We start from the raw sequence: 269,415 nt of genomic DNA on the forward strand, positions 1-269,415 counted from the left end.
GAACAAATTATAACTGTGGTCTAAAGAATAGGGTTGCCTTTTTACTTAACAAGTGCTTTTATTAACCAGTCTTATTATGTTTTGTCATCTCCAGATACCATGGTATAATGTGATGATATACTGGAACCCAATATATCACTAACATTTTGTGCATTATTACTTAAAAACTACTGAACACATTTAGAACAAATAACACAAGGACCCTTTCCGCACCAAAACCTATATTCCTGCCAAATTTCGTGATACTTTGTCCAGCCATTTTGCCTCTGGGTCTATCTAAACGTTTATGGAAAATGCATTGGTGGAAAAATGCATTTTGCTCCACTCCCCCCCCCCCCCCCCATTTTTCTTTGCATCCCTTAACTAACCACCAGGAAACTTTGCATCATCAGCCAATGTAGAAAAAGGGATAAGTCTGTAAAGTTTTGTGGAGAGTTGTCAATTGATGACAAAGTGACTCCCAATCAAAAATCTAAGGAAATCCTGCCTCACTGTAACCACTCTGTCATATACACACACACAAACATGCACACATACACACATATATCTTAGAAACACAAGATTTAATTTCCAAAATACCTTTCTTATAATCATAATTGACTTTTAGTTTAAAAAACCAGATGAGAGTAACCAGATTGAAGTCCACTAGAAAACATGGGCAAACTTAACCTCCTCTTGCGTACAACTTTTCTATGGAGGTCACCTGAGAGTGCTATGGGTTCTGTGGCAAATACATACTTCACAAGAACTCCATGATCCTCCTCATACCTAAACTTGACTGAACGCCCCCTGTCATATTTATAGTGAGATGGGGCCCTTTAAACACTGCCCTTTCTAGGACGGCTGCTCTGGAAAGTTGGTCAAGTGGGAGAAGTTGGAAGCAGAAGATGCACCATTATAATTTACAAGAATAATGAGTAATAATCTGAAAACAAAGGCCTAAATTTCCGAGATACCAGTGGTTAATTTGAGACAGTGGTTGCCAGTGGTGGTACTTATTTTTACTAATCTAATATTTTCAGAGCGCAAGAGAGAGGAAAACAGACAAAGAAGGAAATAAGAGGGAAGAGAAAAATGGGAAAAACATCACAAAAGGAGAAAGCAGGGACAAGAAAGAGTGAGATAAAGGAGAACAATGTGCCTAGTAGTGGATTAAAGAGGCATTAGATGATTTAAGACTAGGCAGCCTTGGAATTCAGTGGACCGACTTTGAATTGCGTACTCTACGGGCTAATGAGCAGAGCTACATCCTCTGTGGACTGAGGAGTCTCTGCACTTATGGTGGAGACTTCACACATAATAAGATCGTCCTGTCCTATCTTTTTTATACACTGGGATCTCCGCCCGACTGCGGAGTATCCAAAGTCATAACATTACTATGAGTAAAATAAAACTCATAGTTTGCGATACCAAAAAAATTGTAAACTTAAACAAAAGGTTATATTCACCTTTGTGAATGAGGCCCAGAGGGTATATATAAATGTTGCTGGTGCTAACTTTTTTATTTTTTATTTTTTATTTATTTATTCAATTTTATTTGAACGTACAACAACAGAGCCCCATGAGTGGAGCAGCATATCTATACAGAGATAAAACCATACTCAAGCATCAAGTATCTCTCATCTATTCTCCAAAGAGGAAAATCATTGGGAAATATCCCAGAAGCCAAGTATTTAGATTCCATCAGCTAAAAACATTTTCTAGGAAATAAGGTTACTATTGGAGATACATCTCAATGCTAATAACATACTGCAATACTCCATAGGGCGGAAAAGACAGAGTTAAAGAGTGCGGAAGCGGGAGCGGAGGCGAAAGTCACGATCACTAATAGAACCTACATCTATGTCAACAAAAAGCATGGCGCAACCATTCAGGAGCTCAATATTAATTCTCGGTTCGCATTTCCAAGGAATAATAACACAGCTAATTTTGTTAATGAGATTCCAGAAAAGAACGCAAAGGTGCCCAAATGTCACGTGGGCGAAATCCCTCAGGGGCCAGTTCCCAAAAAACAGTTAGCTGCTCCTGGCAGAACACAGCATCTCGGAGCCAATCAGATTTACGCGGAGCTCTGCCTCGTCCTTAACACATTGCCAGTCTGCGCTTAGCCAAAAGCAGTAGCAGGCCTACCAATCGTCGCGCATCAGGCGGCCACCCTTCCACCAGTCCAAGCAGCGCCACCACAGGGGTAAGGGGCAGATCCAGGCAAGTCACCTCTGCAGTCACATGTCTCACCTCCAGCCAAAAATCTCGATCTTCCCCACAGTTCCATGCTAAGTGTAAAAAGTCCACGTCCGGCATGTGCCATCTTTCACAATCAGCATTCGTGCGCAGCCCTATAGCATACAGACCTTGAGGGGTATAATATAGGCGATTTATACATTTAAAATGGATAAGCCGCAGCCGGTAGTTCGGTGATAGTACTCTCATATCCCTCCCCGACATCCACTTCCCACTTAGCTCTAGCAGACGAAGCAATGACGCTCTGCTGTTCTTGTATACAACTGTGTAGTTTATTGATGAGCTTCCACGATGACTACGCACTCCACAACATCTCTAATGCCTGACAGATCCTCGGGGTCGTAGGAAGACCTGTAAATCACACGCGAAGCATGGCTCCGACTCGTAATACATACAGGCGGTGCAATGCGCTGTCGGACCCTTTCCCGATCGCTGTCTCCAGGGAGATCAGCCGTCCTCCCTCAAACCATTCTCCTATGGTCAATAGGTCTGACCCAGCCAGGAATTCCCTCAGATATCCATCTTGGGACATCACCTCATCCGCTATAGAAAGCACAGGCATCACGGGGGCATAAGGCTCACTTATCCCAGATCGACGCATCAGAGCTGCCCAGGCCCTGGAGGTGCATGGCACCGTATTCATACCGCGGGCCCGGGGTCGGGCTAAGCTCCCAATGATTCACGGCAACTCATCCGGCCAAACCAACTCACTTTCAGGCGCTAGGTACGGTAAGTATCGCTCAGGGCGAATCCAAAAAAAAGCAAACTGAGCCTGCGCACAGTGATAATAGAGCCCTAGCTCTGGGGCAGCCAGTCCCCTCATCACAAAGGGCAGCGTTAGCTTCTCCCAAGAGATTCTAGGTTGTCCGTCCACCCAAACCAATCTTATCATAGCCGAGCGTAGACGCCTCAAAAAACTGACAGTAAGTATTAGGGGAAGATTCACGAATAGATACAAAAACTTAAGTAGCACAATCATTTTAGCTAGTGCTATGTGTCCTATAAGTGACAGCGGTAGCGATTGCCACGCCTCAACCCTGTCCTCCAGCCAGGTCACTAGCCTACCATAATTGGCAGACCAAAGCAAGTCTACAACGCAACTTAGCCAAATGCCTAGATATCTGACCGGGCCACTCGCCCATTCAATCGGATATTGGAACGTGAAGCTCCCCGTCCTGCCAGTAAGGGGCAATACCACTGACTTCGACCAGTTTATCATGATGCCAGATAGGGTACCAAATCGAACGATCTCATTCAGCAGGACATCTAAGTTTGCCTCTGGATCTCGGATGTACAACACTATGTCGTCGGCGAACATTGAAACCAATATGGGCTGCTGCCGAAACTGCAGTCCTCTCTTGCTGTGACACTGTTGAAGGGAAGCCACAAGCGGCTCCATTGCTATGGCAAAAAGTAGCAGAGACAAAAGGCAACCTTGACGGGTCCCCCGAGACACTGGGAAAGGATCAGATATACTGCCGTTCAGCCACAGTCGAGTGACGGGGTCCGTATATAGCAATCATATCAATTTCACGAATCGCATGCTCATACCCAGTCTGCTCAGAAGCGCAAATAAATATTTCCATTCCAGTGAGTAGAATGCTTTCGTAGCATCCAGGAACACTGCCGCAGCTCTCACATCCGTCTCAAGCGTACCCATAACTGCAAAGAAAGTTTGCAGGTTGTACATTGTTGACCGTCCAGGTACAAATCCTGCTTGGTCGGGCAGCACCAACCTCAGCATTAGCGGCTGTAATCTCGCCACTATCATTTTGGCCAGAATCTTATTATCTATGTTAATCATAGAGAGAGGACGATATGAATCCCAGTTGTGCGGGTCTTTACCAGGCTTAAGGATGGTAACAATTAGTGCCTCTCTAAGGGAGGAGGGGAGAACCCCAGTCTCCATTGCTTCAGTATTAACCTCCAGCAGTGGGGGAGGCACGTCATTAGAGTATTCCTTATAGAATGCAGAAGTAAGGCCGTCTGAACCGGGGGACTTATCACTGGGCAAACCGCGTATTGCAGCCTTCACCTCTTCCAAAGAAAAGGGGGCATCAAAATAGGCTCTATGTGAGTCATCAAACCAGAGCAGACTGATTTCGGAAAAGTAATTTTATGCAGCCTCTTCACTCAGCTCAGTGATTGTGGAGTATAAGTCTGTAAAAAAATTAGTAAAAACCTTCATGACTCCCTCAGTACCCATCACTCGCTCACCCTCCGGTCCTTCTATTTCAGTGATATAGCTGCTAGCCCATGGCCTGCGTATTATGTTAGCCAGCGTGCGTCCCGCTCTATCACCCTCGCCATAGCGTCTTGCCCTGGCGTGTTTCCCCAAGAAACAAACTTCTCGCATAGCAGCTTCCTCATACTGGGACACTGTATTTCGCAATGCCGCCAGCATGTCCCCCGACCACTCCAGCGTCAGCTCCGACTCCAGTTCCACTATTCACGCCTCCAACTCAGCTAGCTCCCTACGCATCGATCGCAGCACTCCATGTTGCTTTGATAGGCACACTCCGCGAATAACCACCTTAAAGGCCTCCCATAACATTCCAGCTGAGTTCACTGACCCTTTGTTCTCATCAAAATAGTGAACTATAGCCTCACGGACCTCCTCACGGAACGCCACATCTCGGAGTGCCCCCTGTGGCAGTCACCAAGTGAAGGCAGCATTCAAACCTCCAGGCACCGCTAGCACCAGCATTACCAGAGAGTACTCAGACAGAGTGCGCGCCATATGCTTCACCGAGCGCGTCCAAAGCTCCACATCTAACGTACCCAGCCATCAGTCTAAACAAGACCAGCTGCTTTGAACGTAGTTAACACAGGTGCCCTCTCTCCGTTCCCAGTGTTTTGCTCTCCATATATCTATCAGGTCTCCCTACACCATATTCGTCAACAGGGCCCTAGCAGCGGCAGTGTTTCGTGCCCTAGATGCCCTCCCCCGATCCCTCTCTGGGTCTAGTATCACATTAAAATCTCCACCCCAGATCACCGCACCCATCGTGTTTATCAATCGCCAGATCTCACTGAAGAATTCGGGATCATCCACATTAGGACCGTATATCAAGACAAGTCTACAGGGCCTATCTAGTAGCATTCTACTCAATAAAACAGAGCGTCCATTCGGATCTGCTATTACCCCCTGCGGCGGCCACTGCAGTCCCTTCCGTAACAGGATTGCCACCCCTCGAGCATATCTAGAGAATACCGCATTAAGACATTCCCCAATCCATCCAGCTTTTAAACAATTCTATGTATCTGCTACCAAATGAGTCTCCTGCAACAGGCATATGTCTATATTCTGGTGCTTAACATAAGCAGACATAAGTCGCACCTTGCATCTATTGTTCAAGCCACGCACGTTCCAAGTAAGGCAACGAATCGATGTCATCCTTTCCAGCGCCATTTAAGCCGCCAATTCAGAGCATCGCGCCGCCACCCCCATCCCCAGCATCCATCGACTGCACATAGACAGATTAAGCAGAATAGAGAGAATAGAAAAACAGAATAACAGCAACTTTCAAACAATCCCACCCCCCACCCACACAGATCCCCCAAATGGGTCAAAGCTGACATCCTCCCCCATCCCAAATTACTCCCTCTAAATGACCTTAATGGAATAACAGGACTCATCCAAGGGCCGTAAGGCTAGCCACCATCCCACCATCCAAAGGAATCGGGGTGGTAGGTCGAGGGGCCCAGAGCTAGATATGTAGTCAGATCGGCGAGTAAGAAAAGGGGTACTGGCTTAATGCATTCCTATGGCCGCCCAGGCCACCCGGGCCGCCTGCTCCGCAACCCCTTAGTTGTTATTGCTGAGGTCAGCATGTACATTTCGAGGATTATCCGCATTCTTAGTCTCAGATTTCGGGCGATCAGTCCTCAACCGCTGCGGCCGCCCCAGAGGCACAGCTCCCTCCGCAGCAGCCTAGGCACGCAGCGGGAGGCCAGACACCAAAACGCCCACAGTGGCCGTGGCCCAGTGAAGGCCCGGGGCCGCCGCTCCACTTCCCGCGGCCGGGCCAGCAGAAGCTCCCTTGCTCCAGCAAGCAGAGATTTTGGTCCACCGGCACCCCGGGTGGCAGCTCAGCCCAGGGAGCTGAATTGTCACCGATTCCGACAGGATAAATGTAGGATTCGGCCCCTAGATCGGCAGAGCCTCACTAAGTGACGGCCATCTTGCCGTAGGGCTAGCCACGCCCCTCGTTGTTTTTGGTGCTAACTTACTGGATGAGTAAAACTGTGCAACAAAAGGATGTTAAGAAACACAGTGCCATGCCATTCTCAAGAATGAAATAGCCCAAGCCCCTCTATTTATTATGAAAGCAAACGCTTTGAGTAGAGTGCAGAGATTCATTTTCTCTTTACAAATGCCTACAGTGGACCTTTGCAGCTGAATGACTCATTCTCAACAAGTAAACTAAGAACATATCCTCAAGCTGCTAAGTCTTAGATGGAAAAAGAGACACTAGAACTTTTAGTAAGGGTAATTCTTTTGGGGGAACTAGAACCAATCATGATACTGAGGGCCAATAATGGCCTTCCGAATCTGTTGACATCTTGGTGCTTTTCATTGCATCAGATATAGAGGGATATTATTTACTGTTTGTGATAAATAGTAAGTATTATGAATTTCTTGGAAATAACATGGATTTGGTGCTTATCGCACATGGTATAGTAGATAATGAAGACTTGTTTATGTCACAATCAAGCAGGTGTGACATGCCGCCGAAATGTAACTAAGGATGAGACAATTAATTCAACCAGAATTTATCAGATGTGGTTAATACCATACAACTCGTAATTCCCACCTGTGCACAAACAGAGGTTTGCACAGAGTTCAGGAAACAGTGCCTCACTGGTAATCAGGGCCATAAGCCTATTATTCAGGTCCACAGGACAATTTAAAGAAGGCTTTCAGAAGGGATACGTCTTTATTATCTAGTGGAGTGTGATGGATACGTGGAATGATAAAGGGCTTGTCAATATCCTATCTATATTTTATGATTCATTACATTTTGTTGTAACATATGTGTTCTAATGCATCTGCTGCTGATATCATTGTACAATAGGGGTCAAGTTTGAATCACTAGTTAAAAACAAGGTTAAGCCATTGCTTTCCATAGGGAACATGTATGATCAAAAATTAAACATAGTTTCTCCATGAACACAGGAGCAGAGGAAGGCATCTCTGACTTTCAGCCTGCCTATGTAGCTCAAACGAGTTCTAATGAATTGAACAACACTTACGTGTTCTTTGCTGTACTATGTAGCATCAAGACAAAGGCAGTAGGCGCTATCCAAATGTGTGTCATCATGATTAACAATCTAGCTGTCCAGGGAGTGCAGACAGCACTGATCAGGCAGACAGTATTATCTCAAGTATTTCAAGGCATAGGAACTGTTTCCCAGTGTGAGAGACGGTCCTCTGGGGGACATAGCTTATAAACAATGTGGTCGCTCGGGAGCAGGTTCCCAGGAGTGGAAATGCAGCTGGCCACGTCGCATGAAGGGTGACAATAGGGGGGACAGCTCCTTAGCGTCACTCCCCTGCTAGGGAGGCAGATGGACAGAAGGGGCCACCATACTTTGAGAGGGTGGTCCACCCTCTTGGTTTATGGGCCCCGAGGTGTCAGGAGGGAGGAGTGAGGCCAGGAGGTCTCAAAAGGGGTGACCTCTCAGGGCTGGGGCCTCTTTAGACGTACAACTAGCTGTGGAGCTGGGCCCTACTGCTGGGGATACAGTGTATGTAAAAATTGCAAAAGAGTCACATTAGCAGAGGAGAGCCTCAAAATCAGCAGAGTGCTGGGGATTAAACACGGTACATCAGAAGGCAAGCTTCTTTAAGTATATTTAAGAATTCATTCAGCAATCAATGGCTGCAGAAAATTCCTAATATAATGTATACTCTGTATTATAACCAGTAAGAAAATGAAATCTTAATTTTGCTCATTAATTCCAAATAAAAAAAATCAATTGAAAAACATTGCTTAACATTTTCATGTATAGTTCTATGATTATTCCACCATCAAACATTTTTATTAGGAAACAATCATACATTTTCCAAACTTAGAAACAGAACTTCAAGACATAAGGCACTATTACAAATATTGCAGATGAGAAAGGTCCCTCCTGCAGAAATCAAATAGAAGGAAGTCATAAATGGTAGACAGGGTCTAGTCATAACCCCTGTGCCTTGCTTGAGGTAGACTGCAGCTCTGTTTGAGACTGATACAGCGTACTTCTTACCGCTGGTACACAGAAACTTCTTGGCACATTCTTCCTTGAAGAAAAAATGATTTATAAAATTGCATTAATACAATATACAGTAAAGGAATATTGATGAGCATTGCTGAAGATCGCCAGTCACTCGTAGGCATAAGTGGAAGCTTAACTGATACACTTTGTGGCAGTTAACACTCATGCTTTTATACAGGAAATCCAGAGTAATTAATAAGTTAACATGTAGTTACACATCCTGATTATTATTATAGCACTTTAATACTTGTGTCCCACAAAAGGGATTCAGGGATAGTAAGGAGATTTTTTTCAAATGTATATTCTGTTTCTTCATCCTCTGTGTCATTGAATTTTTTTTGGTCTCTGATCTCCTTGAATTTTAGTCGGCACAATGGACCTGATTCACACAGGTAACTTACACTTTTGAGCAACTTTCCACTTTTGACTGCAAAAAACTCATAGGAAATGATGTTAAATTAAATTATTTAAAATAGTAAAAATATAAATAAATATAAAGCCATGTTAATAATACATACAAAATAGTACATATGTAATATTTGGTTTTAAAATGCCCTAGTACTTTCTACACAATTGTTCCTTTGTGCATGTGAGTTGGTGAGTGAGACAGCTGACCAGAGTAAAATGCAGACAACATTTCTTATAGATTCTGCCCTAATCACAAACCAGTACAGAAGATTAGTGAAAACATAAATCGTAATCTGACTGAAAAGCTAATCACAACTCTGACAAAGTCCTATGCTGAGAACATGACAATTGAAAAGATTTCAGGGCAGATTTAACAAGGTTTCATGACATGGAAAGTCACAAAAAAAGGATACACCCTGTTGCAAAGTATTTATGAACTATTTACTTTACAGCACAGAACTTGATTAGTGCTGGAAAGCTGTCATAAAGCAATGCAAATACCGCTTCAAGCAACTTTGCGCAACCTTGATTCAAGGGGACGTGTCATGGGTGGCACATGGCGTTCTTATGCAACCACCATTGGGTTTTGAGCTTTTGATTGAGAATTCTGTGTACTAGCAATAGAAGAAAGGGCTTTGCACCAAAAAATAAACACGCATTTGCAATGCAATGGGTCTCACGTTTGCTCGAGTTAGAGCTATTAATGTTGCAAATTCCTAATTAGACTTTTCTTGCCACATAAATTGAAAATGAAAAGTAAAACAGTTGACATAAGTGAACCAATTCAAAGCGCCACGGCCACCATGAGCATAAACACGAAGGAGAGACAAAAAAGGAAGAAGAAGTTTGCTCACAGTCAAATGTATCGGCAAACGTGCAATTATCTATTTAACAGCGTTGATGGCCAAGGCGGTAATAAAACTTCCCCAAGGAGGGATAAGCGTATAGCATTTACCAATGATAACAAAGAATTTTTGAAAGACAAGCCCATGAACGAGTGAAAATGAAGGGCGTGTGGTGGGGTTGTTAAACGTCCAAAGATAGATTACAACACTTCAGAGCACTTGCGCTCGACCTAAAAAGAAGAAATGGCTTAGTTTTGCCTAAGTTTTTCAACTTTGCATGCGTGCTGTACTGTATGGCACAAATCTAATGTGATAGAAGAGTAAGTGTGCGACACAAGGTGGGCTCAAGGAGCTCGAATGCAAACAGTGAGAGAAAGAATGGCATATCTTAAACGAAATGGTTTTATTCTACTCTCTCCCTTTCACACAATGCAGGGCTGCAACGCTGGTTAGTGCGCTGTGCTGTATGACTTATTTACAAATCCCATCCTATCGAATTATAGCTCCGTTTAAGATTCCAAACATCCAGAACCCATGTTGACCTAATAAATAACTTTTTTTAATGGCTTGTTGATGCCATTTTGTTGTTTCATATACTTTACAATTGCTCAATGGTGATCTGATTGTTAACCTAAGAGTAAGGCAGAGCTGCGCTTGCCAGAGTTCAAATCGGGGACTTCAGGTTACACATAGATCTCAGCAGAAAGCCCTTAACTCATTGAGCATGTATAAATAAAGTGATGTTTTGCCAGTCATATTTCCAATTACCAGTTAGAATTCCTGATCACTTACATTTAAATGAGATTGGCATCAGATAGGTTAGAGTCTGAATGTCCATTAAAACCTATAAATGTGGCTTTGGGCACATGCTTTTATAGTTACTTTTCTCAAGAACAATTATTTAAATCTGATATTCAGTAAAAGGTAATTTTGAGAAACACCACATTAATTATCAACCTGTAGATTATAGGTTTACCTTGTGACTGGGCATGCTCAGTCTGTCATCCTTCTGAAGCCAACAGAATAAAATGCCTTTGGATTAGTTAATAACAGTGGTTGAAATGGATGGATCTGTTTGGAATTACATTCCCAGTGCTTGTTTTATTTTTATTTTACAATAACAGTCTCGTACTCTTTGTTAAAAAAAATAACTTACTTGAATGGTTAAGCCTGGCCTTGAAGTTGATCTTTCTAAAAGGGAAAGTGGAGTGTCTACTGTACTCTACAGTCAACATAGAGGCAGCTAAGCAAAGAGGAAACAAGCCTTCTCTCCAAGGTGCCTGCTACCTGAAAGAAATGTAAATTTGTGAATAAGGTTAATCACCCTATCTAAAGGCTGCAGGGGAGCCATATACGTATTTCATTGTCTGAGTAATTTGAGGCTTCATGGTGTCAAAGACGTATTATTTTTGCGAGGTAATGTAAGAGTTTTTCCAACTGAGTTCCTAAGTATGTCCTTGTAATGGAAACTTGTCAAAAAGTTTTGCCCTAAGTAAACCTGATTGTGTTTTGCTAAAAATATATATATTGGAGGCACTTCTTTTATATGAAACACTAATGATAACGTTTTCTGCGCTACACTGGCCCGGAAGACATCTGTGAATTTATATTTGGTGTCTTTGGCGCACATATTACCTTTAAATATCTCTGAGGTAGTGTATGTTTTGCTGACAGCGCTCAGAAACAAAGCGCAGAAATTGCCCCTCAGCAAAACATTCACTAACTTGAAGATATTTCAAGTTACTAGATGTGCTCAAGATGCCAAAAGAGTATGAACAGATCCTTTCAACACTGGCACAGCGAATAAACAGGGTTATAATAGGACCTTGGATCTGTCTGCATGTTTTGAGGCTGCCTGTCTCTTATACTATGGGTAACAATTTTTAAATAGCTTGTATATTCACAGTGCTTTCAATCGCAGTCCAGAACCGTGTAGCCTTATAAATGCACATGGAACTATTCAGTACTGGGCCAGCAAGAGTCGGCTTCGCGACTGGTTGCAGACACAGGCATCTGGAGTGATTGCATGAACCACAGAGGTCAAGGTGGGAAAGGGGAACGTTCCCAGGCTTTATTAATTTCAGTTCCCATACTTTTTAATTAATCATCATCATAAAACATAATTTCCGAATACCATAGAATACAGTCCTCGAAACAGAGATCATAAAAAATGCGCAAGAATATTTCATTACATACTCTTGCCCAATGACAGTAAAAATGCCTTTGAAAGAAAACTGAAAAAAATATCATGATGAAGGAATCTAACCAATCAAATCTAAATACCATATGGCTTCCGTCATTTCGTAGCAGCCCCCATAAAAACCTGCAGAAGCAAAACAAATTTCCAATGTAACAGCAGACTTAATTTCAAAAAATGTCCATGAAGGTTTGAGTTGCAGGTTGAAAAGGGCCTTCACTTCTGTGCAGTGAGAGGGGAAAGTCAGCTAGAGAAGAAACATAATTTCTCTCCAGGGTCCCTGCTCCTGAACCAAATGTAAATGTGGGACATTGGTTAGTCAGCAAATCTGAAGGCTGCTTGGGGCCAGCATAGGCCTTAATTGGTGCAACTGGGAATTTATCCTTTTTGTGGAAAGCTATAAAAGGGTTTGCACTAGATCCAGTGGGCTATTACTAAAAACATTACACTTAACAGCACTGTGAACATCTGAACACGTTTCACTGTTTGGGACATCCTATTTAGATGACGTGTAATGCATTTATTATATTAAATTACTTACATATTCACAGTGCTTTCTATCGCAGACTTGGACTCTTAGACTTACAGATATGGCTCACTAGTTGGCCAGTGTACCGAGCAGAATTCAGATCAGTGATTGGTTACATCCACAGACATCTGAAGTGATTACATTAACCAACCCAGTTTTCCTACCAGAAGAATGTTTTCCACAAATATGAGTTGCGTATATTTTTCCTTTAATGTGAGCTCCGTATATTTTATACGTATTAACCTAAAGCTGAAAACGCTAATAAATAGCTGCAGTATGTTCTGTAGTTCTTGGCTACGTGGCTGTCACAGGCCCCTCACTCACGGATCCCGCCCCCACGGCACTCTAGAACACAGTCTGTCTACGTGTTTTATGTATTTAAGCCGCTGGTTATTAACATACGGAATGCACCAGCCAGCGTCAGAGGCATTGGATCACTGGGAACGCCATGATTAAAACTAAAGTATGCTATAGTCGCGTGCCACCGTCTAAATTTAAATATTGAATACCACGCCCCACTGCAGCACACTAGCAGCTTAGACTCCCGTGTTTACACCTCGGGACCTCCAGGTGGAATCTCGGACCGTGAGGGCACCTGGATTCCAGGACTGTGAGTTTCAGGAAGGAATTGCCCTTTGGCGCCATCTAGTGGACGGCGCCACCAGTTCATTGCTGATACAGGAGCAACTCCGTGGTTGATGGCAGGATAGTGCCCCGGGCTGTTGATTCCAGGCATTAATCCCTCCGCGGCTTCAGAGCCCAGGGCTGCCTGCCTGCATGGCTCCATCCCGGCTCCACCCACAGTGTATTTCTACCGAGGGGGTGCGTGCGTAGATGAGCTGCCCTGACTCTGTGAGGAGGAGGCTCGAGGGGTGGGGGACATGCTCACACTTGTAAAGTCTGCATGGCTAGGGATGACGGCGGAGACAGACATAATTAAACCTAACCAGGAACAGAGAGCGCAACGAGGCACCATCGTCCCACCACGACTGGGTGTAGCAGGAAACTAAGGAAAAAGTATTTCGGATCAGGATTCCCTGCTAATGATAGAGGTAAGATGCACGTATATATGTTTTTTATTAGTTAGGGGGGCATATGGTCTGCAAAATTGTGTTAATCCTTTTACCAACCAACGGGCTTGAAGGAATACATTGAATTGTTCTGGTGTATTTAAATCTTTATTTCTCGCTCCTGGCTTGCACGTCATATGATTCCCCTCCCTAGAGCCCTTGCAGCTTCCCTCTCTTAGCGCCAAGAAGCTGCATCGACTCTAAACGCAACTCCTTAAACCCCATCACCCCCTGAAAAGCTCAACAATATATGTTGCTAGTTATGTATGGGTTGGGGGCTAACTCCTGCCACTCCCCCCCCTGTCCCCCCCCATCCCCAGACGAGGCACAAACGCGCAATTACGTTCTTCTCCTCGAATTTATCCTCTCAGTACTCCCCTCCGTATTACGCAGACATGTACTTTATTCTTCTCCTCGAATTTATCCTCTCAGTACTCCCCTCCGTATTACGCAGACACGTACTTTTTCGGGGGCGCAAAGCGCTATAGTTCGCCCATGGTTTAGATAATTAATCCAAAAAATAATTTCGCCTACAGGTCCTTTCTGAGGTGAGGTCGTCTACCGGCTAAAAGATGCATCACTTTCCATCCCACCATTCCCCCTTGACCGCATCGTGTGATCTTGGGCAATTGAACCATTCCCCGTGCATACTTTTTTTCATCAACATCGGCGGGTCTCAGTTACGCACTCGCTAGTCGAGGGACAGCGTGTGCAGTTCACGCGGAAAGAACATTGTTGCCCCGGTACCACACTGCCTGTGGGTGTGTTTTGGGGTCCTCGCCCTGTTAGCAGCATCTTTTTGACTAGTCGTGGTATTCTTCGGACAGGTTTTCATTCCGCAGAATAAAAGGCAGGCACCTTTTATTTTTGCCAAACGTGAACAGCTCCTCTGTCTATCCAGAGGACACTGCGCTTAGGCTTCTCTCCGATGGTAAGTAGTGCAGGATCTCGGTGTCTGACACCACCTGTAGTCTGCTAAGAAGGGCGGGAACGCACCGACAGTGCTTGTGGTCTGGTGAATAGTGCAGGCACTCATTATCTAACGGTGGTTGTTCTCTGGTAAGAAGTGCAGGATCTCAGTGTCTGACCACCTGTAGTCTAACAGTGCTTGTGGTCTAGCGAATAGTACAGGCACGCACTAAGGTGTCTGTTCTCTGGGTCGACGTTTAGGATCGCGATGTCTGACATCGCTTGTAGTTTGATAAGAAGTGAGGGAACACCCTGGCAGTGTTTGAGGTTCGGTGAACAGTGCGGGCAGTCGCACCCTGACGGCGGTGGTCCCTGGTGACAAGTGCAGGAACTCCGTGTCTGACGCCATCTGTAGTCCCATGAGAAGTGCGGGAACACATCGGCAGTGCTTGTGGTCTGGTGAATACTGCAGGCACTCATTATCTGACAGTGCCTGTTCTCAGTGCTTTAAATGGAAATATAGAAGTGTAGGTGCTCACTATTTAGCGTGCCTGCTTTCTCATGAGAAGTGCCAGTACTCAGCACCGGACAGTTCCTGTCCATTTAAAGCACAGCCTGTTCTTTGGCGAGAAGTAAAGTAACTCACAGTCTGACACATTCTATACTCCGAGGCTAAGTGTTAAGTGAGAAGTGCAGGAACTCGATGTCTGACGTCTGATGAGAAGTGCTAGTACAGACTGACAGTGCGTGTGTTCAGGTGAATTGTGCAGGCACTCAATGACGGTGCATGCTCTCTGGTGAAAATTGGTGCTCCATCAGGCACTCGCTGATGGTGCATGCTCTCTGGGGAGAACTTGTGTTCCGTCAGGCATTCAGTGACGGCGCATGCTCTCTGGTGAGAACTGTTGTTCCATCGGGCACTCAATGACGGTGCTTGCTCTCTGGGGAGAACTGGTGTTCTATTAGTCACTCACTGACGCTGCGTGCTGTCTGGTGGGAACTGGTGTTCTATTAGTCACTCACTGACGGTGCATGACCTCGGGGGCGAACTGGTGTTCTATTATTCACTCACTGACGGTGCATGTTCTCTGGTGAGAACTGGTGTTCTATTAGTCACTCACTGACGGCGCATGCTCTCTGGTGAGAACTGGTGTTCTGTTAGTCACCCACTGACGGTGCATACTCTCTGGGGAGATCTGCTTTTCCATCAGGCACTCACTGACGGCGCATGCTCTCTGGTGAGAACTGGTGTTCTGTTAGTCACCCACTGACGGTGCATACTCTCTGGGGAGATCTGCTGTTCCATCAGGCGCTCACTGACGGCGCATGCTCTCTGGTGAGAACTGGTGTTCCATCACTCACTGACAGTGCATGCTCTCTGGTGAGAACTGGTGCTCCATCAGGCACTCGCTGATGGTGCATGCTCTCTGGGGAGAACTTGTGTTCCGTCAGGCATTCACTGACGGCGCATGCTCTCTGGGGAGAACTGGTGTTCTATTAGTCACTCACTGACGCTGCGTGCTGTCTGGTTGGAACTGGTGTTCTATTAGTCACTCACTGACGGTGCATGCCCTCGGGGGAGAACTGGTGTTCTATTATTCACTCACTGACGGCGCATGCTCTCTGGTGAGAGCTGGTGTTCTGTCTGGCCCGGTCTGTAGCCTGTTGAGAAGTGCAGGGACTCTCTGCCTGACACCACATATAATCTGAGGGTAACTCCGGGCACCTAGTAGCGCTGCCTGTAGTCTGGTGAGAAGCCACCTGTAGTCTGATGAGAAATGGTGGTACACACTGGCGGTGCTGGTTCCCTGGTGAGAACTGGTGTGCTGTCCGGCAGGGTCCGTAGCCTGGTAAGAAGTGGTGCAAGGTGCAGGTCTGGACAGCTGACCAGAGTAAAATGCAGACAACATTTCTTATAGATTCTGCCCTAATCACAAACCAGTACAGAAGATTAGTGAAAACATAAATCGTAATCTGACTGAAAAGCTAATCACAACTCTGACAAAGTCCTATGCTGAGAACATGACAATTGAAAAGATTTCAGGGCAGATTTAACAAGGTTTCATGACATGGAAAGTCACAAAAAAAGGATACACCCTGTTGCAAAGTATTTATGAACTATTTACTTTACAGCACAGAACTTGATTAGTGCTGGAAAGCTGTCATAAAGCAATGCAAATACCGCTTCAAGCAACTTTGCGCAACCTTGATTCAAGGGGACGTGTCATGGGTGGCACATGGCGTTCTTATGCAACCACCATTGGGTTTTGAGCTTTTGATTGAGAATTCTGTGTACTAGCAATAGAAGAAAGGGCTTTGCACCAAAAAATAAACACGCATTTGCAATGCAATGGGTCTCACGTTTGCTCGAGTTAGAGCTATTAATGTTGCAAATTCCTAATTAGACTTTTCTTGCCACATAAATTGAAAATGAAAAGTAAAACAGTTGACATAAGTGAACCAATTCAAAGCGCCACGGCCACCATGAGCATAAACACGAAGGAGAGACAAAAAAGGAAGAAGAAGTTTGCTCACAGTCAAATGTATCGGCAAACGTGCAATTATCTATTTAACAGCGTTGATGGCCAAGGCGGTAATAAAACTTCCCCAAGGAGGGATAAGCGTATAGCATTTACCAATGATAACAAAGAATTTTTGAAAGACAAGCCCATGAACGAGTGAAAATGAAGGGCGTGTGGTGGGGTTGTTAAACGTCCAAAGATAGATTACAACACTTCAGAGCACTTGCGCTCGACCTAAAAAGAAGAAATGGCTTAGTTTTGCCTAAGTTTTTCAACTTTGCATGCGTGCTGTACTGTATGGCACAAATCTAATGTGATAGAAGAGTAAGTGTGCGACACAAGGTGGGCTCAAGGAGCTCGAATGCAAACAGTGAGAGAAAGAATGGCATATCTTAAACGAAATGGTTTTATTCTACTCTCTCCCTTTCACACAATGCAGGGCTGCAACGCTGGTTAGTGCGCTGTGCTGTATGACTTATTTACAAATCCCATCCTATCGAATTATAGCTCCGTTTAAGATTCCAAACATCCAGAACCCATGTTGACCTAATAAATAACTTTTTTTAATGGCTTGTTGATGCCATTTTGTTGTTTCATATACTTTACAATTGCTCAATGGTGATCTGATTGTTAACCTAAGAGTAAGGCAGAGCTGCGCTTGCCAGAGTTCAAATCGGGGACTTCAGGTTACACATAGATCTCAGCAGAAAGCCCTTAACTCATTGAGCATGTATAAATAAAGTGATGTTTTGCCAGTCATATTTCCAATTACCAGTTAGAATTCCTGATCACTTACATTTAAATGAGATTGGCATCAGATAGGTTAGAGTCTGAATGTCCATTAAAACCTATAAATGTGGCTTTGGGCACATGCTTTTATAGTTACTTTTCTCAAGAACAATTATTTAAATCTGATATTCAGTAAAAGGTAATTTTGAGAAACACCACATTAATTATCAACCTGTAGATTATAGGTTTACCTTGTGACTGGGCATGCTCAGTCTGTCATCCTTCTGAAGCCAACAGAATAAAATGCCTTTGGATTAGTTAATAACAGTGGTTGAAATGGATGGATCTGTTTGGAATTACATTCCCAGTGCTTGTTTTATTTTTATTTTACAATAACAGTCTCGTACTCTTTGTTAAAAAAAATAACTTACTTGAATGGTTAAGCCTGGCCTTGAAGTTGATCTTTCTAAAAGGGAAAGTGGAGTGTCTACTGTACTCTACAGTCAACATAGAGGCAGCTAAGCAAAGAGGAAACAAGCCTTCTCTCCAAGGTGCCTGCTACCTGAAAGAAATGTAAATTTGTGAATAAGGTTAATCACCCTATCTAAAGGCTGCAGGGGAGCCATATACGTATTTCATTGTCTGAGTAATTTGAGGCTTCATGGTGTCAAAGACGTATTATTTTTGCGAGGTAATGTAAGAGTTTTTCCAACTGAGTTCCTAAGTATGTCCTTGTAATGGAAACTTGTCAAAAAGTTTTGCCCTAAGTAAACCTGATTGTGTTTTGCTAAAAATATATATATTGGAGGCACTTCTTTTATATGAAACACTAATGATAACGTTTTCTGCGCTACACTGGCCCGGAAGACATCTGTGAATTTATATTTGGTGTCTTTGGCGCACATATTACCTTTAAATATCTCTGAGGTAGTGTATGTTTTGCTGACAGCGCTCAGAAACAAAGCGCAGAAATTGCCCCTCAGCAAAACATTCACTAACTTGAAGATATTTCAAGTTACTAGATGTGCTCAAGATGCCAAAAGAGTATGAACAGATCCTTTCAACACTGGCACAGCGAATAAACAGGGTTATAATAGGACCTTGGATCTGTCTGCATGTTTTGAGGCTGCCTGTCTCTTATACTATGGGTAACAATTTTTAAATAGCTTGTATATTCACAGTGCTTTCAATCGCAGTCCAGAACCGTGTAGCCTTATAAATGCACATGGAACTATTCAGTACTGGGCCAGCAAGAGTCGGCTTCGCGACTGGTTGCAGACACAGGCATCTGGAGTGATTGCATGAACCACAGAGGTCAAGGTGGGAAAGGGGAACGTTCCCAGGCTTTATTAATTTCAGTTCCCATACTTTTTAATTAATCATCATCATAAAACATAATTTCCGAATACCATAGAATACAGTCCTCGAAACAGAGATCATAAAAAATGCGCAAGAATATTTCATTACATACTCTTGCCCAATGACAGTAAAAATGCCTTTGAAAGAAAACTGAAAAAAATATCATGATGAAGGAATCTAACCAATCAAATCTAAATACCATATGGCTTCCGTCATTTCGTAGCAGCCCCCATAAAAACCTGCAGAAGCAAAACAAATTTCCAATGTAACAGCAGACTTAATTTCAAAAAATGTCCATGAAGGTTTGAGTTGCAGGTTGAAAAGGGCCTTCACTTCTGTGCAGTGAGAGGGGAAAGTCAGCTAGAGAAGAAACATAATTTCTCTCCAGGGTCCCTGCTCCTGAACCAAATGTAAATGTGGGACATTGGTTAGTCAGCAAATCTGAAGGCTGCTTGGGGCCAGCATAGGCCTTAATTGGTGCAACTGGGAATTTATCCTTTTTGTGGAAAGCTATAAAAGGGTTTGCACTAGATCCAGTGGGCTATTACTAAAAACATTACACTTAACAGCACTGTGAACATCTGAACACGTTTCACTGTTTGGGACATCCTATTTAGATGACGTGTAATGCATTTATTATATTAAATTACTTACATATTCACAGTGCTTTCTATCGCAGACTTGGACTCTTAGACTTACAGATATGGCTCACTAGTTGGCCAGTGTACCGAGCAGAATTCAGATCAGTGATTGGTTACATCCACAGACATCTGAAGTGATTACATTAACCAACCCAGTTTTCCTACCAGAAGAATGTTTTCCACAAATATGAGTTGCGTATATTTTTCCTTTAATGTGAGCTCCGTATATTTTATACGTATTAACCTAAAGCTGAAAACGCTAATAAATAGCTGCAGTATGTTCTGTAGTTCTTGGCTACGTGGCTGTCACAGGCCCCTCACTCACGGATCCCGCCCCCACGGCACTCTAGAACACAGTCTGTCTACGTGTTTTATGTATTTAAGCCGCTGGTTATTAACATACGGAATGCACCAGCCAGCGTCAGAGGCATTGGATCACTGGGAACGCCATGATTAAAACTAAAGTATGCTATAGTCGCGTGCCACCGTCTAAATTTAAATATTGAATACCACGCCCCACTGCAGCACACTAGCAGCTTAGACTCCCGTGTTTACACCTCGGGACCTCCAGGTGGAATCTCGGACCGTGAGGGCACCTGGATTCCAGGACTGTGAGTTTCAGGAAGGAATTGCCCTTTGGCGCCATCTAGTGGACGGCGCCACCAGTTCATTGCTGATACAGGAGCAACTCCGTGGTTGATGGCAGGATAGTGCCCCGGGCTGTTGATTCCAGGCATTAATCCCTCCGCGGCTTCAGAGCCCAGGGCTGCCTGCCTGCATGGCTCCATCCCGGCTCCACCCACAGTGTATTTCTACCGAGGGGGTGCGTGCGTAGATGAGCTGCCCTGACTCTGTGAGGAGGAGGCTCGAGGGGTGGGGGACATGCTCACACTTGTAAAGTCTGCATGGCTAGGGATGACGGCGGAGACAGACATAATTAAACCTAACCAGGAACAGAGAGCGCAACGAGGCACCATCGTCCCACCACGACTGGGTGTAGCAGGAAACTAAGGAAAAAGTATTTCGGATCAGGATTCCCTGCTAATGATAGAGGTAAGATGCACGTATATATGTTTTTTATTAGTTAGGGGGGCATATGGTCTGCAAAATTGTGTTAATCCTTTTACCAACCAACGGGCTTGAAGGAATACATTGAATTGTTCTGGTGTATTTAAATCTTTATTTCTCGCTCCTGGCTTGCACGTCATATGATTCCCCTCCCTAGAGCCCTTGCAGCTTCCCTCTCTTAGCGCCAAGAAGCTGCATCGACTCTAAACGCAACTCCTTAAACCCCATCACCCCCTGAAAAGCTCAACAATATATGTTGCTAGTTATGTATGGGTTGGGGGCTAACTCCTGCCACTCCCCCCCCTGTCCCCCCCCATCCCCAGACGAGGCACAAACGCGCAATTACGTTCTTCTCCTCGAATTTATCCTCTCAGTACTCCCCTCCGTATTACGCAGACATGTACTTTATTCTTCTCCTCGAATTTATCCTCTCAGTACTCCCCTCCGTATTACGCAGACACGTACTTTTTCGGGGGCGCAAAGCGCTATAGTTCGCCCATGGTTTAGATAATTAATCCAAAAAATAATTTCGCCTACAGGTCCTTTCTGAGGTGAGGTCGTCTACCGGCTAAAAGATGCATCACTTTCCATCCCACCATTCCCCCTTGACCGCATCGTGTGATCTTGGGCAATTGAACCATTCCCCGTGCATACTTTTTTTCATCAACATCGGCGGGTCTCAGTTACGCACTCGCTAGTCGAGGGACAGCGTGTGCAGTTCACGCGGAAAGAACATTGTTGCCCCGGTACCACACTGCCTGTGGGTGTGTTTTGGGGTCCTCGCCCTGTTAGCAGCATCTTTTTGACTAGTCGTGGTATTCTTCGGACAGGTTTTCATTCCGCAGAATAAAAGGCAGGCACCTTTTATTTTTGCCAAACGTGAACAGCTCCTCTGTCTATCCAGAGGACACTGCGCTTAGGCTTCTCTCCGATGGTAAGTAGTGCAGGATCTCGGTGTCTGACACCACCTGTAGTCTGCTAAGAAGGGCGGGAACGCACCGACAGTGCTTGTGGTCTGGTGAATAGTGCAGGCACTCATTATCTAACGGTGGTTGTTCTCTGGTAAGAAGTGCAGGATCTCAGTGTCTGACCACCTGTAGTCTAACAGTGCTTGTGGTCTAGCGAATAGTACAGGCACGCACTAAGGTGTCTGTTCTCTGGGTCGACGTTTAGGATCGCGATGTCTGACATCGCTTGTAGTTTGATAAGAAGTGAGGGAACACCCTGGCAGTGTTTGAGGTTCGGTGAACAGTGCGGGCAGTCGCACCCTGACGGCGGTGGTCCCTGGTGACAAGTGCAGGAACTCCGTGTCTGACGCCATCTGTAGTCCCATGAGAAGTGCGGGAACACATCGGCAGTGCTTGTGGTCTGGTGAATACTGCAGGCACTCATTATCTGACAGTGCCTGTTCTCAGTGCTTTAAATGGAAATATAGAAGTGTAGGTGCTCACTATTTAGCGTGCCTGCTTTCTCATGAGAAGTGCCAGTACTCAGCACCGGACAGTTCCTGTCCATTTAAAGCACAGCCTGTTCTTTGGCGAGAAGTAAAGTAACTCACAGTCTGACACATTCTATACTCCGAGGCTAAGTGTTAAGTGAGAAGTGCAGGAACTCGATGTCTGACGTCTGATGAGAAGTGCTAGTACAGACTGACAGTGCGTGTGTTCAGGTGAATTGTGCAGGCACTCAATGACGGTGCATGCTCTCTGGTGAAAATTGGTGCTCCATCAGGCACTCGCTGATGGTGCATGCTCTCTGGGGAGAACTTGTGTTCCGTCAGGCATTCAGTGACGGCGCATGCTCTCTGGTGAGAACTGTTGTTCCATCGGGCACTCAATGACGGTGCTTGCTCTCTGGGGAGAACTGGTGTTCTATTAGTCACTCACTGACGCTGCGTGCTGTCTGGTGGGAACTGGTGTTCTATTAGTCACTCACTGACGGTGCATGACCTCGGGGGCGAACTGGTGTTCTATTATTCACTCACTGACGGTGCATGTTCTCTGGTGAGAACTGGTGTTCTATTAGTCACTCACTGACGGCGCATGCTCTCTGGTGAGAACTGGTGTTCTGTTAGTCACCCACTGACGGTGCATACTCTCTGGGGAGATCTGCTTTTCCATCAGGCACTCACTGACGGCGCATGCTCTCTGGTGAGAACTGGTGTTCTGTTAGTCACCCACTGACGGTGCATACTCTCTGGGGAGATCTGCTGTTCCATCAGGCGCTCACTGACGGCGCATGCTCTCTGGTGAGAACTGGTGTTCCATCACTCACTGACAGTGCATGCTCTCTGGTGAGAACTGGTGCTCCATCAGGCACTCGCTGATGGTGCATGCTCTCTGGGGAGAACTTGTGTTCCGTCAGGCATTCACTGACGGCGCATGCTCTCTGGGGAGAACTGGTGTTCTATTAGTCACTCACTGACGCTGCGTGCTGTCTGGTTGGAACTGGTGTTCTATTAGTCACTCACTGACGGTGCATGCCCTCGGGGGAGAACTGGTGTTCTATTATTCACTCACTGACGGCGCATGCTCTCTGGTGAGAGCTGGTGTTCTGTCTGGCCCGGTCTGTAGCCTGTTGAGAAGTGCAGGGACTCTCTGCCTGACACCACATATAATCTGAGGGTAACTCCGGGCACCTAGTAGCGCTGCCTGTAGTCTGGTGAGAAGCCACCTGTAGTCTGATGAGAAATGGTGGTACACACTGGCGGTGCTGGTTCCCTGGTGAGAACTGGTGTGCTGTCCGGCAGGGTCCGTAGCCTGGTAAGAAGTGGTGCAAGGTGCAGGTACGTAGTGCCTGTAATCCAGAGAGAACTGCAAAAGTAGATTTACGTAAATGAGAGCGCAGGTGACTGGCGAACAGCGCGGGCACTTCTTGTCTGACAGTGCCTGTTCTCTGATGAGAACTGCTGCATGTGGTTTGTTGAGAAGTGCCGGTACTCGCTATCTGATAGTGCCTGACAGCGCTATAGGTGCTGTCTGCCAGCGCCTGTAATCCGTCCAGAACTGCAGAATCCAATTTATGTACAGCTCATGCAGGCTGGAGAACCGTGCAGGTACCCAAGCTTTGACAGTAGTACACTGAGTACTGCAGTTACTCACCACTGGCAGACCCTGAAGCATGATGGGAATGTCCTCCTCTCACTGTCTGCATGCACTTGCTGTCTGATGAAACGAACAGGTAACCGACACCTGGGAGTGCCTGTAATCGAATGAGAAGGGCTGGTGCTGACTGTTAGAAAGTGTTCGCCGTCTGACTAGAAGTGCAGGTACTCGATTTTTTATAGTGTTTGTTGTCCGATCGGAAGTGCCTCTATTTGCTGCCGGAAAGCGTCCGCGCTCTCATGACATGAACAGATATTCATCGCCTGAGAGTGTCTGCAGTCTAATGAGTCATGCAAGTACTCAGTGTCAGGAACTCTTTGCAGTCAGGTGAGAAGTGCAGGTACTAGACAAAGGTGCCGGCACACGGGTAAGAAGAACGGGTGCTCGCCGCCTGAGAGTTCCTGCAGTCTGAGACATGCAGGTACTCTGTGCTAGGAAGTCTTTGCAGTCGGGTGAGGAGTGCAAGTACTCAATGCTATATAGTGTTTGTAGTGTGAAGTGCAGCCTGAAGTGCGTGTCCTCGCTGTCTGAAAGTGGCATCACCATGGCGAGAACAGACCCTCGCCGTCTGAAAGTGCCTGCAGTAATGAGAAGTGCAGGTACCAAGTGTATTAATGTTTGTAGAACAATAAGAACTCTAAGTACCTGCTGTCTAAAGTGCGATGAGAACAACGGGTACTTTCCGATTGGAAATTCCTTCACTCTAATGAGAAGTCCAGGTACTAACTGTTCGAACCTGTGTGACTTAGATGTGAAGTGCAGGTACCCTGTGTTAAGTCGTGTTTTTAGTCTGATACGAAGTGCAGGTACCCGAAGCCTGAAAGTGTCCGCACTCTGAAGGGAACAGGAATTTTACGCCTGAGAGAACCTGCAGTCTAGTAAGAGGCGCAGGTACTCAGTGTTATACTGTTTGCAGTCCGCTGAGAAGCGGGGGTACTCCCTGCTTGAAAGTGCCCGCACTCTGAAGAGGACAGGAATTTCCCGCCGGAGAGCACCTGCACTCTAGTAAAAAGCGCAGGTACTCAGTGTTATACTGTTTGCAGTCCGCTGAGAAGCGCGGGTACTCCCTGACTGAAAGTGCCCGTACTCTGAAGGGAACAGGCTGTCGCTGGCTGAGAGTGCAGGTCGTAGCGTTGAGAAGCGCCTGACTGAATGCTCCCGCACTCTGCTGACAGCAATAAGTACTCAACACCCGAGAGTTCCTGCAGTCTAATGAAAACGTGTCTGCAGTCCGTTGAGAGGTGGTGGGAATGTTAGGGAGTGTATGCCGCTAGTCTGATGACGGTTACCTTCTTGAGCCAATCTCTGATTAAAGTTTAGTTTCCGAGGTGTAGGGATTTGGGGGGGGGAAGGGGGTCAGCGATGGCTGGCGGGGGCTGAAACTTTGAGGTGGCCCACATTCGACACATTATCAATGAATATCTGTGAGATGTGGGAGACTCTTGCCCTCCCCGTCCTACTTTGGCGGGGGGAGGGGGGGTGATTTCACGACACCGCCGAGAGATGCAGATTGCCGCTACCGCCTCCCTGAGACTAAAGGTCGGCCACCGAGGGTTACTCCGTGGCTATCTACATCATAAGAAAATATTCATAAGAAGATGTGTTTATATTAGAGATCTCTAACACCCCATTCAATAGTCGGTCCTGGCACAGAGTAGATCCATGGGGGTTTGTAAATTTAGCTGTGTTATGGTCAGTAAGAAGTATTCCAGATTATCACACACTCGAATGGACACCCTTGGAAGGATGAACCACTGACTTAGCCGCTCTTTGATGTTTAGTATCCCCCAAACGATCGTCTGTGCATCAGGTCCAAAAGCTACATTTCCTAACCAAAGTAATGCTCCTGTCGTGAGTACCTTCTTATAGGTTGAATAACTTCGATAGCGGGGAAGGCATGGTGTGTGGAGAGGTGCTCTCGCTGGGAAAACATATTCATATAATCACATCAAAGGAACACGGCGAAATCTCAGGCAATATTTCAGACACGATCTACAAAAGAAAAACATGAACAAGTATTCACTTTTTCGCCACGGAAGCGGAGGAGGATGGGTATTTATGCTGTTGCATCTTTCATAGGGTCGTATCCCAGCATGATTTACACTACAAAACAAGGCACAGGGAAGTCTGATAGCTTAAGTCAGTACATCTCAGAACAAGCACTGGAAACACCAGTAGCTCTCGCCTACGAGAGCTACTGGCGTTTGCAATGCTTTTAAGACACTTTGCACAGCAGTAGCGATGCTGTGCAACATAGCTAGACGTTTTGAAAAAAACACTGGTGATAGCTCTTTTTCTTCTTAGTGGGGTTAAAAAGAAACACGATCAACGAGTGGGTGTGATACCTAACACAACATAAAGGGGAGGAGATGGGGGCGCTAATGCAACACCAGCGATGGATAGGTGGAGGGATAAAGCAACACCAACAACAGACGCAGGTGGGGTGTTGGATAAGGCAACACAGACATCAAAAATAGTACCTGGATCACAGCGCGAGCAGGAGAACTACACTAATCAAACTAAATCAATCAGTAATTGGTCCATGCTCCAAACGAAAGAACAGGAAGTGACACCAGAAAGCTCTGGCCAATTAGGAGGCAGCAAATACAAGTGACAATGAAGCTAATGAACAATAAGCAATGGAAGGACTCCAAGCCCCTTATAGCAAACAATATGGCTCCCAGGGGCAGTGCATGCGCTGTAGGCAGGTGAGATCAAAAATGTGGATGTCATTCTAATCTCAGGAGATGTCAGTGCAGCTGTATCAATATATATGAGTTCATGATGCACTCGTATCTATCTTGGGACATCTGCCTTATACTACAATATTAATGTTATTTCAGTGTAAAAAAATAATGAAATCTGTCCCCTCCATTTAGTGTTCAGCAGAAAATATGACCACTGCGGCCACCCATTAGTTGTCCAGATGGACAAACACAATTGGTGCCCTGTACCTGGACATTTTATCCCAAAATTAAGACATACAGGACAAAGAGGGGACCAATGTCACCCTGGGACTTTATCAAGTCATTTTCCCATTGTGATGTAGCAGGGCCCCTAACTTGCCTACTACTTAATGTAAAAGTGAAATTAGCATTATTTTATGAGACATTCACTCCTGAGTGTAGAGGGTCGATCACATCCTTCACTGGTGAAAACAGCACAAAGCAAGCCCTCAGAATTAGTGTCAGGCCAATACTCTTTAAACAGATGTTCTTCAAACCTTTAAATGCACCAACCACCCCTTGAATAAAAAACGAGAACACCCAAATAACAAACATATTTTCTCACAATAATTCTATAAATGCAGCAGCTATCCCCAGATCTAACAATTCAAACATTGAACTTGTGTTAGCTATCCATTTAAAAATCCAATCAAGTATATGATTGACAACATGCTATTGGCAGCCCAGTCTCCCTAAAAGTGTAAAAGTATCCACCCCGTGAGGAACATTTAGGGTTATTTGGACCCCCTCCCATAGCCCCAACTTTGACTACATTAGGACATAAGTGGCAAAATATTACTGATGGCCAGTACTGAGTGGCTCACTGCCACTCTTGTTTCTTTCACTAAAACTAAAGCACTGTTTTCAGCATTACACATGTCCTGGGTCCCTAGAGGCAGAGCAAAATGCTCTTCTTGGCCATAGCCTGCTGCCAACCCTTGAAATCAATCCATCTCCAACCCTCATCCAGGTTTGAAGACCTCTGCTTTGAAAGCACTTCCCAGCCAAAGAAAGGCATCTCACCTGAACAGTCTGCAAGTATCTGTCATGTGTCTGTTCGAGAGGGTATAGGTCATTGTGGCCAGCACAGGTAGTTTGGGTCGAGTAAGTCCCTACTGTGAGATTTGGGGTCAGAATCGTGAAATGTCAGCGTGGTTCCCCAGAGATGGGAGGGGGCAGAGCCCTTAAAAGGTTGATGTTATCTCCACTCTTAGTACTCAAGGGATCAGCATCTTGATTGCCCAAACATGGCAAGGAATGTAATTGACTCAGCTTTAACCTCTTATTTTTGCTTTTAGGTCGAAAGATCTGAGTCAGTTCCTCAAGAATTTCAAAGAATTTCCTGTGTCCATCCCTTCACTCCACACACCCCACCTCTTGTCTCTGGAGAGCAATTGAGACCGTAATTATACTTGAGGGAGTTCACTGGAGCCAAAAAAGAAAGAGCAGACAAAAAATGACCAAACCGAGAGGACATTGAGGGGAATAAGAGCAAAACAAGTGAATAGCCAGTCACTGTACACAGGATGAACAGAACTGTGGCAGGGGAGTAAATCCAGGAATCTGTCGGCCGGAGAATCAACAGAAAAGGATACAAGTGGGTATTTAAAGAAAAATGTCAACCATCATCATTCCAAAGGGGAGTTAGCATCCCACCTTTTGTGCCACTCAGTCACAGCATCACTCTCCCACCTAAAGCTGCCAGCAGACATGGAGGGCTTATGTCTGAAGGAGAATGATTGCTGGGGGCTTTTGTCCAACGGCTCTCTGGACAACTCTACCTTGGAGAACAGGACATATGCTGGGAACAAAACCAGGGATCCCTTGAAAAGGAATGAGCACATGGCCCGCGTGGAGGTGAGTGTGCTGGCCCTAATCCTTTTCCTGGCTCTGGTGGGTAACGTGTGCGTGCTGCTGGCTATCCACATCAACCGGACCAAGCACTCACGCATGTACTTCTTCATGAAACATCTCAGTATTGCAGACCTGGTGGTGGCAATCTTCCAGGTCCTCCCGCAGCTCATTTGGGACATCACCTTCAGGTTCTATGGGCCAGACTTCCTTTGCCGGGCAGTCAAGTACTTGCAGGTGGTGGGGATGTTCGCGTCCACTTACATGCTGCTACTGATGTCCATGGACCGGTGCCTGGCGATCTGCCAACCTCTTCGGTCTCTTCACAGACGCTCGGATCGGGTGTATGTTATTATCACCTGGATCCTGAGCTTTTTGGTAAGCATTCCTCAGATACACATCTTCTCATTGAAGGAGGTGGGCAATGGGGTGCATGATTGCTGGGGAGACTTCATCCAGCCCTGGGGCGTGAAAGCTTACGTGACTTGGATCACCTTGATGGTGTACATTATCCCTGTGCTGATCCTCAGCATCTGCTATGGCCTCATTAGCTTCAAGATCTGGCAGAACTTTCGCCTGAAGACAGTCTGTGAGACCAATGTGGCTCTGACCTCAACCTCCACACGCAGGACCAACCTGTCGAGGGTCAGCAGCGTGAAGCTGATCTCCAAGGCCAAAATCAGGACTGTCAAGATGACCTTCATCATCGTCTTGGCCTATATAGTTTGCTGGACACCCTTCTTCTTTGTCCAAATGTGGTCTGTCTGGGACAGCAACGCACCCAAAGAAGGTAATGGTCTTTTATGTATGTTGCATTAATTGTTTATCATGTATTCAGGGACACACAACTTATATTTTATGTCATCTGCATTTATACAGTGTAGCATTATCTACCATCGCAAGGCACTAAAGCACTTTCTTAAACTGAGTGCCCTTATCCTACAGATCTGTGGTTTCAATTCATTGGTTATGTTTGATATTGTATGGATAGTAATGAGTCATCAAATATTTAGTTGATTAGTTGTTTGTGCTGATATTAGTTGAACAACCCAGTCTATAATCTAATTTTAGGTCAAGCGTACTAGACAGAGTGAGCTATCCAGTTGCAAAAGACCTATTGTGGGCTTACAAAGAACTAACAAAGGCTTACAGCTTGCCCATTGCTTACCATTGTTTGGCTTTTTTGTCACTCTCATTTGCTTGCTTTTTATTCAATGGCTTTCTTTGCACCCGCTTACCCATCTTATTCAGCTTGTATTTGTACCTTCCCTAGAGCACAGCCCCTTTATTGTCTTTCTGACTGGATGGCTTCTATCCTTTCACTACTCTCTTTGTGGCTTGCAACTTATTTTCTTTATACTTAAGCACTACATAAGAGTGCATGTGTTGCCCAGCTCTCTCCAAAGGGTGCCTCCACCACTACCCACCCCAATGCTGCAAAGAGGTTTTATGATTCCTCTTCATCACTGTTGTACTCTTCTGTGAGAACAAAAATCTCACAAAACAGTAAAGAAATATGTGGCAATTGCAGATTCCTATTTCTCTAATTTCGTCAATTTGTCCTGAACAAATGCAATCTCCTACAACTTCTTCCCTGAAAACAAAAGTGAATTAGATACCAAGAAAGCTGTTTTTTGGTTGTCATATGAAGACATTGATCCTTGTGTAATAGTAAAAGATAACTTGTTTCTTTAAATGGCACTTTATACTGTAGTTTCACCATTTCTAATTGATCCACATAACAACCAATGCAACAGTAAAGAAAAACGTTAGCCTGAGTTGGCCTTGTCAGGATTTGAATTTGTGGCCTACAATTCACAGCAGATATCAGTAGTGAGTGTTGAATTCACTGAGCTATCTTGCCAGCTTAGCCAATTATTTCAACATTTTTCCAAGATAGAAACATTGTTTCCTGGTAAACATTGCTTGGCAGGATCTCAGTCAACTTTGATTAATTAATTCCTCCTCTGAACCAGTCTTGATTTCCGGATACATTTCATGACCCTTTTCAGAGAACTTTGATTAGTTTTCAAATGATTGGTACTCAATATCAGAGGCAGAACCATTACTGGTTGGCAAGGGGGCATCATACCATTCTGGGATGCCCAGGGTGCCTCGTGACTGCACCCCTTTCCTTATCTCCTAGTTTACCTGGAACCCAGCTCAAATGTCCTGATGAGATTTGACACTAATTTGCACTCTGTAATCAATAAATGCGGAATGTTACATGATGGATTGTATCCCTGAGCAAACATTAGATCATGCAGAGATCAGAATTCAGAGTAAAGCTCTAATCATTCCCCTACTCACCCTGCAATTTTCGTAAGGCACATTTTGTCCGACCCTGCATCCTCTGCACCACAGGGGAGACCCCAACCCTTCAGGGGTCCCCACTAATTTTTCACGTGCCCCCCCACCCATTCAGCCCAAGGTCAAGTAATATCTGTGAGATATCTTAGACTCACATTCTCTAGGGGACTCTGTTACTTTTGCATTACACTACAGGGTAAATATGTGGTAAATTCCAATATATGAGGAATTTATAGCTGAAAATACTGATACTGCATGTAACTCATAATTTTACAGAAAACATCTCAGAACCTGAATTCTTTAAAACACCCAGTAAATTCCGCAGCCTGGAGTGTCAGTCTTAACACGTGCAGTAAATACCTCAATTCCGTAACCTCAAAATTGTGACCACGGCCATGGTGTTGTAGTGTGTACTGCATCAGGGTATATAGTTCCATACTTTTGTGCAAGCAATTAACTGTGGAAACTCAAACTCCACTCAGTTGTGCATAGTTAATGGGTTTTGCACAAATAAGGGGAACAGAAGCCTGTCCAGAAAACATGGCAAACAAAGTTATGAAACTGGCAAATGACGGTGAAAGAGACTCTCTGGATCTCCTCGTAACAGAATACCCCTTAATAAAGTCCCCAGAAACAAAATCCTCAACAATATAAGCCCCCCCAAACAGAATACCCCCAATATAAACATCTGACTCAATGCAATTGCCATAAGAAGGGCAGTCACTAGAGGGAAAGTTATTTGTGAAATGCATCTATCACTTACTGATGGACGCTAAAGGAAACTTGCCTAACTTTAAATATCTATAAAAACTGTTGTAAACAGAGCCCTTCCAAAGACCTGACACATACCATAGGATATCTCTTAAATCAGTGGTTCCCAACCTGTGGTCCAGGGACCCCTGGGGGTCTGCAAAGCCTTCTCAAGGGGTCCGCGGCTGCTTACAAAATTAAATAATATTAACAGATTAATAAAGTGTATATATGTACAGTGGCTAAATGTACAATTGAACATTTTCAAACATACTGTAAATGTCAAGGAATTTGAAATTGGAGGCAAAAAAGTAAATTAGTGTCCTCGGATTGATTCGTGGGAGCATTGGAGGTGCATCAAATAGAATATAGTATGGACGAAATGTGGCATCAACTGAATTTAGAAAAGCTCCATCCTCTATTAAAAGTATTTTTTTTAAAATATTTTGTATTTATATTTGTTTGGTAGTTAAATACAATGTATTAATATTTGTGCATGTGTTTGATAAGTGCTTGTTTCTGCATTTGTTGTGTATTGTTTTGCGATTAAAATCATCCACAATGTTTACGCTGAGGTCCTCGGATTCCATTAATGACTCCGTGTGGGGGTCCCTGGATTCCATTAATGACTCCGTGTGGGGGTCCCCGGACTCCAATATTGATTCAGTGGGGGTCCCTGGGTTCCAGTAATGTGGATCCCCAGAAGTCAAAAGGTTGGGAACCACTGGTTTAAATTAAGACATACTGAAATCTTGTTCCCATGGAAAGGTTGCGTTCTGAAAATACATTAGTGCATTTTTTTAATGTTCTATCTCAGAGCATATAATTATTAATCAAATAAAACGGACCCACTCCCACGTAACTACTTTCCATAGTTATGCAACTATGCAGAGCGCCCTGCAAGTAGCACTGGCGTCATAATTACAGCCTCATAGCTACACATAACTACAAATAAATAAACTTTATATTGATTTTCAAAGTAGTAAATAAGAATATCATTTGACATTCTTTTAAACTAGAAACATATGGCCAGTTGTAGGAAACTTTTTCGCAGTCTGCAACCACAAAAAAGCTTTTTCCCCAAGTGCCAAACCCATTTTAGGAGTCGGTAAAGTTTTACCAGTGGGTTTGCTGCTGGGTACAGAATCGCAGTTTGTAAGTGGTGTTTTGTGGGCATTCCTGCCAAACAGATGCTTTATCAAATGTATCAATGATTTATTCAATAAGACGAAAATATATCTCCGATTCTTGCCTGTGCAATCGGTGACCTCTCTGCTGGAATGACAAGAAAATACATTAATATGTGTCCATTGTCATGCCGGTCTATGTTATGCCATTTTACTGGTATATGTATAGTGGACTCCAGCCATTGGTATGGGCTCGTGCGCCTGTGGGATGCCAGGAATGTGTGTTCCATCCCGCTATGGGATTTCGTGCAGACGGGAGACTTCCTTGCCGAAGTTTGTTTTGTCTTCTGTGCTTTAACTATAAGTAGTTGTTTGTCAATGTGTGCACGCAGGGGCGTGTAAATTCGGGCCAGAGAGGTCCACTGTCTGCCGCGCTTTTCATTAAAGTCCTGCTTGGCTGTGCTTTCCATTATCTGTTTGGCGTCCTGGTGCAATGCGTGTCTGTCTACATTACATGGCATTTAGAGAAAATTACTCAGTTGCAGAAAAAAGGTCTTTACTGCTAGTTGATGGCTTCTTTCTGAGCGAGCTGAATTTCCATAATAACCTCAAAACTAAATTACCTATCGTGCTTTTAAAATTACGACATTCTGTAAAAGTATGAGTGTTGGCCATTAAGGACGTTTGTGTTTTCTCTCAAATCCAAGATCTCTGCAGTAATGCACTGTGTGATCTTGGGCACGTTCCTTTACTTCCAATGTGAAACCGGTATTGTTGTGCGACTCTGAGGATTCCACTTTATTCTTTCCGTAGTGCTTTGTGGCATGTTCTGCTACTTGGGGTCCAAATTATTCATCTCGTTGGTTACTTAGTGAGTGATCTTGGGATAGACACTTTATCTCTCCAATGACATTCTGAAATATTTTGAACAAGTGTGGTACAGTTGTACCTTGAATAAGTCACCAGGGGTCAAGTCTACTATTGTTTCACAGACTGCAGTGCAGAGACACAAAGTTACTGCACTATGCTGCACAGTGTAGCGCTGCGTGAAAGAGAGACATCAGGACAGAGGCGAGGCTGACGCTGTGATCCCCTGTGCTGGCTGAATGCAGGCTGCCTTGCACCATTCACCCACCCTTGCACAAGTGTGCAAGGGTGTATGCTTCAGCCTAGCATGGATTTTGTAATGGAAGATTACCCTTTCAGTACGAAATACTGTGCCTAGATATAGCTTTAAAACATTTATAGTTTGTATGTGTGTTGTATGGTAAAAGCACATATGCAAAGTTAGAAAAGTTTTGAGAAAGAGCACTTTTCTCAGAGGCTATTCCTGCCTCGCTAAAGCATACATTTTAAGCTTCATATCCTGCCTTTTTAGTAGATAGTGCTTTGCAGTAAAACCCATAGGTGGTTGCATGGCAGAACCCATGTACTACCCACAGGACATTCCCTTGACACAAAGAAGTGCAAAGTAGCTCAAAGCCCCACTTTGTGTTACTTTATAATGCAATCCAGATGTGTAGTGGAAAAGAAATCCAAACTCAAGGCTTTGCTTTGATTTTGTGACACTGCACTGGCACACAACGTTGATAAACCTTTCGCATCATTTGTCGTATCTTTGGCAAGTGTCCCTCTATTTCCTATACGATCGAACAAGATTCCTTTCTCAGGAAAAACTGAGTGATTTCCGACAAAACAATACTCTATCCAGGTTTTCTCCTTTCATAAGATGCTCTGCATGTCATTTTTGGACAAGTGCCTTCATCTTTCTGAGGATACTTAGGGGTGATTTATTCATTTTTTGTAGCGCTGCTACCAAAGGATTTGTATTGTGCAAGGGGAAGAAAGCAGCATAAACCATCCTTATTTAAAAAAATTGTCTTCTGCTCCTTTCACACCCCACCCCACCCGTACTGATACACAAACTGGCTAATTAGCGCACTGCACAGTTTGTAAATTATGACGTAGAGATCTGTACATGAAGTCTAAAATAGGCCAAATCCTACGCCTAGACAAATTATAAAATACTCGCACATTGGATGTGTGCTGTACAGAGTAGTACACACTCGTTGCATGGGATGTTTTGAAGAGTTTAAAACATTTCTCTAAGTTAACTCCTGCTTCAGGGATGCAGGATTTCCTTCCTTAGTAGATCAGACAGGGTGGTTGTCCTGATCCGTTCAAGTTTCCATTATGATGTGCTGTGTACATTAAAACCCTCTTCAGGACATTGAAAGCGGACGCACTTTACTTTATGTTTTGATCTCCTCAAAGAAATTGATCTGAGCACTCGCTCCCCCAAGAAATTAATACAGTAGAGCCAATCTTTACACAAGGGTTACTGAATGTAGGTCCTAGAAAGATGTGATCATGTCAGAATTTCAGGATAGCCATGTCAGCTAAATATACATGCCTTGAATCTAAAATGGAACCACAAACTATAATGGAGACACAACCAAACACAACCTATAAAAGAGAAAGAGCTTAAACTGGGTGAGCTTTAAACATGGACAGCAATTATATTCTCCATGTGCCTTAAAGAATGAATCTGACCTTGTGTAATGTAATCTGGTTCTCCTCTAAAGCAATCCAATGCCTTTGGCCAGAGTTTACATTGTATACATCTGAAATAAAAACTGTATGATAACCTACATCAGAGTGGCAGAAACTTCCCTGACATAGTTCAGGTCCTTTTGCGTACTGCTCTCTTCAGGTCAATGCAGGATGCACGCAGACAGGAGCCACCATCACCGGTGGAGTCCTTCATGGGTGGTCCTCTTATGGCAGCTCTTTAATGCCTTTGTGGCCCTACCTGCCTGCCTCATGGGAGTTCACACCACTGACTTATGCATTTACACAGATGATGGCCGGATCCATCTTCAACTAGGAAAGGAATCTAGGGATAGTCTACTGTACTCTTAGTCCTAATGATCTTCACCATATTCATTACTCTTGAGGTGAGTCACCTCTCCATACATGAAGACAATCAGGAATTGCTGCCTCGATAGTCTGGCTCAACCACACTGTGTAATAAGGATGGCCATCCCCACCAATTTCTCCTGCTGAACCAAGGTTCAAAAATGAAAGGCAAAGACAGGGAGTGTGAGGGTCTGTAAAGAACTTGATGAGGACCATTAGGAATGGGTGCAATACAATTTACTGGTAAGTAGTTAGGCCTTAGCGTCACCTCTTCTGGCCTTATCACATTCATTACTCTTACGTTATAGCAAAACCCTCCTAATGGCCTTTATTTCTTATATGTATCCGAAATCTAAACCCCACCACAGTCATTCATTCATTCACAGAATATCTGTATTCTTTTTAAGACAACGTGGCATTTAATAACCCAAAACCAAACGTTTTGCCTTTATTCAAAACATTTTGTAGCCTGCAATGTTTCACAGACATATCCAGGGCTGCCCAAGCTGTTGCCTTCCAAATACCATACAGTGGCATACCATTCATTTAATCTCAAGAAATAGACATTCCCATCATTGATCGCCTCTGTATACCTTTAACCAACTGATCTCCCTCTAAAGAAGGAGCTAATGCAGTTGTGGACTAAGGGCCTTGTTATGACTTTGGAGGTCCTAAAAACGAACCACCATAGGCTGTGGGGAGGATGCCACAGCTGTACTGGCGGCATCCCCCCAAGGGAATTACAATGTTCCTGCCTGGCTGACTGATGAGAACAATATAATATGCGTTCCCGCCGGGCTGACCTATGAAGTTGGTCTGGGCTCCTTTAAGGGAGCTGAGGCCAATACCATAGCACACAGCACCCTCAGTGCACATTCAAAGGGTGGTGGGCAGGGGGAGCCCCATCATGCCCTTACTGCCAGTCTTTCCATGGCAGTCAGACCGCCATGGAAAGGCTGGTGGTAAGGTGAGTTGTAATCAGCCTGGCTGCACTGAATTCAGCTCCACCTTGGCTAAGTACAACTCAGATTTATGTCACCCCATTAGCAAATCATGTCCCGGCAGAGACGGTGGTTTCCTGGCGGGTGCACCCGCTAGGGTTGTAATGCAGCAGTCAGATCACCAAAGTTGCAGCGGTCTGAGTGTCACTGTGAGGCTGGCAGTCCTGGGAGCACAAGCCTCATAATAAGGCCCTTTATCTACTGACTGGTACATCAGAAGCTTTCTTTCCTTGACCTGCAGTGCCAACATGACTCTCTGATTTTGTGAAAGAAGTGGATCTTTCCGGGTAGATTGACGAAGACATCTTAAATATGGCAAATGAGAATCAGACTCTAAAGTTAAAGGAGTTTCAGGATAAAAGAATGTCAGAACCACGCCCTGTTCCCTACGGAGAGCTGACATCATTTTTGGTATAAATTTAGGATCTCTCCTAGAACCACACCATCTTCCAAGAAGAACAAAAAAAAAGCTCTCTAGACAAAACAGGTTCTCTATACATAAGGGTACCAATTTCCACACAGTCCTGCTAGCCAAAGGGATAGCCACTAAAATACTTCATAACAACCAGTGAGAAACTTCATAGCAAAGAGGGAAAGATGTTTAAAAGGATGACAATCAAGGATCTTAATACTAGAAGCAAATCTTATCATGCATATGAAGCTCTACTGGACATGACTCTACAACATCCATCCCTGAAGGTGACACGATGCCACCACACCTTTGTAAGCACCCACGGGAGTGACTTGAGTACAGAAGTAAGGGCGCTGAACTGATAATGATAATTCTGGATGCAAAATGTTTTATTTTTCCGATGTTCATTGACTATCTGAACAGAAAAGGATGCATTCTCTAGATCCCAAGTTGACAAAAAAATCTCCATCAGCATGAGAGGGATTATGTTCCACAGTATTTCCATTTTGAAAGGGATTCATTTCACTGACAAATTTAGATTCTTCAGGCCAAGTACACACTGTTAGCAGTCCCACCTCCAAGATCTTCAGAACTAGTAATGCTTTCAGGTAGAAACCCTTTCCTCTCTGTTCTTTGGGCATTACTGCAACAACTTCCTTCAAAAGTAATGATGTTTGCAGTTATATTGAAAGCACCTTCCTCTTTTATTTGTTGAATGGACATGCTGTTGGCCTGATGCCAGAGTCGGGAAGGGGACTGAGAAACTCTATTCTACACCCCGATCTGAGAATCTGAAGTACCCAAGCATATGAAGGAGATTCCTTCCAGCATTTTAGAAAATTCTACATCTTCCCTCTGACCAGGACATATGGCCAATGTTGACACAATCAGGGCATCTGTTGTTTGTTAGGGGAGCTGTTTTTGTTTTTGCTGTTACTTATCATAATTCCTTGGTGTGAACTTTTTGGACTTCTGTGAATGTTGCTTTCTTGACGACTGATGATATTAAGAGTTTTGAAGGTTTTATATATTTATACTGGCATTGATTAATTGAGGATGGAGGCTTCCTTATCTTGAATAATTTATAAACCGTGTCCTGTACTTCACTCTCAAATTAGTGTGCTCCTTTAAAGGGGATGCTTAAAGCTGCCACCTTCCGAGGCTGAATAGGAACACCAGTCGTTCAAAGCTAGACCATGCCTCGCCACTACTGATGCTCCTCCTGATAATACAGCTGCCCTGAAGACATCAAAGGATATGTCTGACATAAACCCTGCTTGTCTCATCATTTCTTCAAACAGGGCAGGACACACTTCTGCTTTGGAAAAAGCTGCTTAAATTCTGAAATAAGGGATTGCAACACTTGTGCTTCATACATCCTTGCCGTAAGGCACCTGAGCATTCTTTAAAAAAAAAGAAAAATCAATATATTTTATTAATCGTATCTCCAGTAAATTAATCATTGATCTTTTCATTAATTGACTTCACCCCCGAAGACTTGCACCAAGATTTCTTTGGAAATGGACTCAGGCTGATTTTTATCCATGTTAGCCACAGCATACAATTTTGCCTTAAAGTCTGGAAGCTTAATCCTAGCTGCACCTTTCCATTCTCTCTTTACAACATCTAACTCAAAAGGATGAATTAGAATGTCCAGTTTAGAGGGGCCCTAGGAAGACTCTAGGAAGACTCCAGGTCTTCCACCTTTTGAAAGCCCACTTAGGCCTCAACATGGGATAGCAATTCAGGCAACATTGTTCTGTCCACATATTATTTGCCTTTCAGGTCATCTGGTACTGACCCATTATCCTCCTCTCCAGAGCCAAAGGAGAAGACTAACACATTCTGAGACCTTTTTCCCACAGTACTCTGATTCTTATCCATTTTCATTACCAACAATGTCTCAAAAATCAGTCTTTCTTGATGGTGCCCTACCTCTTTTTTTGCCTCTTTCTTTGAGGAGTTGAAAGAGTGAAAGATGCTGTGGAAGCAGGGTTTAATTTGTGCTTGTTGTTTCCGGTGCTGAGCACCAGCAACTATTTTTGAGGGCCAGTGCTTATTCTTCTGCCCCAAGCATTTGCTGTGAGCAAAGGACACATATGGGAAAGACCAAGGAAGAGAAAAACAAAAAAGCGTCACAATGGGAGAAACCAGAAAGCTGCAAAAGTGAGCTGAAGGGGCAGGGAGTGGCTGTAAATGGATTGAAGAGGCGCAAGATGCCTTCAGGTTTATGCTGCCTCAGTATTCTGTGTTCCCACGTTTAATTGCAGCAGCTGCCTGTTTAAGAGGAGGGCTTTGAGCTCATGCACGTTTTTATTTATAAATTAAGCACTGTGTGGAAGACTCCCCTTGACATCTCTTTTTGGAATTCTTGTCCATCACACTTCACACCAAAAAGACTACGCCTTTTTCCCAGCACAGTGTTATAGCAAAATCCCTTTTCACACACTACCACCACCACCTACCAGCCTCTCACATCTTTTTAAATCCATCCTGAATTCTTCTTCCTTCTTGGGTGCAAAACAAAAGCTCATGTCTGCTCAGTCCATCCAAGTGGTGCGCATGCTCCCAGAATGCACCATTCAGGAAGACAAATTTGTACAGGCAGTCCCTTAAAGCCCCAACAACAAATAAAAATTAAATCATTTATAAATTCTTCCTTATACAAAGCCCAGTATGACACAATAACATATAAGTACTTATTATTATAAGAAATGAAGCGCCACAGATCCAAGTCCGGCTGATGTTTGATGCAGCTTTATTTGCCTGTTCTCTTGTGATAGGGACACAAACAGGAGGAATGCTGGGTAGCTCAGCGTGAAAAGGCAGGACTTTATACACATAATTTCGTGTCTTCATGTATGGAGAGGTGACTAAGCTAAAGAGTAATGAATTGGACCAGGGCGTAGGACATAGTAGTAACACCTAAATCCAGCGGTCATCGGAGGCAGCTGGCCTGATCTTTCCTCAGTGGACCAGTCTGAAGTCAGGATCCTGGGCCCAGCACTCCCAATTCATCTGGCCTTACCCAGACATTGGATTTATCTTCAAAATCCAATCAGAAGGCTTTTATGCTGGAAGTGTTTATCAACAAGCCCAATAAGTAAACACATTTTGCACAGGTGTGTTGGGTCATTTATGCTTGCGAATGGGGTGGGAGGCAAGGGGACTATGTTTCTGTGTTTCCCTCAAGAAATGCCTTTGACGTATCATTGGTAGCCCCCTTCATAGACTACAGGAATGACCTTAACCATGGGATCCAAAAAAATACATTACTAAAGAAAACTACCACCTTCCAACCAAATGATTCTGGTTGATGTATGCATTTCCCGGGCTCTAACCTTTGGGTTGCACTGACACTCCTCGCTTCAGTGAATTATTTAAGGGTTCATCACATTTTAAAGACATGCCTCTTCCGCTTAGCCTGTGATTTGTAGGGACTGTGCTTAGCTCGAAACCGGGACAGACTGGACACTGAACCATTCGACCCACAGTCGAAAGGCCGCTGGCTGTGGCCAGCTATTGGCTCTGCTCTTTGAATTGTTGACTTTGTGCAGTCTCATAAGTCTAGGCCCATTTGGCCATGCCTGAACCAGCCCAGGGAGATGGGCCTGCACAAAGGAAATAAGTTAATGGTGCTTGTGTGTTTCCAGTGTCGTGAACAGAAATAATGACAGTGAGATCACCTTCCCCTCCTGCACCCACCCGCTCACCACCACCATCTGGGCACAGCATGGACTGTGCTTGTCCTGCTTTCATTGCACCCATGGCCTCTCTCCATAGTAGAGGCTATGGGCAGCTGCAGGACAGCTCAATTAACTCTGCCCTCACTAGGAAGCGGTATAGACAGGCAGTGAGGCCAAAAACAACCTTCTCTGGCATGGGGAGTTCAAGATGGCACTGGCCAGATCCAGTCACCGAGACCAGCAGTTGGGGGCAACTCCTCACTCCTTAGAACTCAGGGCTTCAAAACAGGTCTCAGTTGGGATCTAGGTGTACATGTCCTTAACTTTACAGGGAATATACGATTTATTTGTAAACAATGACTGCAAATATCCTTAAAGGTAACCCATACCAGCCATGCGGTCCCTGTTTACATTTCACATGTTATACTTTTTCTAATATTTGCTTTATACAGATATCGTGTTTCTCTATTTTGTAAACAAACACATAAGTCTTGTGTAGTGCAGACTGAACTGATCCGCCTAGAGGTGATTGGATGACTTTGCACGTGTGTGCCTGCGGCTCTGTTTGTGCTTATGGTAGGGCACGATGGTGAGCTCTAGAGGTGAGGCTGATGTCAGTGCTACTTTCTAACAGTGCCAATCAGTGGGTCAAAAAAAGATTAGTTAATTACGTGAAAATGCATGAAGGGGGTACACAGCTCTCAAAATGGGGGCAACGACAACCGAAAAGAAAATGCAGTGATTACAGGTGTGTGGCTGTGTTATGTTTGTGGTGGGATGGTGAAGTGGGAAGATGAAGGCATTTTTGTGCAGGTGAGTGAAAAGACAGGTCTGTAGAGAAAATAATTGATGTGAGGGATATGCAAATGGAGGGTTTTAGAAAGATATGGGAGGAACAATTGCAAAAATGTGAGAAACTCAAGAAGAAAGTGGTGTGGACCACTAGCTCCTCTACAGACCATAGTAATTTAAAATTCATAATCCCATTTAAAGAAGTCAAATCGTTTTATTTCTAATTATTCGCAATAAAATCATCATTCTTACTCATTTAGTTGATGCTGCGAAAAAACATTGGTAGAGCAAGTAATTCTGGTTTGTTTTAGGTGATGGTCCATTGTTGTGTCATCTGCTTGAACACAATCCCAAAAAAGACCAGAGACACTCAAATACTGGTCAGGAGGCCAGCTGTGTAAAGACATGGATTTTAGTCTGCATGTGTTCAACCACACACATAATTTATATAAGTCACTCCTCTTGGAAAAAGTTCTTAGTTAAGCTTGAAGGAGCTTAGTTAAGACCCATTTAACCTCTCCCTGCCAGCAGAGGAGTCTTTCCTATGCCTCAGAATGGCAACTCAATCATGCTAGAGAAGCCTCTTAATTAAAATAGGGTCTGATTAGATGTTAGGTGGAATAGTGTCTTCAGGGGGATACCACTCCACCTGATTTCTTGTAACTTGGCGTTTCCAGGCATTAAATTACTGGTTACACAAGAACAGGACCCAGTAATTTTAACCTGAAACGCTGGGCCTAGTTTTATTGGGTGTGAAACCACATCAGGTGAAACTTGGCCATCTGCTTGCAAGAAGATACGGGTAGAGGCACAGCCTGGTTCCTGCGTGATCAGTTCTGCAGGAAGAGGGGAATGCTCTCCTCAGACTCCCTAGGATCCACCTCATGTCTCCAGACCCCTACACAAAGCAACAAAATAGACAATGGTCTAAGAAAAAGAACCAGGGTTGAAAGACACCCCTTGACTTCAAGCAAAAGAGGAAGAGTGATAGCCACAGCTCCCCACAACTTGCATGAGGATGTCTGTACCCAACTGATTCACCAAGTCCCAACCACCTTGAACATCAAATATCCTGGGCTAGAGGAAGAGGCCTTGTGCAGACAACATCCAAACCCAACCCCAGACCACCTCTGACCACTCCTCCACAGAACCAATATCAGCGGGAGAGAGGACAGACCCAGGCCAGAGACGGAGGCCTATGGCTGACAGGGCCACCAACACACCAATGACACCACAGAGAAGCATTAACAGCTTTCACCACCATTATCCAAGATTTGGCAGGCTCTTGAAAGCTGTCAGAGTCCAGCTACCCACCACAGTCCCAACTCTCTTCTCAAAGATGGTGTTAAAGAAAACATTAAAAAGGCAAAAATTAGGAAACCTATGCACAATTTGATCCAGAAAAACTGTTCTGAATGGTCATTGTCAATTGCGGCTTGCTTTACTTTTAATTGGATGGTGCAGAGGCAGGATTACCTTTCAGAAACAGTAATCTGGCTCAGGTAAGTCTGCCCCCCACTGCACCACCCAGCTTTCAGTCATGCCCCATGCAGCACATTATATATGCTTCGAATAGGCCATCAAGTCACACATCAATGCAGCCCTGAGGGCAATGAGGAGTCACACAAAAAAGCAGTGGGGCAGGATCCCAAGCACTGTCCGAGCTTTTGACAGGGCTGTGCTTTCTGTTCTATCAAGAGCTGGGAGAGGGAATGAGGTGAGTCTTCCCCTTTTTAATCCTGTTCCAGCTACTCTGTCTGACTCTATTTTTAATCATGACTGTCCTTCTGCTGCCCTGGAGCCTCTCAGTAGCAAGCAAATGAAGTAAGGTAAAATAAAAGTGTTGTTTTTCAGTGCATGTATGTATGATTGTACGTGTGTGCTTGTGAGTGATTGAGAGTGAAAGAGACTGAGGGAAAGTGAGTGTGTGTTAGTGTGCTTGAGAGTGTCAATGAAAGTGAACGTGACTGTGAAAGGGTGTGAGTAAGCATAAATAAATGAAAATGTGTGCAAAGGAGTGAGTGGTGGAGTGTGCAAGAGGTAGAGGGACAAAAAGAAGGGGGGCTGTGAGAGGGAGCTAGAGTGAATCAGGGGTGTAGATGTTAATGCTGTAATAGATGCAGTTGCTCCAGTGCCCGATGGTCTGAGGGGACTACTGAATCCTACTTATTAAAGCAAAGTGCCTGAGACCAGGGGAAGTATTACGTATACAGCACATTTACCCTGTTTGCTCCTTACGCACCTTTCAAAAAGTGTGCTAGGCGCAAACAGGGACAGTGTTTCTGTATTAGAAAAATGTGGTGCCCTCAGGCCAGCTGCAAACTCGCACTCCCCTTGGAACAGTACATTCAAGTGAAATTCTGAGCAGCTGCTTCAAAGCCACTCCATGTTTCACACTTTCAAGTGGAGAGATAGATCCCCTTGCTGACGGATGCAGTAAGTGACTGCACCCACCTGCAGGGGGGTGTCTGGGGGGTTGGGGCCTTCCATAGGATCCCCTTTCTCCCTGCCAGAGGGCTGCCTTTAGAAGGCTTACTGAAAGTGTGCCACCTTTTTGTGGTGCATTTTTGCCTCTGTGCCGCATCCATAATACAGCGTGGGCACAGAGGGAAAGATGTTCCCTCATTTCCATAGGGACGATCTCCAATGATAGTGCCGGCTCTATTTGTGTGCCAGCGCTATCAGTCTTACAGAAGGGAAGAAACAAGCTTCTGTGGCCATTTCTGTAATACTGTTGTGCCCCTCTGTACATCAGCAGTTGTGAGTGAGAGTCAATGAATGTTATAGGGTGAATGTATGCATGTGTGTTTGTGGGTGAGGATGAGAATCGGTGAGTGTTTGTGCATTTTTTGTGTGAGTGACGGGAATGAGTGAATAATTAATTCTTGGCATTAGTGAGGACACCCATGGCAAAATGCAGTCCTTGCCGTGCTGGAAGTAATCCTTAACATGTGGGAACATCAACAGAAAAATGGTGGTGATGCCATTCTTTAGTTAGGTCTTGGTTTTAATGAGGGCAATCATGGCATATTGGGGCTGAGGGTCCTGTTGGAGGAAGCAAATGATAATGGCTTTGACATAATGTGTGTAATTTTCAATTTATGGGTCACCCAAGGTACATTGGCGTTATCAATCACAAAACTTTGGTACTGGCATAATGTATAATTCTCGGTATTAGGGGTGCACATGAACAAGTGTTGGTATTGGTACGCTGTAGAGAATTCTTATAGGGTTCACTCCATGAAAATTTTGAAATAAAATTGGGTGAACTAGTGGCAAGTATTACATACCCACTAGTTATAAACATCGCCAGCTGCCACTGCCTGTATGTATTAATCTCTGCCATTGCGGCTCATTAGTAACCAGTACATATCATGTGCACTGGCAGGGCACACTATTTGTTAGAAATGGGGTCTCTAGTTGGCAGTGGCTTGCACCCTGTCCAAGTAGGTGCAGAGGTTGTGATGCGGCATTGGCAGCGAGGTGTCGGTTTCTTACAAGAAGGCATGGTCAAGACATGAGGCATTGACTTCAAGGTGTCATAGTCACACCATGGAGCCACAGGTGCTACATCGGAGTCGGAGTCGGGTGCCACGGATGTCGGTGACACAGCACTCTGGACTCATGCTACAGTGGGCCGTTGGAGGCGCTGTGGTTGGCCTGCGTTGTAGTAAGTGGTTGTTGCACTCGGTGGGGACCACGACCCGGGTGCAGGCAACGCCATGGGGTCTAAGAGCAGTGCCAGTTCCAAACCCGTTCTGGAAGCAGATGCACTAGTTTCTTCCTTATTGCACCAGAACTCTCTCCGAAGGGCCCAGGAACTGGATGTGGCACCAGTTGGCAAGTCAGGACTCTCAGAAAGGGAGCCCAGGCACTGGCAGGTGAAGTCTTTGATGTCCTCCAGACTTCTTCACAGGAGGCAAGCTCAGTCCAAGCCCTTGGAGAATCTTTGGAAGTAGGATGTAGAAAGAAAAGTCCAGTCCTTTCACTCCCAGGACAGAAGCAGCAAGCCAGCACAACAAAGCAACAGGCCTTCTACAACTCCCAACTCTTCTTCCTGGCAGAATTGCCTCAGTTAAAAAGGACTCTAACTATGTGGTGTGAGCGGTCCAGTACTTATACCCGTTTCTGTCTTTGATGTAGACAAACCTCAAAGAGAAGTCTGTGTAGTGCACAAGATCTTGCCTCTCTCTGATCTGGCTCCAGACACACTCTAGGGGATTAGAGACTGCTTTGTGTGTGGACAGTTACAGCCATATCCAGGTGCAAGTATCAGCTCCTCCCACCACTCTAGCTCAGGAAGAACTATCAGCCTGGTGATGGGGAATCAGGATGTGCAGGGCACACCTCAGCTCCCTTTGTGTGACTGTCTAGAGCAGAGGTCTTCAAACTGGGGGGGGGGCCCCCTTAGGGGTCCTCAAGTGATCCCAGGGGGGGCGCCAAACTCTGGCCAAAAGAAATATTATACAGATAACATGCCTTTGTTTTAAGCAAAAGCATGTTATTGCAGTTTTAAAAAGGTAACAATACTTAACTGTAATGTTTAAATAGGCTTAGACCTATTTAAACATTGCCATCTTTCTAAAATAATTGTGAAAAATTCTGAGGGGGGCCCAATGATTTTTATTTTTCAATTGGGGGGGCGCGGCATTAAAAAGTTTGAAGACCACTGGTCTAGAGTGAATGCACAAATAGCCCGTCTGTCATCCTGACCCAGATGTGTATTCATCAGACAGGTAGAAGCATAGAATGGTTAAGCAAGAAAATGCTGACTTCCTAAAAGTGGCATTTCCAGAATTACAATTCAAAAAGCAACTTCACCAAAAGTTGCATTCTTATAATGAATTGTGAGTTCAGAGACCCAAACTCCATATCTCTATCTGTTCCCAATGTTAATTTACACTTAAAAGATATTTCAAAGCGATCCCTGTGTTAACCTATGGGAGACATAGGGCCTCATTCTGACCCTGGCGGACGGCGGAGGCCGTCCGCCAGGGTACCGCCGCTGAATGACCGCACCGCGGTCAAAAGACCGCGGCGGCCATTCAGACATTTCCTCTGGGCCGGCGGGCGCTCTCCAAAAGAGCGCCCGCCGGCCCAGAGGAAATGCCCCTGCAACGAGGACGCCGGCTCAGAATTGAGCCGGCGTAGTTGCAGGGGTGCGACGGGTGCAGTTGCACCCGTCGCGTATTTCAGTGTCTGCTTAGCAGACACTGAAATACTTTTCGGGGCCCTCTTACGGGGGCCCCTGCTGTGCCCATGCCATTGCCATTGGCATGGGCACAGCAGGGGCCCCCAGGGGCCCCGCGGCACCCCCTACCGCCATCCTGTTCCTGGCGGGCGAACCGCCAGGAACAGGATGGCGGTAGGGGGTGTCAGAATCCCCCATGGCGGCGCAGCAAGCTGCGCCGCCATGGGGGATTCTGAGGGCAGCGGTAAACCGGCGGGAGACCGCCGGTTTGCCTCTTCTGACCGCGGCCGAACCGCCGCGGTCAGAATGCCCTGCGGGGCACCGCCGGCCTGTCGGCGGTGCTCCCGCCGACCCTGGCCCCGGCGGTCTTAGACCGCCGGGGTCAGAATGACCCCCATAGTCCTTCCAATAGTGAAAACCGAATTTAGCATTTTTTCACTAACAGGACATGTAGAACACACCAGTACATTTCCTACCCTTCAAATACACTGCACCCTGCCCATGGGGCTGCCTTGGGCCTATTCTAGGGGTGACTAACATGTAGTAAAAGGGAAGGTTTGGGCCTGGCAAGTGGGTGCACATGCCAGGTTGAAATGGCAGTTTAAAACTCCGCGCACAGAGACTGCTGGGGCAGGTCTTAGACATGTTTACAGGGCTACCCATATGCATGGCACACTCAGTGCTGCAGGCCCAGTAATAGCATTTGATTTACCCACCTGGGGCACACATAGTGCACCTTACTAAGGAAGTACTATTAACTCAAATATGCCATTCATGGATCGCCAGTACATTTTAGACAGAGACCATATGCACTTTGGCACTGGTGAGAAGTGGTAAATTGCCCAGAGTCCTAAACCCAACAAATCAAATCAGAAAATATAAGAGGAAGAAGGCAAAACGTTTGGGGATAACCCTGCAAAAAGGGCCAGGTCCAATAGTAATCGTGACCTGCAAACATACTGTGCACACAGAGCTGTGCAATTGCACCTCAAACCAACCTGAGCATAATCCATGCACAGAATGATCTGCCAGCGTACCTCAGTTCACATAGTATATGCAAACACTGCCTTGCCAGTGCTCTTCAGTTATATACTGCAGGTGCTCTGTGTACACTTGGCTCTGCCGTTCTATGAGCGGGCCTTCTGGGGACCTGAGTGTTAGCAAGAGCTTCAGAGAACTGAGAGTCAGTCTGAGCCTCTGGGAAAATGAAAGTGAGCAGGGCTTCTGGGAAGTAAGAGTGAATAGGGGCCTCCAGTAAATAAGGGTTAGCAGCAGCTTTTGGGAAGGGGGGGTGGGTGAGCAGGAGCCTCACAATATTGAGATTACAAGCCTAGTGGGACTGGAGATAAGTAAGGGCCTCAAAGCCCCGAGAGTAGCAGGAGCCTCTGGGAACTTAGAGTGAGCAGTAAACTTGAAGATCGGAAGGTGTTCTAGAACATTGTGAACATAAACTGTGCAGAGCTCTTGATAGAAAAAACAGAGTGAGTGAGAGCCTGTGAGACTGGGCATGAGCGGAAGCCTCATGGCCTCAGTGTGAGGACTTTTCATGGGTCCCTGACTGTGTACTAATTTCTAGAGGCAGTTTCATCAGTGGGAAGTGAGCATCACTAACAGTGAGCAAGTGAGTTTGTCACTGATGGGGTCAGGACATTCAGATATATGAGGGCTTTGATAGGCTAGGGAACCTTTAAGGTGAGCATCGGATTCAGGGACCTGAGAATGTGATGGATATTTATGAGCTTGAAGATGAGCATCAGGAGACTGTAAGGGGCTTCAGGCTGAGACAAGCTGCAGAAAGTAGGAGCCGGGGCCTGGAGAAAGCAGGTCAAGAGGACCCCCGACTGGGCCAAACCAGATCACAGCTGCGGAGAGACAGACTAGGAGGGAGGGAGAGGCAGAGAACTGCAAAAATTAAAGGGTGATATAGAGACCGGGAGGAAGGAATGCCTGGGAGGTAGGGGTATGCTTACAATTCAAATTATTTCAGATGAGTGACCTGCAGTGGTATAATGATGGTTTGTCATCTTGGCCAGGGTTATTGGCACTAAAATGTATGTGCTGATACTAATAAAGCAATGTTTCACAGAAATTTGCAGTGTGGGCCACTTTAGGTGCTCAGGACAATTTTTTGTTCCAATCCGGAGTCCTCTCCATGTCTGACTGGCCCCCCTGGTACACTCTCCCCCCAGCGTTATTCAATGTCATCTTCCTTGCCAGATGCCGCAGTCTGTCTCCCACTTCAACCCAACCACAAGGCAGTCCAAGGATGTCTTGTTGGTCAAGTTCTAGGAGCCCCTCATTCAAAGGTGGTTGGAAATATGGGCAGAAAAAGCATCTGAGCTAAATACCCTCACCCTACATTAAAAAAGGTGAAATTTTTGCCCATTTCTAAATTTGATAGTTGGAATAAAGACTAACGTGATGTTTCTGTTTTCCTGCCATACAAAACCTATGGACCCCCCCAGACATCCCCATGCAGGTTGGTGCAGTCACTCATTTCACCCGCTTGCAAGGGGGTCTCTAATCTCCCTTTAAAGTGCAGGCGGGTTGCCACCTGTGCAGTGAAACATGAAGCGGCTCTGAAGCAGCCAGTCCGTATTTCACTTCATTGTGCTGCCCCCAGGGCAGCATGAGTTTGCGGCTGCCATTGGGGCAGCTCAATCACTCTGTCAGAAGCGGGCATAAAAAGCATCCATGATAAATACCCTCACCACACGGTGAAAGCAGGCAACTTTTCCTCCCATTTCTAAATTTCATAGTTGGATTGGGGACTAACCTGATGTTTCTCTTTTCCTGCCATATAAAACCTATGGACCCCCCCAGACATCTCCTTGAAGGTTGGTGCAGTCACTCACTTCACCCGCTTGCAAGGGGGCCTCTAATCCCCCTTTAAAATGCAGGCGGGTGGCCACCTGTGCAGTGAAACACGGAGCGGATCTGAAACAGCCAGTCCATATTTCACTTCATTGTGCTGCCCCCAGGGCAGCATGAGCTTGCGGCTGCCATTGGGGCAGCTCATTCATTCTGTCAGAAGTCACTCACTGCACCCAACTGCAAGGGTGTCTGTAATCCCCTTTAAAGTGCAGGCGGGTTGCCACCCGTGCAATGAAAAAGAGTCTGCATTTTACTTCATTGTGGTGCCCCCAGGGCAGCATGAGTTTGCCGCTGCCATTAGGGCAGCTCATTCACTGTATTAGGGCACACTCTGTTTGCACATGTGTTTAATAGGACCCCAGAAAGAGCACCAGCTGCACACACACAAAAGCTAAAATCAGGTGCAGTGTTTTCCTGATTTCCCATTTGCTGTGAAACCTTAAATGAATGTCTATGCGAGAGCCCTATGGAAGCAGTACAAAGGATTGTGCTTATGGACTCCTCCCTTGTACCCATCCCCTGATGCTCTGTTTTAACTTCTCCCGTTCTACATAAAAATAATTAACTGAATGTTCCTCTTTTTGCTCACCTCAAAAGATCATGGATGATTCACATTATCAATCAATCAATCAGGAATTTGTAAAGCGCACTACTCACCCGTGAGGGTCTCAAGGTGCTGAGGAGAGATCAGATGGGCAGGGGGGAGGTGCTGCTACAGCTCGAACAGCCAGGTCTTGAGAAGTCTCCTGAAGGTAAGAGGTCTTTGGTCTGGCACAGGTGGGTGGGAAGAGTGTTCCACGTTTTGGCGGCGAGGTGCGAGAATAATCTACTGCCGGTTGTAGTTCTGCGGGCGGGTGGGACGGTTGCGAGGGAGAGGTCGGCAGAGCGCAGATGCCGGGTTGGGGTGTAGAAGGAGAGCCATCTGCTGAGGTATTCTGGTCCGGTGTTGTGCAGTGCTTTGTGAGCGTGGGTGAGGAGTTTGATGGCGATTCTGCTGTTGACTGGGAGCCAGTGCAGGTTTCTCAGTTGGTCTGTGATGTAGCAGTGGTGGGGGATGCCCAGGATGAGGCGTGCGTAGAGGTTCTGGATACGTTGCAGCCTCTTCTGGAGTTTGGCCATGGTTCCTGCATAGAGGGCATTGTCGTAGTCCAGTTTGCTGCTTACGAGGTCTTGGGTGACTATTCTTCTGTATTTTGGTGGGTATCCATTTGTAGATCTTTCGGATCTTTCGGAGCATGCAGAGGGTGTTGAAGCAGGAGGAGGAGAAGGCGTTGACTTGCTGGGTCATGGGTAATGAGGAGTCCAGGATGAATCCTATGTTGCGTGCGTGGTCAGTGGGAGTCGGAGCAGCTCTGAGAGTGGCAGGCCACCAGGAGCCATTCGGAGGGGGTGGAGCCGAAGATGAGGACTTCCGTCTTGTCAGAATTGAGTTTGAGGCAGCTGCTCTTCATCCATTTGGCGATGGCCTTCATTCCTTCATGGAGGTTGGTCTTAGCTGAGTCCTTGGCGAGGGAGAGGATCAGCTGGGTGTCATCAGCATATGAGATGATTTTGAGGTTGTGGGATCGGGTGATGTTAGTGAGCGGGGCCAGGTAGATGTTGAAGAGGGTCAGGCTGAGGGACGAACCCTGGAGTGTGCCGCAGATGATTTCGGTGTCCTCCAAGCGGAATGGTGGGAGGCGGACTCTGTGGGCTCTGCTGGTGAGAAAGGAGGTGACCCATTCTAAGGCTCTGTCGCGGATTCATGCATTGTTGAGGCGTGAGCGTAGGGTGTGGTGGCAGACGGTGTCAAACGCAGGCGAGAGATCCAGGAGGATGAGGGCCGAGGTTTTGCCGTTGTCCAGTATGGTTCTTATGTCGTCGGTGGCGGCGATGAGGATGGTTTCAGTACTGTGGTTGCTGTGGAATCTGGATTGGGAAGGGTCCAGGGTGCAGTTCTGTTCGAGGAAGCGGGTTAGTTGTCTGTGTGAGCTAGGATAGCCAGTGACACTCTAGGCTACTGAACAAGTCTTTTTCATCTTTAGATTCAGTAGTCTGCGTGTGATCGTAGCTAAATCAATTTTTCTGTGTGGTGGAACCATGTTTAACCTTGGGAGAGGCTTTTATTTTTCACACATTGATATAGCGGGATTTATTTACACAGGGAACATCTTCAGTAAGTTAGTTCTTTGCGAGTCTGAAGTGATACTTCATGTGCAGTTTGTAGGAACACATCCTGTCTCTTAGCGACACTTTGCCATTGCAGTCAAGCATCTTTCTGCATGTTAAGCGCACAGTAATTACTTTGGTAGAATAAAAGGTGCTTGCCTTTTATTCTGAATGCATCAAGTGCATTACAAAAACATTGTCAACCCATTCCGATTTGAGCCCGGGGTCTTTAAGCTACCGAAAAAACATGTAGGACGTCCCCAACCCGCTAAAATATCCTTCCAGAATGTTTCTGTGACCTCCAGTACCCTTTAAAGAGAAGAATGTGCTTCTGCTCGACATATGTGTACACCACATGCCAAATACGTTGTGGACGGGGCTGAGCATGTCTTGGTGTTTTTATTTAGCTTATGGCAGTAGTACAGGAAACAGCAGGTTGCAGCGTAAGCGTGCAGAGGCCGCCTCAACATTTTAATAGCAGAACAGAGAGTACTTCTGACAGAGCGGGGAGGAGGACAGATGTGCAGTTTTTCAGGATAAAATAATGCGGCACGCAATTGCTCAGTAGAATTGCTAGTGGAATGCGACACCTCGGTCTAAGCGGCAGATGCTGAACTTTCAAGATGATGGGATGTAAACAGCGCTCCTACCATCCCATGCTTCTCCGTGTGAGGCAGCCCAACTGGCCCCTACGATGTTTAAGGAATTCTAACATCAAAGGCATTTAACAAAAAAAAGAAGCCAAATGGTGCATTATTCTTGAAATATTGGTTAAAGGTAATAGGGTTTACAGGCATGAATGACTTATTCCAATATTCAGGGACCCAGCTCACTCGATGGCGCTTTCGGAGGCATCTCACGATTCCAAAAAAGTTTTACAGGAAAAAACCCAATAGAAATTGGTGAAAAAGTCATAAGGTTCTGAGGGAATTTTAAAATCTTAGCATCTATTTAACATGTCCATCTACTATTTTTTAAATTTTATCATGTCTTCATTTATCTCCTTCATTTCCCTTTCTTTTAACATTCTTTCCCTACCGGATAAGAAATCAGTATGAAAATATATTTGAAAGTGTAGCTGGAAGGGGCAGGCAGTGACAAGAAAAGCTATTTGTATCAGCTATGGAAATATTTCATGTGTCATGAAATAACCACAGTGGCAGTGAATGATATCTATCCAGACACATCAATTAAAGTAAATACACTTGTCCTGCTGAAAATACCTGCTTTTAATTTTTAGTCCCTAAACAACAGTCAACATTTTCTAACATAAAATATTTTTTTCAACTATCAGCTGCACACATCCACTTTCACTGTAATCTGTAGGAGTCTCAAAGGTAAACAGCCTTTAAAACATTTAAAACGATGTCTTTAGCACGCATGATCTTTACTATGCATTACAGTATTTTTTAAAAAGGGGTAAACGTACTGGTAAAGGTAAAGGGAGGTAATGGTCATTTTAGGGTTAAGGGGAGGGTAGAGGTAAAGGGACGTAAGGGTAAATTTAGGGTTTAAGTGTGGATTGAGGTAAAGGGAGATATGGATAATTTTATGGTTTAGGCGCGAGGGAGGCAAAGAGAGGTAAGAGCAATTTTAGGGTTAAGGGCAGGATAGCAGTGAGGGAATGTATGGTAAATTCACTATTTTTAGGTGGGTATTAATAAAAGGAACTAAGAATAAATTTAGATTTTAAAGGTGGGTAGAGGTAAAGGGAGTACTGGATGATGTTATGATTTATAGGTAATTGGAAGTAAAGGGAAGTAAGGGTAAATTTAGTATTTTGGGGTGGGTAGAGATAAAGGGAGACATAGTAAATTTAGGGTTTATGGGTAGTTAGCGGTAAAGGGAGTTATCAATTATTTTAAGGTTTAGGAGTGGGTAAAGGGAGATAAGGGTACATTTAGCATTTGGGGGAGGAAAGAAGTAAAAGGAAGTTAGGGGTAATACAATTTGAGGCATATGGGGTGTTTTCCCCACCCAAAATAAAACAATGAAAAAGGACATATACATTAACCACAAAAATGTAGACAACCACAAAATTGTCATAAATCAGGAATCTCTATCGAATTGTAAGTATTAAACATTGTTTTAACTTTAAAATGTATCTTGACTTCAAAATAATTTACATTTAAAATACTTAGACTATGGAAAATATATACAAAATTAAATACATAAATATACAATATACATAAAATAAAATATGAACATAATTATATAAGTAATCATTATAATTAAACATGAATAACAAGATAAATATAGACCAAGATTAAATTATAATTAACAGTAGATATTAAACACTGTACAATTACAAAAACTATATTAAAATAAATATAAAATATGTTCACAAAAATATGTTATAATAATTAAAATCAAAGACATAAAAATTAAGTTTAAAAATGCATTTTGAAACAATTATAAAAAAGTTGACATAAATAATTAGAATTGAGGAGGTCAAATTTATTATTCCCATTCCAACATCAGTAGGGAAAGTGTTGGATTTTGTAGAGGTCAGATTTAGTCTTCCCTCTCCAGTGCAAGTAACAGTAGAAAAAGTGTTGGACTTTTGAGGGGTCAGATTTACTATTTCCACTTCAATGTAGGCAACTGTGGGGAATGTGTTGGACTGTAGAAGAGTGAGATTTACTAATGCCATTCCTAAATTAAAAAAGACAGTAATAATAAATATAGACATGATTTTATAGTTGTCCTGAACGAAAGCAGACTCACAACAGGTCATTATGGAATGTAGCAAAGTCAGCAACTTACAGAGAATTCTTTGGCATTTTCATTGTTTCAGGCCTTATGTTTTCAAGTATCTCTGGACACATGTTTCTAGGTTCATCCCTTCATCAACGGAGAACAAACAATTACTTCCTTTTTTCAAAGGCCAACTGCCAGGCTGCTCAGCAGATTCAATTGCAGGCACCTGATATCAGTTGAATAGCAGGTATGTCCCAGTGGACCTCAAGTGAGCTGCAAAGTGCACTTTAGTAAGGTTAGTCCTGCACATTTTAAAATTATATCCCAAGTGGGTTACTGAAACCAAACAAAATAATAAAACATAGTTCATTACCAAAGTGGGCAAATTCAAAGTAAGAAAATCGTATCAGGTCCCTGCAATTAAATCTGCTGAGCAGCCAGGCAGTTAGCCTTTGAAAAAGGAAGGAAATGTTTGTTCTCTGCTGATAAAGGGATGAACCAAGAAACACGTATCCAGAGATGTTTAAAAAAATAAGGCCTGAAATAATGAAAATGCCCACGAATTCTCTATAAGTTGCTGACTTTGCTACATTCCACATACCTATTGTGAGTGCGCGCTTTCGTTCAGGGCAACTCTTTTTGATATATATATATATATATATATATATATATATATATATATATATATATATATATAAACATGTCTATATTTGCATGATTATGTTAATAGCTTTAGCATTATATGATTTATAGAAATAATTTGTTACTAAAACACTTCTGAACTAACAAATTTAATGTTAAAAGATTTCATAAATAAAAAGAATTTAAAACAAATTTAAAACACTTTCCACTACACTATCCTAAAATTCCAGTTCCCAGAAAACCAAATTAAAATAGCACTCAAAGAAAAAAAAAACAATAAAAATAATTTTAAAAAAAACTAACACTAGAAAATTACTATATATACAAAACTAAAATGTATATAATTAATTAATTTCTTAATACAAACAAACACATATTTTACACAATCAATTACATAATTAGCCAACCAACAATTAAAGGAATTAATGAAAATTACCAAACTAAAAATTGCATTATTTTAAAATGCACTTTAACTAAAAATATATATCTAACCATTCCTACCCTATTTTCCTGCAAGCTTAAAAACCAGGCAATGCAAAAGTGTATTGAAATAAAATAAAAATGCCCTTTAAATGTATTGCAAAAAATACAGTAACATAATTCTACATGCTTAACATTATAGCAACCTTTAACACAAAACTAATAAAACACAACAAAATATAAAAAAATATAATTGCAATGATATGTAAAAAAAACGATATAACATACTTAAAAATCAATATTCTTACCTTAAATATTCTGTCTAACTAAATTCTTCAAATTACAATACTTTTGACACAATAATTGTGTCAATCAATATTTTTGTGGCATACCTCAGGCAGAATCTAGATGAACGTTTGGCACCTGTTGGGCCTGAGGGTACAAAAGGACCTCAAGCTGAGACAGAACCAGTCATTTGGCTTGATCCTGGCTCAAACTTTGAATCGCTAATCCACCTCTGCCATTGGGTTAATTGACAGAAATATCCTTTATCTGCTAAAAGCCCCATTAGACCTCCTTGGTGTTGAATGTCCTCAATGTAAATATGCCTGCTTTGTTTTTAAGGTGCAATTATAGTAGACATCTCATAATGTAAATTGGTGGAAACTCATATTTCTACCTGAATTTGGATTACTTATAAACATGCAGTGTGGACTGAATTTGGAAGTAGCACAACGTAATACATGCCTTGAAAGAGCTCAAATGGTTCCCAGTAAAACAAAGGGAAACATTTTTTATTTATTTATTTATTCGGTCTACAATTAGACCATTAACATGGATAAAAACAACCGTACATAAAAGATAAAACAAAGATAATGACCTTCACAAAACAAACAAATACAATTAATACACTCCTTGTCTAACAGGACAGCTGTTAAATGATACTCCTAACTTGGTGCCTCCTCGTTACCATTTACCAGAACAAATTGAAAGAACCGAATTATATACTAAATCTTTTCTGATTTTGCCTATATTGTAAATTTCAGAAATGGGAATCAGAGGGGGGCTCGCTACGGCTCTGGCCTTTCGTTCTAACAGTCCACCTCTTTGACTAATAATAAGTGCCCCTTTTCTAATGGCTGCATCCCAACTGCCCCTATCCGATAACCTAATGCCCAGATAATCGTACTCCGTGACCCTCTCCAAAAGGACTGAGTCCTTCACTATATTTGCTTTTGTTTTCTTATTCGGGGCGCTATATATTATAGGTTTTGTTTTCTTAACATTGACATCCAGCCCATAATCTCTACAAAATGCACAGAATTGATTGACCAAATTTTGAATTCCCATAGATGTTTTGGCCAAAAAAATTGTATCATCCGCGTAAAGCAAACATGGCACTTTCTTTCCTGCCAACGTAGGCGAGTCATTGGTACAATTTGCAAAGTAATTAATGCAATTGTTTATATATAGATGGAAAAGGGTAGGGGCTAGAACACAACCTTGTCTAACTCCTCTTTTAACGGCAACTGGATCTGTTAGATCGCCTTCCTTTCCACTCCTAATTTGTGCATAGGTGTTCTCATGCAGTCGAACCATAAGTTTCAAAAGACCTTTAGCCCATATTGGCTAATGTCAACCATAACAGGTTCCTGGGGACCAAATCAAATGCAGCTCTGAGGTCAATGAAAACCACATACAAATTTCCCCCTCCTACTTCCACGGTCTTCCATTTGATTGCTAGGAATCTTAGGACTTGATCTATGGTACTGACTGCAGGTCTAAACCCTGCTTGCAAATTAGAGATGGCTTTGGATTCTAAAGTCCATTCTTCGAGATAGGACAAGACTTGCTTTGCAATTTTTTTTTGAGAATTGTCAAGTAAGCATATTGGGCGGTAGTTAGCGGTGTCAGAGGGACTGCCTTTTTTGAAAATAGGAACTATGTCCGCTCCCTTCCAGGAGCTCGGGACAGGCGCTCCTGCTGCAACTGCATTAAAAAACAAGTTCAGATATGGGGCCCATATGTCCTGTCTTGTCTTATAAAGGTCGCCAGGGATTTTATCAAGACCTGGGGCCTTTCCCCAATTCAATGAAACAATCACAGCCTTGGTTTCTGCCAAGGTAAATTTGATTGGGGAGGCTTCAAAGGTCATAATATCATTCAGTTCCCTAGTAGTAACTTCTGCAGGCCCTGAGTATAATCGGCCAAAATGTTCAGCCCACACTACGGGAAGAATTGAAGTACCAGGCTGAAGACAAGATTCCCCACTAACTTCGCAACCACTTTCCAAAACCTTGAAGTATCATTGACTTTTGCAGACTCCAGAAGGGCAGCCCATCTTGACTCATCCCAGCTCCTGCGGGCCCTGCTAAGTTCCTGTTTGTAGTCTTATCCTTGATTGTCTTATGTGCTCTGTCCGTCCCCCTCTCAGAGCTCTCAATACTTTATGCTGTGCTTCCGTACATGAAATGCTAAACCACCTTGCGTTGCACTTCTTTTTTGCTTTACTAACAATCTCTTTGGTGAAAAAAAAATTAAGTAATTAAATAATTCTATATGGACTGCTATAAGCCCTTCACAATCCTCTAAAAGCAGGGACATATGCTCCATTTGGTCAGCCAATAAGCTCTATATATTTGTAATAGAACCTAAATCAGTATTCACAGATTCCCATTTGACATTACGTCTATTATTTGTCAATACAAGCTGTTGATCATAAATCTTAGGACAAGGGGCTTCAAGTAAAGGTAGCAAACCCCTAACCGATAAAATCAGTGGCTCATGGTCACTTTCCTCATGTTCTAAAACCTTCATATCAGTATTGTGACCCCACAACCGAATGTCAAGCAAAATATAATCTATCTGGCTCTTTTGGGCTCCACGCCTAAAGGTAGAATGGAGATTAGCATCCGAGCTGGAGCGACCATTACAGGCCCGAAGACCATATGCCAGTGTGATATCCACGACTTGATGTGTTAGCCTATTCATTCTCGGTCTTTTGCTCGACACCAATTGTGGGATGCCCCAATATGCATCCTCTTCTTTGTATAATTCCTGAGCCAGCGAATGGGGCTCGAAGATAACATTGAAATCCCCTACTATTAGAATGAAGTAATTGGAGGTTTTACAGGAAAGAAAGCTATCCAAAATAGTCAAAGTATCTGACTCATATTTACTACCCGTACTCCTATTATAGATGTTAATTATTAGGAGCGGTTTCTCCTTGAGGGTTGGTATTATTAAACCCATCAGATCAGGACAACCAATGTCTACTACTTCAACCCGACACTTGAGGGAACAGCTGAGCCATATGAGCAGTCCACCTGAAGGTCTCCTAGAGGTCGCCTTGCATGCTGAGACCCAATAGCTTTTAAACCCAATTCTATATTCGGGCTCCAGTGCCCACGTTTCTTGAAAGAGGCATATCTTATGTTCATCTATAAATTCACCCCATTCAGGGATGCCCATTTTATTCTCCAGCCCTGCAACGTTCCAACCAAGAACTGTATCTAACACATCTGCTCTACCTTGCAGTGTTTTAGCCGGGGACTGCCCTCTAAGAAGTGGAATGCCATTAGAAGGCTTGATACCCCTTGCAGTCGTAGCTAGACTAGTCTCAGTTACACATTCCGCTGCTTTGTCACCCAAAGGATCGCTTACCCCAAATAGATCGAAGCCTGTCGTGGTGAGATCAAATACCCGGGCAGGTAGGATAGTCCCACAATTATTGGGACCTATTGATTCCGGAGGTGGATTGCTCACATGAGCCTCGTCCTCCTCACTAGCTCCCCAAGTAATAATCTCCCCACTCTGTTCACAAAAGAATGGAGGCTGGCTGTTTTCCATCCTACAAAGTTCTATCTGGGCAGGTGGAGGAGTTAGTGTAAAGCCTCTAATGGCTACAACAGGAGTCTGATCAACCTCAGGGCTACCTATTCCTAGTCCTCGTGTTCCAGTAGTTCTAGATACAAGATAATCCCTGTCCAAATATATGATTCCTAGGGACTTAGGTGGGCCCTGCATGGGGCTGGCTTTTAGTCAATCGACTTCGGAAAGAGACGGTGAAAGGGAGCTACATCCTAACTGGGGGGCAAGCTGCGTCTGAGAACAAGTAAAGCCTCCAAGTGGCATCAACGCCCCATTAATGGCTGGTGTAACTAGTTGAGTATAAAAAGCTTTGAGTCTGCACAGAGATACTTCTCCCCTTAGAGGATTAGATGTACACACATTTGAAGAAAGCTGCTGAATAAGGGCAGGTGAATCAAAATTAATAACAATACAATCCCCCGTGCCAGGCTTTTTCAATGGATACCACCCAACCCACCCTCCTCACCATTAATATTGAGGGTACCATGTGAAATGCAAATCTGGCGCTGATATGTAGCCAATGTATAACCTTGTTTTTCAATTCAGTGAATGATTCAGAGGTATTGGTTTTAAGTTTAGGAACACTTGTAATGGCAAGAACGTATGGGCAGGATTCCGGCGGAAGACGGTAAAGTTCTCAACTTAATTCCTCCATCCATCTGCACCGTCTCCAGGGGGTCTGTTTGTTTGTAATTTTGATCATGAGTAGCTTTATAGGTTTTCTTTCTCATATCGTTGGAAGAACCTGTTCCTCCATTCCCCCTCGAAAAGGAGGCGGATACCTTAGAACACTTGTCCTTTGAAACAATGGCCAGCCTGCCAGTTGAATCCCTCTCTGGTTGATGCAGGGGATCAGGGCAATTCATTGAAAGCCTATGATCCATGCCCAGTGGTAAAAGGAGACTACTGACACTGGTGCCCTGTGGACTCGGAGAAAGAGTTTGACAGGGAAGTTGCGAGTCCGATAGGGGGGGAGTAACAATTTGCTGGGATTTAATGAGGCCTCCCAGTTTCTCCTCAATAGCTTGTAGGCAGGTTACTATAGGGTGTAGCCTCTCAGAAAGCTCTTCTTTTATATGTTCTATTATATAATCAATTGCTGAACGATCAACAGTACATGTTTGAACTGGTGAGTGGTCCTTATTCCCAGTTATTGCGCCACGATTGGGGGAGCTCAAAATACGGGCCCGTTTATTCCTTAGATTTGCCTCACCTTGTTTCCTTTTCCCTTTTGTATTGCACTCTGGATTGGGTACGAACCTGCCTAAAATCGACTGTGCCAGTTCTGCTAGCTCAGTGGCATCATCCTGAATCACTGCAATAGGCTCCTGGGTAGTTTTTAAAAGGATTGAGGGTGGGATATCTGGAGCGGTCTGTAAATCGTGTGACTGGGGAGGTTGTATTAAAATTTGTGGTGGGGATAGGGATTGGCGGCTAGCTGCCAACAATGGAGGGGTAGTTAAACGACGCTCAACCATTTCAATTTCCTTTTCTAAGGCTCCAACTACTTTTTGAAGAAATCCATCTAAGGTCTTGTTATTACCAGCCTTTCCCAAGGGTGCTACCCCCTTCCGTCTGCCCATCTTATTCCTTCTTGTTTTCCTTTAACCAACAGACGTGTTTTGGGCTCCTTGATCAACCTCTTACTATACGCACTTGCCTCCTCTATTCCCACCCTATTCCCGCCCTGCTGGGGCCTTGCTGAAACACTAAAATAGTGCAGCTCACCTGCAACAGTTTGTAATCCTCAGGCCTGCTGTGGGTTCAACAGCTGGTCGCCAACCCCAAATACAAAGATGAAAATAATGTGGCCCAGCCTCCTCCGGGTGCTGACGGGTACAGGACGGGCCTGCCCTTGGCCCTGGCTTTGCCCGGGCACGTCCCGCGAAGCGGGTGCGCAAAGATGTTTAAAGGGGCCTTTGTCCCGCTCCTGTAGCTCCTCCAACAGCTCGTCCCCAGGGAAACATATGAAGTACTGTTCTCTGTTTACATTCAGTAGAAAATACACAAATATTACCAAAAAGTGGCTCCTCACTATACTTCCAATTAGAATCTTACATGCAGCCATACAAGACTGATTAGTTGGTCCAGAAATAGAAGGAAACAACACAGAGCAATCATTATTGAGTATTAGGTGCACATGACGGTGCTGCACTGCTTTACATCCTTCAAAAGAGCTTTGAAAAACAAGGTATTGAAGGAAGTCTTATAGTCCTAATCAGGATCAAAAATGACCTATGCTCCTTCTTGTAAGAAGTCCCCATTACTTTACACAAGTACTCAGAACAGGCTAAATTCACTGATGTTGAAAAAGGATTTTTCAATGGTCAAATATGCGCTCCATACTGGACTTGAGGGACTTCTGATGAGGCTGAAGCAGTGTCACCTAGAACATGGGAGGTCCCTTTCGGCAACTTGCCATGACTGTAAAAATAAAATATATACATAAATGATTGCTCAGGAGACCTCTGCTCCCTCCTTTGGTCAATGACACATTGGCTGGGCATGCTTAAACTAACTCTGTTCTTACCAATATGAACTTATTTTCATCATAAATACTTATTAGATTCTAGTTTTATATATTTTGGCCACGATATTCAGTATTTATGTACTCAGTATCTAGAAATGAAGCCTTCTGATGTACTCTGACACTGCTAGTTTAACATGTATGTACATTAAAAAATACAGGTGTAGGTGACAGTAGTTATAAACCAGAATAATCTGTAAAGAAAGTGAGTAAAATAAATTGCAGGATTGCAGGGAGCATATCCTGGTAAGCATAATATAAAGGACAGTGGTTAAATATCTAATTAAATCCTCACCTAACTGAGGTAGTGAGGAGCATGAAGTCTCCATATGGTCTGCGTGATGATGCCATCTGTGTTCCGTAACGTTGTCTGTAGAATGCCCACCACCAAGTCCTTAATATGTGTGCTGCTTTCCATTCACAATCATTGAAGGGTGTGTCTGTTTTTGTACTTCCTTCTTTGGAAATGTATCTGTGTGAGGGATACAGGTGGATGGTGTGCCCTGGTATGTGGCTGCCATCTCGAACATTATACAGATAAGATCGATCAGTGCTAAAGTGGCAATAGAATTGGAAACTATTATGCACTGGTGGCTATTGTCCCTCAAAAATGGTGGGGAATTCACAGGATACATTTTTGATGTCACAGGCGTTAGAAGCATTATGTAGCTGTACAAATGTTTATTGTATTTACATACCACAAACTCGAGTTTGTGGTATGTAAATGCACCCCATTTATGAGAGACACTAGTGCTTTACATGTGCACCAGTTACATTTACACTACAGGGAACTAAAATAAAAAATATATATATACATTTACCTTATATTCATTCCACGTCAGGCCGACTCTGTTAAATCCACTGCACAGTCTGCTGCATTGAAGAGGTGGGCATGGAGAAGCCAGCACCACACACTTCAGCCAATGAAAGCAGTGCTCTCATGTTGTTTGTAACAGTAACCATCATAAGAGCACTGCGAGGATTGGCTGGGTCAGACAAACACAGCACTCCATTGTGACCAATGGGGCTGCGTGCCTGTTTCCCCATCTCCCTGACAGTGTAGACTGGGAAAGCCCGAACTGCGCATGTCTGGCTGGACTCAAGCAAAATAGTGGGCAACCTGACATGTGCAGTTCTGATGCACAGCCCCAGCTGGTCATTGGAATAAACCATGCCTCGCAGCAGTACACCTCCTGTCTGCCAGCATAATGTGTGAGAGATAACTGTTAACAGGCAGGGGGTCAATGCTCCTTCGCATCTAAGAAGAAACCACCTCTGCTATTATGAATGAAAGTTATCACATGGAGAAAGCACCAGGTAATAGCGATAGTCACGCTAGTGCCTACAAAGGAACAAACCACAAGATACACACCCAGAAACTCATCTCCGACCTGCTTATTGTTGGAAAAGGTCAAAGATTTACTCTTGTCAAGCACATGAGTAAACCATTTTTATTTTGGGAAGGTGACTGGCAACACCTCCAAATATGGTTGGGGTAAAGGGCCTTTCCATGTGTAAATGTTTTCCCCATTGAGAAAAGAAAGCAAGCAGCACTATTGATTTCTTAACGCAAAACAAATGTGCAATGATGTTTTTGCATGAGAAAATGGAATTCACAAATGTTTTATAAGGAAGATACTCTGAACACTGAATAGATTTATCTGATTTTCTCTGCGGTATTGCTAGATTTTAGGTTGAGATACCGTCTGCTTTCTGATGCTATTATGGGGACCTAAGTGGAGATATTGTTGGCGTTGATGCCATAGGCCTTGAAAGGATATGTGCCTGGGGAGAGAGCCATTTTGCAGATAAGCAAAACGTTTTCTTTTTGCTTGCTTATGTAATCCTGGGGCAGCCATGCCCTCATTATTTCTAAGAAGTTGCAAAAAGTCTAACAAAGATCACAATATAAATCACAGTGTCTATTCCAGTCAGTCTCACCTATCTACGCTCAACATAGCACTGAATTAAGTGCATTCAAATTAGAAATAATGATTTGTAGAACACCTGAATGCATAAAAAGAGAGTAGAATAATTTTATGGCAGATTTGAACCACCATGCCCATTAAAGTTGCTCTTTAATTATAATATATTTTTTTCCAAAGCATAGTACTTTATTCTCCATTTTAACACTCCCCAGGCCTGTAAGCATCACTATTATATAACTGAGTCGCATTCATTTATTCAGCCTCTGCAGGATGAAAAGCGTATACAACCTTGTTCAAATTTCATCCCGTGACCTGCTGATTCCACAATGCCAAAAAAGCTGGTACAGAACCCACAGAACTATGTTTTTCCAATTTGAGAAATCATGACAGATCATACTTGGATTATTTCTAAAGTACTTTTTATTTTCTAAAGTAATACTGTTCCCTTGGGTATTCTCCTGACCATTTAAAACATATACCCCAATTTGTCTGGTGGAAGGTGTACATATGAGCTACATTTCTTCCATAACAGTGCCTATGAACTGTATGAGATGTTCAATGGTACATAACACAAGTCACTTGTGAGAGAACAGTAATAAGACTCAGTTGACAGTAAATATGTGGTTTTATTTTAATACTTAGGCTTTGCTTGAGCTTAGACATCCCATTAGTTTAATCGGTACATCTAGTTTTCGACTTCTGTGATTAGTGAACAAGTAGTTTAAAAAATTTAATTAAAAATACAAGCTATTTAAAAGGATCAAACTATATGAGGTGGTATTTTTATTTTAAAACAAGATCATTTGAAATAATTAAAGGACTCACTTGCAAGGTTTGAGGCCAGGGTTATATTGCCTATGTATATTAAGAACGCCAACTAAGAATAAACATTTTAACTTAGTTCCATGAATTTGGAAACATAATATTTACTTGAATTTAGGTTTAGGATTTCCTACATTTTAAATTAAATGCAATCTATTAAACCTAAAGATTATGGACTATTTGAAATTGATTGGAGTCGCAGCTCCCTATCGTTTCTTTTGGTTTTATTAAATATAATGTAATGTAATTTAAACAATATCAGCATAGATTTTTATTAGAATTTCCTACTTTTTTTTACAAATAAGTTAATGTAACTTAATACATTTGTAGCAATACAAATAAGGATTTCACATTTCCGAGAGTTACAGCCACAATATGTTTATAGGCACAATGGTCAAATGTTTAATTGAGCTAAATTCATAATAACTTTGGTACTAATTAAATTAAACATTTGTAATTGTTGACATTAGAACTACGGTTAAAGTTAGAGGGACTGTAAAGGTGATGGTGTCAAAACAAATGCCATGTTAATCTTACAAGATTGAGGATAGTGGATCAAAATGATGGGGGGTCAAAGAGATGTTGTCAAAGAAATTGTCATTTTAATTCAGAATTGGGCTGGATTAGTACTACATACAAGTAATGGTGTCCACGTAAAGACGTCTATTTAGCCTAATCAGCTTTCAGTTCAATAATTGTTTTTGCATGTCTCCTGTATTTTTCCTCTTTATTATCACTTTCAATTTAATTTGACTTTGTTTTAATTAAAGAAATTGGTGATATAGGGCCCCATAATGAGTTTGGCAGACGGAAAAATTCCGTCCGCCAAACTCTCAACAGGGTGGAGCAATTAAGGGTTTCCTGCTAGAACGGCAGGGACAAAACAGGCTACAGCATTGGCTCGGCCTCGTAATCGAGCCAGCGGCAATGCTGTAGCCTTCAGGGTGCACCAGCACCCTCGCAATGTTGACTGTCTGCAAAGCAGACAGTCAACATTGCGAGGGTGCTGGCCAGGGGACCCCTGCACTGCCCTTGCCAACTGCATTGTCAGTACAGGTGCCGTCCTGTGGCCCCCTGCACCCGTTCTCTGCCAGCCTTTTCATGACGGTGCTACCACCACAAAACCGCTGGCGGAAAACAAGGTCATAATCCCCAGGGCAATGCTACTTGAAGCACTGCCCTAGCGGATTAGGTCCACCGCCAGACCGCCAGGATCCAAGATCCTGCCAGAGCTGGCGGTTCCCTGGCAGTCCAACCACCAGGGTTGTAATGTGGCAGTCGGCCGCTGTATAGGCGGTGGTCCAAACCGCCACAGCAAGTGTGGCAGTCTATAGACCACCACACTTGTAATAAGGCCCATAGATTGGAACCCAAAAGTGTGGACATCTGAAATATTTCAGAACACAGGACACATTAGGGACCTGAGAGAAATAAGATAAATGTAAAAATTATATTAAAGGTCAGTCTGTGGGCCAAAGTTCTAGCTTTTTGTTAGAGAGATGGGTTGTGACCATGAATGCTGGGAAAGAAAGTGATAGGTTGCATAGTAAGACAGGTCACCTGAAAGGGACCGTCCAGGTAGTTGGGCAAGTGGAACATTATTTCATAAACTTTCAACAGTTTTCTTCTTTTTGAGCATATAACATTAAGACATCAGACATCATTGCAAATCAATAGTGGGAAATGTTAACCAAATTCAGGTTAATAAACACATGGCCAGACATATGCCTGGAACTAAAAAAAAAGGAACAGTGTGGAGTGATGAGTCAAAAAATGTGGTGTAATGCAAAACTGTTGAACAAGGAAAACATGTGCCTAGAGTGTTCAATGTAATAACCCTGGTTTTACGTAGTGGTTGTAATATAATGAAATGGGGATTTAATGATACTCTTTAGGGAAATCTGAAAACATTTAATGAGCTACTTTTTTAGTTTTTGGTTAAGAGTGCCATTAGAGTGCATTTGTTTTCAAGCTCTTTCATCTCCTAAAATGCCTGTGCCCCGCAAAATGCCCACCTCTCTGTTCTCCGTGTTGCTCTCTCACATGTGCTGCTCGATTTCCCATACTTCTCCCCGCCCTGTGCTTCTTGTTGCTCAGTCCCTTGCTTGCTTCAAACCCCACCCCCACAACTCCATGTTGCTTTGAGCCCTTGGGCTCAATGTTTTTTCTCCTTTGTACGTTTCTATTCCCACTCCTATGTTGTTTTTGTGAGAAATACAAAAGATTGCAAGAAAAAATACAATTTGCACACCCCTAAACATAAGGCATGACAAGCATAACATCTTTTAAATACAAGTCTGGTTTTGAAGACAAGGGAGTGGCCTTTTGTTTGTTGGGCTTCTCTCCCTAATTACAGTCTCCATTGCCCTCTGCTGTACCCCTGCCAATACTTACTAAGTCATCCCAATTGTATTTTTACATTCCTGCAGTGGCAAATTTAATTTTATGTTATGTCTAAAGATGCACAGAAGTAAAGCTTTTTGGAAAAGCTCAGATAAAGTCAAATAAAAAACATTAACCAAGATTTGGAAATGTGGCGAAACTCACATGCACCCCAAATAAAGAACATCTGGGGAAAGGAAACGTGCCAACAGAAGGAGAAACAAGAAGGAAAAAAGCTGGAGCTACCCTTCAGCAGAAACTCTTTGATTTTGCCAAAGCACACTTTTCCTCCAGCCAAACCCTTTCAGTGCAGTATTCAGATGCAAGCTTCCTTTTCTCAGAGAACATCCAGCCTCTTGGTATTTATTTATTCCAATTTATAAAGCACTTTTATCAAAAACAGTAGTATAAAAGCATAACTGAATAACTTGCATAAGAAAATCAGTTTGAACACCCTGGACGTGAGCACCTCGGGAAGCAGCACTTAAAGCGGAGAGACTATGACAAGTACATAGCTTTTAAGATTTTTTACATACAAAAATAGAAAGGGAAATATGTCTAACAGTAGTTGACTCATTCCAAAATGCACGAGTAAGTAAAATAAAAACCTGAATCAAGAAGGCCTTTATGTAAAACACACAAAAGGTGACGGGAGGAATGCTTTCAATCTAACCACTGATAATCATTCAGAGTAACATTCCAAGCCATTCTTCATTTGCCCTCCTTACCACCTCAGATTGGACCCAGCCATATGCAAATAAGTCTTGACCCTGCTGCAATTGGAACAGTCCAGCCTGAACTGACAGCCCAGACACTTCTTTTTTTTTATATGAATAACATGAGATAGTAAAATAACAATATTTATTTTGACTGAGTTGCAATATATAGAAAAAAGAACAATCTGATAACAGGTGGCAATGAAGAAATATGTGAAATAAAAAGAGTGTGAACAAACATAGCAGCTATATGACTAATAAAAATAACATCTGGGGTTGTTCTGCATAGTTTAATAATTTCAGCTCAGAAAGGACTAGGTAAATAAGGTACATATGGGAATAGTTAACCACATCTTGACTCATAAGGTTAAGAAGGTCACTATTAGACTGAGGAATTAGAAGAGTCATTGGATGGTAAATGAAAAAGGGAAATATCTTGTAAGGACCAGGAGCAAAGGACATTTATTGGAATTGGGTCTGGTTGGCTAAAGCACTTACTCAGAAGATGGACCAAACATTGCTGCCAAGTTCTCCAGACCAGACCCATGTGTGATGTGTTGCTCTAGGCCATGTTTTTATTTAAATCTTGGGACTTTTAAAGTTCAGTTTTATAATGGAGCAAACAAGATTACCATTCTCAAAATGCAAAGGATAAAATATGGACTGCAGCAGCACATCATAGGTGGACCTGGAAAAGTCAGTAGGAATGGATGAAGTTCAATATTCCTAAAAGGAGAAAGAAATGTGATTTAATGTCAATATAGAAGATAATTTTTGTGAGCATGCATGGGAGGGTAAATCGCAGAAAAAGTACTTACAGAAGGATCTCCTGACTACAAAGAACAATAGGGAGTGGGCAAGACGCTGATGTGTAGGGGAGGAGTGCAGTGTGCTCATGTGCAGCTAAGATTAAATAGCGTACCCAAATGTGGATGTCAGAGGATGAAAGTGAAGAGGTTCAAGGGTAATTAAAGTTTGCAACTCAACAGAAATTATACAATCTATACAAAGTCGAGATTCCACCTACTCATACTATGCTGAAGGGACCCAGAATTTTGAGCAGGGGTTTTACTTCCGAAGGGTTCCAAAGGCCAAGGCCAGTTTGGGGGAGCCCTTGTTGAATCATAGGTCAAACTGTACCTTGACTGCTACTCTGCACACGCACAAGTGAGAGACAAAGAGCACGGCAGGTTGCTGCCCCGAAAGCACAATAACAAATCTGCCTGTCCTGTGTTACTTTTCTGCCTTCACCCTTCCATACAAGCCTAATACTTTTCTTGGATCCCAGAGACCCTTGATCTTTCTAGTTTACATCTTTGTAGTTTATTCTCAGATAAACTCCTCTTTCATTGTTAATAGTCAATGATAATTCTGAGAGACAGAGTGGAGAAAGGAGTTACCCTGCTTCTAGTATTTTGGTTGGACAACAGCATGGCATAATTTGTGCAGTTTTCATTTTGCTCAATGTTAGCCAACCTTCTCTCTGACCTGTGAGGCTTGTAAAAAGAGCTTTTATATATGTCATCAAAAGTTAGCTTTTATTCCAAGTTCCTATGCCTGGTCCTTTCCTGTTCTCTCCCTGATATTTGTGCTGCCCTTATCCCCCAGGCAGAATAGGGGGTTGATTGAGTCCCGAGACTGCCACTCACAGCTGCCTTGAGACAGCAGACTTTTACCCCACTTTCTTTTGCAGTGTGATCACTTAGTTTCATTGCACTGATCACTCCGAAAGAAAACTTTAACACATAATGTACTTTCCCTAACTATTATTATTAACACACTCACATTTGAAGTGTATTTCACAATTTGCTGTGTCCACAAGATTTGTTCTGCTTTCATCTGTCCCCATCAATCAGATTGGGACCGCACCATGTCACCTATTGCCCAAGAAAAGCATCCTCATCCACAACTTGATAAACATGCTGTATTTAATGGATTTCAGACATTAGTCATACTAACTTGATACCCAATATTTAAACACTATTTTGCAGCCTTGAAAAAGCCCCAGGCCTGAATGCCACAATGGGGCAAAACATGTTGGCTGTGACCTCCATATACTGCAAGCGCATGATCAGAAGAAAAAAAGGATTCAACCGTGAACCTATTGTTCACATCATTATTTCTCACTGCCACTGTACTATTGTGTTCATAATAATGGACCTGATTACAAGTGTCGCAGTCCTCGGACCGCCACACTCGCGGTGGCTGTCAGAACGCTGCTGTTGTGGTGGTCTGACCTCCACATTATGATGTTGGTGGGCAGCCCCGCCAACCTACTGCTGTCTCTGCCGGGTCTTCGATCCTGACAGGCTGACAGTGCCGAAGGTCGAAATCAGCCAGGGTGCTGCTGAAGTCAGTGCCACCTGCTGATTATGACCTGGTTCTCCGCCAACCTTTTCATGGCGGTATCACCGCCATGAAAAGGATGGTGGTGAACAGGTGCAGGTGGCCACAGAGGGGCCCCTGCACTGCCCATGCACTTGGCATGGACAGTGCAGGGGTCCCTCTCCCAGCACCCTTGCAATGCTGGTCACCAGCTCGATTACGAGCCGGCAACAATGATGCCGCCACTTTCCTGCTGGGCTGACGGGGAAAAACCTTGGTTTTCGCCCATCAGCCCAGCAGGAAAGTTGTAATAGGTCCAGCAGGTGAGAGCCAGTAAGGCTGCAACCTCCCCTGAGAAGTTTGGTAGATGGGATGACCCGTCCGCCGAACTCATAATCAGGCCCCATGCATTTAGTAATGATACTTCAATGTTAACTAACAAAGAAATTGCACTTAAGTGCTAACATCCCCTATTCTACCTTTTTCTTTCATTTGAATTGTGGGGAGAGGTCTGTACCCATTTGAGGGGCTGTCCATGTGCACCTAATGTCTTGAATCCAATACTACTTGATGCTGTCCCTAGAGTCCTTGAGCTTGGAGGACCTAACCTGCACCATGTACTTTACCCCTCTTGTTCATCTAAGAATCAAGTCCAAGATCCCCTAAGAGCACTTTAGGGAAAATCAAAATGCCCCAAACCGTGAAGGCTGATCTGAAATAGGTGGAATCTTCAGTTCTCTTTCCCGATGTGTTAAATTCTTCGTACAGGTTCTAAACTTAGCGTAAAGGCAGACCAGCTAGATGACGCATCACAGTGGTCATGTTCTCTTTCTAGGACTAACTGTTCTCTTAGGAGATCATACTCCTTACTTCAGAAGCCAAGAACCTCCAGCCATGTTCTTTCACTACATTTGTTCCTGCCCAAGAGCGATTTGATTCTGTATACTCTCAAAATAGTCTGTTCTTTGTCATGGAGGTTGAGTCACCACAATGCCAGGGGTAGCAAAGTGGCATCACACAATCCTTGGCTGCCAGACAATATAAAAAATGTGACTACTTAGCCCTCATTTAGTGCTTCAGTGGCCTCCCGCCTGCTGTTGATGTGGTGGGGATGAGCAAGGAGCCTAAACTACAGAAATAAACGGGGCTAGTAAATCACTGTTTACTTTCTGTTCCTACAGAAATGAAGGGAAAGCTAGGGTCAGGAAGTGACACCTTGGCTACCTCTCATCCACGCGTTGTGCTGCCACTCAAAAGATGCAAGTGGTTCAGCACCCTCTCTGGCAAGTGAGTCTTTGTTAGCAATGATCAGTCTAACAATCGAGCACAAAATTTGATATTTGCATGTAACCATTACTACTCGATGGCATTATTTCATTTTATATTAGTTTAGTTCTTTTACAGGGTACTTATTACCTCTAATGGGAAAATCCTAAAATCAATTTACCAGTCCAGAGCCCATCATACAGCAGTGTGGCAGAAGAAATTTTAAATGAGTAGAAAGTGCTGGGTTTATCTATTTGTAAGTTGAGGGCAAAGTTTAGATCCTGTTAGCTTGTTTCACTGAAAGGTTCAGCCATAGAAAACGTAGCCTGTTGACTGATTAAAGCGTGTTCCAGATTGGTATTAACTCTATGGCATTATGCATCCTTTTATCCCAACCTGTAAGTACTGTACCATGGCTGGTGATAGACGAAAGTTGTAAAAAATGGCTGAATGGGTCGATGCATCTGTTGCAGAGATATGTACATAAAACCGATCTCCTAGGTTCAGTATGGGGGTGAATGCATGGACGCAGGTTCCGGCTTATTCAGCCCAAAGCCATTGGAAATCTGGGGGTGGGGGGACATAATTTTGCAGTAGCCACTGATTGAATTGAAAAGAAGAGTCCTCAGAAAGGTGACTTCCTCATTCATTATTTTTAATTGAATTTAGAGAGAAAGATTGTCCCCTAGGCACCATAGGAATTGGAAACATTAGATGAAACAAATGTACCTCAAAAACGTGTGCCGAGACCTACTAACAGTACATGGCTACAAAAAGTACATCAGTTCAGATCCCAGATGCGTGCACCAGGGCACACATTAGTGCACACATCTTAGCTGAGCACCTCTGAGCAGATGTGATGGAACCCATTTGTGGCACTGCATGCAGAAAAGTAATCACTTCTCGCCTGAGCTTTTTACATATTAATAATCACGATTCTTCACAGGCCTCGGCCTCTGCAGCGGCTCGCATTGTATTGCTCCCAAAAAGGTCGCTTGACTGAAAACATCTCAAACAGACAAATTAAAAGCAGCTCTAACACCTGGTTAGGGGAAAGCTTTTGAAATTCAAAAAGCCTGGATGCAATTTTAAGAGAGTCGGCTATGAAAAAACTGCGAGAGGAGATGGGGAATGAGATGAGAGGATGTCGTGCAACGTTCAAAGCTGTCGAGTTTGAAACTGGTGAACCAGGTCACATGATCACCCCGTGACTAAAAAATCATGAAAAAATTAATGTGACCTTGTGTAATGGAACTGGTGCTCATGTAAAGCGCTCCAATACCTTGGAGACGAGTTTGAGCTATACAAAAATTTAACAATAATAAATTAAGAGGGGGCTGAAGTAAGCCAAGCCATTTTGATTTCCCAAAGTGTCCATCGCACACTTCAGCTTTACGTAATTGGAGGTGACACTTCAGAAGGGACCAGATGAACCTTCATTATAAATAATGCCTTTCTCACAGATTTCTATACTGATAAACACTTCCTTTGCTTTTAGGGCAGCGGAGCCCCAAGGGTCTGGGACTTATACATATTTTATGTATTTGTAAGCCAACATTTATATAGCGCTGTGTAGGACACTGAAGTGCTTGCCTACATGAGTAGCATGCTACACTGTGTGATGTCTGTGGTTGAAAGTGTGGACTTTGTTGTGATCCTATATGGGAAATGTTTCCATATTGTGTGCAGTGGCGGGACACGGAAAGGAAAAGGTGCGGGCGGTGTGGCAAGAGAGGGGACAACAAAAATAAAAAAATATATAAAAAAAAGCTTACATTACGCACCGCACCAGTGAGCTGCTCCGCTCTGCTCCTCTCCTCTACTGCAGGCAAAGGCTCCCAGCCTGCCGTGCGTCCAATCCCAACACTGCTTTCATGCTGCTGGCAGCATGAATGCAGCATTAGGATTGGATGGCGTGCTCAGCCAGTGCGAGCTGATGCAGAGGGAAAGGCTCTGCCTACTGCCTCCAACCCAGCAACGCAGTGCCTGCATTGCTGGGTTGTAGAGAGCCCAGTGCGCATGTGTGTTTTGCTGGGCCGAGACGGCTGGCCAAACATACATGTGCACTGAGAGCACTCCCCCTTCGTGCTTGTCACAGCCCCATGGCCCCTTTTACTATAAAAAAATAATAAACGTAGTTTATCATCGATTTATAATAACAATTTTGCAGCCGCTGGTGTGGCAGGGGGGCGACGCTCCTAAGCCATAGCTGAGAAGTCGCCCCTGATTTTGTGTGTTATCTTGTTATGGGATGCAGCACTTAGCAGTGTGATGGCTGAACATTTGTGAGGCATAAAGTTTATGATCTTCAGTAACCTGTCAATTTTGAAGGTCCCTTTGTTGTATTTTTATGAATATGGTCCACTTACCTGGTTCCACATTGAGATATTTTCTGAGATACTTTGTTAAAGTTTGTGATCCTGAGCAGGCGTAGGTTAGAGGGAGACATTTGGGGAGATTTCCTGCGATGAACTTTGTTAATATCATCCCTTATCTTATTGCCATTGTGCAATGTCAAAAGGTGGTTGTATTACCACTTTCAATTGTGCACATACATGTCTGTGATTGTGGGCTCACCCACAGGTTATTCAAGTGGATGGCAGGGATAGTTCCACCCAATACGATGAGAGTGGTGTAAGCTGGAGCTTAGCTTTTCCTTGAAGATGAGTTCCATAGGAGAGGCGGGCCATTGTGTGCTGCTGTCCGACCTGTATGATGGTAAGGTTCTTTTAGGCCTGTCTCTGTGTGGTGTATTGCATTGGGGTGCCAGTCTGTCTCCTTGGGGTCTTAGGCAGTGCTTAATTTGTAAATAGAAAGGTGCCGGTGCCCAAAGCCCTCCTCTTAAACAGACTGCTGCTGCAATTAAATGTGCGCACAGGGAATTCTGAGGAAGCGTAATCCTGAACCATCTCGGGCCTCTTCAATCTATTTACAGCCACTTCCTGCCCCCTTCAGCCCACTCTTGCAGCATTCTGCTTACTCCCATTGTGTCGCTTTTTTGTTTTTTCTCTTCCTCTGTCTTTCCCTAATGTGTCTTGAACTCGCAGTAAATGTTTGAGGCTGAAAAATAAGTGCTGACCCACAAAAATAAACGCCGGTGCTCCGCACTGGAAACAACAAGCAAAAATGATGTACTACACTTGGGTACTTCATGTTGTACAAGGTAGAACTGCACCTTCTTAGTAGTTTTTTGAGTGTTGTTTTGTATGAGCGTGAGATGTATATGGCAGTAGTGCAGCACTGAATACATTTTTTAAAATAAAAGCTTAGTTTTGCAGCGTTCTCGATTATTAGCCTACACTTGCAACATTTCCAGATGTCTACCTTTATGCACTCACTTAATATTTCTCTCTCATGTTTTATTGTGCTAGTTGCTTGTGTGTATGTTGTATGCAAGTGCCTAACATGCTTTTCTTCTTCCCACAAATATGCTGAAACCATAGCATGCTAGTAAGATGTGAGCATTTTATATGTGAGTGCACAGCGTGATTACAGACCTGTCAACTCACATGGTGCCAGCGTGTGTCACATGACCTCAGCTTCCTCGACACAGTCCTGGTAAGGAGCTTATTTCACATAGTGGTAGGTGAGGAGAGCTAGAAAACCCCTGCACAGAGTGGGTTTCCAGCTTATCTTCGATGGCTCTAAGCCTCTGATTTCCATTAAGGGATGTCTGCCCCCTTACACTACAAGATATTTTTTTTATATATGGCCTGTCTGTGTTTTGCATTTAATGTTGAGTGACAAAACACAAATTGTACAAAAATAATTCCAGACGTTTCAAGTTTCAGACAAAAGCCCATTTTGCATAAAACTTTGCAACCATCACATATTTAGCATGGTTTTGGTAGCAATGACTAAGGTTCTTGAGAAAAATGTGTAACTTCTCACACCCTTATTGATAATCAGCGCAGAAGCAAAGCAGAGATGTCTTCCATCACTGCATACCCTGGGGACATCTCTCCAATATGAGCTACAGAATTTCATTAAGTTACTTACATAATTTCATTCCATGCTTAGTAATTTAACAAGGTGCCTGCGCATAACTACATGAAAATCAGTAAACTGATTTATTTTTCAAGCATGAACTCAAAAAGTCTGTAATTCCTGTTACTCGTTGAGAGTATTTTACTGACATGAACAATATAGAGCAAATATTATAATCACAACCAAAATATAACCAGTATGTCTGGACAAAATATTTAAAAGTAGTAGATCTCATAAAATATTTGTTCCAATAAAAAGTAGCTGCAATAGAAGTATCCATCACTGACAGAAACCAACACCCTCATCCAAAAACCTGTCTATACCACATTTCTAACCAGATCCCTTTATATTTGATATTTGGGCAGAGGTAATTTTGTAAATCCAATTTTTCCATGCCTTGCTTACTTCACAATGATGTACCCGAATTAAGTGAATTGTTCAAAGAAGTGGTTTTCAAAGTGGCAATCAAATGGCAATTAAATGGCATTAGATGCTTCTGGTTGAAGAAAAGTCCTTTTAACTATGGACATATGGACCCATACCTATCACATTACAATGTTACATCCCATTCTACTGCCAGTCAACAAGGGTCCTAATCTTATAGACGGGGTAAAAGGAAAGGCATTATGATCATAAGCTGATGTCAGGATTTCACTGGAATTCTAGCCAGAGACTCCAAAGCTACCCCACTCCTTCCCCTTTCAGTGAAATAAAATTTGTAATGAACTCCGAAATCTGAAGTTACTTTACAAGGGGAAGCACAGAAGGTTGATGGAGAGAAAAGCAAACTTCCATAAACGACTCGAGTGACTGACCTCCGAAGCACAGATGGAAGGCATGTTACAATGACCCTCAGTATTTTATGGAGTGACCGGTATCCCCGTAACCCTATGAAGCAAGGTACCATTCAACTAAGTATGCTTGTGAACAACAGGATACTGTGTCTTGTGAGTAACAGTAGGCAGCTTACCAGGGCATGGGAGTGGAACGGCTGTGACGAGGCCGCAGATTTCCAGGATACAGTCCAGGAATAGAATGCAAAGGTCTGCTTTTATTAGTACAGTTGAGAGGAGCCAGGAGGACTTGTTCAGAGTGGGACCAGAAATTTCAAGCAAGCAAAGCTCAGTATCTATGGAAGGAAGGGTTAACCCGAGCTGCCCTAACCACCCAAGACGACCGAAACAGAGCAAAATAATAAAGGTGCTGGGAATGTAAACAGTGCAGATTATATTATCAGAAGAGAGAACCTGGCAGTGTAATACTGAGAGTGGTGTGTAAATCGTCCTAGCTTTTACTGACCCGGAAGTGCCTGGAACATTCTGAGTCCTTCCAGAATGTTACAGCTTTTCAGGACTGATCTGGCTCTTTCCACCTTGCCCTGAAAGTGCTCATATGTGCTACCCTGTGATTCAACCCACCTTTGCCTCCCCATCCGCCACTAGGCCATCTGCCCCAGTCTCCAAGATTGGCCAATAGCGAGCCTGAATGCTTTTATCAAGGAGTTTGATAAGTGTCAACATGTCCCTGGATTTGATCTCTGGATTCAGGATCCGTGGCAACTGGTCACGTGCATGCAAGATTTTGACCCAGCTGGAGGTAAAAGAGATGGGCTAGTTACCTTGGATTTCTCCACCCTTTTACTGAGTGGATAACGTTGTATGGGGTGTTTCTAAGACAACAAGCCTTACACTGTACATCAGCTTTTGGGAGTCAAATTCTTCGATCCCAAAGGAGCCGTTCAAAGATAACCCTTCTTTGGAAAAGATCCCAGATGCTGTTTGCCCAAAACATTTGCAAATCATACTGGCTCGGGTATTGGTGGTTAATTTTCAGAAAATTGCCCAAAAGAACAAGATACCTTGCACCACGAGCCTCACAAAAAGGAAAAGAAGCCCCAGATGCTCCTTGTGGCGTTGTGCACTAGATGCGTTCAGAGTCTGGGTACACACATGCACAAAGATATCACAAACACGCAAATAATGCTGTATGGAAGAGCATGAATTTGACCTCACCTATTTTAACCAGGCATTAGCTTAGTGTTGGCAGGTGGTATAGGAAGAGATTAGTTTTAAGTAGTGTTATGGTATGGCCATACCACCCTGAAAGCACCTGATCTCATTTGATATCAGAAGTTAATGTTAATTGTGAAGCAGTGTTTATGTGGACTGAGAACCAACAATACATTTATTCCACAGGAACTTAACTGGGTTGCTCGCTTGCACTTGAAACTGTTGCACTGCTCAGAGCATCAAATGGAATTGGCTTAGAACTCTCTACATACGTTTCATTTTTGTTACTGTGTAATGTAACCACATTTTAAGAGCTATCATGTGGCAATTGCGCTGTGGAAGTGAAGTCATACAAGCCTCTGTGCCTCCAACAGGCCACTGAGCACCCTTAAGCCACCCACCCTCTAGATCAATCTGCGTAATTAGATATTATGCACCATTCAATCCTTCTCCGGCCTCTCTTGCGTGTTTCTCAGACGAGCACAACTAGGATTCATCACAATAAATTTCCAAACTTTTTTCTAACCTCACACATTCTCATTGTTTGCTGCACTGCAGGTGTATATACCTTTCATTGTTAAATCTGTTTATGATTGGTTTCTGCTTCCTTTTTCAAAGTAGTGTGCACCTATGTTCTCCCATGAAAATATTTCATATCCTGATATACCTTCAAAGAACACATAAAAAACAAACCAGTGCAAATGGACAACGATAATCCCACGCCATAAACAGGTATTAAATATAGCTGCAGGTAACCCTGAAAGTTTAAAGGGATCCCTAAGTCTACAGAAAAACAGTTCTCTTTATCCAGCCCTGCATCTCTAACACTCGTTCTAGAATCTTGCTTTGTTTGATGATGTCAGCTTGGGTTGTGAGATCTATTGTGACCTAATTTGCAGGAAGGCACCTTTAAAATGAAAGTACCTTGTCAAGGGGGTAGGTACTATATTGTCTTCCACCTCCTCCAGAAGGTTACAGCAGTCGGACATGATTCACATTTTGGGATCTTCTGTCAATCCATCCCACTATTTTTCTGACTTGCTAACCTACTTTTCTTTGATTAACAAAGAGGAGTTCATCACCAGTTATTAGTGTATCCCGTTGTGCATTGAAACATGGAATCTAGTACTTCTTTTTTTCTTACGTGTCTAGATATTTTTAGTTTTAATAGGAAACACATTGAAAACATTTACGTGCCCTAAAAAACGGAGTTTCCAGGTCGAGTTATTCACTTTTCCAAACGTAATACTGAAACATCTATCATAGGGCATAAACAATGAGCAAAATGAGTTTGCATTCTATTTCTAAGTCAAAATTAGCTGTTACCTGGTTAGAAGAGGTTTGGCCTTTCTAAGAGTCCCAATTCCCCTTCCCTTTGTAAAGTCTTTCCCCACTGTATTTCAGTTTATATTGATTATATGATTTTAAATAATTAAAGTGAATGCTGTTGTCTAGGTAGAGAACCCTGATGCAGAAAACTGATTTCTAGGAAGGACTCAAAACTTCACTCCTGAATGTGCACCCTTTTGTTAATGTGTATGTTAGCTTCAGAGAATGTTATTGTAGCTTGCATAATTTCATGGGTATTTGGGTTTTTAATATCATGGTTTTAGGGAGGTACAGTTTTGGCTTTGTATTCAGGTCTTCATCGATCATGCAGGTCACCTGCTATTCATTTTCAAATTAACTTATTTTGGTTTGTGTTCAATCCTATTCTTCATATGCATATACATTTTTCTGTTCCCTTGGATCTTTACATATTCAATTTAGATCCCAGTGTTCAAACAATTTTCGTTTTCTAACCTGGCTTTACTATTTCTGTTTTCTATCCCCCAAAATCATGGCCCAATCGAAATAACGCTTGTCTTGCCCTGACACACACATGTACTGTGGATGACTCTTTATCCTCAATCAATTTGCTTCTCATTTATTTCTTCTGTTGGGCTCTTTAATAATGCTAATAACATAAAATGTATAGTACTCGATTCACAGACCTATGTGCACACCTAAGGCATCCTTAGGTGTGCAAATACAGTAATGCAAAGAGGAAACCTCAATTCTAGAGTCACAGAAGATCAGGAATATTGTAATTTTTCTTTCCTTATGTATCCCGAAAACCACCAATAAGGGCACATGACTGTCTGGGCACATGTGCTTGGAGTGTCTGACTGTGAGATTTTCAGGATGGGCACCACTGTAAAAAGTAGTAACTAATCACAAGCTGCCACTAACTCAGGTTTGTGGATTCACAAGCTTCTGTAGACAGTTTCCTATCCTGAAAGCAGTGGTCCAGTTCCTCCTAGCGAGTGCATCAGTGATCAGGCTGAGAAAAGGTAGGGAGCTCCCGACAACTGATGATGATGTAGACAAATGGCTATTTTCCCAATAAAGAAACAGAAAAAAGTTACAAAACGCTGATGTATTTGAACATCACACAAAGACTCGAAAATCACATCTTCCCGTGTGAAAATGGAGACAAGTACATTTCTCTGCGAATGTGATTAATTCTCGGAATCTGTGACTGTCCCGGCTTTCCAGGAATACTACTGCAATTCTCACGATAATCAAAGTATATGCCTTCTTGGGTAAATTCCGGACTTTTTAAGCGCCACTTTCATGCATTTGGCCCAATGTGTTCTGGCCTTGAATGAAAGCTCTAGTGAATATAACTACAAACATCAATGAATAGGTAGCCCTCAGGGTGATCTAATGAGTTTAAAGTGCCATGTATTGTCGATCGATTCATCTAGTGATTTTCATATTTTCCTTTTATGTCATTGAACATGCCCTATTTCTAATATTATTAGTTAAAGGAAATACAACACCATTTTCTAGGAATGTTGATTTATTCCCAGCTCAGTCAAACTTTGTTCTGGTTGGATTCCACTTTCTACAAATAGGGTCAGTGAAAGATTTTATGAATGAATATCTAGTAATAACATTTTATTCAATGTTATCAGCATAACCCTTATGAACGCGAGGTAATAAAATTAACATTGCTATAATGCATCTGAGTAACAAGATTCATAATTAATACAATCATATACTCAGTTAAATAAATAAATGTGAGCAGCCATAAATCCAACATAAGCAGTCTGTTTCACGCAGTGACAAATAACACATGTACAGCTCATACAAGTACCTAAAGATTAAAAAATGTAAAAGTGATATAAATAACCAATTTTATAGTCTTATCGTCCCAACTATAAAAACTATAGATCATAATATCACACATGATACCTTAAAAAATATAGTGCAATAAGTATACATCAAGGGCAAGATTTATTAGAAAATGGCGGTGTGCGGCGTTGCCCCAAATTTGGCAGCATCACGCACTGTCATTTTCAAAATGAAGGGAGGTGCAATTATTACTACAATATGGCGGACCCCTGTCTTTCCCCATGTGTGGCGTTAAATTCGCTGCTGTGCGCCAACAAAGCCACCCTTGCAATGAAAGAATTTCTCCTCGTTGCGCCATGCTATAGCCACCCGTGGGTGGGCGCTAGATTTTGGCATTGCCTCAGGTCTACGAAAACTCATCATCAAAATGCAATTGGGTGTTGCTGTGGCACGCCCACAGCAACACCCATTGCACGCCCCTTCCACGCAAAGTGCTGCGTGTGAAGTGGCCATATTTACAAGGTGGCTTTAAACAACAAAAAGTGTCTTAACGCCACCGTGTAAATACAGCGCAGGGCATAGCACCACTGGAGTGTCACGAAAAGTGATGCTCCGGTGGTGCCAGGGGCTCTTAAATATGCCCCAAGTCTCTAGAAGCCCCATCTAATAGTAGACCGGTAAAGGACAGCCTGGCTTTCTCTGGTTCTAAACTGACCATTCACAACCCAGGCAATCCATCTATAGGCAGCGACTGCATGCCAGATCATGGGCTACTCTGTCCTGTGATACAAAGTTAGGGCTTGTCCATGATTCAGTATATTTTAGGCAGCAAATAGGGAAGCAAGCCATTTTGTACAGGAAGTTACTGTCTTATGGCAAAATAACATAAAGTGCATGATGGTTTACCTGCTCACCCCCTCTTATTCAAATAATTTGTCACAAACTTTGGTGTTTTTTCATCTAGAATATCTCCTCAACTTGTTTGAATGTGGTGGGGACCATACATTGGGTTTACCCATCTAATTCCACATAGCCTGGTCATCAAACTAATGTAGAACAATTAGAGTAGGCAATATGGGGACTGATCAACAAAAAAATCACCCTGGTGAAAACTTGGATTAATCACTGCTATAATGAAGATATAAATCATCAAACAAATGTATTTTGCAATTTCTATACACAAGCTCAAAACCCGGTACTCTAGTTCCTTATCATTGAAGACACCATGAATTTGCACTTTACGAAAAACATAAAAATGCATAGACACCAAAACATAATTCAAATCATACATATCCAAATAAATAAAAAGGCATATCTGCTGTCTTCCATTCTTTTGTGAATGAGCGGCGTAGACAATACTTTAAGAAAAAAAGTCCATAATCAGAAGTTGTCTTAAATACATAAGTGGAAAGCTCCTTGCCTTCCATTTCATTGCTTAGTGTACTTTAACAATTTCTAATATATTTTACAACTTGGTGTAGACTTCTCCACAAGAAGTCAACGCATTTCAGCCCTCGTGGCTATGGACCTCCTCAGGACCAATGAAGAAATGCGAAAATGCCAATCACAACTCCACAAACTACAGGTCTGCCAATCCTGAACCGCCGAACAGGATTCACAACCAAGTCAAAAGAAATGATTGGCTCAAATCAGTACTTCACTATACATCATTTTCAGTTGAAAGTCAAACACACTATTGGTTTTAAACTAGTAGTAAGAAGCTGTTTGTGTACAGCGAGTCTTACCAAAATTCCACAACACGTAATTCCAGTTCGTACTTCTTAAGTATCAGAGCCTCATGGATCCAAAAGGAGAGTACTCTAAATGCCTTGTGTGTGCCGTCAGCATTTCTGTTGATGTTTTATGCAAATGAACAAAGTGCATTATGGTTTCACTGCTCACCCCCACACATTCACATGATTCATCACAAACTTTGGTGTTGTTTCATTTAGAATATCTCCTCAACTTGTGTGAATGTGTTGGGAAGTCACAATGTCTCATTTTATCTAAGACGTTTTAAGGCATGGCCAATTTGGCACGGTTTGCAGGGACCCACCTTCCAGGAAACCCCTTGGAAAGTGATCTTTCTCTCTCTTCCATCCCTATTTATTTACATCAACCTCTCTCTCCCACTCTGCCTACCTAGACAATGCACTCTTTCTCTCTCTGCAGTGTCATTCCAAGGACTTTTTGGGATCCTGGTAAGACATACTACAACTGTTATTTATGACCCTTTTTCTGAAAAGGAAGTATTATTCAATGTTGTTTGGCAGCATGTGGGCTTTACTTAACAATAAATGTGTAAAATAATTGAAAGTTGTTCTGAACATGGGCCCCCCAAATATATCTTACCCTGCACCTTAGTAATACTTAAGATGACACTGGTTTTAACATTAACCTGTATAAATATAGACTTAATAATAATGGCATCCATAATCTTGGTAAGGTAGGTTGGTGTTAGAAATGGGGTCTTTGGTTGGCAGTCAGGTTACCCCCTGTCCAAGCAAGGACCCTCACTCTAGTCAGGGTAAGTCACACACAATCCAAACTATCCTGTGCCCACCCTCTGGTAGCTTGGCACTGAGCAGTCAGGCTTAACTTAGAAGGCAATGTGTAAAGTATTTGTGCAATAAATCATACAATAACACAATATAGCACCACAAAAATACACCACAGAGTGTTTAGGGCAATATATAATATTTATCTGGATATTTGCAGGTCAAAACGATCAAAGATGCAACAAGTAAATGTAGAGATATCTCTGAAAAGTGATATAAAGTGTCTCAAGTCTTTTAGAAGCATACAGAGTCTCTTTTTAGCACAAAGTACCTGGTTCACGTAAAAAATCACCGCAATGGGTCGCAGAGGAGGAGAAGCGTGGAAACAAAGGGGGTGTGTGTCGATTTCTCTGGCCGCACACGGTGATGCGTCGTTTAGTTTCCACGCAGGGATGGCTGTGCATCTATTTTTGGTGCTCGGTCAATGATCCTCTTCAGGTTGCGGGGTTTTCAGACACCCCGGTGTCTGTGCGTGGAATCCTGGGCTTGTGGAGCGGAGTCACAAGCGATGCGTCGTTCCGGTGGGCATTGCGTGGAAATTTCTTCCACACGGCAGGCACTGCGTCGATTTCCCGTCTGGAAGTCGGGCTGCATCATCCCAGGTCGGCTCTGCGTCGATCCGGTGGGCCGTGCGTTGAAGTTCTAGTCGCAAAGCAGGCACCGCGTCGATCTTCTCCTAACGAAGTCAGGCTGCGTCGTTCCGGTTCAGTGTGCGGTGAATTTCTCACCGCGGGGCAGGCTATGCGTCGTTTTTAGCAAGCTGTGTGTTGAATTTTCGCTGCACAAGGAGTCCAGTTGCAAGAGAGAAGTCTTTTGGTCCTGAGACTTCAGGCAACAGGAGGCCAGCTCTATCCAAGCCCTTGGAGAGCACATCTTCACCACAGCCAGGGAGCAGCAAGGCAGCAGGGCAACAGCAAGGAAGTAGTCCTTCACAGAAAGCAGTCAGGTGAGCCCTTTGGGCAGCCAGGCAGTTCTTTATGGCATGATGCAGGTTCTGGTTACAAGTTTCTTCTCCAGGAAGTGTCTGAGTTGGAAGGGGCAGAGGCCCTGTTTACATACCCAAATGTGCCTTTGAAGTGGGGGAGACTTCAAATAGTGGCTTAGAAGTGCACCAGGTCCCCTTTCAGCTCAATCCTGTCTGCCATGGTCCCAGTAGGGGGTGTGGCAGTCCTTTGTGTGAGAGCAGGCCCTCCACCCTCCCAGCCCAGGAAGACCCATTCAAAATGCAGATGTATGCAAGTGAGGCTGAGTATCCTGTGTTTGGGGTGTGTCTGAGTGAATGCAGAAGGAGCTGTCAACTAAACCCAGCCAGACGTGGATTGTAAGACACAGAAAGATTTAAGTGCAGAGAAATGCTCACTTTCTTAAAGAGACATTTCTAAAATAGTAATATTAAATCCAACTTCACCAGTCGGCAGGATTTTATATCACCATTCTGGCCATACTAAATATGACCTTCCTACTACTTCCAGATCAGCAGCTACCACTCAAACAATATATGAGGACAGCCCCAATGTTAACCTATGAAGGGAGCAGGCCTCACACAGTGTAAAAACGAATTTGGGAGTTTTACACTGCCAGGACATGTAAACTACATAGGTACATGTCCTGCCTTTTGCCTACACAGCACCTTGACCTATGGGTTAACCAGGGCATATCATAGGGGTGTCTTATATGTAGAAAAAGGGGAGTTTTAGGCTTGGCAAGTACTTTTAAATGCCAAGTCGAAGAGGCAGTGAAATTGCACACACAGGCCTTGCAATGGCAGGCCTAAGACAAGGTTAAGGTGCTACGTAAGTGGATGGCACAACCAGTGCTGCAGGCCCACTAGTAGCATTTAATCTACAGGCCCTGGGCACATATAGTGCACAGTACTAGGGACTTATAAGTAAATTAAATAGTCCAATTGGGTGTGATCCAATGTTAGCATGTTTAAAGGAAGAGATCCTATGCACTTTAGCACTGGTTAGCAGTGGTAAAGTGTGCAGAGTCTAAAAACCAGCAAAAACAGTGTCCAAAAAGTGGAGGGAGGCAGGAAAAAAGTTAGGGGTGACCACCCTAAGGCTGTCAGGTCTAACAGTTGGGGTATAGAATAGTAAACCAATATTGACAATACACAATTACATTAACAATATAGTGTTAGTTGATACTGTCGGGTTGATATATGTGTGGGATGATATTATTTATCCCAATATTGTGATATACTGCTGTAAGTGCACCTTTCTGAATGCTGAGCCACATTCGTCATTAATGAGGTGCTTGTGTAAAAAAACACATAGGGCATATTTAAGAGCACCTAGTAGCATTCTAATGCCACGTTAGTGTCATTTTTTTATGCTAATGTGGCGTTAGAAGGCTGAAAATGCCACGCCATATTTACAAAGTGGTGCAATGCATGCATTGAGCCACTTTGTAACCGTTTGAGCTACATTATGCCTGCACCAGCATAATGTATGCAAAGGGGGTGTTTCATGTTAGGTCAGATTTTCTTGCGTCATTTTGTTCTGCAGTTTTAACACCTGCTCAGAGCAGGCTTTAAAAGGGGACATATCCTTATCTATAACGGGCACCTATGTACTCTGCAGGAGCAGCTCCAAGATTCTGCAACTACTCCTGCAGAGTACATCAATAGCGTAAAAAAATAAATGTTATAGCCCCCTACCCTGCGCAATGGTGTGCAGTATTTTAAATATGGCACACATATCGTGGAGGTGGGGGGGCGCTAAGGGGCACAAGGAAAGTGCCATTGCACTAGGTGCAGCGCCACTTTTCTTAAATCTGCCCCACATGTTCTCATTCCGAGTGCCCTGGTTTTTCTGTTGGGCCAGTAACAGCAGGAACCGGTCCCATTAGTATTACAAGGACCACAGCAGGTCGAGATTGTTTTTTTACTCAGGGCCTTCCCTGCTGAAAGAAGTAAAATTGACCAGTTGAAAATCCTCTTGGAAAAAAAGGTGGAAACTCAGCAAGAACCAGAGTGGAAACACCAGATTCTGCATGTTATTTCTCATTATCCCATTACTGGAAGTAATTGCAACCCCCCAGAATTACCAGGCAATTCCTGTAGGAGGGAATATCAGGCCAAATATGGCCCCCACAGTGTCCTTTAGGATGCATGCCCCACAGAAAGCTATGAAAATGGGCACCTCAGAACCCCATATTGCAATTCGCCATTCATGATTTCTATGCTTGCTTGACCCACACAAATATTTTGGACACCCGGTTATCCTGTGGTAATGTTCGGGCCCCACTGAATGGGTCTCAGATTGCTGACCGCTCAGGTTGCCCACCGTGCTTTGTGGCACTGTCACAAGTGAGGGCGTGCTGTGTAATGTGATGGCTTCAAGTGTAATCCTCTGCTCTTCAGCTGAGAAATACCTAAAAGCTGTTTATGCAACTACCAGCAAATTCAGATTCAGAACAGAGTTAAACAAACTAAGCCAGTACAAATACAGACAAGCACTAATATGGCTCCAGGGATCCAGTCATGGGAATCCAAAAACAACAGATTTGAGCATGCACACCTTCAGGCCAGCAAATCACTTACAGATGCAGCTAAGGCTTAAATACCATTTTTTTTGTTCTTCCAGTCTTACTTTGCACCATGGGCTGCTTAGTTTTGTGCCATACAATTCATAATTCAAAACTTCATTTTACCCAGTGTTCACAGAACCTGAACAAGGCCATGACCCAAATGTGTTGGTTTTAACTTTCTTGGCGAATAAACCACACTTGGCATACAGGTGGTGCCCATGGCATCTTTGACTTTTTGGATGTTTGAGCATTATTTTGGGGTTGCTGGAACTCAGCACTGAACTCCACAGCTTGTGCCCCGAGACTCCGGAGTTTCAGCTATGTGTGTGTGTGTGTGTGTATATATATATGTAGTGTGACAGTATTTTGCCTGCTCACATGTGAACAGATAGCACAGCCCCCTCATGTTAGCATAACGCATTTCCAGTCATTTTCCCGCATTACCTCAATGGCTGAGATTGTCACGCAAGTCCTGAAGTGTGGTAAAACCTTGTTGCAGTATCTCACTTTGCTAGGTAAACTCTGAGTAGTGTTTATCAAAGGCCGCAAGGTGGAGCTGGTGTACAGCAGGAGGTATAGGATCATCAATATATTACTATATTTATATGGTTCCCTCATAGTCGTCGCTTGATTTTGTTTGCAAGAAAGTGTCACTCATTCTCGTTGATTTGTCACTCATAATTACACCGAAATTATGAAAATGTCACACATAGCAATTTGAAACCTTGGCAGCTGTGGAAGCACAGCTGCTTAAGTAGTGCACTTCGATAGAGCTGTTGTGCCTCTGCACATCCGCTCACTGTTTCTCTCCTCTCTCTTGCCCTCTGTTATTTTCTCATCTCGCCAGTTTTCTTCCAAGCCTCTGATGGCCCCTTTGAGCATCCAGTAGCAGTGAGACTCAGACCACAATTGCAATGAACAACAGCAAACCAGGCGCTGTGTGCTGTAAGACATGACTCTGAATGCAGATAATGTATGCACCGCTGAAGGGTGCTGCACTGTACCATGAGCAAAGTCACCACTGTCGCTCCTCCACTCCCACAGCAGAAGAAAATCTAATAGGCTTCTCTACTCTTTCGTCAGATTTAACAGTAGAGAACTGTCACTTATAATCATTTTTCAGTATGAAAATTGTGTATTTAATGAACCTGAAATCTACTTGAAATTGGTGCATGTTACATAACCAACATTTTATTTATGGAATCTTTGCTGATATTTTATAATCTGGACGTTAGCAACCTAAACTGTTCAAGATGGCAGCCACATTTTGCTTCACTATAGATTCAGTTGCTATTGAAATGACGGCCTATTTTCTTTTTTCTATAATGTGGGCAGTCCCATGGTTTAATTCTCGTCAAATGTTCACTATCAGGCACAAAGGGGTTTTGAGCAGTTTGTTGTTTCTAGATTAGTACCCCCCATTTTGTCTCTCTCATTCTGACCCTCCTTTTTAGCTTGAGTGCGCAAGCGCTTTGACCTGTTCTTAGTATTGTAAGCTTTTAACCATGCCCATCTAAGGCCCATCACTTTCAATCATTCGTGGGCTTGCCTTTCAAAAATCCTTTGTTATCATTTGTAAATGCTTTACATTTGTCCCTCCTTGGGGAGGTTTTGTTACCGCCTTGCAGACTGACCCTGTTACATGGATTATCGCACGATTGACAATATGTTTGACTGTGAGTGAACTTCTTTTGACTTTTGTGTCACTCTGTAGGCGGGCGTCGCTCGCCTCGCCTACCGTTTCACGACATTGGCGTTCACCAGACGCCTCCTCCAGCTTCCGTCCACGTCGTCAAGGAGACGCGTGGGGGCGGAGACGGCAATCGGCCCCGGACTTCCGGGTTGCCGAACATCTAAAAATGGAAGACGCCGCGATCGAAGGCGGCGAACAGAAGACGGAGCAGGAGAGACGCCACGGATCCACATCGCGAGGAGAAAAGAAGACGAGGAAAAACCCCGACCGGGAGGAGACAGCCGTGCCGGAACGACTGAGAGGAAACGAGACAGCCTGCCACGGCCCCGGAGGGTCGTGGCTATACAAGGTACGTGCCCTCTTCAAGGGCAGTCACAATAAGGAGGGAGAAGGGGAGGCAGAGAGGGGGGGAGAGGTAAAAGGGGGGAAGACAGGGACTGGGGAACTACCAGGGCACCCACCCACTCGACCTTTAACCTAAATAGAGCTCAGAACAGCCTACCCTCACAAACTCCTAACTTCCCCACTAAAACACCAACTGTATTAATTGTTTTCTTGATTGTTCACTTCATATTCCCCTCACACCTCCTCCCCTCCCCGCACTAAACCCCAAAATTAAGAGAAGGAAATACCGTCCCACTTACCTGCTGTGTCCTCTTTGTTCTTCCGAGGAAACCGCGATACCAAGAGGGGGACACCCAGAGCTCGCCACCTGAGAGAAAGTAAAGAAAACCATTAAAAACCTTACCGGCCCAAAGATCACGCAAAAGAGAAACAAGGAAAGAAAAGAAGAGCTACCATTATAATATTTGTTCCACCTCTCCTATAACTCAAATAAATCACGTAAAATCCCTGTCAAGGGTTTTGAAATTGGCGTCCGTGTTCTCTGTAGCCCTGATCGCACCCCCACAGTGGTGTCAGAAGTGGGATTTTGGTTCCATACGGGCATACAGAGGCAATACTACTATGGAGGCCAAACCGAGTCTAGAGGACATGATCAAACAACTTGCAGAAGGTCAGCGCCACCTCCAATTAGTGTGGGAAGCGCAACAAAGGGAGGCCAAGGAGGACAGAGAGGCCCTGCAATCCGCTCTAAAAAGTCAGGCCACTATAATGGCCAGTAATCAACTGGTCCATGAGACTGCTTTAAAAAAACTGACCGACACAATCGCTGCCAGCAAGGTACATCCAAATGTGCCAAGTTCGGTATTGCAGAAGTACCAGGAGGGAGAAGATCCCGATTCTTTTTTCACGAACTTTGAAACAGTAGCCTCCTCAGCTCAATGGCCTGAGGATAGGTGGGGCCAATACATTGCTCCCCTCCTGACGGGCACTCTTCAATCCGCTTATCAGGCTGCCAATCCGGGTGGCACCACCTCATATTCTGAGATAAAGAAAAGTATTTTAGAGCGTGTGGGACATGACACTGAGTATTACAGGGCCAAATTCCGAAAGGTTAAATGGGGACCCAACGAAGACCCACGTACCTATTATTACCGGGTGAAGGACCTGGGACTAAAGTGGCTGGGACCCATAGGGACTGACCGTGAGGACGTTATCAAAGTCATTATCTTAGAACAGTACCTTGATTCCCTGCCGCCCAGCACCCGAAACTGGATAAGGCAGCACCCTAAAATAGACACGAGACAGCCGTTGACCTGGCATGCGCCTACCACAGGTCTGTAGATGTGAAACATCAACAACCCCGGCCCTTGGGTAAAATGCCTATAGCTCCTCCTCATTTCCCACCCAGACGAACAGCGGAAGAACCAGGACCCTCCCGGAGTGCCGAGAGAAGTCCCATGCAACAACCTCAGTGTTTCAGTTGTGGGGAGTGGGGTCATATTGCCCGCGGATGTCCAAAAAAACATGAGGGTGTAGAGCCAATGGAAATAGGCATTACTCGAGGAAGAGTCCTATGCCTGGGAAAAAGTGATGTGTCCTTCAAACACCCCCTTCGGATAAATGGACTTCCGGTCATGGCCTTGATTGACTCTGGATGTAGTCAGTCGGTAATCCGTCGTAGTATAATCCACCCTGTAAAAACTACTGACGATCATTGGGTAACGATATGTTGTATTCATGGGGACCGTGCTCAGTATCCCCTTTCAGTGGTAGAAGTAGAATGGAACACTCACCTTGACCTCTTCTCCGTGGGACTCATGGATAAATTAATAGAGGAGTGCGTCATTGGGACTGATTATCAGAGGTTTAATGAGATCCTGGATCAAACACGGAAGCATAATCCGGTGGATGAGTGGTGGGGTACTGCCCCTTTCTGGGATGATTCTATAAGTAGCCCCCCCACAAGGAAAAAGTTAACCCGAAAGGAAAGGAGAGCAAAGAAACAGAGATTTGCAACTAAACAAGATCGGAAGGAAGAGGAGAGATTAGTGGCCAATATAGACAGTGCCCCCATATCTTTTAGAATGAGTCAACACGAAGATCCTACCCTAGTGAATGCCTGGAAGAATGCCAAAAATGACTCTACTGTAGAGGTAGGTCCCTACTTCTTGGTACACAAGGACTTGCTATATAGAGTAACCACAAGTGTGAATGGGGAAAAGAGGCAGCTCGTAGTTCCCGAACCGTACAGAACACAGGTACTCTTCCTAGCCCATAACCAACCAGGGGGAGGTCATTGTGGCCGGGAGAAAACCGAGGAATACTTACTGAGACGGTTTTACTGGCCCGGAGTATATGCGCATATCCGACGATATTGTGCCCACTGCCCAAAATGTCAACTAGTTGAACCGGGAGCCACTAGGAGAGCCCCGTTACGACCATTACCGATTATCGATACCCCATTCAAACGAGTTGGTATGGACCTAGTTGGACCCCTTTTGCCATCGAGTAAAGGACACACCCATATTCTCGTCCTGGTCGATTATGCGAGCAGGTACCCAGAGGCGATTCCACTTACCAGTATCACCACTAAGGCAGTTGCACAAGCCATGATAACATTCTTTTCCCGATTTGGTTTCCCTGAAGAAATCCTTACTGACCAGGGAACACCGTTCGTATCTGGACTTATGAAACAGATATGTAAGTCCCTAGGTGTTGTCCAGATAAAGATGTCAGTATATCACCCACAAACGGATGGTTTAGTGGAGCGATATAATCGCACGACCAAAACCCTTTTGAGGAAAATAGTGAGCGAGACGGGAAAAGACTGGGATCAGAAACTTCCCCTAGTGTTGTATGCAATTAGGACACATGAGCAATCCTCTACCGGGCATAGCCCGTTTGAACTTGTATTTGGGAGACAACCCCGCAATTTACTTGATATGGCGGCGGAATTGTGGGAAGAGGAGAACAATGAGGAGTGACCCATCCTAGACTATATTCACAAATTAAAGACCCATCTCCAGACAGTGTGGGAGGATGTAAGACACCATTTAGAGAAAGCCCAAGAAAATCAAAAAACCTATTATGATCAGGGTACCAAACTACGGGTACTACAATCCAACGATAAGGTATTAATCCTACGACCCACCTCTGAACATAAGCTAATAGCCAAATGGCAAGGGCCGTATCGGATAATCAAAGCGGTCACCCCGGTTACCTATTTGGTAGAACTAAATAACCACCCAAGACGAACCCAAATTTATCACATCAATCTATTAAAGAAATGGGAGGACACGGAAAATGGCAACAATGCACCCGCAAGGGGGTACCTGATCACCCCGACTAACCCACTAGGGTTAGAATATGCCCCACCTCCCAACCAGACCCACAAAAACTCCCCAGTATCAATGAGTCCCTTTCTGAGATGGAGACACAGCAGATATTGGGGCTAATCCAAAGTCATGCCAGCTTCTTCTCTGAACTGCCGGGAAAAACTTCTTTGGTTCAACATCATATTCGAACACCCGAGGGCAAAATTGTGCGCCTACGTCCCTATCGAATTCCCGAAGCGAGAAAAATCCTTATAGAGGAAGAGATAACAAAAATGTTATCTCTTGGAGTCATTGAAACGTCCACAAGCCCATGGTGCTCTCCTATAGTATTAGTGCCGAAACCGGACGGTTCGGTCCACTTCTGCATCGATTTTCGGAAACTCAATGAGGTGTCACTTTTCGATACCTACCCCATTCCCCGGGTAGATGAAGTTTTAGAAAAAATAGGGCAGGCCCGTTTTATGTCCACTATTGATCTGACTAAGGGATATTGGCAGATTCCCTTAGCTCCCTCAGACAAAGAAAAGACAGCGTTCGTTTCCCCTTCGGGGTTATATCAATTTACCGTCCTCCCATTCGGCCTTCATGGTGCCCCGGCTACATTCCAACGCTTGATGGATCGACTTTTGAGACCCTTCCATGACTTTACGGCTGCCTATCTCGACGACATTGTCATTTTTAGCTCTACCTGGCCAGACCATCTCCTCCATCTAGGGAAAGTGTTCTCCGCGCTGGCAGCCGCAGGCCTTACCGCCAACCCAAAAAAATGTGTCCTAGGACAGACCCAGATTGCATATCTTGGTTATGTCATCGGTAAGGGAGTATTGAGTCCACAAAAAGATAAGGTAGACACCATTAGACAGATACCACTTCCCAAAACTAAGAAGGAACTCCGTTCATTTTTGGGGTTGGTAGGGTACTACCGACGGTTTATACCACAGTACTCGACCATTACGGCCCCCCTTACTGACCTATTGAAGAAGCAATACTCAAACACCCTTCCTCCTTTTCCCCCCTTACAACTCCAGGGATTTCACTGGCTCAAAGAAGCCCTGTCTACTGAACCCGTGTTAAGATGTCCCGATTTTTCCAGACCTTTTCATCTTTTTGCCGACGCTTCCAATGTCGGGTTGGGGGCCGTATTAGCACAGCCGGACGACCAGGGACATTATCACCCTATTGTATATATCAGTAGGAAGTTGTTACCTAGGGAAACAAACTATCCTACCATCGAGAAGGAATGTCTTGCCATAAAGTAGGCGATAGAGTGTTTACAATACTATCTCCTGGGTCGTCATTTCATCCTTTACACTGATCATGCACCCTTGACATGATTGTCATCCCATAAGGATACCAATTCCCGAGTGTTGCGCTGGTTCCTTGAATTGCAACCCTTTACCTTTCAGGTCCGTCACATTCCTGGGTCACGTCAATGTCCCGCTGACTTTCTCTCCCGCTGCCTGGACTCCACGGTCCTATACCAGTCCCGTTCATGGGAAGGGGTGTGTAGGCGGGCGTCGCTCGCCTCGCCTACCGTTTCACGACATTGGCTTTCACCAGACGCCTCCTCCAGCTTCCGCCCACGTCGTCAAGGAGACAAGTGGGGGCGGGGACGGCAATCGGCTCAGGACTTCCGGGTTGCCGAACATCTAAAAATGGAAGACGCCGCGATCGAAGGCGGCGAACAGAAGACGGAGCAGGAGAGACGCCACGGATCCACATCGCGAGGAGAAAAGAAGACGAGGAAAAACCCCGACTGGGAGGAGACAGCCGTGCCGGAACGACCGAGAGGAAACGAGATAGCCTGCCACGGCCCCGGAGGGTCGTGGCTATACAAGGTACGTGCCCTCTTCAAGGGCAGTCACAATAAGGAGGGAGAAGGGGAGGCAGAGAGGGGGGGGAGAGGTAAAAGGGGGGAAGACAGGGACTGGGGAACTACCAGGGCACCCACCCACTCGACCTTTAACCTAAATAGAGCTCAGAACAGCCTACCCTCACAAACTCCTAACTTCCCCACTAAAACACCACCTGTGTTAATTGTTTTCTTGATTGTTCACTTCATATTCCCCTCACACCTCCTCCCCTCCCCACACTAAACCCCCAAATTAAGAGAAGGAAATACCGTCCCACTTACCTGCTGTGTCCTCTTTGTTCTTCTGAGGAAACCGCGATACCAAGAGGGGGACACCCAGAGCTCGCCACCTGAGAGAAAGTAAAGAAAACCATTAAAGACCTTACCGGCCCAAAGATCACGCAGAAGAGAAACAAAGGAAAGAAAAGAAGAGCTACCATTATAATATTTGTTCCACCTCTGCTATAACTCAAATAAATCACGTAAAATCCCTGTCAAGGGTTTTGAATTTAGCGTCCGTGTTCTCTGTAGCCCTGATCGCACCCCCACACACTCATTCGCGCTCATGATCGTGGCGGCTGTGGCACTTTGAATTGGCTCACTTTTGTCAACTAAAGTTTTACTTTTCATCTTCAATTTGTGTGGCAAGAAAAGTCCAGTTAGAAATTTACACTGCCAATAGCTCTAACTGGAACAAATACAAGATCAATTGAATTGCAAATGCTCGTTTTATCGCCTCTATTTCTTTTTTTTTAGGAATAGCTTGCAATAGTTTTTAATCAGGAAGCACTTCAAAAATACTTTGTGTGGGCACGTTTCTAACCTCCTATTGTGAAATATGCTGGAGCTCGAACAGCAGTTAACCATCACAAAATATACAGACTGTCTATACATTGGTCCTTTAGTGTGTTTTTTAAAGTGTGCCCTTTGCGGCTGTGCTGTTTCCATTGCATTTACTGTCCTTTGGGACATTGGGTCTTGCCCGTAGGGGCTGCAGGATTTTCAATTCCCGGCGGCTCTTTTTTCCCACATTCGGTTCATGTTTCTCTTTTTTGTGTGTCTTACTTGCTATCTTTACTCTTCATTCTTCCTCTATCTACATCTCGCTCTCCCTCCCTTTTCCCTTTCTCTCAACCTCATTTGTGCACCCTTTCCCTTATTCGTATTCATATTTCCCCTTCCTTTCTCTATCATGCTTTACCTTATTCTGATCCCTCTAACTCCACTGCTTTCTTTTTAACCCATTCGGTTTCTACACCTTTCCTAACACCACTTTTTCCTCATTCTCTTTCCCATTTTTACTCCCTCCCATCCCATTCCCTTCTCTTTCTACCAAAGTCACTCTCCAATCCCTCCGTTTCCTGTCTTTCTATGTCTGGACCTGTCTTTCCCATACACTCTTTTCTCCTAGTCTTTTTTTTTTGGTGCAGTTTTATGTAGCACAAACACAACCAGAATGTATTGGAGCACTTTAAATAAGCACCAGTTACATTACACAAATACTTATTCTTTTTTTAATGCACTTAGGGACAGATTTAAGAGCCCCTAGCACTTCCTTGCACCACATTAGCGTCATTTTTTATGCTAATGTGGTGCAACAAGGCCAAAATCGCTGCGCCAAATTTACAGAGTGGCATAATGCATGCAAGGTGGGGTTTGCCCATTTGGGGGGCAAATCAATGGTGTAAAGAAATCTAAGAGATTTTTTGCAACATTTTTTCAGCACTTTTTGCAGGCGTTAAAAGGAGGCACGACATTGTTTATAATGGGCCTCAATGGACTTTGCAGGATTAGCATCAAAAATGTTGGCGCTAATCCTGCAAAATTCCGAAATAACCTCAAAAAGGTTGACGCTAGTTCCCTAACTACTGCCATGGTGGCATTAGGGGTCGCTAAGGGGGCACAAGGAAAGTGGCGCTGCACGCAGTGCAGCATCACTTTCCTTAAATCAGGCCCTTTGTGTCTTGCTTGGAATCACACGATAGTACAGAGGCGCTGAGACTTCAACCAGGTTTCCCAGTTCAAAAGTCAGCAACTCTGGCCATGATGCCAGCTCCTCTCCCAAGCTCTCAAGCGTATTCCACCTCTCTAAACACTTATCCCCACACCGCTACTGCACCATTGCATTCCTAGTCCAGTCTGGCAATCCATGGTTGTCACCTCCTGCACTCCACATGACTTGATGGCCTCGCTCCGTGAACTCTTCGTTCTTGGCCCACTGTCCCTTCTTACATCTGGTTCTCCCTGTCCTTCCATTCTGACAGCTCTGAAGAAGAGTTGCTGTTTCTGGTGCTCACTGTTGCAGGAGTGCCTCCCCAGCAGTCACCTATATCCCTCCGCCTTTTCCTAGGCTCCCATAGCAGCATTCATATAGATGTTATCATACCTTCATTTATTCATTGGATTCTGGCTGATGGAAATCTTGCCAGCCATCCAAGAGATTATCCAATCTGAGCATGCAGAAGAGGCGAGGATCTGATAGGCAAATTGACTTTGAAGAAGGAGCTTTTTTGTAAGCACTAAGGCAGGTGTTTGAGATCGTAGGTGTGATTTGCACACGTGTCTGAATGAAACTGGCTTATGTGATATTAAGCTCCTGGCATTTCGCTGTCATATGAAATGTAACCTCTGTGCTACGGAAGTGCTGAAAAATAAGATGAAAGACATGTAGTTGTATTTGTGGTGGAAGAGAAACTTCTTTAATACCAGCGATGAAGTCAAGAAACTTACTCAAAAGATTCACATTATCTCAGGTCTCGCGGAAATTTGCACTGGTGCAGAAATACAAGTCCCCATCCTTTTCCTTGCGTGTATGCAATGAAATCTACCAAAACATTTTAGCATTTGGTGAAAACGTTTATTATACTGATTCCACAGCATTTTATCCTATTATGTACAGAGCTGTCTTGAGTGAGTGGGATACCTGTGTACTACTTCTATGAAGAACACTGTTATGCCCTCACACACGCTTACACCAAACCCCTACATAACCAGTATTGTGACAGTGAACCCACTAATGGCTATACATGTCTCTTCAATACCATGAATGCATTGCAATAAGCCTACTGCCTCTGCACATTGAGACAACCAACATAGCTATAATGGTACAGAGCTATGGTGGTGTGTCACTTCAGCACGACAGATACAAGAGGCCACGCAACACACACATAACCATAGTTTTGCTCAGTGTACATACCTCAAAAGGTCATATCAATGGTAATCGCTGTTCCATTCCACCAACAAAGGCGTTCACTCAACACATACTGAGACTGTACCTTCAAACAAGCTGCAAAGAACCAAAGGCCAAACAAATGGCAACACATCACTGGTACTACGGTCATGTTGAAAAAAAATGGGAGAGGAGTCTTGAAGTTCTAAAGTCAGAAGACCTCTTTCATGCATGTCATTGATGGTTATTGCTCAAGATATATCAAATGCCCTTGCAGATCATAGGCTTCATGTCTCAGAACACTCCATAACAGTCACAAGTGTGATGGTCTGACGTGTCCCAATGAATGGATAGGATGGATACACTCTCTCTTCCTAACACCCAGATACTTATAAGTTACTGTCTGTGTGTTTTTCCATTCATGAGGAGCTACCTAAATCCAGTTTGTAGGCCTGGAAGAGAGGCAGCTTTCCTGTCTGACTAGCCTCATATAATCAAAAGCATTCATTAATAAAACAAATACATTCATAGATGAGCTGTGAGTCAGCCCTCTGTTATGATTGGTCAGCCCACTTCTCACATTTTGTTTTTGCTCCCCACCATATACCACATGGGGCACTGTGTCGCCCCACTTCAGCCATAGGTTCTCTTGAACTCTGACTGACTGTATTGTATATGATCACATGTGCACATTGACCTAAAAAGAAGTGCACTTCAGTGCCTGGGTGGTTTTCTAATATTTTGCTTTGTCATTATTTTTATCCTTTTTAATATTATTTTTAATAAGCCTTTTGTATTTAAATTACGTATTCGGATTACAGTACTTCAAAGCTAGTAGCACCCAATAAAAATCATATTTTCCTGGGATGTGCAATAGGTCTGTAAAGGTTTTCCCTGCATGCTAGAAAGCACACATAGTATACTATTAAACATATATGTGATAGTTTTATTTAATCAATTTTATATATTTTACTGCTGGCATACGACTACTATTTTAGGAGGTGGCGTGGATTATTTTTCTCTTTATTTTTGTGGCACATGGTTGGAATATTTTTTGTTTAAAACTTGGATCTATTGGGACTACCAATGCTTGTTTTTATTGGAGTGGGGACATGTCATGCAGCAGGTGCTATAAATAGAACTGAATATGGGGTGCGATTGAGACTGGATTAAACTAAATGCCTTAGGGGAGATCAGAGATAGGCAAATGCAATGAGACTGCACAATATGCTATGCATACTTATATTTTCTAAATATAGGTCACACATACTCAGAATTTGAGGAATATGTAAGTGAATTGATTTTCTCACACTACTTGCTTTTTGATCTGTCCCTGGAAATAGAATCCAAGTCTTGAGATTCCCAAACCAGCAACTTAACCACTTAACCACGTCTTCTTCATTGGTGTGGTATGGCATCATCATCCGAGTGCAATTTAGCCCCAGGAATGTGATACAGAGCTCAAATTCACTGATGCCACAATTTAGTGCAGATATGAGCTTTTGCACAGACTAGGTCACTGCATGTAATTCAGATCAAGAATTTCAGAGGTTTACTGTTCTGATCATGTTCCCAAATCGCGAATAGTGAATTTGTACACCAGATGATCAAGACTGTCACTGCTGATGACACTGGTGAAGTCATCTCTTATGATGAAAATTGCCATTAAGATTGCTTAAGATGACATGTGCCTAGACATCATGCCTTTATATATGCATATATGTATGAATGAATGTATGTGGTATTGGCATACAGGATGAACCTAGCTAAATGACAGCCGAGCACTGGATAGGGTCTAAGGGCCTCATCGCGAGTTCAGTGGATGGGATAACCCATCTGCAGAACTTCCAACGGGGATATGCCGACATGCTGGCTATCTCTCCAGCGGGCCCATTATGCCTTTCCTGCTGGACTGATGGGCACGAACCAAAGTTTCCTCCCATTAGCCCAGCGGGAAAGTGGTGGCAGCATTGTAGCTGGCTCATAATCGAGCCGGCGGTAATGCTGCCGCCGCAGGGTGCACCAACAACTCACAATGCATTGCAAGGATACTGGGCAGGGGAACCCCTGCACTGCTCATACCAAGTGCATGGGCAGTGCAGGGGACCGCCTGTTGCCCCTTTCATCTGTTTTCTGCCAGCCTTTTCATGGCAGTGAAATCGGCATGAAAAGGCTGGTGGGGAACCAGGTTGGAATCAGCAAATCTGGCTGATTCCAACCTCTGCCACTGACAGCCCTTCAGGATCACCGATCCCGGTGGAGACGGCAGTACCCTGGCAGTCCGACTGTCAGGTTCTTAAGGTGGTGGTCGGACCACCACAACAGCAGCAGTCCTGACCGCCACCGCGAGGCTGGCGGTCTGAAGACCGCCTGCCTCATAATCAGGCCCAATGGCAAAAATATAGTGAATGAGCGATTAAAGAGAATGTCGGGTTATTAGAATGGTGGTGAAATGTTATGTCAGTGTGTTGCAGCAGTCAGCTACTTTGTGAATTTGGGATAGATTGGGGCGGGCCCCTGAAGGATACAGGGATGTCATTTCGGATCCTGAGTGCATCATTGGAGGAAGCCTGTTGACTTTCTCTTTTTTGTCTCCAGTCTGATGGTGCCCTGGCAGTGGGTGTGCACAGAGCCTCTAGAAATCCTGCATTGGTTGTGGGGCAATGAAAGTCACCCAAAAATAATAAAGGAAATTACTTTTGCTCAAGTCCCCCTTCTATTATTTCCTTTAGCTCAAAAGGGTTTAGGGGAAATATTGACTAGAAGAGATGAAAAAGATGATTTGAATTCTAAATTGAAACTCTTATGAGATGAACTAAAGAGAAAGAGTATAAATCCTTACAGAATCACACCTCCCCCTTGAAACATATGACCTGTGGTGGACAGGAACAGCAATCTTATCTACTCTTTCCCTTTTACTCCTCTGTGGTGTGTTAAAGCCCCCATACTTTATTGTAATCTCTGGTGGTTTTGGGGTTTAGCATATTTCACATAATTTCTGTTTTTCTCACGCTTTTCTGTTCACTTAATTCCCACTCATAGGAGACTTGGTTCAGCTATAAAATGTCTACCAGGAACTGTGAAACAATGTGTGCCTCAGCCATGTGCAATATGCAAGCAACTTTTATCAGTGACTTCATGGACAGGTGACTTACACTGTGTCTGTGGTGTCTTCTTTACGCCAGGGTGTATCTCATGTACACTTTGTCCCTGCGATTTCTCACTCCATATCCTCCTCTTTCTCCATTGCATACGTGCAGATGTGTGAGTCTCTCTGCATAGGATGTGCGGTTTAATGAACATACACCATTTTAGTAGCCTGGCAGTGATTATTTCCAGTTTGTTTTTAAACTTTGAGAGACTTGGTGGCATATTTATACTTTGGTTGCGCCGGATTTGCTTCTTTTTTTTTACGCAAATTCGTCGCAAACTTAACTCCATATTTATATTTTGATGCTAGACCCGTCTAGCATCATAATATTGGAGTTAACGTCATTTTTTCCTGCGGAAAACTACCTTGCGTCAATGAGATGCAAGGTAGGCGTTCTGGGGCAAAAAAATACTCTAAGGCCTGTGTGCCTTATTTATCCTCCCGTAAAAAAAATCACGCATGGGAGGAGGAGGGCCTTAAATAATGGTACTAAGCCTGTTTAGTGCCATGATTTAACTCCTGCGTCAGGCCAGGCATTAGGGGACATGTGGGCCATTTTCCATGGTCAGAGGCCATGGAAACAGCCCACAGGTGCCCTTCCCTGCACCCAGGGACACCCCCACCCACCCCCACCCACACCTGGAGGATACCTAAGGATGGAGGGACCCATCCCAGGTACCTCCAGTTAACTTTTTTTTTGTTTTTTATGTGCTATAGGGGGGACCTAACTTGGGCCCCCCTACATGGCACTGTGCCCAATGGCCATGCCCAGGGGAAAATAAGTCCCCTGGGCATGGCCATTGGGCAGGGGGGCATGACTCCTGTCTTTAGTAAGACAGGAGTCATGTCCATGGGGGTGTGTGTCAAAAAATGACGCTAGTCAGGTTAGAGTCATTTTTCTGACTCTAACCTGACTAGCGCCATTCTTTGACGCACAACCTCCTGTTTCCCCTACGCCTCCCCCACCCAGTTAGCATCATTTATTTTGACACTAATCGGGCCTTGCCACCGGCTAGCGTCATTCCTTAAATATGACGCCCGGCTGGCATCCAGCAATGGCGCAAGCCGGCGGTAAACTTTTTGAGGCAAACCTGCGCTAATGCAGGTTTGCGTCAAAAAGTGTAAATCAGGGCCTTGAACTCCATATCTGGCCGTTTGTATGTTAGGATACATAGTAAAAATGTAAAGCTACATAAATATCCTGACCAGAATATCAAGTATGAAAATGTTGTGAGGTTAAGTTATATATGTAAGTATAGATTTAATATTCCTAACTCTATATAGATGTACACTTCAGATACAAATATATATTTTAGTAAACGTGAAGTTACATATAGTAAACCTATACTTACCCATATATTGTTATCTTCACAATATTTTGTTGTCGATATTTAAAGCTCTTTGTTCAGGTAGAAAACCACCGGGACACCAGTGGCTGCTTATTTCCTGCCTCCTACTATTTTAAATTTCATATCACGCTGTTCTACCATGACCCTTGCTCTTCGGGCAGGTACTAATGTGCCATGTCTCAGGTTTTTTCTGGGCTGACCTGCTTCCTGCACTGGTATCTGTGACTGGTGGAGCACACCCTCCTGGGACACAGTGTACTCTCGCTATTTGAATGCAGTCTGGATACTTTAAGATTCAGCCCAGTGGAGCCCAAGATTGATGTAAGTTGGTGAGGGTGCACCTCTCCCAGATCATCACATGTGATGGAGTAGGATCAACAAGAATCACTGGCCACACCCTATGGCGAACTGAGAAAGGTGTAGGACTCACACTAAGCTGCCCAGTGCCTTGCACCAGATGCTCTCCAGGGACTCACAATAAGCGTTCCAGTGCCTTGGACCAGCTGCTTCCCAGGGACTCACACTAAGCTGTCCAGTGCCTTGGACCAGCTGCTCTCCGGGGTCTCACATTAAGCTGTCCAGTGCCTTAGACCTGCTGCGCTACATGGGCTCACACTAAGCAGTCCAGTGCCTTGGACCAGCTGCTTTACATGGAGTCATACAAAGTTCTCCAGTACTTAGACCAACTGCTCTCCAGGGGCTCACACTAAGCTCTCCAGTGCCTTGAACTAGCTGCTGTCCAGGGGCTCACAAAAGGTTCTCCGGTGCTTTGGACCAGCTGCTTTCCAGCGGCTCACACAAAACTTCTCTAGTTCCTTGGACCTGCTTCTCTCCGAGGGCTCACACTAAGCTGTCCTGTGCTTTAGACGAGCTGCTCTCGGGGCTCACACTAATCTGTCCAATGCCTTGGACCAGCTCCTCTCCAGCGGTCACACTAAGATATCCAGTGCTTTGGAACCGCGGCTCACATAAAATTATCCAGTGCCTTGAACATGCTGCTCTCTAGTGACTCACACTAAGCTGCCCAGTGCTTTGGACAAGCTGCTCTCCAAGGGCTCACTCAAAGTTCTGCAGTGCCTTGGACCTGCTGCTCTCCAGGTGCTCACATTAAGCTGTCCAATGCCTTGGACCAGCTGCTCTCCAGGGGCTCACACTAAGCTGTTCAGTGCTTTGAACCAGCTGCCTTCCAGGGGCTCACACTAAGCTACCCAGTTGGACCAGCTGCTTTCCAGGAGCTCACACAAAGTTTTCCAGTGCCTTGGACCAGATGCTCTCCGGGGGCGCACACTAAGCTGTCCAGTGCTTTTGACCAGCTGCTTTCCAGAGGCTTACACTAAACTGTACAGTGCCTTGGACCAGCTGCTTTCCAGGGGCTCACAATAAGCTGTCCAGTGTTTGGACCAGCTGCTCTCTGGGCTCACACAAAGCTGTCCAGTGCCTTGGACAAGCTGCTCTCCAGGGGCTCACCCTAAGCTATCCAGTGCCTTGGACCAGCTGCTCTCCAGGGGCTCACACACAGTTCTCCAGTGCCTTGGACCAGATGCTCTCTGGGGGTTCACACTAAGCTGTCCAGTGCTTTGGACCAGCTGATTTCCAGGGGATCACACAAAGTTTTCCAGTGCCATGGACCTGCAACTCTCAAGGGGCTTTCACTACACTGTCCAGTGCGTTGGCCCAGCTGCTCTCCAGGGGCTCACACTAAGCTGTCCATTGCTTTGAACCAGCTGCCCTCCAGGGGTTCAGACTAAGCTGCCCAGTGCCTTGGGCAGCTGCTCTCCTATTTCGTGATACACAACACCCTCATGTTTATAGCTATCAGTGCTGCAGTAGCACCGGGGCCTAGGGGGCGAAGGGAGGAAGGTAACTTCTCTTGCACTGGCTGCAGACATTATATGAGAGGTCCGTTCAGAAAGGTTTTTCCTGTCAGCGCGTGCCTGTGGCCTGGCTTTGAGTTCCTCAGGATCTACAGGCAGACCCGTGCCAGGCAGGGAAGCGATGGTTGCCAATTAAGTGTGTGATCTTGGCACATGTACTTGTGTGCCAGGACATCAGGTGTTAACTCCTTTGCTTCCAGGCGCTTGATACTGACACAAAAGTCATAAGCTGTGCGAATGTCGAAAATAATTGGCAGACTGCACCAAGCAAATATTTTAGTACTCCTTTAATTGAGCTTGGTGAGCAGAGCGTCTGCCTCGGAGATTCCCTTGAAAATGCAGATCAGGGTTACATTTTGACTGTGCTGCGTCTTTTTTTCATCCTTCTATGTCGATAACATACACACCACAATGCTGAACAGGAGCAGTGGTTTTGGACAGAATCGCAAAATGGAGTAATCTGAAGTTGCAAGAACTTTCTTGAAAAATAGGAAATGGTTTTGATTACAATTCCATGCCGGGACATCTGTCAGCTGGAAGAGTAATATAGGCTTAATTATAATAACGCCGGGGCACAACGCACACGTGTTGCTTTACCACTTTATCAGCTGGAATGGCGGACATCGTGCCGCACATTCATGGCCTTCAAACCCATCGCGCAGTTTCAGAATCGTCTGTGCACCCACCTCTTCTGCCAAAATGGTGCTTTTACGTGACCATTGACTAATATATTTATCCATTATGGCTGTGCATCACTTTATGTTTTCAAGGTGACAGTGAACAGTAAACATGTCAAAATATGGGACCACTCACCACGCCCTGAAACGCACGGTGCAAAGCAAGTGTTCTGTAGAAGACGATGCACAATAGAAATAAAATGCTGTTATTCTGTACCTCATGAAAGAGGAACTCGGGAGTGCCCTCACTTATGCTCACGGAGGAAAGATAGAGTGCCTTGAGGCACATCTGTTAGCACAGCTGCAACAGTACATTATTCATTTATTCACTAATCACCCATGGAGCGCTACTTCGTTGGTGTTTTCAAACATTTCTTTAGATTACCCCACAAAAATGGCAGGAAGTGACCATTTAGAGAGACCCACCTTTGGGGATGGGTGTGTTCCTTCACCTGCTTGTCCACGACCCTGCACCCTGTGGTTTCTGTTTACAGAGGGAGGAAGGGAGCACTTCCGTCTGTGCTGGCTTTCATTGACCCTATTTCTGAACCAGTTCCCGCTTATTCTCTCTTGAAATCTATCCCTTTGATGGGCTGTATGCTGATGTGTAGCACAGTGCCGTCTCTTCCAAAAGCAATCTCTCTGTCTCTCTGTCTCTCTCTCTCTCACTGTCTCGCGAAGTGGCGCCTCCCCACGTGTACCTTCTCTCTGCCTCTACTCCCTCTTTTCCTCAATGTCTCATTTTCTTTTTTATTCCACAGGTCTCATTCTCCCGACCTCTGTCGCATTCATGTATTTGTTAAATGCACTTCTGATTCCATTTTTAGGTCCAGCGTGCAAATGCTCTGACCTGTTGTAATCTATCTGTGGGCTTTTAACCACTCCCACTGCACGCCTTTCACTGTCTCTTGTTCATGGGCTTGCATTTCAAAAATCCTTTGTTATCAGTGGTAAATGCTTTACGTTAGTCCCTCGTTGGGGGAGGTTTGTTACCACCTTGGCCATCGACCCTCTTACATAGATAATTGCACGTTTGCCAATACGTTTAACTGCGATTAACTTATTTTCCCTTTAGTGTTTCTCCTTCGCGCTCATGGCGGCCGTGACGCTTTGAATCGGCCTGCTTATGTCAACTGGTTTACTTTTCATTTTCAATTCATGTGGCAAGAAAAATCCAGTTAGGAATTTACAATGCTAATAGCTCTAACTTGAGCAAACGCGAGACCCTTTACATTGCAAATGATTGTTTTATGTTGTTGCTGTCACGCCCTCTCTGCCCTCCGTTGGTATCACCCTCTGCCAGGTGTGGCTACAATAGTGAGAGAGCCCTTCTGCATGGAATGCGTCTGGGCCACCACGAGACAGTAGGAGGCAGCTATTGGCACGTGGACAGGTGTGACGTGCGCACGACAGATGTTTGTGGGAGGCACTCGGGCAGGGCTAGCCTGTGCTGTAAGCAGTGACAGTCTTGTCATGTTCGCCTGCCCTGCCCTCCACCAGGATCTGGCCCATGCTCACTTCTTCATATGCTTTGCCCATGTGTAGGCTGTCATTATGCCTTCCGGAACGCTGCGCCCATGTGCTAGGCTGGCTGTTTATGTTTTCTGACAGATATTCTAGTCACTTCTCAGCCCTCATGCCACAGTCAACAGCCTATTTGACACCGATCTTTCCAGTCTCCTTCTCAATCTTTTGTCGAAAGTTAAAAAAACACTACTTGCAGTCACTCTCCTCCCATAAAACGCTGTAGTTAATATTCCGTTTCTTGACATGTTTGCTATTCAGTTACGTACGAAGGGCTCGCTGCGGAAGCAATGACGAAATGATTATTGCAGACGGCCCTGGTAAGTTTGCTTACAGTGGGAATGTTTTCTCTTGATCCTCTGGCTCCACTGGCATAACTAAGACCCCCGGAGCCCACCCGGTGGAGGGGCGAGGGGGTGGTGGGGCGAGGGGGTGGTGGGGATGCTTCACTGGCATAACTAAGGCCCCCGCAGCACACGCAGTGGAGGGGCGAGGGGGTGGTGGGGATGCTTCACTGGCGTAACTAAGACCCCCGGAGCCCACCCGGTGGAGGGGTGAGGGGGTGGTGGGGATGCTTCACTGGCGTAACTAAGACCCCCGGAGCCCACCCGGTGGAGGGGCGAGGGGGTGGTGGGGATGCTTCACTGGCATAACTAAGACCCCCGGAGCCCACCCGGTGGAGGGGCGAGGGGGTGGTGGGGATGCTTCACTGGCTTAACTAAGACCCCCGGAGCCCACCCGGTGGAGGGGGGAGGGGGTGGTGGGGATGCTTCACTGGCATAACTAAGACCCCCGGAGCCCACCCGGTGGAGGGGTGAGGGGGTGGTGGGGATGCTTCACTGGCATAACTAAGGCCCCCGCAGCACACGCGGTGTAGGGGAAGAGCTCCAGGGGCGCCCTCAGCACAGCACCTGGTCTGAGTGAGTTCAGAGGGGGACCCTCCATGTTCTTTGCAGGGGGAAGGGGGCTCCAGTTTCGTTACGCTGCTGGCTGGCTCGTAATGTCGTCCGTTTGTTAAGTGGCTTTTGGGCACTATAAACAGTCTTGTTACCACATGCATGCCAACTCCCCGGTATAATACCAAACCTAGCAATTTACCTTCCAACTGATTTTTTTCATGATTTCATTTTTGGTATTTGACTACTGCACAGTTTGACATTTGTATTGCCACCTGACGTAGTGTTTTATCAATACCCCAGAGGTGGGGGCTCACGTGGCTCAGTGGCTTGCAGCCCAGACTGAGCATGAGTCGGGTTAAAGATGTGTTTGCAAAATACTCCCTCCTGCCATGCCCTGCGGTCTAATGTAGGCCACTCTGTACATAAAACTTCGAATCTTTCTGCCCCGCTATGTTGACACGGCGTCACAGAGGTTTTTTTTCTTAGGCACAGCTCACCAATGATAAGTTGGCTAGTGTGAGCAAGAATTTGCATCCCCTAGCACGATTTTCAGGTGTTAAGAGAGCTCCCGGCGAGGTTTTCCCCAATGCAAAACTGTTCATGGTGAGAAAGCTGCTGCTCACGTAGAAAATCTACTCAAGCGGCAGCAAAATCAACTCCAGCAGCAGCGTCCTCTGGTGTGCTGCGTGGTGCTGTTTGTGCTGATTTTCCAGTGTGTAACGAGCTCCCGGTCCTAAAAATTAGTATGAGCAGCCCGACGTGTCGTTTTCTGCCCGTTCGCAGAGCTCCTTGGAATCTGATGGAGTTTTCATGTAACTCCACGGACTCCACCTTGCTCTCTTATGTGGCATTGCCATGATATTACCCCTTGTATGAACACACAAATACCCACTGACAATTAAAGAATACTTCTCCAACATTTGACACTGTTGCTGACCCCTAAAGTTGTATGATTTTGTTTTCTTACCAGGGCAATCACAACCTTCTCCCTTCAGTCCCCACTAGGAACTGCAGGTATGCGCAGACAATGGGTCAGATTCACAAAGATTTTTCAGTAACTTACTCTTGTACTGCTCCTGGCTTACTACTACTGGAAGACAGGAGTAAGTAAGGAGTGCAGCAAGATCAAATCATATCTTCTTACATCAAAATGTTTGTGCAATGGGCCCAATGTATTCTACTTTTGCAATAGTTTCACTATCAATTTTTATTCATGACAAACTCTGCAATCTGTGTTAATGACCAAAGGGGCAGTGAGTGACATTCTGGGCAGTAAGGTCAAGAAAAGGTTAACTTCTATGCCACGCCTCTCACTTTATCTGTTGAAGTGGGGCCTTCTCTTTCATTGTGTCAGACAACAAAGGCATTCAGCAAAATCTTGTTATGCTGTGTATGGTATATCAAACCGGAATAAGCATAAAAGGGGTGAGGAATTCATCTGTAGGCAACAGGGAGGTGGGACAGGTCCAAGAAAAAGTTTACGGCAGAAAATTAAGTGACTACAATCCAAAGGAGTAGTCAAAAAAGGAATCCCTTAGAAGTATGATATTGCTTTGCCTCAGGTATTCTAACTGTGTGGGTATAAAACGAACAAAATGATTTTACATAAAAAGCTGCTTTAGCTGTAGGCGTGTTGGGATAGCCTGACTGGCGGTGGTGGTGTTGCGAGGTGCAGTGGAGGCAGTGGTAGTCTGCAATGCTAGTGTGATAGGATTTCATCCAAATATTTCCGCTTCTCAGCTATGACACCTGAAATATATAAAAAACGGACTTTTGGTTAGCTTGTCATTTCCTCATAAAAATAATGTTTGCATTACTATAAACTCGACTTGCTTCTTTACATAGGCACACTGCTGGTAAAATACCACTTCAATAGTTCTCATAGTGTTATCAGCTGTAGGCACAGAAACCTCAGAGTCAAGGTTGTGGCAGACATCTTTCTAGAGCTCTCTGGATTTCTGGATCCTGCAGGTTTGAACAGGTGCCCTTATTAGGAACACCAATGGAAAATGCAGTGATCCATCTCATTTCACCTTACAGGCGCACCTACACCCCTAGAACACCTACAGCTAGATTATCCTATTGTCCTATTCTGTACAATATTATTTGCGGGAAATCCATGCAACTGGCAGTGGATGCACAATGATGGTTTGGGCTATAGGTTTGAAGATGGTCAGTGCTAAATTCGTGTCGTGGTTGCAGTTGGTGGGCATCTATACACATTTTTAGGGACCTGGAGTAATTTTTCACAAAGGTAAATTCTTTTGTAAACATTAGTACATGACTGAATTTGCGTTTCTTACGCTTGTCAGGAATTCTCTATACCTGTAAATCTAATTCAGGGGGTGGGATTTTGGACATTCCTGAACATTCCAAGGCCTGGATGGCCTTGGCTATTTGTGAACAACTATAAACAACTACTTTTGTGAACATTCACATACTTCACTTATTTCCTTTTTCAGCCTGGAAAGGACTGGATTTCTACTCCAGCCAAGGCTTGGCATGAATCCCTTTCCCAGGTGGGAAGGGAAATGGATCTCCTGCAAATATGAGGGGGATGTAATGGAAAGTATCTCCATGGAGAAAAATAAATTAAAAAGTATGTATTTGCACAGGGATTATATTTCCCTTGGACAGCGTTGTCTGACATTCTGATTGACATTTCTTTCGATTTTGCTAGACATTTGCACAGAAAACTGTGACAGGCGCAGCGTTACATGCTGATTCAACTCAGTGTTTTTAGGAAACCTACTAAGTAGTATCACTACACTAGGATGTAGATTTAAATACCTGTGTGCCCTTTTACTACTGTGGGGCCCATTCACAAAGGCAATTTAAAGTAGTGCTCTTATGTACTTTAACATGCATTTGTCCATTGGCCCTAAAACACCTAAGATGGGTATAAAATGGGAATAGTTGGGGAATATTCATATACAGTTACATTTTCTGCTATACTGCAAAGCAGTTTGACCTATCTGGCATTCACAGCTCTTGAATCCACATCTCCATGTTCATGATTCAAGGATTAACTCAAGTACAAACAGTGCTCCTTGGCATCAGGCAGTTTAAGGCAATCACTGACTCACAGGCATTTACAAAGCTCTGGCTAAAATGGAACAGACAGCCATTTCATTGACTCTGAGACAATGCAGTCAATAATTCTGTCAGTGCCACTTTAATAGCTTTCAAACTCATTAAGAGTGTTCACTACGTAGCAGCCACCCTCATTCATCTCCCAAATGGGAAAATACATCAGAAGCTGAAAGAAGATTCATTCACTATACTACTTTACTGGACAAAAGGAAGAATTGCTGGGGAACCAGACCAATTTTCCATTCTTAATGGATTTTCAAGGTCCAGCGTGCAATGCACCAGCACCCTCAGTATTGGTAACTTTGGGGGTGATCTCTTGTTTTACGACTCGCAATTTGCGATCCATTGCGAATTACAAATTGTGAGTCGCAAAACAAAATGTACAACAGTGTACACCACTCTGTTTGAGGTTCTCAAATGAGTCACAAGGCATCATACATCTGGCCCTTAGTGTACAATGAAAGCATTAGACAACAGATATGCTGCCACCACCATCTTGCCCCCTGGCGGACAACCACAATCTACAGCTGTTGATCTGATTGTGTCATTGTGGCGGGGGAATTTTCAAGCATGGGATCATGTCCTTTGCATACATTGACAGATTGTAGTGTTCGGGCACCAAGGCTAAATATCACACTGTTGGTGGGTGCAACGTTAATAGCTTAGAGCAGGCCATCTGACCTTTATAAGAAGGATACTAGTTGGGGAAAAGGTATGGTGTGCCATTGCAGCTCATTCTGAGACCTATTGTTACCAATATTTCAAAATATTCATACAGTGGGCTTTGGCTGCACCAGGAGGAATGTTTCCCTCTCCCGTCATGCTATTGGCAGTTTAGTGTGTCAATCTGCTTTCTAGAAAGTACTTTCATAGAAAGGCATTAAAGAATTTTTTATATCGAAAAGTACACTCAGAGAACCGGTTTGGGCTTTGGTTTCCCCTCTCTATCTCTGTCACCAGCCTATCCACCTGAACAAAGGGCAGCAGCTCAGGAATGTGATCGTCATTTGCCCACCAAAGGCAGCTTCCCCTTTGAAGATTGCCCTAATGGGCAGATTTATGAAAAGAGGAGCTGCACCTAGTGCAGTGTCACTTTTCTTGCGCCCCCTTAGAGCCCCTAACGCCACAATGTGTGTGCTGTATTAATATACAACGCACCTTGGTGGTGGTTAGGGAATTAACATCAGATTTTTTTATGCTAGTTTTCCTCTTTGCAGGATTAGCATAAAAAATTCTGACGCTAATCCTGCAAAGCACCTAGAGGCCCATTGAAACCAATGGGAGCCTTCTTTTAACGCCTGCTCTGAGCTGGCATTAAAAGTGCTGAAAAAAATGCTGCAAAGAAATCTGTTAGATTTCTTTGCAAATTATTTTCGGACCCCCTAACCGGGAGATGGACACCCCCTTTGCAAATATTATACCTGGTGCAGGCATAATGTAGCACAAAGGGTTACAAAGTGGCGCATTGCATGCATTGTGCCACTTTGTTAATTTGGTGTAGTGATTTTGGCCTCGTTGGGCCACTTTAGCGTAAAAAAATGATGCTAATGTGGAGCAAGGAGGCGCTAGGGGCTCTTTACTCTGCCCCAAAGTGGCTTCCTGTGAAGGGGAGGTAACACCTGGCCCTGCAGGAGGCTGCTATTGTTCCTAAGCCTAGGCGTCATTCACACTACTCCTCAAGCAGGCAAAAAGATGTCTGATGGCCAGTGCCCGTGTGATGCTACTGAACCAGCTGGTCATAGAGTGGCAACTTTCTAAAGGTTACATTACTTTAATAGTGACATTAAGTTCGAACTGGGCATCAGATTAAATTTAATGCCACAGTTAATTTGCTACCTTACAGTAGCTAAATAGGTAGTCCTATTCAGAAGGAGCCAGGCTGGGGAGCAAATCGGTAACCCTGTACTAGCCAATAGGGCTATTAACTTTTCAACAGCAAAAAAAACAAGTTGGAGGTGTTGCTGCTTAGACATATGAAAACTACATGTCCTACTTAATAATATACAGCTCCCTGCCATAGGACCCTATACACACACTGTGGCACAGTCTGTGCTGCAGCCCTGGGTGGACACTCGGCCTAACATGCCCTTGGTACCCTGGGCACCATATTCTAGGGACTTGTAAGTAAGTAAGTCAGTACTTGCCAATTGAGGATAGCCAGTTCAACATACACTTTGGAAAGGGTTGGAACACTGGCACTGAGGTCTGGTTAGCAGCCCTCAGTGCACTCCTAGAGTCTGAAAAACCTGCAGCATCGGTCCAAAAATATGGGGATGAGCATGCAAAACAGAGACATTTCCTTACAGACAAGTAGTATAATTAATGAATGAATCAATGAGGGAATTAATTCATTAATACATGAGTGCAAGCATGATTGACAGAGCAGAAGCTTGATAACTGAATGAGTGTTTTCATCTGTTTTTTTCTGCATTACTCTCTGCCAAGGATTTAACCTCTCAAAACGGGTTAAAGTCTGCCAATAAAAACAGGAGATGTGCAGGTAGCCTTTATCGTATATTTTGTTTTTGCATAATTACAAGAAATTTCAGAACACTAGGTGAAGATACTGGTAATTTTGCAAAATCCCGATCTGTTTTTTAGCACTATATTTTAGCATGAAACGGGATATTGAGTTAATTTTTGATGTGAGGATGTACTTTGCTCTAAAAAGAAATAGCACAAAAACACAATAGCAGCTCCCGCTATGGTAGCTTGTGTTGTTTCTGCTTTCCTTTGCTATTATGTTCCAGTGAACAGCATTATAATTAAGTGACATGGCGCACTGATGTAATTTCATGAATTGCTGGAAGCAAGCTTAATGCAAGTTTCCTGAAATTATACAAATTACATCGGTGTAATTTAAATTGTTCCCGGGTATTAAATGGACATCATGCATTACAATTGTATTGTTCTGAATAGCAGTGTGAAGGGAAAGCAGGGGGGGCTGGGGCGACCGCAGCCCCTCACCATTAACTTGTGTGATAGATGTGTTGTAGCAAGTCTGCTAAGATTCTGAAAAGCAAATAAATGTAACTAATTTAAATGAAGGTACACAAGCAAAGTGGATGCATACGAAGTATAACTCACTAGTGTGTTCCTGCCATGAGATAGTTATGAAAGGGGAACTGTTATATAGACTGCGCATGCGCAAGAATGATGGAGCGCTTACACATGCAGGCAGGGACATCTTACTGAGTTTAGGAGACCTGGGCCAAACGTATTTTGGGGGCTCCTGTTCGGAACAGTTGTGAATAATTCTTAAACATAGATTGTTTTAAATACCCTTTGCTATAATGTAGTTTTAATACCGGTAATGTGTGGGAGTTGGTTACAGACATTTTGCTGAATAATGCCATGTTTATTTTTTTCAACACCATGGAACATCCATAAAGAACGAAAAAATGGAGGGTATCATATAGATTATTTGCAATAGCTGTTCCTCTATTACAGTATTAAAAACAAATCTTATAATTTCCGAATATTAGAAGGAAACACATTTACAATTTAGACCAGTATGTCAGTGCACTGTTAGGGATCTGGCCAAAGAGAGCATGAACGAGCTATAACTGAATCATAAATTCAAGGTCATCAGGGCACCACTGTCAGCAGAACAGAGCCCCCTGTAGGTTGTTCTGGTGCCCCTGAAAGGTGGGGGGCCCAGGGCCAGCGCCCACTGGCCCCACTTTACAAAAAATGATTGATTAATTGTGGCTATTCGGGTAAGGCTCCACCCTCCCCTATCCAGCCACCCCCTCCCCCCCCCCAGCGTCCTGAGACCCTCACGGGTGAGTAGCCACACTTTAAAATAAACACTTTGCCCATGCCTTAAAGCATCTCTGCATGTAGGGGTTCAGATTGAGTTAAGATTTGTGATAAGTACCACTCTGATACAGATCACTTGCTTTTAGGCACGTTGTCTTTCTCTGCTTTCTAGAATGGTTAGAGTAGTTTGTAATACCCCTGATTAGGAACCCCTGGGGGGACCCAAATACATTGAAGATAATAGAAATTGTATGATTACTTTTTACATGGAGCACTTGAAACAGCACTGCTCTGTGGATTGCTGTGGATGGTTTCTATGAATCCTTTTACTAAAGTAAAAAGAATCATGCATCATGTCTAAATTCTGAAGATTTGAAATGCTTGTTTTTGACAAATAGTCGTTTTACTTGAATTAAAGGACAAAATAAATCCTTTGCACCACTTAGCAGTGCCCCTAGTCCTAAGAAGGTAGCCTTTTATGCAGGTATTCCAACTTTCTTGGCCAAGGTACTCCTCAACAGCACTATTAAAAAAGTATAAACTTTGATAACATTCTAGATATAAAAATCTCAAATGAAGGGGTGCTTCTCATGGGCCATGGTAACCATTGAAAAACTGAAATGAGTGGAGTATAAATGTGTGCCGCACTGAATTTGATATGAAGGGGGCATGGGTTTGCATGTAATGCCCGGACGGCATCACTTGCACTTAAAAGAATGGTGGAAAAGCTTATTCTCACCACTCTATGAGTGCTGTAAGGAAAGGACTGCCTAATTGTAACATCTCTCCATATGGAGAACATGAACGCCAGTTCACCAAAATGTTAGGGGTAGCGGAAGTGACATCACACACCCTTTGACCTTCAATTTCACACACACATTCTTACACATACACACATTTACACTTACACATATACTCTCTCTCACATAAACACACACTCACCCGCTAGCATGCACACAACATACATTTGAAAAGCACTTTTTTTACTTACCTCAGCTGCCAGGGAAGGCTATATTCCTGTTAATAGTACTCCATATTTAATTACACTAATCATGAAATATTAATTGTGAATAATGTAGTTAGTGTATTAACAACATTGAGAGAAAACAGAGTAAAACCCCGCCCGACTTGTCCTTGTCACATTTGACTATGCTAGTGTTCACATTTAGAGAGGGTAGCACACACAGGATGACCTCTTTAGAAAGTTTATATCCCATGTAAACAAAGTCAAAAAGTATTTGTGGCTGATTTAGAGATTAGACGAGTGTGTGATCAATAAACGACATTCCTCTAATATTTAAAGTGAAGGCAAAATGTTTATATGACCTCTCTTAGGGACCATCGGAATGCAATGCAAACATCCCCCTCTGAGACTTTGGCCCTGATTTAAGAGGGCCTGGCACCTCCTTGTGCCACAATAGCATAATCTTTTTACACTAATATGGCCCAATGAGGCCAAAATCGCTGCACTAGATTTACAAAGTGGCGCAATCCATGCAATGTGCCTCTTTGTAACCCCTTGCGCCACATTATGCTTGTGCCAGGCATAGTGTATGCAAGGGGGGCATTCCCCCGCGAGGGGGGGGGGGTGAAAAAATGGCTCAAAGAAATTTGTGGAATTTTTTCGCATTTTTAACACCTGCTCAGAGCAGAATGGAACCGCTGAGCTGTGCTAATTGTTCCTCACAATCTCCACGGCGGTTCCATTCCTGGCATTGCGCTGTGACCCCCTAGGTCCTCATAGCATGAACTTTGGAGCGTTCGGGCAATCAAGTGGAGCGTCTGTCTACCGGATTGCCTGACTTATCTACTTTCATTGTATTTGAATACCTGCTCGCTTATGGTAACAGTGGGAACATCTGTTCCCCTGGATCTCTTGTGGACCTTCTTCCTCATGATGACCCTGCATTGATAATGGGGTTGAAAGGTCGACAAAACACTGAATTGTCGACTGGTTTTCAACTTGTTGAAATGGGGATATCCAAAAAGATAGATAACCCAGGACAGCACTATAATTCTTTCCATTCACATATGTATATCTGTATATAATATTTGAACACTTTCTTCACTTTGTCACCTTGCACTGTGCCAAAAACGCACTACAGCGCCTTATACATTTTATGTCATTATAATTTTGTTCCATCCTTAATAAAACCATATAATTTTAATACCAATCACTTCCCACCTTGACATCTCCTCCTGAAAGGCACACACTGTGCTGGTGATCTGATGCACACGGGTCTGCTCAGTAGGGAAGGGCAGAGGCTGCTGGAATATTGAATACTAAATGAGTGGAAAAGAGACTTATCCTGCTCATTTAATTTTCAATATTCCTGCATCTACAGCAGCGATTTTATGGGCAGCTGAAAGTAAAAGTAGACACTTCAAGGGCTCTCACTTTAACAGTGAGAGTGCCCGGAGGCTTCCTGCTGCTTTCCATGCATTTTAATTGCCTCCGTCCCTGGACTTTTCTTTTTTGCCCTTTATAATCCAGATGACTGAACAGCGGTTGGGCTCCAGCTGTCTGGCGCACTGCTGCACCACCACAACTTTCATGCCTCTTTTAAGTGCTCTATGGGCCTTGTAGAAGGTCTGGAGGATCCAAAATGTGAATTGTTTTAGTCCTTCTACCAATGTAAAAACACAATGCAAAACCAAAAATGTGCAAACAGCAGTGAGCAATCACATGAGGCTGTCAATTAAACACATCTCTAGCCAGACCTAAGAAAGGGGGCTTTGGTGAGCATATGAAACTCGGTCAAAGTGAGGTGTGTTATGTATGAGAGGGACCAAGACACGTTAATTAATTTATTGTCGTCCATTTGTCCATAGCAGTTGACAAAAAACGCAAAACAGTACACACAATTATGGATTCATAAACATCAGAAAGGATCAGCCCTAATTACATGATGGCATTTTTTGCTCCCTTTCTAGTTTTTATTTTTAGACAGGTCAGTGAAGGAACTGATCTTCCAGCTGCTTAGAACACATTCAATTAATTAAATGGAATGGAGGCAACACACAAGAAGGATGAGTCACATCAAGAAGATAAGGACAGTACAGGTTTGTTTTTCGAATACTGTAAAGGTTAAAGAAACAAGATTTAATGGCAACAGAAATACGTGGAGCAAAATCAAGCGATAAATGTAATAGAAAACTAATAGTAGGAGTAGAAGAAGAAGAAAACAATAGCTAGTCAGGAGGAAAGATGGTAGCTAAAGAGACAGCAGAAGAAAAACTATGAGGAAAGAAAAGAAAGGCTGTCTTTTTAAGGGTGGGTTTGAGAAAATGTGAAGTCACACAGGATTCAATTGTAGAAACGTTGGTGTGGCCACAAAGAAAAAGAAGAATATTTGTGAATCACCAGTGGAGAAATGGGAATCAAACCACAATGAAGAAACACTGAATACACGGGAAACGTATTAAGAAAGAGTTAGGGACCAGAACAGGACCATGAGAGCACTAATTGGCGAGGAAAAGAGGGAGAAAAAGTACCCTACAATGAGACAGAAAGAAAACAATTCTGAAAAGAACCAGAAATAGTTTAGGTGAAGAAAGAAGAATAGAATGTTACACCATGGCAAAGGCCGCAGATAGGTCTAGGAAAATTAAAATAGAGCAAAGCTTACTGTGTCGAGAATGAAGGATGAAATTTGGTACGATCATCTAAGCTACAAAACTATTATCAAGAGAGGAGAATTCTAGGAGAGATGGAACATAAATATCTTCTTCACATGGGAAAGGGGACACAGAAGGGGATGTGCAAGAACTGACCTCTGGAGTAAAGCTAGGTCCTCATCCTCAGAAACAGACTTAAAGGACAGGAGACTAGCAGTGATAGAAAGAGTTGGGGCAGGTGCAGTGGAATTCTCTCAGCAGATGATTGATGAAGTAGAAAAAGAAGTACAAATATTAGAGGTTTTAGAGGTGAAATATGAAGCAAGACCATTGCCATGGCTGGAGGAACATTGAGAAGGGTGGAGGTGCACCGGAGACAGCAAACAAATTTGACAGTCTGAAATAGTTGACAAGGATGACTGACCTTGTCCTGTATCAACTAGCATGCTTTAGCTCAAAGTCAAAGGTATTATAAGAAGCCAAGAAGAGAGAAAGGAGATCTTCAGCTCTGTACATAGGTCAGAGGCATTCAAAGGGGCACACAAAGGAGGTGTTATTGGACAATCACAAGGACAGCCAGCGAGTGGGGTGGTGGGGTTTTTGCAGGTATAAAGGTTTTCTGTACAGCAAAAGAGCCTAGAGCTGCAGATAGTACGTGATCTAAAGTGAGGGAAGAAAAGGGTCCAAGGATGGTAGAGTCCAGAATAGATTGAGCTTGATTAGTAGAAGACAGCTCAAATTATTTTCCTTTTATGGTATTTCGGCATCCACACATAAATGAGTGTATTAGTGTTGAGGTGGAGAGAGAGTCATGAGCTCTGTGGAGGCTGACCTTTGTCACTCAACTTTGCCTGGCCCACCAGTCTGTGATCTTCTCAGCTCTAAGAGAAAATCAAAGAAATTGATTTTTTTTTTATTCTGAATTCTCTTTTATCAATGTAGTGGCCAATACGGTCAATTGCAACTGTATTCACTAAAGAAATGCCAGACATTCTTGCAGACTACTTCCTGCATTGTGATGCTACGAGCCCTGGCGATGACACGTGCCATATCATCCACGCTGAAGTTGCAAAAAATTCAATGGCAACCTGTAAAAACTACTAAACAGGTGGCTAAATCTGTAAGGTGCCATCAAGTGAGACCAGCAATAAATACACTTTAGTAGCCCTCCGTGGGCTCCGGGATAACATATATTAGCACCCACAGAGGCATGTTGGAGACTGTAGAACAATACTTCCTTTGAGGGTAATAAATACTGTTATATGCCCATTTGGGATAATTCAGTAGTTGGCAGCTGATGGTCCCTCCAATCTACGCTGTCCCAGTGTCCCAGTGCAGCCCTAACCCATTTTCTCTCTTCTCATCTGTGTATATACTTATGGTAAATGCAAATTACAATTCCTTGATTGTGCTTTGGACTCTGAAATGTAAGGGTGACCGCTACCGATGGACGTTGTGTGCTTCTCGCAATTATTATATTTTCGAAGGGCAGATGTCAAGTAGAGGGCCACTCATTTACAGGAAAACACCAGATTGCTAAACAAAACCTCAGAGAAGGTGTGAGAGCAGCAGAAGAGAAACCAGGCTTGAAGAACTTGACGCCACAGCAATATTGAGAGAAAGAACAAGGATGAAAGTAAACCCATATGCCACTGATGCAGAGTTGATGAATCCAGAACAAATTTAAGGGGCAAAAATAGTAGTGAAGCTGCAATTACACTTTAGACAACATGCTTTGACTGCGTTGTAAGCAGTAAAGGTCAGGTTTCGACTCTGTAACAGAAAGATAAAAAAAAACGCCATCTTGGATCGGTAAAACGATGTATCTAAAAAGGCTACGTTAGGTTGGTCTCAAATATTTTTTTTTCCTTCGTCAAAGGATGTTCACCTCCGTGCCTGTGCAAAATATGTCTGTACAGGCCCCAAGAATCTCCTTGAAAGGTTTTCACGCCATCTGGGAAGCTTTCACAACACTCATGAAAAGGAGGCCTGGCCACGCCCTCAAAGCAACAGCAGATGTGCTGAGTGAACGCCTGGCGCAGCAATACATGGCTGGATAAAATAGGCCCAGGCCATGTGGATCCGAAAAATATATTGCACAAAGCATCTCTGAAATTGGGCGAAGACGACACCATAACCACTCACCCTTGAGTACCAATCAGGTGCAATATTGCCTTGCAGTTAAAAGGGACAAAAACAGCCATCCCCAACCACCGTCTATCAGAGAGAGCCCTCGACATCACTGTGTTTCAATCACTAATAAAAAATATCTAGTTAGACGTGTAATGCCTGCAAGTATGAAACTAAAGCTAGACTGATACTTGGAGTTACGCAATGGGAGCTCATAGCCGAATGTTTCTGCAACTACTGTGGCTGCCCGTGCAATGATTCAGTCTTTTGCAATAAATGTACCTTCTCCACCAGATGCCCTACAGAAAAGTGTCTAATAATATCGAGTTAGACCTGCATTGACTGTAATTATGAAATTACAACTAGAACGATACTTGGAGTTACGCAATGGGAGCTCATAGCCGAATGTTTCTGCAACTACTGTGGCTGCCTGTGCAGTGACACAGTATTTTGCAATAAATGTACCTTCGCTACCAGATGCCCTACAGAAAAGTGTCTAATAATATCGAGTTAGACCTGCAATGTCTGTAATTATGAAACTATACTACTTCTTCTCAAATCAAGAGAACACACCATTTAATCTATAATGGAATTGTGATATATTTTCGGTAGGCAAAAAATGCATGCATTTAAATACTATACTTTTTTTTTACTTGAGAAAAGTTTTGTCAAGTTCACGATTTTCGCCATTTGTGGAGCTGACAAAGTTTTGTGGTTGAAGTTCGCATTCTCCCATTACAGGGAGTGCAGAATTATTAGGCAAGTTGTATTTTTGAGGATTAATTTTATTATTGAACAACAACCATGTTCTCAATGAACCCAAAAAACTCATTAATATCAAAGCTGAATATTTTTGGAAGTAGTTTTTAGTTTGTTTTTAGTTTTAGCTATGTTAGGGGGATATCTGTGTGTGCAGGTGACTATTACTGTGCATAATTATTAGGCAACTTAACAAAAAAAAATATATACCCATTTCAATTATTTATTATTACCAGTGAAACCAATATAACATCTCAACATTCACAAATATACATTTCTGACATTCAAAAACAAAACAAAAACAAATCAGTGACCAATATAGCCACCTTTCTTTGCAAGGACACTCAAAAGCCTGCCATCCATGGATTCTGTCAATGTTTTGATCTGTTCACCATCAACATTGCGTGCAGCAGCAACCACAGCCTCCCAGACACTGTTCAGAGAGGTGTACTGTTTTCCCTCCTTGTAAATCTCACATTTGATGATGGACCACAGGTTCTCAATGGGGTTCAGATCAGGTGAACAAGGAGGCCATGTCATTAGATTTCCTTCTTTTATACCCTTTCTTGCCAGCCACGCTGTGGAGTACTTGGACGCGTGTGATGGAGCATTGTCCTGCATGAAAATCATGTTTTTCTTGAAGGATGCAGACTTCTTCCTGTACCACTGCTTGAAGAAGGTGTCTTCCAGGAACTGGCAGTAGGACTGGGAGTTGAGCTTGACTCCATCCTCAACCCGAAAAGGCCCCACAAGCTCATCTTTGATGATACCAGCCCAAACCAGTACTCCACCCCCATCTTGCTGGCGTCTGAGTCGGACTGGAGCTCTCTGCCCTTTACCAATCCAGCCACGGGCCCATCCATCTGGCCCATCAAGACTCACTCTCATTTCATCAGTCCATAAAACCTTAGAAAAATCAGTCTTGAGATATTTCTTGTCCCATTCTTGACGTTTCAGCTTGTGTGTCTTGTTCAGTGGTGGTCGTCTTTCAGCCTTTCTTACCTTGGCCATGTCTCTGAGTATTGCACACCTTGTGCTTTTGGGCACTCCAGTGATGTTGCAGCTCTGAAATATGGCCAAACTGGTGTCAAGTGGCATCGTGGCAGCTGCACGCTTGACTTTTCTCAGTTCATGGGCAGTTATTTTGCGCCTTGGTTTTTCCACACGCTTCTTGCGACCCTGTTGACTATTTTGAATGAAACGCTTGATTGTTCGATGATCACGCTTCAGAAGCTTTGCAATTTTAAGAGTGCTGCATCCCTCTGCAAGATATCTCACTATTTTTGACTTTTCTGAGCCTGTCAAGTCCTTCTTTTGACCCATTTTGCCAAAGGAAAGGAAGTTGCCTAATAATTATGCACACCTGATATAGGGTGTTGATGTCATTAGACCACACCCCTTCTCATTACAGAGATGCACATCACCTAATATGCTTAATTGGTAGTAGGCTTTCGAGCCTATACAGCTTGGAGTCAGACAACATGCATAAAGAGGATGATGTGGTCAAAATACTAATTTGCCTAATAATTCTGCACTCCCTGTATTATTTTTTTGTCCATTGCAAAATTATTCTTATCACATTGCCAGATAATTTTCACTGCAATCCCCCCCAGCTAAGAATGAAAATGTATGCAAACCTTATGTCTCCATGTTGACCTTTTCTTTTGATGTTTTTTATGCACGATTTGCGACATTAATTTACGCAAAAGTCACACATTTGAAGGGAAAGGGCAAAAATACACAATTTTGTGAAGTTTCCCACACTTTACTGCACTAAGTAATGAGGAACAAAAAACTTTGTGACATCTCATGTTCTAACATAAACTTTACATTTGTAACTGTGAGTCATGCTCACACACATAAGCTGATGTGCAGCGCATTACATTAAATATGTTAATGAATATCAAAATATGCGTAGTGGTGCATTAGCGCATTTACTTCAGTTATTTTCTTCAATCATCTTTTCATGCTTTCATTCAATTAAATATTGTCTCAGTTCATGTGCTGCCCAGCGAAAAATCAAAGGCAACATCATCACCAGAGGCGGTGGCACATTGCCACCCTCTGCAGAGGGTGTAATCAGCCAGTCGTATGAAGGTACTGATGGATAGGCTTCTGTTTCTTTTTTTGTAGGCGCCCTCGCCCTACGTCAGGACTTACAATTACAGGAAACCAAGGCTAGTTCCAATAAACAGGCGGAGTTCATGAAGAACAGCTTCTCTAATTTATAACCTTTTTGGCAACCTGTGGCACCCTTAGGTGGATGTGGTAACATGTTGGGATGGAAGAGCACGCGGTACATAATGACACTGACACAGAGCCATGTACCCCTCTCGCACCTCTGGTGAAATCATACACAAGCTACCTCACTTAACACGTCTCTCAGAAAGGGCCATCTAATGGTGACAGTTGCTCTCGGCGAAGTGACCTGTTGGCACAACCAGCCCAATAAGGAAGGCATACCAGCATTTTCTGCATGAAGTCGTCAAATCTGGTACTTTCTCTTATTGCCTCAATCTATAAATTGGCCCTCAACCTCACAAAATCCCCCATAATAGTAACTCAGCAATACCTTTCAAAGTAACTCCTCTCTAATACCACTCAGAGTAACACCTCTCCAACAATCTTTGTCCTTTTCTACCCTAGCCCTATTCCTTCCCAAAATGGCTCCTTATCAGCAAACCGCGCCTTGTCTAATTGTGCAATAGCCACGTACTTAACATTTCCAGTGCCACTATACACCTATGGCCTCTGTCACTGGCCTCATTCTCTTGACGTTTCAAAGGCCCCATTGTGTTGTACTATCTCTAGATTTACCCGAAGGCCTGCCATTTGCAGGGAGCTGGGCTGTTTTCCTAGACTGGATGTGTAATGTTCTCGGTGGCCTCTGCAGATTGAGTGGCCTTTAGTGCTGGGGCACTCCATTAGACTGCCATTTATCTTCACTTTGAGTTCTATTATCAATTTCAGGTTGGCTTATCAAAAGCTTTTGTGGGGCCTGGGTCACAAACGTCATGTGGGGCCCTTTTCTGGTAGCATGGGCACTTAGTTTAAAATAAAACAAATCTCATGGGACACATTTGAAGGTAGCTCCAAAATATAGTTTCATCTAGGGCCTCATCATGAATATATTATAAGAGCAGGCAAAGCCCGCTTTTGTGATGTATAAATACATTTGTCAGTGGCAGTGCATCGCCCTGGCAAAAGCAGAGCCAGGGGCAAACAGCCCTGGCTGCCTCCACCCCTTGTTCCTGCCTAGTTGTAGATAAGGCTCTTGTGAAGATAGCCACAGACAATCCAAGTAAACGATCTCCTCTCACCACTGTGCATGTGAACCTAGCCTCCTGCCCTTTCTATCATAATGTGGTACAGGTTGTTGTATGAGCCCATACCCTTCAGACATCTCTATAGACAAATATAAACCTTAGACGATTACAATTAAAACCCTGGGACTACTTTATGATTGTGGTAACCAAAACAAAATTCTACAAAAATGATAAATCTAACAGTCCAGTAAAAATTGAAGAGTCTGAGAGTGAACTTACATAAATTTGCAATGTGGGAAGAGTTATATTTTCTCTGAGAAGTAAATGAATGAATTTCCAAGATGTAAGAGGAAAAATATCAGAGGCCATATTACATAAACTGCCCAGGGTGTTGCAACGGGTGAATGCACCTGCTTTCTGCACCTCAGGGGCCCATCAGTGTTACAGAAGGAGTCACAGAAGTTGGCATGGCCCCTTCTATAAAACAGATCACCTAGCCCATATATAGTACTGGTGCGAATCTAAGGGGGCCGCTCCCTCAAGAGGATGTGAGTGTGGCCCCATGCTAATCAATCAATCAATCAATAGATTTATAAAGCGCGCTATGTACCCGTTAGGGTTTCGAGGCGCTGGGGGGGGTGCTGCTGCTATCATTCGAAGAGCCATGTCTTGAGGAGTCTCCTGAAGGTGAGGAGGTCCTGGGTCTGGCGTAGTGAGGTAGGGAGAGAGTTCCAGGTCTTGGCGGCGAGGTAGGAGATGGATCTGCCGCCAGAGGTCTTGCACTGGATTCGGGGGACGGTGGCGAGGGCAAGGTTGGCAGAGCGTAGTTGGCGTGAGGGAATGTAGAAGTTGAGTCTGGAGTTCAGGTAGGTGGGTCCGGTGTTGTGTAGTGCCTTGTGTGCGTGGGTGAGGAGTTTAAAGGTGATCCTCTTGTCCACGGGGAGCCAGTGGAGGTCCTTCAGGTGGGGGGAGATGTGACACCGGCGGGGTATGTCGAGGATCAGGCGGGCGGATGTGTTCTGGATGCGTTGGAGTCGTTTGATGTCTTTTGTTGGAATTCCTGTGTAGAGTGCGTTGCCGTAGTCGAGTCTGCTACTGACGAGGGCTTGGGTCACCATCTTTCTGGTTCCTGTTGGAATCCACTTGAAGATCCTGTGGAGCATGCAGAGGGTGTTAAAACAGGAAGAGGAGACAGCATTGACCTGTTTGGACATGGTGAGAGCGGAGTCGAGGATGAAGCTGAGGTTTTGTGCGTGGCTGGCTGGGGTGGGTGGGGGGCCGAGGGTGGTGGGCCACCAAGAGTCGTTCCAGGCCGAGGGGGTGCACCCGAGTATGAGGACTTCCGTCTTGTCGGAGTTAAGTTTCAGCCGGCTGTTGCTCATCCACTCGGCGATGGATTTCAGTCCCTCGTGGAGGTTGGTTTTGGCGGTGAGAGGATCTTTGGTCAGTGAGAGGACGAGCTGGGTGTCGTCGGCGTAGGAGATGATGCTGAGGTTGTGTTGGCGGGCCAGTTGTGCGAGGGGGGCCATGTAGACGTTGAACAACGTTGGGCTAAATGAGGAGCCTTGGGGGACGCCGCAGATGAGGTTGGTGGCTTCGGAGCGAAAGGGTGAGAGTCGGACTCTCTGGGTTCTGCCGGAGAGAAAGGATGAGATCCAGTTGAGGGCTTTGTCTTGGATGCCGGCTTCGTGGAGACGGGTTAGTAGGGTGCGGTGGCAGACTGTATAAGTTAATAAGTGAATAATAAGTGCTGATAAGTGAAGCAGTTTGCTCTGCGCCCGTGCATTATTATGGACAAAGGCAGAAATTGTCAAGAAGCATACTAAAAGGTGGCACACAGTCTGTGTACCCTCACAGGTGACCCCTCCAAGAGGGCCCCTGCAAGGGGACAATAGGGTCTGGCGGCCACTCTGATGTCCTCCTGCAAGTGGGAGCAGTCAGTCACTGAACTCACCTGCAGGAAGATCTCTGCTCTCCCCCCACCCCCTTGTATTGCAGGCGTTGAGCCATCTGCACTGTGAAAGATGGATCGACTGCTTCAAACAACAGCTCTGCCTTTTACTAATACGCTGCCCGTAGCACAGGTGCAAGTTCCCATCTGCCCTGGGATAAGTACATTATTTGCAGTAGGACGCTATGGTACTATTTGCATCCATTAACTAAAATTAACATAATGTTGCTCCAGATATCTTACAGCTAATACATAGTCAGTGATCCTCTAAATATGTGGCGGGGAGGACCAACTAATGCGTCACAGCTGTCTAACTTAAGTGGCAAGAAAAGGCAATTATGCAGCACATTTTGCCCTAGTATTACCTCGTATTTCGAAATTGTTAACATTTTAAACCTATCCGGGCAAAGATTTCACCTCACTAATACCAGTTTGACACCCAAATATAGCAATAAGCAACAGAAAAGAGAGCAGGCAACCTTGTGAAGGGCCTTCCACTGCCCAGCAACATGCAGCGCTGCATTTTTTGTAACTTTTCATCCGTTTGTGCTAGAAAAAAAATTGTTGTTGCAATCTGTAGATTATGCAGCCGATGATGGCTTTTGTGGCAAATCTATAATTATGCAGAAAACACATAGGGGGTGATTCTAACTTCGGCGGGCGGCGGAGGCCGCCCGCCAAAGTTCCCCCACCAAAATACCGCTCCGCGGTCGAAAACCGCTGAGGGTATTTTGGGATTTGCCCTGGGCTGGCGGGCGGCCGCCAAAAGGCCGCCCGCCAGCCCAGGGCAAATCAACCTTCCCACGAGGACGCCGGCTCAGAATTGAGCCGGCGTAGTGGGAAGGTGCGACGGGTGCAGTGGCACCCGTCGCGTATTTCAGTGTCTGCATAGCAGACACTGAAATACTTTGTGGGGCCCTCTTACGGGGGCCCCTGCAGTGCCCATGCCATTGGCATGGGCACTCCAGGGGCCCCCAGGGGCCCCGCGGCACCCCCTACCGCCATCCTGTTCCTGGCGGGAGACCCGCCAGGAACAGGATGGCGGTAGGGGGTGTCAGAATCCCGCTCCGCCGCCATGGAGGATTCTGCAGGGCAGCGGGAAACCGGCGGGAGACCGCCGGTTTCCCGCATCTGACCGCGGCCGAACCGCCGCGGTCAGAATGCCCTGCGGGGCACCGCCGGTCTGTCGGTGGTGCTCCCGCCGAGCCTGACCCCCATAATCTAATGGCCCTGTACATAGTGTATCCAATTGAAAGGTTCTGTGGTTATACTAAAGACAAATTGCCAAGTTTGCCCACATATGCAGGGCCTCGCCTGGAGAGGGTTGGTTTTCTCAAATGGTTTAGTTTTTAAAAATTCCCTGCATCAGAAGTATTGTATGTAGTCCAGCCCTGGGAATTCAGCGCATGCCACAGTTTGGTAGTCAGTACTCCCAGGCGTTGGCCCCTTTTATTCAGCCGCTTGTATGTGCATTGAGAGGTCAGGTTTTGAGAATCAGAACAAAGGTTCCTAATATGTATGCAATGCTGGCCCACTGTTTGTAGATATTTAGGGCCTGATTTATACTTTTTTAATGCCGCACTTGCGTCATTTTTTGACGCAAAAGCGGCGCAAACTTACAAAATTCAATTATATTTTGTAAGTTTGCGCCACTTTTGCTTAAAAAAATGATGCAAATGTGGTGCAAAAAAAGTATAAATCAGGCCCTTAGTGGCTTTGTTCCGGTAGGTCTTGTAAATAATGCAGAGTGTCTTGAATTTGAATCAAACAAGGACCAATCAATTGTTTTTATCTAAATCTGTTAAATCTAAGAGATTTCCTTGTGCCATTTTTTTTCCCCACTTTTACATCTGCTCAGAGCAGGCATTAAACGGGGACATGCCATTGAATACAGTGGGGCCCTTTGTACTCTGCAGGAGTAGCACCAACATTTTGGCTCTACTCCAGCAGAGTACCTCAATAGCATCTGGTATTCTGATGCTATTGCACCCTACCCTGCTCCATGGTGCACAGTATTTTAAATATGGCGCAAACATGGTGGTGGTAGGGGGGCGCTAAGGAGTGCAAGGAAAGTGGCGCTGCACTGGGTGCAGCACCACTTTTCTTAAATCAGCCCCTATAATTTGTTCACTGTGTAGGAACAGAAACATTATCTCACCCAACGTTGAATGTTGTCTAGCCAATTGATGATTTTGAGCAGGTACTCTGAGTCATTTTGTAAAGGAATATAGATTTTAGTGGTTCTGTATATATCTAAAAAAACGTATCTAGGACTAGATTATCAATTGTGATGGGACACATGATACAGTTCAAGGCAGTTCCATCCAGGAAAGTTTTCAAAATTACAGTCACTGATGTTTGAACTGTCCCATTTTAGAATACATAGAGAAACCCCAAACAAACCATCAGAAGGATACTGTGTTATAAACTGCAGAGAGGTCAAGGAGAGCCAGTGCAGCTTCCTGGACCTCATCAAGAGTGAGGAGAAGATCCTTTGCCATGCCTGCCAGAGCAGAGTCTGTTTCACAAGCAGATTGGAGCTCTCATTGAAGGCCATGTTGGCGCTGGTTTGTACATCTTGGAGATGATCTGTAAGAATGATTTTCAGTACTTTGCTAGGGTAGTAGACTATGGAAGGCTTGCTCTGGGACAGTAGTTTTCCAGAACCAGGGCAATTGCGTAACAAAGGCCCAGCAACCCCTACAGTGTTTGGCGGCCCCTGAGCTCCAGGGGGGCCCTTAGCACGGTGCCTGGCCTGAGTGAGCCCAGAGGGGCCCCCTCCATATTCTGTGAAGGGGGGGGGGCACTCCGGTTTCATTACACCACTGAACCAGGGCATCAGTTGTTAGTCATTTTAGAAGTGGGGTAATAACTGCACTTTCTACTGGCAACAGAGTGTACCTTTTGACAGAGTAAATGGGCAGTGTGGTCAGGTCACTGACCTGAGAAGAGGAGACTGTCTTCATGAAGGATGCATGATATGGTTCCACTGGCTTTTACATTTGAGGTTAGCTTCGATAGTTTCTCTTGTGAAACTTGGCTAACAGTGATAAACGAAGATTTGGGTGGACCAGGGTGAATTGGCATGTATGAAGATGATTGAGCATTGTTAACAATTTCTATGAAAAAATTGCAACAGGACTTCACATAAATGAAACGTAATTTGTTTTCAGGCCTTCAACACTGTGCAGGTCTTGGTAGGGACTGAAAATGTTCTCTGTTGTTTGTGTAAGTAATGTGTTTGGCAGTTCTGACATTTTTTTGTTATCCAAATGACTGTTTTATAATTTCTTCTTCTAATCCTGGGTGACATTTTGTCCATTTCATACTGTAATATATGTAATCTCCTGTCATGGTTTCGCTATTATCCTTTTAGAAGTGGAAAGTCAATTACTAGTTGTTTGGAGATCTAATAAATATGCACTGATCTTTTTGATGCTAACTTGGTAGGAACAGAGGTGGTGTTATGGTATACATTCTCAATTACAAATGCTGGCTGAATGTTGGCTGCTACTATGGGATCAGCCACTTTACTCAGTTCCTTAAACCTTTCCTCATTGAAGTCTTTGAGGTGTTGTCTATATGTTAATATTTGGTTAGATTTCATGTTCGAGTTCATACCACAAGTTCGGCAACTGTAGGAAGATGAAAGCTTGTTATGATCACATTTGTCTTTGGAACTCAATTTTGCTACGTTTGATGTTGTGTGTGAATATTAGGTGAAGTGTGTTTCTGACTGTATGAGTAAAGCTATTCACAACTTCAGTGAGTCCATTCATGTTTTGATTTGAACTAATGTATATTTGCAGCTGTGACTGTGTGCTGGAATACGGAAATTGCCAAACACCAGGATTTTTGATGCTACAGTTTTCAAATGTAAGGAAAGGTCAAGGATATCATCCCAGAATTTTAAATTGTATTCTGGAGAGTAGTTTAGTGTTGAAATATGGAAGAAGCTGTTTGGTTGACTGTGCATACTGCCACTACAATTTTCAAAGCAATTTATATAGGCAGAATTAACCAAGTCAACCCATCCTGCTTTTTTGACATCTTCATTGTTGTGGATAACGGTGAATCCTAGTGGGATGATGGCATTAAAAATTAGGGATGCTCTGTCACCAGACTTGGCTCAGTGACACCTAGTATATACCATTCATTAGCTAAAATGAGGGGTTATATGACATATATCTGAGCTGAGTAGGTGTTTTTTAGCCTTAGAGTGAAGTGAGCTTGAGTGCTTTAGGAAGGTTGTGATCAAGTAAGGATGAAAATTGATTTGGAGTATGTTCTATGATTTTGGACAGTCTGGTGATATAAAATAATTTTTCAAAGAAGTTCCAGAATTATCTCCAATGAGTAGTCTGGTTTTGGCTCTGATGGTTCATCTGAGGACAGGCACATCCTGTTGTTTGTCTTAATGGCTCTAGGACTAATTTGTCCATAAAGATGAAATTAAAAGGGGTTAGGATTATGAGCCTTAATATAAATATTACACTTATTACTCGGTCCTCGTGGTATTTTGGAAGAAGATACAATTGAGTCTCTTATTGCAGTGGAAATACCTCAATTAAGATATGCTTTATGTGTGAGTTTGTTGTGTCAAGTAATTGGATGTATCTGTTGGTTCATTTGCAATAGTGACCTGTAAGGATTTAAGTTTATGGAGCATTGTGGGGTGAGTAATTGTTGGAGTGGGATGTGGTACCCTGATTGGTTTGATGAGTCTGGACGTAAGTCTGTTTGCCTGTTGGTATGTTGAAGTATAGACCGTCACTTTCGGGTAACGTCCTAAGTGGTAATTGGGCTAGGTCTTATGTTCTCTTGGGCCTCTTAGCATTAGTGGTTCCTATCATCCTGTCAGTTGTTTGTGCTTGTTGCTATAAGAGCCACAAGTGAAGTTTAAAAGGCTACTCAGAAACACCCAGGACGCTCACTCGAGTTTTCGGAAACTTTCTGAAATTGTCCTTTTCAATTAACCAATTGCCTAGAAAAAGCTTTAGTTATCTTGTTTTGTAACCACATTTAGTTATGCTATTTGATATTCTGTAATACACAGATTATGCTGATGTAGAGACTGCAAGAACTTTAGCTGTAGGAGTAACTACTCCTGGCCCTTAGAGAACCCTTAGTTGCAAACATTTTGTCAAACTAGTGTCTGTTTCAATAAAGTATGTTGCAGTTTGGGGATGATTCTTAGTTGTACAAGCAGTATTGTGTAAGTTGTCGCAGATTAAAAACTCCCATGTGGAATTGGCTTGATGGGTTATATGAGATCTCGCCCTTGGCATACTCTCAATATGACTGCCTAGAGATCTTGTGAGATTTTGAAATTGGTTAGGGAGCCAATTCATGGTCTGCAAAGTCTATTGTTTGCTGTTATATGTGTAGAAAACATGACTTAATGTCATGCTCTGATGTTTGGTGCTGGTCCCAGGATCTTTCCGATGTTTGATACAAGTTGAAACCCTCGGCTATTGACCAAAAGTCTCCCAGGAGTTGCGCTTGCTACATCAGCGCATCAACAGCTCCTGCATGGATCTGGCAAAGACAAGTAGGCTTCATACAAGCATGAACCATACCAGATCCATGGACTGCACAAGACCTTTGTGAGGATGTATGTACCCCCCTCTCACAAGATAATGCAAGGTAGCCGAAGAGCATGAAGGGCAAGCTCGCTAAGGAGGCAATGGATCATGTGAGTTTTCCATTTATGGAGGTTCCCGGTTTCAGGTGCTCTAGCATCTAGCTGCAGTCAGTTCCAGGCAAGTGAGAGGGGTTCCAGTAAATGTGGCTCCCGGTGAATAGTGAGCCCAGGTGGTTTAGTGAATATGTGTACAGATATGATGCAGGAAGTGTGAGTGGCTCCAGATGAAACGTGCCATGACGTGCTCTGTGCTCTTTAGAGGCACTATCATCCCTATCGACATATAAAAGATACATTTTCACTTTGAGGTGACTTCATTGAGGCAGAAACCAATGTACTAACATATCACTAACATATCAATAATTGGACTACAGCGAACATTCTCAGAAAGTCTACTCGGGCAAATTAATCTAAAATGTCCAGTTTTAAATTATTAGAAAATGGCTCGTCCATCAAACAATTTGCTACCATTGAGGAAGCCACCAATAAATCTCTGGTCTTGCAGTATTATGTGAAAATGCAAAATTCAAAATGTTGAAATAGACATGAGGACTATATTACCTGAAGTAGATTCAAAAGTTAAGAAAAAACAACTCTTGGGTTTTGCTCATGATTTCTTTTTTAGGCTACTGTGAGTGAGGAGCTGTCATTGAATTTCCCTGCCCGTGCTGTTGTCATAGAGCTTTTAATGTATCTATTTGAGCACTTCTTAGAGAATAATGATGTTTTCCTCCTGTCTTTTGTCAGTGCTCCTCTGGTTATTTATGCCATGTGCTTACTGTCGGTGGATAGGTATCTCTGTAATTACCAGTTTAATGTTACCTTGTTTGATATTGTTTGGAAAGATAAGAAGCAGAACAGAATGACTGCGATTCATTCTTGTTAAAGGCATTTTGAATTCTCAGAAGGCACTTAAACCTCACGAGCTAGCTTATTACTGTAACCTACCTTTTATAGGGTGTTCACATGTTATGTGGGAAATGTACTATTTTTTATCACGAAATATGCATACTTTTCATGACATTATAGGCATTATACAAAATGCATTTCACCAGCACCTTTTCTCCTCAATGAAATTCGGAAACTAGACCAGATATGAACATTTCACAGAGGACTCTTTTTCTCTGTAAAATATAAGCAACCATTGCCATGCGATTAGGTACAGGTTCTAAAGTGCTTGTTCATTGAGTGACAAGTTTGTATGTTTATTCTCACCCTTGTGTCAAAGTGAGAAAGAGTCAGTGGCTGTCTGTGTGGATCAAAGGGTGAGTGCACTGACAGATGATTGCATCTCTGACTGCATGAATGCAAGAATGTGAGTGAATCACTGTATGATTGGGGTGTATGTATGGATGGATGAGTGGTTAAATCCAGGGGCGGCTCCTCCATGAGAGTTTATTATTGTTTCCTTGTAAAGGGGCGGGCCACAGGGGTGACGACTGTGAGGGGGAGTGCTGAGCACTCCCCCACAGAGTGCATGCGTGTTTGGCCGGCCGGACACACATGCACACAGGGCTGGCCAAACACACATGCACACAGGGCTTTCTCCAGCCCAGCAACACAGTTGCTGGGCTGGAGAGAGCGTGCACAGGCTCCCAGTCTGGATCGGATCGGTCTGGCTGGGCGCTCCCAGCCAATCCTGACGCTGCTCTGAGCAGTGTCAGGATTGGCTGCAGGGTAGGCTGGAAGCCTGTGCCTGCCTTCAGCCAGCTGAGGAGCGGGGCGTGGCACAGCATTCAGGTAAGTTTACTTATTTTTTTTTTCTCCCACCCCCACCACCCTCTCTGGTTCTCCCACCCATCCCCATGCAAGCACGGGACCGCACCCTTTAACACTCACGAGCCACGACTGGTTAAATCGAGAAATAGAGCAGGGTGCTCAGTTGGTCCTGTTTCAAACGTTCTGTGCCTGATTCATAAAGGTAATTTACACTTTTGAGTAAGTCTTCTCTTTGTAATAAGTTTACTACTTTTAGTATTCACAAACTCCGAGTGTAAACTTACTACAAGCGGGTAAGTGACATGTCTCCGTCCAGAATATTGCAATTGGCTTACTCTTGTGTGGGTGGGTGATGCTGCTTCCTAAACAGCCTTTACTTCTCCCTAATCCAATCCCCTTAGTAGTAAGTCTGCCTCTTTTCCCACCCACTCCTTCCATTTCCTTCCTACTAAAACGTATACTTACATAAGGGGAGAGTCTGCATTTGGGGTGGAGAACTATGCACATATAAGTATAGGTAGCGCAGACGTAAAACTCCGCACATTCTATGAATTGAATATGTAGTATGTTTTGTGGTATTGCAAAATGTTCCATAAAGTGCAGTTTGAGGATTAGGCCCATAGTGAGCTGTGTACCATCGCTCAGTGCTGCGGAGTGCACACTGAGATTTTCACCATCATTCAGAAATATTGACTGCATATCCAGATTTTACCCATCATTAGTCATCTCTAATGTTAATGCATCTTTAGATCTGCTCAGTCAGCATAAAGGCATGTTCAGATTTGCACCAGCACTTAGAGGTCCTCACTACATGCAGGGGAGCACCACTGTTTGCAGTGCCATAGCCAGCAAGGAGTAACCACTGCTCAAAGACCACTGCAGAGATAAAGACACTGTAGCGCTTGGAGGTCATGCAGTGGAGTTTGTACTGTGTCTTAAGGTGGGAGGTTGAATAGGAGCTGCATGTACACCGCCTGCAGCACCGTGGCTGTTATGCTTCATTTTTAGTCGTGCACTCATTGTTCACTAACCTGTGCTGCACTTTTTCAAGACGAGAAACTGTAGAGCATTTCCTGCCAGCTTGGAAGGCCTTGGGAGGTGTAGGATGTCTGGAGGGGAGGGTGAGATCACAAGCACTGAGTACATATCTCAAAGGCCTAGCTTCTCAAGCAGGCCGCCACCTAATGCTCGCTGCAGCAAAGAGCTGGAGGGACAGTGATAGGGCAGTGAGCAGCCCCGCATCAGACACAAGGCATTCCAGGCACTCAGAGTCAATGGCTTAATTTATTTGAGGTGGTTCTCCCTGCTACGAACATGGAGTCCCTCTCCCCAAATCCCCCTTCCACACAACCCAGTCAGGAGCTCTAAGACAGTGTCAGCTGTCCTGTAGGGGCCCACAGGACCTCTAACCGCTGGGGCTGCTGGGGCTGCTGGGGCTAATGTTACACCACTGCTCAGAGTGTTACCTTAGCAGTCTGTGAAGCAACAGAGAAGCTGCAGGGAGCTCCCAATGGAGAGAGAGGAGGACCCAGCAGGATAGGCTGGTCCAGAAGGGAGGTTGGACTGGAGCAATCCAACTGCCCAGTGAGCTGCAGAGAAGGTTGCCACCCCCTTGATCTGAATGGAGGGCGAGACTGTGTCAAGGAGCAAGGTACAAAGGAGGTACCCGGAATGAAAACACTGACAAAAAGTACTGCTTATTGAACAATCAGCGGTGCTCTCGATGCGAGACACAAAAGTCACCCCCTCCTCTAAGTCTGCTGTGTCATCATGTTTACAAGTTGGTCAACTTTAAACTTTCATTTATTTGCAAGCCTAGGATGACCGGATGACTCCTGTCACCAGGTTTCCATTCCTGTACTTCCCTTTTTCTAGTAACTTCTTGCAAGTGCAATTGGCTGAAAGGAATTAAAGCAATGCTCTCCTATCCAGAATGCAACTATGTATTAAATAAAATCCCAGGGCTGGAAAACTAGTCTCTCGCTAACATGGAGTCATCTGGTTGTGCTATGCAACCATCGGTGGTGGTGCAATTCTACTTTCACCTCTGTCTAAATGTGTGAGGACCTGTAAGCTGTGGGTGCAAACAAACCCAACAAGCCATCCTTCTGCTGAGGCTGAAACAGCTTACACCCACACAGACACGCACACACCCACAGATGCTTCCAAGAAGAAAACATTAAAAAACATACTTGCAACAACAAACGAAAGGGTTAACTGGACACAGTGTTCGTGATTCACAAAGAGATTGCTGTGAGTAGGTGTGAATTGAGCCCATGGTGGCTTGAGGGTGGGGCAGAGAGAACAGCATTGATGGAGGGGGCCTCCGGAAGAGCATAAGCTGAGCTTGCTCTTCCCTTGGCTTAGCAACAACGACAGCTTCCAGCTGCAGTGGCTGCCCAGGGCCAGCCACACTGGATGCACCAAAGAGACATGAGACACGAAGGTGAACTAAAGCCAGTAACATATGCACACATTCTTCAATCTATAAATGCTGCAGAGCAGGATTTCTGAACAGCTTGCACTTGAGTATCAACTTGAATTTCATTACAGCAACGCTGCCCCAGGGACAACACTGCCTCGTTCCATTATAACAAGATCCTTGGGCATCATACTTAATAATAAGCCCTAGAAGCTGATCTGTCTGGGGGCAGAGTTAGTGATGCCACCCAGCAGACAGCACCACCGGCAGCCGAGTCTGTTATCTAAGTGTTGAGATGGCCATACCTCCTGCTTTCCCCTTCAAGAGATGAGCACAGCGGCAACAGGTCAGCTCCAACTCTCCCAGCGCATTATGGAAGACTCATTAATTAGTGGTTCTTTAATGAGTCACACTTAGATGAGTTTCTGCCAGCTGTGCCGGCACAGCCAGTGCTTGCTGTATTTCTGAGCTTGTGTTTCTGGGTGTTTTACCCTCTTCATCAGAAAATAGCAGCTATGTTGGGGTACCTGATGTGCTGCTTATAGTTTCTCAGGTTAAGGACAACTACAGTTAATGCAAATACAGCCTGCGGAGCCATGTAACCTCCTGGAGGAGCCCAACACTAAAGGGATGGGGAGCACACAGCCCACACGTCAGCACCAATATTCCCAGGGCATTATGGTAGATGCAGTTTATAGAGTTAACAAACTGCTTACAATTAGGTGCCTTTATACCACCAGTATTAGCACCGCCAGTGCTTGGTTTTGCATTACCTGCAGTTCAAACTCTAACACACTAATGCTCGGTCCCAGGGGCGTAACAAAGGCCCTCGCAGCCCATGCGGTGCGGGGGAGGGCCAAGCCTCAGGTGCTCCCCTCACCACATTAAACTGGCATGGGAGCTCCTGAGTGAGTCCGGAGGGGGGCCCTCCATGTACTTTGCGGGGGGGGCGAGTTCAGGTTTTGTTACGCCCGTGCTCTGTCCTGCAGGATATCAGTATTTTGGGGAGGACCACTCAATTCACAAGGTCCCCATACATCGTGCCCCTCTTTATATGTAATAGAAAAGAAACTCAACGCAACAGTCACAACCCGTAAATCTTCTAACAGTAATACCCCCACTCACCCCCCAATCTCTCCAGAAACGTACTTCCTGTATCATTAGCCACATACTGCCTTTTTCACGCTTCCTGCCAGTACTATAGGTCCATAGGGACATTATACACAGGTGTGGCCGAAGGAGCCCCATTCATTCATCTCCCCTCCCTTTTCTAGTCTAATACACGTTTCCCTGGAGATGACAATCCTGCGGAGAGACAATGTGAGGCTAGAAGCAGCCAGGGAGCATCGCGACCTGTTCCCGGGGGGTTCGATGTAAATACACATTGCACGCGCGCACGCGCCGGAATCCGGCCTGTGTTTGCTCACAATAAAAGTGTCTCTTCCTGACTGCTAATGTCTCCCTGCCAGAGGAAAACGGTGATTCGTACAAACATTCATCTGCATTATGAACGTGAGTGGACTTCAAACCCTGCGTGTTCTAAACCCACGAAGGGCGTTCAGGATTCGGAAAGAAGCAAAACAGCTACTCGCCCATCATTGGATCTCACATTCATGCATTAATGCATTCATTCACTAAGGTGACCTTGAGGTGATCATTTATAGTGATGCCACGATTGGTCCACTTGCTGGAGGCAAGAGCCCTGGCTTTCAACCGCTGTTTTCGGTGACTGGGGTTTAACTCGCTGAGATGGAAAGAAACACATTTGCGAATTCTTTTTACTTAATTCCCCACTGTGATATTATCCATCTATTCCACAGCACATCCAGTTTGAAAAGTGAGAGAATCCCTCACACATAATTGTCTTAAAGGGGAAATTTAATGCAACACATTTTTGATCTTTGTTTGGCCCTCAGTACAAAACCTAAGTCTCCTTCAGTCAACTATTTTTTTTAATTTAATTTTAATTTAACTTTTATGAAATTATTCCTAAATTAGCATTTGAAAGTCAGCGCTTGGGCTCGCTCTCTCTTTCCCGCCCTGTAGTTCTCTGTCACATTTCAAGAGGAAAAGTGACACATGAGTACGATAATTTTTTGTTTTTATGGGGCTCCACTGGCATGGGTTCTCCATGGGTACTTCAGGGGCCCCCCACCCCTCTGGCTTCTGGTTTCCTGATGCTTCTAATGGTCATTAATGGTTTCTCAGCTTTCTCTTGATGGTAGTTCCTATCATTAGGAAAGTGGAAGGTCCTCCAATGGTTGGATGCATGGACCACACATAATGCAATCAATCGCCCACAATGGGGATTTGAGGTACTTCCCAATGGAATAAAATCCCTTGAATTGGATTGCAGGGGCAGAATACCAATGGCCCGGTCCAGATTTACATAGGGGTGTGCCCGATAGAACCCTGAGGCCACCGGAGAGCCCTCAGCCCAACACCTGCCACACGCAGACCGACAAAACTAATTTGTTGGAAGGAATTTTTATTTATATATTTGACCAATTATCTCATAAACACTAACAGTAATAATTCACCTGGAAAACAATATTCAAAAACATATTTATAAAAACCATTTCAATAAGGATTATTCATCAAGCCATAAATCAGTGTGACAGGATCCCTTCCTGTCCTGAACCTCCTTTGGACCACACAGGTGAACGGTACCTCACCTGTATCCCTAGGGAGTGCAGCTCCCCCGATTTCACCGTTCCTTGTCCTCATGCTCTGAAATAGCCCCCCCCTCCAATGTGCGGCAGCCGGGCCGGAAGTGACGCAGCCCTTGCGTGCCCCCCAGGTATTACATCCACCCCCACACCTCGCGAGGTGTGAGGGCCGAAGTGCCTACTGCCACCCCAATGCACGACTAGTGCATGAGGTTTGGGCCACGGCGGCCCCGAGTATTAAGGGGTCACACTCCCCCCCCAAATTGGGGGGTGGCGCTCTACCATAAACATCTTACCCTACTCACATCTTCGGGCTGCTGCACATAATGAAGTGGGCAAAAGGCAAACACGGCCCAGGATTGAATGAATGAATGATGAGTTTTATAAAGCACATTGTTACTCCCCAAGGTACATTCTAGTGCTGCGGAAACAGACATATGGCTTAAGACACCGTAAGTTTCCACTAGCTGCAAAATTACTGAATCGATGAATAGCATAATACATCTGGAGTGCTGAAGATCTGGGTTTTCAATTGCTTTGTAAAGATCTCTTCAAAATTTAAAGATCGCCGGACAATGGGGAAGTTATTCCATGCCTTAGCACCCAGGACTGCAAAAGGCTTTCCTCCCTTTGATTTAAGTGTAAGAGCCCGGTTTTTAATCAATTTGGCTGATGAGGACCTCAGCAGGTGGGGAGTAGTGTAGTGAGTTACTCTCTCAGTTAAATATGTTGGTCCCATGTCTCAGTAGGCTCTAAACATCAAAGAAAGGATTTTAAACAAGATCCTTTTATGGATAGGGAGCCAGTACAACCCTCCCAGGGATGCTGATGAGCGGTGAGGCAGGTTAAAAACCAATCTGACTGCAGAGTTTTGGACAGTTTGTAGTTTTTAAACTGTTCGTTTGGCTGAACTTGCATACAGGCTTCTACAATAACCTAATCTCAATGTTATTAAAGCCCCCACAACTGTTTTCCTAGCCTCAAGGGAAAGAAAATCAAAAAACTTTTTCCAGCATTTAATGAGGCTGAACCATGTACGAGCTGCTGCGGATGCTTTTGGGTGAAAAGACGAGTCAATGTCAAATTTAGCTCCCAGGTTACTGGCTCCCTGAACTGCAGGCGGGGTTGTAGGTGTGGAGGTCGGCCACCATAACAGAGGGTCAAAGATATCAGACTTCCCAAAGAGCATAGCGTCGGTTTTATCGGTGCTACAATTGGAAAAGCCTTTTGATCTTCTCTTCATTTTTGGTGTTTGTTGGTGGGACAAGCTGGCAGATCTCACAGAGCCCACTAGTGTGCATGTGGTGGAGGGCATAGATGCCCTTCGACCCCCAAGAATGGGGCCTGTAAATACCTCCATCAGCTTACCAGAAAAAAACTGTTTTGTGACCTCTGCTGCTAGATGTATTCCCTCTTATGCAGGTTATGTTAATGTTCTGCTTCGGAGATTAATCCCTGTGAATTAATGGATTACAGACTAAACAGTTTACTTACTGCATTGTGGTTTTATATCTCAAATAATGAACTAAGACCCTATACATCTAGGTTTTTAATGTTAATAACTAGTACTTTATAATAACCAAGTGCAATTCACCTGGAGACATACTACTACTTGCCTTGGCCATTGCCTTTTTCCTCTCAACCAAAGCGTGGGTGACGAAATAAGGACAAAAAAAAACGAAAAAATAAAATAACCAAGTGCAATTGTTCCTAATTCGTACACATTTTCAAATAGATTTATATTTGAGCTATAGATTTTTATATTTTTTCATATATTTATTTCCTGGCTTCGATTTAAAATGATGATCATTTCCTGGCCTTTTTCCATTTCTGACTCCAGTGTTGTTATGTTGGTATGTGCGTTAAGTGATGCACCCATGTACAGTTTCTCTGAAGTTCGTCTTATCCCTCAGGCCAAGCTATTGAAGGTGGCAAAGTTTACCGAGGTTGAAACCTATTTACCCCCGTGGACTGTATTGTAAGCACACCAGTTCCTCAGAGGGCCGGAGACCCCATTTCCCTGGCGTAGACATTACTATATAAATGTTGAGTACATTGCTGGATGCAAATGGCCGGGAATATAAATTAAAAGACCACTGTGGCATTTTCTCACCACCCCCTCTGTCTCCCGGTTGGCCGGGGAGAACTTTACATAAATGTACATAATTCCTCTTTGTCCCAGCGCAATATCCCACAGATATATTTTCCTCCTACACCAGGAAGAGTTGGTAAGAATCAAATCAAATCAAATCATTAACATTTATAAAGCGCGCTACTCACCCGTGCGGGTCTCAAGGCGCTAGGGGGAAGGGGGTTACTGCTGCTCGAAGAGCCAGGTCTTGAGGAGTCTCCGGAATACGGAGTGGTCCTGGGTGGTCCTGAGGCTGGTGGGGAGGCTGTTCCAAGTCTTGGCCGCCAGGTAGGAGAAGGACCTCCCACCCGCCGTGGAGCGGCGGATGCGAGGGACGGCGGTGAGAGCGATGCCGGTGGAACGGAGGAGACGGGTGGGGGCGTAGAAGCTGAGGCGCCAGTTGAGGTATTCTGGTCCCTTGTCGTGGAGGGCTTTGTGTGCGTGGGTGAGAAGTCGGAAGGTGATCCTTTTGTTGACTGGGAGCCAATGCAGGTGTCTCAGGTGGGCGGAGATGTGACTGTTGCGGGGTACGTCGAGGATGAGGCAGGCGGAGGTGTTTTGAATACGTTGCAGACGTTTTTGGAGTTTAGCAGTGGTCCCAGCATACAGGGTGTTGCCGTAATCCAGGCGGCTAGTGACGAGGTCGTGGGTCACGGTTCTTCTGGTGTCGGCGGGGATCCAGCAGAAGATCTTGCGGAGCATGCGGAGGGTGAGGAAGCAGGCGGAGGACATGGCGTTGACTTGTTTGATCATGGTGAGAAGAGGGTCCAAGATGAAGCCGAGGTTGCGGGCGTGGTCAGAGGGGGTCGGTGCGGTGCCAAGGGCCGTGGGCCACCAGGAGTCGTCCCATGCGGTCGGGGTGTTGCCGAGGATGAGGACTTCCGTTTTGTCTGAGTTCAGTTTCAGACGGCTGAGCCTCATCCAATCTGCGACGTCCTTCATACCATCTTGTAGGTTGGTCTTTGCGCTGGCGGGGTCCTTGGTGAGGGAGAGTATAAGTTGGGTGTCGTCGGCGTAGGAGGTGATGATGATGTTGTGCTTGCGTACGATGTCGGCGAGGGGGCTCATGTAGACATTGAAGAGTGTCGGGCTGAGCGAGGAGCCTTGAGGGACGCCGCAGATGATCTCGGTGGGGTCTGAGTGAAAAGGTGGGAGGTAGACTCTTTGGGAGCGGTTGGAGAGGAAGGAGGCGATCCAGTCCAGGGCCTGGCCTTGGATCCCGGTGGAGCAGAGGCGGGTTATTAGGGTGCGGTGACAGACGGTGTCGAAGGCAGCCGAGAGGTCGAGGAGGATGAGGGCGACTGTTTCACCGTTGTCCATCAGGGTTCTGATGTCGTCTGTGACTGAGATGAGGGCAGTTTCAGTGCTGTGGTTTGCTCGGAATCTGGATTGTGAGGGGTCGAGAAGGTTGTTGACTTCCAGGAAGTTGGTAAGCTGTTTGTTGACGGTCTTCTCTATTACTTTGGCAGGGAACGGGAGGAGCGAGATGGGGCGGAAGTTCTTCAGGTTGCTTGGGTCAGCCGTAGGTTTCTTTAGTAGGGCGTTGACTTCGGCGTGTTTCCAGCTTTCGGGGAAGGTAGCCGATGAAAAAGAGGAGTTGATGATGGTCTGGAGGTGCGGGGCGATGATGTCGTCGGCTTTATTGAAGATGAAGTGTGGGCAGGGGTCCGAAGGGGCGCCGGAGTGGATTGAGTTCATGGTGGTTTTGGTCTCTTCGGTGTTGACGTGGGTCCAGGTGTTGAGGGTGATGGCTGGGGGTGTGGGTTCCGTGTTGCTCGGCTGGGTCTGGTGTCCGAAGCTGTTGTGGAGGTCGGTGATCTTGCGATGGAAGAAGGTGGCGAGGGAGTTGCACAGGTCTTGTGAGGGCATGATGGCGTTGGCGTTGGCGCTGGGGTTGGAGAACTCTTTAACGATGCTGAAGAGTTCTCTGCTGTTGTGGCTGTTTTTGTCCAGTCTATCAGTGAAGAAATTCCGTTTGGCTGCGCGGATCAGGTGGTGGTGTTCACGGGTCGCGTTCTTGAGGGCGGTCATGTTGTCAGCGTTGTGGTCCTTGCGCCAGGCTTTCTCGAGGGCGCGACAGGTTTTCTTCGATTCCTTAAGGGTGTCAGAGAACCAGAGAGGTTTTTTGGTGTTGGCCTGTCGTGGAGGGCGTCTGAGGGGAGCAAGGTTGTCTGCGCAGTTGGTGATCCAGTTCGTGAGGTTGAGGGCTGCGTCGTTGGGGTCGGTGGTGAAGGTAGGTTGGTTGTCGATGAGCGTGGAGAAGAGCTGTTCTTCGGGGATTTTTTTCCACTGTCGACGAGGGATGGGTTGAGTGCGGAGGTGGCGAGTCTCGCATCGGAAGGTGAAGTGGACACAGCTGTGGTCGGTCCAGTGTAGAGCGGAGGCGTGGCTGAAGGAAACGTGTTTGCTGGTGGAGAAGAGGGGGTCAAGCGTGTGTCCGGCGATGTGGGTGGGGGTGTTCACCAGTTGCTTGAGGCCGAGGTTGGCGAGGTTGTCGGGCAGGGCGGTGGTGTTGGGGTCGTTGTTCTGTTCCAGATGGAAGTTGAGGTCGCCGAGGAGGATGTAGTCCGGCGAGGCGAGGGAGTGCGGGGAGACGAAGTCGGTGATGGAGTCGCTGAAAAGAATGATGTAATAAGTCACAATCCTCCAAGATGGGTGTGTTTTTGAGTGCGTGGGTTAAAGAGGGCGGGATAATGTTCTGTTTTAGAGCTGACCAGTAGCTCTTGTCAACCTCCTGACCTCCAGAGCGCAATTTCTATCCTCGAAGCTCTTGTAACTGTGGACTTTTTTTCTTATGTTACTGCAGGGAACCATCTGTTTTTCTTTACAATCGACGACCACATAAAATGACATATCCTTTATTAGCAAAATTTATACACTGTTCTCATGCCAATCCGAGGGTAGCATGCATGGACGTCAATTCACCAAAATGGCAGGGGTAGCAGAAGTGACATCTCGTGCCATTCCATCATTACTACACACGCAGGCATACATAAACACACTTTCACTCATACACACACTCTCTTTTACATAAGCACACACTCACCCACAAGCATGCACACAAGCTACATTTAAAAGTGTTTTTTTGCTTTCCTCGGCTATCAAGGAGGGTCACATTCCAACTGACTGTACTCCATTTTATATTACACTAATAGTGGCTAATATAGTATTCTCTATTAGTGTGAAAAAAAACTGATTGAAAACAAGGAAGTGGAGCACCAAGCCATGTTCATAAGGAAGTCGCAGAGGCGGTGCCAGGGGTCGCAAGAAGGAAGCTGGGGCTCGCAGCTGCAACCCCTGGTGACCCCTAAATGATGCAAAAAGAACAAGTGATGGACGGAATGCTGAACAATGTCAAACATTCACCCCAGTACAGAGATCTGGGCCTAAATCCATTGTTTTTTTGCCACCCATGCCTTTCCAGTTTGGACCCAGCCATATGCAAATCAGTCTTGACTCTGTTCCCCATGGGAACAGTCCAGCCCAAACTGCCAATCCAGGTCCTCCCTGGATTGGAAACAAGCATCCTAGGACCGGTTTCAGGGTATCACCCTTCATCACCCAGGCTAGCTTGACTCCAGTGGCATGGGGAGCAAGGGACCCACGTCTGGGCATACCCTTCCCACTTGGGGCAGCAAATGCAAAAAGAACAAGTGATGGACAGAAGGCTGAACAATGTCAAAAATTCACCCCCAGTACAGAGATCTGGGCCTAAATCCATTGTTTTTTATTACACCCATGCCTTTCCAGTTTGGACCCAGCCATATGCAAATCAGTCTTGACCCTGTTCCCCATGGAAACAGTCCAGCCCGAACTGCCAAGCCAGGTCCTCCCTGGACTGGAGACAAGCATCCTAGGACCGGTTTCAGGGTATCACCCTTCATCAGCCAGGCTAACTTGACTCCAGTGGCATGGGGAGCAAGGGACCCACGTCTGGGCATACCCTTCCCACTTGGAGCAGCAAATGCAAAAAGAACAAGTGATGGACAGAATGCTGAACAATGTCAAACATTCACCCCCAGTACAGAGATCTGGGCCTAAATCCATCGTTTTTTTGCCACCCATGCCTTTCCAGTTTGGACCCAGCCATATGCAAATCAGTCTTGACCCTGTTCCCCATGGGAACAGTCAAGCCAGGTCCTCCCTGGACTGGAGACAAGCATCCTAGGACCGGTTTCAGAGTATCACCCTTCATCAGCCAGGCTACCTTGACTCCAGTGGCATGTGGGGGGGGGGGGAGCAAGGGACCCACGTCTGGGCATACCCTTACCACTTGGGGCAGCAAACGCAAAAAGAACAAGTGATGGACGGAATGCTGAACAATGTCAAACATTCACCCCCAGTACTGAGATCTGGGCCTAAATCCATCGTTTTTTTGCCACCCATGCCTTTCCAGTTTGGACCCAGCCATATGCAAATCAGTCTTGACCCTGTTCCCCATGGGAACAGTCCAGCCCGAACTGCCAAGCCAGGTTGGGCTTCCATGGACGTCCATGGTAGCATGTGGAAGAGTTGCCCGTTTCATACTGTAGGATGTCATCTCAGCCGTTGCCTTGGTACAATATAGAAAACTGCTTGTCAATGAGCCCTTTGCACGAACAAACGCACCTCAGAAGTGACAGTGGCGGTCACATTCGTCACTTCCTTCTGGCTGCCTCATTTCCTCTCCCCATTTTTAGTAACTTCTCTACGGTCACTGTCACATTTCAACTTTATTATTATTGCTCGGATAATTAAAACCATTGCAGAGATTAAATACTAAAACGCAAAATACAAAAAGACAAATTCAGTGTCGGACGACACCATGCGGCAATTTACAATATCAGCTGCAGCAAGTGTAAATAAATAAAATAAAGGGGGCAATCGAGTAGGTAAAAATTTTTATAAAACCTTGGAGTGACAGTACTCCATCTAATCAATAATCGTTCCCATTATCTCTTTACTGATGTTTTAAATGGTCATTAAACCTCCCCCAACAGTGTTCATTTATTGTTAAATAGTGGTCTGCCAGGATGTCTACCACTTTGGTGACAGACATGAAATGACTGCAGATGTAGAGGAGGGACCCCTGAGAGAAGCAGGGGAGAGCATCCTGGACACATCTGCCTTTTTCCACAGTGAATCACAAACAACTCTCAGAGACAGCACACATTTCCTTTATCCTTGCTTCCCGCTGAGCTGAAATTACATACACAACAATTACTAGAGGTTAAATGTCAGTGCCTGATCTTTATTTACAAAAATAAAGCATAATTAGTATCAAGTTAATTACTTGCACTCAGTGAGATTTAATTATATTTAAGTTTCCAACTGTCCCGAGTTAGTGGCCTGGCAGTTCGGGCTGGACTGTTCCCATGGGGAACAGGGTCAAGACTGATTTGCATATGGCTGGGTCCAAACTGGAATGGCGAGCAAAAAAACTGATGGATTAAACCCAGATCTGTGACTGGGGCTGAATGTTTGATTTGGTCTACATTCCGTCCATCAACTGTTCTTTTTCCATTTGTCGCCCCAGTGGGAAGGGTATGCCCAGACGTGGGTCCCGTGCTCACTATGCCACCAGATTCAAGCTATCCTGGCTGAAAAGGGGTGATACCCCGAAACCTGTCCCAGTATGCTTGTTTCTGGTCCAGGGAGGACCTGGCCTGGCAGTTCAGGCTGGACTGTTCCCATGGGGAACAGGGTCAAGACTGATTTGCGTATGGCTGGGTCTAAACTGGAATGGCATGGTGAGCAAAAAAACTGATGGATTAAACCCAGATCTGTGACTGGGGGTGAATGTTTGATTTGGTCTACATTCCGTCCATCAACTGTTCTTTTTGCGATAATAGTTTTCTCAGCAGGATTAAAGTTGTGGACTTGTGCTCAGAAGCCAGAGACAGTCACAGGAGTTTCCAGCTACCTGCTGTATTGATGCAATCCGAGGAAATAATCTCCCAAATCCTGAATAGAAAGTATGAAAGAAAGATAGACACATACAGCTTTGTTGTAGGCAGAGCTTCTGTTGTGAGTAAACATTTCTACTGCAGACACAAGCTTCCTTTTTCCATAGGATGCAGACCGTTTAATGCAGTGGTTCCCAACCTGTGGTCCGGGGACCCCTGTCCGTGAAGCCTCCTCAGGGGGTCCGCAACTGCTTAGAAAATTAAATAATATTAACAGATTAGGTCTCCAGCTTTCAGTAATGACTCAGTGGGGGGGGCTGGATACCAATAATGATTCTGTGGGGGTCCCTGGGTTCCAGTAATTATAAAGTGGGGGTCCACAGAGGTCAAAAGGTTGGAAACCACTGCTTTAATACTCTGAACAATTAGCAGCTTGAGATCAGTCCTAACATATGTCTAGGCTTCACTGGATGGTAGGTCATTTTAACATAGAATGCTGTCTTCCTTCAAAAAACCTCAATTGACACCTTTTTAAAATATGAATGAGGCATGTCTTTCTCAAAGGGACGTTTACAGGGCTGCCATCTTGTTTTTAATGACCTTGACCGGTAATTAGCTCTTGTTATAACCATCTAAACTTGGCAGTGTCTTTGATATCATTTTTAACAATAGTAGCTTTAAAATGTGCATAACTGCCAGATTGTCTTACTTCTAGGATAGTTAGATTGGCAAAAATTGATATCTTGGGAATTAAGGTTCCTGGGTGTCTTACAAGGTTTGTAATAGGAGCCTGTGAATGTATACACAAAATAAGGGGTTGTTATGATAATATCTGATTGTTTTGTGGCATATATATTCATTTACATTTTTAGGTGACCTTGATTTGCACTTTGCCTTTCAGAATGCACCAATTATAGCTCCATTTTGTAGCTATCCATTAGCTCACCTGAGATCAGTTTTGTAGGCAAGGACACCATGAACCTCTCCTCACCTCAATTGCAATCAGAAAGGCCTGTAGCTTAGAATGCTATAGTGTAGCACCCAAAATCTGCCTTATCCAATGCATTCTTTAAGGGTCTATTGATTTTCTCTTAAGTGAATATGTGACCTATCAATCAATCAATCAATCACAGACATTTGTAGAGCGCGCTACTTACCCTTTAGGGTTCCAAGGTGCTTAGGGGGGGGGGACTACTACCGTTCGAAGAGCCAGGTCTTGAGGAGTCTTCTGAAGGCGAGTAGGTCTTGGGTCTGTCGGTGGTAGGTAGGGAGTGTGTTCCAGGTCTTTGCGGCGAGGTAGGAGAAGGATCTTCCGCCGGAGGAGGCTCGTTGGATGCGAGGGACGGTGGCGGGTCGGGGTGTAGAAGTTGAGTCTGTCGTTGAGGTAGGAGGGGCCGGCGTTGTGGAGTGCTTTGTGTGCGTGGGTGAAGAGCTTGAAGGTGACCCTTTTGTTGACGGGGAGCCAGTGGAGTCCTTTGAGGTGAAGGGTGATGTGGCAGTGGCGGGGTGCGTTGGTGATGAGTCAGGCTGAGGCGTTTTGGATGCGTTGGAGTCGCTGTAGGTGTTTTGCTGGGATTCCTGCATAGAGTGCGTTGCCGTAGTCCAGTCTGCTGCTGACGAGGGCGTGGGTCACTGTCTTCCTGGTGTCAGTCGGGATCCACTTGTAGATCCTGCGGAGGGTGCGGAGGGTGTTGTAGCAGAAGGAGGTGACAGCGCTGACTTGTCTGTCCATGGAGAGTGCGGAGTCGAGGATGAATCCCAATTTGCGGGCGTGGTCGGTGGGCGTCGGGGCAGTTCCGAGGGTGGTGGTCCACCACGAGCCGTCCCAGGTGGAGGGAGATGTCCTGAGGATGAGGATTTCTGTCTTGTCGGTGTTGAGTTTCAGGCGGCTGTTACTCATCCAGTCGGCGACTGCTTTCATTCCCTCGTGGAGGTTGGCTTTGGCGGTGGCAGGGTCGTTGGTGAGGGTGAGGATGAGCTGGGTGTCGTCGGCGTAGGTGATGATGTTGAGGTCGAACCGGCGGGCCACTTGTGCGAGGGGGGCCATGTAAATGTTGAACAGCGTTGGGCTCAGGGAGGAGCCCTGGGGGACACCACAGATGATGTTGTTGGCTTCTGAACGGAAGGGTGGGAGGCAGACGGTCTGTGTTCTGCCGGAGAGGAAGGATGAGGTCCAAGAGTTAAGTTAGGCAGATACACATATTCTTTCATCAAAGAGCCCTGGAAAATACTATCTTTACTACTCGGATTAAACTTTTTCTTGAAGGGAACTGGCTTTTAATAGGGCCCATGTGCTAAAAAATAAATCAGGGAGCATTTATGAGGATCTTGATAAAGAAATGCAACTATGAATCTAAACTCAACCTCACTGACTTCATTCACTTCCTAAATATTCTTTTCTGTCAAAATGTATAGCATTTATAACAGAGGTTTTAATGAAAATATATCACCCACAGTAAATACACCACCCAAGTCCTCTCAGCAGGCAGTTTTAAGGTAGTAGAAATACTCTCAGATATCCCTGCGCAGCGCATGGCTTTAAACAACTCATATGCGTGTCACTTCCCCACATGAGACAAAAAACACACAGTGCCTCTTCCCGAAAAAAGAATGGAATTTCTATGACTTTCGAAACCAAAATTAGAAATGCACTTTGGTATTTATTACTGCGTGCAACTACTGCATCTTTAAATGATAACATAGCCTCCAGCCTGTGTTCCATTAACAAACATTTGCAAGCATGCAGTGGTGGCTAGGGATTCCTGAAAGTGGTGGGGCATAATACTTGTCACAGATTCACCTCATTTCAAAATTTGCTATGGGTGGCCTAATGCACAAATGTACTCATACATTCACACTCATTGTTTCTCACGCACAAACACACTTGCACAGACTCATCCTTTCACAATCACTGACCCACACTCAAACCCACCGCTGTAGAAGGGCTCTGATCTGTACTTCTGGGATACAGGTGTTCTGCTTTAATGGTGCAGCGTGTTCAGTTGCACCAGGACATCTGGGCCCCAGCATCTTCATAGGATGGGGAGCACAGCCCAGCTGAAGCTGAGACAGTGATGGGGGTCCTGCCAGTGCTGATCCGTGTGGCTTTTCATTGGCCCCAGGGATGCACACTCTGACAGCCCTATTTAAGGCGATGGACTGTTCTGCCTGAGGTGTCTGCAGTATTTCAGCAAAATAAAAAGTATTGTGCCTGTGTTAGGGGTTCATAGTTGAAATACGCCCTTCACATGCGCAATCCAGACATACAGGGTGCTGTGTTTTTAGCCAACACTCTGTGGCTGGATCGTTGTCCAGCCCCTTCCTCCTCCTCCTGCCACCAGTAGTCTGGTTTAGAGGCAGAGAGGGCTAAGTGACGCACAGCAGAGTTCATGTAAACAAAAATGTCATGTTGCATGAACACTGTTAAAATTAATTATTACAAGTCTGGGCAGAGGCTCTGTGAATTAAGTGGCAGCCCATAGGTGGCTGAGCTACACCCCGTAGCCTCTGAACAGGAGGCGCCCCTGCAAGCATGCAAAGGAGTCCACATTTTGCTTTAAATCTGAACATAGCACAGCTGAATTTGTTTTAATCAGGCATAGTAATAGTGAAATTACTTAGAATCTTTCACTCAATCTATCTGCATAGTGTGTAAGTGTTGTGTTTTAGCAACAATCAATTAGTTTGATGCTACATGTTGGTGGTGTAATTCTCATTGTGGCCTCATTCGTGATTGAATTTAATGGAACCTGCAACGTTTGTGCAGCTTTAAGGTTGACCTACAGTAAAGTAATATTTGCCAGTTGAAATAGTCAAACTGTTACCAATGTTTTGAGGAAATGAATGTGCAAGGAGATCTGTTTCAGCAACTCTCACTATATATAGGGGAAAAATGCCAGCAGCAGGTCCACAAAAACACTATGGCCCTGATTTATACTTTTTGGGGCAAAACTGCACTAACGCAGTTTTGCACCAAAAGGTTTAGCACCAGCTTTCACCATTTCTGTGCACCAGCCGGGCACCATATTTATGGAAAGGTACAAGCCGGTGCAAAGGGTAGGCTAGTGTAAAAAAAAAATGATGTTAGTCGGGTGGGGCTGGCGGTAGGGAAGAAGGGGGTTTTGCACCAAAAAATGACATTAGGCAGGTTGGGGTAAAAAAAAAAATGACTAACCTACCTAGAGTCATTTTCTGATGCAAAACAATCCATACCATATGACTCCTGTCTTAGAAAAGACAGGAGTCATGACCACCACCCCAATGGCCAGCACAGGGGACCAGGGTCCCCTGGGCATGGTCATTGCACCCTATGCCATGTATGGGGGCCCATTTTAGGGCCTCCTATGGCACTTTAAAAAATAAAATAAAATACTTACCTGTACTTACCTGGGATGGGCTCCTCCATCCTCCGCTATCCCTCTGGTGTGGGTGTTCCTGGGGCCTGGGGAGGGCACCTGTGGGCTTATTCCATGGTGTTCCACATTGGAAATAGGCCCAAAGGTCCCCTAGCGCCTGCCCTGACCCAGGCATTAAAAAATGGGGGAAAGCAAGCTTTGCACCATTTTTTGACCCCTCCTCCCTCCCGTGCACCTTTTTTGCACAGGAGTAAAAATATGGCGTTAAAGCCATAGAGTAATTTTTTGCACGGGAACGCCTTACTTGCATCTCATCAAGGCAACGTAGGTTTCCACGTCCACAAAATGACTTTAACGCCATAAACTTGGTGCTAGACGGGTCTAGCACCAAAGTATAAATATGGAGTTAGTTTTGCACCGAATTAGAGTAAAAAAAAATGACACTAATTCGTGCAAACAGAGTATAAATATGCCCCTAAGGGGCCTGTTTACCAGTTTGTCCTGCAGTGCAGCATAACAAGTCACCTTGCTGCCCTGCAATTGGTGACAGAGAAAAGGCAGGAATGCACCCTATTTAAGGCAATATGGCTCATTGCTGCCTTTTCCCCTGTGCTTGTGCCTTTTTGGCAGCCTAGCGCCAATGCAGACACCATTGCATCATGGTGCAAGGGTACTTGTGCTGCATGCAGGATTGCTTTTGTGCAGGAAGGGACATCTTCCTGCACAAAAGCAATCCTGAGAGGCATAGTCCTCTTTCTATGTGTGCTGCATAATGCAGCACACAGAAAGAGGAAGCAGTGATGATAAATAAAGATATTTTTCCTCATTACTCCTCACCTGAGAAGGTGCCTCTTTTTAGTTCACTCCCAGGTCTAATACTTCTGGTTAATCTGGGAATGCATCAAAAACCATGGGATTTGCATGGGAACACCATCACAACATCCACAGAACATCTTTCCTGGGCAGAGCAAGGCCGCAGAGTGATTTGCGCTTCGTTGCCCTACTCCAGATTTATGGAGCCACTCAGGACCACACAAAGTGCCTTCATATATCACATGTAAGGTTTGAATCACTCTTTCACCTCCTTACATGGTGCAAGAGTGACGCAAACTGGCTCATAAATAGGTCCCTAAAAATCTAGGGGTACATGAAAATACTGGATTTTCAGTGCTAGGTTTCAGTGCAGAGATCAATGAATGTGGTAATATTAAACTGGTTAACAGTAACACTATTTGTTTAAAGCACATATGGTGCAGTAACTCAGTACCAATATTGTGAGGCACTGGCATGTCAGTACATGTTAATTCTAGGTCATCCATTATCAGCATTACTGGGTGTGGAGCTACTGCATCCAGTAATGTTTTATCCCACCCAGTATTACCTCATAGCACATGAAAAATTCATATATAAACAGGAAACACATTGTATACAAGTGACACTATTGCATATAAATGTTCAAGAGCCACTCCGGAGCTTGCAAATCTGTACAGTTTGTGTTTCACTCTGCAAAAAGGCTAATATCAGGAGACAGACACAATGAGTCAAACACAGTGGCGCAAAAAAACTGGAGGGGGCACCCCTGCCAAAAACATGGAGCGTGCCCCCTGGACTCACTCGGGCCAGGTGATGTGCTGGGGGTGAGGCGGGCCCTCGAGCTCGGGGTAGTGTCCGCACCACAGGGGCTGTGGGGGCCTTTGTTATGCCAGTGGTCAGACATTGTGTGCACCAAAATACAATGACCCTCGCCCAGTGCTGAAGTGGTAAAAAAATAAGTGCTTGCGCCGCCCATTGCTCCTGCCAGCACTGCCAAATGACAGTACAAACACAACTACTAACCATCACACTCCTAGAAGTGTGACAATTCAGACTATTCCAGGTCCTCACAGCTATAAGAATGGCTTGGGTGGCAGGTATTAGTCATTTCTAATTTATATTGAATTCATAATAAATGTTGTGCTGATCTCTAAATTAGATAAACAACTACACCATATGGCAGACTGTTCTAAGTGCTGGTGTCGAAACATAAGTGCTCGTACTGAGAGCCAGTGGAGAATCCCGACATGGAGCTGCAAGGTCTGGCAGACTAGATGATCATAGAGGATCTAGTCCTGACACATTTCTAGGTCTGTGCACGTTGTGTTGTTGCAGTTCAGGAATTTTTTCTTTGATTTCTGGGACTTGTAGTCCTGTTTATTCCATTATAAAACAGGACTACAAGTCCCAGAATTTAAAGAATAAAAATTGGACTGGGCCAGCACATCACCCATGGACCTGAGAAACTTGGCAGCTATGAGGATCTAAGAGTAAAGGAACACCTCCTGGCCAAAAGTACAACAAAGGTATCTGCCAGAATCTATCAGAACATTGTTGATAAAGTGGACACTAAGCTCTCTCTTCTTATCAAAGTGGAAGATAGAAAAAAGAGATTTAATGATCTCAAGCTGATCTTGTGTGGTGACCATGAGTGCAGTAAGCACCCTCACCACATTGAAGAGAAATCCTCGAGGATTTGAAGAAGTAGATACAGTTGAGCCAGAGGTTGGCCTTGGCATGCACAATAAAGGTGCCCTTACATGTCAGCACTCTATGATGCACTATGGAAGTCCCATGCTGACTACATAATGTGCCAATGAAGTGTGAAGATGTCGCCAATATCCAGCATTTTAGCACAAGCGCATTATTGTTTGTAACCTAGCCAAGTGTGAATGTAAGAAAAAGTTGCAATGGAAAATATTGGTAGTATATGTTAAGGCTTCACTTTGTGTTTTTAAAAATGAACTCCATTTTGTAAGCATGTCTGTCAGTCAGACAGCATAATCTGTGCAGTGGAAGTGCACTTGCAGTGGATGTTCACAAATTAAAGTGGACGAAGTGAGAAGAAGAGGTAGACAGTGTTACTAATTCCCATGGAGAGTAGTGTCAGGAGTCCTTGGAATGTTGCAAGGATAATATTACTGTCTACGTGCAATGATGACTTTATTAATGTCAACCTAGCCAAGGAAAGGTGAAGAACAATCCACACTGTAAAACTTCCCGGACAGGTAATCAATCACGTGTGATTTTCAAATCAATGCACCCTTATTGAGGTCAGTGAGTTCACAATAGCATTTGATTAACTGATTACTCACCTTGTGGGTGATACCACGCAGGGGGAGGATGACATGCCATCCACCAGCATTCTCCTGCCACCAGCAGGAGGTGCAGGAAGGACGCTACCCATTTTCTGTATCTACCACCAATGGCACCATTACTCAATCAGCGGGACCCTCCATCACCGCTGCACATCCTACCCCTTTGTTTGCCCCTGCTTCTACCATGAATGTAATGCAGTGTATAGGGGACATCATTATGGAGAAAGGGGAGAAGGAGCAGCATGCCCCTCTGCAGGAGGTTGGGACATGGATTCCTTCCTCATATTAAGAGATGCTGGTGGGTCTTCTCCATTTGCTGGGCAGTCCATAGCCAGAATAACTATAGCCATCAAGCGGGTGGGGTGCAGTGGCAGCCATGGAGCCTGGACATGTCATCTTCTTCTCAAACTACATGGAGTCAGTCATAGCCATTGTAATTACTGGGTCATTTTGGTTTAGGACTCAAAGGGCTGATCCAGGGAGCTGACTATTTTATTTGGGTTTGTTTACAAAGGAATTCCATTTCCTCTGTTTTTTTATAGGGAAAATGTGCACAGTGACTGTACAAAAGTGATGCCAATCACTGCATAATATTTGCTCTCAATTTGTAGTTTTGTACCACTGGCACTGCCCTTGCTACCCCTAGTCTAAGAGATCACGATGGCAGTTCCAGTAGCAGGAAGCAAACAGGACTTTGGAAGTCAGGTTTATTTTGATAACACACCATAACCCACAATGACATCACAGGGACTCCTAATGTCATCAATGGTGCCTGATCCCACATCTGTTCCACCTCTTAGTGTTGGCAAATCAACATTTATTGGCCTTCACCCTGTCACAACACACCTGAAAGTGATGGAAGTGTGATGGATTAGGAACTTTGGCTAAAGTCTTTTCCCCAACACATACAACAGAGATCAGAAAACTTCATAAAAATGGCTACCTAAATAGTTCTAGAAGAGACTCAAAGCAGCATTAGAAGGGTAGTTGGTGAAGTCACACCTTCAAAATAAAAGGCCAAAATAATGCAATAGAAATACTAATTGGAAGGGTACTTGGGAAAGTCACCCCATCAAAATGAAAAGACAAAAAAATGCAATAGAGCTACTGACAGGTGGTTCAACCTGAATCTTGTCTCTAGTGGAACAGAGAGTGAAACCGGGGGTGACAGAGCAGAAACCAGACACTGATGTAGGGAAACCAATGTGGATAATCCACAGAAGAAGAATCTACAGAACACTCAAAAGGGGCAAAAGAAAATACTACACAGTTAACTAGGCTATGAATCAAATGTGTCCCATGCCACATTTATAATTAAACCGCATTACCAGGAGCTCCACACCTTTTTTAAAACAAACAAAATAACAAACATTTTGAGAGAGCTTGGCTATGAACCATGGGCAATCGCTATACTCCCATTTGCTCCAATGCCTTCTATCTCTGCTTCCAAACATAGGACACTGGCAGAGACAAGTAAACTAGTCAATATAGTCTGAGCTTCCGATTGGCCAGCAGGTCCATGCAAGGCACGATGCCTCAAAGAGCTTCTTCCAACACTTCAGTAATGGGGCAAAGTTTGGCTGCTTCTACCACTAACAACCCCATACCTAGTCTTAGACCATACAGCAGAACCCAGTTGCCAAACCATCATACAATTTCACTTCTTATTGCTTTTTTCACTAACATCTCATGACTCTCAAATATCAAAGTTCAAAGAAGGCCCCTTCTGGATATAAAATAATGTTCTTTGGGCAAAAACACTGGACCTGAAAATAACAAAAACACATTTCCATTTACTACCTATCCCCTGTACTTCTCTTCATTGTAGAGTAGTGCTATGAAGTGGCCACAGTGATAAATTTGACACTGTATAGAACGCCTCAAATGATTTAGAACTACGTAAAAATTCTGTTTTGGGGGTACATTTATTTCAGTGGTTAATGCCTTTTATTGTTCACCCACAACAACCATTTTTGTTTAATGGCATTTCTTTCTTCCCCTTATCAACTGTATAGAGGCACTAGACAGGTATCTTCTTTTTCCCCTTATTTTCTATATTGCCCATTGATCCTCTATTAACTTTTATTCATACTTATAGGGAATAAACAGGCATTACCATAAATTATACCTTTTTAAAAGTTTCTGTTTATGCAGACAAGGTGTTGTTATATGTTAAGGACCCTGTAAATATTATTCCTATGATATTAGGTATTATTGATCATAATGGTGATTTTTTCCTTTAAACGTACTGGGCCTTATTACGATTTTGGCGGACGGAAACGCACATCTGCCAAAATCCCGATGGGGAGGTTGCCGCCATTATGGCTGCCTCCCCGCTGGGCCCACTTCAAGTTTCCCACTGGGTCAGCGGGTGGAAGCCTCAGTTTCCTACCACTGGCCCAGCAGGAAACAGCCTAAAGCATTGTTTTGAACTTGTAATCGAGCCGGCGGCTATGCTGCAGGTTGCACCAACACCCTCGCAATGTTCACCAGCTGCAAAGCAGACAGTGAACATTGCGATGGTGCTGGCCAGGAGGTCCACTGCACTGCACATGCCAAGTGCAGGGCCTCCCCTGGGCCACCTGCTCCTGTTCTCTGCCAGCCTTTTTGTGGGGGTGCTACCGCCATGAAATCACTGCCAGAGAATGAAGTTGGAATCCCCAGGGCAGCACTGCCCTGGCAGATTAGGACCGCCACGACTGCCAGACTGACGAAAAGTTGTGATCTGGCGGTGCTAGCGGTCCAACCATGGCACGACCGCCACTATCGCAATGTGGCTGCCGGACTGCTCCTGAGAGCGCCAGGGTCATAAGGACACCCGTTATGTGGAATACCACTGGTCGTAAGTATCCTGATATATTTTTTAAACACAACCAAAAAAGCAGTTGGTTTACTTTGCAAAAAATGATTAACTAACATCATGAAAAAATTAGACAAATGATCTTCCCTTAACTTATCATGGTGGGGGATATTGAGGCAATTAAAACGGTAAAGGCTCCACACGTGTTATAATTATTATCAATGTTGCCTCTTGTTTTTCCTTCATCTACAATACCACAACTTAAATGTAGGTATTTACAAACTACACAATTAGAAGGAGGTTTAGGTGTTTCAGATTTTAAGACATATAGGGGGTTATTCTAACTTTGGAGGAGTGTTAATCCGTCCCAAAAGTGACGGTAAAGTGACGGATATACCACCAGCCGTATTACGAGTTCCATAGGATATAATGGACTCGTAATACGGCTGGTGGTAAATCCGTCACTTTTCCGTCACTTTTGGGACGGATTAACACCTCCTCCAAAGTTAGAATAACCCCCATAATTTCTTCTTATTAATTGCATAAAAGCGTCTCTCTGTTTTCTAATCCCCACTTAACACCCTCATGGGTTTTACTTGAGAGAAATATTGTAGTGTTGTTTCATTTACCAGTCATTCTTACTATGTTAAAAAAACAAATGTTTCTTCTCCTATACCAAGTACTACTAAAATACTATATGAGGTTTGTATGCAACACTTAGTAACATAATTATATGTTTTAAACAGGTATCTACATTGAATAATTCCTAGAATAAGCTGAATACTTTGATCACTTATAGGTAAAAATTAATCAATGTCGGTATATTTTATATTTTAGATATTTTTCACAATAATATATTTTTATCTTTTTTTCTGATGTACAACCTAATTATCAGAATCGTGGTAAAATATTATAGACATGATACATTGTACAATGCAATTCTCTGTGCTTCCTATAGTTCTATACCAAATTCTCAATGTTCAGGTTCAGAGATGCTCTTTGGTATGCATAGGCATTCTGGTCATATTACGTCTAAAATGTATAAGAATTAACTTTTGAAAATTCTATCAATCTACTAAAAATAAATCAATTCTGGAATCCCATCTTCAATACTAACTACTCCATACAAACATAGGAAAAAATCTGGTTATGTAATACTTCAAATTGGTTTCCATCCTCTATATGTATGATCAATTCTTTTATATTCAATAATTGTTATGGACTCCTGTTAAGTTAGATAAGGTAAAACCTATTGATAAACCTGCCTGCCTGAATTGTAAAACTGAACTAGGCTCATTGAAGCATATGCTTTTGTGTAACCAGCTATCTGTAAATTGTGGTCTGATGTAAAATCTCTCAACCTTTTCATACTGATCATCCCATTACATTCAAAATCATTATTGATACATCTTCACTTATTACATTTCCATTTTTGTGTATGGATACAAAACTGTTTGATTTATTAATTTCTTCTGCTATTAAAATACTATGAATATGAAATCTCTGATATATATATCTTTAACAGCATAGTGAGATTGGATATTATATATGATAACTGGAATTGAATTCCTGTTTCGTAAGAATTAGAAACCAATCTTTAACACATCATTAGTTTGGAAGATTTTGGATGTTTCTCTTGATATTAATGAATATATTAAATTAAATAGGATTGTATTAGATAAGATTCTGTAAGTAGCCCTATATTTGTTTTAGGCTTTCCTGTTTTATGGATTATATAGAATTCTAATATACTTACACACTTTCTTCACTATTATGTCAGATATATTCTATGACGGATGACTATTTTGCTGCTATTTTTGTATGCCATTGTGTTATTAAATTACAAAAATCAATAAAATATTTTGAACAAAAAAACTCCTAAAATAATAAATCTCATAAGGCCTCATTTAGCAGTCGATCTGCTGCTGTGCGAAAAAAGCAAAGGGATATTGTTTTCTGTTGGGGGCAAAGACTGACCGCCATACTTAGACATCTCTATCGGTAGAAAGAGATTTCTGTGCATTCAGTTGAGCCTCTACAGCAGTGACTCCACTGAAAGCCCTGAAGTTATTCCGAACAAGCACCATATTTAATTTGTCTTCTCAGCAAAGTTTATTTTCTGAAAAAAAACACACCAACTAGTAATTAAAAAAAGAAATAAATGTACCTGAATGGTGGGAGATTTTTCCCAGAACGTGGGGCCTGTTTATGGTCAGCTCTGCAAGAATTTCTCCACTGGTGTGAACAGGGAAAATTGTATGATGAATCCCTATTTCAGGCAGAAGGTCAGAAGTACTACCTTCTGACTTCAATGACCCCATGTCAGACATGCGTTTGGTCAAAAGGTTCTGCTGGTCGACTCAATTTAGGCTCTGCCATCGAAAACATGGCACTTCTTTGAACTCAAAATAGAGCTGGAAAACCTCAAATTTGCCAGATGGGATAACTAGTGAATTTTTGATGGACTTTTACAGCTGCCAAACTCTAAATAAGGCACTTAATTCATAAACAAAATAAATAAATCTAAGCAAATTGCTATTAATTCAAGGTGGGCGGTGAGCTCCACACCGCTGGAAGAGCCAACTGAGTTTTTGTCACTCCACGGTCTGCTTGGAGTGTGGAATTTGGCCTAAAACTCTGCTAACCCTGGAGCAGAGTGGAGCTCACCATACTAGTATTATGGGTCACACATCGCAAGCACAGATTGACTGAGCTTGCTCTGTGTGGCCCATAACTAGTCTGCAGCTCAGTTATGGGCCACACAGTGCACTGCTTGCGCTGTGTGGCTTATAACTGGGCTGAACGTTATTCTGCCTGGCTTCTGTGTCTGTGTGGAGCTGCTGCTGAGGGGCAGTGCCAGCTCTGAATCCAGGCCTCCCTCCTTTTACTGTCCTCAGCGGCAGAGGGAGGCAGAAAGCCAGGCTACTGGCAATGGAGACCCTGGACCCAGACAGCATTTGAGGCAGGTAAGACCTGCCTTGTTTCACTTTCTCTTCTGTGTGCACATGGGGGCCGGCATTGGGCATTGACAGTATTTGCATATGAGGAGTGGGGGGGCGGGTCTGTGCTTGGAAAAAAGGAAACATACAGTCAGAGCTCCACTTGAAAAGAACCTCTCTCCCCAGAGTCCCTGGGAAAGGAAGTGATGTTATGGGGTACGGTGCTGGGGCCAACAGGGAGAGGTGGTGACTGGGGGAGCATCTGCTGCTGAGTGGTAGTCCGGGAGCCCCCGCCAGATGTGTGTAGTCTGAAAGGGTCCCTTAGAGCCCAGTGGCAAGCAAGGCTAGGCACTTTGTGAAAATACCAGGCTGCTGATGGTGAGCCGGTTTGCTACTGACTAATGCTGGGCCCTAAAGAGCAGTCTGATGATGAGTGTAAGTGCAGAAGAAGTGATTGCAAGGCTGGTGCAAGACAGGGGGTGTGCTTTGCCCTCCGTAGCAAGTTTGTGAAGGAGGGCAGTTGATGAAAGGAAGCGTGCAGGACAGGTGGAGACTCGGGCCTGATCTCGAAAGCGCTAAGCAGGGTCGGGCCGTCCAGTCCTGCTTCGCACTTCCAAGATCGGGTGCAAAAGCCAGGGTGGTACTAGTAGCCAGGTGGAACTACACTGCACGTGGAACTCCGCAGAATTCCAGTGAGTTTTTAACCAATTCTGAGGAATTCCACGGAATAGAACTCCGTGAGCTCTGCCCGGGCCTTCTATTAATTTCCAGAAAAAGTGATTTGAAAAGATTTTCAAAGAGTTTGATTTAACACTGTCTGCTGACTCTTCCAACAGGGATTGTGGTGTGAAATTGGAACAAAAAATACATTTTCGAAGTCAATTAGGGAAGTCATTTTCAATTTTACACTGAGTCATAATGTCATAACTAAACTCTTTTAAATAGGTATTGTATGTTACTAGGCTTAATGTTATTACTCCAGTCACACATCGAATACAGGTATATCCACCAATCTAGAAGATGCATAAGCATTGATAAAACCATTGCAGCATCATCACTCACAACAACATCTTAAACCCGCAGCACAACAAATTAAACACAGTCATTCAACCAAGAGACAGACCAGAGTAACATACCCATAACAAATTATCACATGCCAAATCATGCCATAGTTTATGATGGAAACATTGAAAACAAAATACAAAATCACATATAGACTGCAGAAAGTGGTGCAACCCCATACCAGTGGCAGAGTGTATGCTATCCAAATGCAATAATGTAACATTAATAATATTATTGCCATTGTTTTGGTGTTAAAACAATTGTATGGCATGGTAAAATTTGTATAGTGCTGACAAAACCACAAAATGCTGTAATGCATATCAAGTTCCTAACAGCCTTTTTGAAGTACATGGTTGTGAGTTGCAGTATGGATTATTTGGGATGTATTGGGTTTGGTACATGAGGATCAGAGACATGCTTTTGTCATAGTGCAGCAATCAGGCAGCTGTGCATAAGCATGAAGTCCTGCAGGAAGTGTGAGAATACACTAGCCTGTACCTGCAGGTTCCTACCGTTTATTTAGGAGTGGTCTTTATCCTACAGTTATAATTATATTATCAACCATAGAAGGATGCACATCTGAGTGTCTTTGCACTGAAATTCAAAGCTATAACCTGGTTGTCATGTGCTCTGATGAGGGGCAATTCTTACCTCTTAGGTCAGATTTTAAGCCAATATGAACAAACAGCTTGCTCGAGATCCAGCTGTAGTTTAGTCATCTGCCTTTTTCAAGAATGCGTGACATCACTGCTGCATAAGAAAGAGGGCTTCTGAATTGCTAGGTGCTGGCTACAAAAGCAGATGTAAGTGTTTCTCTGCTCTATAGATAGCAAAGGCTAAATTGGATTGTGCTGGAAAAAGCCTTCTCTGCAGGGTCACCCCCAAAAGTGTTGTCTTCCTCCTACTTTTTATGAATTTGTTTTTGTAGGCCTTAGGATCTATGCACTTTACCACTGGTAACCAGTGCTAAAGTGCTTGTGCTCACTTCCTAAAACATGGTTTGATTGGCATATACTCAATTGGCATAATTTACTTATACGTCCCTAGTAAAGTGCACTACATGCCCCCAGGGCCTGGAAATTAAATGCTGCTAGTGGGTTTGTAGCACTGATTCTGCCACCCACTTAAGCAGCCCTTTAAACATGTCTCAGGTCTGTGTGTGCAGTTTAAACTGCCATGTTTACTTGACTTTAAAAACTCTTGCCAAGCCTTAAACCTCCCTTTTATTATACATAAATCATCCCTAAGGTAGGCCCTAGGTAGGTAGCCCATAGGGCAAGGTGCTGTATAAATAGAAGGCAGGACATACACTTTTAAGTTTTACATTTCCTGGTAGTGAAAAACTCTCAAATTTGTTTTTCACTACTGTGAGGCCTACCCCTTTTATAGGATAACATTGGGTATTCCTTATAACATTTAACATACTGAAATTCCTAAATGAGAAGGAATGGATCTGCCATTTGTGATACCTGTAGGATTGTAATGTTTTCACTGTTTGAAGTGTTGCACAAATACTTTGCACATTGCCTCTTAAGTTACGCTTAACTGTTCTGTGCCAAGCTACCCGGGGCTGACCAAAGGTTACTTGGGGTGTGTCAGTGATTTACTCTGACTAGTATTGTGGTTGCTGTTTGGATAAGGTGAATACCTCTGGCAACCAGAAAACACATTTCTAACAACCTAGGAACTAAAACTAGGCAAACAATTTCATGTCAGCTCCATGTTGTCACAATTTATGCTAAGCCACAATAGTCCAAACATAGTAGCTATAGAAAGTGTGGCGTAATACACAGGAGCACTAGTTCTCGGAAACAGTAAAGTATAGATGAACCTTTAAGAAAAAGTAAATCATAGATAAACCTTTAAGAAACCTGTGTGCTGCTCCGGGTTATGTTTTGTTTGGATGAGTTAGTAGGATAGACTGAGGATTCAGTGCTTCAGTTTAAAAAGGCTTCTTCTTTTGCACTTATGGGTGTTCATTATAAGTGGCCAGATATGGGATGTGATAACTATTGCAGATGATTCAATCTGCTAGGTTTGGAATTTATCTGGTGTATCAATTAACACATAGCATGAGCTTTTCTTGCACATTTGGGTCATAACGCGACGTTTGACGCTTAGCATAACCAAATTCACATGCCCTAGTAGTTAGTGGAGATTACCCCCCCCCCCCTTAATTGTGGCAGGTTTGACCTGTTGTAATTTACCTGGAGAAAATTGCAGGGCTGTAGTGCTTGCCCCAAAAATTCAAAAGTTCCATATGTATGTTAAGAGAAGTTACAGCACATAACACACCTCTCTTAGTGGATGCCTTATTCTATCCCTACAGTCAAAATAAAAGAGCTATTCAACAAATCATAAATTAAGGAGCAATTAGAAAGCTGAGACTGAAAGAGCCCCAGGAGAAAAGATCATAAAGCAATATTTCACAGTGCAGCGATTGTACTCCGTGGAAATATTTACCATCGCCAGGTAACGCAGTATTTTCCAAGTGTCTATCCTCTTTGTGGTTTCACAAAAAAAGTTTCTACTAACGACATAACGTTGTATGTGTGATCATAAGGAGATTTATTGGCCTATCATGCGCGGCGGCCTTTATTTGATTAAATAATTCTATATTAATAGCTATTTATACAAGAATCTGATTGTTCTGATGCCCATGGCCGAGCCTGCGGACGTGCAGCCTGCGAGATCTGCCCAGCTTGAATGATAGCTCTGTTGTATGAGACATGTTGATGAACCGCTGTGCAATTTGAAGGTTAGTTACGCAGCGTAAAAACGAGTAACTTGAGCAATAGCTCTGCTGTGCGAGATGGGAGTCTGTAAAAGTTGTGTCAGAATATCCCAAACTATAATGTGGCCTGACAAATATATATCGCTCCAGTGGGTGCAGACTGGAATGATGGCTCTGCCGTCAGTGTAGTGAATCCGAATTATGTGTGCAGTTTTAAAGAAAGCCTTCTTGTTTGGCACATGCATGTGCATGATCGGTACAACTTGAAATATAGATATGTTGTATAGGACCTGTCTGCAATATATCTGGCTACTGGAATAATGGATTCACTGTGACACAGACATGAGCCTACAAGATATTAGCAACCTCGAGACAGCTATGCTGTGCACAACATAAATATGCAAGATACAGGCAACCCAAGGAATATGCAAGATATATGCAACCCTACGTGCAAGACTTGAATAGAAAAGATTTATGAGACCTTCCAGACGGAAAGGGGAGTGATTGCCCGGCAGGAGCGGCTCGCAGGGCGTGGAAGGGACAGGGTCGCACGATGGGGGAGGATTAACATTAAAATAAACTAAATTAGAAAAATAAAACACTTACCTTGCTTCTCGCCCCACCCGCGCTTCTCCTTTGTCTTGCTGCAGGCACAGGCTCCCATCCTGCACTGCAGCCAATCCTGACGCTGCTCAAAGCAGCATCAGGATTGGCTGGGAATGGCCAACCAGGGCGGTCTCAGGCAGACTGGGAGCCTGTGCAGGCTCTCTCCAGCCCGGCATGTTGCAGGCCTGGAGAGAGCCCCTGCGCATCTGAGGGGGAGTGCTGACCGCTCCCCCTCGCTGCTTGTCACCCCGTGGCCCCCCCTTTAAAAGAAAAGGATAATAAACTTTGTTTATTATCTTTTTCTTTCAAAGGTTTTGCATCTGCCGCTGCTGGAGGGGGGGGTGGCGATTCTCTGCCCTAATGGAGGAGCCGTCCCTGTTGCCCGGTCCTGTGTACACCCTCCCAAAGAATTACAATCTAAATAATCTAAGAGTAGATAGTTTGATGGGTTCAGCACCACTCAACCGATTAGGCGGATGTCACCGGGTCACCAGGCACATTAGAATATCAGAAGCAGGTGCCCTCACTCACCATTTGATGACATGCCTCATCCTTGGGCATTGCTCCTCATTAGGCCAGCGATGCAATGCCTGACAGGCCCCAAAAGCAGGCTCTTTGCCGGAGGTCTTTTATCCTTAGTTGCCAAAGTGAGTAAAAAGTGAAGAGGACTGTAAAATGTTTGGTTAAAATTGACTATAGGTACCAGAATGAAAGAAAATAATTAATATGATAATTAATAGAGACTTATGTCAAGGTTAAAAATAATAGGGAAAATGTAGGATATAATGACTTATTTTCCTCAGTGAAGTGAGAAGGAAAGGGGCTCCCCAAATTCAAACTGTGAATGTGTCCTTGATAGATTTATGTTGCCACCCACAAATAAGTTTATGTAGACATCTGGAAGCTTATTGGTGAAGATCTATTATAATATAACCTGTGTAGCACTTTCCACATATAAAAATGATAAATAATGTTTTTTTCTTTCAAACCAAGTTAAATTAATGTTATGCTCTTGTACAATCGAGACAGTTTCACATTTGAACTATGGAAATCTGGATCCCTAGTTTGTACACGTTTTTACTTGTTCTGTACATAGTTATACATTTATTAGATGGGGCTATCACTATGTAAGTGGATTTTGAATGTGATATTTTGCACCTATTCTTCTTTTCTGTGTAACATTCTTCTTAGCATATGACTGAAAGGAAGATATGCCCAGACCTATAATCTGCTCTTGCTTTTATCTTTAAACTCAAGCCGCACCTAATTGATTGCCCTGCATTAAAATGGTTCTGTCCAGCGGACACCTGGCCTAGCATATCAGTCTGAACTGTTATTATTTAAGCAGGATCAAGTCTACTTTGCATTTGGTTTTCTCTGTCCTGAGTGGCATAGAATTCAATAAAGATGGAGTGGCGTGCGCACTCTGACCATTTACCAGTACTGAAATTATTTTAAAGTATCAGACGAATCACATTTTGTATTTCTGAGTTCTCTGCTGCATTAGAACTTTCCATTATGCCCAAAATGGAAATCTAACAATATTCAGAGATGAAAAGATTATTGTGTGCTAGCAGCGTTGGCTTGTCAAAAACAACTCTTCAGAAATTGCACCCTGTGTACTAGCAATCTCCACGATACAGAAACCCTAAATAAATGTCTTCTTGGACATAATAAGAGTTAATGATAACATTCTAAGAAGTAAATCAAAATCTATGTCTGAGTTTTTTGTATATAAGAGACAAGATATGCAGGTTTAACATTTTAGATGTATATTCGCTAAAAATGTGATTATTGCATAAATCAGAGAGGCAAATCTTTATATATAGTTCAGTGCTCATTTCTGAAAATGAATAGACCCAGAGAAAGGAATGATTTTGACAAATGAAAGGGATAAGTAATTGTTCTAGTGACAGTTTCTTTTTATAGGTTGCCGTCTATGAGGTTGTGTGGGAATCAAACTATAACTGTAAAATTATATGGCTCATGCCATTGCATTTCATATTTTGCTTTGAGTTGCTACAAGAGCTTCTGCCACGAAGAAAAAATACGAGTCTAGCTTTCATGCCATATCCAGTATATTCATATAAACCAGAGGAGCAGCATTTAAAAAGTTTCATAAAGAAGTCAAAGTGCTTTGACACGTGCAGCTGGTACATTATTAGCATTTGGAAACACCTGTCGTTGATAATAAAGTCCTGAAATTGAACATTTTTAAAGACCATTGCAGGACATATGACATCCCTCCTGCTATCAAGATAAAAGTGTGCATGACCCCGGACCAAATAGATTACTAATAGTTGACATTCCCATCTGCTGGCACCATTACTTCATAGTATTCATAACCATTGATGATGCCTTGGTTCTTGATAATGAGCAGGAACCGTGAAAATAATTTTGCTTACGGCAGTGTCTGGATTGGTACAGTTTTAAAAGATGGGGTCTAGGGTCTTTGGAATGGAAGGAGATGATTAGCTAAACCTAGGCATACTATTGTGTTAAGGGGTACGAGTAAGCCATGAATATTTCTAGTTCTGTCCTTATTATGGCTGTCCAGTCATGTCATGTATGTCCAGAACAGTACACTCACCCTTCTTAATTGGCAGCATCTACAAGGTTTTCGAAGTTAATTTCATTTGTGACCTACTCGTATAGAGCTGGAAAACGCATTAAAATACACAAATAGGTAACAGTCAGAAGATATCCAAACATGCTGTAAGTATAGTAATCTTCAAACTGTAGTTAGATCATGTAAAGGGATAGGTTAATGTACATTACTTTAGACTAAAAAATAAGGAGCAGTATTTGGCATGGTGGCTAATTGTTGGATTCCCTGGGGATAAGTTACAAGCTGTATTGAAAAGGTTTGAGATTATTCCTACCGGTTACCATTCAACAATGTTGAATTTCTATCGAAACTACATTGTGTCACAGCTTAGTAATAAATAGAGCAAACTTGATGGGATCATGTGTATTTTTAGAAATGTCATTGGCGTGTACATTGATTTCACTCACAACATTACTGTGTTGGAATTAAATGAAGTTAGCTATTTGTTACAATTTCTTGTATCAGATGATAATATTGACGTCAGATCAATAACTGATTTAGTTATGCAGACAGTATTGGTTGCTGTGACTACATATGACATCACAATTGATATCATAGATGCTGTCACTGAGCACAGTGCATGACAGGAACACTGATACCTTCAAGGACACTGCAGATCATATCACATGTTAGATCACAGTAAACAAAATTAATTTGTAACACTATAATTCTGTAGCCAGAGCTACATGACACCTTTGATTCTGTTCAATCTAAGATATATAGGGCCCAATTTTGAGTTTGGTGGGTGGAAAACTCCGTCTGCCAAACTTCCTGCCAGAGGCATAAAGAGTTTCCCACTAGGTCAGCAGGTGGAAACCTGAGTTTCCTCCGACTGGCATAGCAGCAAACAGGTTACAGCATTGTGTCCGGTCCGTAATCGAGCCGGCGACAATGCTGTAGCCTGCAGGGTGCACCAGCACCCTCGCAATGTTCACTGTCTGCTTTGCGAGAGTGCATGGGCAGTGCAGGGGCTCCCCTGTGGCCCCCTGCACCAGTTCTCTGCCAGCCTTTTCATGTTGGTCTTATCGCCATGAAAAGGCTGGCAGAGAACGAAGTTGTAGTCCCCAGGGCAGCGCTGCTTGCAGCGCTGCCCTAGTGGATTAGGACTGTCACCTACCTCCAGACTGCCGGGATCTCTGATCCTGGCAAAGCTGGCAGCTACCTAGTGGCCCTACCGCAAGGGCTGTAATGTGATGGATGGACCGCCACATTGGCGGCTGTTCAACCTCCACTGCAAGTCTGGCGGTCTAGTGACCCCCAGACTCATAATGAGGCCCAGAGTCTCTAAAGACTTTGTTGTCAAAACTAGCTCATCTGAAACCTAAGGATAATTAGAGAATAAACTAGAATGTCTGAGAGTGCGCAGTGGATTGGAAGTACTTCTAAAGTTCAATATGTGAGGTCAGGAAATGTAGAAATGGGTACAGTAGCCTAATGTTCAATGTAATTCTGGAATGCTTTTTGACATTTATTTAACTAACATTTCATTGTTTCTTGTTTAATGTCTTACAGCATCCTTGTTTATCATTGCAATGCTACTGGGAAGCCTAAACAGCTGCTGCAACCCCTGGATTTACATGCTCTTTACAGGACACCTCTTTCATGACCTCTTGCAGCGCTTCCTCTGCTGCTCTGCTCATTACTTAAAATCCAAGCAGCAAGTAGCTGATCCCAGCATCTCCAGCAGGAAAAGCAATTCCACCTTTGTCCTGAGTCGCAAGAGTTCCAGCCAGAAGAGCATAGCACAGACATCCTCAGCATGAGACATGACACAGCTTCATGAACGAAGACAACAAGAAGTAGAATATAGTCTTCAGACTTTGGTCAAATTAGGACTCTTTTGTAAGGTCATCAAATAAGACACTTTTTAGGTCAGGCACCTGTCCTATCCTGCATGAAATGCCTCATCCTTACACCATTACAGGCTAAGACGCTATCATACCAAAGTGGAAAGAGACACCAACATTCTCTCATGAATCAAGACAAATGTTCTTGTGAATTGAGGCTCCTCCAGAGAGCTCTTGTGAAACAAGGTACCATTATCTCATGAATCAGGGCATGTTTTTACTGATAAACATTATGGAAGAAGACGTGTTCACATTACTAACAAAGAGACTTCTACGCTTGGATGTGGGATGGGCACCTCCAGATTGTGAAAAGGAGCACATTTACATTAACATGATTCATGATTTCAGAAAATGTCCCAGGGTAACCATAATGCCCAGTTATGGGAAGTTTTCATATCCACCTGGATAAACATCTATGTGTACTTCTTGACTGAGATATGGCCAAGTGTTTTCCAAGGGCCAAGGTACCACAATATTCACTTGGACAAAGGCAGAGCTTTCTTTTTTCTTTATCGAATACATAGTTGTTTTACAAAAGCTTGATCAAAAAAAGTTTTATATGTATATAAATATATATGCTTACTGTTGTACATTTGTAAATTATATGTTCAATTTATACAGAAATAAAAAAGAGAGGTAATTGAGAGATTCATTTGCAGTTTTGTTATTTCAATTCCCTCTCTCTGTACCCGTTTGAGGAAAGATGAATTTTTAACAAAGATCAAAATTAACAGGGGACGGCAGCAGGGGTGTCTTGCTGAGGGAGACCTGCCTGTTTGGCTCATCCCAGGAGATGTGTAGCTTTTAAAGTTGTGTGTACTACAAGCAGCTTAAACTCTGTAAATCCCGCCAAAGTAAATCACTACATTCAATATTGAATCACTCTTGGCCACCCCTCTCTTCAAAAAGTTCCAAATTGGCGGAAGCTCTTTCGAAGTGCCTCTGGCATGACTACAACTGACTTTTATAGAGACTTAAAAAGGTGTATTAACTGCATGTTGCAAGGATTGCAAGTCAACTTGAAAGGTAGGGAACATCAGTACAAGAATCAATGACCATCAGGGTCAGCATAAAAGACTCTTGTGAAAATGAGAATGGCTTGAGAGCGCTGTTGTCTCTCCTCTCTGAACATATCCATTCGTAATCTGTTATGCACAAGCAAACTTGCACGTTTGTGCAATGAGTGCAGTCCTCTTATCTGGGCTCTTCATCCTGAAAAGTGTAGGGCGAGCACATCAGCGCGTCATGGGGTTTTCTCCATGGCCTGAGTGTAGGAGAGAGTTCTGTGACAGTATGGGGTGAAGGAGTTGTAGTTAGACCAATGTAACTGACGAAAAATGCTACATACTGTTTTGAAAGACCCAATTCTCCTCATAATTCCACTGAAATATTAATGCAGAGAGGTTCAGTGTTGTGTTGTTTAATGTTATCCCCAGCATACTGCCTCTGCCAGTCCCCTATGTCTTGTTCCGTCCCCTAAGCACCTCCATTATGTTCTTATTCTAATTACCGAAAATATCAGATGGAAATGTTGTCCAATTTAATGGTACTCGGGTTTGCAGCACCAGAAGGATAGAAGGCATCAATTTGGCAGGATTTGAACTTGTTAATCCCCGTTCACTGGGGATCTCAACGGTGCTTAGTTCACTGAGCCATCTTGCTTTGCCTTATTGAAGTGAGGTATTTTCATTGTAAGTGGCTTGCCACTGTATTGTACTGCAGAGATGTAGAATTTATACAGTGCATCAAACCCCAGAGTAGGTTATGAAGCACTCTTATTTACATTTAGTTCCTGTGTGCCCTTTTGCAATGTACATTTGACAGGCCATGGGTTGTTTTTTGGCCAACATGAATGGTGCTGTACGTGGTGCCTCGGGATAGGAAACTTGCCCCTATCATGATCCGTTAATCTGGTTACTGTGCATATGCATGAGATATAACAGGCAAGTGCCAGAGCAGATATGTTTGCACAGGGGGTACCTGCAATCCATCATGGTTGTTTGTTCAAAGGTTTATATTGCTATGAAGGTCCGGATCCAAGCAGTATCCAAAACCTGAGGTGGGTATACATTTCTTTATTCTAGTAGGAACTGATATCCTTATTTTGGCCATCAGCACTAAGAAAACGCTTCTGTCAGGTCTCAAGGGCTGGCTGGTCAACTGTGGAGCCAACCTAGAATGTGGTGTGCTAATTTGGTAGTGTTAGGGACAGAGCTTATGCTGAAGGAAGAGTGGCCTAGTGCTCTAGATGGCTCGATGTTTGACATACATTGTTTTAAATGTGACAGGAAGCCAAACTAAACAGAGAAGGACTGGCAAATGGAAGTCTGGATGAGTAAATTAAGTAGTTATCTTACTGCTGCAATATGTATTCTCTGCAGTCTTCAAAGCAGATAGAGAGGGCTCCAAAGTAGACTGTTGGATCTGGCCTTTTTCTGTACAGTCACCCCCGATTTTTGCCTTCTTCTGCTTTCCTTTGATAAACCTGTTTCTGTTGGCTTTTAGGGCTGTGTGTATTTTGTCCCTGCTAAACAGAGGTAACTTGCTTGTGAACTCTCTTTAAACCATGGTTAAGTGGCATACAACTGATTGGTTCATTTAGTTTACTCATAAACCCCTAGTATGTGGTACTAAATGTACCCAATGTCTGTAAATTAAATGCTATTAGTGGGCAGCACCCACAAAAGTAACCTTTTACACCATGCCTCAAGCCTGCCACTGCAGCATGCAGTGCATTTGTAAACTGCCATTTCAACTTGGCAAAATAAGCCTTTTGCCAGGCCTATACCTTCCTTTGTAATACATATAAATCATCCCTACCATAGGCTCTAACTTCAGATTGGAATCATATAGAGAAATAAGGTTTACACTCAAATGAATTGCAATTTGAGATCCTATATACTGGTATAGTTGGATTTTAAGTTACTGTACTAAAAATGCAATTTTTAGAAAGTTGGCATCTTTCTGCTCTAAACCAAATGTGCCTTTCTGCCAGTGACCGGGATCAAATGAATGTGAATAGCTCTCCTATTGTGGGTTGTGTTTGCTGCCAGACAATGAGAGAAACAAAGCTTAGGTGTGAGGGGAGAAGATCTTCCTAACAGGATTGCTGTGGAGGGGCAGTGCCCTGCTCTGATTGTATTTCAAAATGACCTGCCTGCAGCACACACAAAGGAACCTGACACCAGGCCTGACCTTGTCCTTGTCACCCAAGACAATTTGGAGCCAAAACCAGGAGGAATGGGAAGAACTGACCAGAACCACCTTTTAGGGTAGGTCAGGGGATTCCCTTACACAAAGGCTGACATCAGGTATAAGCAAGCACTGGCAAAGCCAATCGCTCTGGCCATTTTGTAAGTGAACGTACCCCTTCATTGACTGGCAAGTTGTAGTTGTGTGCATGACTTGGTTAATGGGAGAATGGGTAAATGTTTGAATGGATGAGTGAATAGATGGATGGAAGGAAATTAGTCATCAAATGCATGAATAATTAATGGATGCGCAAGTGCATGTGTAGGTATTTGAACATAATGTAAATGGGATGATCCTGATTTGCAAGAATGTAATTCCTTTTAGGAATTATCTGCAAGGATGTTTTCCACAGAATACATCCAGCTCGAAAAATGTGCCATTTTGTTCAACATATGAAAAACTTCACGATATCAGTGAATGGCTCAAAATCTGTTTGCACATTTTGGGAAACAGGCTGCAAGTAACCAGTTTCCAAAACTGTTAGTATGTCCAAACCCTCCCAGCACTGTTGTGGAGAATCATCTTAGCTGTACAATGTGCTGTTGACTCTATAGTGATGCTACCCCTGAGTCATCTTAGAGAAGAGATTTACTCATAAAAAACTTTTCTAGCAACATTCATCCTTAAATGAAAGTGAAAACAAAGGCAAGCTTGGAAGATTCAGGATTGATATGTAAAGCAATACCAGTAGTAAACAACTATAAATTGCAGGTAATCCACGTCCCATACAGTCTTCAGCTAAACACAAAGAACGATAGAAATGCTGGCAACAACAGACTTATTGGCTCAGCTAACACTTGTTTGTATATTGGTTTGATGGTACACTAAATATCAATATCCTAAATGCCAGTGGCCAACACAATATACCACAACAGGCATATAGGCCACAATTTGCTTCATAATTTCCATACTTTCAACAAACACATTTTGTTTCAAGCTGCAGTGGAGCACAAGCTACTAAAAAGCAACAAACATAGTGACACACAATGGCTGTCCCCTTCCAAATGTTATTTTCTGAAATATTTGCAGAAAATGTATTAATGTTTTTGAATGGTAAAATAGTTAAATAATGCTGCTATAGAGGGTTCTCCTTTCGGCTGCATAATTTGTTTTTTCTTTCCATGTAATTTAGTCACCCTGCCAAATACTTTGATCTTTATTGCGACACAATTATACATTTTCACCAGCCATATTATAATCCACATCGAGTCATGAAGGTTCCTCCATCCAACATTGGGTGAAGAACCTAACTGAGTCATCCATGTCTAAAAATGTGAGGTGTACATTTTGTCAACACAACACCAAAGGATGGAGAGTGGTGGTGAAATATAGATACATCTGAAGTGTATTGGAGTCTAAATACCTTAACTTTTGGACCTAGTCTCCAGGAAAGACAGAAACCAAGTCTGTTCTTTTTGCTTTTCTCCAAATATTGGTGTCTGTTTTGAACAAGACCAGTTAATTGGTGTAATGTGTGAGTGACATGCGTGGTGTTTCCGCGGCTGGAGGGGAGGCCCTTGCTTGGTCTTCTGCTATGGGAGCTGGAAGTGAAAAAGTCATTTCAGGCGCTTCATGTACCTTTTACTCCTCCTATTCCTCATGCTTTTCCTACTTTTCCACCAGCCTCCTGTGCCATAAAAACCAGCTGACACTGACTGGACTTGTAGGAGGCAATTGGTTGCCGGCTTGTGGTTGTAATAACATGTAGATGCCAAGTTGATGTATCCTCATGAGTGTTTTCAAACTCAGTGCTAGTCCATGCCATCCGCCACCAAACACATCCCATCTATGTCTGTGCAACCAAATGTTGCCTGTGTTCATAGAAGCCTGGACCTGTCACGCATATGCATTTGTAGTCACTATTCCTACTAACAAATGGCATTATTAGTTGAAACATTTGCACTTCCATGGTGAACTTATTTTATCTAGTAATTGTAATGCAGACATTGTTGTCCGTTAATAAACTAATATTTAATAATAAAAAACAAGGCCTAGAAAATTATTGTACTTCAAAGTCTCTAAACTTTCTCTATTACATAGCCTAATAGACAGCAGCCACGGGCTATATTGGTTGTTAAGGGCCCTGAAACCGAATTATAGGCCTGAGCTACAGGTGAGGGCCTATAAAGAGGGAGAGGGCCTTTATCAAACAGTATAGCCTGAGGCAGAAGAGCTAAGGCTATTAGAACATTTCATGAAACACACAAAAGGTGATGGGAGGATTGCTTGCAATTTGTCTAACCACTGGTAATCGCTCGGGGTAGTATTGCAACCAATCATTCTTTTGCTCACTGTGCCACCTCAGTTTGGACCCAGCCAAACACATATTGTTTCCTTCAATGAATGGCTTTGCTTCCCTTATCACAAATCTTCCTGTGAGAGTGGCTAAGAACTGAACTTTTCATATTGTCAAATAGGTAGAAGATACAGTTACATTGATTACTTTTTTTTTTTTAATTCGTTTGATACAGGTCGTCTTGAGTTTATTTTGGAATAGCCCTGACACTAAGGAGTTTGGCAGAAATAACTGGGGAGTTATTATTGAGGGTATTCTTGAAAGTCTGTTACAGGTATAGGTCTGCTAAAGAGCTTGAGAAGGCACAAGCTTGATAAGATTGGCTAAATCACCCAGAGAGACCATGGAATAGTCTACAGAGTCCACCCAAGAACAAAGGGAGTATAGCCCTCAGAAAGGCAGAGCTTAAAGCATCAGGGAACTGGTCTGAGGAGCCCACCAAGGAGCAATATAGGAGTAAGTCACAAAAGGGAACTTTACGAGCACTGATGAATGAGTTATTTGGAGTCAACAAGGACACACTCTTCATAATGAATATTTGGAGCAACCAGGAGGGTTGTATGCGAGAACATCCAACACAAAGGTATCGTATAACCTAAATATCATGTTCTAAATACTGTTTACAAAAGTATTTTCCACTTGGGAGTGCAATGACCCAAAACGAGTGCTATTTATGTAAACAATATTCAAGAACTAAATCTTATGTCAGAGGGAATTATGACAATATTATGGTACCACACCCTGAGAGTACAGGTGTCAGATAAAGAATAATGATGTAGAAGGAAGAATAGAGGCTGAAAACTGAAAAGGAGCAGTGATGCTGGCCCTACACCCTACCTTGGCCTAACAGACCTGAAGAGAGGAGATGCTGCCACAGGAGGGAACCCTTAACTATGCCGCTTCTTTACCTGGATGCCCAGTCTGAATGCTACGGTAGAAATACATTAAATAGAGGGCTGCACGGAAGGATAATGGGTTCCAGGCCAATAGCGTGGGCCACTGAGTCATGTGACCAGAAGGGGTCTTGTTGCCTTGAACTACAATGGTAGTTTTTGAGTAGCTGGGAACAGGCCCTGATGGGAGAAGCAAGCACATAGAGTACATGCTCAATGGGATTTAAGGGGGTCGGAGCACACATAATTGGCACCTTAAAAAAACAGGAAGAGCATTAAAATAAACAAGTACATAAATCAAGCAGTCGGCACTGCTTTGTGATACAATTGGTTAATACAAACAGTGAGACACAGATATAACATGCAATCTGACTACAGGTAAGAGATAGTTGCTCACAAATTTGGTTTGGGCTGCATGTTTCAGACTGTCTGGATTTGAGCTTGTCTCCTCCCATCACTCTTTCCGCACAATGCACCCGTCAAAGAAGTTAATAGCGAAGGTCATAAGAGAATAGAACCCTTGCTGTGGCTGTTTCTTAAATGAAGGCCCAGCGAAGACGAATATTTCAGTCATTTCCCACAAGGACACTCAGAAGAGCATTGAGGAAATCGATACATAGGTGTTGAGAAAATAAAAAACCCGTGAGCTATGAGAAAGAAGTCACACCTGGGCTATTAGCCAATTAAATGAATTCCACTGTAGCACTATGCATCACAAAGCTAGGAAGTTACTAATTTCGCACTGAGGAGTTTCATGACAACCTAAATAAATAATTCATCACCCCATTGATTGGAAAAGCATCATTAAATTAGGATATCCTTCTAAATTATTTCTCTATTAGTGACTTGTCCTGGCAGGCGAAGGTCACAGAGAGCACAGCTGTGTCTCAGCTCCAAGCATTTCTACATCTGCACCAGCAGGATGATGCACAACCGTCGGGATATAGCCCATGTCACTGACTAAGACCATACCAGTAGCAATGACTGAAGTTGTATTTGGAATGGTGGATGGAAGTAATATGGTCATTGTTTGTTATGCCGGATTTGTCAGCAGCATTTTCCTCAATACACTTCGACATGTTGCTTCACAGACAGGTCTGTTATGCTTTTGGCATCTTCTAATGAATTAATGAGAGAATTGTTTGAATTGAAAAAAGTCTGAAATAATCTCATGACTCAGTATTGTAACTAATAAGGAATAAAATTACTAAAACGTAACAAGTTGTGGTTTTTCATTACTGGAGGGTCATGGGGTGTTATGTTCTTGATTCATTGCTGATGATGACTAATGTTTATTGAGTTGTGTATTAATCATTAGTGTACCAGCCATTAGCCTATCTACGATACTCTATGCGAATAAAAAGGTTCATTGACCTATATGCGTCCCCTTGTAAGTTTACTTACTAAGGACCAGATGCGCTAACAGTTTTTGGTAGCAGCTTGATTGGTTCGTTTCCTTGAAGAACTAGTTAGGTGGTTATGGTAGTAGTTTAAGGTTGGTTAGTTATTAATTTTTGAGATTTGGATTTTGTTTTCTAAATGGCATTTGTAGCAAAGATGATGTCCCCTTAAGCCCAGAAATGACTTTCCCAGATCATGGATCCTGCAAGTAGAGTTGGGTATGTTCTTGGTGTTCTAGTGATAGAGTGAAAGGTAAATTGTGCTGCATGTGAGGGAAATTAGGGAGTCTGCGTACTCCAGTTGAAGTTTAGTAGGAGTGTGCGTACTCTGCAGTATGAGAGTAGGGAAGTCGTCGAACTTCATATGTATCTGGCGCTTTGGGCTAAAATATTGTCCACGTGGTTGTTGATGTACGGACCCTGCGTGGTCTAAGACTCCGGAGAATATTGACAAGTGTAGGAGACACTTGGTTATATGTTGTAATCTGGCTGGTTTAATTAGTTGATCGGGCGTGGTCAACAAGTCGGTGTGAGAGTTAAAGTGGACGGGAAAAAATTTCGACTGAGATCTGGCGAGTCCTATGTGCACCAGGACAGACCCATTGATCAGTTGAGAGTAAAACTCATGGGTCGAATTTTACTTGCGAATGTGGGAGACTGAGAAAGAGGACAAACTGTATGAGCGAAAAGGCCATCAGTAAAAATCCATAAGGTATTTGAAGTGATTGTGTTACCTTCCTGTAGTAAACCAGCAGATTTGTTTTGGTTATTGGTTTGGTTAGTGCTTGCAATAATTTGCATTAGTTTTGTCTGAATTGAAGTTTAGGAGGACGAGCCGCAAGACTTTGTCAGCCGCAGTGTGTGTGATTGTGACGTCATTGGAGCTGCGCTAGGATAGGTTGGTTAGTGAGAAGGGTCGCGCACAGATTGGCAGCTGTCCGTGAGAGGCAATCGGTTGAGAATGCGAGTGAAGGGAATCTTGGGAATTAAATTAATTTCCTGATTTGATTTGAATATCCAAAAAGTAGAGCAGATTAAGTTTTTCAAAGCGTTTAAGAGTTCCCTGAAGGGAGATACATACCATTAAGGTGACTGTGGGGGAGCCTACCCCACCAGAACATTCTCCGTCTTATATTGTGATGGAGGAGCGAGGTGTCACGCCGTGTCTTTGGTTAAAGCAATGGTGCAAATTGACAGAAAAACAGGAAGTTTTAGCCTTTCCTAGCATGGATCATTTAATTTGATAATTTTAGATCAGATGTGGATGGCGCTGTATGAGACAAGGCCCCTTCCGAGACCAGCACAGTTTGAGGCATTAGCAGTTTGGCAACTGATAGCGAGACAGCAGCAAGAAATAAAGTTTCAGAGGAGAATAAGAAATGTAGAGAAGACTCTAGCAGAAGCTAGATGGGATTGGGAACAGAAGAAGTGGAGGACAGTGACACTGCAGGATGTTAAGTTCTTTCCTGCTATCTCAGAGGAAGATGAGGCAGGAGGGAAAGAGGAGACTAGCAAAAGTGATAAGAGTTCATCTGGGAGTAAAAAGAAGAAAAAGGCTTAAGTAGCAGAAGACTCGAATGTCGAGGATCTTATTACACAGATGCTGAGGGACCGTCCTCCACCATATGCGGTGCATGAGGGGGGTCCGAGTACAAGATCTGCTCCAACTGCATCAGCACAAGTGTCGGGGACAGCGGGACCAGTGCAAGCAGATAACGGACAGGTACAAGGGGTAGTGCAGAGTACTCCTAATGCAAGCACAGATGCACCCACCACTGATACAAAGAATTTATCCTGAAGTACCAGTTCTTGAGACAACTTCAAACTTAGTGGTACCTAGGGGACAAGTGGTTCCAAGACCATTACTGGTACAGACTGAACCAACTCCGATATTGATGCCCCAGGCACAGCCACAGGGTATGCTGAGGTTTACACCATTAACAGGGACACAGTCAGATTTGACCCCGGTAATGAATCAGAGTATGGGAGTAACTCTTCCACAGAATGCAGGAGCTAGAGCAGCTCCATATGCAATATTGCTGCCGAATACTGTTGGTCCAGCTGTACCATTGTTTGCGCAGCAGAAACTAAACACTGGGGAACAGGGTGAAATGTCACAGAGCCTCATGAGGAGGGGGGTGAGAGAACATGTGCAGGTGGTTTCTTCTATGGGTCAGACTTTTGATGGATCCAGGCCACTGATGGAGCTCAGTCCACTAGTCGCACTTCCCAATATGATAAATGGTCTGAGTGCAGGTCAGAGTTGAAGCTCCTGACACCACAACCTCCAGGTGCAGTGGCACAACAGGTGCCATCACCAAATGCAAGTAACATTACATTACAAGGATTGACAGCACAGCAGTTGAATGAGTGGTTAGATAGTTTGAACACTTCCACAGAATATGTCCAAGAGTGAAGAGCAGATTGATTGTGTTAGGTTGAGTACAGGAATAACGGAACTAGTCGAAGGGACAATGGGAGTGAATAGGTTGGAATCCTATACAGAAGAAGAGTTGAGATACTTGTGCTCAAGAATCACGAGAGAGGTGGGCAGGATACATCAGAGATTGGCAGACCTAGCAGAAAAGCACAATATTGAAATTGGAAAGACAAAACATTTGAAAAGAAGTTACAGGTTACATTTTGAGGCAAAAGATTTTGAACACATGAGATCAGCTGGAATGAAAGCACATCTTAAAGAATTATTGTAGAGTGCTCAGAGATGGGGAGCATTGAAAAAGTGGGAAGGCAGATGGGCAAAGCAGAGGGACAAACGGAAATGAGATTCGCAAGAAGGGTCTGAAAGTGTATAGAAAGATAAGGATCCAGTGAAAATGTTACCCATCAGGGAGATTCCATGAGGGCAGTTTGTTCACGTTCCTTGGCACAGGAGTGATATTCTGTCATTCCCAAATGATTATCCAAAATTGAGGGAGAAACCAGTTGAATGGTACCAGCAAACAGATAGATTTGTGAAGCTTTCAAAATGTTTGTGGGAAGCCTTGAATACTTTACTAGAAATAGTGGTTCCAACTGATTTGTGGGTGGAATGCAAAATAGCTGTAGATTGGCCGACGAGCGAACCAGAAAGGGATAGGACTACAGGGGCACCATCTCCTGAAGTAATGAAGCATTATTATAAGGTGATTGAATTCCTGAAGATGAGAATTTAACCTAAAAATATTGACTGGCAGAGAATTGACAGGACAGTACAGGAGATAAAGGAGTCGATACATGAATACTATGAGAGATTGTTAAAAGCATTTAAGGAGTACAGTGGCAAGGAAGCAATGGAGCCAAAAGACATGTTGCATTTTGTGTTCAGGTTTGTGGAGGGATTGAGACCTGAAATAGGACAGATGATTAAGAGTCACTTGATTTGCTGGCAAGCGAAGCCGATTGATGATGCGGTATGCAAAATGCTGTAGGTATGAGACTGAGTTGAAGCAGAAAAAGCTGAAGGAGAAAGCAATGTGTAGTGTGATATATACATGCATATATTTTATCTGCATAATGTATTTAGCATTTGTGTACACATTGGAATTTCCATAATATAGTTGGTATGTTCCTGCTCCCCTCCACTCTTTATTCTATCTGTTTAGTCTCTCCGGAATGTGGAATGTGGGAGAGGAACTGCAGGAGCGAGGAGAGAGCAGAGGCAGCAGATCTAGTTGGTGGATGAAGTTTCTACTTTGAGGATTTATTTGGAAATAAACTTGTAGCTGTCTACATCTATCAGCTTTTGTATTCTTCTTCTTCGTCATGGATTAACAGGAGATACCACATTGTGGTGACGAGGAATTGTTTGGATTTGCATCCCGTGAAATTTCAAAGATTTCAAAAAACTTCAACACCTTTCAGTACCCTTTACCAGATGTCTTTAATATAAGGTACTTTTTCATCAACGTTTTCCCCTTATTGGAATATTTCTTTTAATCTTGCCGCACTGTGTACGTTTATAAGTTTCGGCACGCGTCCTTTCTTAGCAACTGTTTCCACAGCTGCTCATTCCCACGGATGTATTTGGAAGATGCATACGCGCATTGTTTATTCTAGCGCGCTCTCTCTCGCATTCTCTCTTAGCAACTGTTGCTACAGCTGCTCGTGCCTACGGACGTATTTGGAAGATGTGTACGTGCATTCTTTTGCTAGCGCATTCTCTCTTGCTCTCCTCCTTAGCAACTGTTTCCACGACTTCTCGGAAGGAGCTGGCGCTGTCTTCAGCATTCTTCCTGCTCCCTTATCTGCATGAGATGTATCCTGCCAACGACTGGCTTCACTGAAAAAGTTAACCAGGCTACATTGTTATTATGCGGTTTGGTGCTCAATCATTACAGTGACTTGTGATTTTGTTTTGTGTACTTTTGCACCATTACTTTCAGCACCTCATAACTTTACTATATTATTAGTCATCACTTTCTTGTGGATACTGCATTTTTCTTCTTGTTTAGCTTTTGGTCCTCACAGAAGCATTACAAATTCTGAACTTTCTTTATTTTCTACTGCCTTCTTGTGTATTGGTGGATTACCAAAATGCAGAACATTGCTCCACATCCATTTTTTCTTGCTCTTCCTGGAGATCCTCCTTTACCTTGGCATAAATGGAAGAAGGTTTTCCTGACATATATGCCTGTTTGTGGCAGTAACTTGTCTTCTGGGAGAAAGAATTGTGTTTTACAACACTGTCTAGGTGCTGAGGGCCAGGAAATTTTGGAAACCCTACCTGCCATTATATCTTCTGATGGTGCTGAAGGCGACAATTCCCTGAATTAATTTGAAACTACTTTGCTTAGATTGGACAAGCATTTTCTACCAAAGATTTCAATTATTTTACAACGTTACTATTTTGGAAAACGCAAGCAGAATGTGGATGAATCCATTGAGGACTTTGTCGCTGCTTTACGTAAACTTGCATCATCCTGCAACTTTGGAGAAAACCTAGAGGAACGCATTAGAGACCAATTTATGCTGGAATGTAAATGTGACAAAGTTAGAGAAGCCTTATGGGCGAAAAATGACCCGACTTTGGAGGAAGTCTTAACTGTTGCGAAACAAGTGGAACATTCAAAGTCTTGCATAGAGAATTTGAGGAAATCGAGAAGCATTTCAGTTGATGTTCAAGTACTTGATGTTAAATCTAAAAACAAAACTCAAGCAAGTAATAGAGCTAGATTGTTATGTTTTAGATGTGGCTCTACAGCTCATCTTGCCAATAGTAAAGATTGTCCTGCTATTTATGTCACGTGTAACAAGTGTGCTAAGAAGGGACATTATGCCAAATGCTGCAAATCGTTAGCTAAAACCAAGGTCAAGGTTCAAGAAATTGAATGTGATGATGATCGGGACTTTGTTCTTCAAATTGTCAATGATGTCAATTGTGTCACCAATGGACGATGTGAATACCCTTCTGACACTGTTGAGGTGAGCGGTATATCCATCCCCATGATGATGGATTCGGGTGCAAAACTTTCTCTCGCGTCTGTTTCTGACTTTACAAGGCATTTTCTGGGGAAAGTTTCTCTACTGGATCCTGATGTCATCCCATACAATTATGGTGGTAAACCCATTGAGTTGAAGGGTTATTTTGAAGCCACCATTACTTTCAAGAGGAACTCTATCTTTTGCAAAATATATGTTCCTGTTGTTGGTGACACAATTTTAAGTTGGCCACATCAAAAAATGCTGGGTATTATATTGAATCATAATTCTGATCCCCAAGTGCTAGTTTAGAATGTGTGTAACATCAAAGAAGATCTTATGGGAGAATTTTCTGATGTGTTTACCTCCAAGATTGGGTGCATTACAGGTTATAAACATCACATTTGTCTGAAGGAAGGCTTCCAGCCAGTAGTGTGCAAGGTCAGGAAAATTCCTTTTACTTTACATGACAAAGTAAAGTTGGAACTACAAAGATTGCAATCTGAGAGACTAATTGAAGAAGTTGAGGCTGCACAATGGATTGCTCCAATTGTAGTTGCAATGAAAAAATCTGGTGACATTAGGCTTTGTGTGGACCTCAGACACCTCAACAAAGCTGTCATTGAAGTCAAATTTCTGCTACCTAAGATAAGCGAAATGGTCAGTCTACTAGGGAATGTCAAATATTTCACCACTTTAGACTTAAGTTCTGCATATCACCAGGTTCAGTTAAGTGAAGAATCTAAACTTTTAACGTAATTTATCACTCCTTTTGGTGTTGTTAAGTTTAACAGGATGCCTTTCGGTTTATGCTCAGCGGCTTCTGTATTTCAAAGACTTATGTATGACATTCTTGGTAAGACGGCTGGGGTAAGGTTTTTTCTGGATGATGTTCTTATTTTCACCAACACTCTTGAACAACATGTGCTGAAGATTAAAGAGGTCTTGCAAATATTCCGCCGCAAGGGCATCACGCTAAAGGGAGAGAAATGCAAGTTTGCCTGTTCAGAAATTTCATATCTATGTCATGCGATTTCTGCTGATGGTGTGAAACCAAAAGAAGATTTGGTTAAAACTATTATTGATTTAGCTGATCCTGTGAAAAAAGAAGATGTGCAAGCTTTCTTGGGTATGGCTGAGTTTTACTCTAAGTATGTTCCTAATTTTGCCAGTAGATCCAGTTGCGTTAGAGGTCTACTTAAGAAGGGTGTGGAGTTTGTCTGGTCTGATGAGTGCAAGAGGGAATTTGTGGATTTAAACAATGTGTTGTCTTCTGCTCAGTGCCTCAGTAGCTTTTGCCCAGGTTTACCCTGCTGCATTACTACGGATGCTTCAGATAGAGGTTTAGACTGTGTACTTAAGCAATTGTGTGATGGTAAAGATATCACCATTGCGTTTGCTTCCAGAGCCCTAAGGGGAGCTGAGTCCAGATATTCCACCACTGAGAAAGAGGCATTGGCTATTTATTGGGCGATAAAGGAATTTAAACAATTTCTATGGGGTCTCACTTTGTGGTACAGTCTGATCACAAGCTTTTACAAGAGGTTTTTGACAAAAAATGTTTAGATTGCATTTCTATGCGCATTTGCAAGTGGATTGTTGGTCTTCAAGATTTCCAATTTTCTGTTAAATATGTTCCAGGATGTGAAAATATAACAGCAGATTGTTTGTCGAGGTTACGATCGGGTAGTTGGGATCAGGATGTTGACCACAATTTGTGGTGGATTGATGTAGAAGTCAAGGTTTGTGTCGCGACAAATGGTTGCATTTCAGAGAATGAATGGATGATGGAGCTAAATGAAGATCAGGTTTTAGGACGTGTCAAGGAGTTGTTGGAATCTTATCGCACCCCGGTCGATTGTGAAAAGAATGATTTGTTCAAGAAAGTTTGGAATGAGCTATCTGTTGAGAACATCAACATCTGTACATTCAGGTCACCATGGTATTTGCAAGACCAAAGAACGTTTAAGAGGTACGTATTGGTGGCCAGGCATGGATTTGGCGTTAGGGAGAATTGTCTGAGATTGTGTAGAATGCAAATTTGCTGATAAGACTCTGAAATGTAGATCTCGTTCTATGGAGCTTAGGGAAATTCCAAAGGATGTGTGGGATGATGTTGCATTGGACATTATGGGGCCTGTAATTTGAGGTTCCGTTTCAAAGTATATCATGGTTTTAATGGACATGTTGTCTCGCTGGCCAGGGATCTTGATTACATCCGATATAACATCTCAGTCTATAATACATTTTCTTGAAGGAGTGTTTGACAGAGAAGGAAATCCCAAGTGCATTATAACTGATAATGGGGTTCAGTTCACTTCAAAACACATGTGTGATTTTTTATTGTCAAGAGATATCATACATAAAAAGTGTGCCCGGTACCATCCTGAATCTAATGGGATGGTTGAACGTTTTAATAGGATGCTAAAGGAATCTATTCAGGTAGCCAAATTAGCAGGGCGTAGTTGGATAGATGCAGTAAAATTAAAAGTTGAAAGTTATAGGTACACTCCACATTCCAGTACTGGTCAATCCCCTTTTGTACTGTTCAGGAAAAGAGTACCTCACACAAAAATCAGTCCTGCCTGGGTTAAAGGTTATGTCAAAAGTGATTTGGATCACAAGAATATTAAAAACCTTGCTTTTGCCAGGGAGAAGATCCTGCAAGAGAAGAGAAAAAAAACATATGATGTTCGTAAATCTGTTAAAAGCCTGGTTGTTGCAATAGGAGACTCCTTTAAGATTAAACTACCGGAGAGGATCCGCACTGGGCATTCTCACTACAGTAAAACATTTAAAGTTATTAAAGAATTTAAGGGGGCTATCAAAGTAGATGATGGGCGTATTTGGAATTTGAACAGGTTTGTCAAAGTGTGATTATTTTTTTTTCTCTTCTTCTTTCTCTCTCTCTGTCTTATGTTTTTTTTTCTTCTTTTTGTTATTAGGGGGTGGTGTAGTGTGATATATGCATATATTTTATCTGCATTATGTTTTTAGCATTTGTGTACACATTGGAATTTCCATAATATAGTTGTTATGTTCCTGCTCCCCTCCACTCTTTCTTCCATCTGTTTAGTCTCTCGGGAATGTGGAATGTGGAATGTGGGAGAGGGACTGCAGGAGTGAGGAGAGAGCAGAGGCAGCAGATCTAGTTAGCGGATGAAGTTTCTACTTCGAGGATTTATTTGGAAATAAACTTGTAGTTGTCTACATCTATCAGCTTTTGTATTCTTCTTCTCCGTCATGGATTAACAGGAGATACCACACAATGGTGATGCAGATTAAGGTAGCACAAACATGAGTGCAAGGGACTTTTGTTCAGCAGATACCACAGCTGCAGGGAACTGTCATGATCCAGCCTCAGATGAGAGGTAGGGGTCGTGGAGTCTATATAAATCGTAGTCCGGATTTGAGTACTGTAGTGGTTCAAAATGATGTGCAAGGGATGAAGAATATGTTACTGTGTCACATTTGCAGAGCCGTGGCACACTGGAAGTGGGAGTGTCCGACGATGGTGCAGGAAGGTGTTGTTCAGCAAAATGGTGATGTCAATAACATTTCAAAATGTATGAATGCCAAAAATGAGGAGTCTTAATCCACATTTTCAGAATAATGCGAATCAGATGCAGAATTTTCAAACCATGCAGCAGGTGCAAATGCCACGTGCACAGTTGACAGAGTTACAACCAGTGCTGCAGCAGGTTCCTGTGGTACCTAGACAGCAGATGCAAATACCCGAAGCTCCGATGGAGCAGCAACAGGTGATGCTTACTCAACAGGTCATGGGTCAGAGGCAAGACAGAAGTAATAACACCGAGCACCAATTTCCATTACATAGCAATAATTAAATAATTGGTGATTGGATGAGTGATAGTTCGGATGAGGAGCCATGCATGTTTGCTGCGTCTCTAGATGTAGATCAGAGAAGACCTTTCGTGAAGGGAAGAGTGATGGGTCATGAAGTATCATTTCTGGTGGATACAGGAGCTACACGTTCCACAGTGAGGAGTGTAGAAGTTCCAAATTTACCTCTTTCAGGAAGAACAGTTCAGGTTGTGGGGGTAGCGAATAAGCATTTGACAAATCCTATTACAGATCCAGTACAGGTTGAGATTGGCAACTTCCAGGGACTGCACAGGTTTGTAGTCTGCGATTCCAGCCCAATATCCCTACTGGGAAGGGACTTATTGTGCAAAACTAAATGTTCGATCTCTTGCTCAACTGCTGGGATAGACATTCAGACAAATAGTGATGATGTAGAAGAACTAACTCCAGAAAATGAAAATGACAATACCACTGAAGAGTACCCATTGATTGAGCTTTTTCCAATGTTTACAGTAAGAAAGCTTCATTCAGATTTGCAGGAAACAGTACAGGAAAATGTGTGGGATCTAACAGGCAAGGAAGTGGGTTTCATCAAGGGATTTGAACTGATTAAGGTTACCTTGAAGCCGAATGTAGTGTTTCCGCAGCTTCCCCAGTACAACATGCTACAAGACATCTTAATGAAAGTAGCACAGATAATTGGAGATTTTGTGAAGCAGGGAGTCCTGAAAGAAGTGCTAAGCAGCCCATGTAATTCACCGATAATGGGTTTAAAAAAGCCATGTGGAAAGATGCGAATTGTGCAGGATCTGAGAAAGATAAATTACATTGTGGTCAAGTGTTGTCCGTGGTGCCAAATCCAGCAGTAATAATGTTCCAGATTCCATGTGATGCAGAATGGTTTACAGTGGTTGACTTATCACAAGCTTTCTTTTCTGTGCCTCTTCATGAGGATAGTCAGTTTCTCTTTAGTTTTAAATTCCTAGACAGAGTCTACAGCTGGTGCAGGCTTCCTCAAGGGTACACAGAGTCACCATCTCTGTTTAACCAAATCCTGAAAAAGAACCTGGAGTCATTTGAATTGCCATATCAATCGACTCTGGTACAATATATTGATGACTTACTCATTGCCTCCAAAACAAGGGACAAGTGTAAGTACGACTCAGTTGCCCTATTGAATCATTTGGGACAATTTGGTCATAAAGTGTCACCATTGAAATTACAGTACTGTCAGAAGTCGGTGAAATATCTGGATCACAAAATTGAGAAAAGGTCAAGGAGAATATCCAGAGAAGGAATTACAATGATATTCCATAGAAGTCCCCCAACTTCACAGAGAGATGCCAGGATGTTTCTGGGAATGGTAGGCAATTGTCGTCAATGGATCCCAAATTTTGCTGAGATTTCAAAGCCATTGCAACAACTGATGCATAAGAATGTCGCTGATCCCATAACATTAGATCATGAACAGATGAAGGGATTCACTGAGTTGAGAGAGAGTTTGTGCAGAGCTCCAGCGTTGGGTATGCGTGACTACACATAGCCATTTACATTGTTTGGTCATGAACGTGATGCTTGTCCTTTGTCTGTCTTGACACAGGTCCATGGAGGTGCTTATCGCCTAGTAGCCTATTTTTCAGCTACCTTGGACCCAGTTGCAGCAGCCTTACCAGGTTGTTTGCGTGCAGTTGCCACAGTTGGTCAAAGCCTTTCACAATGTGAGGGAGTAGTGATAGGATATCCCCTGAAGGTAATGGTCCCTCTCTCGGTTGAGATTTTACTGACAAGGACGAAAACACAGTATTTGACTGGTGCCAGACTGACAAGGTATGAGATGAGCATTTTAGGTGCTCCAAATGTAACCTTGAAATGGTGTACAGTGCTGAATCCAGCAACCTTACTTTCAAGTGATACTGTTGAAATTGAAAAAGAAGAAGACATTGAGCATGATTGTCTTGAGGTAACTGAGTTGTGAACAAAACCAAGACCTGATATCAGAGATACTCGATTGGAAGAAAATGATCAAATTGTTTTTGTTGATAGTTCATGTTTCAGAGATGGTACAGGGACATTGAGAGCAGGCTATGCGATGTGCACAATTACAGGTACTTTAGAAGCTTCCTGGCTTCGAGGGGTATATTCTGCACAAGTAGCAGACCCCGTTGCTCTTACTAGAGCGTGCCATGGGTCTGCAAGATTAAGAGTTACTATCTATACAGATAGCCAATACGGATATGGAATTGATCACGATTTTGGTCAATTGTGGTCGCATAGAGGTTTCCTAACCTGTACTGGTTCACCAGTGAGAAATGGCGAAAGAATAAAAGAATTGTTGAATGCAATACAATTACCTGAAGAAATTGCCATGGTAAAATGCAGTGCACATCTGAAATCCCAGGACTACGTGTCACTGGGAAATGGATATGCGGATCAAGTCGCAAGGTTTTGCGCATTGAACTGTATATCATTCAAATACAAATGGGAACTGATGTCTGAAGAAGACACCACATGTACAAGTTATGCATTAAAAGTGATTGACACATGGGAAGAATTGAAAAATTAGCAGAATAATGTTCACAAGGAGGAGAAAAGAGGGTGGTTGAAGATGAAATGCACATAGAGACAGGATGAGCTATGGGTATCAGAAGAGGGTCAAATGGTTCTGCCAAATAGTTTGCTATCACAAATGGCAAGATATTACCACGGTCAGGCACCCATTGGAAGGGATGCCATGGTTCGTTTGTTCAAAATCGATTGGTTTAACCCTAAGTTTAGACAAGCCGCAGAAGCAGTATGTCACCGCTGTGTTATTTGTCAGCAGTTAAATGCGGGAAAAGGGATAGTGGTAAATTTGAGCCACATTGGAAGAGCAGGTGGCCCATTCAGCAGAATGCAATTGGATTTCATTGAGATGCCTGCATGTGAAGGTTCGAAATACGTGTTGGTGATTGTCTGCATTTTTAGTCATTGGACTGAAGCGTACCCTACAAGAAGAAATGATAGCCTCACAGTAGTGAAGCTGTTGCTTAGAGAGTTGATACCACGGTTCGGATTCCCAATCTCTTTAGAATCAGATAGGGGAACCCACTTCAATAACAAGGTGATTAAACTTTTGTGTGCAGCACTAAACATCGTGCAGAAATTGCATTGTAGCTATCGCCCTGAAGCATCAGGACTAGTAGAGCAGATGAATGGTACTTTGAAATCAAGAATTGCAAAGATGTGTGCAGCTACGAATCTGAAATGGCCAGATGCATTGCCTTTGGTGTTGATGTCAATGAGAAATACACCCGAAAAGAAGACAGGACTGCCGCCCCTCGAGATTCTTATGGGCAGGGCAATGAGATTAGCAGCAGTTCCAGCCAATGCACTTGTCAATATTACAAATGATATGGTGTTGGACTAGTGCAAGGGTCTGGCTGATGTGGTTCGCTCTTTCTCTCAGCAGGTGGAGGCTGCCACACTGCCACCAATTCACGATCCTGGGCACAACCTGAGAGCTGGTGATTGGGCTGTCGTCCACAAGAACGTGCGCAAGACGTGTTTGGAGCCTCGTTGGCGGGGACCCTACCAGGTGATCCTGACAACTACGACAGCTGTAAAGTGTGCAGGACTTCCGAACTAGATTCATGTAAGTCACATGAAGAAAGTGGCATGTCCACTGGATCATGAAGAAGCATTGTTGAGAGCACCAACAATCACGAAACAAGTTGCAGCACCTGAACCAGAAAAAGAACAAAGAGAGCCTGAAATTGAACATTAGATCATGAACAGATGAAGGCATTCCACCATTCCACTGAGATGAGAGAGAGTTTGTGCAGGGCTCCAGCGTTGGGTGTGCCTGACTACACATTTACATTGTTTTGTCATGAACGTGATGCTTGTCCTTTGTCTGTCTTGACACAGGTCCATGGAGGTGCTTATCGCCCAGTAGCCTATTTTTCAGCTACCTTGGACCCAAATGCAGCAGCCTAAGCAGGTTGTTTGCATGCAGTTGCCGCAGTTGGTCAAAGCCTTTCATAATGTGAGGGAGTAGTGATGGGATATCCCCTGATGGTAATGGTCCCTCACTCGGTTGAGATTTTACTGACAAGGACGAAAACACAGTATTTGACTGGTGCCAGACTAACAAGGTATGAGACGGCTTGTGGAAGATAGTTCTATTACCCCTGTAAGAGACGAAAGTGAAGAATTACAGGAGGGTGCTGGAGAATCAATTTCAAAGGATACAGCAGGAGAGCCTAGCTCAGCAGGGGTTCTCCCAGAAGCAGATGGTTCTGAGAGACAAACAAAGCATGTGCCAGACCAAGAAGGGAAGCGAGTAGAGTTGGATCAAAGTCAAGGTGAATTAAATCCTCCTGAGCATGTTGCAGGTCCATAAAGAGAAAACACCATAGAAAAAGAAAAGGAGAAAAGTCCAATCCTGAGAAAAATATTGAGAGAAGGGTCGAGGAAAAGAGATAATTGGCTTGAGTCCCAAGTAGAGAAAAGAAAGGAAGTGGTCATTGATCAAACAATGGAGGAAGAAGTAGGTACAATGAGAAAAGAAGAATTAAGTGAAGGAGAATTGAGCGGTGATCGAAAGTTGAAAAGAAAGAGAATAGCAAGTCGAAGATACGCAGGTCCTGAAGGGGCATACGCAGCTACAAACAAATGGCAGCAAAAGTTTATGTCCTTTTGTTTTGATAGAGAGGTTCCGAGTCAATATTTTGATGTAACCTGAAGATAATCAAAAGGAAATGAGCTGTTGAAAATTATCTAAGAATTACTTTGAGGAAAAGAGACTATTGAAACCCAACTGGAAAATACATTGATAACCTGATTTGACATTGAAAACCAGATATGACAAGCTGCTAATTGATATTGACAAGGATAAGGGTTCTTGGATGTGAAGCTGAACTGCTGAAAGAAGAATATTTTTGTTTTTGATTTTTGCTGCACTTTCCTAAGTTACTTCTGTTTTCTGATTCTTTACAGATCATGGCTGAGTTCAATAATCAAGTTAGGGATGCTAAGCACTGAAAATATCTGAGCATTGGATTGACAATTATGTGTGGGATTTTGATAAATGGGGTGATTGTGGGTATGTCTGTTCTTGATGCGAAAGGAGCCATCCATACTACTGCTTTTGAAACTACTTCTCTAACAACTTTGGAAAAGTTTAAGTCAGATGAGAAATTTTTACATGAATATATTAATGCTCAAGGAGAACTTTCTTCTAATGTTTTCTATTGGTTGTTCAGTGAGTATGTTGAGACGATGGATGCAAGGATTGTCTTGTGTGTATGCAAATTCCTTCGTCGGTAGAGGAAGGAGTTACGTACCATAGTCTTCCACTAACCTACGGGATAAGTTGTAGTCTCCTACTAACAAGGTTCTATGATCAGGAGTATATTCAATATTTTTATTCCAATTATGATGTAGTGTGTTCTTTTGTTCCTATCATTAGGTATTTGAGTAGAGTAGCTAAAGATCATGACATAGTATTGGTTAGAGGATTCTTCGAACCTACCCTAAGGTTTAGAACAGCTTATGCGCACAAAAAAAACTTAACATGCTTGCTTACACCTTTAGAGAAAAGTTTTTTAGGGCATACTGACGATAGAAGGAAAGCATTAAAGGAGAAATTAGAAAAAGGCTTAGAGAAAAGGACTTACAAGAATGATTATGCTTACACCGCAATTAAGACACAAGGAAAATTAGCCTTAGATTCATTACATGTAGGGAAGGTGTTGGAAAATGGGTTATTGGTAGGGCAGGTAGGTACCTACACCTAGCAACAAGCCACTAACCTCACCTAGGTACAGTTAGGTCTCAGTAAATTAATCCCAGCTCAACCCTTGGTAGCTTGGCAACGAGCGTCAAGGCTTAACTTAGGAGACAAAGTGTAAAGCATTCAAATATCACAAAACAGTAATTAAATAAAACACAGGAAACAGTTTAAAAATCCAAAACCAATTTATAAAAATAGTTTATATTTTTATCTTTAAAATGACACAAAAACGATTAAAAGCGGTTCAGGGGAACCGGAGATATGAATTTTTAAAGAATTATTACTTTTCTAGCGCTTAGAAACAAAAAGCGCCAATCGGGTCATCTGGTTGCACCTCGACCGGGGCAAAGTCAAACTTTCAGGCCGACCGCAATGGAGCCCTGCTCGGCTACAGGTCGCGGGAGGCCTCGGTTAAAAAGTTACCTTCTGACTTAGTCTTTATTTTGAAGTTTTTCCTCACCGGGACGAACCTGCCAGTTGAATCCGACCTCCTGGAGCCCTTGTCCGGATACGCGATGTGGGTTTCCTCGGTGGAGACTTTTACCTTCGGACTTAGTCGTTTTTTCGAGATGAAAATCCTTCGACCGGGGTAAACCTGGATCTTGATCCGACGTCCATGGAGCCCTTCTCGGATACGATGGCTGGGAGGTCCCGGTCAACTTTTTACCTTCGGACTTAGTCTCTTTTTTGGATGTTTTTCTTTACCGGGACGAACCACGAAGTCAGGCCGGGTCGCGGTTGAGGCAAGCCGGCTAGAATTTCCGCGGCGGGTCGGTCCCTCTCTGGAGCTTTTTTCCAAAAATTCTCAAATCTTTTCCAAACTTCTGGGGCTTCACCCAGATGTTCTTTTAAGGTTCTTTTGGGGTCCACAGCTCACCCCAAGGGTCCAGAAGTTCTGAGATGGTCCTTGGGGGGTGCGGACTTCAACTCTCAGAATGCACCTGGCGCAAACTCCTTTTTGGCCACTGGACAGTGGTCAGCTGGTCGCTTTCTTCAGGAGTTGGTGCAGGGGACTCTGGTTAGCAATTTTTCACCTGTAGCAAACAGGGAGTCCCTCCTTGAACCAGTTGAAGCCAGGCAAAGTCCTTCTTGTGGTGAAGCCCACGTGTGCAGCTGGTGCAGTCCTTCTGAGTGCAGGTTCCAGGTGCAGGCCAGGGGTCCAGCAGGGCAGTCCTTCTTCTCCTTAAGTTCTTTCTTCTTGAAATTTGGTGGGGATCTGAGGCGTGGGTGCAGGTCTGCCAGTTTTATCCTTGCTCCTGGGTGAAAAGCAGGGGGGCCCTGGTTCTCCAATCAGGGACAGGGTCGTCCCCCTGTGATGACCACTTCCTGGGAAGTGTGGCAAAAATCCATCCCAGAAGGCAACAGTCTCTAAAAATCCAACATGGATGAATCTGATTTTTGGAGGTTACATCTGGCTGAGCCCACCCACTGGTGTGGCTAAAAATCATAAACACACCCCTCTCCTGCCCTCTCCTAATCTAATCAAGGGGGCACCTAATTGTCTGGGGTTGCAGGATGTGGGGGTGTTGCTGGGTGCTCCAAATGTCCTTCTCTGCCTTTGAAGACCAGTTTGGCAGCCCTCCCCCTTCCTGCCTCACCATCTGCTGAGGGGAGATTCTCTCCCCCAAGCACATTCCTTTGTGTGAAGCTAGGCCACTTCACACCTCATCAAGGCAGCCTGGCAGAAGCTGCTGCAGGCTGGCCAATCAGAGCACAGCAGCAAAAACAATGCAGAACTGAAATTGGCAACTTTTTAGGTAAAGTCTAAACTTTTTACCTGGACAAGTTATATTAAATCCAACAACTGGAAGTTGTGGGATTTATTACAACAATCAATTTGATACCAAATTCTTGGTATGTAACATTTAAGGAGACTTTAAAATTTAAAATAAAGTCTGCCCATTCTAGCCTATGAAGGCCATTTACTTCAATGAGGGAAAAACGAATTTGGCTGTTTTTACCTCACCAGGGCTTATAAATCTATTTTTATAAAGTCCCTGCTTATAGTTACATGGCACCCAGCCCTAGGGGCACATAGGGCACACCTTAGGGGTGACTTATATGTAAAAATAAGGTAGTTTAAGACTTTGGAAGTACCTTTAATTCCAAAGTCGAATTTGCATATAACTTTAATTTAAAAGCAGCCAGCAAAGCAGGCCTGCCTTTAAAATGACACTGGGCACCTCAGCAGTGCACCTAGGTGTCCACCACCTATGCTGTGGTCCCTAAACCTACATGCCCTACCATATACTAGGGACTTATAGGTAGGTTAACTTAGCCAATTATAATTAGCCTAATTTGCATATCCATTTTACACAGAGCACAGGCCCTGGGACTGGTTAGCAGTACCCAGGGCACCATCAAAGTCATGAAAACACCAGCAAAAAGAGGAAAATGGGGGCAAAAAGTTATGGGGCCTCTGCAATCAGCCCTGTTTTCTCACACAACCCCCCCCCCCAGCCCACACGCCCAGGAGACTCAGCCCAACCCTGGGAGAGTCTTCCTGGCTTGTTAGGCGAGGAAGACAGTGAAGAAAACTAGCTGTCCCTTTGCAGGGACTACTCTGCCTTATATCCTCCTGTCAGGGTCACTCCCTATGGGTAGTGAAGCCATCCCAACAGTAAAAGGACCCAACTCAAACTGAAACTTTCCTCTAGGGGGGTCTTCCTCCTTTCTCTCTGCCAACTTGGGTAGTGAGGTGCCCACCTCCCCTACTCCAAACTTTGCTAGGGCAACACCTAGCTTACCCAAAGAGGTCACCCAACACTTGAGCAACCCCACCATGACCAATAGGGTCAGGGGGCCTACTTTGCTATTGGCCCTGGGGTCTGCCTCCCAGGCCAAGTACAGTGCTGCCAGGAAGGCTAGCACCCAGCAGAGGCTACTGACAGCTGTCAGTACCCAGAACCACACCCTAAGCTCTCCACTGACAGGTGGCTGAGCTGCTTTAGGGGCAACTTTGGGGTCCTGGCACCCCTCTTGCTGTCTAGAGTGGGGGGCTACCACCTCCTGTGGCAGACACCCTCCTTTCACTCTCCCTTGTGTCAGTGCAGGGGCAACACCTTGCATCTGGACAGCTGCCTGACTACTCAGGACTTCCTTGGGGTCAGGTGAGGCCTCACCAGTGCCAACTCTGGGCTCCCCCCTTCCTGGGGCAGAAGGCCCTTGGCTCCCTGGAACTCTCTTTAAGAGTGGCCTACCCTTCCTTTTCTTCTTTCCTTTTCTTGGGGACCCCTGTCTCCTAACTGTAGGGACTGACTCCCCAGGACTTTGGGTTGGGGGGGCGCCCTGGGCAACCACCCCATCTGTGACCAGACTCACCTCTGGGAGGTCATTGCCCAGGATACAATCTAGGGGAAGGTCAGCACTGACTACCACCCTAATCCAGTCAAGGATACCCTCCCTCTCTAGGGGCACTATGGCTACAGGTTTGGAGGTGACCTCCCCTGTGGCTATCCTGACTTTCTTTGTCTTTCCTGGGACATACATGTCTGGGGTCACTAACCGGTCACTCACTATAGTGTGACTGGCACAGGTGTCTCTCAGGCCAGTGGTAGGGATCCCATTCACTTGAATGTGGTGGAAGTGCCTACTCCCACCCTCAGGGATCACCAGCTTACCATCTGGTCCTGTCTCCCAGCTCAATGCTAGGAGGACTTCATCATCTGAGGAATCCTCCTCTATGGCTACACTGGACAGCCCAGTGCTAACCACCTTCTTTGGACAGGCTGCATCTCCTGTGAAGTGACCTGTCTGCTGACAGTCAAAGCAAGCCCTACTGTCCAAGAGCTTTTTTAACCCTGGGTCTAACTGTCTCTGCTGGTCAGAGTGGGATTTACTCTCCTCCTTCTTAGGGTTCTGGGGTACAGGGGGAGTCTCTGTGGTGGGCTTACCACCTCCCTCCTTAGGTTTTTGGGGACCTGTCCCCCCCTTCTTGGAGTCTCCCCCCTGGGACTTGACAACCACCCTGGTTCTCAACCACTCATCAGCTGCCTCCCCTAGCTCTCTAGGGTTGGTCTGCTTAGAGTCCACTAGATGCTGGCGTAACCTTTCTTGGGTACAATTGGTCAAGATGTGCTCTCTCATGATCAGATTGTGTAACCCCTCATAAGTATCTACTTTGTTACCAATAATCCAGCCCTCTAGTGCCTTTAGTGAAATGTCCACAAAGTTAACCCAAGACTGGGTACTGACCTTCTGGGTGTCCCTGAACTTCATTCTATATTGCTCTGGGGTCAGACCAAACTTCTTGGCTAAGCACCTCTTCATACTAGGGTATGAATCTGCCTCCTCCCCCCTTAAGGTCAGAAGCCTATCCCTCCCTGAGTTGGGGACCAACTCCCACAAAAGGGAACCCCAGTACTGAGGCTTGACTCTCCTCATCTGGAGGGCCCTCTCAAAGGCCCCCAGCCACTTATCTATGTCATCCCCCTCTACATAAGCAGGAACCACCCCCTTGGGTAATCTGGGGCAAACTCCCCCACCCATGGACACCTCAGCTTCTTTATCGCTGCTTCCATCTCTTTTCTCTTTGTATGCCCACTTTTTCTTTTCTAGGGCCAGCTTCTCTGCTTCCAAAGCTATGTATGCTAGCTGGGCCTCCAGCTCTCTTTCTCTGATGGATGGGTTCTCTCCTCCTGAAAGGACCCCCTTCCCACCACTAGCTTTGGATCTGCCCCTAGTGACTGTATTTACTGAGGACCGTTCTTCCTCATCCTCACTTGGGCTCAGATGCCTTCCCTCCCCTGAGTGGTTAGAGCTTGCATCCTCCCTTCTTTCTCCCTCCTCTGGAGCTTCTTCTGACTCTACCTCTTTGGCCTCAGCCCATGCTGTCAGGGATGTGATAAGGATTTGCTTCCTGAGATCAGTGGTTGCAGGCAACCCTCTTTCAATACACAACCCCCTAAGCTGGACTACTGTCAGTGTGGGTAGGCTAGCCAGATCAAGCTCCATGGTTCCCTAGTTTTGTGTCAACAAAAACTTTTTGCAAAAATTGGAAACAAGAATTTAGAAAAATTACAAAAATTCAATAATTGAAATTAATCCAAATTAAAAATTAAAAACAATTTTTGCACTAGGACAATTTAAAGGATTTTTAATTTGTTTTACCTAAAACTGTAACGTGATATTGAACACGAGTACAGGATCCCGTCGCTGCTTCCAATTATGTTGGAAAATGGGTTATTGGTAGGGCAGGTAGGTACCTACACCTAGCAACAAGCCACTAACCTCCACCTAGGTACAGTTAGGTCTCAGTAAATTAATCCCAGCTCAACCCTTGGTAGCTTGGCAACGAGCGTCAAGGCTTAACTTAGGAGACAAAGTGTAAAGCATTCAAATATCACAAAACAGTAATTAAATAAAACACAGGAAACAGTTTAAAAATCCAAAACCAATTTATAAAAATAGTTTATATTTTTATCTTTAAAATGACACAAAAACGATTAAAATCGGTTCAGGGGAACCGGAGATATGAATTTTTAAAGAATTATTACTTTTCTAGCGCTTAGAAACAAAAAGCGCCAATCGGGTCATCTGGTTGCACCTCGACCGGGGCAAAGTCAAACTTTCAGGCCGACCGCAATGGAGCTCTGCTCGGCTACAGGTCGCGGGAGGCCTCGGTTAAAAAGTTACCTTCTGACTTAGTCTTTATTTTGAAGTTTTTCTTCACCGGGACGAACCTGCCAGTTGAATCCGACCTCCTGGAGCCCTTGTCCGGATACGCGATGTGGGTTTCCTCGGTGGAGACTTTTACCTTTGGACTTAGTCGTTTTTGCGAGATGAAAATCCTTCGACCGGGGTAAACCTGGATCTTGATCCGACGTCCATGGAGCCCTTCTCGGATACGATGGCTGGGAGGTCCCGGTCAACTTTTTACGTTCGGACTTAGTCTCTTTTTTGGATGTTTTTCTTTACCGGGACGAACCACGAAGTCAGGCCGGGTCGCGGTTGAGGCAAGCCGGCTAGAATTTCCGCGGCGGGTCGGTCCCTCTCTGGAGCTTTTTTCCAAAAATTCTCAAATCTTTTCCAAACTTCTGGGGCTTCACCCAGATGTTCTTTTAAGGTTCTTTTGGGGTCCACAGCTCACCCCAAGGGTCCAGAAGTTCTGTGATGGTCCTTGGGGGGTGCGGACTTCAACTCCCAGAATGCACCTGGCGCAAACTCCTTTTTGGCCACTGGACAGTGGTCAGCTGGTCGCTTTCTTCAGGAGTTGGTGCAGGGGACTCTGGTTAGCAATTTTTCACCTGTAGCAAACAGGGAGTCCCTCCTTGAACCAGTTGAAGCCAGGCAAAGTCCTTCTTGTGGTGAAGCCCACGTGTGCAGCTGGTGCAGTCCTTCTGAGTGCAGGTTCCAGGTGCAGGCCAGGGGTCCAGCAGGGCAGTCCTTCTTCTCCTTAAGTTCTTTCTTCTTGAAATTTGGTGGGGATCTGAGGCGTGGGTGCAGGTCTGCCAGTTTTATCCTTGCTCCTGGGTGAAAAGCAGGGGGGCCCTGGTTCTCCAATCAGGGACAGGGTCGTCCCCCTGTGATGACCACTTCCTGGGAAGTGTGGCAAAAATCCATCCCAGAAGGCAACAGTCTCTAAAAATCCAACATGGATGAATCTGATTTTTGGAGGTTACATCTGGCTGAGCCCACCCACTGGTGTGGCTAAAAATCATAAACACACCCCTCTCCTGCCCTCTCCTAATCTAATCAAGGGGGCACCTAATTGTCTGGGGTTGCAGGATGTGGGGGTGTTGCTGGGTGCTCCAAATGTCCTTCTCTGCCTTTGAAGACCAGTTTGGCAGCCCTCCCCCTTCCTGCCTCACCATCTGCTGAGGGGAGATTCTCTCCCCCAAGCACATTCCTTTGTGTGAAGCTAGGCCACTTCACACCTCATCAAGGCAGCCTGGCAGAAGCTGCTGCAGGCTGGCCAATCAGAGCACAGCAGCAAAAACAATGCAGAACTGAAATTGGCAACTTTTTAGGTAAAGTCTAAACTTTTTACCTGGACAAGTTATATTAAATCCAACAACTGGAAGTTGTGGGATTTATTACAACAATCAATTTGATACCAAATTCTTGGTATGTAACATTTAAGGAGACTTTAAAATTTAAAATAAAGTCTGCCCATTCTAGCCTATGAAGGCCATTTACTTCAATGAGGGAAAAACGAATTTGGCTGTTTTTACCTCACCAGGGCTTATAAATCTATTTTTATAAAGTCCCTGCTTATAGTTACATGGCACCCAGCCCTAGGGGCACATAGGGCACACCTTAGGGGTGACTTATATGTAAAAATAAGGTAGTTTAAGACTTTGGAAGTACCTTTAATTCCAAAGTCAAATTTGCATATAACTTTAATTTAAAAGCAGCCAGCAAAGCAGGCCTGCCTTTAAAATGACACTGGGCACCTCAGCAGTGCACCTAGGTGTGCACCACCTATGCTGTGGTCCCTAAACCTATATGCCCTACCATATACTAGGGACTTATAGGTAGGTTAACTTAGCCAATTATAATTAGCCTAATTTGCATATCCATTTTACACAGAGCACAGGCCCTGGGACTGGTTAGCAGTACCCAGGGCACCATCAAAGTCAGGAAAACACCAGCAAAAAGAGGAAAATGGGGGCAAAAAGTTATGGGGCCTCTGCAATCAGCCCTGTTTTCTCACAGAAGGTTTGTATATATGGCCAAAGTCACACACTGATACTTTATTTGTGGGAACGAGTAAATGTAGGCACGTGTTTTTGTTTCAGAGTAAACTGACTTTTATGTTGAATGGCCAGGACCCTACGCGTCCATGTATTTACTATATTTGTGGACTTAATGCTTATTACCATCTTCCAATAGAATGGTATGGGACATGCTATTTGTGTTGCCAAAGATTTACCAGATAGAGGACTTGAAAAGGTTTCCGAAAATGACTGAATTACATCATAAGAGACAGAGGAGGGAATCCTCTTCTGCGATAGTGGGAGATATATTTGGTGTGGTGATTTGGAGTCATCCTGAATTCGATCAAGATTCGAAAGCTGTTTACTATAGTGGATAACATGCTGACAAATTTTACAGGGTCAATTCTCTTAATAGATACTGAATTGGCTGGGGATAGAGCTATGACTCTTCAAAATCGTCTTGCTTTAGTCATTCTTCTAGTGAAGGACGGCGGAGTCTGTACAATGATTAACTCTAGGCATTGCTGCTTATACATTCCTAACAATAGTAAGGAGATAAGAAACTTACTTACTAACCTGACTAACTCAAGTAGTGATTTGAAGGAATTGAAAGAACCAGGTGTGTGGGAAAATGTAGGGAAAGGATTTGCTTCAGTGGGGAATTGGCTTAGTAACATTTGGAATGGGGTATTACTAAAAATCATACAGGGAATATTGATTGTAATTGCTTGCATATTATGTATACGGGAATTTTGTAAATTGTTCCAAAAGGCAATTTACAAAAGGTCTAAAAATAATCAGAGGAGGAAAGAACGAAATAGAGAAAGAATTTATAGGGAAGATTTAAGTAGAAGACAAAATGCTGAAGAGACAGAATTGTGAATGGTAGAAAGAAAAAGTAGTGTGATGACATATTTAGTCATCAGAGGATTGATTGTTAATGCAAATGTCTTGATTAGAAATTATTAACAAATTTTTATGTATTTTGAATAATGAAAAATGTAAAAAATGACTAACGTAGAAAAATAATGTGCACGTTTGAAATTGTGACCTCAGAGAGCGGTTGCCAAGATTTACGAATTATATTAAAAGAACAACTAACATATGTGAAATATTGAAAATGTGGTAAAATAACACAGTCGTATGTCATATTGAGAAATATATCTAATGTTTTGCATTATATTGTAGAGCTTGACTTAGCCAAAGTCGTGGCCTAGTTTTGCCAGGCCTCATCCAGAAGCTGTATTTCTTCGCGTTTTGTGGAAAATACTGACAAGCTGAACTAACCGTGAACTGTTCATTGTTTAATAAAATTTGCTTAGCTGAAACCTTTGCATGAACCAACGGACACGAGATGATGGAACTAGAATGTAGCAAATAGTGTGTAAAGCGCTCTTAGTGTACTTTCCCAGGACTCGAACAATAGAGACACTGACTGGAGAAGAAGATGCAACATTTTCGATACCTGACAAGCCGGATGATGAGGACATCGCAAAGTGAACCAATCACCTACATGAGAACTGTACAATATTAAAATTCATAGATTTGGAGTAAAACTACTGGTGATTAATTGACCAATTAGGATTTGGGGGATAGTCTGGGTGACTTTGATATAATAACGTGGCAGAGGGAAGAGAGTTCAGAGATGTTAGGTGCAGATGTAGAGAAGACCTTATTCCGAAATTGATGCGAGATTGATGAGAAGAGACCAGATTCTGCCACTGGGCTCATACTCTCTATGGAGAGAGCCTGATGTGATGCTGATCGATCAATGACCTGAGGACAAAGACTGGCTTTGTTGCTGATCCATACCAAGAATAGGTAGATATGACAATGTGATTGAATTACTTTTTGTGCCTTTTCTTTCCAGGTACCAACTGTGCTGTTTAAATAAGTTTTCTCTTAGCTAGATGTTTTTACAAATTCATGTTCTAAAACTGTTCTCGCATGAAGTCCCACATGCTGATGCTAATCTGGGTTAGATGAGGTTCCTACCCTATGACATTCACAAAACACAGAGACAAATGACTGACGGACTGATTTGCTGAACTCTGCTACTTATGTTGACCTATTTGTCTTTGATATAATTGATGACTTATGCTAATGATTTGTAGATTATTCTAATGCAAGCTTTGATTACGTTACGCTTTTGGTGTCTTCTAATGAATTAATGAGAGAATTGCTTGAATTGAATAAAGTTTGAAATAATCTCATGATTCAGTATTGTAACTAATAGGGAATAAAATTACTAAAATGTATAACAAGTTGTGGTTATTCATGACTGGAGGGTCATGGGGTGTTATGTTCTTGATTCATTGCTGATGATGACTAATGTTTATTGAGTTGTGTATTAATCATTAGTGTACCAGCCATTAACCTAGCTAGGATACTCCATGCAAATCAAAAGGTTCATCGACCTATACGCGTCCCCTTGTAAGTTTACTTACTAAGGACCAGGTGCGCTAACAGTGCTAAGGTGGTACACTTAGCCTTAATCTGCTTGTGACAGCTCACACAAACACTAACCTATCTGGATTTTAAGCTTTACAAATCGATCTTAGTAACACTTATAAATGCAATATTTGACTATGTCAGTACCCTACTCGAAGGTCTACCCACAGGACAAATTGAACGATTCCAATTAGTTTAGCACATGGCAGCTAGAATAGGTTTATGACTGAGCAATTGTGACAGACTAGGGGACAATTTTGCTCCCTATTTTGGTTACCAGTAACTAAGCATATCACAATTAAGCATGCATGGGTAGATTTGAAAGGGAATTTCTCAGTCTATCTATGAAAGTCAACCAGTACAAGCATTGATGTCTGGTAACCAGATGCTTCTGAAAATTCCAAGAATCAGACTCCTTTGGAAATGGGACCAGAGTTTTGCTATTCTCAGCCCACAGATGTGTTACTCTTTGCCAGACGAATGCTAAGCCATCTCTGTTATGTTTTAGAAAAGCAGTCAAAATTGTTCTGTTTGGTTCTTAAGCTCATGTTCCCCTGGGCTCATCACTAATGACAAACTGAAATTTGTTTAAGAGTATATAGAAGCTTAGCGACAATGAAGTTTATAAAGTGCACTATACAAACAGTAAATAGATCTGAGGAGTGTGATACCTGATACAGTCTGCAGGTCTCCAGGCATCATAATTCTGTACCTTCTTCAACTAGGTTACGAAGGAGGATGTATGGATGGTGCTGGGCTAGTTGAAAAAAAGGAAGACGTAAAACAAAAGTGGCCAGATTTACAAGGCCCTAGTGCCACAGAAGCGTCACTTTTTGCAACACTCCAGTGGTGCTAACCACTTCTCCATATGTACAAGAAGGCGTAATGCAATTTTTTGTAGCTTTATGCCTCCTTACAAATATAGCGCCTCTAACGAAGTTTTCTGCGTCAGAGGGGTGTGCAATGGGTGTTGCAGTAGGCATTCCACCGCAACACCCATTGCTTTTGATGCTGTCACAGATTTACAAGAAGGTGTAAATCTGTGTCAGCTCTAAAAACTAACGCCACCCCAGGGTTGGCGTTAGCATGGCACAAGGAGGAGGAATACTTTTATTCCTCCCCGTTTTTTGCTTTTAGCACACATAGAAGAAGCAAAATGCCATGAATTATTGTTTATGTGCAGGAATGGACACCTTCTTGCACATAAACGAACACACCCCTCAACACAGACACCCTTGCACTATGGTGCAAGGATGTCTGTGTTGGCACAAAATGCTTAATTTAGCACCGGCATAGGGGGAAAACGCAGGGGTGCACCATATTCTTGTAAATACGGCACAACCCTGCATTTCAAAACTGGCTCAAGGTATCCTATTTGAGCTTGGTATAAATTTGACCATTCAGGTCTAGATATGAAAATAGAGATATTTGGGGAACTCGTGCTTGCAACCTCTAAAACGTGTCTGGTACGTTTCCTGAGAAAATTAACGTATGGTGAGGGAATCTATTCACAAATAATGACAAAACAGATTCACAATTAATGCTACAGAGGAAAATATAAGGAATGATTGCAGGTTGAAGTGCGTTTTTTGACCTACGTTTGCAATAGATGACACTAAAATATAGGACTCAAAACAGATCGTTCACCGGGATTCTGATGTTCGTTTCCCTGCTCTCATTACCACAATGGCCTATGCCCTCCTTCTGTGTCATCACTCCCTTGCGCATTCTAGAATGTGTTGGTTTTGAAACTCCAAGTTTAGCAATTGGAGTGTTTTCTGTTGCTGAGGACGATTTAATGATTTATGCTCCTGAACCTACCAGTTTGGTGTCCATTTTTGACTGTTGACGAGATCTGATGTGTTGCTTTCTGCACCTTAACATGGAACACGTTACTGAGGCTGTCATCCACCTTTCTGTGTGAATCTGCCCATCCAGATACTAAATCCAAATGGTGAAATTAGCCTATAGTGAAGATTGGAAGATTGAAACTGCACAGTAGAAGCCCTTCACAGGGGTGAACCAGCAGAGGAATGCTGGAGCTGTGCTTACAGCAGAGAGGAACTGGCAGCATCCTGTCCCATATTTATTCTTTTTGACGCAAAACTGCGGCCAAACACAGTTTTACATCAAAAAGTATAGCGCTGGCTTGCGTCCTTCCAGAGTGCCAGCCGGGTAACAAATTTATGGAATCCCGCAAGCCAGCACAAAGGGTGGGCCAGCGTTTGGGAAAATGACATTAGCCGGGTGGGGGTGGCGGTATGGGGGAAGGGGGTTTTGCACCAAAAATTATGGTAGGCTGGTTAGAGGTAAAAACAAATACCTTTAACCAGCGTAGCGTCATTTCCTGACACAAAACCATCCATACCACATGACTCCTGTCTTATGAAATGGCCAGTACAGGGTCCAAGGGTCCCCTGGGCATGGCCTTTGCACCCAGTGCCATGTACTGGCCCCCATTTCAGGGCCCCCAATGGCACTTTAATTTTTGTTTTTTAGGTACTTACCTATACTTACCCTACTTACCTGGGATGGGGTCCCCGCATCCTCTGCTGTCCCTCTGCTGTGGGTGGGGGTGTTCCTAGGGCTTGGGGTGGGCACCTGTGGGATCCACAGGTCCCCTATCGCCTGCCCTGACCCAGGCATTAAATAATGGCGCTAAGCAGGCTTAGGCCCGCCTCCCCGTGCACCATTTTTGCAGGGGAGGATAAATAAGGAGCTAGGGGCTTTAAGTCATTTTTGGACGGAAACGCCTAACTTGCATCTCATTGATGCAAGGTGGTTTCACACATCCAAAAATGACTTTAACTCCAATATTTTGGCGCTAGACAGGTCTAGCATCAAAATATAAATATGGAGTTAAGTTTGTGTAAAAAAAAAAAATGATGCAAATTCAGCACAAAGTACAAATATGCCCCCCTGTGTGCAGCAGAATGCACCTGCATTCCTAGAAGGTGACTGTTAAAGCTGAAGAGCAGGCCAAGAACACAGGCAAACAAATTGCACCCAGATTTTCAGGATCTTGCCCGGGATGCCTTATGGCCTGGTTTCAGCTGCCTCTGTCTTTCAGGGAGTAATGGGGTCTGTCTTGGTTATATGGAGGGAGTGCACTGTTTCCAGGTTGATTTTCAAGTATTTGCCTCAAGCTGGAAGGAACATAAAGGTGGAGTGTGTGCCATTCTGGAAAAATGTGAAGAAGCTAGTTTAACATTGAGGTCCAGATTTACTAAGCCTTTGTGTTGTCCTTGCATCGCAAAAGATAACACAAGTCAATACAAAGGCTTAAGTAAGATTTACAAAGGAAAGCAACTGGCGATTTGCGCCACCCTGCGTGACTGTGTAAAGAAATGTAACACAATTCAGCTGCTTGTGCTGCTTTGTGTTAACTTTGTTAGTGGTAATCCTTCCATGGATGGAGCATGGAGTTTCAGTGCATCCACCCATGGAATCTGACACAATCCCACATTTACTAAAATCAGTAAACCTGGGACTGCACCAAAATGGTATGTCACCCAACCTTGTGTAAGGAGGAGAAATAGGGTTGATTTCTCCTCGTTATTTACTCTTTCTATGTGTGATGCATTCTGCAAGGGTGCCTAAGTTGGTGCTTGGCAGCCTCAAGTGGCTGGTAGTGAACTGAAGAGTGCCATTTTTTAGTAGGTATGGTGTTCTTCACCTCTCCCCCATTCGTGCAACGCAGCCCAGCAACTTTGCTTGCTGTCCTACATTGCATCAACTTTTGGTAATTATGCCACAGATTGCTGAGAAATGTATCCTTAGGAAAGATTATATCTCATATTGTGCACACTTTGCCACAAAGCAGTGAGTGAAGCCCAAGCAAGAATTGGTGGACATCATTTGTAATCATATTACCCCTTGTAACAATAAATAGGTTGTCTCATTCTTGGGAATGATAGAATTCTGCAGTCGTTTCCTGCCTCATCTGTCTGATAGAATCAAAGAGCTGTAAAGGGTGTGGAATTTAAAGAGAACCAGAAGCATATGGACGGATTTCATCAAGTGAAAACTTAGCTAAAGAAGACTCCTGATTTACGGGTCTTCATCCCTAAACAGCACACCAGAGATTGTGGGGAACTGCAAATTTTTACACTACAACATATAATTATCTAGGCATTAGGTTCTCCAAAGGTGCCAAATCAATGAAACACTTAAAGCACCTAAGATCTAAAATCTAAGGAAGCTGGTGCAGTCCTTGGTCTGAACCATCTAAACAGCCGCATAATGTGCCCCACAGCTGAACCCATCTTAAAAGTACTAAGGGCAAAACTGATTTCTTCACTAAACTCCAGCCTCCAAGCCTTCCCAAGTGCACTGCCCCCACGGCTGGACTTCATCCAATGTGCAGTATATAAGAAAAGTCTGCTCATACCTCGGCATGTGGAAAGGATGAGGCTCAGACTAGACTTAGGACTCATGAGGCAAGATCTGGAATGCCAATGTGCACTTCTGAAATATTAAATCAGGATTTTACAGGCGCCAGAGAACTCCCTCAAGGCTCTGGTCAAAGCAGTATTTGATGCGGCTTACCTTGCTCAAGAAAATCCAAAACCTACAAATTGAAACTAGCCACTTCGAGCACCTGAATATTCCATTCTCAGCCTGGAACAAGAGAGTGAAGGCACAGGTACGAAAAATACCTCGCTAGTGCAGGACTTGCACAACTTACATAGCTCCATGGTCACAAAAGCTCTTGACTATTCTTTCTCAGCTGGGAAAGCGCAGCCCTGCCTGCACCAAGCAATAGGTGCCCATGCCTGTTGTAAAATTTTATACATGCGCCTCTTTGCCCTACCACTTATGAACTTCAATCCCTCTTGGGCAAGGGAAGGCAAGGGAAGATCATTTAGTTTGTGCAATTATTTAAATGAATCCTGGCTCCACCCACCGTGTTGTTGTCCCAAACTAAATTATAAATGCTGACGCCTGTTAGTTCCTTTACTATTGATCCACGGGATACGCAACTGCAAAGCGGCCATGGACCTGTGTTTCTCTCAATATCGCTCTGTGATCCTAGCAAGGTTTGGGAAATTTACTGATGCCCTATGCTCAGCATTTAACTCAAAGACGAGCAAGAAAGGTCAAGACATCCCAGAAATCACCTGACATTCAGTAACCAAAATTTGCACACTAACGGCCCGCCCATAAGCCATTCAGTGAAGTCCTCTCTCAAACAAACTTCCTTTTTGCCTGGTGGACTGTCAAATATGAGCACTTTTCATCCTTGGCTGCCAGAAAAACCATCTTCAAAACATGCAGCCCGTTCAGGTGTTTTACCTCCGCCAAATTGCACTGTCAAGCACTAGCATTTTTCTTAAAAAGGACTACTTTGGACACACAAAGTATTACAAAATACAAAATCACATTGCACACAAAGTTATTTCCTTTATTTATGAAACCATAAATGAACTCATCATGATATAACATGAACTTACCACAATATAACATGAACTCTTGATTTTACTTTCTTTCTTTATAGTTTTTTTTTTTTTACTTTTTGGTTCTAGCAATACTACTGTAGATACATTTGTCAGTTCACTTTTGCTTGTAAACCAAGGCTCACACATTTTATCATGTAATTATTTTAAGTAATCGAACATGAATGCATAATGAAAAATACAGCTAAGAAAATACACTAGAGTTATCACAGATGCCAGCAGTAAGTACTTGAGTGCAGTTTTACTTTGAGTGAAGAGAAGATGATCGCTTGTGCCTCTTGAGCCCTGAGGGTGCAACTGGCAACTACTCCGTAAACGCTGCCTGTCTGTTGAGCCATCCAAAAATGTAGGTACATTCTTTGGAGCTGTGTTGCCCTTGAGGGACATTTTAGCTAAGAAAGGTTTGGAACAGACCTGGGCAAAATTTTAATTTCTCTGGAGTAATTAGAGTATGTTCAGTAATTACACATTACTTTTGTGATGTGAAATTATCTAAATTACGCTATTCCTCCAGCTTGAGTAACTGAGAGTAATTTGGTACAACAAATCCTACCTCAGAAGCACAGGAACACTGAACTAAGGGGCTTATTTACAAGCCCCTTGTGCCGCTTTAACGTCACTTTTTGGGACACTGCGGTGGCACAAGCAGTCTCATACCCTGGCCATGCACCAGTTTCTAGTAAATGAGGCCCTAAGAGAGTTAGCAGCTGCTGGCTATGCTGCTTGTGTCCTGTAGCATTTAGTGCTATTTTGCACAAAATGCATCTCCTGGCATATTTTGAATGCAAGGGTGCATTTTGCACTAAGAAAATAGCACAAAAGGCTGGATCACACTTGCACACAATTGTGCATAATTATGAGTAATTTTGCAGTAATTACAAGTTATTACGCTAGAGAGAATTACGCCAGTTATGCCCATCCCTAGTTTAGACATGGTCTCGGCCAGAAACAGGAACTGAGTTATATGCATTCTATACATTCACTGTTGAGTACATTCCATGAGTCATAACGGTGCTGCAAACTGCATTTCTCGACTAGTCAAAAAAATAAGTTGATGAACCTGTGTATGTGGAAGTTGATATGTGGTTGGAAATGTCTGTGTGGTGACTGAGGGTGAAATCTCAGAAGAAGATTGGATGCGTTCAAAATGTTTCCTATACTGTACCATAGGGGAATCTCCACAGATGGGGAGAAGATCTCAGTATGGTAAAATATGGGGAAAAGTTCCCCATACTTTACCACAGAGGAACATATCCGGAGTTAGTGGGCCGATCTCCCTATATTGAAGTACAGGAGTAGTTTCCTACACTTTAACATAGGGAGCTCCCCACTTTATTGTAATGTAAAGGGACAATATAAGAAGTTTATTAAATTCGGAAAAAGTTATTGAAAGTATTTTTTTTTATTGAATTTTAAATGTAATCATTAATAAATTCAAATGTATAAAATGTAATTAAAATGTCTTTGCTACAGTTTAAATTAAAAGATAAAGGGGGTCATGGGAGTTGAAACCGCCCAAAGACCGCACCGCAGTCAAATGGCCGTGGGGGTCATTCTAACTTTCCCGCTGGGCCGGCGGGCGATCTCCAAAAGATCGCCCATCGGGCCAGCGGGAAAGCCCCTGCAAAGAGGAAGCCGGCTCCGAATGGAGCCGGCGGATTTGCAGGGGTGCGACGGGTGCAGTAGCACCCGTCGCGATTTTCACTGTCTGCTAAGCAGACAGTGAAAATCTTTGTGGGGCCCTGTTAGGGGGCCCCTGCACTGCCCATGCCAGTGGCATGGGCAGTGCAGGGGCCCCCAGGGGCCCCACGACACCCGTTCCCGCCAGCCTCTTCCTGGCGGTGTAAACCGCCAGGAACAGGCTGGCGGGAAGGGGGTCAGAATCCCCATGGCGGCGCTGCAAGCAGCGCCGACATGGAGGATTCCCTGGGCCAGGGGAAAACCGGCGGGAAACCGCTGGTTCCCCTTTTCTGACCACGGCTTTACCGCCGCGGTCAGACTAGCCCAGGAAGCACCGCCAGCCTGTTGGCGGTGCTTCCGTGTAACCCGGCCCTGCCGGTTTGAAACCGCCAGGGTCGGAATGAGGGCCAAATTCCCACCTAAAGTAAAAAAAACAATTATTATACACTAATAATTATTAAAAGGGATGTATAGAATTAATTGAAAGTAATGCAATCATATTTTATTAAAATGTAATGTTACACTAATTATGAAATTCAAAAACGTTTATTCAAATATTTGATAATTAAATATTAAATGTCACAATCCCTTTCAGAGGGACAGAGGGCATGCAGGATGGACGTTAAGGCCTTTTACTCCTTATGTCCTGGGACCCTACCTACTATGGATCCTGAGAAACAGGGTCAAGAACCTCTTCTGCTCTTGACTTTCAGTGGTAGTTGTGGCTGAGCAGTCAAGGCTCCCTTGGGGGGAAGGGTGTAGATATAGGTTGGTAAATATGGCTCACAACTCAAAGTACATGCAGTAATGTCAATAAATCAAAGTTCAGTCAAATACTTACCTTTATATGAAAAATAACAATGTTATTTCTAACTCTAGGTATTCAAGGAAATTTACAATACTCATAAGCAACATCAAAACCTCCATGAGGCCGGGCTCTAGTGTTTATCTAGCAATTCCCTGTCCCACCCTCTTCCTTGCCATGTGGTTGGGGTTTTTCCCCATTCACTGGTTACCACATCCAGGGAATGCTCACTAATAGGCCTTACTCAAGAGTCCCCTTTGACTCTCAGGAAATAGTCAAAAGTGTCTATGGTGCCGCAGGATTGGATTCAAGTCTTACCCGTTCCAGCAGCACAGACCATTCATTATTTCAGTGGATGCCCCAACTGCAGGCACTTGCAATGCTCTAATCCTGCTCAGTGGAGTCAGGACATGCAGCAGCAACAGCAGGTGCAGGATTTTTCCCATGCAGCACTACTGTCTGCAACAGTGATCGGATAGCCACAAAGCTTCCTTTCGCACAGTAGGTTCAGCCACTCCCTTCATGGGGGTAGGTGGTTGATCCCCATGCTCCTGACCGGGTCCCGGTGACGGAGCAAAGTCTTCTTGCCTTCCTCTCAAGCTCACAAAGTCTGTCAGGGGCAGGTCTCAGTGATCAGTTTTGACCGCAGGTCGCAGCTTCTGTTTGCCGGGTGACATCCCAACGTTTGTGTTACTCTGTCCTGGCAACACCTCCAGGCATACAGTGTAGATGCAGAGCCTTCTGGCAAGATGTAGACCTCTCCTGTGCAATCACCTATACCACGCTGGACCCTCCTAGCATAGAAGGGTCACTACTAAGGCTCACACCAGTCTTGGCAGGATAGATTTGAACTCCCTGCTCTGCACCTGATACGTGGATGAGTTCACAGCTGCCCTCTCCTGGTGTTACACCCCGCTCCTCCTGTGCAGTGTGCCAATCGCCTATCCCTTATTCCTCGCTATGAGGCCCAGTTACTTATATGCCTCCCTTGACATCACAGCTGTAGTTCTTCGTACATGGTCTCCTTCCTGTTCCACTATTCTGAGGTTTGCTGTATGGGTCGAGATCTCTTAAGGTCTTGCTATCCCCCTAGTATGGCAGCCATTTTAGTTTGGGCACAGCTATAGTGGCCACACCCATTCAGTTCAACTCTGCTTGACTTCAAACTTCCATGGGAGAGAGACTCCTATTTTTGAGTTCCCTTCTGCCCGCATTTGGCTTTTTCCTCCTCTCTTATTGTTTCCCCCTTTCCTGCAGCCAAGGTCCTGTGGCAGCAGCAAACATTGTCCCGGTTGCCTTCCTGGATCAGTGGGGACTGTTTTGCTGCTTTGGTCTCCATTGGCGAGGTCTGCTTAATTGGCTGCTTTCTCCAGGTCGGCGGTGGATCTGTACCACTCCTGGCCCTGGCGGCGGTGTCCGTATCCCTGGTCCCTCTCATTTGACTGGCACCAGTCTCTGCAATACCACATATCAGTGGACTGCACAGTTCCTGTTACTTCAGTGGTGGCATCTGCTTTCTCGACTGCTGGCCACTGACTCCTCCTCAGTCTTTGACTCTGGTTCTGCATATTTTCTGAAGGTTATCTTCTATCCTAAAAATAACTTTTTCAGGACTATGGGGAAAGATTCCTCTCTGACATCGGATCATAAGGTCAATGTACTGAACCGCCTCTTTGCCGATGTATTCAACAGAGAATTTGTCATGCAAGAATGGGACCTTAATTTTGACTTTTACTTTAATTTGTTACTCTCTACTCGAGTCCCGCATGGCCTAACACAAAGAGTTAACATCCTGTGATTTGTGACCTAATCCTATAAGCAGCGTTTACCCTGGGAATTAGTTTTGGAGACTGCTGAAAATCCAGCAAAGGTAATAGGCAAGAAGCAGAGAGTTGTTTGAACACCTTGGTTAAATTCTGTGCATGTGGGAGATCCTGTTGCTTAACTTGTGTCCTCTGTGTCTTTGTGTGCATAGGGTCGGCATTGTTTGTGATACCTTTCTCTTTGAACCATTACCCATCTAAAATGAAGCATCCCAGAATACAGGCAATACCCAAGCCACAGAACACTGGGGAATCCTCTCTCTTTCTCTCTCCCTTCCTCCCTTTCCCCTGGGAAGTAACCACTGGTGCTCGTGGTATATTCAAGAGCATTAGGGGTTGGTTAACAGGTGATTGGGGTGGACTTACGTCACTGTTGTAGAATTCAGAATACAGGTGAGGGGTACTTGAAACCTGGCATACCGGGGTTGCTGGTTCACTCCTGAACACAGACAAGGACCGAACCAGTGCACAGCGGTCACCTCACACCTTGCACTTGGCGTCCTCTCAGTAGGGCTCCGCACTGGACCTCATTCCCTCCAATGCTCTCTCCTTCCTCACAGGGCACACTGGTCTTGCAAGCAGGAAGGCACTGCTGCTCTAGGACAGGTGGTCTTGGTTTCCCCCGGTGATACCCCTTCATCCAGCAGGGAGGCTACAGGCTTTGGCCTCTAGTCCTGGTCACAGGCAGAATAAGATGGGTTGATGCAAATTTTAAGGGTTTCAACTGATGATTGGGTGGAACTCACAGAATTCCTTGGAGTGGGCCAGAAAATCGGCGTGATTCGACAAAGTTCTGTCTGACCCTGTGACATATACAACAATTGGTTTCTTTCACTTCTGTGCATGCTAAGCATCATACAAACTTTAAATGCTTACTCAGGCTCACCAAGCAGCAATCTTGTGACGAGCCCACAGTGTCACCAAGTCGTCAAACTTAGAAGGTCTGTGTTGGATTGTGTGTGTAGTAACTGCAAACAGAACTGCAAAAGCAAACAGAATTGAATACCAGAACTCAAAAAATCACATTTTTGTGTTCTAGTTGTGTACATGGCATGGTTCTAAAATGTGTCAGGTGGTGTGGGCAGCGCAAGAAGCAATTCTGGTGCCACAGAGGTGTTGAACTTAATCAAAGGACATCAGCTGTCACCACCTTGTAATTACCTTGTAATTATCGCAGTAGGTTCCCCTGTCCGCTGTCTGGATGAGCTTGAAGTCCTGCTGTGGGTTCCTGCTTAGGAGGTCGGCGCTCATACGGCCCAGCCCGTCCGTACTCCGCACGGTGATGTCCCTGCCGAGGGAGACCCAATCAGTGCCCCTATTGATTCTGACAAAAGCACATGCAATGCGTAGGCTGAAGAATGATGACAATAGAAAAGGGGCTACATATGAGAATGTGATGGAAACACTAAGCTGCTACTAGTCAAGCTACCCTGTACATCATTCTGGATGATCTCACAATAACTAGTCATGGCAGAGAAGGGAATGAAGAGTGCAAGTGGTCGACCGGTGCTTCAAATACAATCACAACACAAGCCTCCTCCAGCTTGTGTGAAAGCTGTTTACAAACCAAGCCTAATCCGCATTCACCATTTACATTACTTCCAAAAATAATTACAGAATCGACAATCACATGATCAGTTACAAAAAGCAATTAGGCTAACATCTGCAATGCAAACCCAGATGTTGTGCACATTACTTTACAGGAGGCAGCTATTAGCTTGATACTACATCCCCTGACTACAACTCCAATGATGCCTGCGCAGACTGGGGACTACAACTGCCATTGCGCTGTGCTCACATTATCTCATTCCAGTGCATCCCAATGCACGTTGGGTTCAACATAGAATGCAGAGTATGATGTAACCAACTGGAATCTCCCAGGGTCTGCAGTGGTGTTGGTGATCATCCGCTTGTAGCATTGCATGCATCTGTAAAACCTGTAGTAAGAATTATTTTTCTAGGGACAGAACCATATGGAGTTAAGGTATACTGTGGGTGCCGGTAAACTTCAAGCAGAGTGCGGAGTGGCAAAACTCTGCAAACTCTGCCAGTAGTCACCCTTCTTATAGTCCATGTCCAGACACCAAATGTGATGTAGGGTCTGTGCCTTTGAAGTTTTATGTTAGGGTTCTGCTTCATTTGAAGTGTACACTTTTCTCTCCCTTCTTCCTCTTGAAAGGCTGTCTGATACAGCAGGAGAGACTCCAAAGCTAATAGTCCCACAGCACAGGCTATGGGAGTGACTAGAGTTCACACATGAATGTCAGCCACAGTGATATATGCATCACATAGTTAATCCAGGGCTCCCAGTCATGCTAATTTTGATTCCCTTACCATCCCAACTCCTTCCTGAGATGTCTCCAGACCCTTTCCTTGTGATGTATCACTGAATCAAAGAGCACCCTTTTGAAGTTTATAGGGGGGAGTCTCTCTCTGTCCCTTCCTCCAGAATGTCCCACCTAGCTCACAGGAATGCAGCAATACACACATCTGTCTGAGGGGAATTCCTCTACTCCTCATATCATCACCAGGAAGGCCTGGGCTCAATTTCAGTGACATTCCAGTGACTCGGGGTAAAAAGGTTCTGTTCATTTCTTCTGATCCCTACACGGTATGCTGCCACCACTGTGCTTGTGCTGCTTAATCCTTGATGAAGGCGGTAACCTTGCACCACTATGAGGATAGTGGTTTGGGCACCCCTCATGGTCCAACAAGACTGCAATCCATGAGACAGACCTATGTCACGTTGCATACACATGATCCGTGTTTGCCTATGACAACAAAAATCAGTAATATGGATCCAAACAACAGGACAGTTGGGCACTCAGGACAGAGGTACATGTCCTTTACAATGTATATGACTTTTCTGTCCCAACAACATATATGCTTTGTTTTTAGATATTTTTAACGATAACTTATATTTAGTTACATTTTTAACTAATCCCTATCGGGTGTATTTTAATTACCTAGCTCCTTTCTCTTCTATGAGAGAGTGTTGCAGTATCAGTTGCTGGCCATGTGTGGTACTGGACTTACTTCAGCTCTGAGTTGGAGTTATTTACTACTTTTTCTGGGTCCCTTGTTGGCTGTAGTAACTTTAGAAGTACAGTTTGTGATGAGCAATAGGCTTGCTCTTTTTTGGGTGGGAGTCTATTTGCCCATAAGCCCTCCCTGACCCTCTCTATGCCCCTTCTTACTCCTCCATGAACCCCTTCCATTTGGTCAGAAGTATGTCCCTTTTTCCAGCCACTCTGCTGTGCCCCTCCCACATTTACTACTGAGAAGTGCATTTTCATTTGTAAGGACTCTCCGTAGAAAAAACAGGAGAGGTGAAAATGAAGATTTACACTTGTAGGTTTGTGAATAGCATTTTGTTGTACTTTAGTACCACTATTGTAGTACTGCTGAATGTAATAAATAATAAATCCAAGATTTGTAAAGCGTGGCAAATCACCCTTGAGGGTCTCAAAGCATTGAATTGTAGACAAGGGGGAGATTAAGCGATTTGCCCAGAATCAGAAGATCTTGAGCCAACGCCAAGACTCAAACTTTGTTCACCCAACTCTGAAGTTGGCAGCTCAGGCTATTAAGCCAATACAGTTATTGAATAGGCCCCATTATCACAAATGTGTTTCTTCTTTCCTCTTCTAGTTTCTGTTTTCCCTTTTCCGTGTGTTCTGTCCCCATATTCATTAGGTTCTTTTCGTTCTGGGGTAAGTGTTGAGGAAATCTTTTTAAGTGTATAAAAGAGAAGAGGTGAGGTGTTGTCCTTACCACAGTGTCTATGTCCACCTTTTATGTCCACCTTTTATTCCAACATGCATTCTAGAATGTGTTGCATTTGGAACTCCAGGTTTGGCAGCTGGCAGTTTTCAGTAGCTGAGGTGGCTTCAATGATATAGCTCCTGAATGTACCTGTTTTGTGTCTACTCTCAACACAGTTCACATCAGAGAGTAGCTGTACATAAGACAGCTCAGGACACCAGACAGTTAGGTAACAAACTTTTTATTCAATACCTACAGCCCACGACCTGTAACATGTAACAGTTGGAAGTCCCACAGCCACTAACTGCCACTCAGAGAACCTCCAGACCCACACACTCCAGAACATGGAACCATAAACAGTATTGAACATAGACAAATGATAAAAGGGATAAAAAGGATCAAGGAAAAAGGATCAAGATAACAAACCCCTTAACTCATCACCTACCCCATTTACAAACAAAAGACAAACTCAAAATGTAAATTAAAACAACTTAAAATTCAATACATGACATAATTATTACACTTAGAAGGTGTTTTCCTCTTGCCCAAACTGTGCAAATTCCACTTCATGATTGTCCAGCAAATCAGAAGTAGAAGAAAAAAAGAAGCAGATCTCACTTCCAGCTCATTGGAAACAATAATCCATTGTTCTGCACATTCTCACTGACATCCCCTGACACAGTAATGTTGGAAGTACCACACACACTACCATCCATTTTACCAGGAAGCATTGTTGAAGATGAACACATATTACCAGCTGAGGGCAATTAAACATTCTGCTCCTCACTCATTTGCGGACCGCTAAAAACCCCAAGAAAACCAATCAGACCTATTGACACCCTCATCAACATCGTCAACCCTTTTTTTCTTTCTGATAATCTAAATGTGCTGCTGTGTAAAATTTACAAGACTTATTTTATTCCATCAACCCTTCTGTTCCAGCAAAACTGAACCTTTGCTCGCTTGAACAACTTTAAAAGGTAAAGCTTTCCCTTACCTTCTTACGTGCTCTAATTAGGACCCAAACATTGACACAAAAATCTTGACAATTCTTCTTTCCATCAAAATCATGTTTCACTGCAAACTGTTTATGCAAAACCTCAGATTGCAAATCACTCTTGGATGATTTCGGACCCACATCAATTTTCAGTCTCAACCACTCAGGACACAGATGGGTATGAACTTTTCTGCCTTTGAGAAGATAAAAAGGTGATTTTTCGGCGATGGTATATGGAGAAACAGTGTAACTCCACATTTTAGCACCAAGACAATCTTGTTCTCCCTGACCAGATAACAACACCATCTGAATACCTTCCTTCAGAAAACCATCTGCCCTCTCCACCAAAAAAAACTTACATTAAAAAAATGTGCATGTACAACTGGAAACAAAACATGTACCATAATCTGTCACAATTTCCTTGGGTGATCCCTCTATAGCAAACACTTTTTAAAGAAGTGTAATATCTGTTTTGGTGTTGAATGCATCAACAAAATCAAAATAAATCGAATTTGAATGATAACTAATAAGCAAAATCAAGTATCTCAATTCACTTGGTAACATCTAATAATGTCCTAAAAAATCCAATCCAACTTTTTCTCGCTGTTGTATAGGGAAGTAGGGAAGGGAACAGGCATTAATGGAGTATCCAACATTTTCCAATGTTTGTCTAAAATAAGACATTCTTAACACAGATCCATAACTGATTTAACCTGAGAATCTAAAGATGGCCACCAATTATATTGCTTTAATAATTTAGCCTTGTTAGTAACCCCTAAATGTCCCTGATGGGAGTGAAAATCAGATCTCTTCTCAGTTTCTCTGGAGGTATAAACAGTTCATGCCTCATTACAGTGTTACCTATAGTAGATAATCTATGAGTTACTTGAAAAAAAGTATTCAGATCACCAGACAAGTACTTACTTTCCAGCCATTGACAATAAAATAGTTCACTTTGAGAAGTTGTTCCTCATGAGAATAAGCATTGTTCCACTCATCTTCAATAATCTTCAAAGCACATTGTTGGAGGGCATCTATTGCAGTCACAAAACATTCTGTGTCATTAAACTCATCCACTTCTGTAGTCTTATTAAGTGCCATGCGAGGTAAACAGTCTGCCTGGAATTATTTTTCCCTAGGCAAATGCTTAATTTTAATATTGTATTCTTGTAGTTTTGAAATTACACTTACTACTCTGGCAGATGCTTTATTGGCACCAGTACCATTCAGAATATGAACCAAGAGCTTATGATCTGTATAAAGCTCAGATCTACTACCACAGATGTATGCCCTGAACTTTTGAACAGCCCAAGTGCAGATTAACGCCTCTTTTTCAATAGTACTGTAATGCATTTCAGCATGTTTCAATGTTCTAGATGCAAAGGACATAGTTCTCTCTTTGCCTGCCACCCACTGACCCAATGTTGCTCACCAACCTGAAAGACTGGTGCCAACTGTAATCACACAAGTACACCCATCCCGAAAGATGCTCAATGTAAGCTCAGAATCATTTCTTTGACTCAGACAGAAGCCTCATCCAGATCACTTGACTAAAGAAACTTTGCCCATTTTCTAAGTAGGGTCCTTAAAGGCACAACAACCTGAGCATAGTCGTAAACAATATGGACATAGTAGTCAGCCCAGCCTAAGGAAGAGCGAAGAGAACCCTTATGTTTGGGACACAGAGCATTCTTGTTGGCTTTAATTAAACAACATTTTGGTTTAATACCTGAAGCAGAAGTAGTATGCCCCAGATATTTCAACTCTTGCGTTGCAAACTTGCATTTACTGCATCTTATAGTCGAACATCTTTACGCAAGAACTGTCAAGACTTTTCCCAACACGACATTATATTTCTCTTTAGTGTCAACAAAAATCAGAATGCCATCCTGATAGGCCTGGATGCCCATCATACCACCAAAATGATTTTCCATAGGTCTCTGGAAAAGGCTGGCTGTTGAAGCCAACCTCAATTTATGTCTGAGAAACTTGTATTCCTTACAGTGTCACGGTTTCGGGCAGGTCTGATCAGGACTGTGGGTGGGACACCCCTTGAGGTCACCAAATATCCTAAAGAGGTAGTGTACTGGGGCAGAAGAGCAGCTAAAGGCATACACAGAACGGACAGCTATGGACAGGCACAGGAAACAGAAAAGTAAAAGCAGAGCAACACTTGTGTGAACAAAGAGGAAATGGATTACTAATGGACAAACATGCTGGGGTTGTACACAGAGTAGGGCGCAGAACCTCCCAATGTGACAGGGAATGTCAATGCCTCTGTGCAGTTTGCTCTTACAGATCGTCACCCTGCCAGCCCCATAGAAAGGAGGCAGTAGAAGTGATTCTGTCTCTGGACCCTAGAGCACAAACAAGGATAGTACTTACATACACAAGACAAGCTCTTGTGGGTCCAGCTGGAAACACAGTGGCGATTCCTGGAAAAACAGCAATAGCACACTGTCACTGTTAGGCACGAAAGACAACGTATAACACTAGACAAGGATGAGTGCTGGAATTGCCTCCTGGAAACCAGGAGCAAACCCCAGTACAAAGGAGGACACTTATACACTGCTGAAGACTGATAGAACACTTACCAGACACAAATACCGAGAGGAAACAGAAACAGAAGGGACAAACTAAGAGACAGAGGCAGGAAATGGGAACAGGCTCAGGTTGAAACAAAGGCAGGACTAGGATTGGAAAAACAGGGCGCAAACTTCTGGCTGGAACAAACAGAGACAGGACTGGGAACCAGAGAGCAGGCTCTGGCTGGAACAAGCAAGGACAGAGCTGGAATACAGGGAGTAGGAATAAGTAGAAAACTGTACTTGGAAACAGAGAGCAGATTCAGGCTGAAACAAGGCAGGAACAGGACAGAGAAACAGGGAGCAGGCTCTGGAAGAAACAAAAAGGTACAAGGCTAAGAGATGGGAAGCAGACTCTGGCTGAAACAATCAGGAACAGGGCAGAGAAACAGGAAACAGGCTCAAGCTGGAACAGAACAGGAACAGGAACAAGACTGGAACACCATCCGATAAAGGGTCTGTAACACAAAGGAATCCAATGCACGATAAAAGATCTTGAGGTAATGGCTGCTTATAAGCAGTTCCAAGCTGCAGAAAACCCCAGGTGGAATCACATGATTGGGCTGAACAGGAGAGGTCTCAGGTGTGTGTATTTTCAGGCACTCGCTAGTCCTGGAGGAGAGGATCTGGTGAAAAGGAGCAAATGGATTTCTCTCATAGAAAACAATGTAAAACAGAATCCAGGCTTTCCTGACTACCAGGCTGTGTATAATGGGATTTGCAGGCCCAGGAAGCAAATGTAATACTAAAAAAGTATACCATGGCGAAAAGAGAAAGAAACGGGAGTCAGAAAGAGACTCTAGATAAGTTTTCAAGGTGATTCCCAGCCTACCGACAGCCCCCTTACAGCGCCCCCTAGAAATGGGACGACAGAGTCATAACACAAAGGGCATCACAAACATCGTTAACTACTGCAACACCAAGCTAAGAGAAATTTGATGATAGGCTGAGCGTAGGTCTACAGTGGAAAATAATTACACACCACCTATATTAGCTAAGAAATCATGCATTCCGGACAAGGAATGACAACCTACTCAAATGTTGTTATTCAATGAATGTCGGTCAGCTCAAAGTCTAACCTCCCATGACTTTTTGTGAGCGGCCACAATGGGGCAACCTACTGAGATGACTCACAAGGTGCAATTATACCTTCACACACAATGTTTTCATTATCACTCATGCAAGAGGAATCTTCCAAAAATGCAATGGGCATATCTCCCAAATCCACTGGGTTATCTGCAACAGGTATGAGATATAAACCCATAAACAAATCTTGCCAGCTTATGATATTCCTCCTCTTAACTGTGACATAAACCTTGCTCTTACCACCCAAACACTACACATTAATCAAAAAATAACTCAGCATGTCTATATCCTTCTATCCACGTGCTTTCGGATTGATGATCTCAAAGGTCATCAAATGTAACATCGCTTATGACGGTGATCAAAGAACCTGAATGTTCCATGACCTGCAGTTTGACATTAACAATGACAGCTTCACAAATTGAGACTTTGATCATGTTACTAGGAGAGACTGTCTTACATTCCACACTTAAAACTAGATTACTGTACATGCACGCATTTCATCAGACACTTCCACACTTCCAAATTTAATTGGACCCTTATTGAGGTCTACACACAATCTGAAAGTAGCCCATTTCTTTACATGAAAGACAGTGTTTCCCCACAGCCAGGCAACTAGGATTGCTCCTCATGTGACTCCAATTCACATCTGAAACATAACAGCATGGATTTTTTCATGAGTTGCTTTCCTGATTTGACCCATGCAGAAACTGTACCAACCAATACATTAGTGTCCTCACAACCTGACACAGATAAAGGGGTTTATAGACTTTTCTTCATGTAGCATCTTAGAAGAAACCGGAGATCTTTCTATCCCTTTAGCTAAATCAATTGTTTCAAGCAAAAAAGGATTTCTATAAGCTAAAAGTCTCTCCTGAATTTTCTTTAAATAGTATTAAAAACAAATTGGTCTTTTATATAAATGTCAGCACTCTGTTTGTGCTTGATAAAAATATGTCTTTCAAGCATTATTCTTGGTTCCTCCAAATATTGTTTTTCAAGTTGTGTAATAGCGTCTTTGGAAGATTCCCAAGTGCCATCATCACTTGATTGTCCTCTAGGAGGAACAATGATCAAAAAGTTAAACCTTTGGAGCAGTGTAGCAAGGTGTCAGTTTTATGTGTTATGACTAGGGGGGGTCCTTACCATATAATACTAACACAATACCCAGAAGTGGACCTCGGATTCACACCAATAAATCTTAGCTCAGTCCTGGCAGAGTGGCAAAGAGCAGTCAGTCTACTTAGAGGAACACGTGTTAAGCATTTCACAACACCAACATTGACGATAAGTAATTGACACAACTCAAAAGAAATCGGACACCAATTTATTAAAATAAAGCAGATATTTATATTATTTAGACACCAAAGCGAAGTTATGTTCCAGATAACCAGTTATTGATTTTAAAGCATTAAATAAATCAATACTTTGCAGGGGTGTCAACTTCTATCATTGTGGTTAATGGGGGAAAACACAGGCCCATATTTATACTTTTTGACGCTAAACTGCGCTAACGCAGTTTAGCGTCAAAAAGTTTTGCGCCGTCTAACGCCATTCTGAAGCGCCATGCGGGCGCCGTATTTATGGAATGGCGTTAGACGGCGCAATCAGACCGGCGCTGCCTGGTTTGCGTGGGAAAAAACCACGTAGACCAGACAGCGCCGGCGTAGGGGGAAAATGGCGCATGGGCGTCTTAAAATGGGGCAAGTCAGGTTACGTCGAAAAAATCGTCTTAACCCGACTTGCGCCATTTTTTAACGACGCCCATCCCCCATCAACATGACTCCTATCATTGTAAAGATAGGAGTCATGCCCCCTTGCCCAATGGCCATGCCCAGGGGACTTCTGTCCCCTGGGCATGGTCATTGGGCATAGTGGCATGTAGGGGGGCACAAATAAGGCCCCCCTATGCCACCAAAAAAAAATATAAAAAATAAAAAATTATACTTACCTGAACTTACCTGAATGTCCCTGGGGTGGGTCCCTCCATCCTTGGGGGTCCTCCTGGGGTGGGCAAGGGTGGCAGGGGGGGTCCCTGGGGGCATGGGAGGGCACCTGTGGGCTCATTTTGAGCCCACAGGCCCCTTAACGCCTGCCCTGAGCAGGCGTTAAAAAGTGGCGCAAATGCGCCGTTTTTTGCCACGCCAACTCCCGGGCGTCTCTTTTGCCCGGGAGTATAAATACCACGTAAAGGCCTGGGAGTCATTTTTTAGACGGGAACGCCTCCCTTGCATATCATTAACGCAAGGAAGGGGTTCACGCTAAAAAATGACGCACATTCCGGGAACTTTGGCGCTATTCGCCTCTAACGCCATAGTATAAATATGGCGTTAGTTGGCGTTAGTTTTGCGTCGAAATTGCGTCAAAAAAAACGACGCAATTTCGGCGCAAACGGAGTATAAATATGGCCCACAGTATGCATGCATTCACTTGTGGGGTGAGTTCCGTGGAACCCTCCTGGGGTTAAGGTCTTGTGGGCCCACAGACCAAGCAACAACAGTCAGTACAATTTTACCTGGCTCAAAAGTCAGGAATGCAGAGTGGTGCTAGCTGTCCTTGGTGCTGAGTGGGACTCACGGTCTTGGGCTGGGTACCTTAGCAAAAAATATCTTCCAGGTAGAGTTCAGTGAAGCCATTTGGTTCTGAAGTAGGGAGTTGGTCTCGTATTAGGAATCACCAGGGAGAGCAGATCGGCGACACTCGGTTGAGTTGGATGCAGAGGTGTTCCTCGATGTCCTGAGCGCTGAACGAGATCCACAGGTGCTGGCTTTAACAGGCGTGCCAACCAGGCTGAAAAAAGACTGGACAATAGAGCCACTGAGGTGGGTTGTTGCACAGTGATGAAAGGTTCCTTGGGACGGGAGCGTTGAGTAAAGCAGATAGAAGTAGGTTGACCACCAACAAGCTTTGGTGCCGGCAAGCACAGCGGTTTGGGAAATCATATTCCAGAGGACCAGGGGAACGATGCAGAAAGCTGAGCCTCGCTGAGGGTCTGATCTGCAGTTCTGTGAAGCTCTCAACCAATTAATTTCAGGTGTTCATGCTTCAGGGTCCGGTGGTCAGTTCTTCAGTGGTTGTGGAAGTGTGGTCTGGTCGTCATTAGGGGACTAGTCCCTCTAATCGTAGGGAGTTCTGGTGAAGGGGTCCAGTTGCAGAGGGGTTCAGCTTCCTTTTTGAACCAGTCTCTGCTCTGTGATGAGCCAAATCCAGTGGTGGGCAGAGTGGGCAGATATTGAGCCTCTTCTTTGTGGAGTCAGGTCTCTTCTTGTTTCACAGCAGATCTGAGTTTCTGGTGCTATTGGTTTCCCTTAAATCTTAGATTTAGGGGTGTTAATGGGAGTGAGGACCAGTGACCACTGGGCCTCTAGTCCTGGGGCTAATCTGCCCCTGGGGTGACCACATCCAGTTGGAGTGCATACCTAGAATCCCCTATTCTTAAGCTTTTTCAAGATGGCACGGGCCATCTGCCACGGTACACCCTAGAGATGTGGTCAGCCTTAAGGGAGTGTCCACCTTCTGACTAGCTACGTTTCCCACCTGCCTGCTGCAGAAGGGGCCTGGGGCAGGCAGTGGCTTTGTTATCCAGTGGGGGACAAATTACTTTGTCCAGCAATGGTGGTATAGCCTTTGAAGCTCACTGCAGTGATAGGTCTAATCACTAGCCATTCTGGCAGGGAGGAGCTGTGACCTCCTTCTCCCACAGGCTTTTGCCCTGACCTGGGGAGAGGCGCACACTCCCCAGCATGTGGTCAGAACTCTGTCTTGGTGTCAAACACTCAGGAAAGCTCGCCAAGACAGGGGAAAGCTGGTAACCTGGTGGCCATCCTCACAGGACGCCAACTGGGTACATGCTAGGTAAACCTGGGCATGAGAATCGTGTTCAGGGATAAAAAGCTTTGTGTTTGACCCCGAACATGAGGCAATTTGGTCCGGCCACCAGGGAGCTGGACATCTGGGGTTTGCCCGGGTGCCAGTCCATGTTATCATATGGACTGCTGGTCGCTTCCGGTAGCATTACATTTTAAATGCTACACCAGAGCCATATATGCTTGAACATATATGACCATAACGCTATACACCCTGCCTCCTTGGGTATAGGAGGCCTACCTTAGGGGTAACTTATTTATGTTATGGGCAAGAAGGTGGCTCTCCCTGCACCTGGTGTGGGCAGGGTGGAACTTGAGCAGTTAGCTGCTCGAGCAGGCTGACATGGCAGCTGTGCAAGCTTTGCTTTTACCCGGGTCATTCATGGTGGAACAATCAGTGCTGCAGCTCTGGTGACCCCTTTACCATCCTTGCCCTGGGTACCACTGGTACTATTTACTAGAGCCATGCAGGGGTGGTAAAGTCCTTGCCAATTGGTTTACCAATCACAGTTACAATTTAAGTGAATGAGCACTGGCACTGGGGTCTCATTACCAGGCCTCAGTGCACTTTCAGATAAACAATGACCACATCAAGCCTCAAAAATTGAGAGATGACCATCCAAAAAGGGCACTTTACAACAAGCGCATGACCTAAGCTGCTAAATAAGACTGCAACCTTCTGGGCAGGTTCATACTTGGTGGCATCAATAGCCACTATATAGTTCTCAAAGATTTGTATCCAGTGCCTCTGCTTAATCATGGGCTTCCTGGGTTCTGAAGAAAAGATGGAGTGTGGTAAAGCATGCAGGGCCCATTTGGTGTCTCTATTTTAAAACGCAGTTTTTAACTTGGCATTTCTTTTCTGCTGGTAACTGTTTACGTGGTTTTTCACTCATATGGTAATGTACTGAGAAATCACTCTACATGTTGCTTGTTTCTTGTTAGCATTGTTGCCATCTAGTCTGTACACTTCGTCCAAGGCTAGTCACACAAAACGCAATACCCTAAGTATTCTGATTGTCCGTGGTGACAGCTCCGCACTTGCAGGGGTATCATAGTATCAAGGCTGCACATCCGACACTGTGTGACACTCACAGTGCTTGTATTATAAAAAATGTCTCTGTGCCACACTCAGCGGATTATCCTGGAATGCAGCACACAGTGCCTGAGATGCAGTTTGGCTGACTGTGATCCTGACCTCTAACCCGGACAGGACAATACCCTGCACTGCACTAGACTGGCTTCCTGGCTTCCCAAAATGTCTTACCCAGGTATGGGGGGTTCCGGCTATCCCAATTGATGTGGTAGGAGGTAGTCCCACTATGCTCTCAATAGTGTAAGTAGTAGCAGACAGGAGTGTACCAACACAATAATATTATCACAGATGAACTTTTTTATCTTTTTCACCATCTTAGAAATGCTGGTTACCATGCTTTGTCTCATTTGCCTAATAAATGCAGCTCATGTTTTTTATGCAAGAATAAATGCTCTTTCCGCATCCTTCTTGTGTTTCATTTTGGGTATGCTGGATGACAACAAAAGGATGTATCAGTTTCCACAATTTTCTTGGGGAATCTGAGTAGTTATGTTTGAGGTTGCAAAAACCATCTTGTGTGTTTAGGGTTGCAGATGGGGCACTGTGAACTAGTCAGGTACCTTGTCAACATTTACTGATGGTGTATGTGGACTGAGTCCCTGTATGCTGACATTTATGTTGACCAGATACACAGTCCTACTTGATTAGTCTGAATCGTTTAATAGTGGTGGTACTATATGTTGCCATGACATCAGATCAAACAACGTACTCTTACTTTCTACAAAAGTCTATGTTAAAATGGCACAAGGTATGACTGGTTTACAGTATTACAGAAGAAAGAAACATACTTTCCTAAAATGCTCTGTAAAACATTCATAAAGTCACATAGAGCTACCTGTCTGCAAACTCCATAAGATGACAGAGAAGCAATGGTATAAAATAAATTTCCACTCACCACAAAATCACGTAGTAGTGATGATTCTTGGAAATAGCACTCTGTAATTTCTTGAAGAACAGTGAAATATTTAACCACCACGACTATGCCTTGTGCGAAAACACAAAAGCCATGCCTGATTCTGATCCTTTGGGCTCTAGAGTATCCATAAGTTGAAACTGAGAGGCTTTCCTCTGCATCTATATCTTTCAAGAATCAGACAAAGGAGGAGCGACAGAGGCAGCACAGAGTAGCAGACCTCAACAGCTCTACTCTGGGCACCAGTAAATGAACAAACAGACTGACACATAACACCAGTGGTGTTGCCTCCATCCTGACCAGGAAATAAGGGAGGTCCAGCCAGATACAGGGTTGGGCCAGCCTCAGTCAAATATGTTAAATTAGTTCCAATGTAATTTCCTGATGCTGATGCACTCTTTGCAGCACCCACACTTTGGTGGTCATTACAACATTGGCGGTAAAAGCCGCTTACCGCCGCGCAGAAGACCGCCAACACACCGCCGCGGCCGTGGAATTCCGCCACGGTCATTATGACGCAGCTCAGAATCCGCCAAAATCCAGACACCCACACAAGACCGCTACACCAAAGGTCAGTGATGAACTGGCGATAACAAAACCTCCACCGTCACGGCAACAGGAATACACCCACACTATCACGACCCACGAATCCATGCGGCGGTCTTTTAATCGCGGTATTCCATTGGCGGTACACACCGCCGTGCTCAAAATACACACATTTACAAAACACTACCACATTGGACATTTCGAAATACACACACTTGATACACATACACACACCACTCCCACACACCCAATACAATATAAAACACCCACCCACATCACCCATAAACCCTCACGTCAACAATTGCGACTGAGGGCCAGAGAGAGACACCACCATCTACAAACTAGCAGGCACTCCACACCATCACTCACACAACATCCACGCACCTCACACAAAACACCTCTAAATATCACCCCACACATCACAACACACACCACCACACACATCACCCACCCCACCCCATAGCACCGCAAAGACATCCCAGGTTCTCGGAGGAGGAGCTCAGGGTCATGGTGGAGGAAATCATCCGGGTAGAACCACAGATATTCGGATCACAGGTGCAGCACACCATCATAGCTAGGAAGATGGAGCTATGGCGAAGAATCGTGGACAGGGTCAACGCAGTGGAACAGCACCCAAGAACTAGGGAAGACATCAGGAAGAGGTGGAACGACCTACGGGTGAAGGTGCGTTCCGTGATCTCAAGACACCACATCGCAGTTCAGAGGACTGGCGGCGGACCCACACCTCCTCCCCCACAACTAACAACATGGGAGGAGCAGGTCTTGGCTATATTGCATCCTGAGGGCCTCACAGGAGTAGCTGGAGAAATGGACTCTGGTAAGTCAAATCTTAACCATTACATCCCCCACCCCCTGCATGCTATCACATACCCCCACCCTCGCCCTCACCCCCATCACTCCAACTCCTCATGTATGTCCCAATATCACAAACCAGACATCCCAAACTCAAGCCCTGCATGTAACACCAAAGCATGGACACCCATCACTAATGCATGGCCACTACACATACCCATACACTCCCAAACCATTATCACACAAGGTCCTAAACAGGAATGCAAGCACTGGGGTACACGGTCACCCACCCATTGCACACCATACCACACACAGATGCAATAATCATGCCTTTACACCCGTCAACGTCACCGGACAGGAGGGTCCAGATATGTCCACTCCACCCACAGAAGAGGCCCACAGTGATGACAGCAACTCTGTCCAACTGGATCTAGATGACCATCCCGGCCCATCTGGGACCTCGGGACAGTCGGTTCCCCTCACACTGGCACAGGCCACTACAGAGCTTGTCCCCTCTGGAAACACCAGCGCAGCACCCACCCAGCGGGCCCATACCTCTGTCCCCAGGACACGTCAATCAGCAGTGTGTCCACCACTACAGAGAACCCAGGCTAACCCTCCACCCCAACAACACCAGGGACCTGGGGGCAGTGGTAGTGGGCACACGGTTCAGAGGACAGAGGCCCAGGAACACAGGGGAACTGGGAGGGCTGTTGTGCGACAGGGGAGGACAGGCCCAGGAAACCCACTCTCCAGGAGGCCCTCTCCAACATCATGGGAGCCTACCGCCATTCCCAGGAGACGCTGGCAACGGTACTGGCCAAGTTTCAGGAGACCGAGCGGCTGCAGGAGGAATAGTATTTGGGCTTCAGGGAGGAACTCAAATCCATCAATTCCACCCTGGGCACCATTGTAGGGGTGCTGAAGGAACTCGTGAACACCAGGAGGTACACTGTCGCACAACAAGGGGCCCCTGACACTAGCCTGGACGATGAACTGCCCACCACCTCCGCCGGTGCTAGTGGACAGGAGGCACCGCCACCGGACCACCACACCAGCACCCCACCCCCTGCAGATGGAGAACCATCCCGCAAACGGTCCCTGAGATCCAGGACAAAGACAGAGAACAATGCCAAGACCCCGCCAAGAAATGAGACCACCCTGATTGTCATCCTTCTATCCCACTTTGTCCCCCTGTCCATACTTAAACTGCCCCAGCTCCACTTCCAATGCCCCTTTGGACAATGCACCTGTGAGACTAATAGACTGGAGTCTGCCATGGACATTCCTCCACCATCACCCCTGACCATTTTACAACCCCCTCCACAATTGAGCACTTAAATAAACACCCTTAAATCAAAAACAATATGGAGTCAGTCTGTGCTTTCGAAAATGTGTATTTGCAATAACAGTGGCAAAATGCTATATCAAATGTAATGTCAACATACCTATGTCACACAGCACTAGTCCATGTGGAAACAAAGCAGATGTCACACAGTGGGGCCCACATCTGTGAAATCGTAAGGGAAAGTGACAACTCAGTGACCATACACTGGGTGAAAACGACAAACAGATGAGAGGTAGTAGAATTAAATCAGATGTAGCAGCCAGTGTTGTCTTCTTACCTGTGTCTCACTGGAAGTATTGCAGGATCACCGTGTTCCTGTTGTCTATGTCCTCTTCTTCTGCTTCCTCGTCTTCACTGTCCACAGGCTCCACAGCTGCCACAACACCTCCATCTGGACCATCCTCCTGCAGAAAAGGCACCTGTCGTCGCAAAGCCAAGTTGTGAAGCATACAGCAGGCCACGATGTTCTGGAACACCTTCTTTGGTGAGTAGAATAGGGACCCACCTGTCATATGGAGGCACCGGAACCTGGCCTTCAGGAGGCTGAAGGTCCTCTCTATAACCCTCCTAGTTCGCCCATGGGTCTCATTGTAGCGTTCCTCCGCCCTTGTCCTGGGATTCCTCACTGGGGTCAGTAGCCATGACAGGTTGGGGTAACCAGAGTCACCTGCAATTGGCGAGGGACAACTGTTAGACACACACTAACTCATAGGGACATCCCCAGACCCAGACAACTATTCACACTGTATTGGGTCCATGTCCTCACCTAATAGCCAAACATGGTGCCTCTGGAGTTGCCCCATCACATAAGGGATGCTGCTATTTCTCAAAATGTAAGCATCATGCACTGAGCCAGGGAATTTGGCATTCACATGGGAGATGTACTGGTCTGCCAAACACACCATCTGCACATTCATCGAATGGTAACTCTTCCGGTTTCTGTACACCTGTTCACTCCTGCGGGGGGGACCAAGGCCACATGTGTCCCATCAATGGCGCCTATGATGTTGGGGATATGTCCCAGGGCATAGAAATCACCTTTCACTGTAGGCAAATCCTCCACCTGAGGGAAAACAATGTAGCTCTGCATATGTTTCAGCAGGGCAGACAACACTCTGGACAACACGTTGGAAAACATAGACTGGGACATCCCTGATGCAATGGCCACTGTAGTCTGAAATGACCCACTTGCTAGGAAATGGAGTACTGACAGCACCTGCTCTTGAGGGGGGATTCCTGTGGGATGGCGGATAGCTGACATTAGGTCTGGCTCCAGCTGGGCACGCTGTTCCTGGATTGTGGCACGATGAAGTCTGTAGGTGATGATCACATGTTGCTCCTCCATTGTCGACAGGTCCACCAGCGGTCTGTACACCGGAGGATGCCGCCATCTCCTCATATGCCCCAGCGGACGGTGCCTATGGAGGAGAAAAGCGAGCAGAGAGTCAACCAACTCTGAGGTACGTAAACACAGTTTACTCTGAAATATTAGCAAATCGACATATGCTTGTATCAGTGTTTAGGCAAGGCCTAGATATGTGTGACGCAGTCCAAAATAATGGCATGTGGGCCCACGAAATGGCGGCTGCCTGACCTGTAAAGTGGGACAATGGGATATGAGGTAACTGCGCTGGCGTTGTACACCGTCGCAGTAGGCGGTTGAAGAATCCTGCATTGGTTAACATTGGACCCTATGGGTCCCAGGAGCCAATGACGATGTACGCTGGCGGTGAAGGTACGCACCGCCGCGGACGTGACCTCCATTTTCTCTCTGTTCAATCACCTGATACCTGATCTTCGACAGGAGAGGACCTACACTGGAAGTGCTGCTGTGACCTCAGTCTGGAAGAGACAATGGCTCGTGTGTCTGGGGAAAGGGCCCCTGCCTTCAGCACGGAGGAGTTGGAGAAACTCGTGGATGGAGTCCTCTCCCAGTACACACTACTCTACGGTTCTCCAGACAAACAGGTAAGTACACTGTGAGCATGCTGTATGGGCAATGCCTGTGTGGAGTGGTGTGGATGAATGATAGGGGGGGTGAGAATGAGGCGTGCATGAAACGACGGTGAGTGCATGTGCGTCATGGCAAGGGTAGGGATGCAGGCCAATTACTGTGACGGTGCAGGCGGTAATAACTTCTCTTTTTCCCCTGTACTATTCCTGTAGGTCAGCACCCACCAGAAGAAGGACATTTGGCGTGCCATCGCCAAGGAAGTCCGGACCATTGGGGTCTACCACAGATGGAGCACCCACTGCCGGAAAATATGGGAGGACATTCGCTACTTGAGCAAGAAGATGGCGGATGCCCAGCTGGGGATGGCCTCCCAACGTGGGAAGGGTGTCCGTCGCACCATGACCCCCCTGATGTTCAGGATCCTGGCGGTGGCGTACCCGGAGTTGGATGAGCGCTTGAGGGCATCACAGAAGCTATACGGGGGTGAGTCCAGTCACATCCATCTGACTCTGCGCGCATTGAAGGTGTCTGGGTGGGGGAGGTGGGCTGTGGGTTCGTTTAGGCTAGGGGGAGCCTTGTAGGCAAGTACCCTTTGAGAGGAAGGCTAAGTTGCACCCCAACCCCACCAGTATTAAGAGCTATCTACACCTAGTCAGGCTCCTGTGACTTCCATGTGTGCAGCAATCGGGCATAGGCCTTGTACCTCATGTCCCTGTGATGAATTATGGAACCCTAAGTGAATGGTGTAGTGCAGGGGGCTGCTGTGTCTGTAGTGTCCGCCAACGGTAGCGTTATTGAATGTACTGAACATGTCTTTCTACTTTCTTTCCCTCCCTTTTTGTGGTCTCCATGTTCTTGTGTTCATTAGCATCATCAGGTGGAGGAGCTGTGCCACCGGAGTAGGAGGGAGCTGCATCCCACATGGCCCTGGAGGGCGAGACTACGGGGTCAGAATTCACCAGTGGGACGGAGGGCGAGGGGAGCTCCACGGTGGGGACTGGAGCAGAGACCAGCAACACCGACTCCTCCTCTGATGTGGAGGTCCCTTGCGGTGGCGGGACTCTCTGTGCCCCCCGCATCTACAGGTACAGCCGCCACCCCCCCACCAGCACCGCCCTCCCAGCAGCCCCTCAGTGTGTGCCCCGTGGCCGCTCACCCAGGAGGGTGGGCATCTCCTTCGCCCCAGGCAACTCAGGCCCTGCCCCAGTCAGCCCTGCTGCCCTCAGTGAGGAGGCCATTGACCTCCTCAGATCCCTCAGTGTTGGGCAGTCTACCATTCTGAATGCCATCCAGGGTGTAGAGTGGCAGTTGCAACAGACAAACGCAGACCTGGCGGGCATTCATTCTGGCCAGGCAGCCCAACAGCGAGCATTTCAGACTCTGGCCTCAGCACTGATGGCAGCTATTGTCCCTGTGTCCAACCTCCCCCCTCCAACTTCCTCCACACAGACCCAATCCCCTGTACCTCAGCCTATCCCAAGCACACCATCAGACCAGCATGCACACACTTCAACACACAAGGGTAGCTCTGGCAAACATAAGCACCACACATCCCACAGGCACTCACACAAGCATCATACCCATGCACACATACCAACAGCCACTGCCTCCACTGTGTCCCCCTCCTCCACGTCTCCCTCCTCCCTCCCTGTCACGTCTCCACTCACACCTGTATGCACTACATCCTCAGCTACTACCTCCATCACCAGCACGCCCATCACCACACACCGCTCAAGTGCAATCACCACCCCCACTACCATTCACACATCCCCTGTGTCCTCTACCAGTGTGTTTGTGAGCCCTCCTCCCAAAGTACCCAAACGCAGTCACACACCCACCCAACAGCCATCCACCTCACGACAGCCTCCAGCCCATGCACCTTCACCCAAAGTCAGCAAACGAACACCTCCTACAACCTCTACCTCTTCCTCCACTCCCAAACCCCCTCCATCTACCCATCCCAGTGTGTCTAAAAAACTTTTCCTGTCAAACCTTGAACTCTTCCCCTCACCTCCCCCACCCCTTCCGCCCCCTAGGTCCAGGCTCTCCAGATCCCAACCCAGCACCTCAGCCACCACATCACTGGGCACAGTGGTGACAGCAGTGACCAGATTCTCGAGTGCGCCAAGCAGCAGGGCTGCCAGTGTCCCAAGGAGCGAGGCCAAGGACATTCCCCCACCTCAAAAACAGAAGAAGTTGCCCACATCCCGGAGGGAGAAGGCCAAAACACCTGCCACCAAGGGCTCAGCCAAGACAACAGTTGGGAGTGGCAAGACAGCTGCGCCACCATCCAAGGTGGGGAAGGGCCTGAAAAAGAAAGGCAAGTCAACATCGCTGCCAACCTGCACGGTGGACAAGACCGCCACCGGCACCACCACATGCACCGCCGCCAGGGGCACCGCCGCCAGCACCCAGGATACTGAGCTCTTCACCAGCACCACAGACACTGTGCCCTTCAGCAGCACTGCGGTCAGTGAAGCCGCCACCAGCACCGCCGCTCATGACACCGCCGCCAGCACCAAGGTCAGTGAGCCCCCCACCACCACTGCCGCTCATGACACCACCGCCAGCACCGAGGTCAGTGAGCCCCCCACCAGCACTGCCGCTCATGACACCGCCGCCAGCACTGAGGTCAGTGAGCCCCCCACCAGCACTGCCGCTCATGACACTGCTGCCAGCACTGAGGTCAGTGAGCACCCCACTAGCACCGCTGCTCATGACACCGCCGCCAGCACCGAGGTCAGTGAGCCCACCACCAGCACCGCTGCCCAATGACTGCCACAAGCACAGCCGCTACTGAGCCCGCCGCCAGCACCACCAGCGGCCACGGCACATCCTGAGCCAGTGGCACCACAGCAGACATGGCTGCCATCCCCAGTGGTCATTCGTACGAGGCTGGTGGGCCTGGGCAGCTTCCATGTTGCCCCACCGTCAGTGGATTGTCGCATCCACTCACCCTATCCTTGGCAGGATGAAGCACTCTGGGCACAAAGCCCCCTCCAGTACCAGTGGAGAAAGGCATCCACTACCTCAGTCCTTGGCAGGATGAAGCACTCAGGGCACAAAGCCCCCTCCAGAACCAGTGGTGATTCACATCCACTACCTCAGTCCTTGGCAGGATGAAGCGCTCTGGGCACAAAGCCCCCTCCAGAACCAGTGGAGAATAGCATCCACTACCTGAGTCATTGGGAGGATGAAGCACTCTGGGCACAAAGCCCCCTCCATAACCAGTGGAGAAAGGCATCCACTACCTCAGTCCTTGGCAGGATGAAGCACTCAGGGCACAAAGCCCCCTCCAGAACCAGTGGAGAAAGGCATTCACTACCTGAGTCCTTGGCAGGATGAAGCATTCTGGGCACAAAGCCCCCTCCAGAACCAGTGGAGAAAGGCATCCACTACCTCAGTCCTTGGCAGGATGAAGCACTCTGGGCACAAAGCCCCCTCCAGAACCAGTGGGGATTCACATACACTACCTGAGTCCTTGGCAGGATGAAGCACTCTGGGCACAAAGCCCCCTCCAGAACCAGTGGAGAAAGGCATCCACTACCTCTGTCCTTGGCAGGATGAAGCACTCTGGGCACAAAGCCCCCTCCAGAACCAGTGGAGAAAAGCCTTCCACTTGAGAGACTGTGGCTTTGCACTCCCCAGGATAAAGAAGTGGGCAACCCACGCACTTGAGACACTTGAGAGACTGTGGCTTTGCACTCCCCAGGATAAAGCAGTGGGCAAACCACCCACTGGAGAGACTTGAGAGACTGTGGCTTTCCACTCCCCAGGATAAAGCAGTGGGCAAACCACCCACTGGAGAGACTTGAGAGACTGTGGCTTTGCACTCCCCAGGATACATCAATGGGCATGGAGCCCCCTCGTGGAGCTGGCGTCGTGCACTCATCCGGCTGAAGTGCCCCTCCTTCCATTTCCCCTGAGGTGCCTGTTTTATTTCGATCTGATGCCCCTGCAGTGTTCTCTCCATTTCGATCGGGTATCTTGTGTGGGCCTCGCGCATGCATTTTGGGCCCAGTGGTCCACGGACTATATTGGTGCAGTACCTGGACTTGAATTCTTGGTGTACATATTTGTTTATAGTGTATGTAAAATTATGACTAATGGATTTTACATGATTACAATCGTTCAACTCATTTCCTTTTGTCATTGCGTTCTTCCAGGGGGCTGGGGGTGTAAATGTAATGTTTCAGCATGTATTGTTGTGTGTTTTGTAGTGAGTGAGGGTGGGGGTGGGGGTGTTGCGTGTGTGTGTCACTCTTTTGTCCCTCCCTCCTCCCCTGTGTTGTAGGTGCAGAACTCACCGTGGTCGTCGCCGCCATCGGTCGTGCTCCTGGTAGAGGAGCAGGAAGACAATCGCAGGGAGTATTTGGAGTTCAGGCTCCATGGCGTCCTTGTTCCTCGTGGGTTGTGTAGAGGTGAGTGTTTCCCATTCCAAGTCCTGTTTCCGCCGTGTTTTTGTTCGCGTTGAATCCGCCCTGGAAAAGGTGGTGGATTGGCCTGTCATAATAGTGTGGGCGGTACATTGTCTTCCACCTGACTGTTGGCGGTGACCGCCATGCTGTTTGTCTCTACCGCCGTAGCGGTCTGAGTGTTAAAGTGGCTGTCTATGTTGGCGGTTCCCGCCGTAGTCGTAATCCCATTTTTTTTCCACCGGGCTGTTGGCGGTATTACCGCCGCTTTAACACCGACCGCCAGGGTTGTAATGAGGGCCTATGTCCCCACCTTACAGTAATGACTCAGTGGGGGGGTCCATGGATTCCAATAAAGATTTAATGAGGGTCCCCAGGCTCCAGTAATGATAAAGTGGGTGGTCCACAGAAGTCAAAAGGTTGGGAATCACTGGCCTAGAGTAGATGATTCTAAGCTCAGCGATCACACACAAGGGCAAGTCCAAAGACTGAAAATAAGAAATCATAACTAAAACTCCTGATAGCTGCCTGAGCCCTTTGCTGGGGGGCATGGAGGGCATTGGGTAAAGTTGCCACAGGCCATTCAGGTGCAGAGAGGAAAGTAAACTGTGACAATGGCGTAATGAAACGTAAGGTGCCCCCCCTGCAAAGTACCTTGAGGGGACCCCTTCAGCCCAAGACCCAGTTGGGGCCTGCTGCCCATTCACAGCGTACTGTGCTGAGGGGGACCCCTGGAGCACTGGGCCCCCGCACCACAGGGGCTGCAGGGGCCTTTGTTACACCACTGAATTGTGGGTTGCTGTGGGCCAGGGTTCGATCCACGTGAATCCTCATAGTATCAGGGCAGTGACAAAAAAAAGGTGGTGGTGGATTTGCGGACTAGGGATTCAAAGTTGCCATGTTATATCATTAAAAAAAATTAAGATTTGTCGCATTCTGGGCATGCAGAAATATGCATGCTTTGAAGCATGCAGGGATCTATGTGGCCCCATGGGTTTGTGGAGTGGGAAAATTGACTTCCAATGTGCTCCCGTCCTTGAACACTGTTTTTCATTTGATTATAGGTACAAAGACCTCATTTTGACTGTGTACAGCTGGGTGTGAGGTAAAGGGTGCTCGTGACCACTTTCCACACACTCTGGACTTTAGGAATTTTTGCAATCCATTGAAATTTTTTTATAGGCTGTTCAATAGCAAGGTTTACATTTTTCTGCATTGATGGCCCTGCTTAGTCGGGGGTCAGTGTTGGTGACAGCATGGAGGTGCTCAGCACTAAATTACAATAAGACCAGCCAGGCCAGGGACGGAGCCTGCATCACAACTGGAAGTACCAGACCCCTCGAGTAATCAGGTCTGCGGGGCTTGAGGGTTTGAGCTGTATTTTACGCCTTACTCCCCAGCCTGGAGGCCAAATGCAGGTAGCCTGGGACAACTCCCCCTTTAAGGCTGGGTGAAACTGACATGAGCACGGAGCTTCAAAGAGGCAGTGGCACAACGAAACTGGAAAGGGCACCTGTGCTAAGAAAATGGAAGGCTTCCCCCTCCAGACTCAGAGCAAGTGCTGTGCTAAGGGGACCCCATGGAGTTTGGGCCACTTTTGTTACACCATTGCAAAGAGAAAGAGGGGTCAGCTAACTCCAACGTGATCTTCAGTGAGGCCAGAGCGAGGCTTGGATGTGAATGTTTGACAATCACGGCTTTCAGGACAACTGCCTGCAGCCCGACACCTACAGATGAGCACGAGCTGTCAGTGATTGTATGAACAGGAGGGCAGGCTCACACATGGTGAGGTGCTGCACAGCACAGCTCAACGACCTTCTTTATTTGCTCAGCTGTGTCAGTTCTGCTGAGTGCCGCAATGCGTGACAATCTCCGTTGTTGCAGAGATGCAGGGACATTTTCAAAAATGCCTTAGTTTAACAAGAGATGTGTGGCACTTAGCAGGACTGCTGCTCATTGTGCCCATGTTTTGAGTACTCTTGCTTGAACTTTGGTCTATTGCCACCTGCTGTGAGAGACATCACTCTGTACAAAGGCTGTGCCTGGGAGCAGTCTGGAAATGGCATTTGGAAGAGAATTATTCCAAATTGTTTCTGAAAACATAGATAGTCGAGCCACATCTCATGTCTAAGAATGGGATCCAAACCACCCCACTTTTTTCAAAAGCAGGCGGTCCTCCACAGAGTACTCACAAGAATGGTGTGGTTCAGGACTGGTGTCCTGATGATAGCCATTCTTCCAGAGGTGAGGGAATATCACCTGACGCCTTCATTTTCTACTGGATAAGCTGAGAGTTTTCCTGGAGTCTGAAAGCCAGTCTGCCTACTGAGAGAGGGTGAAGGATTGTTCCTGGCCCTGCAAGAGGAAAGACAATCCAGGTGGAGATACTCAGCATGTTTCTGGTGTGGGAATTGCCAGAGAGAGCAAGAAACTGCCAGAGAGTGAGCCAGTAGTGGACCATATGTTGAAGGGGTTCCCTGCTCTTTTTAGACAGTTCTCTTCAGAGACTGTATTAAGCCTTCTAGAAAAAGCAATCACTGAGCAAAGTCCACAGTTAACAATGACTTAAAGACTGGGGCTCCAGCTACCACCAGTAGAACCTAAGGGCTAATGTACCCACAAAGTGTGCAACTTGATCAGCCCAGAGACTGCAACTGCCACAATCATCTGTGAAGCAAAGATCGGACCGGCAACCCCCTGCACCGAGCCAGCATCCCTGCTGTAACTTGCCTACTGAGATTGCAACTGAATGCTGAAGGTATTAAGCAGTCACAGGAAGCACAAACACCAAGATTTCCAAAATCTCCATGTTCCAGGCAAAGCTGCTGCTTTTGCCCTGGCAGCTCCAACGCTGCCTCTGAAGCGGGACCGCTGCCCATGTTCATCCCACACCTGCCAAGACTTCAGCTGATGAAAATCAGGGAAGTGCCGGGTTTAGGAACTGTGGGGCGTATATAAGAGCCCCTAGTGCATCCTTGCGCCACATTAGTGTAACTTTCTTTTAAGATGATGTGGCCCAACAAGCCCAAAATCCCAGCGCCATATTCACAAAATGGCACAATACATGCATTGCGCCACTTTGTAACCCTTTGCACTACATTATGGGGGTCATTCTGACCCCCGCCGGCGGCGGAAGCCGCCCGCCTGGCGGGAACCGCCAGAAGACCGTACCGCGGTCAAAAGACCGCGGCGGTCATTCTAACTTTCCCGCTGGGCTGGCGGGCGACCGCCAAAAGGCCGCCCGCCCACCCAGCAGGAAAGCACCAGCAACGAGGAAGCCGGCTCCGAATGGAGCCGGCGGAGTTGCTGGTGTGCGACGGGTGCAGTTGCACCCGTCGCGATTTTCAGTGTCTGCTAGGCAGACACTGAAAATCAATGTGGGGCCCTGTTAGGGGGCCCCTGCAGTGCCCATGCCATTGGCATGGGCACTGCAGGGGCCCCCAGGGGCCCCATGACACCCGTTCCCGCCAGCCTGGTTCTGGCGGTGAAAAGCGCCAGAACCAGGCTGGCGGGAAGGGGGTCGGAATCCCCATGGCGGCGCTGCTTGCAGCGCCGCCATGGAGGATTCACAGGGGCAGGGGAAATCCGGCGGTAAACTGCCGGTTTCCCTTTTCTGACCACGGCTTTACCGCCGCGGTCAGAATTGCCCTTGATGCACCGTCAGCCTGTTGGCGGTGCATCCTCCAACCCCGGCGGAATGACCCCCTATGTCTGCACCAGGCACATTGTATGCAAAGGGGGTGTTCCCCTGTTAGGGGGGACTGAAAAAATGGCAAAAAAAAATCTAGGAGATTTCTTTGCGTCATTTTTTTCGGCACTTTGAACGCCTGCTCACAGCAGGTGTTAAAAGGAGGCACACCATTGATTACAATGGGCCTCAATGAGCTTTGCAGGATTAGTGTCAACATTTGTGACGCTAATCCTGCAAAGCTTCGAACTAGCATCAGAAATTCTGGCGCTTGTCCCCTAACTATCGCCATGGGTAGCCTCTGTCTGCTCTGCGGCCCCTCCTAAATGGAGTTTGACAGCCCCTTCCTGGGGTAAGTTTCCTTTTCTGGAAATGGCTCTTCCCTACCAGACCCAGAACTCTGGATAATTCTTATCATGCTTAATGTCTTCTGCAAAGGATAGGCTGATAATTAGATAAATTCTCAAAACACTTTCGAAATATGCATGACCACAGGCTGCCCCAGTTGACCTCATTGAATGCACATTTCTATTGATTACACAAATAAAATGTTACCTTGTTAATGAAAGCAGTGGGTTAAACCTGATAGAAAACTCTGGTAAGTTAAACCAGGTCTATTGAAATGACTCAAAGTGTAATTTCAAGGTGGAGACTTGGCATCAATGCATGTAAAAAGTAAATGACAAGACACAAATCTGATGGTGAGAAAAATAGTGAAGAAACAAGAATACTTGGGCAGGCCTGACAAATGGATCAATATGAAATTTGTTAACTCAGGAACAATAGAATAAGACCCCAGAATACAACATGAGTGCATGACACGCATTTCATGACCTTTTGACATTTTATTAGGACAAGGAGTCTCACACGAGCAGTATTTACTTGGTTTAACAACTGAAAAATTACAATACAAATTGATGGAATATCTTTCGTGGTCAGAAATCACTTCTGCTCTTGTTGCTGAAACACAGAAAGTGGAAGAACCAAATGTGATGTTCACAGAGATATTATTTGAAAACTGTTTTAAAGGGAAGCATCTAATGTGAAGAATACCGTCTGCTTGTGAGCTCTTCCAATGCGAGACCAGCGAACTACAGATGTAAGATCTTTTGGATATTGTTACGAAAGGGTGAAGAGCAGTTGGAGCTCCACTATATATGTATGATCTTTGGAATACAGTTGTAAATGGGCTATTGCACTTGCTTTTCATTAGTGGAATATAGTTTGTGAATAACTCTCAATCAGCACAGAGAGCTGTTATTACATAGAGTAATGTCACCATAAGTGATGACATAGGAAGGGAAGTCACAATGCTGTCATGTCCCTTATTTTTTAAGGAAGTAATCTATTTGATACTCAAAGCTACCAAGCTGCGAAACACACACATTTTTTGCCTAGTTTGTGCATGGAAAGTTTCGGGGTGATCCGCCAAGTGAGGAGAGAGAAAAAAGAAGATCCCAAAACACAATTACCCTATTCATTTTCCAGTAGGAACCTCAGAGACAGCAGCAGACTTAACCACTGAACGGATTTGCACCAACATTGGCAGAAAGCTAGAACTAGGTCCAGAAAGAGTGCTCAAAATGGCTGCCAATACTTCCTGGTTGGCGTGCTGGCAACCAATCACATCTTGAGATTGGGAGTATTCGTGAAGCCTTCACGTCTCCTGATATACAAAGTTAGTTTTCTTTTAGCATTTCAAAAACTACTGAACTGATTTACACCAGATAGCAAAAAGGCTTCTTTCAGGACCAAAAGCTACCTTTTTGCCAAATTTGATGTAATTCCGCCCAGCGGTTCGGGCTGTAGTTGTGTTCAAAATCTTTCTGGGAATTAGAATGGGAAATGCACTTTTTTTTATCCCCTCCACCTTTTTTTTCATCCTCCGCTTGACGTATCACCCCAAAACTTCCCACGTACAGCCAGATTCTTGGGTAAATCTCATGAAAAATCATCAAACTACGTATATATATATTTCAATCAGTTTCTCCATAAACAGAGAGGTGCACCGAGCCTTAGTTCACAGCCACGGGAGGCAGTTTATTCACCACCAAATTGCACAACCAAGCTATTATTCCTGACGTTTCGGCAGAACACCAGTCTTAATCATAGGTGTATAGTTCACAATTTGAAAATAGCCACGTGGCAGAAGCAGCCACCTTTTTATCCTAAAGCCTTAATTGAGTGCAATAATTAACTTATGACGTAGTGACATCGTTTTTCCAAAGCGCACTGTGCTTCTAATTTCCTTCATGTTATTGCCGCTTATCCATTTAAAGACGCACAGCTCTGTTTCCTTTGCAGTTTAAATGTCGTGATTGAAAATTGCTCTGCAATAAGCATTTCATACTCTCCAAACAGTGTCTTTGTATTTTAACTTGAATACACACTACGATTTCTCTCTTCCTTGTATGATAGCCTCGTAAAGGCATTGCAATTGTAGATGGCTTCGGTTTGTACTTAACCCTTCGTGACCCTCAAAGGCTGTGGACAAGAGGACAGGATTACACTGCTATCGTGTTTCAAAGTCCTATGCACTTCCCTTGCCCGATTCCACTTGTATTAATATATGTTTAACATTCATCTGCCGGTTGGTATCCCCATACCTTAATTATTGTTCACAGTGGAAAAACGGGCGGACGTGGCTCCAACAAATCTTATCTCCACCGATACTTCTCCGCTTGGAGCCTCATCTCGAACACGGCGGCCTCATACACATACCTATTACCTGAGAGACAGGTGTGAAGGTAGAGGCCAGTCCATCCACTCTCCCTACTATGCACAACCGTCATCTGAGAGAGAGAGAGAGGTGTTGAAGGCGAGGCCAGTCCATCCACACATTGTACTACGAACATCTGCATTGGACCCTTCCCTTTTTTGAAGGGTTAGCCCCAAGCTTTTGCTGGCTATGGGTCTCTGGGCACTATATCACAGTTAACCAGTGCTAAAGTGTATATGCTCTCTCTCTAAATTGTATTGGTGATTGGTCTATCCATGATTGGCATATTTGATTTACCAATAAGTTCCTAGTATAGTGCACCAGGTATGCACAGGGCCTGCAAATCAAATGCTCCTAGTGGGCCTGCAGCACTGATTGTGCCACCCACTTGAGTAGCCCTGCAAACATGTTTCAGGCCTGTCATTGCCGTGTCTGTGTGTGCAGTTTTAGACTGCCATATCAACCTGGCAAGTGCACCCACTTGCCAGGCCCAAACCTTCCTTTTTTTACCTATAAGTCACCCCTAAGGCAGGACCAAGGCAGGCCCATGGTCAGAGTGCAGTGTATTTAAAAGATATGACATGTACTGGTGTGCTTTACATGTCTTGGTAGTGAAATCCTGCTAAATTCATTTTTCACGATTGCAAGGACAATCTCTCCAATAGGGTAACATGGAAATTGCCTTGTAATAGCTGTTAAATGTAATTTCCCATTGGGAGCCGATAGAGATGTGGAGTCTGGGGTCTCTGAACTCACAATTTAAAAATACATTTTTTGGTGAAGTCATTTTTTGAATTGTAAGTTTGAAAATGCCTCTTTTAGAAAGTGGGCTTTTTCTTGCTTGACCATTCTGTGCCTCTGCCTGTCTGCTAAATACACAGCTGGGTCAGGATGGCAGTTGGGCTGTTTGTTGGCAATGTAATGGAACAACTAGGTCCTAAACAACTACTTGCCTAAACCATTACTGCTAAACAACTAAAAAGTCTCTACAACGAAGTACTGAACAACTTCTGTCTAAACAACGATTTTGCCTGAATAACGATTGCCTAAACAACTAATTTTAAGGTACGTTTTTCTTTTTTTTAATGGTTTATTAGTTGTATAGAAAATATATATATATATATATATATATATTTAGATTATATATCTATCTATCTCTCTCTATATATATATGTATATATATATATATATATATAAATTCAAAAAGTTTATTAGTTGTTTAGAAATTATATATATATATACATATATATATATATCAATTCTAAAAAACAACTTGTGTGTATATATATATATATATATATATATATATATATATATATATATATTTATAAATTGATCAAGGCTACGGCTGAAACGCGTTGTGAGGAGGCATCATTTTACTATTAAACATATGCAACTACAAAAGTTTCCGAGCACTTCCTTTTCTATTTTGGGGATTTGGTGCACTATATATGTGGATTTCCGGGTCCACGCTCGGACCGCCACTAAATTGAGCCTCGGGATGCTGGTAACAGTGCTTTGTGATATATAAAATCTAAACAACTAATAAACCATTTAAAAAATTTTTTTACCTTAAAATTAGTTGTTCAGGCAATCATTATTTAGGCAAAATCGTTGTTTAGACAGCAGTTGTTCAGTACTTCGTTGTAGAGACTTTTTAGTTGTTTAGCAGTAGTGGTTTAGGCAGGTAGTTGTTTAGGACCTAGTCGTTCAGGATGTTTCCCTGTTTGTGCATTCACTCTAGACAGTTACACAAAAGGAGTTAAGGTGCGTCCTGAATATCCTGATGGCCCCTCTGACACGACATAGTTAGAATCCTTCTGGACTGAGGTGATTCTGCCAGGAAGAACAGCTGGATGCTGTAGGAGGGACTGCCACTCTGCCTGTTGCTATGTTGTACTGACCTGCTGCTTACTACTTCTGCCTTGGCTGTGAAAAGACTGGACTTGGCTTTCTACATCCTGCTTCCAGACATTCTCCAAGGGCTTGGACTGAGCTTGCCTCCTGTTAAGAAGTCTCAGGTACATCAAAGATTTCATCTGACAGTGCCTGGGCTCTTCTGCTGAGAGTCTTGACATGCCAAGTGGTGCCATCTCCATTCCCTGGTCCCTGGGAAGTGCAAGCTGGTGATCTGAAGGAGAAAATCCAAGAGTCCATGTGGTGCACTGGAATAATCGACGCAGTCCCTGTCTTGAGGTTGAAGAATCAACTCAGCGCCTGTGCCATAGCTGCAGAATCGACACAACACCTGTTTCTCCCCAGTCCCATCACCTCAGCGTATCTGGATTTTCCATGCAAAGTCCCTGGGCGTCAACTTTTAATCTTCCCTGAACCACAGTAATGAACCGAGGCTGGTGTCTGAAAATCGACGCATCACCTTTCCTCTGAGGAAAGAATGGACGCATCACCTCACCTGCGAGGAAAGAATCAACGCATCACCTCCCCTGCGCAGTAAGGAACTGACGCATCGCTTTGCTTTTCCGGTGCCTCACCTCCCCTGTAGCCTGCATCATCTTTGTTTTTTAAACTTCCTAGATACTTTGTGCTAAAAAGGCACATCCCTTGATTCCTATGGATTAAGACTTAAAAAGGGATATCGACTTGTGTATGTTGGATTTTTGTCATTTTGGTCTTGTTTTAGTATGATAAATGTTGACTATTTTTCTAAAGTGGTGTGGAGTCCCTTTGTAGTGTTTTCACTGTGCTACTATGTGTGTACAAATGCTTTACACATTGAACCTGAGATTAGCCTGACTGCTCTAGCCAAGCTACGAAGGGAGTGAGCTGGGGTTATCTTAGCTGTTTGGCTCCCTTACTCTGACTAGAATGAGGGGACCTACATGGACAGGTGCAAACCACTGCCAACTAGAGACCTCATTTCTAACAATCTATCATAATTTACTTTAAATAAACCTGAATAATTCACTGAAAAAACAAAGGGTAAAGTACCCTTATATTGCTCAGAGACAACATTATCATTTTGAACTAAAACAAACACATAAATTCAGCAGTTATAGTTAGCAGCACTAATTATAACTTGCGCCCCAGCCATGCACTGCTTATGACATCACTTATGACATGTTCTATGACATCATTTATGACATCACTGATGACATTCCTTTTTCACACTAAGTACGCTGCATGCTTCTGAGACTTTTTCTTTCAACTGCAAACATCCTGACACTTAACAGATGTCATTTGCCAAGAATTTCTGTCCTGTTATGCAGTTAATTTATGAAATGCCTGTCTTTAATATACAGGAGCTTACAGCTACCCATAGAACTTTTTTTAACAGGCCAATGTGAACATTAGGCAAAGCAGTCCTTGGACCCTTGATGGTCCTCCTGATTGCACCACACCAGACCTGTCTGCAAGCTGTTGTTTGAACATACTTACATGTTGTCAATTTCAGCTACACACTACTGCAACTTCATGAGATCAGAGAGACGTACAACTCTGTCCTTTATAGGTTACCTTACCTATGACCTTTACTACCATCAGCTTTATACTGGAACAGACACTTCACATCCCCTATATGGATATACATGTTTTCTTTATTCTTCATACTTATTTTGGGCATTTGATTGAATCCAATGACTCCGTTCTGAGCTTCCGATCTTCTGCACATGCTGTTTCCCAACAGTACTAAGTGAGTGTACAAGTACCGAAGAGCCGGTACTTCATACATTACTCTCTCCAATATTTCTACTGTAGGACAGAGGACACCCTGAGCTCCATGTCAGTGTCCCTCAAGTTGAGGCACAATACCCGACGACTACAGGTAAGCTTGAGGATTCTGTGTGAAAGTCTGATTGATTGTGCATGCACTGTATTGTGTTCTATATTCCCCACATTCTGGGTGGATTTTGTATGTATGCCACATTTGATTTATTCTGCACTTAGTACGTCGTGGTGTTCAATATTCACCACTATTTGGGTATATGGTTGCACAGTGTGATGTGATAGATGCTACTGATACTATAACCTAGCACCACCCTCTAGTACACAAAAGGGTTTCTAACAACTCTGCTAAAACATCTGAAGAGCTCCTCCTTCTCAGAGAGGTAGTTGTAGCCCGCACATCGATCAGCTGTCACAGTGCTAGGAGATTTCCAATGATGAAACATGAGGGAATTCATCCTAAAAAGGGGACAGCTAGATTTCTCCTTCTCTACCTCTTCCCAGACCTAGGTATTTCTTTGTGTGCAAGTTTGCTCATGTGAAGTGTTCCATTACCACAGGTCGAGTAGAGTGGGAAGAGGGTTTGGGTGAAACCACACGAGTGTGTGGGGGTGAAGGAGAGGACTGCGGACGCATGGAGAAGACTGCAGACATGTAATTTCCAAGAGTGCCTGCAGCCAGTGGACAGACAATGGCATGGACTATGACTCTGCAGTCCAGAATGAAGTCAGAGACTAGAAGGCGCCACTGACCAAAAGGAAGACAGGAAAAAAGAGTGACGAGATAGCCCCTTTAAAGATTTATTTTAATTACAAGAGATTTGCAAGCACAGTACAGGCGCTGTGCAGGTGAAACCTAAAATTGACTAAACAGAATTAGACCACATTTGGCAGAAGAGTAGTTCTTTACCCAGAACATGTGCTTTTTTGGTTTGATGTAATTCTGTTCAGCCGTTTTAGGGAAATTAGGATTTCAATCAGAGAGAGTTCTCATGCTGCAGAAATCCCAAGGAAATGCCTCTGGAGTCCTGCAGGACTCCAGAGGCTTTCCAGTGGAACCAAAGGAAAAATGAAGCATTTTGTTTGGCTGGACACATAGGTGGTCATTCCAACCTCAGCGGTAAAAGGTGCTTACCGCCGTTCAGAAGACTGACATAACACCGCCGCGGCCGCGGTAAACCGCCACGGTCATTCTGACCCACAACAGGCAAACCGCCAAAATACAGACATCCACAAAAGTCCGCCACACCAAAGGGCAGCGAGAAACTGGCGATGACCAAACCTCCACCGTCACGCCAACAGAAATACGCCCACACTATCACGACACACGAATCCACGCGGCGGTCTTTCAACCGCGGTATTCCATTGGCGGTAAACACCGCCGCGCTCAAAATACACACACACTTACAAAATACAACCACATTGGACAATTCAAAATACACACACCTGAGACACATACACACACCACTCCCACACACCCAATTAAATATAAAACACACACCCACATCACCCACAAACCTCCACTCCTAGAGATTCGTGAACACGCACCGAGAAAAGACATCCGAGCACCCAGACGCCCAATTCACTGTCACCCAGCAATATTTGCACGCACAACACAACAATACACATCACCACACTTAGCACCACACAATCCACCCTACACATCACCCACACCACCCCATGGCACCGCAAAGACACCCCAGGTTCTCTGATGATGAACTCAGGGTCATGGTGGAGGAAATTGTACGAGTAGAACCACAGCTGTTTGGGGAGCACAGGTGCAGCACACCACCATTGCCAGGAAGATGGAGCTATGGAGCATGGAGCAGAATAGTGGACAGGGTCAACGCTGTGGGACAGCACCCAAGAAATCGGGACGACATCAGGAAGAGGTGGAACGACCTACGGGGGAAGGTGCGTTCCATGGTATCCAGGCACAACATCGCGGTGCAGAAGACTGGCGGCAGACCCCCACCTCCTCCCCCAGAATTTACAACATGGGAGGAGCAAGTCTTGAACATCCTGCATCCTGAGGGCCTCGCAGGAGTAGGCGGAGGAATGGACTCTGGTAAGGCAAATCTTAACTACTTCTCCCCCCCACCCCACCTGCATGCCAACTCATACCCCCACCCTCACCCTCACCCCCATCACATCCTACTCCTTGCAACTGTCTCACCATCACAACCCACCCATCCCAACACCTAGCCCTGCATGCGTCCACAAAGCATGGACACCCATCACCTAAGCATGCCCACTGCACATACACATACAAACCCCCCCCCAACCACCGTCACGACAGCCCCCACAAAGGAATGCCAGCACTGGGGTACACGGGCACCCACCCATTGCACGCTATGACACACACAGAAGCAATAACCATACTTTTATACCCCTCTAGGACCCGAACGCCACGTCACCGCGCCGGAGGGTCCACAAATGTCCCCTCCACCCCAGAAGAGGCCCACAGTGAGGACAGCAGCTCTGTCTCCCTGGATCTAGATGACCAGCCCGGTCCATCGGGGACCTCGGGACAGTCGGTTCCCCTCACACAGCCACAGGCCACAGTAGACCTTCCCCGCTCTGGGAACACCAGCACAGCACCCACCCAGCGGGCCCATACCTCTGTCCACAGGACACGTCAATCAGCGGTGTGTCCACCACTACAGGGAACCCAGGCTAACCCACCACCCCAACAACAACAGGGACCTGGGGGCAGTGGTAGTGGGCACACAGTCCAGGGGACAGAGGCCCAAGGAAACAGGGGAACTGGGAGGGCTGCTGTGCGACGGGGGGGACAGGCCCGGGGAACCCACTCTCCACGAGGCCCTCTCCTCCATCATGGGAGCATACCACCGCTCCCAGGAGACGATGGCGACGGTCCTGGCCAGGTTTCAGGAGATCCAGCTTCTGCAGGAGGAACAGTATATGGGGTTCAGGGAGGAACTAAGAAACATCAGTTCCGCCATGGGTACCATCGTAGTGGCCCTGAATGAGGTAGTCACGACATTGCGGGACACTGTGGCACCTCAAAGGGCCCCTGACACTAGCGTGCACCAAGAACTGCCTACCACCTCCGCCGGCGCTAGTGGACAGGAGGCCCGACACAAGACCAACAGGCCACCAGAACCCCACCCCCTGCAGAAGGAGAACCACCCCGCAAGCGGGCCCTGAGATCCAGGAAGAAGACAGAGTAAGATGTCAAGACCCCCGCCAGCAAAGGATACTGCCCTGATTGTCAACCCACTGTCCCACATTGTCACCCTGTCCAACCTTAAACTGCCCCTGCTCACCTTCCCACAGGCATTTGGACAATGCACCTGTGAAACTGATAGTCTGGACTCTGCCATGGACAATCCTCCACCATCACCCCTCACCGATTTGCAACCACCCATCCAATTTAGAGCACTTGAATAAAAACACTTATTGCACAAAACAATCTGGAGTCTGGCTGTGATTTAGAACAAATGTATTAGACATGACCGTGCCAAAATGTTCATTCACATTGTGATGGTAACAAACCGCTGTCACACAGCTGTAGTCCATGGGGAAACAAAGCAGATGTCACGCAGTGGGGCCCACAGCTCTGAAAACGGAAGGGAAAGTCACAACACAGTTAGCATACACTGGGGGAAAAAGTCAGACAGTAGAGAGGGAGGAGTCTTTCAGTAAATGTAATATGCCGGTGTCTACTCTTACCTGTGTGTCACTGAAAATACTGCTGTATTACTGTGTTCCTGTTCTCTATGTCGTCCTCTTCGGCTTCCACCTCTTCACTCTCCACAGGCTCCACAGCTGCTACAACACCACCATCTGGACCAACCTCCTGCAGAAAAGGCACCTGGCGGCGCTAAGCCAGGTTGTGAAGCATACAGCAGGCCATGATGATATGGCACACCTTCTTTGGTGAGTACATTAGGGATCCACCTGTCATATGGAGGCACCTGAACCTGGTCTTCAGGAGGCCAAAGGTTCCCTCGATCACCCTCCTAGTCCGCCCATGGGCCTCATTGTACTGTTCCTCTGCCCTTGTCCTGGGATTCCTCACTGGGGTCAGTAGCCAGGACAGGTTGGGGTAACCAGAGTCCCCTAATAGCCACACCCGGTGCCTCTGGAGTTGACCCATAACATACGGGATGCTGCTATTCCGCAGGATGTAGGCGTCATGCACTGACCCAGGGAACTTGGCATTAACATGGGAGGTTTACTGGTCAGCCAAACACACCATCTGTACATTCATCGAATGATAACTCTTCCGGTTCCTGTACACCTGTTCACTCCTGCTGGGGGGGACCAAAGCAACATGTGTCCCATCAATGGCACCTATGATGTTGGGGATATGTCCAAGGGCATAGAAATCACCCTTCACTGTAGGCAAATCCCCCACCTCAGGGAAAACGATGTAGCTCTGCATGTGTTTCAGCAGGGCAGACAACACTCTGGACAACACCTTGGAAAACATAGGCTGGGACATCCCTGATGATATGGCCACTGTTGTTTGAAATGACCCACTTGCTAAGAAATGGAGTACTGACAGCACCTGCACTAGAGGGGGGATCCCTGTGGGTTGGCGGATGGGTGACATCAGGTCTGGCTCCAGCTGGGCACAAAGTTCCTGTATAGTGGCTCGGTCAAGCCTGTATGTCTGTATGACATGTCGTTCCTCCATTGTCGACAGGTCCACCAGCGGTCTGTACACGGGAAGATTCCTCCATCTCCTCGCATGTCCCAGCGGACGGTGCCTATGAAGGACAACAGCGAGCACAGAGTCAAGCAACCCACAGGTACGTAACCACAGCTTGCACATAGCACGATTCCCAATGCATTGAATGGCTTGTATGAGTGTTGGTGCATGGCCTAGGTATGTGTGACGCAGTTGGTAATTAGGCCATGTGGGCCCTTGAAATGGCGGCTGCCTGACCTGTGAAGTGCGACAGTGGGATGTGAGGTCAATGCGCTGGCGTGGCACACCGCGGTGGTAGACGGTCGAAGACCGCGGTGCTAAGCCGCATTGGTTAACATTGAACCCTATGGGTTTCAGGAGCCAATGACGATGTGCGCCGGAGGTCGCGGTACGCACCGCCGCGGGCGTGACTGCCATTTTCTATCTGCTTAATCACTCGATACCTGATCTTCGACAGGAGAGGACCTACACTGCAAGTGCTGCTGTGACCTCAGTCTGGAAGAGACAATGGCTCATGCGACTGGGGAAAGGGCCCCTGCCTTCACTGCGGAGGAGTTGGAGAAACTTGTGGATGGGGTCCTCCCCCAGTATGCGCTACTCTACGGTCCTCCAGACCAACAGGTAAGTACACTGGGACCATGCTTAGTGGGCAATGCCTGGGTTGAGTCGGGTGGATGAAAGATGGTGGGGAGGGGAGCGATTGAGGCATGCATCAAACGACAGATGAGAGCATGTGCCACATGGCAAGGGTGGGGATGGGGGGCCACTCACATCGAGCATGCAGAAGGTGATGACAATTTTTCTCTCCCTGTACATGTCACATAGGTCAGCGCCCACCAGAAAGTCGCAATTTGGCGTGCCATCGCCAAGGACGTCCGGACCCTGGGGGTCCACAACAGACGGGGCACCCACTGCCGGAAGAGGTGGGAGGACATCCGACGCGGGAGCAGGAAGACGGCGGAGGGTCAGCTGGGGATGGCCTCCCAACGTAGGAGGGGTGCCAGTCGTCATTTGACCCCCCTGATGTCCCGGATCCTGGCGGTGGCCTACCCCGATTTGGATGGGCGCGTGAGGACATCACAGCAGACACAAGGGGGTGAGTACAAATACATTCTGCTGACTTTGCGCGCAGTGGAGGTGTCTGGGTGGGGGAGGAGGGCTGTGGGTATCCCTAGGCCAGGGCGATTTCTGTAGGCTAGGCCCCTCCGTAAGGCATGGCCCTGTGCCCCCGCCCCCCACCTCTGTAGGGTGCCAAGTACAGGTATCCATGGCCCTGTGTCATCCATGTGTGCAGTTGTCGTCCATAGGCTTGTAGACCATGTCCCACGGATTGCGTAGTGGACCCCAAGTACGCGGCGTAGTGCAGGGGGCTTCTGTGTCTGTCTTGTCCGCCAACGGTAGCTATAATCCATGCACTAAACATGTCTTTATTTCTCCTCCCCCCCTTTTTTGAGGTCTTCCTGTTCATGTGTGCATTAGCATCATCAGGCGGAGGAGAAGTGGCATCGGAGCACGAGGGAGCTGCATCTCACGTGGCCATGGCGGGCCAGGCAACTGACTCGGATTTCACCAGTGAGACGGAGGGCGAGGGGAGCTCCACAGCAGGGACTTGTGCTGATGTCAGTGACAGCGACTCGTCCTCTGAAGGGAGCTCCCTTGTGGTGGCGGCAACATCCGTGCCCCCCGCAACAACAGGTACAGCCGCCCAGCGCACCAGCACCGCCCTCCCAGCAGCCCCCCAGCGTTTGCCCCGTGTCCGCTCACCCAGGAATGTGGGCATCTCCTTCGCCCCAGGCACCTCAGGCCCTGCCCCTGTCACCCCTGCTGCCCTCAGTGAGGAGGTCATTGACCTCCTAAGGACCATCATTGTTGGGCAGTCTACCCTTTTGAATGCCATCCAGGGTGTACAAAGAGAGGTGCACCAGAGTAATGCATACCTGGAGGGCATTCATTCGGGTCTGGCTGCCCATCAGCGATCGTTCAACGCTCTGGCCTCAGCACTGACGGCAGCAATTGTCCCTGTCTCTAGCCTCCCCCCTCCAACTTCCTCCACCCAGACCCAATCCCCTGTACCTCTGCCTATCCCAGACACACCTACAGACCAGCCTGCACACACCTCAACACCCAAGGGAAGCTCATCCAGACATAAGCACCCAACAACACACAAGCATTCACACAAGCAACATCCACATGCAGACATACCAACAGCCACTGCCTCCACTGTGTCCCCCTCCTCCTCGTCTCCCTCCTCCCTCCCTGTGACGTCTCCAATCACACTTGCATGCACAACATCTTCAGCCACTACGTCCATCACCAGCACACCCACCAGAACACTCCGCACATGTGCAGTCACCACCCCCACTACCATTTACACATCCCCTGTGTCCTCTCCAAGTGTGTCTGTCACCCCCTCCTCCAAACTACACAAACGCAGGCAGCCACCCACCCAACAGCCATCCACCTCACGACAGCCTCCAGCCCAAGCACCTGCACCCAAAGACACCAGACTTCACACTCCTACAACCACATCCTCTTCCTCCATTCCCATACCCACTACACCTACCCGTCCCTCTCTTTCCAAATTGCTTTTCCTTGCCAACCTTAACCTCTTTCCTACAACTCCCCCAGCCCCTCCATCTCATAAGACTCCAATCAGCACCTCAGCCACCACAAAACCGGGACCTGTGAAGACTGTTGTCCATGGACTGTGGAGCCCCCCACCCTCAAGGGCATCCAGTTCAGCTAGGAGCCAAGGCACGGCCAGCCCACCACCGGAAAAGCATCCTAAGATTGCCAGTGCCCGGCGCGAGCGACCAAAGACCCCAGAGACAAAAATCCCTACATTGGCTCCGTCAGGAAGTGGGGTGCCACCTGGCACACGGCCAAAGGTGTGAAAGGGCCACAAGCGTGCAGGGAAGGGTGCGAAGGGCAGCACGCCCGACAAGTCCGGCAGCAGGCCAGCTGGCCAGGAGGGCCCCACCAGCCCCATCCCAGGTGTGCAGGAGGACACACACAGGCCCGGTACTGCAGCACAGGAGGGCCCCGCAAGCCACGTCCCAGGTGGGCAGGAGGACACCCACAGGCCGAGAACTGCAGCCCAGGAGGGCCCCGCAAGCCACCAGACAGATGGGCAGGAAGGTCCCGCCAGCCACATGTCAGGTGGCGAGTGACATCCATGCCTGGGCCAGATCCGCTGACCAGGACACTCATCTCAAGCACCGCTCCGCTGGGCACCGCCGTCTCAAGCACCTCTGAACTGGGCCCTTCATCTCAAGCACCGCTCCGCTGGGCACCGCCGTCTCAAGCACCGCTGAACTGGGCCCTTCATCTCAAGCACCGCTGAACTGGGCCCTTCTTCTCAATCACCGCTCCGCTGGGCACCGCCGTCTCAAGCACCGCTGAACTGGGCCCTTCATCTCAAGCACCGCTGAACTGGGCCCTTCATCTCAAGCACCGCTCCACTGGGCACCGCCGTCTCAAGCACCGCTGAACTGGGCCCTTCATCTCAAACACCGCTCCGCTGGGCACCGCCGTCTCAAGCACCGCTGAACTGGGCCCTTCATCTCAAGCACCGCTGAACTGGGCCCTTCATCTCAAGCACCGCTCCGCTGGGCACCGCCGTCTCAAGCACCGCTGAACTGGGCCCTTCATCTCAAGCACCGCTGAACTGGGCCCTTCATCTCAAGCATCACTGAACTGGGCCCTTCATCTCAAGCACCGCTGAACTGGGCCCTTCATCTCAAGCACCGCTCCGCTGGGCACCGCCGTCTCAAGCACCGCTGAACTGGGCCCTTCATCTCAAGCACCGCTCCGCTGGGCACCGCCGTCTCAAGCACCGCTGAACTGGGCTCTTCATCTCAAGCACCGCTGAACTGGGCCCTTCATCTCAAGCACCGCTCCGCTGGGCACCGCCGTCTCAATCACCGCTGAACTGGGCCCTCCATCTCAAACACCGCTCCGCTGGGCACCGCCGTCTCAAGCACTGCTGAACTGGGCCCTTCATCTCAAGCACCGCTCCGCTGGGCACCGCCGTCTCAAGAACCGCTGAACTGGGTCCTTCATCTCAAGCACCGCTGAACTGGGCCCTTCATCTCAAGCACCGCTCCGCTGGGCACCGCCGTCTCAAGAACCGCTGAACTGGGCCCTTCATCTCAAGCACCGCTCCGCTGGGCACCGCCGTCTCAAGCACTGCTGAACTGGGCCCTTCATCTCAAGTACCGCTGAACTGGGCCCTTCATCTCAAGCACCGCTCCGCTGGGCACCGCCGTCTCAAGCACCGCTGAACTGGGCCCTTCATCTCAAGCACCGCTCCGCTGGGCACCGCCGTCTCAAGGACCGCTGAACTGGGCCCTTCATCTCAAGCACCGCTGGACTGGGCCCTTCATCTCAAGCACCGCTGAACTGGGCCCTTCATCTCAAGCACCGCTCCGCTGGGCACCGCCGTCTCAAGCACCGCTGAACTGGGCCCTTCATCTCAAGCACCGCTCCGCTGGGCACCGCCGTCTCAAGCACCGCTGAACTGGGCCCTTCATCTCAAGCACCGCTCCGCTGGGCACCACCTTCTCAAGCATCGCTGAACTGGGCCCTTTATCTCAAGCACCGTTCCGCTGGGCACCGCCGTCTCAAGCACCGCTGAACTGGGCCCTTCATCTCAAGCACCGCTCCGCTGGGCACCGCCGTCTGAAGCACCGCTGAACTGGGCCCTTCATCTCAAGCACCGCTCCGCTGGGCACCGCCATCTCAAGCACTGCTGAACTGGGCCCTTCATCTCAAGCACCGCTCCGCTGGGCACCGCCGAGACAAGCACCGCTGAACGGGGCCTTTCATCTCAAGCACCGCTGGCCCATTGGCGGAAGGGGCAGGCCCGCATTTGTGTCGGGCAGGGCTGCACGAAGCACTCTGGGCACTAGTCCCCCTCCAGTACCAGTGGAGACTGTTATCCACTTGAGAGACTGTGGCTTTGCACTCCCCAGGATGGCACAGTGGGCAACCCACCCACTGTAGAGACTTGAGAGACTGGGGCTTTGCACTCCCCAGGATGGCACAGTGGGCAACCCACCCACTGTAGAGACTTGAGAGACTGTGGCTTTGCACTCCCCAGGATATGGCAGTGGGCAAGCCACCCACTGTAGAGACTTGAGAGACTGTGGCTTTGCACTCCCCAGGATGGCACAGTCGGGAACTCACCCACTGTAGAGACTTGTGAGACTGTGGCTTTGCACTCCCCAGGATGGCACAGTGGCCATGGAGGCCCCTCGTGGATCTGGCGTCGTGGACTCATCTGGCTGAGGTGCCCCCCCCTTCCCTTCCCCCTGAGGTGCCTGTAGTTTTCTTATCTGATGCCCCTGCAGTGTTCTCTCCGTTGGAGGCAGGTATCCTGTGTGGGCTTTGCCCATGTGTTTTGGCCCAGTGGCCCACGAACAATGGCTGATAGACATATCGGACTGGACAATTTATGTATATAAAGTTATAGATGTGTGATATATTTTATACTCAGTCTTACAATATAATTCTATATTTATAATCATTTCCTTTTGCCTTTGCATTCTTCCGGGGGTGTTGGGGGTGTAACTGTGATGTGTTGCTATGCATTGATGTGTGTGTTGTAGTGGTTGAGGGTGAGGGTGGGTGTGTCGCATATGTGTGTCCCTGTAATTTTTTCCCTCCCCCTCCCCTGTGTCGTAGGTGCAGTACTCACCGTTGTCTTCTGCGCCGGCGTTCGTGCTCCTGGTAGAGGAGCAGGAAGACAATGGCTGGTAGGATGTGTAGTTCGGGTTCCATGCTGTCCAGATTCCTCGTGGGGTGTATGGAGGTGAGCGTTTTCCGTTTGAAATGGCTGTTTCCGCCGTGTTTTTATTGGCGGGCTACCGCCCCGGAAAAGGTGGCGGATTGGTGGGTTGTGATAGGGTGGGCGGTACATTGTCTCCCGCCTCTCTGTTGGCGGTGACCGCCGCGCTGTTTGTTTGTCTCGCCGTGGCGGGCAGTGTGTTAAAGTGGCGGTCTCTGTTGGCGGTTTCCTCCAGGGTCGGAATTGCATTTCTTTACCGCCAGCCTGTTTGCGGTTTGACCGCCGCTTTAACACCGACTGCCAGGGTTGGAATGACCCCCAAACTACTGAGACCGGTCCTGTGGTACTGAGACTGGTCCTCTGTGACCAAGACTGGTCCTGTGGGTCCGAGGGCTGCGCTTACCTGGTTAAAGATAAATGTTGCAGCTGCCATTACAGGACTCAGGAATGCCGTTCCACAATCTTGAATTTACTGTAAAGATAAGGAAATAGGTAAATAGAATAGGAAGATACAGGGGCTTTTTACAACCACATGCCCAGGATGGAGTGTTCAAGAGCTGAATGAACACTAATTAGGATTTTTAAAGTACTTGTTTCTTGCAACATTATCAGTGTTTTTAAAGACAGTCACATGACTTATATAATTATGCTAGGCAAAAATAACAATCCTGGCCATCTACTGCTTATTGTACTGTGGAGCAAATCATTACATTTGCCTTTATGTAAAAATAAATTCACCTTGTACCTAAGTGGCATTGTAGCAGGTAAAATAAACATTTTCTAGCTATTTTGTAATGTTTATAGATTTTCAAATGCAAGGCATTGAGCTTCCTAATGCAGTTACATGGAAATAGAGATTTTAAAGAGGGTCAATCAAAAAAATAACAAGATGTAATTGCAGACTCATAAATTACTGTATTTTTTTACACGAAAGGCAGGGCACATGATAAAAACTGAGGTATAAGGTACTATGTAAAATGTTGTTTATCATTATTGCCAAACATTTTCAATTATATACACTTTAAGATTCTGTTTGATTTAATTTTGTGATCCTGGTACCACCACACTCATCTAAAAGTGTTGTTACACTACCTTATAATTGCAGAACTTTTCAGTGTGTGGTATTGGTGGTTTGGGGGGATTTTTAACTCTGTGCAGAAGGCAGTGACATAATGCTCAATTATGTGGGCCTGCAGAACGTGAAGAAGTGCCCCTGAGTCTCCCATATATCCCTGATATTTATTGTCCTTGAGTTCAATGGGGACCCATGATGGGGGCGGGGCCTTGTGCACTGCAGGGCTGCAGGACCTGCAACACATCACTAACAGTAGATACATAACTTACTGATCATAATGCTGGTTGAGACTCTGATACAGGTCTTCTCTCCTGGTTGGTTGATTACATTCACTGATATAGAACACATTGGCAATAAAAACAGCTTTACATTGTTTAAACACCCTTCGTTTACATCAGTATAATTTAAGAAATATAGGGCCAGATTTAACAGAAAATGACAGTGTGTGTCGCTGCGCCAAATTTGGCATCGTCGCGCACCATAATTTTCAAAACACAGGGATGCGCCATATTTAATAGAGTACAGCGCACCCCTGTGTTCCCCCTGCGCCGGCGTTACATTTGCTGCAGTGCGGCAATGCAGCAACCCTTGCACCATAATGCAAGGATGGCTGCGTTGAGGGGGAGATTGTTTTTGTGCAGGAAGGAATACCTCCCTGCACAAAAACAATCTTAAATGGCGATTTGCTCTTTCTATGTGTGCTGCACAATGCAGCGCACATAGAAAGAGCAAAAGATGAGGCGAAATGAAAACATTTCTCCTTGTTGCGCCACTCTAACGCCACCTCTGGGTTGGCGTTAGATTTTGGCACTGCCTCAGGTTTATGAAAACTCGTAAATCTGAGGCAGCGTCAAAATGCAATGGGTGTTGCTGTGGCACGCCCACATCAACACCCATTGCACATCCCTTCCACTGAAAGTGCTGCGTGTGAAGGGGTCATATTTACAAGGTGGCGTTAAGCCACAAAAAGTGGCTTAACACCACCTTGTAAATACGGTGCAGGGCATTGAGTCACCGGAACATCACGAAAACTGACGCTCAATTGGCGCTAGGGGCTCTTAAATATGCCCAATAGGGTCTGACTTATAAAGTGCTTTTATTGTTGCGAAGCCTGTAATTTGCGAAATCACCGGCTTTGCAAATGCACCAGTACAAGCCGAAATGTACAAAAGCCATTTTGCAAGTTAGAAAATGTCTTTCGAAAGTGCAAAATCATTTCTCCAGCCGATGTTTTCCTAAGATGAGCGATTTGCAATACTATGCAGCAATGATTTATGACTGCAATTACATTTACAAGTCATTGAAAACTTTCCTTCAGCTATTTTGGAGTGGTAATCAATTTACTGGGACAACTTCCAATTTGTGAATAATGGAAGGAGTACTGGATATGGAGTGTGGGGTAGAAGACAGTGGTCCATAGAACTACTGCACACTCCCACGGATCTCGTTCCTTACAAAGAAACATTTTAACAGCAGCTACCTCCATTTCATGGCCACAGGCTTCTAAAAAAATGTTCACATCAGAAATGTGAGTACACGGATGGGTTACAGACCCCCCTCACGGGCCGACGTAGCTGTGTTCACGGGCATTTTCTGGGGGTTGTAAACTGCCTCCTGCTTCATGAATATAAATGAAGCTGGAGGGTTTGCAACCTCCGGAGAATGTACATTCTAGAATTCAACTCATCAGTAATTTGGCCTCATTACTAAATAAAGCTAGGGTAAAACACACAGCCTTTGTGTAAAATTGTGTTATTGGTCTTAGTACATTAATTCAAATGAGTTAATGATATTGATCATAATTTTATGAGCCACAAAAACAGAACAAAATACTATTTAAAAAAAAAAAACAGACTTCAATACGAAGCTTTATCAAAAAACATAGCCCCAAATGTATTAAATAACTACTACATAGTGAAACCACAGACGTAGGTACCGCACACAAAAGTATAAACAAAATCAATTATTAAGATTTTTATTCAACTCACATTTAAATGTGTAGGGTGAGTGAGGGAGAATCGATGACTGATCATCTTTTGGTAGCAGCAAACTCTTATTACCAGGGCAGATGCCATTTCACTGGGTCCATTGGCTCGCTGTGGCATTAACAGATATCAGCTCGAATAGGAGCCGGGCAGGGCCTCTGAATTATCCATATGGGCGGAGGAGCGTCGCCAACCCGCCAGCAGCAGCAGCTGCAAACCTTTTCCCCAAAAACAATCATAAACAATGTTTATGATTATTTTTTTAGGAAAAGGGGTGGGGTCACGGGGTGACGAACAACCCCCTCAGAGCGCATGTGTGTTTAGCCGGCCGTCTCTGGCCAGCCAAACACACATGTGCACAGGGCTCTCTCCAGCCGGGCAACACAGTTGCTGAGCTGGAGAGGGCCTGAATATGCTCCCATTCTGCCTGGGAGCACCCTGGCTGGGCGCTCCTACCCAATCCCGACGCTGCTCTGAGCAGTGTCAGGATTGGTGCTGGCAGACTGGGAGCCTGTGCCTGCGTGCAGCGAGACGGGGGGAGGCAGAGGAGCGGCGCGGGAGCACAGGTAAGTGTTTTTTTCTTAATATTTTTTTTTACTTCAATTCATTTAATTCTTATCCCTCTAACCACTGTGCGTATCGCCCCCCCCTTTTAGTCAGCGCAAGCCACGACTGGAATTAGCCTGTGGTTTTATCAGTAACAAAACTCTGGGTAAGTCTGGGTACTATCACAAACTGAGCTCTGAGTAAATCTGTGTATTTCTAACAACTGACCGCTTGTCTTGCGATTATAAGAAGTAAATTTGTAGTTGGTCTGTGTTATAAACAGCAGACAGTGGAGCTATGGATAGCAGAGTGCTTTGTGGGTTTAAAACATGCAGAGTTCTCAACAACGCATATTATTGAAACAGAGCTTTGAGTCACTTTGGTACTATTGGGCCAAGATTTTGGGTCAGATGAGGGCTATACTCACTTCACAGAGTGAAGAAAGGCATCACGCTTTCCTGCCTGTGAAGGACATAGGTAAATTTAAGAAAATAATCTCTATGCTAATTGAAGCCTTGTGAGTGTCTAGAAGTCTTAATTAATTTTTACAATTTTCCAAGTATTATACCAAAAAATAACACCAGCACATAATATGCCCACAGTGTGCCACTTTTCGGAGACTGACCAGTGTTTCCAAATGTACAGAACCGTAACAGGCAAAATGCAAACAAAACAATAATTTATTTTAGACTGTGCTAAATTTAAACTAGGCCTGGGAGAAGTTAGCATTATACTGGCATAATTAGTGTAATATCTTGACTTTTGTATTACTCTTGTTACTCGAAATCCCCCAAATTATGCTGCATAGCCACATCTCAAATTGACCACAAACGCACAGGAGCAGTATAAGCAATGCAAACACAGACCACGAGCAGCTGTTGTTTGTGGTGCTTTTGGTTTTTAGCACTATTGTTTGAGGACTTGGGGCCATATGTACAAACACATTTTCCCATAGACACAGAATGGGTAAAACCCTTTGCTACATCTGGCCCTTGATTCACAAACTGCACTTTGCAGTACGTTTTGCAGTACTACAAGGCGTCCTGCAATATGCATGTTACACCAATACTTATGTGTGTGGAGTTTTCTACCTCGACTGCAGAGTGTCAGTGCACTTAAGTAAAGATTTTAGTAGTAAATGTGGGTGGGACACAAGGGAGTGGGTGGAAAAAGGGGCAAACATGCTCCTAAAGGCAAGGGGATTAGAAAGTACTAAGAGGGGTTTAAGGAAGGTCAGGGAGCGGTTTAGCTAAGGACATCACCCACCCACACAAGAGTAAACCAATTGCTTTACTTAGGGGGTGGATACATGTAACTCAGACCTTTGTAGAAAGTATAGTTTGTGAATATCAAAGGCGGTCAACTTGCTCCAGTGTAAACTTACTTAAAAGTTCAAATAACGTTTGTGAATCAGGCTCCACATGTGAACTGCATCCTCGAATCCAATGTGGACGGAAGGACTTTTTTCGGCTAATAAACAGAGCCAAATGCCAGTTTTGCATTTTGAGTAATTATACATAAGTTTGCATAATTTTTATGAAATTGTGCATAATAGCTCAAAAGCAAATTACGCATATGTTATACTCCCTTAATTTTAGCATTATTGTAAGTACTTCCATCTAATAAGAACACCCTGTTGAGAATTAAGTTTGCGAATAACTAATGTAAAGTTTGGTCAAAGTCTTCGTTTCACAGCACAGGGCTGTGAGATCATATGCCGTCGACCACTAACCTATGAGCATAGTCTGCACCTAATATTCGCAGGACCATTGTTCCGTGGCACAATATCCTGGTGTGGAATCATCTTGAGAAAGAGTGCTGCTATTCACACTGTTACCAGTGATAACACAATGCTCTGCTAACAGTATTCTAGGCATGGTACTCCTTTCAGAAATTTTGTCACAATTTCCCAGCACAATGTTTTCTAATGGCCATTCATTCTCAAAGCATCATATTTAAAGACTTATGTAACAGCAGAATGTGCTCACTGTGAATGGCCACAGTCTTTCATACATATTGTTGTCACAGACGTAGCTCAGTGGACTTCAAATGTATCAGGGAAGCACATTTGCTAGACTAGTTTTTTCTTAGCAATACCGTTTTTCCGCTCCCCTTTAGTCTGGAGAGCTGATACACAGGACACCATCCCTACTCTAGAAATAGTTCCAGCAACCACTGCGGGTAAGTATATGTTTGTATATGTACTTACATTTTGGTTTTGTATTTGTGCTGCACTAGAGGAAAAGAAGATTATTGCTTTGGATGGGATGTAGGTATGTGACCAATGGGTCAGTTTGAGAAAGAATGAAGCTGTTATTGATTTGAGATAATAGTGTTCTGGGCTGAATGAGAGAAGAAAATTGTCACCTTTTAATTTATGTTTCTTCTGATGAAGGCATGATGAAGTACCAGCGTTACTAGCAGAGGTCCCTTCTGAGTAAGAACAAAAGGCCAGATGTATCAAAATACCTATTTGCATTTCCTAAATAGCGAATTTTAAGAAATGCCATTTGAGAAATGCAAAACGGTATGTAAGAAAATAGCGAATCCCTAATAGCGATTTCTAAAATTCTCAATCGCAATTAGGGAATCACTATTAGGGAATGGGACTCAATTCTTCCCTATAGGTGTGAATGGTTTTGCATTTCCTAATTTGCAAATTCCTTTTAGGAATTCACAAATTAGTAATGCAGATCCAAGGGTGTTGGGGGCCTTAGGCCCCCTTTGATGCACCCCACCCCAAAACAAAATCGTGCACATGTAAAGCGCACATCGCTACATGGCAATTTTAAAAATGCATTTTTTATGCATTTTTAAAATTGAACATAGTTACCACCAAATTGGATTTGGTGGTAATTGCATTTCCTAAATGCCCAGTTCGCATTTAGGAAATGTAGGATACATGTGCTTAGGAAATCGCAAATAGGAATTTCCTATATGCGATTCCCTATTCGGGGTCGCAATTTTAGGGAATCGCTAAAAATTGTGATTCACTAAAATTGCACTCCAATGCCTTTCATACATTGTGAAAGCCCATTTTGCATTTGCAAACGGTGGAATCTTGCAATTCGCACTGTTTGTGAATGGAAAATATCTTGATACATCTGGCCCAAAGGTAATAAAAAAGGGCCTTGTTGATTAGGGCCAGAGTTTACTGATGCATTTTTTTATTTGTGTTAATGGACTTTAAGGGTTAATTAGCACTCGGCGGACACAGTAATACACCTGCAAACGTGGTGAAATACCCTCCATGCTAAACTAACAGTCCTTCACCTCTTTTTAGAGTTGGGTGGGCCATCACGTTTCCACTGGTGGAGTCAATGCTCTGCCAGCAAAAACCTTAGACTGTTGGTTGCACTGACATCGGTCTGAAGATCAAAGGACCTCAGACCATCCACTCTGTTTAAGACAGACTTTCTGATGTACATTTTAAACTGCCAGGGACAGACAGGAAATACCTAGCATCCCTGAACATAAAAATGTAAAAATTACCCCCACACCCTAGGAGAAAAGAAAACTCCCAGAATGGGAGGGACATTAGTTTTTGTTTTTTTGTGGAGTTTGTTGTGAAAGAAAAGGATTGAAGCAAATCCTGGCAACGGATTATGTGGTGGTGTTCCCAAGGACGTTAAAGGAAAATATGTGTTTATTGTTGAAGATCAACATTTACAGGGTAGTCACTGATTGTACCAAGAAGAAAGAATAATCATTCCCGTAGAACTGATGAAACAGCTATGAGAGAAGTATTCAGTAGATCTGGTGTGTATCAGATATGAATGTGGCATTCGTTCTCATTTTCAGATGTAAATAAATAAGTATGAGAAATATTTGATCACAATGATTTCACTTCCCCACAGGTTACAGAGTACCACAAAATGCAAAGACTATCATAACTGAGACAGTGGAGGGGATAAAACAGTGAAGCGGGTAGTGTGTTACCTATGCAGTCATATCTGGGAGACAGACATCCTGGAAGGCAACTTAGAGATACAAATATGTGGAAATGAGCCAAAAAGAGAATGATGGTTTATCCACGTTTACAAAACTTGTGTCAAGTGATAAAAGCAGTTCATAAATTTTATGTGCAAGTGATAATCTTGAGCAAATACATACATAGAGACAGTATGCGAAGAGGAATACGTGATCTCAGAAAAATGGAAGTGACAGCACATTCTCTGACAGCACCAGATTAATTGTGTTGAGTAGAGTATAAAGTGATGTCAAAAATCCATGAGGAAAAGTCTTATGTGCGAGTCTGACAAAACCTGCTAGCGGGACTAATAGGTGTTGTAATGATGATGCTATTGGTACTGAACATTAGTAGGAATGAGTATTCAAGCTGGAGAAGGAAACCACAAAAAAAGTGGTAATTTATTGCAGTGTGTTTCTCTCCTGCATGCTTATTGAGCAGCTTCATGTGGGGGCTGCCCTAGTGATTAAGCTGATGCTGGTGTTTGCAGAATAAAGATGAAAAGGGAAACTAATATGGTGGCCTAAGACCAACACCAGGGGTGGCTCCTTTCCTGCTGTCTTTTTCCACATTGGCGGTCGCCGTCGAATGCAATGGCTGAGAAACAATTGGAATGGGTGATGGAAGCTTCAGCTTCATCTAACACAGATTGTGGGTGGCGTACAAGAGGACAATAAATTGTAATAAAGTTATGTTTTGCTTGAGTTTGCATTGCTTTGCAGATGTGTGTGGATATATGTGCTACTCCTGCTTCCTCACCCTCCGCATGCTCCGGAAGATCTTCCGCTGGATCCCCGCCGACACCAGAAAGACCGTGACCCACAACCTCGTCACTAGCCGCCTGGACTACGGCAACACCCTTTACGCTGGGACCACCGCAAAACTCCAGAAACGTCTGCAACGAATTCAAAACGCCTCCGCCCGCCTCATCCTCGACATACCCCGGAACAGCCACATCTCCGCCCACCTGAGACACCTGCATTGGCTTCCCATCAGCAAAAGGATCACCTTCCGACTCCTCACCCACGCACACAAAGCTCTCCACAACAAGGGACCAGAATACCTCAACCGCCGCCTCAGCTTCTACTCCCACACCCGTCTTCTCCGCTCCACCAGCCTCGCTCTTGCCGCCGTCCCTCGCATCCGCCGCTCCACAGCGGGTGGGAGGTCCTTCTCCTACCTGGCGGCCAAGACTTGGAACACCCTCCCCACCATCCTCAGGACCACCCAGGACCACTCCGTATTCCGGAGACTCCTCAAGACCTGGCTCTTCGAGCAGCAGTAACCCCTTCCCCCTAGCGCCTTGAGACCCGCACGGGTGAGTAGCGCCCTTTATAAATGTTAATGATTTGATTTGATTTGATACTTGTTCGCTGGAGCCGAGTTTCAGTAGGGGACGTGAGATAATCATGGACCCAGGGACTAGGGAAATATTTAGGGGCAGATTTAAGAGCCCCTAGCGCCACCTTAGCCCTGCCATAGCATCAATTTTTTTATGCTAAAGAGGCGTGAAAGTGGCATTTTCCCCATGCCATATTTACAAAGTGGCGCAATAGATGCATTGTGCCAATTTGTAAACCCTTGCGACACATTATGCCTGCGTCAGGCATAATGGAGCAGATTTAAGGAAAGTGGTGCTGCACCCAGTGCAGCGCCACTCTTCTTGCGCACCTTAGTGCCCCCCTACCGTCACCATGTGTGAGCTGTATTTAAAATACGGTGCACCATGGCGCTGGGTAGGGGGCAATAGTGTCTTTTTTTTCCTGCAGAGTACATAAGGGCCCATTATAAATAATGGTATGCCCCCTTTAAACGCCTGCTCTGAGCAGGCGTTACAAGTGGCGAGAAAAATGGCGCAAGGTAATGTTTTAGATTTCCTTGTGCCATTTTGTCTGCCCCCCCTAACGGGGGAACACCTCCTTGCATACATTATGCCTGATGCCACTTTGTAAATATGACTTGGGGAAAATGCCACTTTGGTGCTGCCTTAGTGCTAAGGTGCCACTACGGGCTCTTAAATCTGCCCCAATGTATGCAAGGAGGGCGTTCCCCCTTTGGGGAGGGGGGGCAGAAAAATGGTTCAAGCAAATCTAAGAGATTTTCTTGCACCAATTTTCTCGGCACTTCAAACGCCTGCTTAGAGGAGGCATTAAAAGGGGGCATACCATTATTTATAATAGGTCTCTACGTACTCTGCAGAAGTAGTGCCAACATTTTGCTGAGAACCAGCAATTCTCAGCATACAATGATTATGTAGTTATTCACAATTATATACACTTTCAGGGTTCACCACAAGAACTGCATGAGAGCACGTACAAATCAAGACTTAAGGCTGGAGTTTCTGGCACTCCCAAGAATCTTTTTACATTTAGTTCTCTGTAAAAGTTTGTATACATATGTAGTGTGCTCTAATAAGTCCTCTCTTGTTCGTTTTACAACCATTTGTCCAGAATAACTGGTGGGCAGAGTCCAGATCTGATATTATTCAAGTCTGGAGTCCCCACTTTGTAAAGGAGTTTAGAGCACTAAATCTATTGAAACAAAGGTAGTGTCCGATTTCTGGAAAGCAAGCTTTTTCTATTCACAACTCAGTCTTATAAATAGTCTTCTTAAAAATAGTCTTAGGCTTAATCTAAGGATTGGTGTGCACTAACCTGCGATCAAATACTTATCCTTGTCTCTCGTAATAAAACTGGAAACCACAGGAAGTCTTTGTAGCTGTTGCGTGGGAAGCCAAAGAGGAAGAAGAATCGCCGTACTGGAAGCAAAGACAACATAAGGGTCAATGTCGTCAGGATCATAGAAGGCTTGGGCTGAGGAAGACTAGAGCACTGGAGGAATCCGGTCGACTGAGAAGGTGAGTGCAGGGATGATGCTTGCCCCATGATGTCCAGGCCTAGTTTGTCCCATGGTTTGGTTGGTACCTCTACAGGAAGAAGATTAACTTTACGTATGACTTTGGGTTTGTCACTAGAACTGCCAGCCAGGCAGTCCCTCACTTTATCTTCTACCATCAAATCTATATAGGGAAAGCAGTAGTCATTTCCGATTTACTCTGTCATACCCCTCCTTAAATGACCTTCATGGGAAATTTAAATAATGTGATCACACATGTTGCTTGGAGGTACAATTATGTTAGACCTCAGAACCAAATTTCCCACGATGAATAGCTCATCTTTTACATTCCAATAATGTTGGAGATTTTCTTGTAATTCTTTACACTTACCAGACCAACACTTAATAATTTGCAGTCTTTAACTATAGTTAGAGTTTCATCATCCTTGTCACACTGCTCTCATTCTTCCTTATGAATTGCAGGGATTTTTATGCAGGACAAAAGTCTGCTACTTGGTTTCTTATCCATGGAACAATTTCTATGCTAATGTTTTATCCTTGCAATCCCAATATGCATTTAGATATACAGGGTGTAGCTTTCTCAATACATTTGGAAGAAAACATATGAATGAGAGGTTTATGATCTGTCCTAAGAATAAAAAGTATATCCCCCAAATAAAAGTTATAGTGGTAATGACCCAATAACATGGCAATGCTTCTTTTTCAATGGTGGAGTAATTTAACTCGGCATCTTTCAGTGTTCTTTATCCAAAAAGTATGATTTTTTCATTCCCATCGATTATTTGGGATAAGGAAGTACCATGACCCTTCTTGCTGGCATCAGTGGTTTACACTGTTTTTGAATTTACATTAAATGTTCCTCTGTGTAACGCATTGGCAATAACTTTGCTTACCTTGTGGAAGGCTGTCTGGCATTGCTCATTCCACTCAAATGAGACTCATTTGTTAAGTAGGATTCTTAAGGAATGCAATTGTTCTGAAAAGTTTTTAAAATATATTTGCCCATTTATTCCACTAGGCCTAGGAATGATTTAAGCTATTCCTTGCATGTGGGAGCTGGTGCCATTTTAACTGAGTCTACTAAGCTGTTATTTGGTTTAATGCCATCATCAGAGATATTGTGCCTAGGTACTCCACTGACTTGACATCTATCTTCCATGTCTCCATTTTTAAGATAAATCCTGCTTTAGTTAGCCTACCTGTTAGAAATGGGGTCTTTGGTTGACAGTCAGGTTACTCCCTGTTCAAGCAAGGACCCTCACTCTAGTCAGGGTAAAAGAGAATCACCCTCAGCTAACCCCTGCTTACCCCCTTGGTAGCTTGGCAGAGCAGTAGGCTTAACTTCAGAGCGCTAGGTGTAAAGTATTTGTACCAACACACACAGTAACTTAATGAAAGCACTACAAAATGACACAAGACCAGTTTAGAAAAATAGGAAATATTTATCTAAACAGAACAAGACCAAAACGACAAAAATCCAAACATACACAAGTCAAGTTATGAATATTTAAAGATTAAACTCAAAAATAGCGCTTAGAAACACAAAATGCTTCGATGAGATGTTAACACAGTCGTTTCCAACAAGCTGACACCAGCGGCGCCGGACACGGAGTCGTGTAGACCCAGACGTACAGTACCTTTGGTGAAGAGTGAAAACAAGTCGATGCGCAAAGTCGAGGATCGTGGCGTCTGTGCGAAACGCTGAATCCACGCACTTCGAGCAGCTTCGGTCATGTCGTGGTGCGGCGACTTCCACAGAGTCACGGACTTCAGCGGGGCTGCAGTGGCGTCGGGCCTGCGAAAGTCGTTGCGTCCAGCAAAGATCACAGAGTCGGTTGCAGGCGGCGTCACCGGATTCAGCAGCGGTGTTGGTCCGAAGTCGTCCGAAGTCGATTTCCTTGGATTTTCACCAGCTTTCCTTTCAAGGGCCCAGGGACTGGATAGGGCACCACTTGTCAGAGGAGGAGTCTCTCCAGAGACTCCAGGTGCTGGCAGAGAGAAGTCTTTGCTGTTCCTGGGACTTCAAACAACAGGAGGCAAGCTCTAAATCAAGCCCTTGGAGATTTCTTCACAGGATGGAAGGCACACGAATTCCAGTCTTTGCCATCTTGCTCTGGCAGAAGCAGCAACTGCAGGATAGCTCCACAAAGCACAGTCACAGGCAGGGCAACACTTCTCCTCAGCTCTTCTCCAGGCAGAGGTTCCTCTTGTTTCCAGAAGTGTTCTAAAGTCTGTGGGTTTGGGTGCCCCTTCTTATACTCAATTTCTCCTTTGAAGTAGGCCTACTTCAAAGTAATGTCTCTTTTGAATGTGAAATCCTGCCTTGCCCAGGCCAGGCCCCAGACACTCACCAGGGGGTCGGAGACTGCATTGTGTGAGGACAGGCACAGCCCTTTCAGGTGTAAGTGACCACTCCTTCCCTCCCTCTTAGCACAGATGGCTCATCAGGAAATGCAGACTACACCCCAGCTCCTTTTGTGTCACTGTCTAGTGTGAGGTGCAACCAGCCCAACTGTCAAACTGACCCAGACCGGGAATCCACAAACAGGCAGAGACACAGAAATGGTAGAACAAGAAAATGCTCACTTTCTAAAAGTGGCATTTTCAAACACACAGTCTTAAAATCAACTTTACTAAAAGATGTATTTTAAAATTGTGAGCTCAGAGACCCCAAACTCCACATGTCCATCCGTTCCCAAAGGGAATCTACACTTTAATCAGATTTAAAGGTAGCCCCCATGTTAACCTATGAGAGGGACAGGCCTTACAACAGTGAAAAACTAATTTAGCAATATTTCACTGTCAGGACATATAAAACACATTACTATGGCCCTCATTCTGACCTTGGCGGGCGGCGGAGGCCGCCCGCCAAAGTCCCGCCGTCAGGTTACCGTTCCGCGGTCGAAAGACCGCGGCGGTAATTCTGACTTTCCCGCTGGGCTGGCGGGCGGTCGCCTTCAGACCGCCAGCCAGCCCAGCGGGAAAGAGGCTTCCACGATGAAGCCGGCTCGGAATCGAGCCGGCGGAGTGGAAGCTGTGCGACGGGTGCAGTTGCACCCGTCGCATATTTCACTGTCTGCGCAGCAGACAGTGAAATACATGTAGGGGCCCTCTTACGGGGGCCCCTGCAATGCCCATGCCAGTGGCATGGGCACTGCAGGGGCCCCCAGGGGCCCCGCGACCCCCCCTACCGCCATCCGGATCTCGGCGGTCCGACCGCCGGGATCTGGATGGCGGTAGGGGGGGTCGGAATCCCCTCGGCGGTGCAGCAAGCTGCGCCGCCGCGGAGGATTCAATGGGGCCGCGGTACACTGGCGGGACCCCGCCAGTGGTGCCGGTCCGACCGCGGCTTTACCGCCGCGGTCGGAATCCCCATTGGAGCACCGCCGGCCTGTCGGCGGTGCTCCTGCGGTCCTCCGCCCTGGCGGTCAAAGACCGCCAGGGTCAGAATGACCACCTATATGTCCTACCTTAACGATACACTGCACCCTGCCCTTGGGGCTACCTAGGGCCTCCCTAAGAGGTGCCTTACATGTATGAAAAGGGAAGGTTTATGCCTGGCAAATGTGTACACTTGTCAAGTCGAATTTACAGTTAAAACTGCACATACAGACACTGCAGTGGCAGGTCTGGGACATGATTACAGAGCTACTCATGTGGGTGGCACAACCAGTGCATTTGATTTAAAGGCCCTGGCACCTCTAGTGCACTATACTAGGGATTTACTAGTAAATAAAATATGCCAATCATGGATACACCAATTGCATTCAATTTACACAGAGAGCATATGCACTTTAGCACTGGTTAGCAGTGGTAAAGTGCTCAGAGTTCAAAAGCCAACAGCAACAGGTCAGAAAAAAATAGGAGGCAGGAGGCAAAAAGATTGGAGATGACCCTGCATAAGCAAAAAAGTCCAACACTACCCGATACTTCTTAGAGAGTATTGTTGTATTCTTCTTCTGAATCATCATAAATCAGGATGTCATCTTGGAAGCAGAGGGCTTTTCAGGTACCTTGAAGTATGTGCTGCATTATGCTGATGCCAACCTAAATGGCATCCTGCCAACTTGGTAGGCTCCATAGGTAGTTATGAATGATGTTAGGGCCTTAGAGTTTGCATGGAGAGCTACTTGAAGATAGGCAGGCAAAAGGTCTCGAACAATAAAGTAGCAAGCACCTTGGATGAAATTCAACATTTCATTAATATTAGGCAGAGTGTCTGTCTATCCATATATTCACATTCCGATCTCTAAGATCAACGCATAACCAGATGTTCTTTCCACTGTCTTTTGAGGCAATCACCATGGGAGCTAACCATTCTGCCATTCAATTTCTTTCAATAACCCCTATAGATTCAAGTTTGTAAAGTTCTTTCCTAAGAGGTTCCCTCATGAATGAAGAACTAGGGCATTTTTTGTATATTACTGGAACAGCATTTAGGTTAAGTTTAATTTTGTGAAAAAAATCTGCACATAAACTTAATTTTATGGCATGACTCAGAAGTTAATTGTATGCAAACTCCTTTAATTGCCCACTCACAGCAGCAACAAGGAGATAACTTAGAACTTTTTAAACATTCTCAAAAAAAAGAATAAAGACCCACAATTTGCAGCCATCTTCCTTCTTTTGTTGCTGCTGCTCACATGATAAGTACATTGCCTTAACTGTTAGTGTCATTAGTGAAAAATTGACTATTTGGGTATGTTTGAGTGTGGCCTGTTGTTGCAGGAACATATGTAGACTTGTGAATCTCTCTTTTTCCCTACTGCTTCATTTTTTAACAAACATTTGTGGCTTTTTTCTTATCACTAATTTCTTATAAATGTTTTATTATTTTA

General features: G+C 44.8%; 1 protein-coding gene across 1 annotated transcript; it reads left to right on the top strand.

Annotated features, from left to right (window-relative positions):
- Nucleotides 1-20,408: 20,408 nt before the first annotated feature.
- OXTR (oxytocin receptor) lies at nucleotides 20,409-168,122 on the top strand. The gene is made up of 3 exons (XM_069206337.1): nucleotides 20,409-20,767; nucleotides 27,911-29,253; nucleotides 167,144-168,122. The coding sequence occupies exons 2-3, from the start codon at nucleotides 28,323-28,325 to the stop codon at nucleotides 167,392-167,394; spliced, it is 1,182 nt and encodes a 393-aa protein (XP_069062438.1). The 5' UTR covers nucleotides 20,409-20,767; nucleotides 27,911-28,322; the 3' UTR covers nucleotides 167,395-168,122.
- The last annotated feature ends 101,293 nt before the right edge of the window (nucleotides 168,123-269,415 follow it).

The sequence above is a fragment of the Pleurodeles waltl genome, chromosome 9 (assembly GCF_031143425.1).
Source record: "Pleurodeles waltl isolate 20211129_DDA chromosome 9, aPleWal1.hap1.20221129, whole genome shotgun sequence".
In the NCBI taxonomy this organism is placed as follows: domain Eukaryota; kingdom Metazoa; phylum Chordata; class Amphibia; order Caudata; family Salamandridae; genus Pleurodeles; species Pleurodeles waltl.

Bases quoted from the DNA above. Each gene is read 5' to 3' on its own strand.
- OXTR (XM_069206337.1), top strand. From the start codon at position 28,323: ATGGAGGGCTTATGTCTGAAGGAGAATGATTGCTGGGGGCTTTTGTCC. The intron at 29,254-167,143 runs GTAATGGTCTTT...AATGTCTTACAG, and splicing joins CAGCAACGCACCCAAAGAAG to CATCCTTGTTTATCATTGCA.